The sequence below is a fragment of the Micrasema longulum genome, unplaced genomic scaffold (assembly GCF_059751315.1).
Source record: "Micrasema longulum isolate JH-2025_06_02 unplaced genomic scaffold, ASM5975131v1 h1tg000217l, whole genome shotgun sequence".
NCBI classification, from domain to species: domain Eukaryota; kingdom Metazoa; phylum Arthropoda; class Insecta; order Trichoptera; family Brachycentridae; genus Micrasema; species Micrasema longulum.
In genome coordinates, this window is record NW_028277422.1 from 144178 (window position 1) to 432535 (window position 288358).

At 33.1% G+C, this 288358-nt stretch overlaps 1 protein-coding gene across 3 annotated transcripts; it reads right to left on the reverse strand.

The window, feature by feature from the left end:
• Nucleotides 1-22645: 22645 nt before the first annotated feature.
• Nucleotides 22646-222057, reverse strand: Eip75B (Ecdysone-induced protein 75B). 3 transcript variants are annotated; one of them, XM_088243576.1, is made up of 5 exons: nucleotides 221187-222057; nucleotides 94314-94402; nucleotides 40435-40579; nucleotides 28749-28984; nucleotides 22646-26020 (listed from the first exon to the last, which is right to left on the reverse strand). In XM_088243576.1, the coding sequence occupies exons 1-5, from the start codon at nucleotides 221368-221370 to the stop codon at nucleotides 24380-24382; spliced, it is 2295 nt and encodes a 764-aa protein (XP_088099702.1). In that variant the 5' UTR covers nucleotides 221371-222057; the 3' UTR covers nucleotides 22646-24379. The 3 variants fall into 3 exon arrangements, with proteins under 3 accessions (XP_088099702.1, XP_088099701.1, XP_088099703.1); XM_088243575.1 differs by lacking the exon at nucleotides 221187-222057 and adding an exon at nucleotides 109108-110446; XM_088243577.1 differs by lacking the exons at nucleotides 40435-40579; nucleotides 94314-94402; nucleotides 221187-222057 and adding an exon at nucleotides 32127-32641.
• Nucleotides 222058-288358: the final 66301 nt, after the last annotated feature.

Consider the following 288358-nt stretch of genomic DNA (forward strand, 5'->3'; position numbering starts at 1 on the left):
TTGCAACATTAAATTATCAATTAATTGTGATCATTCGATTCTAGCATAAAAGATAAATTCCGAATCATCAAAATACATCAACCGTTCGTCCATCATTGTTTATGTTAATTTTATTATCAAGCTGTTAACTTACATAAGAAGTAGCGTTGTCCCCAGAGTACTTCCCTGTGATACGCCGATGCGGGTCTTACATTTCATTTTTTCATTTTTTTTTGATAATCCTAACCCACACCTGGTGGTGCCTATGGCACTGGATTGGAAAAGTACATGCGGTGTATGTCGATCATATGTTACCGGAAGGTAAGGTGATCAGTCTTACGCTTCAGGTGCCAATCCAGGGGCAGTGAAATACTGCAGTGGAAAACCAGCTTATTTAAAATATTTCATGTTGACCCTGACGTGAATCGAACCAAGGACCTCAAGCATGGTAGACGAACCCGTCAATCATTACCCAACCGAGCGGATGAAGAATACAGTTATATGTGTGAAATATAACAGAATGCTGGACCAGTGTTTTTGACTCGTTGGATTCTTTGAAATACAATAGTAAAAACCCGCCTTTTCAAACACATATTTCACAATTGAACTAAATAGAATTTGTTTGCGTGGTGATGCTCCAAGGCCGTTCCTACTTCGGAAGTACTCGGCTGAGGTCGTTAAATCATATTGTCCCATCGGGCCGGGCGGGGCAATTGGCATCAGGAACAACAAGCATTATTCAAATCGTAGGGGGCAATGTCTCCTGGCGACCACGATTAATGTATTAGGTACAATGTACTACAGGGGCGAATCGTGTATAGAAACAATTATGCGCAGCTTACCATAATATTCGACTATCCATAATAATGTTTTACGGTGACTTTCTTTACAGAAAAACAAACAAATAATTACTATTTCTTAAAAATCATTGCCACCATTTGTATATTAGTTCAAATGTTATTAAGCGCGCCCAGCGCCAGCAATGAGCCAATGAACTAGCCGATTACCCCAGCTTATTTCTTTATAAAAATAAGTGTACTATATTTTGAACGGGGTTGCAAAATTTTTCTTCTAGAGTTAACTTGCAGAATACAAAAATTCTTTGAAGATTCTCGATTTGGAAAACAGTATTTCAAACATTATTTCTTATGGATTATTTTTCTTAGAGTTGATACATTTGACATATGACTCGCAATACATGTGACGCTCGACGCGGCCGTTTTTGGCGTTATTCATTTCTAGAACAAATCAGTCAGTTGACATTTAAATCGTAATGAAAATACCTAATACTGACTGAATTATAAACTTGAATATAAGTTATGTGAAATAAAACTATTAGAATTAATGGATTATATAGCTACATAATATGATATATCACGAAGTTAAGTCGTTTTAGTTGATTTCATAGATGAGAATTGTTGTGTCACACAGAAACACAGAAAAAAAAATTATAGTAACAACAACAACAACAAACCATCACGCCGTTTTCCCGTAAGGATGGGCAGAGAGGATAGAACGCCACATCACTATATCTTTGCATACAGATCTCGCTTCTTCTACATTCATACATCTTCTCATGCACGCGCGCCGATTATTCCGACTTTTGACATGTCCATCTTTAAGTCTTTGTTGGATTTGGTCATGCTTTGTCTTTCTCGGTCTACCTCTATTTCTGCATCCATCAATATTCGCATTGTAAATATTCTTAGCCGTTCTTTCACTGTCCATTCGTTCTACATGTCCAAACCAGCGCTAAGCTCCTTTCTTGATTTGGTCGATAATGCTTGTCTCAGCCTTACATAAGGTACGGATCTCAACATTTGTGCATCTATCGTACATAGTTTTATACTATATCCATTATATTATGTACCTACTGTGTAGGTACAAATAAATGATATTTTTTGTAGCTTATCTCTAAATAAAATCACCGTTCGCCACTGCTGTACAGTGTGAACACACACATATAATAATATGTTCTATGGGTAGGCATTTTTATAGACGCGTTATTGTTAATTTTATACCCACGTTTACATGTGTACCACAATAATAAACGCAAATAAGGAAATATCACATACCACGAATTCCGATAAAAATATATGAAATCGATTTAGGAAAATGAATTGTATTTTCAAAATCTACTGCTACCACCATCACGCCGTTTCCCCATAGGGGTAGGCAGAAAGAATGAACCGCCACACACGTCCATCCTGTCATACATGCCCTTCGGTTCTGTTTGCTTTTGACATGACCAGACTTAAGATTTTTGTTTATCTGATCATGCCACGTCTTCCTTGGTCGTCCTCATCCCACATTACCGTTCATTTTCGCCATATATTCTTGTTTTATCATTCTTTCGTCGTTCATTCGTTCTACATGACCAAACCATCTCAGAGACCTTTTCTTAATCTTATCAATTATACTTGACTCAGATTTACACTCTCGCCTGATTTCATCATTCGTAATCCTGTCATATATTGATTTTCCTCACATTCGTCGAAGAGATCGCATTTCAACCACGTTCACTTGGCTTTCATCCTTCCTCTGCCAGTTCCATGTTTCACTTCCATTCACAAGTATTCTACTAAAACTGTACACTGCCATTTTGGCTTCGATTGACATATTTTTACTAGCAATTATAAGTGTTTTCAAAATCAATACGAATATCGTGAAGAAATATTTTTATACATAACATTAAAAAATAAATTATTCATAAACATGTCCCTACTAAAACGTGATATGTTTGGGGCTTGATAATTGTGACTTTAAGACTCGTGACGACGTTCTATTTAATTTTAAACGGTCACAAAGCTTAAAATTTACATGAATCGTGACGTATTAGAAGAGTGGCCAATTCAATGACCGTTTTGTCGAAAATAAAAAATATAAATTTAAAAAAAAAATTATGCTACTAATAGGTGGTAAAAAAAATAAATTATTTTACTCGACATTATTTCATAGAACCTTATTAATTTCAAATTGTAAAAAAATAAATCATGAAGGTGGTATTTTCTTTAATAATCAAGTGTGGAATTTGATACGTTAGATTTTAAGTAATGTGTCATTATTTATTTATAGAAGAATACATAATGAGTGTTTTCGATTCGACGGCTGCTCTCAGGTGCAAATCCTGGAAAAAGTAATCGAGTTGAGAAAAGTGTAGAGGTTGACGCAATCGCCTACCGTTCTTTAGGTTCTGAATTCGATTCCTGGCAGAGAAGACGTTAAATATTGACGTTGTTTTATCTGCAATGCTTCATTGTTTCTGGACTGGCACCTGGAGCGTAGGACTGATCACCTTACGTGCATTTAACAGATAATTGAAATACGATGCAATTGGTTCACAAATGCAGTGTTCTATGCACCACAGGGTGCGGAAAGGTAAATGTTGATGACGATGATGATCATAATGGATAACAAGTTATGGAGTGACGATAAAACCCAAAAAAAACTTGCATAATCCTGTTATTTGATCGTTGACGAATAAATAAATAAATTGGGTAATAAATAAATATAATTCAATCCCGCGGTACGGTGTGTATTGTTATTATGGATAACTTATACAGCGCCATTTCCGTAATATAATGCCTCAGGGGCGCTTTACAAAATGATTCTTTACCTACATAAATAAGTTTAATTAAAACATTTAAATTTTTAATTTTAGTAAAACAATTTATTTTGTTATCATATTATAGTTGATGATTTAGTGTATGTATGTAGTATGTAGCTTGCCACCACATACCGCACACTGCATCTGAAGACAAGTTGCACGAAGGAGCTCCCCGTAATCTGGTTGCCTTAGCAACTTTGTGCTGAAAGAAGGTAATCCAGAAGTACATAATATGCACTTCATTAAATTGAGAAAAGAGGGAAGTGAATTCTACACTGACTGAGATTATATTGATTAGACATGATCAATTCGCCGAAATAATTACAAAACTTTTTAAAAGCCTTAAAATTATTTTTAGAAACCACCGGGGCCTCGATGATGAACGCTATCTTCATCTGTACATATCGAAACGGTATACTTAACTTCTGTACTATCTGTATCTACCTCGATATGTTCTACCGACTTGTCATCTCGACGTCATATGATAAAATAGAATCAATGAATGAGCCTGAAAATTAAGTCCTCGTTCTTTTCTTCATTAACATTAAAAATAGTCCTTATTTATATTTAAAATAGGCTTCTGTGATAAAAAGTGCCCACTTCAAAGCGATTTTAAACTCCAATAAATTTCAATTCAAGCAAGAAATGCTGGCTTGAACATGATTTTTATATGATTTTTGACAATTACCAATACAGTATGCTTATCGATCGTGTGTATGTATCTACCTATCGATTACAAAGCCGGCTCTTTTAACATCTCGATACGGACACACAAAATAGTAAAACAGATGGAAAAAATAAAATAAATCAATTATTTTTTTTACAGTAGATACATTTTAAGACTAGATGCTTTTGTATGTTAATAAGGCAGCATCTAGCCAGTGTAGCCACTGCATCTAGCCGCTTGTTTTCAAAACTGACAGGTTTGTCGGAATTTAATTCGACTTCAAAATTGACTTATTTCTTTTTTATATTTTTAATAGGTTTTTAAGAAAAAAAGCGTCAAATTCTAAACGATTAAAAATTGAAATAAATTGTAATTAAAGGAAAAATTACTCGGTGGAACAAAATTTTTGACACTTTTAATGCGTAGATAAACGTATCGAAGGGTTCTAGACCCGTCGATACAAACCGATATACTTATATCAAAACTTGATGTCGGGGGGATCGGTAGTGTATATTTGTAATCGGACCAGAGAATTTTATCTTCAATTATGACGTCATGGTGAAGATATGACTTCCTTATCTCCCCATCATAATCGAGCCCCAGATCTGTCTGTATATCCGACAGGACCCATAACAGTATGCATGTACAAATAAATTGCGCATAAAACAAACACTCTAGTTGCGCGTTTTCTATTGGGTTCCTCCTTCCAAAGTTCACGAACCTCAGAAAAAGAAGAGGAAGAGGGGCAATGACGTCAGCGCGGACGCGAGGGATGAGTCCAGTCAACGCCCGCTTCAAGGTCGCCGCCCACACCAGCTCACGGTCACAAATTTCCCCCACAGTCTTCACACATTACATACCAAAACTACGACGAAACTTTCGGGTGAACAAACCAAAATGAAAAACTATTAAAAAAACAAACAAAATACGAGCACTTAATAAAAAACGCGAGCAAATCAAACAGTACAAAAAGCACATCATTAATTTACTTATGCCTTTTTGTTCGGGCTGTTATTTGTTTCTCGCCCGGAGTTGAAGGTCTCGTATCAAATTTTCTAACAATGCGGAGCTTTTGTGCGGGCGCTTTTAAAAATGCACGGATGGTTTGTACGGGTGAAGAATCACCGCGGGCTTATTGGTTTTACTTTTTTCGATAGGTGATCAGCATTTTCCGAGTACACTGGTGTTAAAAGTTTAGGATGGGACGCGAAGCTTGACATCGGTAATGGGGGATTCGATGGTCATCACCATCAGTTAATATTCATAGTTGTGCTAAACGTTATTTAATAGTTGTCTATCTGAGGGGACCCCTAGATAAAAATTAATAAAAAATATTGGTAAGTTCATTTATATATTTTTTCATGATGTTTTCACCTATACAAATATTGGATATGCGGTGGAGGAGAGCGCTTTTATAAATAAGTATTTACACAGTTTTTTTGCTACTCTCTCGCATATGTTTCCCCGATGCTGTATGAAAAAGGCAACTGCACGTCGGACTGATTATGCTGAAGTAAAAGTGCCAAAATTGAAGTCGCGTATTCCAATTTGGGCTTTCTTTATCGTTTTTGGATTAACCTGTAAATTTACTTGTATTTTGTTTTTACTACGCATTTTACTGGGTTTTCAAATAAGTGTTTTACTACATTTCTAACTATAATTTATTGCTTTGTATTTTACTATGTTTTTCAATTTTTGTATTAGCACGAAGAAATAACCCCTAATTAGACGGTCACAGCAAATTTGCAAAACAGTGTAGTTTTATCTATAATATGATAATAAATAAATAAAATAAACATGTACGTTTATGTTTTGTTTGTCGAACTTGTGGTATACCATTACTTTAGTAGTCAGCGCATTTGCCTACCATGCAAGAGGTCTAGAGTTCGATTCCTGACATGGTTGACATGAAATATTTATATAAAAAGGTGTTTTACACAAAAATAATTCATAGTTCCTGGACTGGCATATGAAACGTAAGACTGATCATCTTATCTTCATGTAACAAAAAATTATCAAAATATACTGCGATTGGTGTACCAATGCTGTGCAAAGAGAATGATGGTGATGATGATGTATATGTTTATAAAAAAGACATTTGTGACCGTGTACACCATTAAAAAAATCAAATATCTGTATGTACATAAACTGCGTAGGTAACACCTGTTTACGTAATATGAGAATAAATGGGGCGATATTAAAAATAAAAAAAAATAAAATAAAAAAATAGACCTACAAATCGGTAGTTAAATGGCAGAAGGGACCATCTGTAATTTTCAAAAATGTGCAGGAGAGCTAAATTACAACTCAATTTCAAGACTTCAATCCCCAAACTTAAATATTTTAGAGTTGTTTTTTTAATAATGAATTACCTTTCTAAATTATTGTGTTTTTTTTCTATGTGTATTTACTGAAATATTGACTAAAACGTTTGAAAATTAAAAAACAGAAAAAATTACAGATGGTCCCTTCTACCATCTGATTACCGAAATATGAAATATAATACAATATGTCATTTGAAAATGAAAACTTAAATAGTAAACATATTAGGCACTAAAAATATTCACATTCTTCAAGTCAAAAAACTATAGGCTATTTGTAACTATCGTACGTTATTTTTTTTTATAAAACATATTACAACAGTGAAGAGAATATAGAATTCTAGTCATCTACAAAGCTTATAACTTAACTTTGGCTGGTTTAAGTGGCCATTTTACACACTGTGTGACATTCATCATTCTGTCGGTATTTGAACATTTATGTTTCTGCGATTCTTCCATCAGTCGATGTTTGTTACAGAGCTGAAACCTAATTGACGTGGGTGAGATTTATCTGATTTAATTATTTCACCCACATACTAGGCAACGCATAAAAATATTTTTAATTTTTTATACTTCTTGGACCAGGTGGATCAATGTTGTGATTAATATTTTTTTTAGATTTTAAAAAAGAAACATATTATACAAAGTATAATACATATTAATTAAATTTCCATGAGTTACTATAGCTCAACTTTTGACTTAAATAACATTATGTATATTTTTTTTAATGCACATATTAAGAACAACAAAGAAATAAAGTAAGTTAAACACCTTTATAATTAAATATAACACAATAATACATGAGCCAAAAAACCTTTTTAAGAAAGCGCAAACAAAATAAATATATTAAAATCTTTCAAGAATGGAGGAAGTGGTAAATCTCAAACTTAGGGAATGCCACGCAGACGATGCAACCATGGTGGCAGTAGTAATTTCTGTAGCTCAATAACAAATAACTATCGACGTGCTTAAGAACGCGCTAAACATTTGAGCGATCACAATGAACAATAATGTATAACATTCTTAAGTTATCGCAGTCATAAGTCAACACAATTGTAATCTCTAAGTCAACGCTCGTGTCGGTTTATTTATTGTTTTCCTCGTTAATAAATACAGTTCATTGGCGAAAAATCAGCGTTTAAAAATAATACAATATATTGCACTTGCAAAATAGTAATGATTATCAATTTATATAGTGAAACAAAAAAGTGAAAATTAAATTACAATTACTATGGCGACTGCTTTTCTTGACATTTGACTTGCCAACCGCCGGCTAATGCAATAAATAGCATGATAAATAATAAATAAATAAGTAAAAATAGCAGTTTTGGAACATTTTCCATGTTTACACCAGTGAAATTCAAATATGTGATTGCGCAGCAGGATTATTCGTCGCGAAACGTAAATATTTTGACATTTAATATTAGGTGTTCACGGATGTTCCATTGTGATCGCGAATACGATAAACAACCACGGTGAGAAATTCTTATCACGTCGCTTATTAGCACTTCAAAAGTAATTTATGATTGAGCTACTGATGATTAAAATATATCTATCACAGTTAGAAAAACAAAATGTTTCTTCTGCTGCATCTTTCTTCTGAATATTTATTAAATAATTTTTAAATAAGCCATTACTTATTTAAGACACCGTTCGTTGTGTACCGTTCAGAAATTTACTGAATTATTTTTAAAACATGCCAACTTTATATTTTAACTTCTGAAGATTTATGGAATTCTTCCCATCGTTTCATACACATATATGTGAGTTAATCTCTCAACCTTAAATCAACAGAATATAACCTTTAAACATAACCATAATTGGGTAAACTAATTTAGTACTAAGTATACATTCCACCCCTCAAATATTAGAACAATATTTGTGTAATAATAATACGTAATGTACGTATGTAGTACTAGAACTGAACCACAAATAATATTAACGTCTGTAAACTTGGTTTTAAATTAACTATTAGGGTTAACGACTCCACAGTCAATACGAGAGGTTAACGACTCTAAGAAATTGGTATTGAACTATAAATAACCATTGACATTAAAAACTATATATCTCCGTGTCCGGGTGGAAGAAGAATACGGACTTGTGTGTGTACTAGAACCAGAACCCTGGGCGAATGTTTTCGACACGATTTGATGGCCACTTTTAGTTTAATAAAATCTTGGCAAATGAAATCATGTGGAATTAGGTCCGCGACGTAGTGTGGTAATAGAGAAATATCACGATCTACGAATACTGGAATTAAATAAAATAGATTTAGAATAATTAATTGTATTTTCAAATCAATTTGGATATTGTGGAGAAATGTTTTCATTAAAAACAATATTAAAAAAAATATTTTTTTAAATGTCACTAGAAAAACGCGATATGTTTAGCATCGTGACGTAGTAGAGGCGCGGGCAATGCGATAACAGTTTTTGCGGGAGTTTAAAATTACAAATTTAAAAATATTTTTTATGCTTCTAATAAATAGCAATTTGTATTATTACTTTAAAAATCTAGAAAAACGCGTTTTATTTCCATATTAGGACTTCTCCTACCATATTTGATGTCCTGCATTCGATTCCTGGCAGGATGGACATACAAAATTGGTTTTAAGAGTGGTTCTATTCCATATTATTGCATTTTTATTTTATATTTTTTATTTGTTTATTTTTCCATACATATATTTACATAGAAATATAATTACAAAAATACACTTTAGAAAAATACATCTTACAATTAAGCTACAACATAAATTAGAAAAAATGCCCACAAAGACTTCAGCGTCTGAGCGTGGGTCATTCCTTTGTAATTATTAATATGTTTATAGCATATAAATATGGCATGACAAGACCATGCTCCTTGACCTGACGCGTAATACTGATAACCTTTCCATTATGTGACAGATGATATAGATAAGCTACATTTGTAGTGAACGGTGCACTAAAATCTACTTTGGCAAACAAATGTTTATCGCAGGAGGCTAAACTAGCAGTTCACAACGGAGTTCTAGTTCCAACTCTAATGTAAGGGAGCGAAGTATGGAATTTGAAAAATAATGATGAAAGTAGGTTGAATGCTGTCGAAATGCGATCCCTCAGGCGAATGTGTGGTAAAACGATGTATGATAGGTGCACAAATGTCGAGATCCGTGAAGTGTGTAAGGCTGAGACATGCATTATTGACAGAATCAAGAAAGGGGTGCTGCGTTGGTTTGGACATGTAGAGCGAATTGACAGCGAAAGAATGACTAAAAGGATCTACGATGCAAATGTTGATGGATGCAGAAAACGAGGAAGACCGAGAAAGACATGGCACGATCAAGTCCATCAAATACTTGAAGATGGACATGTCAAAAGTAGGAATAATCGGCGTGCGTGCATAAGAAGATGTATGAATGTAGAGGAAGCGAGGTCTGTATGCCAAGATAGAGTGTTATGGCGTTCTATCCTCTATGCCTACCCCTACGGGGAAACGGCGTGATGGTTTGTTGTTGTTGTTGTTGTTGTTATACATTTGTAGTACCAATGCAGGGTCCTATGCACCACTGAGTGTAAATGGTGAAATTATGATAATGATGATATTGCCATCAATATACGAGTTAAAAAAATATCATAAATAAAATATAAGCGTCTTTTTCCATCGTTTTTTTAATGCATTATATTATGAGAATAAGAATCGAAAGGATTCTATCGTTAATAGAACAAGGAGATAGCCCATGTTATGATAAAGGTCCAAAGAGCTCTCTTAGATTCCTTTACGATATTTTTCACTTAAAGTGTGAAATGATTTAAATAGCTTATGCGTTGATTTGGACGTGAATACCGAACGAACAGAGAATGACCAACTAAAAAGATTTATGACAAATGTTGCCATCAACAGAATACCATGTGAAAACGAGAAACACATGGGATGAATAAATCCCAAAATTACTTAAAAGTGGACATGTTAAAAGACCGCTTTGTAGTGTTGTGGTTGCAACACTCGTCTATACCTATGCCATGCTTAAGGTCCCGAGTTTGATGGAGGGTTGACATTAATAGTGTGTTTCAGTTTCAGTATCAGTGCTGCAGGGCAGCGTTTATTTTATAATTAAAAAAATCATATAAGAATTTGTTACCCACTAAGTCTCAAAACTTTTTGGTGGGAAACATTTTTTTTTTTGACAGGCTTATATTACATTTATTTTATTTGTATTTTACTGTTTATAAACAGGCACTATAAAGTATCTAGAAGATATTTCTTCAGTTCTTTTTTTTTTTCATTTGAAGATTTTTCATGTTAATGATGATTTGTGGGAGATCACTGAACAATCTTGGAACAACGCAATTTAAGGTTCGCTCTCCGAAGTAATTTGTAATTCGGGGAACAGATAGGGAGCCCATAGTTTTTAATCTAGTGTTGTGAGTGTGGGAAACTCTTTTTTTATATTCCGGATCAACAAAGTGATCTACAATCAACTTGTAGTCACAAAGTTGTTTTACCGTCAGGACATTACAGAATTTAAAATATACACTTGCGCCCATATGTTTCGCCTCACGGATTATGCTATCCGGTACAATCCCCCTCAACAGGCTCACCTAAATATCATAAATGTAATTGGCTTATTTGTTATTTGTTTTGTTTTATAAATATGAGATAATTATAGCTGTTGGTTATCCAAATAAATAAAATAAAATAAAATAAATAAATTTTACCCAGATGAGACTGGAAGGTGAGACCCCAGACACGCACTCCGTAAGATATAATGGATTCAATGAGCGAGGTATATATGCATCTTAACGTTTTGAAAGGTAGTATGCTTTTAGTTTCATAAATCACCTTAAGCCAGTACCTTAATCTGTCGCAGATTCCATCAATATGAACACCCCAGCTAAATTTAGAATCAATAATTAATCCTAAATATTTATGATTATTTACAACATCTTTTAGAGCAAAAATTTATATGAGCTTGTATTTCTATTTCAATTTCACATTTAGTAATATATGGTAAGGATACATGAACAATTTTTTTTTTTTTTTAAATTTTTGTTTACAAGGAGCCCCGGAGTATTTCGTTGCCCCTAAATTAGAACCTGGAGAACTATACCATTTAATGTTTCAATACAGCGCCCTATTTACATTGGGTGCGGAAAGGGGTATACTAATGATGAATTTATTTTTCCCATACAGAGTGTTTTGAACATTAGTTTTATATGAAGCGCAAATAACATTTTTTTAGTTCGATTCTGATGATATCAAATCATCCTAGCGTAGAGATGGCAAAAAAGCCTCCTCCGCCAAAAAAAGGCAAGTACATACTAGTTCGATAACCCTGACTCGGGATAAAAGCTAAGTCGCCATTTTTTAACTACCTTCTTTAAAGACCGACCTTGACACGTGGCTCTACGTAATAAAACGTAAACAAGTCATACGAATTACTGGGAAAATATAACCACCATCTTTGATTCCGAGTTTCAAAAGCTTAGAAAGCGTCTTTAGTAACAAAGCTTTTTTCTTTCTCCCTTTTTTTCATCAGATAAATTGAATCGTATCAAATAATCTTATCTAATGATGAAGAATCGTATTTTATTTAATAAAGAATTCAAGAGAGCCTTATTTATTTGTACTTTTATATTTAAAGCTCATTTCTTGTAAACATGTTTTTCTACAAAATAAAGGATTATTTCGGTCGTAAGGTATTTGTATACGTATGAATGAAAATTATTGTATTTTTCAAACCAACACAAGTTTGATAAAAAATATTAAAACGTAAACCAGTAAACAGTTTTTTTTTTTTTGAAAAGTTGCCAGCATAATTACAATATATGAGCATAGTAAAAGCAAACTTAGAAATCTCCACCAAATTCGGAAAATTAGTTATTGATTCCTAAATAAACTATATTTTAAAATCTATCTACCTGAATAATAGCGTAATTTAAAACCGTCTCTAAATCTTGAAAAAACCTAGGCATTCTCCATTGAGTTAGTTAAGCATAATTAGAAATCTTAGAATTCCTTTTTCAAAGTTTTTCGCAAAACATCTCAGAAACTCCTTCCAGGGAGATTTCCAAGCTTGCTTCTAATACCTACATATGTACAATTGTATATGCAACGAGTTCGTATAATTACTTAAAAAAAATAATTCAAATTTTTATTTTGGTTCCCGTAGGACTGCGTTTTGTTATTACTCGGAGCCTGTTTTTGGAAAGCCAACATCCAACTGTCCCGCCATCCTTTTGGTGGTCTTCCGTGGGGTCTGCTGCCAACTGGTATCGCATCTGCCGCTATGCTCACCAGTCTCTCTGAATCTGCGCCCTCATCACAGGACGTCTTCGACGTCCCAGATCCTCCTAATTATGGAGAGGGAGTTCGATTGCCGTTCCCGCGTTGAGTTGTAGACTTTTTGTTATTGATGAGACGGATAGTGGTTAGGCCAGATACCGGATATTCGGCGAGCTCCTAAGCCGGATATCCCTTTTCTCAAGCAAAAATATTTTTGAAAAACATTTTTTATTTCCTGGTTACGTTCTTTTTCTAGAGTGTATACTAAACACTGACAAACAAATTTATGCAAAAAAATGTTATTTTTTCAAATAATGAGGTGTAATTCCTTTTTCCCAAACACGGTCGATATCAATAAATCAATTTAGTGGCGTTGATTTCATGACATTTTCTCCGTTCAATGAATATTAGGTATCCGTTGGATACTAAGCTACTATCCAGTATCCGGCCAGAGATTAAACTACTATCCAGTATCCGGCCGGACAGGTCGGATACCGGATATTTACCGAATATCCGTTTCATATCTAATTTTCATTTCAGTGGTTCTAAGGCGGCTTTTCGCTCTAGTGTTTCTTTCTAGTAGGCCCCTTGTTTCAGTGCCGTATCTCATGATAGGCCTAACGCAGATTTTATATGAGTACATTCGAACTTTGGTCTCCTTCATCATATGCTTGTTTCTATTTCTAAGCATCCAGCCACAATAGCGCGGCGGCTTTATTTGCTTATATTTTTACTACTTCACAGACATTACTGCAAGATATCTCAACACCTATGTAAGTACTAAAAGCGCAATCATCATCATCATCATTCCCTTTCCGCACCTAATGGTGCATAGGTCACTGCATTGGTACACAATCGCGGCGTATCATGATAACTTTTTGTAACATGAAGGTAAGTTGATCAGCTTTACGCTTCGAGTACCAGTACAGGGACTAGGAAATATTCTAGTGTAAAAACACCCTTTTCAATATATATTTCATATCAAACATGTCGGGAATCGAACCCGAGACCTCTTGCATGGTAGGCAAACGCGCTGACCATTACGCCACGAAGCTGACAAGCGAATTACTTGCCCTATTATTTTGTTGACTATTGAAAGGTTGCATCGTACTGGCTATCTTGAAGCTAAACTATGCTCTCGTTTAATCTATAAACATTTTTGTATTGATCATTGTAAGGATTTGCGGAATTTGTACAGTAATCTTCAACAGACTCCAAAGTTGATTATCAGAGATCAACAAACAAAACAACAGGAATATTCTTTTAGGACAGCATCATCTGCATCTGCATTCAAAATTGTTTAATTTCTTTATTCATATGGATTGCTTTCTTGTTTTTTTTACAGTTTCATAATATTTCTATGACCAAATATTTTTTTTATCAATATTTTTATAACTGGTAATGTAATTTTAAAATTGTGTATCTTTTTTTTTGACTTCTTAATTTGTAAATAACTGTTTAGTATTCGTGTGTTTTAAATACTATATTTTAATTATAATTTTTCTTTTAATTCCACTTACATGTATGTATTTCAAGGTATATGCAACTAATACGTAAAAGGCACTAAGTGCCGTATATTTCTATAAAATTAGTCAAATAGCCTTAATCAAAAGCTAATAATAATGCTAATAAAAAACAAAAGTATTCATACTATCAATATTACATACGTTATGTTTTGTTATATTTTTTATCTATGCCTTACGAAATATGACTATTGTAAAAATTGATGTAACTATCGACAAAACTAAGAAAGGGGTGCTTAATGTTGAGCGAATGGACAGCAAAAAAACGACAAAAAAATGTGGCTGGTTTTGAACTCAATCGGCACATGCGCTTTTATTTCAAGTTTGGAATTGCCGATTGTTTTTATGCATTAAACAATATGCCAAAAGTGAATAAAAAGTATTATTATTCATATTCCTTTTTATAAACTAGTTTAACTTCGGGAGTGTTATGGTTTGTTACCCAGAGTGCGCCACTAGATTTATTATTATTTAACAGGATTAAAAGAAAATAAAATAATATAATAAATTGTAAAGCAGTATCAGTCAAAAAGTTTAGTAGAATCTCAAATGTTCCAAATACTTCACAAAAATCAGTAGATTAAATAACAAGAGGAATAAGAAATAATAAGAGGAAAAAACATCTTCAAATAATTCTAATGGTATGTAAAACATTATTGTTGGTATTTCGTATTTAGCATATTTTAATTTCTATTATAATCAATCGTGAGATCAAGTTCATGAACGCATTAGATCATCTCCACTTCCTCATCACCATCCATCACAGAAAACTGATGCTTAAAGACATAAATTACTCATCGCTAAAATGAAATAATGGCAAATCAATCGCACCGTACTCACACACTCACTTGTTTTTCCACCGGCTCGAACCGAGATAAGCGAGAAAATCAGCTGAAATTCAGCCCCAAGTGGCAAAAAGAAATAATCCACCTTTAGAGTGTATTTTAGGAGGTTTGATTGTTGTTTCTGTTTTGTACAAAGTTGCCTGTTTGTAGCTGCTGTGTGGAGCAGATCGGGCAATAACCTCGTCCGTGGTCGACCGTTATAGACCAGTTAATTTAAACTGGGAAGTGGGAAGGTTATTTTAGTTCGCGCACAAATTCAACCTCTTCTACGCTCATAACTTCCTGGTTGGGGAATAGGTACAAACAGTACAGATAATATTTTAATTATGTATGTCCTAGGAAATAGAATTATATCCTGGGACGTGGTAGCCTTTTATTTTACGTGGTAAAAGGATTACCGTAAATTAGATATCCGAATTCGAAAACTATTGTAATACCACTTACTATTTACTATGTTTACGTTTTTGTCATAATCGTGCTAATAACACCGCTTATTAAAAAGTTAACTGCCACAGTGAAAAAATTGTAAGCACTATACTTAACAATTATATAAATGTATAAATTATATGGGTAACACCACTCCCCTTTAGAGGGAAAGGACAGTACAAAAATATGTGTTCAGTTTACATCCAGAGATATTGGAGGCTACTTTGATGAAAAGTGATGAAATGTGAAATAAACTAATTTACACAATCTCCAAAAGACAAGAGTTCTGCAAACGTCGGTCACCATTTATGGGGTACCCCTAAGAGTTTCCCATTTTACCCATGAGCTGAAAAAAAAACACATTTAGTAGTATTCAGCGTAATAACGAAATTCATTGCTATCCTTCGAGGGGGGGTGAATGTTTCAGACTCCCAAAAATAAGAATCAAGGCAACTTAAAAGAATTTGTACCATAAAGGACAAAAATATGTAGTCAGTTGCCGAAAAAGATTAGGGATGCTGGGTCCATACAGTCGTTTCGTGGTATGGCGATGGTTTTCATTATAAACAAACATTTAATCTGTCGTCGTTCAGGCAAATGTCACTAATTGTTATTTTGTTTTGCTTTATTTTGTTTGTTTTTATTAAGTTCATTGACATTTTTTTCTTATAACTCTTAACTGCTTGAAGTGTTGTTCATTTTGCTTTATTTTTTATTTTCCTCATTTTATTAGTACATGTTTTCTTTTCTCTTGTTTAATATTATCACTACATCCTTATATCTACACATGCTTACGTTATAAAACAAATGCCAGAAGAGGCGTTTACCTCTTCGTTCTTTCTTATTCTCACAGCGCTCTCTGATACCCATCCACAATTCCTCTTTCTTCTCTAACTCATACAGTGTCCATGAGGCTCGAATATGGAACCATCTCCCATCCACCATCAAAGATATCTACAGTATCTCTGTTTAAACCACGTGTGAAGAAGCATCTCCTTTCTCTTCCTTAACCTCTCCTCCTTACCTCTTTTCTTTTCCTTTTTCTCATTGAGTAATAGTATTGATTTAAGGTAATCTATATACAAATCCAGTTATTTCAATTTTTATATATCTTTAGTTTGTTTATTTTTTTGTTTTCTATGGAATATGTTTTGTAACTTGAATTATAATTTTTAAATTATTGGTTGGTTGGAAGAGATTGTCATTTGGGAAAAGCCCGTCAATGTACAATTAATGTACAAAAAGTCAAATAAATAAAAATATACATACATTATAAATATATATATATATAGAAAAATTACGTTAAAATTTTTGTGTTCTCACCGGGAATCGAACTCTGAACTGCCCGTGCGTGAGTCAAGCGTCTTGACCACTACACCACGGAGGCCGCCAAGTTTTTTGCAGGCCAGTCAAGAAAATAACTTTAAAATGTAATATTTTTAATTACTAAGAAGCGATTACAATTACTACATAAAACTATTTTTTATTTAACCATTAATTAAACTTTTATCGTTTGTGGAATTTACTTGACATCAAGAGGTGTAATATATCATCAATAGCCCACAGTAAATAAAGTGAGCAACCAGAGGGTGCATTGACTTCGGCCCAAAAGTTCTACCTTGAAAGAATACCGCAAAAACTAACCATTACCTAAAGCAGAGTTCCCATACGAACACCGGCCATTGCACCTTGTCGCGATTCGGGAACAATTCCAGTTTCGTTGGTAACATAACATCGTCAGACTTAAATCAGGAATGATTATTTATTTAACTCAAGTGTCCAACAAAAATAAATACAAATGTATACAACAATAATAAAATTAAAATAAACTTTATATTTGAAGCAATAACTTTGTGGTAATTTATTTATTTATTCATATTTTTCTCTTACAAACTATAATTAATAATAAAAATAATGTGACCTCACTGGGGTTACCCGTGCCGAGGACACTTAACAATATACTTTTTTGAAATGTTTTTAGGTACATTAGAGAATAAACAAAGAAGACTAACTTAATAAACAAAGATAATTAACAAAATATTCACAGTTTTAAAAACTAGGTATATACGAGTATGTACATTTATATTATTTATATTACAAAACGCACAATGAAAATAACAAAAACCTAACATAAGCTATACACTTGTGGAGCGGTTGACTCAATATTGGTTTGGGCGAATGAGAGAATCCATTAAACTTCTACCTAGCTCCACTATCCATTTTTTATAGCCATTTCATTTATTTAAACATTTTCTCGTTACTAATTGTTTTAATAGATAGTGGAAGTAGGTTATAGATTTTAATGGTATTATAATCAAAATCCCTTTGTCTGAAAGTGGTACTAGTTTGTATTTGTTTAAGTTGTCTTTGTGTTGAGGATCTAGTGATTATTGTTCGTGAGTAGGGGTTATGTCTTTCATTTGAGTAAGAGTAGTTTTTGAATCTGTAAGTGAGTATTGTTTTAGCGTATAATTGTTTTGGTGTCATAAGTTGTGATTTGTGGAATATTTATTCAGTAGATGTCTGTATCGGGACTCTGAGTATTATTCATTATAATTTTAACGTGTATTTAAAAAACAAAAACAATTGTTGTTTTACTAACAATATTTTGAGTTTGTCAAAATTTTTGTAGACAAGGACTGAATTCAACTCCCTGGGGAGCTATTAGGGAGGGATTAACATATTACAACAGAGATGAAGAACATTTAAGATAAGATAATATGGAAGTCTAGGCATCTACAGTTCTTATGACCTGTCTATTGGACCGGGCTATTAACAAACATCAATAGATGAAAGAATATAGATGCTCGAATATGGGCAGAATGGTAAATGTTACACAATGTGTATTTGGCCGGTACTCAAAGTGTGAAGTACTCGAAAAAAATCGTTTTTGTTTGTCTTGGAAATGGGATGTTTGATCACTGATTTTGCCTTCCTATTAAATACTTTCAACTTGTTAAAACTGAGAGAAGAAAAATTATAGATATACTGAATTTATTTCAGATTGTCAACTTTTCGTGGAACTGTCTAAAACTATTAGCCCTTATTAACTTCTAGGTACCTGGACAAAGGACTCGTCAAATACCACCATTTAGTGGCAACAATTCTTATAATGCTATTCTGAATCGACGCCATAACTATTCTGACTTTGCTGATAATTTTAACATAAATCAACTCTATTTAATCATTTCAATGATGGTGAACGGTAATTAACATTTGTTTGATTATCGTGCTTTCTATGTTTACTTTTGTATGGGTAGGTACTATTGTGTATTTACAAAAGTATTTCTATTCTTATTCTTAGTGGTGGGGGTCAGTGCTATGCAAGCTCCTGACGTCACTATTCTACTCACTACGTGAAGATCTATTGTGACGGGTCCCCGCGAATAATTCTCGCCCTCCAAGACCAGGTCTATAAAGATCCTAGCTCAGTAGCTAGGATCTTGTTGTGGAAGGCGATAGTTTACATTTTACCAAATCTCCCCTTCCAAGCCCAGAACCGTAAAGTATTATATATTATAAAGGCTATTAGGTAGGGGGCGAGCTCTTTAACATCCTCAGGTTTAACCAGTGGTCCCCCGAGGATGATGTAAACTTTTATGATGTATAGCATCACATTCACATAGAATGTGCATAGGTGTTTCTACATCTGCACTGCAGAACCTACATCTAGCAGTTTCGGAAAGGTTCATTCTAGCAAGGTGTTTGTTGAATCTGCAGTGCCAGGGCCCAGGGGCAGGCTCCAGTGATAACCCTCACTTGATTTCGGTTGAACTTTATTAGGTCAAAAGCAAAACTTTGCGAGTACCCTTTTATAAGTTCCTTCTCATGGTGCTGACCAGGTACTTTTTTCCAGAGCATTACACTCTGCTTCCTGGCTCATGACTTAAGCTCATTACGAGGAGCACATTTAGGCAACCCACTGTAGGGTTCAGGGCCTGTTGGGGCTGTCTCAGCTCCCAGCCTTGCCAGTTTATCAGCTGCCTCGTTACCATCGATGTTTTTAAGAATATACTTCATTTTTAACTAAATGTTAATTATTATTTTATTTTTTTGGCTTAAAAGAGTTTTATTGCTCTATGGTGCCCTTTTGAAGGTACCGGAAACTGTCAAGAAAAAAGAGAAATAGACAACAAACACGACAGGTTGGCATCCAAGAGGATCAGTGACGTAGGTAAACATATAAAAGCACCGACGAACTGATCGCTACTCCTCTTCTCCACCTTTGCAGCTCGCCACCTGCAACCAAGATCCAAGATCTTCGCACTTCGAGTTCCTTCATAATTCCTTCCTTTAAAATAAATAATGCATTTTTTGGCAAAAACCACCGTTTTCAGCTTCTTCGTACGCCACATGTCCCTATGTGATACCATAATATGTCAACGGTACCCTATCAAAGAACAATAGTCCTTCGGAATTTATGTTCGAAATACTCGTTTCCAAATAAAGAATCTTCAAATAATATTTGTAATCTGCAAGCTTGTTTTAGTACTAAAAAACCTGACTTAGTTAAAGATGTAAAAATATAGTGTGAATTTTTGTATGGAGAAATAAGCTGAGGTAATTGGCTAGTTTCATCGTTCTCTGAGAGCGGGCTGGGCGCTGGGCGGACTTCATTGTTTTTTTTTTGTTGGAAGATTATAAACGGTAGTGGTGACATAATCACAATCGCTTATTTGGACGATTCGCCCCTGGAAAATACCCTTTTTTGTATTTTTAATTCCATGTAATTGTTTTTATAATAAATGGCCTTCAGAAGACGTATATAAATAATGTTATTTTGCTAATCAACAATATTTTTAGCGTGTTCAAATGTTTGTAGACAAGGCTGGATTCCACTCCCTAGGAAGTAAGTTATCAAGATATATTTTCTTTTGCAACAGAAAGGGAAAATATTTTTGAAAGGTTCTTATGAAAATCTAGGCATTTGCTGGGCTTATGATCTATGATTATTTTTTTTTTTTTAGGCATATCTATTTTACGTCACTTAAACCAGCTAATGATTGGTCATAAAAATATTCTCCCTCATTTTTGCAATAAATTATTTCATTGTTTGTCCTTTCTTTATAAAACAAACATGCATTAGTAAAAATAAAAAATCTAAGATATCAAAACCACGTTCTTTTAAAAAAGGGTGTATTTTTACTATAAATAAATTTAAATTTAAAACTTATGGTTACAATATTTGAGTTTGTCCAAATGTTTGCAGACAAAAGACTGGATTTCTCCCCCTCGGGAGTCACCAAGATTAACAAATTACAACAGGGATGGAGAATACCTTAGATAAGGGAATATGGAAGTCTAGGCATTTGCGGGGCTTATGACCTGTTATTGGCTGGTTTAAGAGGAAGTTTAAAAATGGGAAAATTGTTTTCAGGCGTTGCCTAGTATGTAAAATACTCCAGCCATATGAATCTCTTCACTACAATAAAGGTTTCAGCTCTTAAACTTCACTAAAAATCAACAAATGGAAGAGTTGAAAAAATATTGATGTTCAAACATAGGCAAAATGGTGAATGTTACAGTGTGTAAAGTGGCCACTTAAACCAGCCAATGACAGATCGTAAGCCCTGTAAATGCCTAGACTTCTATATTCCCTTATCCAAGTTATTCTCCATAGGGTTGTAATTTGTTAAACTTATAGTTTTAGTCATGTTGACCCTGCCTTTAGGTAAATCTGTATCGAGGCAGAATATTTTTTTATAGAATAGTGTAAATTAATGTTAAATTTTCTGTTTGAAAAGAAATGTCGTTCTTATAATTCAATTTAACTTTAGATACATTTTTTTTATTTCCTTAGATCTTATTGATACCATGAGCATGTTTTTGTGTGTTAAAACTTTATAAACGAACATTTAAAAAATGTTAATAAACAGTACTTTTTGATGTCGTTTTTTCTCTTTGAAATATTTATTCAAATGCCTTTAAAACTTTGGCTTAAAATGTATTATAAGAGCGCTTTTGATGCCCTATGATTTGTTAAATGTTTGTAGACAAGTAGACTTTATTCACATTGCTTAGTGTATTTTGACTTTTTCATACTTACATTCGAAAAATGTTTTATTGTACCTACTTAAATCGTTGGAGCTTATTTATTTTCTCTTTGTTTTTTGCAAAATAAATTTAGGGTGAAAAAGTTGATCAGATATTCAATTATTGATTTATTAAGGCATCTTGTCTTGTGAGAAACATTCCGATCAAATTTTCTGAACTAAATATACTTTATAGATTTCCATTTCGTCGCGATCGTAGAAAAACAACGAATGCGTGAAAAATGTGACAGTGACTTTCTTTTATACTTGAAATGGAAAAGGTTTAATAACGGTTTTATACTCGAGGTTTGAAAAAACAAAATGTACATAACTAACCCAAGTAATCAATTATATGCTTTTGCGTACAAATACGTATATAAGTATAGGACTCGGCGTAAAGTTACACTTGAGTAAGTGTAACTTTACGCAGAGTTTATAAGTAGGGCCCAATGAGTTTCAAAGTGTCGAAAAAAACCGCTGTTCATGTTAAGTTGAAGAAAATCAGATTCGTCGTTGTTCTACGATCAAGACGATATGTTTGTGGTGTATTAATTGAGTATCTTATTTTTTTCTTCATTTGTATGCTGTCAGTCGAAATATCGTTTCTTTACTTTAGTATTTATTTTAATTAATATTTTTATATAACCACTTACCGACTTTTCTATGTCTACCGGTTTCGAGACGTATCCGTCTCTTCGTGTCCTGACACCAATTTTTTTTTTGTTTGTAATTAGACATTTCTTTAGTTTTCTGTATTTGTGTTTTGCATTTTTTATTTATTTTTTTATTTTTCATATCACATTGTACGATGATTGCTGATATTTTTTAAATTTCTGTCATGGCTATCTCAACTTCAAAGTTTTTTGTGATTTATGTTATTTCTGACTAAACAAAAAAAATATCAGCCATCAGTTCCAATGTTTTTTGACAAATGGAAGGAGTAGGGGGTGGGATTTATTATTTTAAGTAAATGAAATGCAAATATAAATTTTCACCAGACAATGTTTTAATTCTGACGACCTCTCATTTTCATCGTGTAACAATAAATTGAGAACTGACCCAAGCTTACAAAATACTAAACATACACACTTGGCAACCATCTTTGATTTTATTTGTAATTACACTGGCAGGTTTGATATGTCACGGCTGAACTGATTTCTGTTAATGGAGCACCCTGCATATTTACAAGAAGTCGCCCCAAATACGGGGCGATGGAATAGTGTCTCAGGGTGGGCACTTCGCTCAGAGAAGCATGTGCTAGCACTCACACTATTAAACGTGCTAGCAAATGCTTCGCCGACGTTTCACAAGCCATGTTTATATCAAAAGTGCGCCCGATCCAGACTCGGTACAGACTTCAGTCACTCGCCAGCCTCTCTCGACTAGACTCGTGTCTGGACCGGCCGACACATTAGGCCGAGGTAAGTGTCGAGGACGTGACACGTCATCCCCGCCTCACCGACCCGACACATGAGTTACGTTGTGAGGAAATGATTCGACAAGATAACACGGTCACAAACAAACAATATTTATAATAACTGCAAGAACTGTATTTGAACATTTCACAAAATAGTTCAATGGTTTGATAATGATAAAGACATGTTTGAGAAATACAACAATACTTTGTTTACTTTAAAATTATTAAAATTATGTTTAACTATTTTATACAATTGAAATTGATATAACTCTGGGAGAGCCCCTGAGGCGAACTAAACCTTTCGACAAATGTGTAAATGCAACATGCTTCGGTCAAGACATGCCCGATTGGAAATGATGGCGAGTAGAGCCAACGAATTAAACGCCTAAAAGTAGCATAGTTAACTGACACATCGACCGATTACGCCGGCGGCCGAACTATGGGTATCGAGCATAATCGATCTACTCGACTTCTACAGGGACAGAAACTGAATGAACACGGAACACGATATACAGAACGCGAGCGAGAGAAGCTCCACTCCGTGCTAGAGATATTCAAGGGGAATCGTCGCGACTAATTGACAGATTCACTAAATTAAATCATTTCCCCACTGGCTTCAGTTTGCTTTATTTTTTTGTATTTTTCTCATTTTTATATAATAACATATCTATCTTAATTTTGTTCACACGTACTGTATTTATTTAAATTATCTACTAATAGCGACAAAAAAAGAAAGGCCGGTTTCGGCTCGTCGCCGGCCGCCGACTACCGGTAGTGGCAGCGGACGGCGACGGATTGCACTCGAGTCACAGAGTCCTCGCTTATCACTTCTCGCTCCTCACCTTGTATGTACACTCGATTATCTAATCCTAACGTAACGTAACATTTTCATAGAAAAGGTAAATAAAATAATGTCCGATACTTAAATAAATAGTCAAAATATAAAACAATTCGACCGGCCTCGGAGGAAAGCTCGGTAAGTAAACTAAATACAACATGGGTGAAACGATGATCGGAATATTGAAACGACACAATGATGGGTGAATAATGCTCGAGTCCATTTTTACAACGCCTCCTCTCACTTATAGGTAAAATTATAAAATGAAATTTTATCACAAATATATTAATTCAAATTTGAAAATCCTAAACATAAATCGTAACACAATAGTAGGATAGTGCCAGATATCGTCCGCACAGTCTCCGCTTATATTTACAACAATACTTCGGCACAACGCGGCGAGTTATTCACCAGTCAATAAATTATTTGGTTTTACTTCGGGTGGTGGCGGAGGCGGGCAGCACTACGCCTCTAGGAGCAAGTTGTGAGGGTGGAAGGGCGTACGGGGAGGGGTGGGAGATTTCTTGGAGAGGTTGAGGGGCTGCGGAGAGTCCGCTATGTCCACTTGCAGCTCCAGGCGGGGAGCGAGGGGCGGCGGGCGCGGGGAGAGGACGGGGGCGGCAGCGGGCGCGGGCACACTGGCTGGCCAGCGCGGTGCCCGATACGTGGGGTCCCGCTCTCCGCGCATGATGTAGTTCTGGATGATGTCTGCTCGCTTCATCTGCTCGGGGGTCATGTGCGGCTCTTCCATGAGCGAGCGTGCCAGCACGGAGTGCGTGATGGAAAGCGCGGGTGCGGGGGCGGTCACGGGGCGGGAGAGGTGCATCTGCAACTGGGACGGCCTCGGTGAGGGCCCTCCGGTAGGAACTGCTTCCGCTTCTGCAGAATCTTTCTGGCGCAAAGCGCGGAATTTTTTATGCGGCTTATAAGCTTCGTCCATCAAAGAACTCGTGTCGTATAATGGAGGTGCTTGTAATACTCTCTTCAACACGGGCATGTCTTCAACTTGTCGAGACTTGTCATCGCCACGCTCCTCTAGAGATGAACGGGGACTCGAACAACTCGAGGAGGTGCCTGGCCGCTTTTCATGTTTCTCATTTCCGGACTCGATGCCAGAATCGGTGGGAGAATCTAGTTTACGGTAGCGGAGGTGCGGGTGGATGTTCGGGTGGGTGTACGCGTGAGAGTGGGCAGGGCGACCTAACGGAGTTACGGTCAGTCCCGGCCTGCCAGGAGCTATGAGTTCATCTTCTCCAGATGAGGCGGAACCGCGGGAGCCACCGGAATCCGCGCGAGGTCTCACGGGACAACGTCCACCGACTCCGGCCAAGGTGGCAGCTAAGAGAGGCGCTCCGGAGTAATGATCAGTCTCTCCAGAACACGCGGACTCCGTACTTGAAACAGACCCGAGAGGGCTTTTGACTGCTTCATCCATAGTCACGTCTGATCCTGATGACCATGACGAACTCCCGGCTGGGCTTTTGCTGCTGTCGTCTTCCATCGACCACATTTGCTGTCTAAGCAGCTCTTTATGTTCCGTTCTAAATACAACCAACTTTTCCGTATGAAGTGTACTGAGCGTTCTTAAATCGGGAAGAGTCTTCATCAATTCATGGAGGAATTCTGGCTGTCCTGGCCTGTTCTGGTTGATAACAGTTTGGAGGCAGGACTTTAGTTTGGAATACATACGTTCTACGAGCTCGATGTTTCGTAAGCCTGGCCTGTCGGGAGTTATTAAGACTATCGCACAAAACAGGCCGATTTCCGCATCCGTTAATCGCATGGAGTTAATTCTCTCAGCAAACTTGAATGTGGAATCTACGAGGAATCTGGCGTTGGCTCCATTTTGTATGGAATCTCTCTTCATGACTTGCCCATTTAGACATATTATGCTATTGATAGGTGAATCAAACATGCATATTAATCTTACGAAAAGGGCGTCGAAGAGCCCACTCTTGAGTAGAGCAAATTTGTCTTCTTGAGATAGTAATTGAAAACCAGGAATGAGACCAGCGAAATCGATCACTCCGCGGATGACGTGAGCAAAGCGTTGAGAAAATTCCTTTTCGGACTGCAACTCAGGGGCGGGATTCAAGGGACAAGCCTGTAACAATGAAAAACACACATTACAATACTGATAAAAACGCAAGTAGATTTATTTGTTGTAGATACAAACGAGACATGAGAGATTGGAAATCGCACAAACGAGTCAATAAACCCTGCAGTATCCCGGTGCAGGCCAGTCTAGACGCACGCCGCTGTTATTTATCAGTCAATGAATGAGTTTCAGCCACGCATAGCTCTGGACCCGGAGAGGTGGTAGAATTACCCCATTCCACACCCCTCTGACGTCACCAGCGGCGCGCAAGGCCGCGTGGGGACCCCCAATAGTAGTGAAACATCGCGGGGCAACATGAAAGCTTGTTGGGCTACCAAGGTCGAGCGTGCGTAACGTTTGGATCGATAGACGAAAGCGTAAGCCGTTATAAACGGAAGCATCTCGGTACCTATCACCGCTTTTGTCGGTTTATTACAACCTTCAATCAAACACCTTCAGTTACCTTTACAAGAAGTAAAAGTTCAAAAATATCTCAAATATCCTACGAGCGGAATATCAGATACTCCTTTGGTGATTTATAAATCATATTACTGATACAAATAACTGACCTCTCGTTTTAATTCCACATTGACCTCTTGGATATACATTGACCATAGATAATCTACTTTCCTAGGATATAGGAAGTGAAGCTCCGAGGCTCTGGCCTTAGTGTGTTACATACTTTAATACTTCCTCGTTGCTGACTCTAGCATTGAACATAATACAGCCGTGAGATATCGAATATTATATTTCCGATTACTTTATTCAACGATCGCAACTTACGGTTTTGTAAGAGTATTGTCCTTCTATAAACATTGTTTTCGTCATATTTTATGCAAGCATATCTCGAGTAAAATAAAATTATTATTATTTCAATTCCAGTGCAAAAAAACAAGGAGTAACGGCCAATAATAACGGTGCGGTGTGTCAATCAGAGATAAAACTTATCCGGCAAAACAATTCCGTCACCGTTGGAGCAAAAAATAAATTTACATAACTAATAAGTCTGGTTTCACGTGGAAATAATACATCACCACGTGAGTGAGGGAGATGTTGTATCAACGAGATGGGTTTGTAAACAGCGGAAGGGAGACAACGGGAGACGCACAGTTCCTCCCTTGAAGACCTTGAATGTTTCCGTTGTGACGCAAGGTCGGCCGGTCTGGCTGTTTGAACCTTTGTTCACAAATACTCTTCATTTTCTATTCAAACCCTATTGCACGTAAAAATAAAGTCCTAAATCCCTTGACGAATAACGCGGGCCAAAGGTAGATGTTATTCATCATGCATATATTACGGGGTCATTTGCTCATTTTTATGATAGAGTACCGTGAAGTACATATGTTTTTATTATCCACGAGTCTTCTTATGATATATTAAATTGACAAGAATAATACGTAACTAGTGGATGAATCCTCGCGTGTATTAACAATTTTGATAAATAAAAATAATGTAAAAGAATAAAGCAAAGGGGACAATGATCAGGTGGACATCGATTCACCCGACCGAACACCCTACATCCTCTACAAATGGCCTCGTATACAATAAAGGGCATAGACCCAAGCTGAGGGGAGCTATACAATTATAAAGCCCGGCAATCAGAAGGTAACAGGAGAGAAAGCCGAACTCGATGGCGGCCGCAATATTAAAAACACTAGCAGTGGCGCCACAGAAGAAAGTGTACTTGAATATCCCCAAAATGATTGATGATTTGCCCCCTCTCCTTCAGCCACACCGGCGACCTTGCCGGTCAGCCTTGGCAAGAGACATCCGCGAACGAGGAAGCTGCGAAGTACAAATCTCGTCACAAATCTCAACGACTTTCACCGAAATTACCCGAGCCAGATAAGTATGTCGCGGAATTTATATTCAAAAGCGCACGCGTGAAATGAATCAAAAGATGAAATTGATAATGACAATCTAAAATTTAATAAAATGGCGGAGCTCCCAACGCTGTCTCTTTGATTTTAATTAATCAAATGGTTAAAAGTGAAACAAATAAAGATGATTATATTTGTCAATCTACACGCGTCAATACAAGTGCCTCGTGTAAGTCTACGGCTAACCAAGTTTGGCCAAATGCATATTATATTTATGTTCATGTATGCACAATGCATCGAAGCGCATCAATAAGGGTAACAAATTTCATAGAATAACTACAATAGCTCGAGTAAACGTAAGCACGGGTCTGCTAAATCTGCTTGCAGAGGTACCCACAACGACTGAAACGGGTAATTATTTAAAAATAAACTCAAGGATTTATACATTCTGATTAAGACTAACACAAACAGACGCGGACTTAAATCTTGTTTTCGATTTAAGAAAAATAAGACTACCAATCAGGAACACAATTTTCTTCCTACAACGCGATAAACATTGTAATTGAAGGTCTATGTTGAAATATGAATATAGCCTTAACTATCATAAGCAACCCTTGTACAGATAAAAACAGTTGCCTAACTTGACACGTGTCACCTTGAGAATGATGATTAATAATATGTTTATTTATTTCATTTTAACTTATTTTTAAAATCACTACGGTTTATATCAACGGCACTTTTTGTCCCGCGATGAGTCGGAACAATTGTTACAATAAAGTTTAAAGCTTTCCGATGATCAAAGCCGATGTTTCTACTGAACGATTTCGATTTTGAAAGCATAGCGCGACAAATTCCAACCTCTGCATATCCGTATTGCGCGATAGTAATAAAGTTGGAATGTTAAAGATACTTACCAGAGTTGGCATCGAGTAGGAGGGACAATCTCTCGCTCGCGCTCTCATCGCCGCTACTCTGTCTCTCGTGAACTCGCAAGTGTCCATGTGCGCGCGAACTACCCTGGCCAACAGTCGGGGCTCATCGTCCAACTCCTGGGCGGCTGCCCTCTCCTGAGATCTGCAGTTGCTAGACTGCTGCATGGCGGCTAGGATACGCGCCTTCTCCCGCTTCGGCACTCGACCGAATCTCACGGCTGAAACAAGAATAAACACACAGTCAGTCGAGTGATTCCGACGCTACGAACCTTGTAAAAATGCGGTGTTTCTATATTTATATAACTTAACTAATCTAGTCATAGTAAATGTTCATTCACAGTTGTATGTTGACGCGAACATCTCGCGTGAGCTAAGGTCAGTGCGGAAAGCGGAAATGTCCTCGCAGTCAGTAATCGTGATAAAGCATTGCCAATAGATGAATTTGTTCGTATTAATGTTATAATATCCACGTGTGCGGATGACGTATAGCCATTTAGTGTTTGAATATATAATACTGTTTACAGAACGGATCGCTGCGGGTTATATCCGTTAAAATAGCAAAAAACGTTTTTTCGTTACTTTTAATGATACTACTAGACGCTCATAAAAAACCACCCTTAAAAAAACTTAAGTCGTTTGAACAAAGGGTGTATTGATGCGGATACGAGGCATTGTGGCGCGATGGGTGCACGTGTACCCGGGAGGGTGAGCGGGGCACTGGCGAGAGGCAGAGGCAGGGGACAGATGCGAGGGCAGGCCCAGTAAGGGCAGACCCACGAGGGGCAATGCCCTCTAGCTCCTCGTCACGAGGGTGACATTCAGAGCGAAGGAAAAAAACGTCGGGATGCGCTGTCTGCGATTTCGTGGATATGGGGCGAGTATGGTTTCAGCAAGCAGTTGCGACTCGAAGGATTTTGATCAATATACTATAAGGATATCCCAACTGAGACGGACTTATCTCTTTTCTTTTCATAATTTACGTTTCTGTATTGATAGATATTTTAACAGAAATGGAGAACACCTTTGAGAAGCGATTATGAAATCCTATTAAATTAAAGTACAGGGCTGCTTTCGGCTAACCTGTCATTGGCTACTTTTACGGAGATAATTTTGTAATTAGTTATCGCATTTCATAATCTGAAATATAATATTTTTGTCGTATTGCGCAATTTTTAGATCGTAAAGGTGAATAGAAGTATCCTCGTGACTAGTATATGGAAACCGTTGCGATGTGCGGGTCCAGGTGCGCGGCGCGTGTCTGCCAGCTGCCCTCCAGCTGCTCTACCTGTGCGGGGCGGGGAGGGGGTTGCGAGCTGAGGTCACAGACCGCGAGCACCCGGCACACGACCCTTAATGCACTCCATAATAGAAGATGTTGAGTGCATTCAAAGCCGGGCTTACCGAATGCTCCGGGATATTGAAATGAATAAAATCACAGGTAGAATATTCAAAGTGGTAGACATTTACCGAACATCTTTTATGAACGAACAATATGAAACTGTCGCTAATCGTACCGCAGACAAATGCTCCAGTTTCCGAATAATCTAAAGGAGAAAGTGACGAAGCGCAAACAATAGATACAAAAAGTCGGTTTTCTAACACGAGCGAAAGTGAAACGACCTCCAGGTCTAAGGAAGAGAGTCTCAAAGCGATATTACCGGATGCATTGATCGTGATCCTATCTTGCGCTAAGATTGAAATCCACGAAAACGGGTTATTTGAGAAAAAGTTCGAACGAATTGGAAAGACATTAGTTACGATTTGTTTTATTGATAGACGAGAAATGCACGAATATAAATGTTGTAGTATACAAACTGCACGAGCAGCGAGCCCGTGGACTTGCCCGAGTCACGAAATGAGAACGGAGAAAGTAAAAGTTTTCAGTAACACACTTCTGGTACCTCGCGACTAGGACTGTCTCTCCGCGATTCGAAACTTAGTATCAATTTCACTCCGTGGGCATTAGATACATCACGAATTCGCTCGACAATATTGTACGTTTACGGTAGGTATACCTCTTTACCTTCGTTATCGACTCGGCAGAATGGGCGAGCGACAGAAAGAAAGGGGAGAAAGTGTTGGCCTCGGAAGCCGACCCACGCGAGCACCGGAGTACCTCGGGAGGAAACAGGTCACAAGATCACGCTGGCGCTGGAACAATGCACCAGAGAGACGCCAGACAAATAGTGGCCGCAACGAGTAATGGACGCTCATTTACATTCAGTCACGCTGATTGACATTTCAATGAAACGATGAAACCATTATTTTTAGAACAAACAGATTGATTTCAAGAAATACCGATATTAATATCGGAAGATGGGAAACTTGGGAATTTATTCCTTTATCGGAAGTTCACTCGCCGCCATCAGAAAGTGATTGCCTAAGAAAGACGTGTTCTCACGCTCCGAGTCGAGCGATTTCATTTTCTTCGGCGACCATGCGATTTATCGGCGTGAAAACAGCGCGGTACTGTGAATAATAAAGTGAACCTTCCAAACCGAAAAGTCGGTACTCCATTCGGCGAGTGTTATTAATGCGAACGGCAGAGGAACAAGCGGCGGAACAAAAGTGTGTTACAACTTTCTCGCTGCCTCACCGACCCATTGTAGGTCAAATTTGACTGAGGTAGTCTTATTAACCCACGTTCTAGCGCGAACTGAGATGTACTTGACTTGCAATGCATCTTAACATCCTTCTTCGGGTTATGAGACCCCGTTCTTTTCATTTTTCAAGTTCAAGTTATTTTCTATTACTCTACTTTGAAATCGAGAGAATGCAGACTATTTCGAATGATGAAGAAGTAACAGCGATATACGAGTCGTTTTTTGTTATTTAATTAAAAACGGGAGGCTGGGCAAAAAAGCGTAAAAATGTTTTGTCAATTAGAAAAAAAAGGTCCCGACTAATACAGTTTAGGGTAAAGAAACAAGGTGTAATTTGTGCATATCCGAAGGTGTGAAAAGCTATGTCAATAAAATTTCTTTGCTCTTCTCGTATTACGGAGTCGATTTCAAGAGGAGAATTAATGAAAGTTTGAAAAATATGATTTCAATAAAAACCGAGGCAATGACCGAATGAACGTAAGTTATTCGGGTTGTCACTACAACCGGAGAGCAGATTTCATGAAATTTCTCTTTTGTCACTTTTGTTATACACATTACTGATACAAGCTCCGATACTTGTCTATTGTTGTTCGGTTTCGAATCTCGGCATTGTATGCAGATTCAAATCATATTGAGGGCAAGATCGGTGTAAATGTCTGAATATATTTTAGTTTTTTTTTCGTAATCATATATCAAAATATATTTTTTTAATAATTTTATTTTGTTCTAGTTTATTAATTAACATAAGTACACGTACGGGCATTGTGGTATTTGACGACTCCATTGAGGATTCCCTTCAGTATTGGTAACTCTTCACCCATTTCCAAAATCATCAAAACTGTTTTTCACAAACTAAAAGTACTACTGACTGTAATCACGCTCACTGGTAATCACTAAGTTAGGAAGCACGTCCTTCTCAGAAAAGTGTAAAACCATACACGGAACATTTGAGGGTAGTATGAATTTTCACGAGGGTAGACACTAAACAGCCCTTAATTATTCACTTAAAATAAAATCACGTAGGGCCACAGCACAGTATGAATGAGATCAACCGTTGCACGTCACTCGTGGTAAATCCGAGCACTGCAGTTATCCAAAGGCCAGCGGTTCACTGAGGTCGGGTACTGCGCGGAGTCACGACCGACCGTCCGCAATGACAGATAGACAATAAGCGAAGTCGAGCGTTTTCCTATAACGGTACTTTCACGTAACTGGACTGCGAGAGGCTGCTCGGGCTACACGACCTATCGGCGAGGCGGACTCCGTCGCACTGAACGGCCCGTGCCGCCGTAGAGCCGGCGCGGCCCCTACGCCCCCCGCTGCCGCCGCCCGCCGGCCCTCCCCCCCGACTCATACCCCGCCGCGAGCGATCCTCTAGTGACCTTGAACTTGGTTCGCGCGAGAACGAACGGCGCTGTACGCGGCGACCCCACCAACGACATTATTCAAATGGCGTTCTATTCTTTTTTCAAAACGCGCACGCGGAAAATAGTGACAATAAATTAATTATTAAACCGTTACATTACCCGACAATATTACGGTATTATTGCAAATTAAGATTCGTATACAATTGATTATACTGCGTACCTAAATGTGTTGATCATACGAACATATATTATTTCTACAGATTGTTATCGTGTCTCGTCCAAAGGTCAAACTGATTGACAGTTCGTCCCCCTGAGTTTTATTTGTTTATAATTAACGCGTCCTTTGTCCAGGGAAAAGGACAAGCGATATTCTTTATCTGCCGCCATTATTCGGTCGCTTCGTGAATTTTATCTTCGGTTCGTCATTGCATTGTTGTTTTGTTTTATTAAAACGCTGTGCTGTATGATATTTAAATTATCAATTCGAAGAAAATGGTCGTTGATACCGCCGCAGACGAGTTCAAGCGAAAAGCGTCGCTCTTAACCTTAACCGACCTTCACGAAACATTCATTTTTCCATAATCTAATCTTTCAAACCGATTTATTTAACTCGATGCCTTTAAAAAAAACATTTGTATGTAGGTACAATAATCATAATTAGCTGACAGTTAACTTGAGAAAAATAAACTTAGGTATGATAACGGTCTACTTGGAGAAAATGCCAGTAGCAATAATATAATTTTCACAGAATCACCATGTACAAATTATTTTTATACCTTACCATTTTCATAATATACTTCAAGGTAAAGCGAGCAGTTTACTTTAGGAAAGTAAAGTATATCAATAAAGAAATTATTATTAAAATAAAATAATAACTTGTGTAAACATACCCATTAGCACTAAATTTGTGGTTGTTCGTTATAAAGAAAATAACATTGATGGATGCTGAAATAGGCGAAGACCTAAAAAGACGTGGCATGACTAAATCTAACAAATACTTGAAGATGGACTAGTCAAAAGTCGGAATAAACGGCGCGCGTGCATGAGAAGGTATGTAGACGAAACGAGATCTGTATGAAAAAGTGATATGGCGTTCTATCCTTTCTGCCTACCCTTACGGGGAAACGGCGTGATGGTTTGTTTGTTTTAAAAATAAAAACAAAACAATTTTGTTTTTTTTTCCAGTCAACGGCAAATTACTTCGTCAGTTTAGTACTTTTGAATAATTATGATTATTTTTCTTCTTCTCTTTTTTTTGATTATTAAATAAAAATTTTAACTTAATAAAATGTAAATACCGTCATTTTTATTTTGATAAATATTTTTTTAAATACTAAAATTATAACAACCTTTAACTGTTCGGAAAAAAATGTTTAAAAAACGTGTTCTTAACTAAAATCACGAGTACTTCCAAATAATTGAGGTGTTCGTAACTATTTGATGAACATTTTTTTAGCATTCATAAATATTACGCATGTAGACCGCCATTTGAAACGCGCCATTAATCTGTCAGAATTTGGCGGGTCGCGCGTGCGCAGGTGATTCTCGCGGTATGAACGGAGAAGCGCCTGTCATGGCGCCCACCCGAGCTTCGCGAGGTCGCCGCTACGAGCTCGTGGCGCTATACCTGCGCTCGAGTACTGCTAGCGCCGCCCGGCGCCCAAAAGCCAAACTACAACTTGGAGCGTTGACCCGGCTATGAAAATATTTTGCTATTTTTACAACAATTTTAATAGAAGCCATCGGATTGAAACGATCAGACATTTTTTTCTTATTTTTTTTTGTTGTAATAACACCATAAACCATAATAATAAGAATCAGGAGCAACAGTTTGGATTTTTCGAATGTGGGTAAAAAAAAAATTAATCGATGAAATTTTTATTTTGTTTTTAATCAGAGCAAATCAAAAAAATGCCTGTAATTATGCTTTTATAAATATTGAATAAATAAAATTCTCGAGGTTTTTTCATTTTTGTCATCATAAATAACAACTGTTTATATTAATATTTAAAAAAAATACTCAACAATAGTAATTATTAGCGACGATTATAATGTCGACGACTTCATAAGTACACAATAATAACGCAAACCGTTATCATTCGTCGGCCACTAGAGGTTAGTGACTCTAAGTGCTGCCACTCGCCGCTAGATGGCATTACCGGAGGTAAATAGCCGTGACGCACTTGAATATTCTTTTCAGTGTCGGGTGTGTGTCTAAGCTTATTTTTCACGCGCTTCAGGTGGCGTATTGGTTAAGGCAATAGTCGCAACACAGGAAAACTAAAACATGCATTAGGTATGTGATTTTTATATCATTGTGTGACTAGTTCGAATTTAGTTAATTTTTTAATGAATTTCTTTGCATCTATTTTCATTATTATCACGAAAAGTTTAATTAGATTTTTCGCGCTTTTAAGGGTTCTGAAAGAAGACTTTTTCTCAATATTTTTTTTTATTTTAGTAAACACGTTTTTTTGCAGTAGTTTCAATAATGATATCATTTTTCAATGAATTCTATTAAGATAATTTTTGTCTTTTGTCATTATATGAATTTGGTGAAAATAATTATTTTAGTTGTTTGATGACATGTTTCGGCTGAGTTGAATATTATGTCTCGGTATAAAAGCCTCAAGTTACGGATATTGACGCGCTTTTAAATGGAAAGTAAAACATCTATTCGATATCAGATTCTACGCTTTCTATTAGCGAAGACATTTGGCAACCTCTGTTCACCTTTCTAGCGATGCTATGTAACATTTCACCGCGGTGCAATAAACGAAAGTGAAACTCGACATCCGCCGACATTCGCAGTATATGGCGATTAAATAAAAATAAGATATCCGGCCGTAGCATAAATTAGGTACATTTCTAAAACAGCGTAACGAGTAATTTCTCCGGCGGAGTTACGAGTTACGACACCGGGCCGCAGAGACGCGAGGAGAAAGGCGCGACTTTCTCTCGGAAATACGCCGAGGTTAGCGCGTTACCGTCCACTTTCACTACTTTCTTCTTTCTCCTCTCCTGATAGCGCGGTTGCGAAACATCTCGCAACTCGCAACTCGCCACCATGCCATCACACCTCTCACGAATCATCAGTAATATCTTATTCGTCCTATTTTTCTGCCGGGTCGGCGACCTGTACACCCATCGTGCTTTGTTCGTGGCCATTATTATATTCGCATTACCGCCTGTTCTACTATTATATTCGGCGATTGCGATACACGCGGTTCGCGAAAATCGACTCAAGGACGTGTTGCGCAAATTCGGCCTAATGTGGTGGTTGCGCTCCGTGGAAGATTTGCCGAAATATCGTACTCGTTCTGCGCTCGAGTTGGCTCATACCTATTATGTGTTACAAAGTTTCTCGTGGTATCGTTAGAAACAATATGTCGTTTCGGCAACTCGGGTGATCGACCGGGGGCGGGGTTGTCCGGCGGGCTTTAGACCGAGCTAGCGGCTAGCAGCTAGCAGCTAGCAGTTCGCACCGCAAAGTACCGAGAAAACAGAAGTTGCAGTAACGGCGACCTTCAGAGTGAGGACTTCGCGCTGAACCGACCCAGATATCCCTCATCCAGCTGCAATACGCAAATCCTCTGTGTAATCAGTTCGGAGCCAGTCCATCGAGACGAGTAAGTCGTCCCATACGAAAAGTTACAAATCATAAAAAGCAACCTCCATCTATAATAACAAATTAAGCGAGGACAAAATAACTCCAAAACTAGGTCGCTTCGGGGCCGCAAGAGCCGCGACCTCCGCGGCGGCAATATCGGCCATACGGAGCAGCGGATAAGGCTCACTATCCTATGTAGGTTACGGCGGGCCGCGAGGAGTGAATGACCCGCCGTGGCCCGTTTAGCAGTCACTCACTCCGAGCGAGATGGCGCTAACGGCGTCCTGCTCGCGCGATCTTAAGCGCTTGCATAACTGCGGTTTATAATATTATTACTTCCATCGAAGTCCCTCGCTACCCGGCGCCCGGTGTGGCGTCACGTGGTCAGGTGCCCGGCGGGTGCGGGCGGTGGGTAGTGGGGTCGCCGCCCTCTGGATATATGGAACGCGCTCAAGGATTTCCTACTCCGGTCTACATTTCCAGTCTATTCTGGCTGACACTCTAATTTACTAGCGCTAAATATTCGAATAATATGATAAACAAAATTCTGCTCTCGAAATTAGTTCAAATAACGTTACAACAGTAACCGCGCCGCATCTTCGCATATTTCAATCGAGCTATTTTGTAACAAATAAGTATTTACCAACAATTGCATTGTCACCTTCCGAACATATTATAATATTAGTTATAAATAGTTACAAGTTTGTAACTTTAAAATAAAAATAAAAAAACTAATTTTGATTCAAGCACATTTAATATTTCTGCTGCTAAAAAATAAAATAAACCACCTGAAAATTAAATTAAAGCTATTAATTCGTTTTTCCCTCCTTGCGCAGATATCGAACAGGTGGTAAAATGATCACTTGTATGATAATTGGAGCTCAAGGGAGTAAAGTGTTCGTCCAATTAAGTTTTCTCCCTCCCCCTTAACCGATCAAATTAATTGACAAGGGTCGACACAGCTGACCCATTTGCTCTATCATTATATTCAGAGTCGTCGGGCAAAGCGTTCCCAGTACCACGGTACCTACAGAGAGTTCAAAAGTTCACCTCCGCAAATGGATCACGGACTACAGAGAAAACAGATGGAGACTGAATTTTGATATTATTGCGTTTTGTTTACGAAGATTACTTGTTACATATACAATAAAACTTGTCTTATAAGCTCGGCCGAGTCTGATTTAATACACAACATTTGAAGAATGTAAATTCATCTAGTTGCTAAATAAACGCGAACGTCTTTATATAACTGAGTAATTTAATATTTGGGTTGGTGTTGTTGTAACATTTCGGCCACTTGCGAAGCACATCTAACACACTTCGTTGAAGTGGGTTGCTTGTTCTTTGTGTTGCTTATTTTTAGTTCTTCAAATTGACTTACAATTATCGTTTCGAGAAATATCAATCTAGTTGATCTACATTCTACGATTCTGCGTGAATGTGATACTGCCGCTGCTACCGTTAGACTAGAAGATATTTGATGGAAACCAAAATACCCCCTTCGATATGACCAACCAGTTTTAGCGAATACTTTATACTTGTAAAGATAAGAAAATCTAACAGTCAGCCTAACCTATCAGAGTTAAAGCAAATGTGACTAATAAAGTCCTATTTAAAAACCGATGACAACATATTTTATTTTTACGAGACCTCGTTTAGTGTGGAAACCTTAATATCTCCACACACATACATAGTTACATCTACCAATATTCAAATGATTTTCTGCGCAAAGACACTAGCGGCCGAGCAAACTGTACCGCCATTGAAAATGAAGCAACACGCTGCAGAAATATAACCGACAAGAGACAGATGTATACGGAGCACCGCAAGTTAGAGGGAAAGAGCCGATGTCGGTGAGTCGCAGCTCGGGCGTCAGGTCGCCGTGCCAGATAATCGGGTTCATTGCTTTACGGTGGCCCTGGGCCCAAGGAAAGCCACGCGAGGCCAGTACGATATCGCGATTGAAAGGCAAATTAAAACCACATAGTAAAAAAGGGCAAGTTGCCGTGTACTTCATACATTTCACCGAGACTGAATGGTTTTACTATTCGCGGTAATGATACTATTATTCAATGACACAGTTGTCCCCATTGCGATAGAGCATAAGCCCAGCGAATTAAGTCAATTTATAAGTAAAATGATAAAAATGTACAAGAACAAAATATAATTTTAAAAAAATATTTGAGTTCACTACATTGGCACAAATAAGGGACAATGATTTTGAAATATACAAATTTCAGAGTTTCGAAATCAACGTGAAAAAATTTTGACAATTAATATCCATCAAAAACAAATTATTTTCATATTTTTTTGCATACAAAATATTCAACATAAAAATGTATTTTAAATTAAGTCATTTTCCAAACGTTATTTTAATACGCATGTACATTTTTTTTCTAAAATTAATTCATTATTTAGTTTTCACGTTAACTTTATTATGCAATTTTCTCATACGTGTATACCAGGAGCGCATGAAACTGAAATGGTCATATCCAGTTGAAAATAAGAGCGCAACGAGTTACGTACGTAAGTCTGTCGCTACTCCGATTGGAACCGAAGTTGGCCGATGTGTAAATAAGCAATTAATCGGGCGCTAGCGAGCGGGTGACCTCAACACGGTTTCTATTCCCTTCACCGCACTACCCACCCGCGCCGGGGCAATACCCGACCAACCTTCTGATAAAGGCCTAATGCATTGGAAAAGCGAATTCCAGGACAACGGAGAATTGAGAAGGTACTTAATTTGCATAATAACCAACATACACCAAATACTAGAATATTGCTAAGAGAACTAATGAAGCCCACGATAACGAACTGAGATGGAAGGTATTTGCTTAGGGTGGAGTTGCTCATTCCACAAGTCACACAAATTATGGTACTGAGTCCTTAAACTCCTGAATTAAAAAAAACGTATTTCTTATTCTTAATTATTAATTATTTATTTTTTTGTAAGATAACTGAAAACCTATCTTTTTTAAATGTAATTGGGTTATTAATTACATCATTAGGGAAAATAACTATGATTATTATTTGATTAAACGATTTAAAAAATGCTATTTTTGTTTTTGAGTAAAATTGTTGCCCTCAAAGTTTATTCATTTTTTTTGTCGAATTTTGAAATAAGAGCTGTTTCGCCCGGCGGCTGCAGCAGAAAATGGAAATGTATATAATATCTCATTAGTCATTTTTCACCCTCATCATGACTGTCGCAAATGGCTGGAACAGAAGAAGGGGGGTAACCTATATGTTCCAGTGGAAACGTGCGAACAGCATGAGGCTGGAATCTGGATCACAATATTAGGCCATGGATAGTCCTGGCCACCGTGGGGTGGATGACCCTGTGTCTGCGCATGCTCCCCAACCCGGTTCCTGCCTCACCACCCCCCCACCCCCGGCAGTCCTGGGGTTGATCATTATTTACCTTCACCGACTTGACAAGAGTGATTGATGAACCACTTTTTGTTCCGCAGCTGGGTCGGTTGTACAAAGGAATAACATGCTACGCCGTTACGGAATGAATCAAACACGTCCTAAATATATTTCCTTTACTTAATCACTTTTATAACATGCCAGTAGGCATGCAGTGTGTCAATTGATTGAATTACTTATATTTTATTATTGCGGATAAAAAACTCATCAAATTTAATTTTTCAGATTATAAAACCGAAAGTGATTTAAGTATAGTATTATTTTTACATACGTGCGCCTACTTACAAAATTATTGGGCATTAATAAAGAACGACTTGTTTAAATAAAATTAAATGTACGTGCAAAAGTTTAAACCTTTCCCGTTTATTTTAATATTTACAAAAAAATGCATATTGTAAAATTTTGTAAACTGAAAAACCCTGAAGTCCTGAAAACGTATTTTACAATGAAAATTAATTCTCCTCATTATTATATATAAATCAATGTTTTTTTATGAAACTTTTCAATAAATTTGATAAAAAAAGGATACGTTAAAAAACTGTATCTTGAAAAAAACTTTTAAAAAAAGTTTTATTTGAATGGTAAAAAGTTTTTACAATCCTATAAAATTGTATAGAAAACAATAGCGTGTAATTGGTTAAATAAAATAGAATTCTTACCATCTCTGCTCATGCCGACGGCGATGCACTTCTTGAGGCGGCAGTACTGGCACCGGTTGCGGTTGATGCGGAGGATGGAGCATTGCTGGTTTTTGGTGCACGGCCTGTACTGGATCTTCTGCTGGATGGACCGCCGGAAGAAACCCTGCGAATCATCAGTAGCGTCAGTACCCTCTGCACCATCACTCGAGCCGTCCTCGGAGTCCGAGGGCTCGCAGCGGCAAGCCCCTTCGCCCCCGCTGTCGCTGTCGCAGCCCGAGTCGCTGGACAGCGCCTCCGCCGGAGCCCCTTCAAACAGGGGCTTCGACTCCAGCATCTGAACCAACACACTATGGGTCTTTTTCAACAAATCCGACTTCTTGGTGAGGAGGTTCCCCTGAGGTGGGGTGAGATCGTCGCTGTTGTAAACGCAACCCATTTTAACTATCTAAATTAATTCCCTAAATTTGACTAAGTATGGCGTGAATCAAAACATCACAGTCACAATATTAAATAAAAGTTTAAATCATCGAGATATCAACGTTAAATCAACTCTCGTAATATCCTCGGCGCTGGGAGAAACATCACAAATCACAAAAAAAATACTGATTGTGGTCCTCGCGCACTAAAAACAACTGTCAGCTTCTGTCACAATCGACCGTACCAGTCGACGCTCCACAACAGACTGGCCGAGCCGTAGTGTGTGCAGCACCGACCTGCAGTTCTGTCTTGTAATATCACAACCGTCCTACACGGAGCGCTAGCGTGAACTGCGAGTTCATAGCTCCCTCGGCCGGGGGCCCGCGGGCCGCGGGGCGGCGGAGGGGGGAGGACCGAGGCCCCGTGGCCTACTTACCGGCCGCTGAACTCGCGCCCCACCGAGGGAAAGTGAGAGTGTCACTCGTCCCCTCGTCCCCGAGCCCCCGCGCCCGGACTAACGGTAAGGCGATCATAGTCGCGAGTGTTCCCTTAATCGCAGATAGCCTCCCTCCAGCACCCACCTGGCGAACGACAGATGCAGCCCCGAGCCTATCCCTGACTGCACCGCGCAGGCGACGCGACCGTCGCGCGCCTGAAATGGTAACTTTCCGAGGAATGGAAGGTAACCGAGTTCATTGAACTCTCGAGCTGGAGCATATACATTTTCCGTCAAATTTCGGTAAAGTTCCTATATCGGGTGACGCAAACGTTCCAAATAAATATTTTTCTGTTGGCAAATAATATTCGGCGATTAGAATTTGAGATAAAAAAAATTCAAGAACCGATCTTATCGCGAGTTTGCGCTAGTATTAATAATTAAATTATTAAATTCAAGCGTTAAATTAGGACACAATCAACAAGAAAACGTTGTCTACTGAAGATAAGAAATTTCGCGAAAAAGAGCTTTTTCTACATTCGATTTTTCCAATTTTCCCTTGGCGCTACGCGGTCATATGCACCAGGATAGCAGAACGGTGACTAGTGTATTTTTTTGGGTCATGCGAATTCGAAGAGACGGCTGCTAGTTGCGTCAGTAGTAGACACAGGTGTGACTGTTGTGCCATCGGCTAACCAATACAAGTATGCCTTCACGCCGTTCGATGAATGGAGTTCAGTTTTTGCACGGGTCGCAGAGGAATAAATTGTTACAGTGATTATCCGTAAGAGTTTATAAAAAATGATGTAAAAAAACTGCTAATTTTATGAAAAACTGAGTTTTGTACACGATAATACCTACTTAGAACGCAAAATAATAGCACGTTACTTATTTTTTTTTTTTTTTTAATTGACAGGTTCAAATTTAAGCAAATGTTTTTATATATCACGCGTAATTTTCAAAGTGTAGTGTGTTATGATATTTATTTTTTAAATTTTAAACCAATCGACAGGTTTACTAAATTTTAACTTTTGGATCGGTACCTTTATAAATAGTGCAGTTCGGGTACTCAGGCAGTTGATATTTTAGACCCCGACGCTGATATAAAATGCAAAATGGAATCGGCCCGAAAAGCATTTAACTAAATAAAAAATCTTCTTTGTGACGATAGTATAAACCTTAAGCTGAGACAACGAATGGTCAAATATTAACGGTCTGTCTTATTGTAAGGTGTAGAAGCGTAGACTCTTAAAGTTAATATTATAAACCTCCTTGAAGCATTTGAAATGTGGATCCACCGTAGAATGTTAAGAATATCTTGGACCGATGTGATAACTAACAATGAAGTATTACGTATAGCCAAAACGAATACAGAACTATTCACCGCCGTCAAGCTCCGTAAGGTATCATATTTTGGCCATGTGTTAAGAGGTGACAAATATGTTATACTTCTGTCATGAACGGGAAGATCGAAGGACCTAGAGGGGTCAGAAGAAAACAGCTTTCCTGGCTTTGAAACATCCGAGCATGGACCAGGATTAGAACTGAGGGAGGAGCTGTTTCGCACTGCTCAGGATAGGGAAGCTTTCTCCTAAGCGGTCGTCAACGTCGGGGGACCCGACATGAAACGTGAAGAAGATATAAATAGTCATATATCATATGTTAAAAAGAACTTTCAACTATATATATTAAAAATATATTACGTATTATAATAATTTAACTATAAAAACGAAAATGTTTTTTTAATTTAATATTTACCAGTTTCGCCGCTCGCGATCGTTCGGAGGCGCATGCGGAAATTTCTCACGTTCCACGGAGCCCATAAATAAGGAGAACGTTCCGCCCTCTGAATATTTCCTTGTCCACTAGTTCCAGAATATCCCAGACGTTTAATCGGCCGTCGACCCCGCCGGGCCAACGACCGACAACGTCAACAATAATGGCGACCTAGCGTGTTGCGCAACTCGGGTTTTATGCGCTGAGGAATCGCTTCTCATATCTCCTAATCACCTGGTAGCATGGAGGGTTTACTCACTTACGAAAAAAAATACTTTTCTAGAATATATATGTAACAGATTTTTAATTATATTTTATGTATGCACATGCTGTTATTTACGTAAAATAAATCAAATAAAAATTAAAAAGAAATTGAAATTGAATTATTATTATTTTTTTTAATGAAAAAATTTAAATCATCGAGTTAAATTTAATTGAATTAAGTTGTGGTCACGGGACTTGTGTATCGGACTCACGAATCAAAGGTCCGCGGTTCGAATCCTACTCTACTCCAACTTAATTACCATTTTCTAATAATGAGTTATTTACAACTCGTTAAAAATGACCCTCAAAATGAAATAGTTGGGTAAACCTATAAATATATATATGTATAAATAAGACAATAAAATAAAATACCAAATATTATACCGCTTCTCTCACGTACGATAATTTTAATATAAATTCTCCTTGCATTATTATTGTTGATTGATATAATGCCTAAATGAATACTATATTTTTTTTTTATCCAAGTAATATTTACGTTTTCTGTGTCCAGGCGGATGACGAATGTATGATAAATATGTGTAAAATAGAACTAGAAACACCAGAATCCTGGACGAGTGTTTTTTTTTTACCAAAAAAAATCAGTTTTTAAGGCTATTTTCAACGAATTGTAAATAACTCATTATTGTAAAATGGTAATCAAGTTGTGGTAGAGTGGGGTTTGAACCTCGGACCTTTGATCTGTGAGTCCGCAACAGTAGCCACGGCACCACAAGCCGGTTTTTGATTGTTAGACGATGTTTATGACGATTGGAAATCGAGTAGAGAAAAGTCCGCCTCGTGATCTCTCGTGCATTATTTTACACACCCAGAAGCCGTACTAATGCAAGTCAAAATTCACACATGAATAGGGCAATTCACTTGCTGAATGTGGCTATCGACAGCTTAGCAGCTATCGGTTTTCTATTCAATAATTTTTAACTTATATTTACAGTCTGCATTACGTGATGGATTAAACAGCCCGTAAAGTAACGCAAGCTACAATTTTTCAAATTAATAAATAAATAAAAAATAAAATAATGGTTGGCGCGTTTGCCGACTATGCTTCAGGAGCCGGGAGGATCGACACGAAATATTAGTTTATAATGTGGTTTTCAAGGAAACAATTAATTTATGATGATTATTACACAGTCTAAAAATTATAAAGTCATTGTTTATTATCTGTTCCTTTGAATAAATGAATAAATAAAAAATATTATATGACTGCTTACTAAGACTATAGATTTATTCAATGAAATATTTATTTCCAGGGGAATATGTAAATCCAGATGGAATAATTCGAAGATAATCCCGATCCACGGATTATTTTCTAAAGTTTCTAATTTCTGTATTGATGCCAGATGAATATTGATCGGACAATAGGCTACGACGTACTCGTATATTGGATTGCAAAGTGTTGTATTCGTTATAAAAGTACATTTTCTGAGAATCCGAATGTAGCAATCAGAATTGAAATACAGTAAACACGTGACTGTTGTTGTTGTAAAGTAAGTTCTCCGGGCAACGAACGGCACAGGGCTCTAGTGACCTGGTCGCTAGCCTATATTTAGTCCATCAACTGACTTTATGTAATCTGAGACATTATAATATCTAAGCGGAATGTAATTAATGAATTATTCATACAGAAAAGTAATCGGCGGAATAGCGTAACAATTTTAAAGGGTTTTTTGTCATTCGTCACGGTTAAAATGATTCAGGAAATTCATCAAACTCGTCCCAATAATTAAGGCATAATCAAAGGGTCGCCGCGCGACGTCATTCGTGTTATACAATAAGGATATTAATACTACCTACAATAGTCGGTTAACGGTTTAACAAAAGCATGTTCCTCGTCGTTCGATCACTGATTCATGCAAATTCTCAATATCTTTCTGATTACGTGATCCGAAGACAAAATACTGCGAGAAGTGTCAGTGACCCGAGAGAGACAAGCATGTGACGCATACCGATGTAGAACGAAATGGATCAGAAGAGATGGCCAGGAAATCAGCAAAACTCTAGAAACTAAGAGCACCGTAGTACTACGAATTTAGGGCCATTGAACCGATGAACACTCCGCAGGAGTCTAAAAAAACCCAAAACTCAAATCTAATTACCAAAACATCCCGCGAAGCAGTCGACGCTAATGCGTTATTTAAAATTTATCCTCATCCGAGTCAACGGCCTTTTTAACCGGCGATGATTCAGACCGAACGCGAACCGATAACTTCGAGAGTACAACCCGGGTCCGCGTGGCGTGGAACGAAAATGGAACATAATGTTAAAGTTAACCAGAAGTTGCTCCACCTCGCTGAAACTGTACCACGAAGGGCCGGGTCATCGACCGACCCGATCCGCGAGGGAGCGGGGGAGGTCGGGAGGTGAGGGTGAGGTAAGCGCCAGGCGGCCAGGCGGCCAGGCGGCCAGGCGGCCAGGCCTGCCCGCGCAATAAGCCACACCAAAGTGCGACCATTAGGAATACATACAAACTCGACTCAGACCGTTATTCGGGCAAATGCTAATGACTCTTTTTGTTATTGTTTTTTGTGTCGAAATTATTTTTACGAGAGGCTGCTCATACATAATGTGCGTAATGATTGAATCGCGTGGATTGCGCAACGGAAGAGATTGTTTTTTTAAGACTCCTTTCATCGCTGGCGTCTGTTTACTATTTGCTAGCTGCGGCTTGATAGCTGTTTAATGACTATACCAGAAAGTTCGGCAGTATTATTTTTTTCTTTCATTTCGAAATCACCTTCAATATGAAAGTTAGAAAGTGGACCGATTCGCATTGTCATCGTGGACAGTTGGGTAATGCGCCATTTAAACCGATTACTAATTAAAAACACATCAGTAAAAGTAGGAGATGTGTAGGTATTGCGAAGTATTATTATACTCAAAATAAAAGCAAGCGGGTCGTTGCTCGATTCATTATTCGTTGTGAAAACAAGCTTAAATGTCGCAATATTCCATCATGACCATGGCACCGATGTATTGACGTGAGCGCTGCTAACTAGTACATGCCGTACTTTCACGTTATAACCATGGCCAGTAAAATCTCAAATAAGATAAATCCGTAAAAGCGATGGTAAAATTGTATTATTAACTAGGTTTAATATAACCGAGCCTTTTTTATATTGCCTTTACGCACCAGCAGACTCAATGAGTTGTTCAGTCTCACTCTATTTAGTTTAACAATGCCAAAAAGTTGAAGGAACCTTGGTTAGCGTTCAAATCGTACGAGAAATTGCCTCTTGTAAAAAGAACAAGGTATCGTAAATATGGTCAAAAATACTAAGTTAAAATAGCAGGCAGAGAAAAAAGAATTCGGATAAAGTATCCGCGGTGCACCGAAAATTCCACAACCATAAATGAGCGGAAAGGTAAACACCTTTACAACGTGACAACCAGGCGTTCTGCTAGATCATAATAATTTCCAAGCCATATTCCTGAGAATGGTATTTCGGTTCGTGATCGACCAGCTATCTCGGTCACTTCCGACGGCACGCTCCGCGAAGTATCTAAACAAGCGGTGCGAGGTGTTTCGCGGGAACCGAGTTTGTTTTTTTGACCAACTTTATTTTTTTGGTTGCCTCATACGCCTCCGCCCACGAGTTCTCCGAGATGAGTGATTGATGTAAACTGACAAGAACAGATACTTTTAGATACGGAGTGACGGGTTCTAAACAAAGGTGCTGATTATAATTTCCTCCTTTTCCCTCTTGCGATGAATCCATTCTCTCGATGGATTCCGAAATTCTAAACCAACAATGAGAAATAGAGCGTCTGGAATTGATTGTAGGTGCATTTTGGTCAGACTAACGAGAGCGTGTAATGTGTTATGAGGTTAACATATATTAACTTTAAATAAACATAATTATGTATCGTTCATAAGAAACACATTCACTCGATGGCATAAATTAGCCATTATGCTGCACGGTATATTGCTGACCATTTTCACTGATTAATTGCCGCCTTAATGGAAGACTGTTTGTTTTCTCAATGCAGTTGCCCAACAATAAGAAACATTGTTTCGAACAAGTCCTGATATTCGCAACCACAATGATAATTTAGCAGATCTACCATCTACCATTTTCTGGCGGTAATTTGCTCCATGGACGAATTACTCGTACGAACTGTACGGTACTCTAATCGATTCTGTTCGACCTCTTCCCGAATGCCCTAATCAGCGGGGAAACGGTTCCTCGCCTCCTGCACTCACACACCGTCGCATTAGGTGTTCACACGCGAATTGCTCCAACTAACACACACGCACGTGGTCCGGTTGTTGCGCGATATGCAAAGCCAAAGAGCAGTGACCGGAGGGCATTGCCCCCGCGGCCGCTGTCAGAAATGTATATTCGCCGCCGTGTGACGTCACGGCTACGTCAGACCACCTCCGTCCCTGCGCGCCCCTCTCCCGCCGGCGGTACGAGATACTTGCCTACCTCAATACTACTGCACGCGCCGGCGCAGAACATTATTCTTCTAGATTCTCCTTACCATTCTCGGTAGCAAGAACTTTATTGGGTACTTGGAAGAAAACGTATTTGTTTTCTTTCAGTACCGGAAATATTACCGAAACAAGCATAAAGCATTTACGGTACCGTAAGACATGTGTGTTCTAAATTATCTATGAAAATATTATTATTTCTATGATATTAGAACATAGCTCGATTTCCCGAAAAAAAAAGGCTTTATTTAAATTATTAAAACACAACACAGCAAAATTAATATTGATTTTAAATAGTAAACAAACACAGAATGTAAACATTTGGCTACGGGAGAAGACAATTACGGTGAGTGTTATTAGACGACTATCAGAGCGTTACATTCGCAGAAATGTTTTATTCAAAAAGATAATGAGAAAAAACAAAATGAATATAATTCTCCGGACAAACTGTTATTATGTAATTGGAAATCATAACATTATAATAATAATAATATTTATATTCTCAAAAATGTTGTAAAGAAATTAAAACATCTAGATACTCCTATGTAATTTGTCAAAAAATAAAACAGATTTTTTTTAGTTTTTAGCTACTGGGATGATTGATTAGATTAGACTGCTAAACAACACCGACCATTTCTCAATCATACGCAGATACTAACTGTATGTTTAAAAAATATATAGGGATCCCTTTGTGACTTTGAGTATTTGGCCAACTTTGGGTTAACTACATTTCTCATCAGAATTCAGAAAACAGTATATATTTTTTTAACCACTTTATTATACGGCTTTTAAAAAAAGGCCAAATAGTCAATATGTTTTTTGTAATTATTATTTGAATGAATGTCTGGTGGGACAAACAAAATAAAATATCTTGTACAGCATAATATTTTCTTTTGGATGACATATAACTTTTATAATTTTCAAATTTGTAAAAAAACGGGCATTATTTAAGTTAACACCCAATTCATACATAGGTATTTTTCGCCATAATATATTTATTTATTTATTCTTTTTTTTTCCATTATAAACCAAAATTAATAATAAAAATAATGTAACCTCACTGGGATTACTCGTGCCAAGGACACTACACAATATACTTTTTTTATAGTGTTGCATTTTTATATTATAAAAATTATGTAAAAAATTAGAAATAGAAAATAAATTAAGTACAAAAGTACCAAAAAGAAAAGTATTCGTGGAGAAATTTCCTTCGCCGCACTTTCTTTGCCCACTCCGACTCAGAACTATGTATTTTCCTTTTCCCACGCGTTCTCATCAACTTTCATCGGCCATGTTTCTGTTGCGTGATTCTGAAATGCACGCCACCTTACCGCATTTCCACGGCAATAAGAGTGTATATTTATCCTCTCTTTCTGCCTAGCGCGACTCGCGTCGTGCGTCCTCTTCCCTCCCGTAGTTCAATGCACCGTAAGCCGACGTAAACACAGTACGGCGAACGTATTTAGAGGTAGTAACGTGATGATAATATTATGGTTTAACAACACTCGGCTACCTAATAACGAGAGATTGATGATTTTGATGCTCGAAGTGCAATGGACTCTAACGCATCGATATTTAAAGATCAAAGCCACTGCTAATCACTTAACTCAAAATCATTTCGTAAAAGAAAATATTTATTTTAGAAAGATTGTTGGATGATGATTACTGGCAATCGTCAATCAAGTGATAATATTATTGCAACAGTGAAGTGATTAGAAGTTCTCAACCCTAGAAGTAAACCTATCCGATATCCTAATCAATCTTCTGAACACATTTTGTGGTCTTGTCCCTTCCCCCTCTCTATGATTACTGAATTGAGTTTCTAGGTACTATCCGTGGCCCTGTTGTAGGTCCTTTCGGATATACAGATCTGGTGGTTTCCAAAAATATTTTTTTTTGTAATCATTTCGGCGAATCGATAATGTCCAATCAATTTAATCCAAGTCACTGAAGAATTTATTTCCCTATTTTTCTTAGTCCAATGAAGTGCATATTTTGTACTTCTAGATTGCCTTCTTTCAGCACAAAGATGCTAAAGCTACAATATTACAAAGAGCTTCTTCGGGCAGCTTTTCTCGTTTTCAAACGATATGTGGGCACCTTTATGGAGACTCTTGTCTTCATGTACGGCGTGCGGTATGTGGTGGGCAAGTTTTGTTTAACCAAATCGGAAATTTTGCAGAAGAGCAAAAACAAACTTTTTTGAATGTATTAATGCTTGTAACTAAATAAATGTATATTATTGACTTTTTCATGACAATATTTTTGTGATTTTTGCTCATTTGGCTGTTAAAATATGAAAAAACTACAAAAGCATCATAATTATTGCGTTATTAAGTTAAAATCGGAGGAAAACGAGGTTTAAATATTTTTAGCCCAAAAATTTATTCACCATTTTATACATCTGGAGCTGGACTGGTGTTTTAGCCAGAATCTCAAAATTTAGATGGACTAAAAAAGTCCTGAAATGGCAACCAAAATCAGGCAGAAGAAGTGTCGGCAGCCGGCAAGGTTGCCTGATGACATATAACGATTTGCACGAAAAGTAATTTGATTATTTAAAAATCTAACTTTTAAAAATGCTGTAAAAAATTATTAAAAATATGTCATGACTAAGTAAAAAAAAAAATTTATGAAGTATACTATTTGGCGTGGTAAATAAATTTTAAATTAATATTCGTTTTTAAACCAAATGAACTGATCTGTGGTATTTGGAGCAGACGTGATAATTATTCCAAAATTTCCATAATGTGCATTAAAGTTAATCAGATCGAAATGTTATCTTGTAGGCTTCAGGGTAATATGGAATACCTCGCTGACGTGTGTCAGTTTTGATTTCGCTACCATGTTGCATGTTTGCCAAGTTACGTGGAGCCGGTTCGACCGACGCTGTGTTCCGACCACTGGCTCGGTGAACTCTTGTAGAGATGACCGATATCTTGAGTGATTGTCTGCTCGGTAAGAACTCGATGGCTTACTTTTGCTGTATTAGATTATGGAATTTGAAAGCGCTATCATCTCTTCAGTCAGAATACTTGAAAGATATACAACAACATTTAGAAAATTTGAAAGGAAAGATTAAAACTTATTATCATGGGAGCAGATTTTTGAGCATTTTAATAAATGGCTTTTGATAAATAGAGATCATTTAGTTTAGTTTAACATTAAGTGTATTAAATTTTATTTAAAGTCTGCTTCGAGGTGTTATTAGTAAAATCGACAAATAGGATCATGTTGGTTGTGACAGATTACCCTGCACTTGTGTCTAAAACATAAGCACTAATAATCAAATTAAAATTCAATTATAGTTTCAGTCGCAACATTTTTTTTGCTCTATAAAGTTCAGGAGAATTGGAGGAGACAAATAGATATTATATTTATATTCACTTTTCTTAAAGCTTGAATTTAAAAACCAATTCGACAGAAAATTGCAAACTATTTTTTTTTTTTAAATACAACACTATCACGCCGTTTCCTGTAAGGGTTGGAAGAGAATGCCAAATCACTATTTTGTATACAGACCTCACTTCCTCTACATTCATACATCTTTTCATGCACGCGCGCCTATTATTCCGACTTTTGACATGCCCATCTTCAAGTATTTGTTGAATTTGGTCATGCCACGTTTTCTCGGCCTTCCCCTTTTTCTGCGTCCATGGTTTCGCCGTCCATTCGGTCTACATGTCCAAACCAACGCGGAAATCATTTCTTGATATAATCGATAATGCTTCTCTCAGCCTTACATAGTGAACGGATCTCGAAATTTTTGCACTTATAGTACATAGTTTAACCACACATTTGCCCGGGAGATCAAATTTCAACAGCGTTAAGCCTACTTTTATCCTTGTTTTTCAAATTCATCTCGGCGATTATTTTCTCATTATTTTTTACGTGCTCAAAATGATGTCGAGAGCAGCAATCTACAATTTCAAGAGTTGAGCTCCGCAATGAGAGTGTGCACACGCATTTCATCATCAGTCTGGCGGCCATAACGCTCCGCGGCTCTAGATAGACTCCTGAGTGACAACAGAGCCGACTGCAGACGACAGATCTGACTACTCATTACACCGCTAGACTGACTTCCTACTCTACTCTTCCCCGCGAAGCGCCTAACGGGGCGGCCGGTTGCGTCAGGCCGCATCTAATCCGACGCAACTCGGGAGCGAGTTTTTCGCAAAATGCGGAAGAACTCTGGTGAACTCGAGCGTCTGTGCCGCAGCCCGCTCCCGTTTCAGATCGAGAACGGAATGCCGCGAAATTGTTTCGCCGTTACGGTGGGAGACGGGCGGGGAAAGGAATATCAGACGCGGGTACCTTAAATGTAAATATTTTAGGATTACATCAAGAATAGGATCTCGGATCCAGGAGACAAGAATAAAATTTGAAAAAAAGTGAATGCAAACGAATATTCATGGTGATTTTTCTAAATATAAATATAATATATTACTTACAAACATTTTTGAGGAAAATTACATGAGATAGTGTGTCTATATAGAATGTATCTGATGAAAAAACGGAAAATATTCAATTACTCAAATTTTATATACTTTGTAGGAAAGCTTTGATGGCCTCCCAAAAATCTGAATTTTCGTGTACAAACCTAATTCTTGTGTCAGTAGATGCATCGAACATATATTTATGCAGATTTTTTTCACCGTGATGTTTTTACTTAAAATGCTGAAAAAACTGGTGAAAAGATATAAAATTTAACTATCTTTCAACAAAAGATACATTATGTCGTTAACCTTCAATCGTTTAGGGAGTGTGTGATTTTACAATTCAAATTAAATATTTTATAGTGGGTCATCGAACCAGAGACTTAATTTGCCCTCCTAGACCGATCTATTTGTACAAAATGCAGTTATCTACGGACGAGTGTCTGTGCCAAGTGAGTACGTGATCTACCTGTGAGTGTAGTGTGTGTGTGAGTGTGTGTAAGTGTGCGTGCATGACACACTAACTGTGACGACGATGAGCCATGTCGTCACTGCTGTTTTCCTGGTAATCCGATAGTACGACCAACCTATTTTCATAATGAACGAATACGGTAAATATTGTTGTAGTCATTTTAAATGATGGCTTATTTCCGGCTCATTTTTGTTTGTAAAATTCAGCAAGTTAGGAATAAAATAGTTTTTCAAATACATCCATATTTCACGGGTTTTCATCTTTTGAAAATAGAAGGTGGTGTTTTAACGCTACGACTAATTAAGCAGTTTTGAAAAAGCTAATTTATTTTGTTTACTAGTATTTCTAAGGTTGTTCGTTATTCGTTATCAAAAATTCTATAAATAATAATATAAAAACTTCGATTTCTTCAAAACTTTAATTAAAATTGACAAACGTTTTTGAAAACTATAAATAATACATTTAAAAATCACTCAAACATGATTAATATTTTATCCACAAGGCAATTGAGTGAATAAATTTTTTAAATGCCTTATTTAAAATGAAGTAATTTACTAGCATAAAACATGTTGTATATGCTATCTGTCGATATTTTTAGTACTGAAATTAATAACTATTTTGGACATAATTAATGTATTCAAAATACTTAACATTTTTGCATATTTAAATCATCCAAATTTAAATTATTTACAAGCAAAAAACAATACAAACGTTGACATTTTGATACAAGGAGGATATGGAACTCTGGATTACTGTATCAAACCATCACCTCTTCCCCGTGAACCCAGTGGCTTTACTACGAGAGTTGAAAGTTGAATAACCTCGTGTCATAGTAGACTGAAGAAAATGAAAGAACCCACGCATGCGCGCGGAGCTTCTCACTTTGGTTGCACAGAAAGGTACGCGGGAAGAAATGGAAAATGAGGTAGGTGGTTTTTTTAACGTTTTTATTTGTTAATTATTTAAACTTAGCCATTTTTTTTCAATATAATTTTTATACATCAAATAATCATAGCCATGATTTTTTATAGTTTTTAAACTACACCGCCGGTGACGAGTTTTTCTAGCATTTAAAAGTAGAACACTGTACCCGCGAAAACACGATAAACGTTATAAAATATGGCTGCCAGGAAACCGGAAATCTAACACAACAGTGTGATTGATTGGTTATTGTTAACCGTGTTCACGTGTATCTGTGATGTTTCAAAGTTTTTTTTTCTTAAGTTTTGAGGAACTTAGCCGAAAAATTAAACGCTTTATTTTTTACCGTTTGTAAGAAAACATTTTTTGCAACCGATTTCTCGTAGAACTGAGCTTTCTCATTGCGGAAGAGCGGGAAGGAAAATGCGAGGGGATTTTTGGGGTCAACGAATCGGGACGACCTTCCAGGCGGGGGCGTCGAACTCCATCGGGGGAATATAGGCCACACTGACTGCGAAATGCGGGGGCAACGAACTCGGGGTACTCGCATTTCCCAGTCATAAGGACTACTAGACCACGGAGTAGCCTAATTGTACTACAGCGGAAAAACTCACGTAGGCAGGGAAAATCAATACACAAATTCTACACCTGCTAAACGTAAAACGCCCGGCCCCGATTACAGCGGGAATTTGTTATTTGGCATAAAATACGCGGTAATCAGCGGAAATATGACCACATTTCTGATTATCGTAGGCAACTAAATTGGCTCAAAATTAGACAGCGGAGAGACTCGCTCCCTCTGACTTCTGTTCAATGTACTTCATACTTCATAGTCTTAACGCACCTATATAACTCCGTTAAAATTTTGAACGCTTATCAGTTCATCGTTTACCTCTCAAAGCACTTTAGTTTTGAATTCAGAAGGATCTTGGCTGGTTTGATATTCTTGCACAAATTAATATCTAACTATACAGATATCATGGGCATCTATACAGATGCCCATGATATCCTTGCTCAGATAAACCTTAATGTACCTCGCCGTAACTTGCGTACCAATCCTGTCTTTGCTGTGGGAAATTATAAAACTAACATCGGATTCTTTTCAGCTCTGCAAGGGATCCTCAGAACAGTGAACGAAATCTCACTAAACGGTTCTGTCGATGTGTTCCTACAGCAAGGGCAGGCATTTAAGAAGCAAGCGGTGTTGTTTATCCTGACTCGCGATGTCACGCTTGCCATTTCCGCCTAGATTATGGTATATACATACTTTTTGTCAATTATACACTTTGTTAATTTTAATGGATTTTAAGAATGTTTAGATTCAGTATTACTCATTAATGCCAATCTATTAGGACTTACTTTAGCCTGTTGATTGGCTTAAAAAAAAAAAAAGCACTCCATTCACTATTCCTCTTTCTTCTCTAACTTATATAGTGTCCATGCGGCTCGACTGTGAAATCATCTCCCATCCACTATCAAAGATGTTTCTACAGTATCTCTGTTTAAATCACGTCTGAAGAAACATCTCCTTTCTCTTCTTTATCTATCATTCTTTCCCCTTTTCTCTTTGTTCTTTTTCCCCATTGAGTGATAGTATTGATTTAAGGTCATTTATATACAAATACAGTTATTTCATTATTCCGTTGATCTGATAAGCTCTCCTTTGTAATAAAAAATGATAACCAAACGTGATGATTGTGTCAACCTAATTTGAGTAATCTCCATTTAGTTACTAGCTGGAGTAGCTACTATCGTAATGATAAAATAAAAAGCTCGCGCGGTCAATGACCACGGGTGACTTGATGACACAATAACATGTAAAATATTTACGCGACACATTGTCCATGTCACCTTTGTCAATATTGTGTTAATATTGTTCGCATTTTCGCCGTGCATAAACCTTCATTGAAACAAACACGTCTTGTAGTTACTGTTTGCTTAAATAAATTAAAAACTCACCCATCGGAATAATACACAGATACTGATTGTCTGTATTGAGTTTACATATTTTTTTACAGTATAAAAACTACTTCAAAATAACAATATAAAAATATCCTGCTACTAATATTTAAAGCATTTACTTTGTGGACAACCGTTTCAATCAATCTAAATAAATTTGTAAATAACCACTTACCTATAGACTTTTCTATACCAACCTAATTGAGACGTACCCGTCTCTTTGTGAGGACAATAATTATTACACTAACATGCAAGTACCATTATGCACCTTCACCATAGTAGATGCACAAAAATATAAAATTAGTGCACGATGGTGTTTGATTCTAATTGTGTATCCTATCAGCACTCAGCACTTTGATTTTAAATTTTTGCAACTACTACGGTAGGATTTTTACGTTAGTGTAATTTATGTCCTGGCGAGGAGGTGAAAACGATTTTTTTTTAGTTAGATATGATTAATTAAAAAATGTTGTTTTAGCTGGATATAATTATATCTAGATATAATTATAATATCCATATTTTTTTCACATAATGGAAAAAAATGTTTGTAAAAAATAATTAATCGATTTTTTTTTCAGCTAGTTTTAAAACAACCTCGTTTATTTATTTTTTATTTTTTTGCTGAATTTTTTGATCCCTTAATATACCAAAAAATAACCGTAGATACACTGGAAAAGAACTTTTTTTTTTAGAGATAGTAACTTGAATCTTTTTTTATCAATGGTGAAGAAGGCACAAAATTGTTATACCAATTGCAACGAAGCTTGATCATTGTATTTTAAATACAATAAAAAGATAATTGGTCTGTAATTTTAAGATAATTAACATGTCAAATATATGAGTTAAACAGCATATTATACTTAAACAGTAATTATTGTTGTGCGTTTATTTTATTTTGTTTCAATTTACATAGTTGGAACAGTTAGTTTATTTTTATTTATTGCAAATTAAAAATTTATCAATAAAAATATAAGTCGTGCTCTAACAACTAATTTATTTCATATCAACGCAATAAATTTTGTTTACGTGTTGATGTTTTGAACATTTTAGATTACCTTTGTCATAACTGTAATTCTCGACGTAGATTTAACTCTAAAAATTTGTTGACATAAGCCACTGTGTTTATCTTTAATAAGTTTTTAACGGTGTTTAGACTAATTTATGGCACCTTTAGATAATCTTTAAGTGTTTTTTTTACCGTTTGATACTAATGAAAGAAATTCCATGGATTTAGATACATATCCGAAGTGAGTAATGAGCGGGAATTTTAAGCCATTACATCAGATACTTTGTAACATCATACGTGACAATAGCTTTGTCTTAGTTAACTAAGAGTCTAGTATTCTCTTTTTGTCCTTAACTCCGAGGACTTAATCATCGATGCAACTATTGTTGACGAAAACATGATACCGACTAACTTAATAACTCTATTCATAATATTTGTATGTGTTCAAGCTGTTACTCTCAGGTAAAACTCCTGAAGATGAAAATCGAGTAGAGATGAGTCGGCCTCATAGTGTAGTGGTTGGCACATTCGCCTGCAATGCTAAAGGTCTCGGGTTCAATTTCTGACAGGTTTGACGTGAAATATTTGATTTAAAGGTGGTTTTACACTGCAATATTTACCTGAATTTGATACAAGTAAACACAGTTTTTGTTACCTTACGTGTTCGCAATATGGTCATGTGGAAGAAAGACGATATCGGACAAAGGCATTCCACATAATTTTCCAAGCTCAAATTGAAAGGGGCAGTGAAAGTAATAGAGTAATATTCAATACATATCGCGATATGTAAAATGAACATTTTAAAATTAAAAAGAGTAACTCGTTTATTGCAAAAAAAACATTGATTTTTGTTTTAGCGAAACCGATAGGAAGGCCCACGGTCTTTAAAACGTGTTTTCAGTATGTAGAGGAAGCACTTTCGCTGCAATATTTCACTGTCCCTAGACTGGTACCTGAAGCGTTATACCGATCACTCTATCTTTATGTAACAGTTTATCTAAATAAATTGCATCTAGTGTTCCAATGTAGTGCCCTGTGCACCAACCGGTGCGAATAAGGGAGTAATAATGATGATGATGAATCTTAAGGGCAGTGGTACACGGCTATACCATAAATATGTATCAGGCTACATCTGAATTCGATTCTTAAATCAAGTGTATTTTTTTTAAAGGAACAATCCGCTAAGCCTCTATTCTAGAGGCTTGTCAGCAGGTAGGAAAGAGAGGATTATTATTATTGCTAGAATTCTATATTTATCTTTTAAACAGAGATTTTTCACCTGTGCTGAAAATATTAAATGACATTTTTACATGTCTTGGAAATAATAAAATATTTATAGATATTTTAATTTTTAGCTAAGTAAACTGACAATTCGTTTATGAATTTAATAAAATTATATTATAAATGGGGATATACTACATCTTCGCCTTTTTATCAGAAATGTGGAATCAAAGAAGAAGGCTGTCTGTCTCCGGTACTTTTTAATATATATATGAATGATCTTACCGTGCTCCTTAATTCAACCAAAGTCGGATGTCATGTAAATGGCGTCTGCGCCTACAATATTAGTTATGCAGATGATATGGTATTATTCCCTCATGTATGAATAGTATGCGATTGTTGCTCAATATTTGCGAAAGTTATGCAAACGACTACAATACGATATACAATGCAAAAAAAATCTACTGTACTTATATTTAAACACGAGAGGTCATTTTCTGAACTCGTGCACCCATCACCACCTGTATTCCTGAACAACAACAGTTTAACGGTTACTTCAAAAGTCAAGTAACTAGGGCACATACTGACTTATGATTGTAAAGATGATCAGGATATAGAGAGACAGAGAAGAGCCATCAATGTCAGAGCCTCTATGCTAGCAAGACGCGTATTTCAATGCAGTGACGAAGTGAAGAAAATCCCTTTTACATCGTATTTGACGTCCATGTTTACAGCAAAACTACCGAACAAGTACACGCAAGCAGCGTGGAATAAATCAAGGGTCGCATAAATACATACGAGTAATTATTTAAGACTGTCTAGTTACTGCAGCGCCTCCGAAATGTTCACATCTGAACGAGTAAATACCTTCGCTGCCCTACTTCGCCAAAGAGCCTGGAGCCTATGGGAACGCCTGAAAAGCTCCAACAACACGTTTCTCCAAGCCACTGCAGGGTGAATCCATTCATTCCCATTCGAGCGATGGCTGGAAATGCTGAGCCCACTATAAAGACGAAATTTAAGATGATTTATTTTATTTTATCTCACTTACGCAAAAAACCTTTTTTTTTCTTTCTCTCCTTACAAGTTGATTATTATGATTCATTTTTTTGTGCTTAAGTTAAAAATTTCGGAAGTTTTTATATTTATTATTTTTTATTTATCTGTTATACATATCTTGTAAGTTATCTCTACTTTGTGATAATAAAATTAAATATGTTTTGTTTTATATGGCAGAATTGGCTCTGCACTATTTATTTTTTTACTGCAATATTTTATTTTATTATTATTATTATTGTATCATTATTTATTTATCCTGTTAAGATGATTTTAACAAGTCAATCATGTTCAAATATCCACAAAGCTTTACGTTTCCTTGTATCGGTCGAAAAGTCAACGAACTTTTACAAAATAAAAAGAAAAACAAACCACGGTTCATATTTTCTGCGAAAGAATTGTACTATCATAATCTGCTGTCATCGTGTTACCAAGTATCTAACTGTATATTTGATTAATGTTCAGTTTATCAGTTTGGAACTGACTGAATTACAAAATCAGAGTTACTTCAGCGAAACAATGAAACGTTTTGTATATTAACTAGTGATATGTAATGAAAAATAACCCATTTGATGATGCGAAAAATAATTCATTATACAAGTACATGTTTCCGGCTTGAAGAACCAAAAATGCTAGATAATAATATATATATACGTATAAATTATTAGTCTGTCTCCGTGAAGATAAAGAATACAATTCTGTTTGTGAAATAAAATTCTGGATAAATTTTGGCGTTTTTACATACCACCATCTTTGAGGTCCTGGGCCCCGACTATAGTGAGAAATTAATATTTATCTTCAATTTTATCTACAAATTAAAATTAAGCTGTCTGTATGAAAGGCAGAATATGCATACAATTTTTTCTTCTAAACATGTTCAATTATAGGTTAGGTTACGAAGATACTTAAAATGTTCATTCAAATATACTCATTTTCATACACAAATATCGTTTTTTTTGTATGACAGTCAAAGATAACTCTGTTCTCATTGTAATCGGCGCCCTGGGTTCGAGTCGACATGAAATATTTGTTTATAAGGTAGTTTACTGCAATTTTCACTGTCCCCGAACTGCCACCTGAAGCGTAAGACTGATCACCTCACCTTCCTATAATACATGTTCGAAATATAAAATATGTGCTTTACCAATACAGCGGTCTATGCACCATCGGGTACAAATTCGGGTGCGATAATCATTATGATTCTTATATTTTATTTTTAAAATTCTACGCGTGCTCTTACAAGATTATTAGGCATACTGAAAAATGTTGTATTTTTACCTTATTATTTTATGTTTGATACTCGAATGTTTAAAATATTGTAGGAAATAAATAAGTATTATTAAAAATAAAAACATAATTTAAAAAATAACAAATTTATTAAATTATGTTATCAGAAAAAAAAGATATTTGGATTGCATATCTACTGGCGTAAATTATCTGAAAAAATGTTTTTCAGGTTTATTTAGAAGTAACGATCGAAGAAAGATACGAGTAAAAATTTAAAATCATGCTGTTGAAACGTATGAAATTGTTTTGTTAACCGTTATGTGAATTAAATCACAAATGCAAAAATTATTATAATTTTTAAAAAAAACATAATTTACATAGATTTCTACTAGGCACAAAAAACTGGTTTTACCTTGGTTATTTGTCCAAAAAGGCGTTTTGAGAAATTATGTAGATATTTGCGCGTTCGGGCAACCTGTGTTGAATAGTTCAGTCTATTTAATACGGTCGTCGACCTGCGGTGGCAATTTGACCTAACCTAACACGTATTGCATATTTCCGCCACCGGTAAGTTATGATTATGCTACCATTACCGTATTTCGGTGTTTATACAAGCGTTTATCATGATTGTCGTTGGGTTTGACTCGGTAGCAACTGTTCATATTTTTTTGTCGAAAAACTCGCAATAATGTACAGTTAAAAAATGACTTACTGAAACGCTTGTTTAAATTTGAGTAAGAATAGAATTGTACCTATTTACAAATTCAATCTACTTTAAAAATAACATGGCAAGGGATTGATTACCGACAGGCATAGAATTAAGAATAGTCCAGAAGGAGCGTAGAATCATATTTGAATACATCGGACTGTGTCCAATAATTCCCCCACTATTCCCTACTTTCGCCGCCGCATTCGTGAGGTCGCAGCGTAATGTTGCTTGATGGGAAAAAAAATCATTACACAAATGTAAGGTTAAAAAAAAGCAATATGTTAATTTCCCTAAAATTTTATTGTGCACGCGGAAATATTGACTGACACAACAGAGTAGATAAGTAAAGGGTCATTTAATAAGATCAATTGAATTAATGAACTTTAAACTTAAAATATAAAACAAATTTTATTTTACATAAAACGGATGTTTTTATATCATGTTAAATGATATTTGATGTTTTAATGATAATGTCGGTCAAATGTCCACCACAGAGTTGTTTGATCCGAGATCCAATTTTCATTAGTTCTCTCATTAGATGAGCAAAGTAGGGTAAAAAAATGAACTACTCTGGCAACACTAATGAAATTTCCATTTTGTTTCTTCGACAATCTGACAGATGGAAAAATAATTTAATTTTTAAGTAATGCATTTGTTATATACACATTCATTTGCTTGCTAATTACACATGAAATGTGATTGCATCCTGTTTCTTTAAGATTCTAGCAGTATTTCTACACTTTAAAAGGACACAACACGGCATAGGAATTCAAATCAGGAGTTGCGTACTGAGCGACGTCTACAAAAAAACTAATGGGCCAAAACGTAAACCTACTAATTGTTGAGTAGTTGAGTCACCTTATGTTTGATGTGCGTATGCGGTTTCTGGACTATTCTTAATTCTATGCCGACAGGTCGCATTATTAAAATTATAAAATATTGTTTTAATAACTTAGTCATCAATTTATATAAATCGAATTCATTAATGTTTTTATCTGGCGTTGTTTTATCTGTGTCCAGACAAATAAAGGCTATTGTTATCTGAGTGAAATAGAATCAGTTTTTTTTTAAATAATATTTTGAAAATCATTTTAAGTTTCTAGAATTCCAATCTTCTAAAAAAATTAATTTACTAAAAAATAATTTTTGACTTAAACTTCAACAGTAAATAGGGTCTAGATTTCCAACAGCCCATGCAATCTGTAGCTGAAGAACGTGTGATCAAGATTAAATGTGTAAACAATTATGTTTTAAATTAAATAAATATAAAACAACTTTGTTTTAAATCACTCTTTTTTTCTAACGACCGGTTTCAAAGCTAGAAAAGCTCTTTATCAAGGCATAATAAACTCATGAATCTTTTACAATTTTATTTTAACAAAGAAAATGAAAATAAAATATTAAAAATAGACAACTTAGAAATCTTAGAAATTAAAAAAAGCGGAAAAGAAAGTAAATATTAATAACCAAATAAACAATATTTTCTTCAGTCTACTCCTGTCTAGTTTAAAAGATCAAATCCATTTCACTTCGCACTTCCCATCTTTACAAGAACATGACAAAAAGACTCGACTTACTAACTCCATATGTTTCGATGTTAATATTTAGTGATGACTGTTAAAATGAAATAGGATAAGATTCATTAGTTAATTAGTATTAAAAAAAAACATAAAGTTAGTGCTTCAAATATAAATTTTAGATTATATTTCAATTGAAAATACTTCTGAATAATTTTTAAAAAAATGTAAATGAGGGCTAGGTTTTTAACCATTTTTGCGCTCTGTAGCTGCAAGACGTTTTAGGATGTGATTTTCACAAAAATGACTATAAAAATATTCAGTAAAAATAAATAAACTAATCAAGATTACGCTGTATTTCAACTGCATCTGGGTAAAATAAAGATTGATTTAAAACATTCTAACTAAAACTTCAACAGGTGAAAAGGGTCATCAAAGCGCTGGCTTCTGCGGGAAGCTTTAAGGTGGCCTTTTTTACCAAGTGGTAAATTTTTCTTGTGATTTGTGTACTTCGTTTGTTTTCGAGGGCTCATTGTTACCAAGTGCAGTGTAGGGTCATCGTCCCCGCGGGCGGAGAAGAATTGGCGAAACAGCCAGAATCTGGAGCAGCCTAACTGGCCGCATAATTTATATGCTACAGTCGCGGTGCAAAGTTCAGGCACAGCTAAACGTGATCTCGTTGTCGAGCGCAGATTTATAGCCCAATTCGGTTGACCGATTTGGCTACCCAAGATGAACATTACGGCGAATCAAATAACGATTTGTTCTTCATTGTTCTGCAAATGTTAGAAAGAAACATAACTTCACAATACCGCATTAATCAACTGTTTTGCAAAAAGCATAATTTATTGCTTTTACAATATTTTGAAAGTGCTCAAACTAAAAACCATTATCGTTTTCAAGAGGTAACCCATAACTTTATCATTCCTTTTTAAAGTTTTACATTTCTGTTAAGATGTTATCAACATTGCTTATTTTTTAACACGAAAATAGGCCTAAAAATCTAATCAGAGATGAAAGTAGAACATAATAATAGATAATTGACTTTTTTCTAGCATTTTAGTTACACAAATAACATGTTAAAAAATGATTGCACTATACAGAGGATAAATTGATATTTAAACTGCATGTTAAGACACTCGATATATTAAACAATTTATGAATCGTATACACATTTTATAAAATGATATTATTAGAACACAGATAAGAACATGTTTATTTGTGTACTAATTTAAGACAAAAAATAGAGACTAAAAAAAATATTTTTTTTATGAAATAGCAAAATACAAGTCATTTGAATGCCTGCACAATTATTTAACTTGGGGAAAAAATCAGCACGATTCTTTCAGATTTTTGAAGTCGTTTTTTTTAAACGATTTAAATTTTACTAATAAAACATGGTAGCCGTTGTGGCGTAATGGCTAAGACACTTGAGTCAAGCGCCGAAGGTAGCAATTGTAAAGGCAATACGGTGCCCTATGAACCATTAGGCACGGAAACGGAATATTGAATCAATTAATTTATTCTACATGACATTAAAAAAAACTTATAATCTAAAAAAAACTAAAACTTTAAAATCTGTCACTATATTTTTTATCACATTGTACTTCACACAGGTAGAAGGAATTGAAGGCATAAATTAGAAATCGCCAATGACCCACTACTTCCAACGATACAGGGTGTCAGAAAACATTCGACTCAAGGATTAAATCAAATTTCTAATTTAATGCGCTCAGTTGCGCAATTTGTTGACTGGAAAAGGGCATAGATGTCAATAAACTTTGGTGTTTCTTAACGCCGACTGAGAACTATTTTTTTATTTATTTATCAATAACATTTTACATACATTTTACAGACACAGTTTACAGCGACACAATTAGGAACGACCCACGCCTGTGATATTAATTTTATGTAAGTACGCTAATTTACAATTGACCGTAATATTATCTGCTGATGATTTAACTCGAATCCTTAATTTACTTTAATGAATTAATTTAAATATGTATTTTTGCAAACAGTAACATGAATCTTTAGGTATCGTTTTTGTAGTCTACTGGGTTTTACAGTATAGTAATAGTGATAGTAGTAGTAGTTTATACACCAAGGTTACGTTTCGGCAAGCCGGGTGAACGAACTCAGTCCTAGATATTTATTTACATTTACTATTACTGAGTTTTCAAAAACGTAGTAAGATTATAAAAAAATATGACTGAAAAGGGATGAGCGATTTCAGAATCGATTGAATTTCGAATGATAGGTTTTTTTTTACTCGATAGAAAAAATTCAAGCTGTCGGTTTAAATTTTATATAATAAAAACTTTAAAAAATATTTTTTTTCAACACATCAATTTAAGGGGCCAACTGCACCAAAAAAAGATATAAAAAGATTGTGTAAAGTAAAATATTTGTTATGTTTTTTTTTATACAACCCATATTTTGTCCATTTTGATAAAAACAATTTTTTTTTTATTAAAATGTTTTTTAACTTTTTTGTAGCAACTGACCCTTAAACGGATAACATCGTGATAAAAGTATAAAATAAATAAATACCTAAGGTTTAATCATGGAACACATTTGTTTCCGAAATACATAAATGATGAATAAATCATATTAGGTGAATCCTAATGTAATTTAGTGATCTGAATCTAATGCCGATTTTTTTTTCTTTATATAACTAGGAAAGTGTAGACAACATGATTCGGATAGAATGATCTATGGCTTCTTGTGACGACATACCGTGCCGTAGTATTCAAGTCTTGAATTGGCATCGAATATGTTGTGACGTAATGGAATGCGAGTCGTGCTGTTTACGCCTGTTTTTCCCCGTGCAGTTTACTACTACGGGTCTCTAGACTTACGTGACTTCCGATACGTCTTAGGGTCAATAAACGCGCCATGCGTAATCCCTTTTACTAATCCTAAGGCCCTACTGCTAGTCATGTTAGATCACTCGAAGAATCTTTCAAATAACTGTAATATTTTCGTACTTCGTTGTAAATTTGTAAGCAATTTTGACAGAATACTGAAAGGACGGTTAAGTGTTCTCATTTCTCAGTCACGACTGACCCTAGATAGAAAGTTTTACAAAGAATGATGTGTTCATCAAAAATTTCAACTGATAACAATCAATCAAAAACCAGTTACGAAACATCGACCGCAGGTAATGAAATTGCAGAAAACATTTTTTATTCAGATCACGAATTTCGCTATATATTTGATAATAAGTGTTGGTGGAGTTAATTAAAATGAAAGAAATTGAATCGATAATTTAGTTTTTTAATCAAGATTTTAGCCCAATCACGCTGTAACGGCTGAGTAAGTTTACTGTCCCGTGACCTATGGAAGACTTTAGACCCATTTCTTGAATAATGGGTCTGCTATAGTTTGATATTTACTTAACGGTAAGATCTCGGAACAATGGCCATCATTGTGGAAAAGTAATATACTCCGACACACGGCCCAAGAATATTGCCCTCGCCCCGAAAACAGTTTCCTTTGTTTATCGATTAAAAATAAAATGATCTACTGCACAACATGTTCTCCTGGCCAATGAGAGGCCGAGATCGTGACCGGAGAGAACTGTTTTATTTATTGTTCTATCACCAGCAATGGTCAACCGTAAAACGAAGAAAACAGCTATGTTGCATGTACCTATATCCGCTTACATTGTCATAAATTTGCATTTTTTTTAAATCGTAAATTGGTACTTGTGTAACAGGCTGGGTGGATTTGAATCATAAAAAGGTTCAGTAATGTTTTAGTGTTGCATCTGAAAGTTCGACTACCAAAAGTTATCGATTCTGTTTTCTTCGACAATGGCCGCTAGAACCGCCCAACTGTTACGAAATATAAAGCTGCGCCCGACCATTAAACACAACATTTAACCGATTGTTTTCATTTTGTATCTGCATTAATAATTCTGAAATTTTCGCGAGCGTTTCTATCCGCCCACTTTCGCGAGAAGAAAGCGGCGAATTGTGTTGTGAATTTTGAGAGTCGATTGCGTTGTTTTTTGGCCTCGGCCGGCCAATGACGCCGGCAAATTTCTCTTTTGCGTCAGAGGCAGCGAGCGGCCGTAGAGCCCAAATTCGTGTGCATTCGTCACAAGTTGGTATTACGCGATGACTGTCGTTGTTTAGCGTTCATTCGTCATACATGGTTATCGGACAACGCATCGAGGCCAATGGGTAATTTCTACCAATAAAGCTTCGATAGTATATTATTACGCACAGATTAATCTGGTATGTAATAACTACTACTTCTGGGGTTCTGGGAGAGTTCAGTCACTCGAACAAGTCGCTCAATAATAAATTATAGAAACGATCCGAGTTTTGATTCGTTGACACGAAAAATCAATACTATCAGAATCTAATGACTAATGACTAATCTGAGTACAACGACTTGTTATTTGGGTTACTACCTCAATAGCGTGTTTACGCAATTTACATTACTGGTATAATCGATATCATTAGGGTCAGTTAAACTTTGTTCATAATTTTCCTCGAATTACAAAAAAGTAAGTGAAATGGTTGTATGTAAGTATGTACTATGATCACGATTGTTTAAAGTAGGTAGGTAAGGTACTAGCGGTGTAAAGCGCGTCAACTATTTTTGTATGTATTTATTCGGCATGAAATTTAGCACGGAAAATGTATAACATAAAAGTCTTGTGTAAGTCTCGCTTCAATGAGATGTTTTCCCGCGTGATATAACCAGGCATTATTGAATGTTACTTAAGAAAATTACAATATTCATATTTAGAATTTGAATGGCATATAAGCGACGTTTGTTCTTCGGATTGGTTAAATTACGACACCATGCACCGTAACAAATTAGGATCTAATAGAAAAATTTCTAAAAGAGCATGAAGGAATTTCGTTGTAAATTTTCATAATATGGTAAATGTATTCAAAAGATCAAAACAAAACATTCGAGTGGTTTTAAATATTTCTTACCTAAAACTGCACAATAAAATACAACTGAACATCGCATTTGAAAAATGGTAAAGTTATTTTTTATTTCTTTCTGACTTTCATCAAGAAGATGTCATTTACAGATACAGACTACAATAACTTATTTGAGTCATTTCTGTCAGATTCATTGTAATGCTAAGTATTTGAATGTTATAACTTAATTTAAAAACCTATTTTTTGTTTTACTATTTTTGTAGCATACTCGTAAGTTTCAAAAGGGCAAGCATCAAAAACCTTAGTCATAACTTAATATTATTGGCTATTTTTTCAACAGAGATGGAGCTGTTAAGAATGTGGAAGTATATGAATTTACAGATCTTATGATTTGTCATCGACTGGGATCAGGAAAGCATCAGAAAAAATCCATAATTAGTCTAAAATGATTTGAATACACCCAAAATATTTTTAAAAACTTAACTTTTAATTTGTGATAATAATACATTTTTTTTTAGTGCAGTAGGTAAACGAAACATATGAAATGGCTGGATGGTGCAGTGTAGAACTGCAAAGCCAATTTCAGCATACAAAAAACGCATTTTTTAGCTTCTATTACGCACAAATTGTAAGTTTGCAAAAAAGCCATGTGTCAGATAAGTGCACGCCTACTCTATTCTCTATTCCCCATTGATCGCGTTCCTCTTTCCAACGTCCGCCATAATCACAGGAATGCCTTCCGCGAGTTCGGTCTACCGTTATGTGAGCCGCCATAAATCCGGATGAGGTCTGGACCTGGAATGTTCGCCAGTTTGCCTCACGAGTTCGCGCGCCATTACGAAATCTGGTGGGAGAATCTGTAACTGGAACTATCGCTCTGGAGTACAATCGAAATCCCAAGTGATATATCGCCGATTAGGCGCTACAAAAAACAGCTGTGGAACATAAAAATTTTACAAACCGTTCCCAAAATAACACATCGCGTTCTTTTTTAAATCTTTTTTTTCATTTAAAAATAAATGTTACAAATACAAAATACACTATCACATAAACAAATAAAAATTCCCACAAAGGCATGGCCTGTGTTTAGGCATATTTAAAAAAATAATAATTACACACTACTGAAGAATACGATAAAAGATATAAAAGAAAATAAAAGTGGTAATCATCATCATCATTCCCTTTCCGCATCTAATGGGGCATAGGGCACTGCATTGGTACACCGATCGCAGCGTATCTTGATCATTTTTGTTACATAAAGGTAAGATGATCAGTCTTACGCTTCAGGTGCCAGTCCAGAGAACTATGAAATACTTTTGTGTAAAACACCTTTTTAAATAAAAAAATCATTTATGTCAATCATGTCGGGAATCGAACCCGATACATCTTACGGGGTTGACAAACGCGCTGACCACTACACCATGAAGCCGACCGCAGTAAAACGTAAAAGATAATGCTGTACATTACAAAAAAGCTATTTATGTCTGTTTTTTATTCATAATTCAAAAAAATACATTTAAACAAATTCAAATACTTGATCGCCATCATATTTTGCATCAATTGTGTTTATTTAATGTGTCCGGTCGGATGAAGAATACAGTTTTTGTGTGCAATCGAATTGCAATCCTGGACGGATGTATTAGACACGATGTCCTAGGACCACTCGACTGGAGATAAGATCCGCCTCATTGTGTGTTTGCCTACCATGTTTAGGTCCTAGGTTCAATTCATGGTAGAGCAGATGTGAATTATTCGTTTTAAAGGTGGTTCCGGGCTGCAAAATTGCATTGTACTTGAAGCATAAAACTAATCATCTTACCTTCCAAGTAAGAAAAATGATTTTGATAAGCAGCAATTTAAGTACCAATGCAGTGCCGTGTGAGCCACTGGGTGCGGATAGAGTGTATGATGATGATATACTACAGTAAATCACAGATGAATAACATCGAATTTTGCATCGATTGCGTTTCTTCAAAAATGTCGATTTAGTGAGTCACGTCCCTAAAATGACGAGACAAAAAAAGGGTTTTGAGGATTTGTAAGACGTATGTTTTATTTGTTTTGTGGCTCTCTTGTTTCAAAAATATAAAACATACAACGTTTTGGTTCTGTCCTCTGATTTTACTAAATAATTTATTCAAAGTCACTAAATTTTTGCTTCTTGCGTTCTCACGACAAATTATCAAATTGTACATTTTGCATGGCAAAATGAATTAAATAGGTATGTTGTTTTAAACCGGCCACCATGTAAGATGGAAGATGGAATCAACAACCTGCAAAATGCTTTTCACAAAATAATTTTTAAAAAACTAGGTACATATTATTTACAAATCCTTGACATACTCCGTAAACTTGATATATTATGGAAATACAATAAAACTTGTTTTTATTTTCAGGCCAATAAAATAATAGACATTGAAACGTCAGCAAATTTTGGTTGCAATAAACAAATTATTACTCCATAATGTTTATATGGACTAAGTCTAAAAATGTAACCACAATCTAACACTCGTCTAAATATACCCATTAAATGGCACCTCGCAAGTTTACAACACGAACGTGTAAATTTTGAGCGAATGGAAGCGTTTTTGTTACTCTGATTGCTTATATTACTAGCCATTTTCCGAGTTACTTGCGTGGGGAAGACAGTAGAACGTTGACCCGATAGCGGTCAGTGACCCGCTGCCCGCGCGAAAACAAAAGCGTTATGCGCTCCCGATAGATCGTTGCACTCTCGCCGCTTGCGAAACACATTTCGCCATTGCAAGACAGGAAAATCGGCCTTATGGATAGTGGACCGAGCCGCTAGAACCCCGTGACCCAAAACAGAACATACGACTTCTCTCAATCTCTGCCCTATATTTCGGAAAGGTATAATGATATCCACCTACGCTATGCGCTCCTGATACATTGCCCGTACTTTGAAATGACTATGTAATAAAATGGATGCGTGAATTTAAAATTAGATCGCTCGCGTATGCCACGCTTAAATTTAGGCGGTATAAAAATAGAAAAGATTTTTTAATGTGGGCGAAGATTAATCTGGTTCATCTTACTGACTTCATGCGCTCCTGGACATTTTTTTATTGTAATTTATTTCAAATTGTTTTTCTAACATCAACCTGTGTCCAGGCGGATGAAGAATACAGTTATGTGTATAAAAACCAGAAATCTTAGACGAGTGCAATTAATTCCGCCTCATAGTGCAGTGGTTGGCGTCTTCGCCTACCATTCTTGAGGTCCTGGGTTCGATTCCTGGCAGAGTGGACGTAAAATATACATTTTGAAGGTTTTTAAACTGCGATATTTCATTATTCCTAGAGTGGTACCTGAAGCGCAATACTAATCATTTTACCTTCATGTAAGATATGATTAAAATACACTGCATTTCGTTTACTAAAGCAGTGCCCTATGCACCACTGGGTGTGAAAAAGGGAAATAATGATGACGGTGAACTTTATTTACAATTGGTATACAAAGCACTGCCCTATGGAAAAAAACATACAAAAAACCACTAATTTTCTTTTATTTTAACTTTTTATCGCTCACTAGTTCGACTCCATCTAGAATATGTTTTTTTTAATTTGTTCTCCATTCTATAAGTCTGTGTAACACAGTTTTCTAAGAAAAGTGGCATTTTAGCTCGGATTGCAAAGGGGTAATTATTCCTATTTTGGAAAAGAGCAATCTCTTAATCTATTTTCGTTGGAGAAACGTAGAAGTGAGACGGACCTTAAATGCATTTCCAAAATGCTATAAGTGATGTCCCGTCTCTGTTGCAATCAATTTCTTCTCATGCTTCCAACCGTGTCACCAGAAATCAAAATCTGCTATTTATTCAATCTTCTAGGAGCAACTTTTGTTTTTATACCCCAATGTCCAGAATGCGTGGACTAGTAATTTCGTCAAGCAACTCGGAATTCTTTGGAGAAAATCCTTCCGGCTTTTTGTAAATCTCTTCGCCACTAAAACAGTGTGGGATAAAGATAGATTTGCATGGTTTAGCTCGAAGTCTTATATGTTTATGAATATATTGTATATTGTACCATTATATTATTGCCCTTGTTTGTCTTCGCTACGTAGTTTAATGTTATTTTTATTTGTATATATGTATGTTTCTTCATGTAGCTGTTGTAATTGGCTTAGGCCGTATATTTTATAAAAAAATACATTTGAAAAATCTGCGCTGTAAATTGATTGTTTAAGTATTCTAAATAATGTGTAAAGTGGCCACTTAAACCAGCCCAAGAATTAGTTATAATTAGTCATAATTAGTCATTTATGAAAATGTCTTCCCTCTCTGTTGCAATATATTTCAAACTATCTGGGGAGCCTAATCAAACGTTGTCTACAAACATTTCGACATATACAAAATATTATTGATTTAACTAACTGGTTTTATTTATTATAAGTACAAAAATTGAAAAGTATTTTTAGGCGTTGCCTAGCAGGTGAAATAATTCAGCCAGATAATTCTCACCGGCATCACTAAACGATTCAGCTCTTTTACTTCACAAAAGAGAACAGAAGGAAGAGTCGAGGAAATGTGGATGTTCAAACATAGGCAGAATGGTGAATGTTACACAGTGTGTAAATTGACCACTTAAACCAGATGCCTAAACTTCCCTATATTTGCTTCTCGACAATGTTTTCCATCTCTGTTGCAGTAAATTTCGATTCGAAAAACTGTTCACAATATTTCAAGTCGAGGTTCGAAAAACACACGTTTCAGACAAATTAAAAAATAATTCAAATGTTTTCAAGTGTAAGCGAACGGTCGTCGACCCGGCTGCAAAAGAGCGCGAAATGGGATACAATATACGATACTACCTACCTAAATACTCAGACAGATTCTCCGCTGGTGTTGGTTACACAAACGTGCACCCGTTTCCACCAACACACGCAACGGGTACAACTGTTATGTTGTTACGTAACCAAAGGACGGAAAACTATTGTCAAACCGGCTAAAATCCTACTCGCGTCTCTCTCCCTCGCCCATCGCCCGGTCGGGGGGGAGAGGGACGGCAGCATTAGCAGTATTGGCGGCAGAATAGCGTGCGTTTGCGGGCGATGTTCAAAAATGGAATTCCCAGCATTGTGCGACTATTTTATTACTATGTGCAACTCTGGCAACATTGCTTCCGGCTAGAAACAAATAACAGATTTTTTTTGGAAGTACATATTGGGTAAAATAGGTAGGTACTTAAAAACCAAAAACATGTTATTTGAAATATAATCTACCTAGGAAATAGAAGCAGGTAGGTACCATAGTTTAAAAACCTTCTAAAGTTTTAAAAGTTTTTGACTGAAACAATATTTGTCTGTCAAATCCAGAAAATAATTTTACGTTGATGTGAAAAATTAACAAATATACCTACAAATGCAGTGCCCTATGCACCATTACGTGCGAATTCATTTAATAACTGTATAAATTTCTTTTTGAAATACGCTATAACAAAATAAATAGAATTATATTTTTAAACTACATTCTAAAAAACAGTTTTTAATATTAAGAACGTAATAAGTAAATCTAAGTTCATGCGTTTCTCTCTTTTGATAAAGTATTCTATAATCGTTTTTTTGTGTTGTTTTAGCTTTTTTTGTTGTGTTGTGTTGTTAGTGCTTTACAAACAAAGACACAAATAAAAACATTTACAGGTAATACATTCAAAGAACAGTGCGCAAAAAATAACTGCATTCAAGTTCAAAAGATTTTCCTAATCGGATAAAAGTCAACAATGCGTTCCTTTTGTTCAAGTTTTTGTTCAGGCTGACTCCGAACGAAATGGACGTTATTCAGTCAAAGTGTTGTGTATTGCACCGCGGAATGTTCAAGATTTTTTACGTCGGTTCTTTGATATGTTTACATTTCAGCTTTGGTCAAGTTCGTTCGTTGACTTTACGGAAAACGTAGCACAAAATGCACCGTGTATTTTGAACCTGGGTTCACGGAACTAACGGGTTGATTTTACACTCGTGAATTGCAAAGAAAATGATTAAAAAACACATCATACATTTTGTAATTGGGTTCTAATGGCTAGCATCATCGTAATTTGCACATCATAGGATTAAGCATTGGATTACTTTTTAGGTTTATTATATTTTGTTCTTTTTCGTTTTCCTTTTTTTAGTGTTAAGATTCATTATGTTTGTATCTTTATATTATATTACATTTTTATATACATGAAGGTGAGGACATCAGTCTTACGATTCAGGTGCCGGTCCAGAAACAATTAAATATTTCAGGTAAAAAAACTCATATTTCACGTCCACCCTCCCTTAAGAATGAAGAAGTTCGGTGGTTTTTTCATGTTTTTTTTATTTGTAAATAGACCATTACTAACCAAAAAAAAACTTTCATTTTTTTATGTATCGTATTATCAGCGCTTAGATTTTTTTAAGTTTTGTATTTCTAAAATAACTCCGCGTAACGTCAGAGTCTCTCTTCCGCTTATTATCTATTAGTTCTGCCGATTGGCTTTCTTATCATTGGTTGATTCATGTAAGCTAGTGACGTTTTAATTCAAATACTTTTTTTTCTACATTTTGAAGAAACTTTGTCGTACAATAATGCTCTTATTTTTACCGCGCAAAAGAAAATATTTTTGTTTCCAATTTCCCGTAGGGCTGAAGTTTCTCATTGTAGGCGAAGACGCCAATCACTACACAACGATTTCCTTATTCGGGTTTTCTACCCTAAAGCAGCTATCGATTCGAAAACACTCCTCCAGGATTCTGATTCTATTTCACAGACAGAACTGTATTCTTCATCCGCCTGGACACAAAGGCTGCGATTGCTTATAGCCATGTTGCTGATATTATTTTATTATAAGCTGTGTAAATAATTATTTTTTAGGTGCAGAGAGCAATGAACTGCGGCTATTATAAATATTTTTGACAAAACAAATATTGTCATCGTACATATTTGTCGATTTTGAAAAATTAATATTACAAAATTCTGATAATAACCATGTTTATCTGCACAGAATAAAGTGTTGAAGATAACGCTACTTTTAGCATGTCGAGTGTCGAAACAGTGCCGGATGCACTATTCGGCATACGAAAAGAAAAATCTTTTGACGGTAAAAAATAACCTTATGCATTCATGTTCAGCAAAGCAGCGTAAAATTATAGGGAAAATACATTATTAAAACATAATTAATAATGTCGTTTTTTAATGCTATTACTCATATTTGTACGAAAAAGAAATAGTAATCTTATTCGGATCCTATCTTTCTAAAAATATTTTTGTGCTGGGAATTTCCGAATTGCAAAGGAATAGAGTCATCTATGTTTGAGTAGCAAAGTTCTAAACCATAAGCGCTTGGCTTTAAGTTCTTATTGTATTTTCCTCGCTATAACGGTAATATAAACATTTGAACTGAACCAACGAGACCGTCATTGTTCGCGCTAGTGACTTATTATTTATTTGCACATTTAGCTGATTTTAGTCAATAATAAATAATTACAAATGATACGGAAAAGTTCATGTTTTTATTAATTTAAAAATTTATTTCAAAATACGTAAAATTAAAAATAAAAGTTTTAAAACTATCTGCACAATAGTTTAACGTATTTTAATAACAGTTTCCGAAATTATTTATCTAAATTTAAAGAAAATATGAACTCGGTAACTTAATACTGTAAAGTTGTCACCACAGAAAAAACTAATGATTTTTTTCATCATCATCATCATTTCCTTTCCGCACCTAATGGTACATAGGGCACTGCGTTGGTACACTGATCACAGCGTACCATGGTCATTTTTGTTACAGGAAGGTAAGATGGGCCGGGGACTTTGAAATATTCTGGTGTGAAAACATCCTTTTAAATAAATATTTATTCGTATATTATTTTATAAGATACTATACATACTAGAAAACATACAATTTGAAGTTGTTCGTCGATACGATTTCACATGCATATATTTTCAATTATAGAATTAAACAACGTAGATACAATTACATGTGTTGTTTTTTAAAATTTTACTTTTATATTTTTATAAATTTCTGGCACAGTACTTTACTTTTAGTATTTCACATGAATAAATCTTCAATTGTAGAATTAAACAACGTAGATATTATATTTGTTGTATTTTAAATTTTATTTTTATAATTTTAGTAATTTCTTATGCAGTATACAATACTCCACTTTCAGTATTTCACGTGAATATATATTCATCATATAATTAAGTAGATATAATTACATTTGTTGCTTTTAAAAAAAAAAAAAAAAAAGACTAATTTATTATACATGCAACACAGTGAAAAATAAGTTGTACGTGTGTACTTTATCAACCACGGCGGGGATCGAACCCAAGACCTCTTGCATGTTAGGCAGACGCGCTGACCATTACTCCACGAGGGCGATGATTTTTTGGTCATGTTATATTAAAATTACGAAGTAGTTTCCATCAAGAATCCTCTTTGGTTCAGGAATACCTGACTGACATCTATCTTCAGAAAAAAGAACTAAATAAATTAGGAAAAAACAATGTTTAAAAACATTGCACTCACAAATATTATTTTCGCATTGTTCTTTTTATAGGGGAATTTGTGATGATTACTTTAAGTGGTTTTTTGTTTTTAAAAAAGTTGCGCTCTAGCGGCGGATAGCCAAAGCTCCCACGAGGTCGTCCGCCGGTCGTTGATCCCGCGCGGGGGCGTTGACTCGAGTAACGCAATACAACACGGCTTCTCCGAGCCAGTGTTGGTGCTTGCTCAATACAGTGACGGCTTGTTATCTACCGTGCCGTGTGGAGTGTGGAGTGTGGAGTGTGGAGGGACGCTATGATTACTGACAAACTTACATTGCCTACTAATATTTTTAACACTGCTTTATTTAATTGTAATCAATTGTTATTTTCAGCAAATATTTTAAGACTTTCGATCCTAACTGACCCAATATTACTGAATAAAGTGATCAATTCATTAATTGACTGTCCTGATTTGCTGGAGTTGGTGGTTTCCGTGTAACTGGTCTACATACCCGCCACAGATCTCCTTTTTGCTCTGCAAGTTCTAGGACCAACTATCACATGCACTCGCCTATCCTAGGCTCCAACAGATATGGCATCAGTATGAGGATATATTTGGTTCTGGACTTAAAAGTCATAAAACGAGTCTGATTTCTTTTTTTGTCTCGCAATATTATTTTTAAACTTTGCTTTATTTTTAAAATGTTTTTCCTTTTTTTTGCTTTTCCATATTTATTTTATTTATTTAACTTTTTGTACCTACTGTTATTTTAACATTGGCGGGCTTATTGCCAAATGGCAATTTCTTCCAACCAACCAATTAAATAAAAAAATGTTTTTATACTTCAATTTACAGAACATGTTCAATAGAAAATAAATATTAAAAAGCTAAAGATATATAAAAATAGAAATAAACGTATTTGTTTATAAATTACCTTAAATCAAAACTAGTACTCAATGGGGAAAAGGAAAGGAGGAGAGATTAAGGAAGAGAAAGGGGATGTTTCTTTAGACGTGACTTAAACAGAGATAATGTAGTAACATCTTTGATGGTGGATGGGAGTTATGTATTTATGAATTTATATCGTTATTTTTTTTAGTTGCTTATGTGAATTTACCTACTTGTTACTATTGTTATAGTTATGCAATTTAATATTTTTTTTATGTATTTTTTTCCATATTTATGTTCAATTTATGTTAAAGGCAATGTATGCCGTTTATGTACAAATAAATAAATAAACGCACTAGGTAGAAGTTTAGCATTCCACGTTGTCTGTGTACGAAATAATATGGGCCACAAATTTTTATTATGATTGTTTGATGATACAACGCTATCGGGCGGCCGGAATAATTCGCCATTCGACTAACCGTAGCATTAGTCTAGTAGCATTTCCGTTCGAAAACTAATAACATTATGTTATTGAGTCCGTACTCGTAAAACAAAACCTGGCGGCAATGGAATTATTTTTATCCGTGTCAATTAATTTCAGCGTGTTTTTGTTGAAGTTTTATTCAATAAAACTTGATTAAAGTACGTAAGTAGCTAATGTATGCAATAAAAACTTATTAGTTTGTTCTTGAACTGGTTAGGCTGAACACGACATGGAATTGTTGTTCGCCTCGAAGCTTTTACTACTTGTCAACAGATGGCGCTGGCCGTCAAATCACGTTGATGAGACAAATTTATTGTAAAAAATTCAATGCAATAAATGTTATCGTTTTTATCTTATTACACGCGATAAATTTATAATTGACATAATATAGAATAATTACGAATTTATTAGTTCATATTTTTTCATTACATACAATATGAAACATTAAAAATAATGTGACAGCCCTGGGGTAACCTGTACCGAGGACACTTGAAAATATGCTTTTTATATTTTAAATATCTCAAATTTCTTTCTGTTCCTACATAAAACGTACAAAAAAAACACGTAAACGTTTACTGTGTTTCATTTTATTCATTTTTAATGGCCTTTTTAAATACTTTTTCATACCTATGTCAATCCTGTGTAAAATGGATTTACTATTAAAAAATGTGTTGGATTTTTCTTTTGTATTTGTTTTGTATTTTTTAAAGGAAACAAAAATGTGTAGATACTATTTTTAAGAAAACATAAGCGATATTTATACACATATCGGTGCATGCTGACCACTACACCACGAGGCTGACAATGTGCCGACGTCACGATTCTATTCCTTGGAAGGTCGACATGAAATATTGATTTAAAAAGGTGGTTTTGCGCTGCAATATTTCATGTTCTCCGACTTGCACATGAAGCGTAAGGCCGATCACTTTACCGTCATGTAACAGATGACCAATAGACGCTGCATTTAGTGTACTAATGCAGCGCCCTATACACCATCGGGTACGGACAGCGGTATGATGATGATTTTCTAAACCTAGTTTTAATCGATCACTTTCTAAAATCAATAGAATCGTTTTTAAAAACTTCCCTTTCATCAAACTAATGGCCGGATGTTGAACAGATGTATTTTTTTTGTGACGTGAATTTGGACTTTCGAGGCGCGAATCGGAACCCTTTCATTCCGATTTTAGACCCAATCTCCCCCGCCACCTGACCCAATAAAAATAAACATTTATAAAGATAAACAAAAGTCGATGCCATTCTGCAAGGGGTCGCTAAACCGACAAAAATCGAATTTCACACAGCATCCGTTCTGTGTTCGAATTTTAGGACAGGGGTACCTAACCCTTGACATTGAAAAAATATGTATTTATTTTCATATTTTAAAATATAGTAGAAAGTACAGACATTTAGAACTCAGTGCCATTACAATCTTTTTTTTTTCAATGTCGGTATCTTATTAAGATTTATTTATTCTGGATAACTTCTTTAGCACTATTTTCGTGAAAATCGCCTCAAGGGCGCTGTACAAAAAAACATCCTAACACGTCTCGCAACTACAAAGCGCACGGACGGTTAGGAATCTAGCCCAGATTTATATTTTACACATAACGTGTCTTGTTTATTTTTAACAAAATTACAGATTAATTAAAAAAATTAATTCAAAGCGCAGGGACCGTTAGAAATCTGGGCCCTATTTTTTAAAGTTGAAGTTTATATAAGAAGAGTGTTAGTGGCTTTTGAAGTACCGGAATATATGACGCTTTGCGCCTTCAATTTAAGAGAATCAAACCAAGGAATTTGATTGATATTTTTATCAAAATCCTCAAATATATAACATTCAACGATGCAAAACAGCGTTTCTTAAATCGGGTTGTGGTCTCGTGATTTGTTTCGCAAACTCACGGATCAAAGGTCCTAGGTTCGATGCCCACTCTACCTCAACTTGATTCTTACTTTTTTATAGCGAGTTATTTACAATTCGTTAAAAATAGAACCCGATTACTACCCTGCGAGGTGGACATGATGAATAAACAGCGTAATTATGGAGTGGAACCAAGAAAAATAAAATGACACACTACTCTATAAATTGGTTGAAATGTTGCCTATATGGGCATGTTTAATTTCAGTTTCATCAGTCACTTCTAAAAAAAGGTCCTTTTACCATCTTTTGCAAACTTCCTTTTGTGTCCACCGATAAAAGGGATGCAACCCTTTTCAAAAATCTGGATTCGGGAACTCCGGAGACGGGGTGAGATGTATTGCGCAGGCGCGGGACCAGTTTCTATTCAGGTATACATTACCTGCCCCAACCACTCAGGAGATCGGGTAGGAACCAGAAGATTGCGAATTGAATTCACAACTGCAAACCTATTGTAAGGAATCGTTTTCATATGAGATTTTACAAATTACTGGCTCTTGAATTGGATAAAATGGATGCCTACAAAAACGACGAATTGTTTTATTTATACAACTTTTTAATTCAACATAGTTGAGTTCAATAGAGGGTCAGAAGTCAGAGAGATATAAGTACCCACATTTTATGCCATATTGATTTCATTTTTTCAGCCGATTAGGGGACAATAAAAATCATGTTTGCGTGGTGGACAAAGTCATCAAATAACAATTGTGTAATCGGCATCATTTAACAATATCGAATTTAACCTGCGGTCATAAATTTAACGAAAATGAAAGGATTAACCTCGAATTGGCATCCCGTCAGGAAAAGGTCGTCCTTATCATCGTAAATATTGCACTCAACAAGGATCGCATCTGCTCCTCTGATGTCGAGTTATTTGCGCAAAAAAATATTTGGAGCGAAAGGGATGAGGGTCGGCGTATCAAATTTAATGGCAACCTCTTTTTGTTAATTTTTAGTTTTAACGCAAAAAAAACACAATGCCCCTTGCCAAGGTCAGATAGATTTCGGCCGGTTATTTTTGTTCGGTTTTTTGTTGCATTTCTTTGTGTGCAATATTTTTTTATAATTTAATTTCCGATCTTTTCTGTATTTTTCTTAACCCTTGCGGATTATAAAAAAGGGCTAAAAGGTCTAAAATTCGTGGGGTTGCGAGGGTAAGGTTCTTTGTAAATCGGTTTCTATGATCAGATAGCGCCAAAACCAATTCAATATTTTGAGATATTTAGAAATTTTATCTACGGATCTTATTTAGAGAAGTGCAAATATAAATTGTAACAATACGTACGGTTATTTCTGCTTACTTCTGACTTTATTAGAGGTACAGAAATGTTTTTAAAAAGTTTTTTTCGGTATTATTTAATGGAAGATATAATGTCTTCAATCACCTAAATAATGCTTAACAATATTTTTAAAGAAATTTAACTGTTAGTCCTAGGATTAACATCTCGTGAGTTACCGGGCGAATCAAAAATATAAATCTCAATGTTACTGAAATAATTCAACAACTTCTTGGAAACATGACATGGTGCTGGAAGGTAAGTTCTCCATCAGCTTGTTGTATATATTTTAAGAATCCATAAAAACACAAACCAGTCTAACTCAATAAATACAACGAGCAAAACGACAGACGAAAGTGTCTCGCGGCAGAGTCATCTAAAAAAAAAACAGAATTGCTAAATGTTTTCTTTGATTCTCAAAGTACCAGAGAAAGGATAAAAATCAGACTCCCATTTAGAAAAAAGGCGAAGGCTTCACAAAACTCAATTTTATATAATGCAGTAAAAAAATGTTGTGATTTGGAAGAAAAAATTCAAACAGAAGGTTGAGAAACATGCGGTTTACAACTTATACATGAAATATATAAGGAAATTAGAAATATCCATTTCAGGAGTTACTGAGATATTTGCGAAAAAAAAAATTGAGATTTCTAATTATGCTTCACTTATTCAATGGAGAGTGCTAGGTTTGCGATGTCAAGTAGTATAATTAAAATCTGTTTTTGCAAGATTTTGAGATGGTTTTGAATTACGCTATTATTCATGTATGTAGGTTTTTGTGTATAGTTTACTTTGGTATCAATAACTAATTTTCCGTTTTTGGTGATTTCTAAATTTGCTTCTAATTCCCTTATATATACACTGTTATTATTAGAGCATGCATAAGAATATGTTTACGTGTACCCTATTTTCAGATTCAAAAATAAAAATGAACAAAATAAAATACTCGAATGTCTTCATTAGTTCTATTGACGGTAAGATTAATCAGCGTTGTCAAGTCATCACCCGACGCGCGACGATTTCAAACTTATGCAAACAACACATAACTGTAAGCTTTAATTCTCATTTCTTAATAGGACTTGAGTTGATAATGATTTATGGAAACCATAAAGTCCACAAGAAGGCCAAACAAGAAGTTTTTAACTGTAATGGTTCATTTGAGGCGCAACGAAATGCCCGGACAGAAAATAAAACCATTAAAACTCCGTAAGCAATACACAATGCCGTAATAAACATAAAAATAAATAGGCCAACGTCCCACGGGACCGAAATGTCTTAAATCCCGGAACGGGATAATAACTCGTCCGACGGAGGCCAGACGGGTCGGAGTCCCTCGGAGGGCGGCGGGGACCCACCGGAGGACGCTTGCACCTAAAGGCACTAGAGTGCAACCTTGTATCGAGATGACTAGACTATTTACGGTCGAGGAGAGTCTGGAACAACAACTTTGAAAGTGAAAATAAAACCCGACCTATTCCGTTTCGTCTTCTACGAAGGACGATCGAAATTACTCGTATTATTTGAAAAACAATCCACATCACTGCGCTCATTTTTGACTGTAATTTTTCAGCTCATCTAGCAACTTTATAAACTCACGATCAAACCATAAAAGTAATAATAAAATAACATTTTGATTTTCATGTGAATATTAAATTACGTATATTTAAAATTCTTACGGCGATAAAACTGAAATAACCTTTGTATATATTCTAAGGAAATAACCCTCATTATTCGAATGCTGTGAAAATCACTTCGACTTTTTGTATTTTACTTACCTACACTTAAATAATACATACTTTATACTGTTTTTTTTTGCCTGAAACTGTTACAATTGTCTAAAACATTTAATTATTACCTACCTACTTTTGTACTTTTATGTAATATTTTTATCTTTATGTATTTATGTACATCTATAAAGCATATGACTTTTTCAGTGTACAATACAAAATTTACAAATATAGATTACACAATCATCACTCTGTCAGATTTAAAATTTGCACTAAAAATGCATTATGTAACTTAGTAGACATTATAATAATAAATATGTACATCTCCCTTCCCCTCCTTATCCTCTCTTCAAGCATTCTTGTCCTAATCCCGCCCAATTTACAGTAACTTAATGTTCTTAAAATAAATATTAAAAAATTCTTTGATTATTGAGTACATGAAAATAACATTTTTATATGTATAAATTGTATGTATTTATTTGATATGTAATATATTTTCTTTACTAACTTTATATACTATGTGGAAATCTGTTATTAGTTCTGAGTTTATACACTATATCTGTTTGTTTACTATAAATATGTATGTAGAACTGTTGATTTCCCAAATAAAATAAAATAAAATAATTTAATTCAATTATTAAAAATAAAAAAATAAAAAATGTATGTTTATTATATACATATTTAAGACCTATATAATAACTTATGGCAGTGGGCGGGTCATGTGGCGAGACAAGAAGTCGATAGGTGGACTCCCAGAATACTTAACTGGAGTAAAAGGAAAGTAGGGAGACCGCAGAGGAGATGGACTGGCGACGTCGTCAAACTCGTGGGCCATGGATGGAAACAGTGCCCAGGACAGAAAATATGGAAAAATTTGGAAGAGGCCTTTATCCAGCAGTGGAGAGAGACAGGCTGATAAGAAGAAGAAGACGTAATTACTTATTGTATTTTAATTTTGTACCTGTCAGTAAATGCCTTCTGAACATACATAATAATAAAAAAATAATGTTTTAGGCATGTTTTAATATAAATACTTTCAGAAAAATGTTGATATCTACCGTATTCCTCCAGTAAGCCAAAATGTTTTTTTAAAAATATGTTTACGTTTATAGTCTTTGTGGAACTTTTTTTAGCTAACGTAATGGTTTTTTTTTTGTATTTGTAATGTTTATTGTAAAAACTATGATAATTATTTTAAAAATACGTTACAACGTGATTTTATTTTCTTTCGATGATAGCTGCTTCACCTTTCAAACATGGCAAAGAAGTTTAAAATTTATTTTAACAGAGAGGGAAAACATTTTTGAGAGGGGAAAATGGAAGTCTAGACATTTAAAGGGCGTATGAGCTGTCATTGGCTGCTTTAAAAAATAAGGTTTCAGCTCTTTTCTTTTAGTTAAGCCTACAAATGAAAACGTTAAGGAAATGTGCATATTTAAACATAGGTAGTGTGGTGAACGGTGACACGCAAACAAATAAAAAAATAAACAATACAGTCATCCCCAGAACGAGTTGTCCTAGTGAGGAAAACTCTTACATCTATTTCGTGTACATTTTTTTTATAATAAAAAAACATGAACCCTAAAAAAGACCTTTTTAATTTCGTCACCATAATTTGTTACGATATTTTACTAACCGACAATCTAATTAAAGTGAGTTAATATTTGAAATTATAATATTTTGAGAAAATAATTTAACAAATTTTTTGTACAAGAAAAAAAACAAAAACATGCGGACATCAGTGTACTTATTTCGAAAATAGAACAGACATCTCCAAGACATGTGCTTTGACTGAAGCATCAAGCGTTATTTAAACCTAATTAATTCTACAACAGTGTAGCGCGGTCGGTAATGCGGGTTATCCTAGTCGCGAGTACCGGTGAATGCACCCACGGGAGAGAGGGACGCACATAAGGCGAACGACCAGCGCGAGGGAGAGGAAAACAAAGGGTAGGACAACCGATATAAAAACAATAAAACAAATGAAACTTTCCCGCGTTCCATATGGACGACCGCGTAAAATGGTATCCGTGCGACGCGTAAAAGAAATCAAATCGGGGCTCTGAAACGGAAAGACACGAACCGACTGTTCGCCCTTAGATTGACAGATAAGCGACAATTATCACATTTTGACTTGTGCACATGTTCACGTGTATTGCATTCGAGTGAACTTCATCCGGAGAACGTTGTTCGAATTTATATTTGGATCGAGTCGCTTTTGTGTGACGTCCTTTTGTCTTCTGTGACAAGAGTGAAGATGAACTACATGCTACACGGGGAGTTTGAACCAGAATGAAGAATTTCGAATTCTGGGAACGATTTTGAATTTCAAATCGAACAAGTATTTTTTCAGACGCGAACCGAATAATAAAAATGTACGGAAGTAATGTCCATTCAAATCTTTAAGAGGATATGCGATGGACAATTTCGAAGATCAGGTATCTAAAAATCTTTGGCTATCCCGTTTTCCGCACCCCAAAACTGAACCGATTTCGACGTTTTTCAAAATTATTTATCATATTTGTAATTAGTACGTCCGAAGGCGACAGATAAAACTGGGCGCCTTTTGGGGGTTTTTGGACGGTCCTAGATTCCATTAGAAACAATTTTTTAAAAAGCAAAACTATAGAGACACGCCAATGCCCATGGCAAATATATAGAATACAGAATACGTTATACGAAGAGAAAATACAGAATACGTTTGTATGAAGAAAAGTGAGACCGCGTTTCCTCTTAATAACCTCTAATTTTTCGTATAAATCATTCTAGAGTCCCTATTAACATATAATAAATTTGTATATTTACTCGGTTCATTGACAGGCACTAACACATTAACATGGAATCCACTGTACTTAACTATGAACTGTAAACCTTATATACAAAATATTTTATTGGTTTAGAGTCATACTGAGTTATAGAGTATTTATTTATTTATTAAACTTTAAGCGCCTAAAAAAATATATGCACTTTGGCGGACTTATTGTTAAAAGAAATATCTTCCAGCCAACCAAAAAACAGACGGGTTAAATAAAAATATGGTAAAAATTTGTACCTTAAAAAAAGGTATGCTTTACTATATGGCAGCTATTTTAGTGCCATATGCACCATTGGATATGGGTAGGAAAACCTATTTATTTGCATTGGCATTTTTTTGGTACTACTCTTAATTGCGTAATAAAATAAAAAATCAACAGATAGAAGAATTGAAGGAATACGATGTTTAAACGACAGGTCATAAATACCTAGACTTAAAAAATCTCTCCATCTGTATTGAAATATCTGTTAACATGACTAATTTGATTAAGTTAACGCAGTTTCTTTTGAAGAAAAGGGAGATGCTAAAACTTTGAAAATATTCATAGAAACATGTTGTTATTTATACGATCTTTCCTTTTTTCTTTACTTGGTCGAGTTACCTACGCAGGCGTCCGCTTTGGTCTATGGCGAGGGTGGGGGTGGAACGTCGGGGGAAGAGCGAAGTGGGGGGCGACGAATAGCCGACCGACCCTGAACCCGAACCCCCCGATCCTCGCGACAGAATATAACTCGGTAGGGAAACATTATTTATTAAAATTATGGAGCCGCCATGAAATGCTAAGAAAAGTAAGAACTAGGAATAATATCGTTTTGTTACCAGGTTAAGTACTGTACCTTAAAGCTGAAAGGCTGGAAGTTACATTTTTTGCAAAATTGAGTTATGAATGTCATTTTGTTCATATGTTCAGATTCTATTAATGCTAAAAACATTGGAGTCCTCCGCTATACCACTACTGAAATAGCTTGTTCTAAAACACCAGTAGTGGAGTAATAATACTCAAGCTTTAAACAAAATTCAACGGCTTACTGGTATTAAAACAGTGGATACCAAATAAATTCCACGATTTTTATAACAAACCTTACTTAACCATTATGTCATTTCTTATGCCGTTAATTTTATTATTTTATTTCCCTTTTTTTTACAAACTATTTACTTTCAATTACTGTTTTATTGCTATTAATATCACGTCAGTAAATTTATATTTACCTGTTACTTTCATAAATAATTAATTTTTTAATTAATGGCACGTAATTTAATGTTTTCGCCTGAAGAAAGTTTTATAAATAGATTGTTTTATATTCGATATTCTACATTACTTTTTATACTAAAGTCCGAGGAGGAATTAGGGCGCGGGCCGAGCGGTTAGAACAAAAAACATTGAAGTCCTATAAAAAAAACAGCAATTAATTGTGTTTTTACTTCGAGAGATAGATTTGAAACAGTTTTACAACTTCAAACCGCTCTCCTGAACAATTTACCAAATGTGACTTCCAGCATTTCAGCTTTAAGGTACAGAATAAAGTTTAAAAAAAAAACGAAACAAAAATCTTTAAAATTATTTAGAGATATTACATTGCTTTTTAGTATTCTTAATAAATATAATTCATAATTAACCCATCAATATTTAAAACATTGTTACTAAGCCATTTATTATTATTATTGATAGGGTCAAATTTGTTAATATTACAGAGATGGATAATCTTTTGATTAAAAAAAACTGTTTATTATTAACATAAGATACTACTAGAGATTTTTCTACGCTTTTTTTAAAAATTATATTTAAATCATTTTATGTATTTTTACTAAAAAAATAGCACTAGTTTAAAAATAGTATTAGGTGTTAAAATAAGTCATGTGTGTTTTATTTCCAAATTTATTATAAATGTTAGCACCGAAAGTTAAAAAAATGGTAAGGTCATTCGAAAGAAAACTTTCTTCTCTACAAAAAAATATGTTTGCTTTTACGTTTAATGTATGGGGTATTTGAAGCAAACTTAGAAAGCTCCACCAAAAACGGAAAATGAGTTATTGGTGCCAAAATAAACTATACGTAAAAACCTACCTACCTAAATAATTGTGTAGTTCAAAACCGTCTCTAAATCTTGCATAAAAAGATTTCAATTATACTACTTGGCGCTGCAAACTTAGCGTTCTCCATTGAGTAGGTAAAGCATAATAATTAGGAATGCCACAATTATTTTTTCAAAGTTTTTCGCAAATATCTCCGTAACTCTTTCAATGGAGATTTTCAAGTTTGCTTCTAATATGTATTATTTTATTTCGTTACAAGCCTTCAAAATGAATGCCAATCAGACGAAAGTGAGATTGACGAGTTGTGTACATTTCAATAACACAAAGAGAAATGTTTTTAAGTGATGTTTATGCGAGTTATTCCATACGTATATGTTTTATTCTGTTTCCAGGCGGGTGAAAAATACAGCACCGTGTCGGAAATAGAACCACAACCCTGAACGAGTGTTTTCAACTCGATGGCTGGCGGTAAAAATCCAGAAAAAAGAAATTGAGTGCAGATAAGTCCGCCTCGTTGTACACAGGTTGGCGCGTTTGTTAGCCATTCTTGAGGTTCAACTCCTGGCAGGGTTCTACACATAAATATGTTTATGATTTCTGTTTACGATGTGTACCTTTTTATTTCTGTGGGTGTGGAAAAGTAAAATCAGTAGCGTGTTTATACTTTTATATGTGTCTTAACACCTACACGTGGATCGTAATTTTAGGAAAAGAGATAAACATTGAAGACACAAATGAATGTGCACTATGTACATCGCATATGTACCTAAAAGTACTCGAACAAAAAACATTTATTTATTTACATTTTATACAAAATAAATTCTTCTATAAAAATTTACAAAGAAGAAAAAATAAACGAATTTGAGATGAATGATACCAAAATAATATCTAAATTCCTAAATTCCACCCTAGTCATAGTCAAAATAGTTTTATTTTTAAAGGAATGAAAATATACGATGATCTCCCCTATGAACCAAAAAGCTATTAAAAATATTACATACAAGTTCAAAGTAATTTTTTTTTTTTGAACCCGAGCAAAAAACAGCGTTCTATTTTAATTACATAGTGTAACTGTATTATTATTTTCTGTTTTTATCTTTATTTCGTATTTTTTTAAGGAATAACCTGCTTAGCCTCTTCTTTAGAGGCTTATCAGCAGGTAGGAAATAGGATATGGAAGGATGTTATGAAAAATATAACACAACACCCAGACCAATTGAGAAAAAATCTTTCTTGGATTTTTTTCTTGCAACTGGCGGGAATCGAACCCGCGACGCAAGTTTCACAGTTAGCTGTCTTATCAATTGCGCCACGGTGCCTGTCTATTCGAAATTATATGACTTGAAAATAATAAATAACTAATAACCGTAATAAATAATGAATAACTAAAACTGTGTAAGTAACTCTCCAAGCACAAGACCTAGCTTATTTTTTTTTAGTTACAATTTTAATGATTACCTAAAGATTTAAAAGTAAATTGTTCTATAAACAAACATGTATGTACCTATATGAATTAATTTTTAAAACAAATTTTAAAAATATATTGATACATTCGCTTGAATGTATTTGTGTATAGGTATATTATAACATTATAATGGAGAATGTACTGAGTGAACCCCTTCGCTTGTAATTCAAATTGTTATGTATTTATTTACCCGTGTTTATTCAACAGTTGACATACGCGGCCTATCCATATTGTACCACTACGGATGGCTTCAAGCGTGTGTGTATATTGCGGGGCTGTGTGTGTGTATGTGCACAAGTGTGCGGACAATACGACAGATACACGCATACATGGAAGAGAAGCTAAAATATCACTCGCCTTATCTGTTGTAAACAACATTATAATATTGAAATAGTTCGACAACACTTCCGAGCGATGACCTATAGACATAAAGCTTGAAGAGCGATCGTCAAGTCGTATCCAGTCAAGACTTAAACTAAACTAGTGGAAAAAAGTCAAACATTTTTGAAAAGGCAATGTGGAAGTTTAGGTTAGTTATTGACTGATTTAATTAGCTACTTTGCACGCTGTATAATATTCACCGTTCCAGATTTGATCGCGCAACTCGCCAGATAGCAGGTAGACGCTCGAATTCTCGGGTTTTGCTGGTTCGCGGATTTTGGAGCTGCAATTGCGTTATCTTGACATGCTTTTCCACCGAACCCCAATACAAATTAACGCAATTACTCACCTTGTAATGGAATTCTTCCAACCTTACAACTTATTGATAAATAAAATACTTGTTAGCAATCGCACTGTGAATACCACGATCACATCCACATTCGATGACTGCCCAGGTGTTATTCGGCCGGAGAGAAAAATATTGTACCCACAGTAGCATAATTACAATTTTTTCGCTAGGGCTCAGTAGGTGGTAAGAAATTGAATGCAGCAACCTAGTAAATGTGCAATACACAATAAATATAGTAAATGTGGCGCTACCAAGATTTCTTGTGAAGTTAAAGAGCTAAACCCTTCATTGATATGGGCGAGCCTTATCTAAAAAAAACAATTACACATACTAAAAATTCAAAGTTCCTACCTATTTATTTTCGGACCAGAAGGTCAACTCCCTAAGAGATGAAATCCAATATTTGTATAGAAATATTCAGATACTCAAAAATTTGTTGAAAATGTATTTTCACTTATGGAGCATTCATTAAATGCATCGTTAGGCTATACCAGCAATATACTGCGTTTGCCTCCTGAAAGACTCAACCACGCTTGCATACTTTACAAAGCATCCGGTTCTCGACGTCCTGGACGTCCACTGCTTACTGTTCGTCGGCAGTTCATGTCAGAACTACGGGACGCGAATCTTACTTAGGAGGATGAGATGCCTGGAGACACTTTGTGGACACCATATGCTCTAATTAGGTAGCGGACATGGAATGATAATGATGATAGATGATTTTATAAAGCTAGTACTAGCTTTTAGTATCAGAGAGAAATTGGTTAGGTAATTTATTTGTTTTGTCATTTAGCAATAAGAATTTTCCAGATAAAAAGACATATATCTTTTTTATTAAAAAGTAGCCTGTTTCGATCGTTGGTACTTCAACTATCGCTATGAAAAAAATACGAGTATCCGTTCGTTTATGGCGACGTAGCATCGTTATTCGGTTCACTAATACTACAACAAAACCAAAAATAAAATCCAATCAAACTGACCATAGATAAAGTAAGTCAACTTTAGCAATTAAAAAATAATAATTCATATATATTATTTTTGACAACCCACCTTACCGCCTGCCTACTACTAAAAATTTAATATTTTAGCGTGTTTCTTAAGTTTTGGGATAAAAAGTATGTAGCCTATGACACTTCTCAGCTATCCCTATGCAAAAAATCTCGTTGATCAATTGTTCCGTTGGAACGTGAAGGAAACGCAAGCTAACAGACAAACACACTTTCGCATATGGATGCAGAATTAGCAGATTGTGTAATGTTGTTAAAATAGCATTTCCTTTTTTTTCACCTTTGTAAACATTTGGAAGGTTGCTTATATTAATTTATTAGTGGCAGCATTAGCTGACAGGTGACAGGTCGAGGGCGCGTTCGGTTTTTAAATTTGAATTTGGAAAAGCTCATCACCGGCGCTGGCTGCGGCGGCAGAATGGCGAAGCAGAAAATTCGCACAAACAACGCTGGATATCGGAATGTACTGGAGCGAGTAGGTCTGTCTAACCTCGAACAATAACCTAGCTGACGCACGAGGACCTTGAAAATTAGTCGTGTGCGTGTGTTGGTCTGTGTACATTGTAACGTATCGGAGTGTGCGAGCGCCTGTACACGACGTGTGGTGGTGTGGGCGCTGTGACGATTAGCACGTATGATGGACTGCGAAAAATAATTTCAGGAAAGATCGGACGATCCAATTTTTTATCGCAAAATGGACTAGCAGTTGTTCTGAATACATTTCTTTCATTTTTTTTACGGAAAAAATATATGCAATGCGTAGATAAGTAAATTGTTGGTTTTAAAGAGAAGAATGCGTAAACAATACAAAAAACGTATATTGGTTTTATAACTCTCAAAAGACTGCCAGAAATTCCTCTAGAAACAGTGCTGTAACGTAGTGATACATTAGGCAAATGAAGATATATTTTGAAATACAAGTATTTAAAAACAAAAATATAACACAAATACCTACGTACTGTTGGATAATCTGACTTCCATATTTTAAAAAAATAATCATTTAATTTAGGCATGTAATAGCAAAAAAAAGATTTTTTTTTTTAAAAGGGAGACATATATTAAGTATTTTATTCCATATAGATTTGTTTGACTTCATAGCAACACATACGAGTTAAATATGTTCATTTTTGAATTTTTTTTATTGATCTTTTTATACATAAACATTTAAGACAAAATGGCACAAAAAATACTCAGACGACAAATTATTGTACCTACTAGGAATAGGCTCAATATATAAAGGGTTCGGAAAGCCAGAAATATTAGTATGCCAAAAGTTGCAAACGGTTCCTATATGGGCAAATGCCAGTTCTGAGGAACCGATTTGTTGCAGCAAAATACCTTTCAAGTATTTTTATGGAGTGTGTATCTTAAAAATAAAATTGATATCAAAAGAATCGAAAGAAGTTTTTGCGCAAAAAATAGAAAAAGAAATTTACGTTACTTAAAAAAAAAAATTTTATAAATTATTCTATGGATATTTACATATTTACTTCACAAAAGTCAAAAGAGAGAAGAATTAAGGAATTGCCAGGTCATCAAAAATGTAACCTCTGTCTGTTGCAATATATGACAATTTTGATAACTCTAGATTTTTGTATGTGCTTAAAATATTGTTGATATTAATTTTTAACTATTCAAGTTGACGTCTGTTTTTAACTCATTTTGTAAAAAAATTTTAGAAGGTACAATTATGTTAGTCAATAAAATCTTAGTTGCGTGACAGTGTTTCGGGTGGTCTCATTTCAATTATATTATTTGAAAATAAATTTAACGTTTACGATAAATGTGACAGTTTGAAATCACCCTATTACGCTCATCTTTTGAAATTGCATCGTTGCAGTTTGCAACTAATGTAGGTAGTTACGACAAAAGGGGCAAAAGTGCACGGTATCACATTGGGGGAAAAAACGACCTCGTTGACCTTAACCTTCGCTTAAATTTCAATAAGTGCAAATTTGCAAATCCCTATTCACAAAGTCTCGGGGGTCTGCACTTACAATGGGGTCCCGGGAACTCACAAAGCGCGATACTGCGAGACCCCTCGAATGAGGAACACAAAACAAACAGGTCGCTGAGGTCAAACTGACCTTTGGCTGAATACGTTGCGACCCTGAAATCCACTAATTGAAGTTACCTGCCTCGGGGGGATTTTCGCACGCATCAGGAAGTCTGCATTAAATTGCAACTTAATCGTAATGCAACATATTGCAATATTGCACATTCGTTGATCAATTGCTTTTTCCCGGAGAAAACTATAAAACTAATTGGTTTTTACTTATATTTACCCAGAATCCTTATGTTAATTTTAAATGTCTTTCTTTTAGCTATTATTGAAAAATCTTCGAATAAAACTGTCATCTTGTCATTTCTCCACCTCAATTCATACGATTTTCATTAAATCGTGTCTTTAAACGTATATTTTACTAAATTCCTATTTTATTTTTCTGCATTTATTTGCTTATCTTTGTTTTATATTACTTTTTATTTGTATTATTACATGTTACCATGTTCGCCTGAAGTGAAAATGACCGTTGGGCGTAAATAAACTTTATAGACAATAAATTGATCTGACTGACAAGGTAAAAACAATACTGATCATTTAATTACGTTGTCTACCATCATTTTAATGCAGGATCCAAATATAAATGTTCCCTTCGAAGCGTAAGCTCCTTGATTCCCGACTGGATTGAATTATGTATTTTGAATGTTAATCTGTCCCTACCTAGGATTTACCTAAATATCCAAATTTTTCACATTTTGGAGCAATTCAGTCTTAAATAAAAACGAAATGATTTACTTGCGGTTTATTAAAAGGTAATAAACACAAATTATTAAGCGATGTAAAAATGTAAACAAAGCCATTCAAAGATAATTCATTAAACTGAGGTCAATAAACGAATGTCTTAAACTGGCAAACAGGTCAATTACTGCGCATTACAAAGTTAAAGACAAGTTATCCTTGTTTCATTAATGAGTTCATCGAATAGGGCGTAAAAAAAATGTACCTGCATAAAGTTGCTGATCTAGTATATTTACTTTCTCGGTCTAAAGATCAAGGCCCAGGTTAAAAATATGTTTTCATATTCTTTATAAACAATCCACGGCGAGGTCCTGCGTCCTGCCTTCGTCCCACCGCGCCGGCCATATATTCCGTTGGATTTTTTCGCTCTTAGGACGGAGAGTGGTTTCCCGGTTCAAGAGCCAAGCGAGGCTAGCTGGCAGTTTCAATGCCAGCTACTCTATCCAAAAATGTCTAACCTTGTGGTCCACAGCACATCGTAGGCAAGAAGCAAATTAACAGCGATCAGTACCTAACCAGCATAATGAGATGAGACTGATGAATGATGACATAATCGCGGACCAAACAATACAAGGCAAATACATTTTGCCAAAATTAAAAATAATCAGGATTTGTTTGGTTCGAACCGTTCAAACTGATTTCCAAACCCATTTAAATATGATATAAAAATATTTTACCGTGCACCGTAAAAATACTAATTACTTTTAGTTATGGAAAGTTCATACCTATATCATAATTAAAATACTTTGAAACCATGTAAACACGAATGCTTGTAATTTGTAAGACGTATAATAAATAGACACTTATTTTCGAGTTTTAAATATTGCGTTGCTTTTAAAATTTAAAAAAAAGAGATAAGTACCTACTAATTTTTAAAAAATATTTATCTGAGAAAGAGGCGCAACGAATGCAACTAACTACATATGAATTTAACTGTCATATATTACGTGCTTGTAATGTATCTTTATATTTATACGCCATTGCCTGTAAGCATAAAACTTTACTGCAATGCAAAAATTTATTTATTCTCAATTGCAAATACAATAAAGGGTTTATTGATGTTTGTCCTTATTTAATACTTGATCATCTTTAGTATAATTATAAATAGGAAAGTACTGAATATTTTTGTAATGTTTCGAGTTATCTTCATCGGTTCATACAAACATTGCTGTTTCTAGCTTTAAAAAATACCTACATTAAAATTTCAATAACCTGTTTTCCATTTTAAATAAAATTATAAATATTACAACTAAATAATATTTTTTAACGTTTCAAAGACCCATTGTGTGTTTTGTTTGTTCAGATGCTGAAAAAGAGGATTTCAACAAAAAATTCAACAGTGACATGTTATAAAAATAAATATTCGGCAATAGTTATTAATTATCAAATAGTATGAATTTTCTCATGGAATATATTTTCAATGCCAGGAAATGTGATCGCTGACGTATTCAAAAAAAATTATAGAAAATTGCAAAAAATAACTAAATAAAATGTTTACCTTGCATCCTTCACAGGAATGAACCCCATAATGGAAACCGCTGGCTTTATCGCCACAAACTCTGCATAACACGGTGGTCCCATCAAATTCTGTAACAAAATATGAAATGATTAATACAAAAATATGCAATGGGTGAACAAAATAAGTGAAAACATAAACATAAATATCACTGACAAAAAATAATATGTAATAGAAGATAATATTTAACTTTATATAGCATATGTGTATATTTTTTATATTTCGATGACACTTTATGCTAAATAACTATGTCCCCAAAGATTTCGATGTAGGTATAATACTTTATAAACAATATGATTTTAATGAATAAGATTTTGTTTCCTTAGCTATCGCATAATCAGTACCTACATCTCAACAAAATGACATATTGCACAATTACTAATCGTTATTTTCATATCCTACCTAGCCAGATACATTCGTTTTAAGTCGGGACGATCTTATACATAATCATTCAAGTAATTATAAATAACCACCACGATATATTTATACTTTTATACCTTTTTTCTTGCTTTTATTTTATGTTCCATGTGTAATGTCCTTAAAAATGCTCACTGGGCGGGTATGTCAAAAAATATTTATAAATAATTTACAACAAATTCCATTTAATTCTAAATAAATCCACAGGTGAGATAAATACAGATTTACACAAAAGCATGACAATTTTCTTATAGAATAAGAACAGCATTTTTATATTTATAATATTAGAAATGAAACAGTGATCTGAGACTACTAAACACTTTATTTTATTTTTACAAATATAAAAACAACAATTTCGTTACAATTAGAAGAAATATATATATATATATATAGATATATATATGTATGTCCTCACTGGGAAACCCCGCGCGGAGGAATACATTTTACAATTTTTGTTTATGACAGAAAATAAAAGAGGAGTGATACTTTTGTAGAGGTATTTTATTATACTCTACTAGATAGTAGCTATTTGTTAGTTCATGTAAAACATATGATTGAATGGATTTAACCTCAAGGAATAAATAATTAAATAATATAAGTCACTTAAAATTCTTCGTTTATTACACACGAAAATACAGAAATTACACAAATAATACTTTATGTGAATTTGAATACTGGTGAAGACAGAGAAGGGCAAGTGACGTGTTACGCGCCCTTATATAGGTCCATTGGGCACTGCGGCCATAGACAACAACACATCCTCGTCTCTCACTCTCTGGTCCCCACACTTGAATCCTGAATGAGGAAGTTCAGTGTTTTTAAAAAAAAATATATTTGTTAATAGAATATTGAAACAAGCCAATTTTTTTTTATTTTTATGTATTGTATTATCAGCGCTATAATTTTTTAACGTTTTGTATTTCTTAAATAACTCCGCGTGTGACGTCAGAAGTTGTTCTATGACAGTTCTTCTGATTGGTTCGTTTACGGTGTCCAAACCGGATATCCTTCAAAGCTCCTATATCATTTGATGGTTCATACGAACCAGTGACGCCATTCAAAGTAGTGCGTTTTAATTTAATTTTTTTTTTTTTTCGTACATTTTTAAGAAATTTTACCGTACAATTTAATGCTCTATTTTTTTCCGCGCGCAAGAAAACATTTTTTTATCCTATTTCCCGTAGTTCCTCATTTGGAATATCCACTCATATTTTATTTCGATAATAAATTACAATGAACTTCCATCAAGAATTTTCACTTACAAGCGTAAATTTTAGTTTGGTTTGTTTAATTTATTTTTACATAAAGTACCTGCTAGTTTATTATTGGTTCGTTTATCAATGATAGCTATTCAAGTGTACACGGCCGAAGCGCTTGTAGGTAAATAGGAATCAAGCTGTGGTACTCGTACAGAGGGATTAAGTTGTCGGAGCTCTGATCCGGATACGTATTCTATGAATTCCTCATATGCTAATCTAAATAGTAATGTCGAAGGGCTGTGATTTGAACAAAGAACGCAGGTCATGCGCATAACCTCTAAACTGACTGTGGGTACTGGTTACAGTGGTTACGCATGCCGCATGCACGAGTCGGCCATTACTAAGGTTGTTACTCTCATCTTCCGCAACCATTACGCCATGCACATTAAACTAAAACGGAAAATAGCAACTGTTCAAACACAAACTCGTTGACAAATCTTCAAAAATAATATCTTCGCAATAACGACCTTGGCGAAATTAAATAATAAGAAATAGCAAACAAGACAAGGCGCGTGTTGTGACGAAAACATATTCGGCAACTAAATGCGAATATTCTAAAACGATAAAAAGACGAATGAAATTACATATTAGTATTTTTTAATTATTATTTTTATTTATAACTAGCGGACCCGTCAGACGTTGTCCTGCCAGAACGTTGGCTTCCCTGCTATTAGCTTGGAAAAATACTTTTCATTGATAAGCAGGTACCTAAATACTTGTTTGTGATTAAATTCCAAAACTTAAAATTGATAATATTAAAATATTTCATTTCAGTTGGTACCTAGGTACTTGTTTATGGTTGAATTCCAAAACATAAAATAAATATTTTTTCAAAGGCATTCTTTTTGCAAACGTCAAACTCCGGTCTTCTCACCAACAAAGGAGTGTACTTATGAAGGAATACGATTTTTAAAAATGTATTGAATTTAATATTATTTTAGTGTTACCAAAAATCAAATAAAAAGAAACAAATGGGTAGAAATTATAAGGAATTTTAAAAAAGAATCTGATTGAGATCCACAAAAAACAAAGGCTGTTTTTAAACATTCAAAAACAAACTGCTTTTATACACCAAAAAACAACATTTTTCCATTTTTTTGTAAATGCATTCTTTTCGAATGCAACCCTGGTAGATCGATAAATTAAACACTTATGCTTCTAACTTATTTTTCACATATTCGATTTAAGATTTTAATATCTACGAACACGCACAGCGCAAAGATCTATGTTTCCCTGAAAACCGCACGTAAATCGGTTAAGCCGTTTAGGAGGAGTACGGTGACATCACACGTGCAGAGGAATTATATATAAATAAAAATGTATTGTAGGTATTTAAAATCTTTCAAAATTCACTTACTATTTATGATTTATGCATGCCCGAGGTATTTCATTCCAGATTACTATGGCAAGTTAACATTTATCTTTAATTTTATCTACAAAGTAAAATTAAGTTTTCTGTATTAAAAGCATAATATACTTCCTTTTTTTTCTTCTAAACATGTTCAATTATAGGTTACCGACGAAGATACTTTAAATGTCCATGCAAATATAATCGTTTTCGTACACAAATATCGGTTTTTCTTTACAGACAGTCGAAGATTACTCTGTTAACTTCCCATTGTAATCGGGGCCCTGAAATTGCTTCGTGATGCTTACACAAAAATGGATTGAGAATAAGGATTTGTTAAAAAAAACATCTTGTTCTTAGTTTTTACCGAAAAAATTATTACAATACATTATCATAAGAAATTGTTGAAGTTTTTTAATGATTCATTGCATTGTTTTCTCCAATACAATACTTGAATGTTGTAATAGATGCATGTAAATATATCCTAAAACATAATGAGTCCGTTTGTTTTGACCTTTTATGAGCAGATTTTTAGAGATATTTTTATTTTGTATTTGGCCTACCGGAGTATTCTGATTACGTTTCATCGTGTATGTACATGGATATTTTTGTATTATATAATTAACACTAACATTTCTTTGTTCTTGTATTTTAGTTTTGAAGCTGTAAACATGTACTTTTGTCTAATTATTATTTTACGACTGTTGTGTAATTAATAAGAAAGCTCTTAAATATTTAGATTTGCTGCGCAGTCATATTTCTTATAAAGGAAATACTTATTAAATGTTTTTAAAATATGCAGTTTGTTTAGGCGGCTTTAATTTTGAACAGGCGCGTCTTGGCGCCGGCCATTTGATTCATAACAAACTAATTGTTCTCCTCTATAAAAGGGAACACAGAAATCTCAGTTAGAATAATCTGACTATCAGACAGTCGAATTGTTAGTTAGGTCAGTGGATAGTGTTATTTATTTATTTATTCATATTTAACTCTTACAAACTATAGACAATTATACTCGCGCCGTTCCCCTGCGAGAGTAGGCGGAGAGGATAGGACGCCATATCACTCTGTCTTTGCATACGGACCTCACTTCCTTTACTTTCTTGCGTCTTACCTTCACACTTTACTTCCAATTACATTATTCTAGACATCGGCGCCCTGTTTGTTACGCTCACCTGAAGGAATTACTATTATACTACTAAATATGTCTGAAAAATCTAGTAAATTTTAATAAAGTGTTTCTTTTACTTTTCGACTGCCAAGTTCCAGAACCAAAAAGACGAAACACAGTTATTATTTCGTTACTCATTGGGCATATTCAAGACCAAAGTACTACAGGCGACCGACGCGACTGAGTCTAGTCAATAAATCCTCGATCGTATTTATGTATGCTTAAAAGTTGGCCCGTGTTATGTTTTATATTTTTAGTTTATAAAACCCTTTTCAGTTTTCAACATTTTAAATAACTTCACTTTAAAGTTTAGTTTACCGGTGTAAAAAAATAAAAAAATAAAAATTATAATTATGTTTTATTTGAATCCTGTTATGCCTTATATTATAAACATAATATAATGTATGTATTATGTCTTAATAGTGTATTATGTTAACTATGTAACTTTATTTTTAAATATTAATAATAATTTTTTTTAAATTTTTATATTTGAAAAAATGTTAATTATGTTTAATGTGTAACTTATTCTTATTATATAGTATGTATAATGTAAAAGCCCCATGGGCGTCAACAGAAAGAAAAATAAAAATAAAAATTATATTTGACGATTCGACAGTACATATGGGTATTACAAATGAATAATTTGGGGTCTGTTGGTTAAGTTAAAAAAGTCTAAAATTAATAATATTTGTTGCGTTTTCATCAAAATGGACTGAACGAGTTGTTTCATCTTACTTTTTTCACGGGACCCATTTTGAACATTTTGACGAAAACGCAACAATGAATTATTTAACCAAGCTTTTTTTGTGCATTATTAAACAATGAATAATACGTTCTACCACCATTTTCACAATCAACTCAAATCAAAAAAATCAAGTACACTTTTAGATCACGATCGCAGCCCCCTCGTGGAACTGGCGGGATCAGACCAGAAACAACAAAAAAGCCAAAAAAAATTAACAAAAATTGTAATAAGAAAGTGGGATTCTTTCACCTTGAATACGCCATTTCGTTTAGCGCAGTCAGCACACCTACATATTTATTTTGCATGCAAATCAATACAAAAATCATTTCTGGCAACTAACAATGAACTGCTGTGTTTGGATTTAATTAAAATTATTACAAATTGAGGAAGTAATATTTCAATTTTATTACGCTAAAACCTCTGTCATATACAAATGTAGTGCTGCGCTCACTTACGAAACATTTTGGTGACATTGCCAAAAATGACATATTTTTCGAGCGTTTGATTTGATCAATTGGATTTGCCAATGTTACGCGAATACATATATCTAGATATAAAATGTAAATATGAAACATTATTAGTGTCCTTGAATTTTATTACACATTTAGAAATACCGACAATCGCGATAAAAACAAGTCACAAGTTGATAGTTATAGATTTAATGCGCAACACGTATTTTTATCTATGTAGGCATTATATTGTTCGAAAAAAATATTTAATCGTTTATAGATACACGATTCAATTTTACATTTTGCAGGTAACTTTAAAAGCGAATGAAAGCAAAGCGTTTGTAAACAAGGTAAAAATAGCGCTCTAATCACTAAGTAAATTATTTTTATTACTTTTCTCTAATCAGAGGTCAAAATTAACAATGTTTTGTCTTTGTGATTATTTCTGTAAATATATTGTTTATAAATTAAGGTATAACTAGGTGTTCAAATTTTATTTGTACAACTATCTAAAATAAATATAAAACATTACATTAAACATAATAATAATAACCTAGTTGTTTATCGTTTTCTCAAAAATGTTTTCCCTCTCTGTCGCAACAAATTTAGATTGAAAACATGACTTGATTGATTGATTGATTGAAAAAACACAAATTACCTAACTGGCAAAAGAAGAAGTATAAAAATTGGAAAATTGTTTTCAGGCGTTGCCTAGTAGGTGAATTGGTTCAATCGGATGAATCTCACCCACATGATAAAGGTTTCAGCTCTTTTACGTTAGGGAAATGTGGATGCTTAAACATAGGTAGAATGGTGAATGTTCCACAGTGTGTAAAGTGGCCACTTAAACCAGCAAATGACAGGTCATAAGCCCCCATAAGTAAATGTCGGGACTTCAATATATCTGTTGCAACAAATTTTAAACTATTATTATTTTTATTTATTTTTTTTTGTTTATTTTTCCATACTGTTACATATTATGCATGTATTAAATTACATATTTTATACATTATATTTATTAAACATTAGAAGAGAAAAATAGAAAAAATACATATTCTAAAAATAAACATAGCCTTAAATTTGGAAAAAAATGCCCACAAAGACTTAAACGTCTGAGCGTGGGCCATTCCTTTTTTATTGTTTTTGGTGAATTTTTTGGTATACAAACACAAATATGACAATGCCATTAAAAATCATACAGAAATAACAGGAAAATGACATAAACAATGTAATTAAGACATCAAAGTTTAGAATATGCTGTTGTACGACTCTTTCACAATGGGTGTTTTAATACATTATCATATTATCATATTATATTTAATAGATTATCGGGACAAATATGTTTTAATATTGTAATAACATGTGAGTTTTATTGAATAAAGATTCTATAAAAAAATAAATTTAAAACAAATAAAATAATTGCTAATGTTTTTAATTAAAAGAAATTTGATTTAATTAATAATTAATTTAAACCAGGTTGTCAATATTTTATTTTTAAATGTAGCTACTCTATAGGTAATCCGTGAAAGAATATTACATAAGCTTCGTGTTGATAGCGCGATGTTGGTGTGAGTGTGTTTGTTCTATAAATATTGATAATGAATGTGCGCTTGTGTAGGTAAGTATGGTAGGGAAATTATAATTATATTTCGGCGTATTTTTCAAGTGTGGGTGAAATATTAAAATGTTGAGATAGTGTGCGAGACTGTTTGTTAGTGACCTAGTAGCGGGGCGTCGACCTGAGATCGACTCAAATAATGTGAAAAACAAGTGTATCAACGATAGATAAAAAAGAGAGGGTCGAGGGAGATCGAGACAGGGGCACTAAAAATACACTTGTCTAAAACTTACTAAAATGCCGAGAATTCTTATTATATGCTATTCCATACCCTATCCGCTCTCGGAGGTGCATATGGCACTATATTGGAACACATAAACCAAATGCCTTCCCTTTTTCCGGTTTTAAACCATTTATAAATCATTTTCTGAATTATAAAAACAAGATTGTAAAAAAGTAAATACGATTACTTATTGTCGTCGCGCCTTGAATACCGGCTATATGCATTTATTTGACTAAAATTTTGTACTCAGTACGCCAAAAATAATGTTAACAACAATTAAAATGATAACGTACCAATTTTCGCAAACATACTACAGTTATACCTCTTATTATACCTCTACGCAAACAGCGCACTAAATTTAGTGAACGCGCACTTGCGGTCGCAGGCCCTATGGCATGGAATGCTCTCCCAACAGAGGTGCGAGGCTGTGAAAGTGAAGTGATGTTTCGGAAAAAACTTAAAACCCACTTGTTCTCTAAATCATTTGAAAAAATTCGTAGCATGTGACAACAAAATAAATTATTTTAATTAAATTACAAATTTAAAAGCTTCAATTAAATTAATTTAACAATAGAATCACTATGTAAAGCGCCCTTGAGGTATTTTATTACTTAAATGGCGCTATATAAGTTATTCATATTAATAATAATAATAATTAAGTATTTACTTAAAAAAATAATGTTCGCAGACATTTCGAATAAAATCAGCCATGTTTTTTGTTTTTCCTGAATATTTTTGTGAAAAACACGCTATATATTGAATCAATTATACAATATTTTGAGTTTGGACAAATATTTAAAGACAAGAACTGGATTTTACTGCCTAGGAAGTTATTGAATATTATTTCAAATATTTTCAGGTAACGCGTTACCTAGTAGGTATGTTAAATAATTCAACCAGATGAATCTCACCATCAGTAACGGTTTCAGCTCTTTAACTTCACAAAAATCCACAGATGGAGATGGACAGAACGCTGAATGTTACACAACGTGTAAATTGGGCCATATATAACCTTATAACAGGTCAATCTTTTCTCTTCAATGTTCTCTGTCTATTTTACTCAATTTCAGGGTTTTTTTTTATCCCCTCATTTTTTCTTTTTACGGGATTCTTTTTGATAAAATATTTAACATCAATTGTTTTTTTGCGTTTTAAATTACATTTTGATTAAATCGCACGAGCTTCTCAAGGTGAATTTGTGTACAAATTGATACCGTTTTTTTATTAATGCGCAAAAATATTATGCAAACACTCAATAATGAATTCATTGCCAAATCATTACATAACACTGTGGCAATAAAAGTATTTGTATTTAATTTCGAATGTTTAAAACTCATCAACATATCACCGAAATCTCAAATCAGTATTTTTTATTTCACCGATTCAGTATAGCCTTTTGACTAAAAATGACAGCAGAATACATCTTAATTTCTAACATACGGCGTTTTTAGTTTTCAATTTTTTTCGACTTTTCCTCGTGATTTTCTTCCCGTTGAAATTTCTCCGAAATAACAGATCACCTAGGCGGTGTGGTGTTATTTCGGTTCTAGAAAGCGTCAGTTGTTATCCGCTTGTTGATAAAGTCGGGAATAACATGCTCTTGTAGTTCACGGTCGTTCAGGATAATTCCGTCACCCACTCCCCTCCAGCCCCACATCACCCTCCATCTCCTAGTTCCCTGCCTCTCGCTTGGCCAACTTGGCTCGGCACAGTGACTCACGGCGAACTAGACCTTACCACATTTAATAACATTCCCCATGTCAGATGTCAGCTTCTGAAATATAAATTATCTCAAAACGACTAGCCATGCATAGATGATATTGCATGACTGACCACACCGATGCCCGTGTTCCGACAATTCTAAAGGCAAACGTACTCGAGTTTAGTTTTATCAAATCGCTTAATTAGAAAGCATAACGTCCAACCGATAAAAAGACTATTTTTGTTAGTTCATTAGATATTGAACAAGAGTGTCAAAAGATCAATGTTATATCATTTTCAAACAACTCTGTTTATTATATCGCTTGTTAAATTGACTAAACGTCTTTAGAAAGAAGCAGATAAATGATTAGATCCAAAAAAAATATTAAGATAATAAACAATTAATACTGAAAGTGGTTTGAAGTCGAGTTTCACTATCGTCAAAAAGCTGCTTGATGAAATTACCTACCGAGTGAAAGAGACGAAAGCATTTCTCTGCTTGGAGAAAGTAGGCATCGGAAAGAGATAGTGTACTTACGCGCGGCACTAGCACTTTTTACGGAGAAATTACAAGAACAGGAGAGAGATAGGCTGAACGCAGTACGCAAGAATGAGAAGACACTAATGAAGACTGTCTTTTTAGATTTCATCCACTACTTTCTCTGATTGTATGTATAGTGGGCTAGATGCAATCGTAGCAGGTGCAATTAATGTGATAAAAAGAGATGGAACTCTTGTCGCGTAGGCGCGAGAGAGTCGAATGTTCACTCGTGATGCTGCAGCTGCATTGAACCTTTTTAACGAAAGTGAATGAGGTAATGGGGTCACAGAAAGCTTTCTTTTGTCGTTACATCGGAGTTATACAATTTTCTGACATACTTAACAACAAAGTTATCTCACGGAGAAAGCGAACCGTAGAAATCGAGACGAAAATGGGAAGGTCTTACGATTCAGCCGCATAGGAAAGATGAAGATAAAAAACATTTTTTCTAATTCCATGGTAAGGACACTTAGTATAAGGCCGTTTAAATAGCTCTCATTTATTATGTACGTAGAAAGCAAACCGCTTACATGTATCTAAAGATGAATGGAACGCATGTAATTAGTGTTTGCAACGTATCCAGTACTATTTCCAACGGTCGAGTGTTGCACCCAAGTAGGTTGAATGCACTCAGGTGCATGTGAAGAAAGGCATTTCTCTCGGTTTACTAGATAGTTGAGTAACCGTGCCATAACCACGTAAAGGCGAAAGTTGCACAAGGAGCCAGAGGTAAGAATGCTAGAAATCCAACAATAACAAATAACAAAAACGAGCGTGAACGAATTGAAAAAGAAAGAAACCTGCAAATCAATTATACTTCCAATCAAATGTTTTTTTTAAAAAATGTTGAAATCTCAATCTCTTTCAAAGTTTGGTTCTTACATGCAATGTTTAGATCGAATTCGTTTGCTTTTCATAAGGATGACAATATTTGTGAATGTTGTCAGTTGTCACCGTCAGAGTTAATGCACTTTGAGAGCTTATCGGTTATTCGAAGATAAAAGTAATCGCACTATAAACATTGCAAACTTAATTAATAGTAGCGTTGCATGTGCAGATATAACTGATGAAACAAATGCGCTTGAATGAGTTACGGCAAATGATTATCTAAGTATTACAGCATTAAAAACTCTTGTAATAAACCAGATTTCCGCTGGAGCCAATTCAGCTCACGGGGTCAATTTCTCTCGCATTTCTTCGACTTACTTAATGAAAAAAAAAACAAAAACGCAATGCACGCACTCTTTACGAAAAGTATATGAAGCAATACATACATTGGGGTGCAATTGGATAACAACAGAACTGTGTTCATACTTATCCTACCTATAATAAAATATAACCGAGGCTGAGTAATTTGACAGTAACTTCTTTCTTTGACAATATAATAATACTCCGATCGTTACATTTTATCTAAACTAGTCAATCATTTTCTCAGGTTATAATTGCTGATACTGTTTTACTAAACTTTCTAAACTTAACAAGTTTTAACTACACTGTAATTATGTGCACTGATTGCAATAGGTGTAATTATTTTTTAGATTGTCTTGTAAATACAATCAGTACTGTTTCTGTGTGTGCCGCTCTCGGGTGAATGTATCTACCACTGTAGGTCGATACACTTTGGCGGGGTATGATCCAGCGGCCATTCAATGAATGGTGATCTGATAACTATCGACAGTTAGTAGTTAGTACAAAGTCAGTGAACGACAGCGTGTAATTATAAATAATAATGATATTATATACCATAATATGGATGAAAGCAAGCTGAACTAAAATGAAATGTATACCTCTTACCTTGAGCAATCAATTAAAACCCCTTCTTAATCAAATGTGATTTAACAAAGCCTACAATTCGGACAACTAAAATCAGAAGAAGAGTTACTTTCAAATGTTTCACTTCGATTTTTTAGCACCTTATAATTGTTTTAGTAATGTTTTCTTTACAAAACTTTCGTTAAGTGAATTTTTCCGATAAAAGAGTTTCTTTTACCTGTACAATAAAATCTAATAATTTATAAAGTATCTAGTTATCTAGGGCTTATGATTGACGGGTTGACAGAATGTAGAAACAGTGTGTAATGTATAAACATGATTAAATTTTATCCGGAGAAGACGTGTGCGCCGCGCCGCCATCATAGTAGCGTATTCGAGGTGACAGTATAGAAACATTCTAAGGACTTCTACTAAACAAACAGACGATCTGTTTTTATTCCGTCGCGCTACTCAGCTCATCTGGTTGTTATTGCCATCAATAAGACATAGCAGGTGTAATAAATTCTATTAAATTCTCTTTTTAAATTTTTAATGATATCTGGTAATTTAGAGTTTGGTGATGAATAAATAAACCTTTATCAATTTAATTAAACCGTCATCGGGAGAGCCAACCAACATTTATGTAAAAAGGGTCTTTTGCGCATTTAGTTATTTTTGCGCAGTTTTTATATGGAGAATCCTCTGGCATCCTTTCACTCTTTAGCAAAATTCAGTATTGTAATAATGTTATCTATCACTAAGCTCTCTTCACTACTATAAATAATACGTTTTTTGTTAAAAATGGCGCAAAAAACTCATTTAAAAAAAAATCATTTCATTCTTTGCCACCACGACGAAGAAATATAAAATTAAAAATTGACTAACTTTTTGTCAATTGATAAAACAAAAAAAAACATAAAGGCAACGCTATCTCTGTTATAACGAATGCCGTACAATGTTCCTTGTTAATTTCCGTTTTTATGGATTGTACGTATTTTACAAATGCGTATTTTACGTATTATCAGAACTTAACTATAAGCACCTGCTGACGAACTACATTTTATGCAGTTCAGTAGGACTTAATAATTTATGTCAATTTTTGTATTCGTTTAATAAATGAAAAATACAATTGTGTAAAGGTCATTATTATAATTTATTTATTTTATTTTAATAGTATAATTATACTTTTTTTTACAATTTAAAGAAAAAATTCACTTGTTATATTTTTACTAAAACTAAAATCCCACCAAGCCACTTTCTGTAGCTTGTTGGTGAAGATTATATTTATACTAACTAAATAATATTCTTTACATTTATAAAAACAATGATTAACAGATAAAAATGAACTTTAATTATTTTTTAAATTAAATTCTTGATAATATATGTAAGGAGTATTCATAGTATAAAGTATAAAAAAGATATAGAATATAAAATTATGACAGATTAGAGCTGAAAAAATGTAATTTTTTATCTAAAAGTAACTACGCGGTTTTTTTTATCGGCGCACACGTCTAATCCGGAGAAAGTTGACGTAATAGAAGAAAACAGTACGCGCCGTTGCATCACGGTAGCAGGTCTGAGAAGTAGGCGCATGCAGCTTATTATGAAATTGCAAAGATTGAGCAAAACACATTGCAGATAGCGCATATTTGAATGCAAGTAACGAGGAAATGACAAACTGGAGAAATGCAACAAGTGACATAATGTTCTACGGCGAAAAGTGTGCTAAATGAACCTACATTGTACGACATCAGATTGGAAAACTGCTTGAGAAGATTTCAGTTGCAGCGCGAAAGAAGTAAACAGGAAACTATTCATGTTGGTGTCATAATTATGAAGCGAAATTGCCGTTTGGCACATACCGAATGATAAATTACAAGCCAAAAAAATAAATAAAAAAATAGGGATTAAAAATCAAAAACGATTATTTCATTCCAATGGTGTGACTGATTCGTGAATTTGATCGATGATGCCCGAAAGGGTAGATTATTTTTTCACACAGCAATCGATACATTTATAAAAAATCTGAGACAATATTTCTTAAAAAACGTTGAAATCTGCAAGCGCCCCTTGAGTTTTTATTGATCATGTTTTAGGAGTTGCTAATCGTTTTTTACAAGTGTCAATTATGAACCCCATTGGAATAGTTCTTGGGCGAAGCCTTGTGACAGGTTTTAGGATTAATGATCCATCAGAAAGGAAACAACAGTAATATATGATTGATTTTAAAAAATGAAACCGAATATGTATTGTGATTTCTAACGACATTACACGCTTAATCAATGTAACGTCCTTTTTGCAATGTATTTACGGATTTTGACGGATGATGTGTAAATTGGAAAGGGTAAACCATTGCTTTTTAAAAAGCGTTTACCTACGTCAAGTAAAAGCACGTATAACTCTTAAAATACTGCTCTTAAAAATCCCTCTGGAGACTGCTGGAACTTCGTGTTACATTAAGCAAAAGATGATATGCTTTTAAAGAAAGATATTAAAAAAAAAAAATTAACACTGGTTAATAATCTTTTTTCGATAACTTGTAAAAAAAATATATAATTTAAGCCTGCTCTAGTAAAAAAAGAGTTCATGTCAAGTCTTGTATAGTATATCGAATGTAGGGCTTCCATTCGAGACATAAAAATCGGAATTTTGAGTCTTGAGGTTTTTCAATATGAAGACTCTTGAAATCCTAGATACTATTATAAATGCTCTTTAGGAGGTTGAGAACGCGTTGCTAGCAAGTACATTGGGAACTTTTAAAAATATATAGCAATGAGAACATTATAGTATAAAATATAATAATCAAAACGAAGGTAGAATTTTACAATCTTAGCGCAGGCAACATCAAGAATCCAAACAAAATACACTCGCCCGGTCAAAACTTTTTTTAAATTTGGACAGTGAGGCACTGCCCGTATGTTTGCTAAAGTTGCACATAAATATGTTCTCTTAGATCTGCCTGGGCCCCGATTACAATGGGAAGTTAATAGAGTCAAATTAATTGACTTCCCATAATATAGTGAAATTATCTTTGACTGTCTACAAAGAAAAACCGATAATTGTGTACGAAAATGAGTATATTTATATAAACGTTTAAAGTATCTTCGTCGGTACCCTACAATTAAACGTGTTTAGAAGAAGAAAAATGTATGCATAATACGCTTTTCATACAGAAAACAAAATTTTACTTTGTAGATAAAATTGAAGATAAATGATAACTTCCCATTGTAATCGGGGCCCTGGAGCTGATGGCTGCTTGTTGCTAGCCGATTTTGCCCTTAAGTAGCTGTTGATTTTAGAAGATTTTTCTGTCATATTTTCTTCGTTAGGCTTTTGTGATCTATGTTTGGTGATATAAGGATAGTTAATTGGTTGGTGTATTTTGTATTTATTTGAATAAAAAGTTTTATTACAAGAATGCCATGATGTTAGGGTTAAAACCCCTTAAAATAAATACAAAAATACACCTTCAATGAAACCCTTTTCCCTAAACTAAATAAGAAAATGTTTTTTGGTGTAATTTTGTCTATCCAGTAAAATTTTCGATATTACCAATGTAAAGTTCTGGTTCCCTTTGCCCTCCCGAGCTGACTGTGTTGTCTCCTGTCAGGAAGGGGCCCGGAGCCCGGCAAGGGGGCTCCAGGGGGGGCAAGGCCGGGGGCCCCACGGGGCACGGAGTCGTGGAGCCCACGGCGGACATCTGCACCTGCACCCTGCAGCCGTAGCTGCTGTCCGGAGTCATTACCATCGTCATGTTGGCAGTTGGGAGATTCACTGGGACATGAACACGGCACACTGGCTTACTGATATTGGCACAGTTTAGAGAAATTGGCACCTTTTGAGACTGTCACCATTAACCGGCAATGTCACAATCTCTGTAGGTACTAATCGTTACGAATATAATATACTGCAACAATATTACACGTCACATAAAAAGGTTTTTTTTACAAATAACTGCACAGTCCTTATACTAACCAAAAGTTGTAGTTATTTTTAAAACGAACAATTTTTCATATTCACATGTTTTTGTTAGCTGTCACAATACAATCACTGTCACAAAATAACACCGATATTTATGTTTATTTAGCATTTGATATCTCGAAAATAACTGATGGAAATGTCACGAATCATCAGAAATAGATCGTGTCACACACGAAGATAAGCCGACACCAATATCGCGCACCAGTAGTAAGTAGCACCTAGCACGGGCTGCGGACTGCGAACGGCACACGGGAGTACTACACCCGAGCGCGCCTGTACTAAAACTGGCTAAGCCGAGCGTATATGGGACGGAGCAGGTTCCTCTCAACCCCAAGAGTGAAAGTCTGCGAAATGATACGCGGCTAACTCCGTACAAACGCTATCCACAAACGGCTGCGGCTGTCGAGCGAATATCGCCTCTAGCGTACTGCTGGAACGCTTTTTACTACTACAATAGAGTTCAATGCATTTCGAACTTCGAGGTCATTGCCGCGCTCTGTCAAACGGGCCAATCGCGGCGCCGTATCCAGCGCGCCGAGCGCTTCTATTGGCCCGTTCGCGCTCCGCTCGTCCCCCCTTCTCGGCGTGCAGCAGGGTGGGGGGCGAGGAAGTTCGTAGACCCGAACCTTGGATTGCATTAACCAGACGGGATGGCCAAGGTCACCGGCTCGTAGCGTTCGAAAGCGAGAATTGCGCTCTCGTTCTGCCAGCCAGAAAGAGATGCACGCACGCGCGGCGCCTTTCGTTTTCACCGGTGCGAGAGAGACGAAGCCTATCATACGTCACGAATCTCAATTTTAACAATAGCACCAATAAAAGAACGCGAGAACTAGACGCTCTAAAGTAAAAAAGATCCAATTATTCTAATTCTATTTTTTAACGCTCCCACAATTACGACAACCTTTTGAGTACTATCAGATACTTGCTGACTACGAAATTTTGTTTTTTCAAGCCTTTATAGATAGTAGCGATGAGCGAGAAAGAAAATCTGTTTTCTTTTAACAGATGTGAGAGTAAAAGAGAGAGGTAAAGAAATACGTCACGACGTAAATATTTTCTTACGTTCTAAAAGTGGCTCTACACGCTGGCCAATACGTTAGGCAGTACGTTGGTAGTATTGTTAAACGTGTAGAGAGGGATATTTTTCGTGGCTGACAGAGCTAGCACACGCGCCGGCACATGCGCTGGCGCACGTTTCGTCTCTTGTCGGTTTTACAACACAGATCAAAGGGCGCTGCCTGAACGCTTGTCATCGCATCCACATGCTGGCCCAGCTTTTGGAAAGCTACGAACTACTGGAGAGAACGCACGCGATTTTCTGCGTTGGCCAGCACTCGCACTGACAGATACTGAACTCACCGACGTGTGGGCAGTTTAGCGATTTCGTTGCCAATACGCGCCAGCGTGTAGAGCCGCCATGACGGAAAGTGCGATTTTCCGATACCATTGGTGTAATTGTACCCACATTCTTTGAGAGATACATACAAACTTATTTTGATTGCCATACAATAAATTATTAATAATGAAAAGCTTACGGAAACAATTTTATAAAACCAATTTAATCTTCGACAAAAGTGACTCAGAATTTTACTGTGGTTCACATCAAGCACAATTAAAAATAAGAATGTATCTTTTCACAGAATAAAAAAAAATAAAAAAAACTGAAATCTATATATTTTATATTTATTCTCACTCTAAAACAACTACAAAGCAAAATTTAGACCTTTAATTTATTTTAAATAATAGTTACAATTTAATCTAACTGTATTTAACAAACTTGATAGTATTTTTTAATTTTTTTTATTACTTTCAAAAAATATTTTTTTAAAATTAAATTACAATTCAAACGCTTCAATTAAATTAATTTAACAATAGAATCACTATGTAAAGCGCCCTTGGGGTATTTTATTACGAAAATGGCGCTGTATAAGTTATCCATAATAATAATAATACAGGATTTTAAAGACCGAGTTAGCAATATTCTTTTTTCGTATGTTTTATTTAATTCCATCATTATTATTAAAACAATTTTTAACACTGGGGTGATATGGAGTGGCCCAATTAAATTTTAAAAAAAAATTGTCTTCGTATTGAGAATTAACATAATTTTGAAGCACAGAAAACTGTCATTTTGGTTTGTTTTTAAATTTTGTTTTTTTTTATTATTTCAATGGCTTTATACAAATAAAATATTCTTTCTCTCAGACCCGGAACAACGACTTTTCGGAGCTTTTCTTTTGTTCAAAGTTAAATTTCGCACCCATTCGACCCCAAGTACTTGAAAATTCAAAGCAAAATGAACACGATTCGTGCGCTGTCATGTTGGAATGCCAATGTCTCGACTCTCAACTGTTGGCATGCTATTAGCACGGATGAGGACATATCCTAGAGTTTAACAACCTATCGACAGTATTAATACATTAATCTGACATCTCTAGGATCACCTTTCAGTCATGTAATTATAATTTTCCAGAAATACTATTTCAAGGTAACAGTGGCGGCATTGTGAAAAATCAGCTTAGTATTTTTAGTGAATTTATTACAGTTTTGCAAAAAAAATTCACCAATGCAACTTGTAGTACCGACATCTAAATTATAATTAAAACTAAATTATTAAATAATCAATTGAGAATGAGTCTCGAATCTAAATATTAACGGTTTTTGTATGTAGGTAGGTACACAAGAAACCTGGCTTATATAAAGAAGATTTATATTCCAAAAGAAAAAGTTCAGCCCTGCGGGAAATTGAATAAAAAAACGTATTCTTAGGCGCGGTTAAAATTAGAGCAATAAATTGTCACACGAAGTTTCTTGAAAATGTATGAAAAAAATAATAAAAAATATTTTAATAAAAACCAACTGCTTTGCATGACTTCACTAGTTCTTCCGAATCAACCAATGATAAGAGAGTTGAGATAGATTTCCGTTTATGGTAAGTTAACTGACCAATCAGCAGAACTCATCGAGAAGAATCATAGCGTTGACAATTAAAAAACATCGAAAAAAAGTTGACTGAGTTTAATAGTATTTGTTTTTTTCTTTTAAAACATTTAATATTTGTTTATTTTTAAATTCTTGCTTTGGCATTTTAGCATGAAAACAAGTGTGAGATAAGGCAAAACGGGGTAAGGTTTAAAGTGAACTAATTGTTGTGTTTTCGTAAAAATTTTCAAAATAAGTTGCCTGAAAAAAGCAAGATAAAGCAACTTGATTTTGCCCATTTTGGGGAAAATGCAATAAATATTTAACTTTTAATTTTACGATGCAACTGGCCCTTAGTAAATAAAATCTGAGTGGTTAGCACAAGAGTCTCTCAGTGTTTGTTTTCTGTAGCCGAAACGAGAGAGAAATGCGATTTTGATTGCGTAATCGACTGAGATAGTTGCATGGGATACGAAAAAAATTACGAAACAAAGACACGTCATGCTTAATCTGATTTTGGATTTTACCTTCAGAATAACTGCAAATAAGCAATCATATTTTGAGTAAGAAAGTTCATATCTTTCAGTTTCAGTTTTAGAAAGGCACTTAGTAACATAAATTACTTCAATATAGCTTATACAATTAACAAAACATAATTTATTAAATTTTATATATAATCGCATAATATATTACGTACAATATAAAATATTTGGGACTAAGATACATTGCCAATTTTAAATGAAGTTAACATTTTTTAATTGTACGTTAAAAGTTAATAGCCATCTTCAATTACATAATACGAGTACATACGATAATTTAAAATAAATAATGGATACCTTACTTCTAAGATATTTATCAAGATGGATTTAAGGCCCTGTATTTGTGTTTACATTCATATTTCCTTCTTAGAGAGGTTTTCGATTTATGTTCAGTATCCTTTAATGCAAAAATGACGATTTCGCGAGACTTTCCGGCTTTATTTTTTTTCTTTATGAAGTAAAAGCACTGAGAAAATGTGCTGGAAGGTAGATTAATTACAACATAATATATTCACGCCACCAAAGGTTACTTGCTAATAACATTATTATAATAATAACCACAAAAAAAAGGTTTGGAAATTACATGACAATGTACACCAAAACAAACATTAACTTTTTTATAAGTCTTTAAAATTAAATCAAATTATCACCAGTCTATATTTTTAACTGTTCTAACGCATGATAAATACTTGTCTGAAAACTCTATTATGTATAATTACAGTAGGTTAGTAATTTTAGATAAAAGGTCGTTGTCGCATTATGATATCATGATTATAAAACCTTTCATTTCTTCATTACTAAATAGAGTTACATATTACCGAGAATTTCTTATCTGTGTTGACTTAGCTCCTTTCTTTTTAATTAAACAAGCTATTTTTATATGAGTAAAATTAAATATTTGTAACTTTTATGTTATTTGTAGTAAATTTACTACGCGACATCTTTTTAAAAAAATTATTTACTACTTTTATATAAAGTTAATACATGTTTTCCATATATTTAGTGCGTTGATAACGCAGTTTTCTTGGTGAAAAATACAAAATTTTGAAAATGGAAATCGAAGTACCTTTATGGTAAACTAGTTTGTCTGTTTGATTACCATGTCTCGGGTCACGGGTTTTATTTTCGGCAGGATCTTCGTTTTTTACTGCAATATTTTGTTTGACACCAAAAGCATAAGACTAATCACCTTACCGTCAAATGACAGATGATAGGAATACATACATTTGGTGCACCTATCCAGTGCCCTATGCACTATCAGGTGCGAATGAATGTAAGATGATGATTTTTTAGTTCAATTCATTTTACTCTTATAATTTCGGCAGGAAGTAACCATGTAGATGTGGGAATACATCCAACAGATTAGTTTTATTACCTACGAAGGATTTCGTCTACTGTGCAGTCGGCTATTATTGAAACGGCCTAGCTTCGTAACATTGACCGCAACAAAAATATTCACTTGGTACTTTATTATTAGATTGGGCGGTCGAGGCCGGTCACTAGCACCGCGCAGTGCGGATGCGAATATAATCCTTCCGATCCTTGGCGACCTGTCACCGTAAGGTCGATAATCCCGTAAATTTGGACTGGCCTCCCGAAATGGTTGCTGCCGTATCCGAAATGAGATTTCAATGTCAACAGACCATTGTCAATGTATCAGTTATTTTATACCACACTCCTTGATTAATTGTCATAGTACGATTCTAACTAAGGTCGTTTTAATATTAATTACATTGACAGAACATCACACAGTACCTACTCATAGAGGATAGAACGCCACGTCACTTTGACTGTCGACAACTATGAAATCCAGATCGAGCATTAGTTTTTATGCTCTCAAAAAAACTTTAGATGGCGTCAACATAGGTAGACTGTTCCACATTCCAGTATAAAGGACCAACCTACCAAATGTTATCTCTTGAAAGTTGGAAGATCTACCTTTTATGTTAAACAATACTTTGAGTTTGTCCAAATTTTTGTAGACAAGGACTGGATTAAACTCCTTAGACGTCTATATGCCTAGACTTCTATATTACCTTCTCTTAAATGTTCTTCATCTCTGTTGTAATATGTTAATATTAACAGCTCCCCAGGGAGTTGAATCAAGTTTTTGTCTACAAAAATTTGGACAAACTCAAAATATTGTTGATAAATCCACCTGGTCCATGAAGAAGTATAGAAATTGGAAAAATAATATTTTTAGGCGTTGCCTAGCATGTAGGTGAAATAATTTAATTAGATGAATCTCACCCGCATAAATAAAGGTTTTAGCTCTTTAACTTCACAAACATCAACAGATGAAAGAATTGAAGGAATGAAGATGTTCAAATATGGGCAGAATGGTGAATGTTACACAGTGTGTAAAGTGGCCACTTAAACCAGCCATTGACAGGTCATAAGGCCTGTAGATACCTAGACTTCTATATTACCTTCTCTTAAATGTTCTTCATCTCTGTTGGAATATGTTTCATGTTGAATGTTAAACAATATCTTTCGGAATATTGATCTTTATTCGATGAAATAATCGTAGTTTCCTTGCTGGTGTAATATAACATTGTTCTCGCTGAATTGTTTGACTTCTCTCAGATTTTATTCGTACGGCACCCAATATCATTGATTTTTTAATAATTCTTAATGCTTTTAAACGTTTGAGAATTGTTGTGTGATCAACTTCTAAAGATTTTGCGAGTTAGTTTTGCATCTGACACGGGTCTTTATCGAGAATTGCTTCCAATTCATCTTCAAACTTTTTGGTACGCTCAGCCGTTCTTATCTTCAACATCAAAATCATTATTTTAAAAGCGTCAAAACCAATTTCTGCATATTGTTTACGACAGAGCATGTTCACCGTAAGTCTCCTAAAGAATTCTGCATATGTACTTCAGATGCAGATACAAAAAAAGTAATGCAGTAAAATTCCTCACAAATACTCTTTTTTTGGCACGAAATTCGATATATTTAACGCTATAAAAAAATAATGTTATTTACATAATATAAACTGTAATTTAAAGCCTAATGGTGGAGCTTCACGATAAATTTGACAGTACTATTGCCCTATGAAAAAGGCTAAGATTACACCACACCCTCTGTCAGGAAACAGTGAGAAATTATTCAAGTCCCTATTACGTTTGTAAGTAGCTACTTACTGACTTTTCTTTTCCGGTTTCGAAATGCACCCGTCTCTTCGTCAGGACACTAACATGCAAATCCTATTATACACCTTCACCATAGTAGCACAAAAATAGAAAACCAACGTTCTGATAGGATACATGCTACTAAAAGTTAACATCAAAGTGTACTAATTCTAATAAAAAAGCATTTTTTTCGGAACGTGTAGAGTATATAGAAAAGACGGATACGTCTCTAAACCGCCAGACACAGAAAAGTCAGAAAGCGGTTACGTACAAAAATTTACAAACATTTATTTAAATGTTTGGCAGCAAATTTAATGCTTTAAATATGAATAACATAAATATTTCATACTTTAATTCATTAAAAAATAATAATATGGCTTTATCTTTTCACTCACACACATAACACATTATATTTATTCATTAACGTCGATTATTTAGAATTACGACTTTTGACGTGTTCATTTTCAAGTATTTGTTTAATTTGGTCGTGTCATGTTTCAAAACTCAAGGTCTTCCTCGTTTTGTGCATTATAAACATTCGCAAGGTAACCTTTTTAGCCACTATCTCGTTTTCCAAACTCACAATCCAACCCATCTAGAACCTTCCTCTTAATTAATCAAAAATACTAAGGATTTTACTCGGATTTAAAAAAATATGCTTCTAAGTTTTTTTTACTATAGGTACATTCTAAAATGTCTGAAGAACGGTGTTTTCATCACATCCATTACGATTCAAAACAATCAATATTTTCCAGTTATTTAGGTAAACTGTCAGGAAAAAATTCTCTGAGTAATTTATTAATGCACAGTTCTATATATCATATTAAAACCCACACAATTGCGAAGTAAAATACTGGTATTCTCGCCTTCACCTATAATCCATACTAATATTATAAATGCGAAAGTGTGTTTGTTTGTTTGTTTGTGTTTCCTTCACGTCTCAACGGAGCGACACATTGTCATATTTTTTTGCATAGGGATAGCCAAAGCGGTGAGGAGTAAAATGGGATACTTATTTTTCATCCAAAATAAAAAAAATACAATGAAAAAATATGTATATCAACATTGGGGAACATTTATTTGAAAATGAGTAGGCGGTAAGGTGGGGTGTCAAAAAGAATCAATTTGAAATTAATTATTTAAATTTCTACAATTGCCTTGCTTTATCTACGATAAGTCTGGTTTGCTTCTCATTTTGGTTTTGTACTAAGTTATTGGATTTTTGAACTGATAACAGAATAACGATACAACGTCGCCATAGACTAACGATCGAAAAACCAGCGATCGATACGAATTTCTTTCTGTAGAAAAAAATAGATCATTCCATCGAGAAAATCCATATTGATAATCGATAAAAATTATTCATTACTGAACAAATCTCTCTATAATACCACGTGAGCGAAGCTGCAGGTAAAAGCTAGTATATTTTATTAAAGATATGTATAAATAACAAAGGCCAACAGACATTTTGTTGCCATGGATGTTTCAACAGTTTTTAGGTAATTTTTGGGTGCAGAATCCAAAACAGTAGTCAAATTCGTTCTAGCAGCTCTAGTTTTTGCGGTTTAATTGATTTTAGTTTTGATAAAAGGCAAAAATAAAAGTTAAAACTGAATTTGAATATTTTTATGAAGCAGCCCTAGTTTTTGAGATATAATTGATTTTAGTTTTTAAAATTCATATTCGTATTGTATGTTAGTGTGAGTGATTTATAAAGCCGTTTTATCTTTTTGTATTTCTGAAAACATTCCAAAGTATCCATTATCACACTAAGGATTACACATTGATAAGATATTTCATTATTATTATTTCATAAATATCAAATATGAAATTCAGGAAAAACTTAGATATAATAATAACTAGTAAAACCTTCAAATTTATTAGTGAAAATACTTTGTACAGGTTCATTCTCATTTATAATAGAAATGAGACACATGATATAAAATGATTTTATTTAAAGGTACTTAATATTTATCTTTATATTTTTTTTTATATCAGTATGTATTTATATATTTATTTACACTAATTACCTACGTATTCGTTTGAAATAATAATACATATTTTTTTTTACAGGTTCAAAATATTATAAATATTTTTATAACTGGTAATATAATTTTTAAACTGTGTATCTTTTTTCTGACTTCTTTATTTGTAAATAATTGTTAAGTAATAATTTGTTTTAAATATTATATTTGACTTATAATTTCCTTTACATGTATGTATTTTATTGTATATACAACTTATATGTAAAAGGCACTAAGTGCCGTTTATTTCAATAAAATAAAATAAATAAAAATATATGCTGCTTGGTTTTTGTGGATTAAAAAATTACTTGTCTTTTATATCATTTATATCATAAAATAAAACTTTCATTTCTTATATCAGGACATTAGGAATCAGGGTGCATCTTTTCACTGCAAAACCTTTCATAACTGTACCTACCTATTTAAAAACATAGTCAACTACAATTGTTTAGGAACTAAAGTACTTAGAATTATTTACCTAGATAAGAAATCCACCTAATATGGCTAAAGTGTTTGAGCAAAACATTAAACTGAAACACTTAAAAAAGGTTCATGGTTTTTACCAAGAAGCCATTCATTAAAACGTATTTTTACTATAGTAGTGAGTAGGTGTGGATTTTTTTTAGTGCCTAGTCCTATTTTTAAAATTTCTACATGTTGATACCTGCTACCTGTTCTATCAATAAGTATGATTTCAAAAGCCAATGTTCCTGTCCATTTTTAAAGTAGGAAATACTTTCAAATTTTAAAACTTCAATTTATGTATGGTTTAAAAATATGATTAAACCATTTACAATCATAAACAATAAGGGTTTGTGTAATACTTCAGCGGATATTAATGGGTCAAAGCACTAGGGCTGTGTCTTGTCACATATATACCAGCGGTGCTATTCTAAAACGCTTTTGCGGCCGTAGAAAAAAAAAATATCTCGCGTATTTACAAACAAAAAATGTGTTTTCTACGACCGCGAGAGCGTTTGGAATATCACCCTAGTTGCGCGCGAAGAGATTGCTCTGTTAGCGTGTATTTAGTAAAAAAATATTGACAGTTATTATTATTTTTTATGAAATATTATGCAAATCCATTTAAGTACGTACAATAAAATAAAGTCGATAATCAGGAAGCATATCGAATAAATGGCATTGAATTCGTATGTACGTACGTATAAACTTGTGAATAATAATATAATTATCAGGCTACCGTCATCAGTAAACAGATGATAATAAATTAAATTGGGTGATAATTGATAATCGACCAGCGATATTATCATACAGGTAATGGTGTGTGTGAGATAAGTGTTAGGAAGGTCGGTGACCTTTCAAGGTGATTTTTGCAGCCAATAAATATTTTTACTCCTGTGTGAAATGTTTGTTACCCTGTTATGTGTGAAACTGCCAAGATGAGTAAAAAAATCTGAACACGGTTGAAAATTTTTATTTCGTTGACTGTCATTTAGACGTTTTTGATTTTTATGAGGAAAACAGGTAAACTTTATTAACTCCTGCGTAAGAAGTTAATTCTGTGTCCAGACAAATAAAGAATACAGCTCTGTTAGTGAAATATGACCAGAATCCTGGAGTAATGTTTTCGGCCCGATAGCTGCTCTCAGGTAAAAATCCTGAATAAGTAAATTTATACGAAAAAGAAAGTTTAAAGCGCAAGATTTCATTGTTCCTGGACTAGCGTCTGAAGCGCAGGACTGATCACCTTACCTTAATGTTACAGATGATCAAAATACGCTGCACAAGTGCCTTATTTTTTAAATTATTTTTTAAAATTATTTTTGTACCACAGCAGGCCAGGAGGCCCAATAACAGTGGTGAATTACATCACAGAACACCCAGGGTTGAAAAAAATCACATTTAATTTTTGTGTTCTCACCGGGAATCGAACCCGGAACCTTTCATGTGTGAGTCAAGCGTCTTGACCACTACGCCACGGAGGCCTATGCACCGCTTGAGCGGAAAGGGAATGACGATAAAAAAGTTAACCCGGCAGTTCAGTGTGGAATATTTACTTACACATCTTACAGAATTTTAACTTTGAAGTTTGTATCTATTCATTCGATTAACGTGTTAGTTACATATTACACTGTTTGTAGTCAGTTACGAATAAGTGTTTTATTTTACTCTTGGCTAGTGCACTAAATTCGGTTAACTTGCATTCGCCATTTACAGGCCTCGTGACGTGGAACGTTTTATGGAACTGTAAGAATTGGGTGAAGATTCATAAAAATAACTTTGTCAAATAAACAAACCATTACATCGTTTCCCCGCAAAGGTAGACAGAGAGAATAAAATGCCAAATCACTATGTTATTGCATACAGATCTCGCTTCCTCCACTCATAAATCTTCTCATGCACGCACGCCCATTATTCCATCTTAAGCGGGTACTATGTACTCGATAAAATCACTTTTATACGCGACTTTAAAGAATTGCAAAAATGGCGCAAAAAAAGTAAATTAATCATAAATGATAATAAAACAATCCGAACATTAACGAGGGTAAGATGACAAAAAAAAATATATAAAGCGACTAAAATAATATTTGTAGCCGAATTTGTAAGTTTTTAAAACATTGAATTAATTCATAGTAAAACTAACTCTAACCTTATCAAACGACCTTTAGCTGAAGATTGTTTAAACAAAGTATTTTGTTTGAATCTCGAGGGCTTTTTAGTACCAAAAAACCAATGTAGTTAATTATATTAATATTAATGAAGGTTACACAGATAATTTCAATAACTTGTCTTGAAAGAAATCGTGCGACTTTGATTAATTTTATCTAATTACAAAAACAGAATAAAAACTTAAAGATGACAAGGCAATGCCATTATATTTATTACTAATAACATATAACACATTTACTTATCCTTTATAAAAATAATTCATGACTCCTTAAGAATTAGTCATATAAACATTTAATTACATTACATTAAATTATTTAATATCTAAACTTGTCAGGAGCATTTAAAAATACGTATTTTAGGTTGTCTGTTGCAATAACTTCGAAGACTCTATTTTTCTACTAATTGATAATATATTTTTAAATTTATTTATTGAAAGTTTACTACACGTTTTTTGAGACATACTAAGTTCCAACTCCATGGGACCAAAAGTCGTGAGTTGAGTTGGGACGAATATTTAGTTAACACAGATATTTATCACATATATCCTATATTTTTATCTATAGTTTCGTAAAGGTACGAGTACATGGCATTGTTAGTTCAATTTCTATATGTTTTATTTTATTTTTTCCCAAAAATTTAAAATATGTATATTGTGTAATATTCCCAAGAAGTTTTAATAATTTTAAATGACTGGCCAAGTTTTTTAATCCTGTGAGACTAGTCTCGAAGATATCGCGAAATCAATGAAACCGGTTACCGGTTATTCCAAATTTGTGGATTCACACAATACCGATCTTTTATTTCTATAACATGCATAAAAAATAAATAAATGAATAACGGTGAGGTAAGCACCTTACCAAACCAGAGACAATTATAGTAAAAATTCACAATTTAAACCAATTTCGACCTTCTAGGAATTGAACCTGGAACTTTTAGAATAGTGAGCGAATGCCTTAACTTTGAAATGGACTTATCTTTATTCGGTTTATTTTTTTAAGAACAGTGGTAAGGGTCAGTGCTATGCAAGATCCTGAAGTCGCTGCGATCTGTAAAGATATATTGTGACGGGTCTCTGTGAATAGTTCTCGTCCACCAAACCCAGGTCTATAAAAAACCTGGCTACTACGTGGAAGGCGAGAGTTTACATTTTGCTAAATTTCCCCCTCCAAGCCCAGATCCGTAAAGTATCAGACTATTAAGTAGGGATCGAGCTCTTTAACAGCCTCAGGTTTAACCAGTGGTCCCCCGAGGATGAAGCTATTTTTATGATGTAAAGTATCACATTCACATATAATGTGTATTGGTGTTTCCTCATTTGCACTGCAGAACTGACATCTAGAAGTTTTGGAAAGACTCAGTCTAGCAAAGTGTTTGTTTAATCTGCAGTGCCCTGTAAAGGCTCTAGTGATAACCCTCACTTGATTAAGGTTGAGTTTTAATAGTTCGAAAGCAAACCTTCGCTCGTTTTTATCAGTTCATTCGCATGGTGCTGACCAGGTTTTTTTTACCAGAGCATTATGCTCTGCTTCCTGGCCCATGACCTAAGCTCGTTACGAGGAGCACATTTGGGCAACCCACGGTAGAGCTCAGGGCCTATTGTGGCTCTCTCAGCTCCCAGCATTGGTGATTCATCAGATTGATGTTGAGAAAAATGTATTCTTAAAAATTTTTCGTTGGAAGGTTTTTTATAGTTTTTTTTATTATTATCAATGAAACATATAATATAAATAGTAGATATTATACTTCTAAGAGTTATAAAAAAAACTCTTTGGGACCGTATATAAAAAGAAAACATTTTTGTGACAATACATATCAGTTAATACATCCGAAATAGTAAGAAAACATAATATTAGAAACATAAAACACAGTATTTTACAATATTTATATAAATTACTTTAATAACTATCACTATCAAAAAGGTTTAAGTAATATTTTTAGTAAGGATGTGCATACTATTTCTTATTTGGTTCTATTTTTAACAAAGAACTGTATTTTTCATTTGCCTAGAGAAGAGTAATTATTTGGGGTATATTATATAATCAGAACCTTTGTTCTAATATTTGTTTTTTATGTTCGTTATCGGATATCTGAATAAGAGAAAATAATAATAAAAATCGATACGTACTACAACGATGCCAAATATACATATTATATGGAGTAGAGGGTATATCGATTCGAATATTAATAATTATTGCATACTGTGTGCAGTGTTGATCGAGTGTCGTAATTTGTAATCAATGTACGATAAAAGCAATGAACGATAAAAAATACCTTTTGAGGTTAAGATACGACACGGTCTCATTTCGAAACCAATTAATTACCTATGCAGCTCGTAACTATAAAGTTATCAGTTATCAATGCTGCCTCCTGTTCTCCTGTTACAATATTATGTCGGTTATGAAATATAAAACTGATTTTACTTTTATGACTTATGACATGACGATCGACTTTTCCACTGTAACTTCTCGGAATGTAACGTAACCGTGTTTACAATTTGGGTTGGTATTAAGTTGATTCCATATAGGTCAATTTGTTACCAACCAATCTTAGAAATGAAGCTGCCAAAGAAAAATAAAAGAGTTGTCGGTTGTTACAATTCGATCAGAAATGTACATCGTTGATGCGTGATTTTGTTATATATGCTAAAAAGTATACAAAAAATAGGTATATGTAACGGATGTTTTTTTTTATATGTAACGGTGTCTCTTTTCAAACCAATGATATTTTTTTTACATTCGGGATCTATAATAATACTCAAATTTAAAAAAAGTAACGCCTTACTCTCAAACAACGGTTGTAAATTGTGCAAAATTACTTTTAAAATTAGAGCTCAGTTTGCCAAACGTATGGGTCTCTTTGTGTAACTACACATTTTCTGGGTGACAAGTTTAGATTTTTTCCAGAAATAGTCCTGTTAATTTGCCACGATCCTGTGATTTGACGCCATTGGATTATTCCCTATGAAGCTAAGTTAAACCATGGTCTACGAACACAAATCAACGACTTACTCTTGAAGCATCAGAAGCCAATATATTATAGTACGCACAATTTCAAAAATAACGCCGGATTTCTTGGAAAATGTTGCCAAAATTGAAAAATCAAAAGTGATTCTAATATTAACAAATTAAAATTTACAGTAAAATAAATAAAACCACTTTGTTTTTAATCACTATTTTGTTTTTTTCCCACCCACCGGTTTCAAAGCAAACAAGCTTCTTCGTAACTAATAAAGGAAGGAGGAAAAAAAGACTTGATTTATTAGCTCTACGTATAGTATTTAGTAAACATGGATAAAATAAAATAGGAAATAATTCATTAGTTGCGTAAACCTTGACGAAGAAACCTTTGAACGTTTGAAACATTTGCTTTGAAACCAGTCGGTGGAAAAAAATAAATGATTAGTGGTTAAAAACAAAGTTGTTTTATTTATTTTATTATAATGTATAACCACAAAGTTAGTGTTTTAAATATAAAATTTACAGAAATGCGTTTTTCAAGGGTAGAATAATTCATTGGTTCATTTTTAACGTCTGAGTCCTATAAACAGTTTTTATTTTTCATTTGTAATTTTGAATAGGTTAATTTTGTACATTTTATCACGCAGTTTACAAATATACCTGTATCTACTTATGCAATAAATAAAAATAATTTAAAAGGGCCTCAGGGGGGGTTCAATCATATAAAATAAAATAATACTATCACATAATCCGCGTTGAGTTGGTACACATTACACATACCGTGATAACTAAATATGTCACAAAATCAGCGTGGGATGAAGATGGGTTGGCATGGTTTCTCGTTTGCTCGAAGTACATATTGTATACCATTATTTTATTGCCCTTGTTTGTCTTTGCTACAAAGTTTTATGTTATTTTTGTTCAGTTTCCTGTATATACCTACATATATATATATCTTCATGTAGCTGTTGTAATTGAGTTCGGCCGTATACACAATATAATAAGTAAATAACTCTAATTAAATACGAATTTTCTAGTAAATGTAGTAAATTTTCTAGTAAATTTTCTAGTAAAGCAACGGCATAGTAGACCCTGAATTGTTCCTGAATCTTGCATTCATCATTATTTTTTTTCTGGTGAATATTTTAAATGCCAATCTATATCATTTTAAATTATTTTATAAATAAATCATCATAAATAATAAGAACAAAAATATTCATATATTCTCAATATCAATGAGTAAACAAAATATTGTATTTGTTTAAGACTTTATTTTTAAAATTATTCAAAACAATACATATTTACCTACTTATGTGTTGGCATTGAAATGATTTCCGTGTCTCTACTGACCTTATAAAAATTAAAATCGTCAACACCTATTCATCACAAAATTATTACATTTATTCCCATATAAATTGATTCAAGAAAATTGATCGACCTTAAAATATAATGATCAAGTGTGTTGGCTGATTCAATGTCAGATGAATGAGATTTAAATTGACGATAATCTATGTAGGTACTACGAAACGTACATTAGATACAGAATTGAAGGATTTTTTATTGATATTAATTATATTTTTGCCTAATAAATGTAAATTACATAATAATTTTAGCTAAACATTGCATCGTGAGAGGCTAAACAAAACAAGTAAAGACTGCTGCGAGCCAAGCATGGATTTATTTTCCAGATGTTCATTAAAATGTATGTTTTTTTAATAATTTCCTTTTCATAATGTTGTTTCTCATATCAATATAGGGCTCATAGAATAAATAAATAAATACATATATAAAAATAAAATAAAATATCAATATAAAACAAACACGTAAGAGACTCTAACCATGAAAGCACTTTACAAAATATTAAGAAGTCACTGGAATTTATCTAATTTTGAAGTGGCTTTATTATTTATCAGTTATCATTCGAATTTTTAAGCAGTCCACAACGCTCAAGGATTTATATCGTAAGATTTTTATGCTCTCGCCAAAGTGGCATTACGATTTCTTTAATAGCTTTCAGTGGTGATGCTGTTGTTAATTTCTTTTTGTCTTGATGGTGATACTGTACCGGTGCATTAAACGCCTGGGGAAGTATTTAATGCTCTTTTCATTACCACAGCGGAAGAGATTATGCAATATTGTATGATGCATCGGCACATGAAATTCATGGCCACCAGTGCATAGGCTTTTTCGTCCATTGCATCACCGCGATGGAGAAAACTAAACCTTTTGGCTTTGAGAAAGTTGATAGACCGTACCTACTTTCAACGAGTTACAAAACCGTACTTTTATTTAGCTCTGTTGTTTCTTTGCCTCTTAAAATCGAAACTAATAATGACATAAAATTAATTTTAAATTGCATCAATCGAAATTATTATTTATGATACGAATATCAGTGGATGCATAAAACAAGAAAACAGATTATGAAAAAGTTGCGAGAAATAATTATTTAAAATGGAAAACGCTGAAAGTCGGAATAATCGAAAAATGTGCATGAACAAAAAAAAGTGATAGTGCATAAAAGGAAAGGAAGAGAGGTCTGTAAGCCGTAAATTAAAAAGTGCCACGATGTTTCATCCTCACTGCCTTTAAATTAATTATTTATCAATGCCAATCAGTTTCAGATCGACCAAACCCTTTTCGGGACAAAAATTAATAAAACGACTACAGAAAACAAACTAAAGAATATTATTTAGGACACAATATAATATTAATACTTTGTTCAATGTTCTACCGCAATGTTTACAGTCATTTAAATGTTCACGTAATATTATATACAAATTCTAAGTTGTATTGATATTTACTTCATTGTGTCATTTCCTCGAAGGGGTAGACAGAGAGCAACAAATGTATTTCGTCATTCTGACATACATTCATAGCTTGTACATTCATACATGACCTCCGTTTGTTTAAGCTTTTGACATGACCAAACCAAATATTTCTATATATATATGTTAATATAAACAGCTCCCCAGGGAGTTGAATCCAGTCCTTGTCTACAAAAATTTGGACAAACTCAAAATATTGTTGTCAAATACTTATGTTTTCATACAGGTACAAAATAAAAGTTAACGAAAATTTATCCATGAAATACAAAACACGTACATACAAATTTTGTGTATATAAAGTTCATAAATACGTGTATCAAACTTGTGGATATACAATTAATTTATAATCGATTCCAAGTATCATATCTATAAAATCAGTAGGTACCTTTTATAATTTAACATGCATATATGGTAAACCTTACTTGTACTATGGGTTCAACACGTGTAATAAATTGAGTTTGAGATTACACACGTGGGAGCGTAAGACAGAGAAACAAGTACACCCACTCCACGTGGATCACAAGGGATAAACAAGGACAGCAGAATACGCTATAATTGTACCACACGTGTTTAACGGTGGTGCAATATTTGAATGAAGGTTGTTTTATAGAGGCCCTTGAATTTCTGGTCTAGTATAAGTGAAGTGAAAGTTGCATTCTTACTTAGAATTAACTTTATCGAGATTGCCAGTTTTATTCATTTATGGACTTAGTATTCAACTCAAATTGATACTAAATCTTTACATATTTTATCACGTGCTTATCGATTATCTATTTTTAAATATAGATATGGATACAATAATAATTTTAGTACTAAAATAATAAAATATGGAAATGTACAACAAATAATTATTTGAATGATGCTTTGATGTCCCCCAATTTTCCCATCACATTGTTTCAGTTTATGAAGGTACTGGATGATGGTTTTTATTTCGAAACAGTCTTTGACACATTTATGGCAATGTGGTAAAAACAGGAGATCCCAGCAAAATGCTCGTACGAGGTTTTTCTGTAATTTGAATGATTTAATACCAAAACACGTACGACTTTCGCTCAGAGAAATTTATCTTTTGTGGCCCCGAGAGGGTTCTATGTCCTTGATGAACATATTAAGTTCTTCAAAAGAAAGCCATTTTCAGGAGAAGTGTACAGGTTTAGATTTTGTATAAGGCAAGAGACCATTCCAGGAGACAACTGTCAGACATTGCATAGATTTGTAAATAGTACTATAAAGCGCTTTAGATGTTTATTAAAATTTATGTTTATGTAATCATTTTTATTTGTAGTATTCTGCAATAATATGCATTTTTCCACTTTCTATTATGTTGTATCCCAACTCAACACAGGGATCTTAGTTGCATATAGTTAGGGATATTTTGTTATTATTTTTTGTTATATGTATCTTCATATGAATAAATAAAAATAATATAAAAGCGCTTCATGAACAATAGGTACTAAAAAATATATAATAAAAGTACCACAGCTGAAACCATGGGCACCAAGGCTTTTTGAAAAGTTTCCCGCCGAGGTAAAGGGCTTTACCAGTCTGAAGCAAAAAGCAGACGATTAAAGGACTTTCCCACCAAAAAACAATTTTCCAAAGTGTTAAAATATATTCAACTATTTTTACTCTTGTTTTTTATTTAGTGGAATTGTTTTTAAATTCTTCGAACCGTTTAATTTTTTGTTTATTTTATTATTAACTTAATTTATTTAATAAAATAAAAATATTTGCGTTTTCACGATTTACCCAAATATTTCAATTTTGGGGCTATTTTCAACAATTTGTAAATAACTCACTATTATAAAATGGATACTGAGTGAGAAACGCGTCGATATTTTTTATTTATTTAAAGCTTGGCGCGATAGACAGAACAAATAGATTTGTACGTTTTTTTTTTCAGAAACATCACTTCACTTTTACAGTTTCGCACTACCGCTGGCAGATCATTATTCCATGCAATAGGGCCTTAGAAGCTGCGAATTTCAATTAGCACCATCGAATTTAGTACGTTGGTTGCGTACAGAATTTGGGTATATATATAATAAGCCGTGAAAATCTCCTAAGTTTAAACTTAGTAATGCTATTTCACACGAATCGTCCAAATCCACACGGCACTGTAAAATTGGGGTGTATTTTGTATTTATTTCAAATTTGTTCATCGACTACTCTCATGTAAAAATCCTGCAAAGGGAAATTAAGTGAAGGTAACCCGAACACATGGTGTACTGGTTATTGTGTTTGCTTGTTATTAAATAAATAAATATATTTAAAAAAAAAATAATACAATAAATATCAATCCATCCTATGTTATTTTATTATGCAGTGTGGATTTTTGCCATGGTGTGAAATAGGCCTAGTTTATATCTACGCTACCATTTCTGGGCCGCGATTACAAACGCTATCTTCATCGGTATATATCGAGACGGTATAAAGTAACATCGATATTTATGTATCAAAATGTGTATATTTGTATGAAAATTCGAACTGTCTTCGTCAGTTACAACACGAACACGAAAAAAAACAAAAAAAACGAAAACCTAATTTTACTCAGTAGATAAAATTGAAGATAAATTATTACTTCTCATCAGAATGCGTACCCTGGGTTGGTATTCTAAACGGAATTGCGCGCAAAGAGATCGCTCTGTTAGCGTGTATTTACTACGTAAATACGCGTTAAAAATGCGTTTTTAACACGCGTTTTTTCGTTCAGAATGCCACTTCCGGGGTGCTATTCTGAATCTTCTCTACTCCCTAGAGAGTAAATAATTTAGGGATTTTTATTTTTTATTCACGTGAACACTTTGCTTCGTATATGGCCATATATTTTTAAACAGTTTTATACATCATTTGCGGTTCAATCGTCAGTGTGGCAATATATGAAGCAAAGTTTATTCGCATGCATAAAACAATAATTCACAAATTTGTTTCTTTTTCTACCCCCGCGATCAGATCCATAATTGCACCGCAGGATAGATAAATCGCGCAAATCGTAAAATATTATAATTTTTTACCAACACGGTATTTTGTTGTGCTTTATAATTTATCATTATTTCCTCGCCATAAAGATGTTACAATTATTACAAAATATAAAACAAAAGAACACACGAAAAATCATAAAATAAATGCTATAACTAGTAAGTGGATTAAGCTGACATTAACCTCAATACATTTAACATTGTTTTCAAAGACAATACCTTCATATTATATGCTTTTATGCCAGGAAATGTGCAACATACTTGCTTCCGCAAACACAATACTAATATTTATTATAATATTTAAGCGAATTGCAAAAAATGCAACGAAGGTCGGGTATTTTTGTGAATCTTGCAAAATGCGGGTCGCCGAGGTCCATTCATGCAATTTCTAAAGGTTCCGACTGAGGAAATTCGATATTTTAAACAATATTTTATTTTTAAAAAAGCGTAAAATATTACAACAGGAAATAACTGGAGGATATGCAACATATAAAAAAACCTAGATGTTCGAATTTGGGTAGGTTAGGTACGTTGTAGGTTGTACGTACCTACCCTGACTATTTAATGAAATTAAAAATTAAAACATAAAACAACAGCAACCGATTTCAAAGCAACACAAGCTTCTTATCACGGTATAATTTACTAATTAATCTTATCCTCTATTTTAACAGCACTTACTAAAGATTAAATCTAAACATATGGAGCTAATACGCCAAGTCTTGTTGTCGTGTTGTTCTTGTAAAGATGGGAGCTGTGAAGTGAGATATTAAAATAAAATAGGATAAGATTAATTGATTCCCGTTATGAGCAACAAATGGATCTAGTAATGTTAGGAGCAACTCTGAAAAACGCGAAAGAGTTTATGTAACTTTTCATTGCAATATGGGCCATAAGTTGAGTATTATTGTTTTAGAAATACCTCTTGAACACTGAACATTCGTCAAAACAAACCGTACAAAAACTATTTAACCGTTTGTACTTAAATGTTTTACTTCAATTACCTATATTTTTTTGTCAAATTAAAATCAATAATCAACACTTTGAAAAGCGCCCTTGAGGTAATATTACAAAAATTAAAATATGTGAGTTATCCATAAAAAATATAATAATGGTACCTACCTAATGTTTATTTTATTTAACTTGGTTTTTTTCTTTGCAGACGCAAAATCTACTAAGTATAAAACAAAACTAAATATAGTACATACGAGTACTGCATACCTTTTTTTATTTTCAATTCATGGAAGTGATATCAAAACCGAATTGGATTACAGACTTCTTTGCCCATTTTTTACAGTGTATTTAATAGGATTATATATGTGTCACAGGAAAACGACATTTTGGGCTATTTTTTTTAGGTTGAACGAATTCGGACCGAATACATTTTACCTGCAAAAATTGTAACGCATTGAATAAACTAACTTTATAGTTGTGTAATAAATTTTTTGGTATCCCGCAGATATCAGATTTCACACCGAACTGACCCACAAATAACTTACATAAATATTATACCCCCTCAAGTAGGGTAGCATAACTTACCTAGTAGGTACCTATAGATCGATTTATCACCTATTCATTTTTTTGTACTCCATACAAAAAGTGCGAGACCCCACACAAAATTCAATAGACGAAAAATGAAATCATGTCTACCATACTTGAGGTCCAAGGTTCGGTGTTCGATTCCCGGTAGAATGAACGTGAAAATAATGATTTTAAATGTGATTCTATACTACAATATTGTATTGTTCCTGGAATTTTTCCTCATACATGTTAAAAAAGATAGGTTAGGTAATCACACTACTGACTAAAATATTAATCCGTGCATTTATTTGCTTTCTGATAAGCTCTTCTTTAGCTCCCTAGTGGGATAGACCCAGTATTATATATCTACAATAATGATACTTAAAATATTGTAAACTTAATCATTTTATTTTGCTCTTTAAAATAACCACTTTTGTCCTAAATATTCAACGTGCAAAAAAAGTGCCCCTTGAAATGAAGCGGTAGAATGCATGGTCAATATAAATTAATATTTATTTTAAATTTAGCCGGCATAAATTAATTACAGTTGTTGCACTCGAGAAACGGTTCTTAGACAGATTTTTAAGAATTTCATAAAATGAAGATTTTTTACAGTCATATAATGTACAAATTCTGGTAAGTTATAAACATGTGTGTAAAGTTTTTTCATCAGTATTTTAATTTTTACAAAAATAAAAAGTGCATTGTTAATTGTTCTCAGCACAGGTTACATTCTATAAAATTGATAAATAAATTAACAAAATAAAATAAATGCATATCAGCGTATTTCCTCTCTTTCTACATCTTTTACGCCAGTAATTATAATTTTTAAATAAGTCTTTAAATCTATGATACTGTATTTAGAGATAATATTTTTAATTTCGCATATTCATTTGTTTTTTTGTTTAACCCTTCTAAGAACTGTATCTTACGTTCCAATGTCTATGTTAAACCCGTTATTAGTATTGCTTTTAGTTGTTATTTTGTTTACGATACTTTATTATAGTTAAGTACCACTGATGGTTTCAATAAAAAAAAGAAAATTAAATATTATTAATATTTAAAGCATTAACTTTGTGGTCAAACATTTAACTAAATGTTATTCAATATTTGTATATAACCACTTACTTGAAAGCTTTAAAAAATAATGTTCCTTTGATCAATAATCAAACAAATTTCCAATATAGTCGTTTATACGATGTTCCACTGTAATGGTCACTCTATTAAACCTATCAGGCTTACCCCCTCCCTCCATCCCCTCCAATTTTTTCATTGATTCTCAAGTGCATGTTTGTCCTTATCAGTGCATGTGCTTATTAACATGCATATCGAGTTGGTTTTATATTTTTGTTAAACAACTATGGTGAAGGTGTATAGTGGGTTTAGCATGTTGGTTTGCATATTGGTTTGGTTGGTGTCCTGACGAAGAGACGGGTACGTCTCGAAACCGGTAGACATAGAAAAGTCGGTAAGTGGTTATTTACAAATATTTAATAACATTTAGTAAATTAGATGTTTACTTGTACACGAGACAAAACTTCGACAATGTTTTGAGTATGTCCAAATGTTTTCAGACAGGCTGGATTTTTTCCCTTGGGAGTTATTCAGATCTTAATTTGTCGCAACAGAGGAAAAACATTTTTGAGAAGGCCATATTAAAGTCTAGGCATTTACAGGGCTTATGACTTGTCGTTGGCTGGTTTAACCAGCCACTTTACACTCTGTGTAACATTCACCATTCTGCCTATGTTTAACATATGGAAGAGTTGAGGAATTGTGGATGTTTAAACATTTAGAAGACAAACTTTTCTTACTGTACTGTGCGTACGTATTGACAACGGACCCAATCTCAATAAATCACAAAATTTTAAAGTTATTTATAATACGTCATAAAAACTTTCCGTTTCTTAATTTTTTATGGACGGCGTGATGCCAAGAACGCTTCCATTTTGTTGGCATTACGAAATATAATTATGTACCATCTCTAATTTACCATTTTCGCCGGCCTTGACCGATCCCTTTAAAATGCCGAAAGAAAAGATAACAATACGCCTAATGATGTTCCAAGAAATTAGTATTTATTTATATATTTATGCCAGCCATTAGGTTTAATTGTTTTAGTGCTGTCCCTTGTTCGGATCTCTTAGGAACGATATAGTCGTAATTCTGAAAGTATCCACCCTTATGAGCGTTCCCGTTTCGCCCATCCCCATAATATAACGGGCAGTATAAAAATAGATCATTCTAGGGATAAATATGTTTACAGTTTTCAAAACCATATTTTCCTTATTTCCATTTAGTATCTAGTTCCTAGAGATTTGCACTGGTTAAAAAGCCCAGAGAGATTAAAATACAAGCTTTGCTGGACAGTATTCAAATCCCATCATGAAATGGCTCCAAAATACCTATCGGACCTTTGTATTAGGGAAAATACGTGTCAAAGAAAATCTACTCTTAGGTCAGCATTTGGTTCAGGAAGAGGAAAACTTGTCGAAATCCAGCGCTCCCCAAACGCTAGATTTGGAGATCGTGCTTTTGCCGCTGCTAGCCCCTCTGCCTGAAACCAATTGCCTTCAAACTTACGAATCATCGACAGTCCCAGTCAGTTCAGATCCCAAGTCAAATCCTACTTCTTTCGAATATCATACCCTCAATTTTAAATCTGGAAATATAATATATCACTTTAGTGTAGTTAGAATGTAAGTTTAGGTTTACAATTGTAAAGCGCCCTTGAAGAGATTTTTTACAAAAATGGCGCTATATAAATCAGCCAATTATTATTTTTATTATTATTATTACACAACAGCTTCGAGCAATAAAAAAAAAGACAGATTTAGGCACCAGATTCAAGATTGAAGAATTATTTGTTGTTTCTAGGACTGACGGTATACAAAAATTAATAGTTCTCTAAGAGCGGATGTTCGTTTTTACAGTTTTAATTCTTGATATTAAAATCAAGCTTTTGAGATATTATTAATTTTTACAAAAATTGCATTCGTTCAATCAGGCGAGAGTGTAAATCTAAATCAGGTTTAATTGATAAGATTAAGAAAGGGACGAGGCTGACTAAGACGTGGCATGATCAGGAAAACCGAAATCTTAAGTCTGGTCATGTCAAAAGCAGGCAGAGCTGAAGGGTATGTATGACAAGATGTATGAATCTAGAAGAAGCTAGAAATGTATGCCAGGATAGACGTGTGTGACATAGATATTTATTACCGTTATAAGAGATATTATGTTTTTATTTATTTACGAGTGTTGCATGCAACATGCAACGTACACATTTCAGTGAGGGAAAGTTTATAGGGTGGGTGCTACATTAATTGAACATGTTATAATAATTGTACTCTGTAAATGCAGTTGTCAAAAATAAGTAAACGTAATGCGTTAATTGAAAGTAATAATTCGCTTAAAGGGGTCTAAATTTGGTGCAACAGAAAAGGAAAACATTTTTGAGAAGGGAATATGGAATTCTAGGTATTTACAAGGCTTATGACCTGTCATTGGCTGGTTTTAATTGTATTCATCATTCCGCCTATTTCCTCGACTCTTCCATCTGTTGACTTTTGTTTTGAAGAAACCTTTAGGTATAATGTGAGTGAGATTCCATCCGGCTGAACCAAATCTCACCCACTTGGCAACGCCTGAAAACAATTTTCTTCTTCTTATTTTCCCAGTTAGTTAATTCAACAATGTTTTGAGTATGTATGAATGTATATTCTCTCAGACAGTCAGGCTGCTCTGAAAGCACTGAACTCTGTCGAGATCAATTCTAAATTAACCTCGGAATGCCTACGGGCGCTTAATTGTGTCGGTGAGTGTAACAGTGTGACATTAATTTGGGTACCTGGGCCCTCAAACATCGACGGCAACGAGGCGGCTGATGAATTGGCAAGAGCTGAGAGCTTAGACAGCCCCTATAGGCCCTGAACCCCACTGTGAGTTGCCAAAATATGCTGATCGTAATGAGCTTAGGTCATGGGCCAGGAAACCGAGTGTAATGCTCTGGCAAAAAGTACCTGGTTAGCACCATGCGAAGGAACTGGTAAAAAGTTTTGCTTTTGACCTAATAAAACTCAGCAGAAATCAAGTGACGGTTATGATCAGAGCCCGCCCAGGGCACTGCAGATTGAACAAACACCTTGTTAGAATGAACCTTTCCGAAACTTCTAGAGGTAGATTCTGCAGTGCAGATGAGGATATACCTATACACATTCTATCTGTCGTTGGCTGGTTTATATGGCCACTTTGCACACTCATTCACTAATCTGCCTATGTTTAACAAATGAAAGAGTTGAGAAAATAGGCATAGGCAGAATAGTGGATGTTACACAGTGTACAAAGTGGCCATTCAAACCAGCTAATGACAGGTCATAAGCCCTGTAAATGACTAGACTTCCATGTTCTCTTCTCAAAAATGTGTTTTCTCTCTGTTGCAACAAATTTAGATCAAAATAACTACCTAGGGAGGAAATCCAGCCAGTCTGCAAATATTTGGACATACTCAAAACATTGTCGCTAAAAAGAACACTATTTATGGCGGAGATAAATTCTTACATTTACTTGTTTTTGACAATTGCATTTAGTGTCCAATTATCATAGCATGTCCAATTATTGCTATAGCACCCACTCTACATAACGAGTTTTTTTACTATCATTTTGTATAATTTCTTGTATTATTTTCCAATATTTGTGTGCCAAAATTTAATAAAATTTGTTCAAAAGATTAAAATGATCGATATTCTTATTTGCCCAAAAATGTACCCCTAGATCTTACAACACGATGATTGACCGCTTAAAATCAAATTTTGTGCTGTAAATAAACGAAAGAAAGGCGTAATTCTTAAAAAAAGATTACATTTTTATCTGTTTTTTATTTGTTGAGAATAAAATGTTAAATTTTATTATTAATATCTTTGCAAGATAGTTTTCGAACACTCGTCATTCGGTAACGTCCGGAGGCGTTCGGCCGCTGTCGGTTATAATCGTCGCTGAATATCCGAGCGTACTTCGGCTTCGAAATTTGCGAGGTCAGGTGGTGTCGTTTACCCCAGCTGAGGACCATTGGACGGCCATGGCCGAAGCATTTCGGAAACTGAGCTTACAAACAACTGTCGTGTCTATGTGTTCGTATCATCGAATACCCTTCATTGTGTTAGTCTAGCTTTAGCAGGTAGGTACTCAAAAGCTTCCACGGTTATTTAACACTTTAGCGGACTAGCGAAGGCGCTAGCGGGTCCAAAAATTACGAAGTTGTATGGGATTATCTATTTCGAAACAGCAAAAAGGCGCTTCCGGGAAGAATTTTGATGATGTCATCACTTGCACATCAGTTTTTTTAGTCTGTCAACACATCAGAAGATTACAAGAACGGTTTTATGTTTTATACTCTCAAATCATAAGCATTAACGTGGCTATTTCAGAAAAACAGTATTCTTTTAAAAGCTTCAGTCAGTGCGTCATCATCTCAAATGTCTTTGACATTAATTGCAATTAATTCCATCTGCATTTACCGGTAGCAGGATCGTTAAATATCTCCATATTATATTATTATTAAATTGTTGGTAAGAAGCGCATCAAACAGTTAAATATAAATATGCAGATACATAACATAGACGAAAAAAGTGTCTCAACTAAACATTCACCAATATTAATTGCCTGAAATACTATTTCAAATAGTTATAGAAATGTATTTCATTAAACGCGACAAGAAAGTTTAAATTTATTTCAAATAAAACACTTTGTAAATTTACCACACAAGAGTTTAATACATTAAAACACGCCTAGTTTCGGGTAGTTGGTATTACCCATCCTCAGGTGTAAATATAAACTTTATTTATATTTACACCTGAGGATGGGTAATACTGATTACCCGAAACTAGTCGTGTTTTAATGTATTCAACTCTTGTGTGGTAAATTTACTAAGTGTTTTATTTTAAATAAATTCAAAATGTTTTTCCACAAAGTAAATGCTGAAACAGTAAATCATACAAGAAAGTTTAAAATTAAGAATATTACGTTTATAAATGAGTAATGAGTATAAATTAACTTAACAATAGAATCACCATGTAAAGCGCCCTTGAGGTATTTTATTACGAAAATGGCGCTATATAAGTTATCCATAATTAATTAATTAATTAATACAAACAATGTATTCTCTAAGGTGGACCAAAGCAAAGGCCATTACATTTCTTTGATCAAAACATCATACATATCCCCCACAAAGTTAAAGCATCATTTAGAGGCAATCAGCTAGGACACAAAACAAACAAACCATCTCGCCGTTTCCTCGTGAGAGGGGGCAGAGAGGATAAAATGTCACATCACTCTGATTTTGCGAACATACCTTCCTTCAAACATTTTCCCATACACCCACATTCATTCATTTTCTCATGCACGCACGACGATCATTCCGACTTTTGACAATATTAAAATTTGGTTATGCTATATCTTTCTCGGTATTCCTCGCTTTCTGCAGCCATCAACACTCGCAACGTAAATCCGTTCAGCCGTTCTTTCGTAGTCCATTCGCTTTACACGTCCAAACCAACGCAGCACTATTTGCTTGTTTTGTCGATAATGACAGTCTAAGTTTTACATGATGCACGGATCTCGACAATTGCACCCATACGTATTTTTACCACACATTCGCCTGACAGATAAAAATCGACTAATAAATAAGACTGACGAATTAAGCATTAGGAACCTGTAGTAATAAAGTAATTTGTATCGAAGTTCACCTTCGATTGTGAGTCGAATCGTGAACTTACTAACGCACGCTCTCGAGGGCCATGGCGATGGGGCAACGCACTTGTTTACTCACAGTTTGTATTGCGTCATTGTAAAAGCTAGCGTTTTTTCCCGCCCTAGAACAGGAAGTGATGTAAGCTCGCGTGCCACGACTACAGATGCATTGTCTTTTCTAAATCAGATACATATTGTTAATTTACTCGTGTGAGAGCACAAAGCATAGGACGTAATGCACTGCCGTTGAATTCCGACAGCAAAATCGTTAAATCAGACCACGTGACTCACATGCTAAACGATATATCTAGTGGAGAATCAACCAACAGCGATGTTTACTACTTAATAGTCATCCAACACTCCTGTCTCACCTGTTCCTCTAAGTATTAATTGATCTTTTTTTAATACATTTTTTTTTGATAAACAGTGATTGGGTACACTCGAGCCGTTTTTAATTGATGATGATACTCTCACATCTAATAATCTAGTCCAATAAAAATACCAAAATGTTTACACTTAGAAACAAGATGGCAACACATAATGTTTCATGTGTAAATAATATTTTTATAGATAATGTTAATGCATATAATAAAAAGCAATGTTTTCTGAATCTGTATCTGGATTTAAATTCGCCTATATGGTTTATCTAGGCAGCATTTACGAACGCTATCTTCATCGGTACATACCGAGACGGCATACTTAACTTTCCTACTATCTCTATCTACCTTGGTAAGCTCTACCGATCTGTATTTTCGTGTTTTCATTACGTCATCTTAGATGTCATATGATTGAATTTCAGCAATAAGTAAGCGCGGAAATTTTACTCTGCGTTCAATGCTTGAAATTAAAGTATTTTTTTTTCATATTTTAAATAGGCTTCTTTGATAAAAAGCAAATGTAACTACCTCAAAACATGAAGATAAAGAAGGGTCGGTGGTGTATCTTCGCGATCGCTCGGGAGAATTTATCTTCAACTATACTGTCACGGTGAAGGTATGACGTCTTTAACTTCCCATTGTTATCGCGGCCCTGATATGGAATATTACAGAACACCATGTATTATGTATGTATATGGAATTAAAATCCCGGTCGTTAGTGTAAACTTCATACAAATGATTTCTTAATATTTGATTACAAAAAATAATAGCATCAATTCGTAAAACAAGGAATATGACCCAACTAACGCTAAAATGTCACAGCATATTAAGTATTATGTATGCAGCCTGGTATTTAGATGAGGCTTCGACACGGTTTCAGTGATTAAATTATATGTACGTTGCCGGTACAAATAGGCGGTTTACTCTATGTGACGCAATGGCCTGACCCACAAGCAGACTAGCAGACCAATCTGTGGGAAGATGGCTGCGGAGACGAGAGGAAGCAAAACAACAATGGCGGAACCAGATTAGAAAACAAAACAAAAAACCGACGCGATAAACAAGTTTCACCTCGAACAAAAAATGATCCACATTACTCGGCGTCGATTTGCGAATTCTTTCTTAGGTTACTTTTACTTGCGATCAATGAAAGCATAAAATCGTTAGGACACCTTTCTTTTTAGCAGATTCCAGTAAATCACAAACAATAACATACTTGTAATTCGATCGAGTATTTTTGTGCGGTAAAATTGTTTGTACTATGCATGTATATATAATGTACTGTACATAAAAACTTCTTACACTTTCAATGTAACTCATTATCAAACCCCAACTATTCTGCCGTCATAATACAGAAAGACGTTTCCACATAAAACCAAAAACGGAGAAAATAAAAAATTTGTGACTCGGAAATTGAAAAATTCACTGTGTGAAAAACACTACAAAAATTAATAATAATAATAAATTTCGACAATTTTTATAGCGCCGTTTTCGTGAGTAATCACTTTAAGGGCGCCGTATATTATACTTATAAAAAAATAATGTCTATCTACAGGCCAATTCTTAATTACTATTTACTAACAGACAAATTTCACAAATCATGTAATACACATAATATGGTACTGCTAACAATTAAATCTAAAAAGTAGCACTTTTAGTGTCAGGAAACGATTTCACAAATAAACAAGTTTTTAATTTTTTTCTGAAAAGGGATTTAGTTGCACAATTTCGAACTTCATTTTGATGGCAAAGCATTCCACTCCATAGGTCCGGCTATTGCAAAAGCCCTATCGCCAAATTTGGAACTCTGGTTGCGTGAATGAGGTTGTATCACCTTCCCTACAGCACAACAGGAGAACAGGAGGCTGAGCGGAGAGTGAGGCGCCTATCTGCCAGCTCGTCTGGAACGCAGAGTTCCTTAGTGTTATTTAAAGTCTCTTAAGGTCTCTTAAAGTATAATTTTTTGCGACAGTATGTATTATGGTTTGCCCTAACAGAATATATATATTAATTTTAATAAATTTTACGTTGTATATTTTAAAATTAACATTTACGTTTTTTTTTAGTAAACAAAATACAAGAACATGTGTTGTACTGCAATGAAAAGACGTTTCTGGCTAGAAACGCCCTTTTTTATTTAGTAATTAAGTCAATGTCTTTCTTTCTTACTGTTAATATGCGAATAGATTCTACTCAACTAAATAAAATAGACGTTACTGGGCATTTACTGCTTTTCAAACTAGTAACGCCGACCTAATAATCAATTTACTTCGAAATTACCAGTAGATGCGCCCATTTTAAATTTTATTGAATACGAGTAGGTACATTCATTTCAGATGTTTTTAAAAACGGAATAGAAGAAAAAATAAGTATTTTAATCAGTCTTTTATAATTCTATATGTCAGAACAGCTTTTTATATTTAGCAATCTTCAAGACTTTTTGCAGTTAAGTCTCATTTCTTGGTGAAAATAATAGGGTTGTTGTTATTTTAGAAAGATAATTCAAGTACCAGTAGATGCGTTATTTTTTTCTGATTCCAAATAATTATTTAGCCCATTTTCGAAAAAAATGTTAGATGCGTCCTTTTTTCGTATGACGGCAGTGTTAGATAAATAAAGGTTTGTCGCAAGAGGCAAAATTAGCGGTTCACATTGGGGTCCTGTTGCCGACACTTAAGTACGCTAGTGAGGTATGGAATTGGAAAAACAAGTATAAAAGTAGGCTGAATCCTGTCGAAATGTGATCTCTCAGGCGGATGTGTGATAAAACTGTCTATGATAGATGGACAAATATCGAGACAAGCATTACCGACAAAAACAAGAACGGCGTAAAGGATTTGATATGTGAATATTTATGTGTGCAGAAAACGAAGAAGACCGAGAAAGAAATGGCATGACCAAATTTAAGAAATATTCGAAGGTGGACATGTCAAAAGAAGAGGTGGACAAGTCAAGAGAGATGGACATGTGATAAGGCGTTCTATTATATCTGCCTACCCCCACGGAGAAACGGCGTGATGGTCTTTGGCTTGCCAAATGCAGCGCATCTCGATCAGTGAAATATTGTCTCAGTGACAGTGAAATATTGCAAACAAACAAATATTTTACGTCGACCCTGCCGGGAATCTAATCCAAGACCTTACGCATGGCTACCGAACGTATCTCCACTCGATTTCCTTTTTCAGTATTTTTACCTGAGAGTAGCCTTCGAGTCGAAACGCTCGTCCAGTATGGTTCTATTTCACACACAGAACTGAATACAAGAAATAATTTATCTGTTTTCAATAATAACCACACGAAATATCGGAATCACTATACAGGAAATAAAAGCCAATAGAGTTACAAGCATAGTAATTTATAAATAATTGACGCATGAATTTAATTCTTTTCAAGACAAAAATAAAACGCTACGTTCGATTTATAAATTAACATACGATGTCTGAAATCGTTACTTTATTTGCAAAAAATGCTTTGAATTGTAAAATTCGGCATATAAAACTGATTAAAAAGAAATCGCAAAGTTAACGACGAAAACTTGTTGACTTTAAATTCGGATAAAACAAAGTTCATACGTTTTAGTGCAACTTCCGCCGGGCAACCTAATGAAATTCACGAACTTCAACTACATAATTATTCAGTGATGGTAAATTGCAACTGCAAAAAACTAAGTAGTGTTCAAAGTATAAAATATCTTGGAATAATTATAGACCAGTATTTGAGATGGAATGAACAAATTGAAACTATAACTGCAAAAATTAGGCGCTTAATACATTTTTTCATCCCACTTAGAAATATACTTAAAGTCCCGGACTTGAAACACCTATACCATGCACTGGCAAATTCTGTGTTGACTTACGGTCTAATTGGTTGGGGGGAGCTTGCACAAAAACCGCCCTTGAACCTGTAGCAATTGCACAGAAATCTTTAATCCGAGTCATCTTAAAAAAAACGTTTCGCTATCCAAGTGACTTGCTCTTCAAAGAATTCAGAGTACTGAATATTATTCAACAGTATATATTGAGAACGGTAGTGGTTACACACATCAATAGAGACATTTACCCGAGCGTCAACCACAACCATAATACAAGATACTCTAATAGGGATCTGATACTAAGTGAAGGGGTCAACACTGTTCTGGCATCGAGACAACACTATAACGTAGGCAAAAAGGTCCATAACCTTTTGCCAGAATCGTGGAAAGACGGGAGTGTTGTCAAGTTACGGAAGGTGTTGACCTCGCTCTTTCATGACATTGGTCGTAGGGAGTCAGAAAAGTTGATGCATGCCACGGATTGGAGAACCTTACTGGATGTCAAAAATAAAATATAAAAAATAAAGAATAATTTAAAAAATATATATTTATAGATGACAACCATGAAGTTTCGCATAAATAAATTGTCTATGTTTTTATGAATGTATGTATGTGTATGCGCATGCGTGTATGTACGTGTGTGTGTATGTACATATGTATATATGTGTATATTAATATATACATGTGTGTATATATATGTATGTCTGTATGTATATGAATCAAAATGTGTATCCGAATAAGTATATATTGTGTTTGTCTGTGCTCTATATTAATTTGTTAAGTATTATAATATATTAAAATGTAATTGCCTAGCTGGGAACGGGGTATGTACCCTTGTTAGCTGGGCAAAGTGAATATGGAATTGTATTTTGATAATAAGTGTGAATAAATAAATAAATAAATAAATAAATAAATAACACAGCCGTGAAATAATTTAAATATACGTTTAAATTCTTGTGAGCTTATTTAGATAGAATTCTCCGCTCAATAATGAAATGGTTTTTCCACTAGCTAGTTCAAGGTTCCGTACAAATTGAAATAGGTAAAAAAACTTACAAAGGGAGTTTGATAGTATATTAACCGAGTATTTTTAATGCGGTTGGTGAGGAGTCTGTATATCTTCCGATGTTCATAATATAATACTAGCTTTTACCCACAGCTGCCCTAGCGTGATATCAGGGAGAAGTTAGTTTTGTCGTTTCAGGACAGAAAGTAGCCTGTATCGATTGCCGATCCCCCAACTAACGCTATGAAAAAATGCGACGATCCGTTAATCTATGGCGATAGCGAATCGTTATTCTGTTTACAAATCCAAAATTTTAATTAAAAAACAAAACGAAAAGCAAACCAAACTAACAGTAAATTCCTTTTTGACATCCCACCTTACTGCCTACTCATTTTCAAATAATCTCGCTCGTTGTTGATTTTTTACATATTTTTTCAATGTCTTTTTTTAATTCGGGATAAAAAATAAATATTCCATTTTACTTATCTCCTTTCCGACTATCCATATGCAAAAAAATATGTCAATCGGTCGCTCCGTTGAGACATGAAGGAAATACAAACAAACACATTCGCATTTATAATATTAGTATGGATACTTATACAAAATGAGGATAAGATCCATTATTCGTATATGATAAATCAGGGGTCGGTTGAATAAATAGGCATGTGCCCCACAGAATCATTGGCAACAAGTTGGTTAAGCGAGCAGATGGATAGTCTCCTACAAGATAGACTGACTAAATAAAGTAATTAACTGGTTCCTTAAAATGTTGTTCTTGACCCAGGATCGAGAAGAATGGAGGCATATTATCCACCTATTGCCTGACACCCTGGAGACCACGTCGCTAAGCATTGAGAAGAACAACGTAAAGAAGAAGAATGTTTAAGAAGTGCGGGCATCTGCATGTAAATATTTTGTTCAACTCGTGGCCTAACAATAATTAGAGCGTGGCGGAATTTGATCTTGTTGAATTATAAGTCTAGGTATTGTTGCTTTCTTCCCATACGTGTCCAGATACGAGCACGGAATTACATCATGGGAAACCAATTAAAATCTTTAAAAGGCGTATAAATTTAATAAAGAAAGCTCGCGTTACATACGAATCTTTAATAATATGTTTATGCAGCCGTGAATTAATAATCTTAGAGTAACGAATAACTTAATGCTACTAATACTACTTAAATAGTAAACATCTTCCCATAGTAGTTTTAGATTTAAGGACTGTAGTTCTAGGGTCAAACGATTGATCTTACGTTAACCATAGTTTAATTTATATTTTACTGTCGAGTTATATGTATTTTTTTAATCAAACAGATTTTCATTAAAACTTTTTCATTTATTTATAATTTTTAAAAAGCCGTTATGGTTATATAAGAAATATTGTAAGGTCTAGTCATATTTACGTCTCGTCTGGTTAGTGTAGTCATCATGTTCTTTTTCAGGTTATTTTAAATTTGTTTTCAGTATATTTTTTCAAGTGACACGGTAAATTATTGCATAGTGTATAGTTTTGACTGTCATGCGTTTGTCTTTACTTTTTTAATGTGGTAGTGTTGTTGTTGTCTGATATTATATTTTTGGTCAATGTTTTGACAGTCAGTACCTACTGACTACATAGTCAATTCAATGATAATACATAATAGACTTAAAATATACCTATGTGAGGAGTTGCACCACATGTTTTGAGGATTATTCGTCATTGTGGTAGAATAGCTATTAGCTGTTGCTTTTAGGTGAAAATAATAATATAGATATTATATCTGTTGAAAGATGGCTAAATATAATATGTCCCTTTTTTAGGCATATCGAGTTATACATATCACCGGATTTTTCAACATTTTGTGTAAACACTTTATACTCCATAAACAAATGTTCAATGCATCTACGGACACTAAAATTACGATTTTTCAGAGCCCATTAAAGCTATCCTTCAAAATGTATAAAAAAATACATATCATGTTTTGCCATATTATATCTGTTATACATAGCAATAATGGCATCAAATATGGCAAAACATGATATCTTTTTTTGAAATAAATTTTGAGGGATAGCTTTAATGGGCTCTGAAAAATCGAAATTTTAGTTAACAAGACTAATTTTAGTGTCATCGGATGCATTGAACATTTGTTTATGTTGCATAACGTGTTTACACAAAATGTTAAAAAATCCGATTATATGTACAAGTATAACTCAATATGCCTAAAAAGGATACATACATATATAACCATCTTTTAACAGATATAATATGTATATTATTATTTTCACATTAAAAAAAATGATGCGTTGTTTCTGAAGGTAAATAAATATACCCTCAGGGGTGGTATTCCAAACACTCTCGCGGCCGTATTATCTCGCGTATTTACATACAAAATACACGAGAAAAACTGTTTTCTCGTGCCTCGAGAGCGGTTTAGAATAACACCTCAGAGCATAGAAATGACAGCGAACTAAATTATAACAAAAAATGTATAATTCCGGACATACGAAATCACTTTTCATGAACTTCGAAAGCGTGATCTCATCTATTACGTAGGTAGTGTTTTGCTAGTCTAAGCATGGTTTATGTGGGATAATTATATATGTAGGTATAGGCAAACGAAACGTGGAAAAAATTAGCATCCCTCGGTAGGAATGACCCTATGAAGGTCACACCTGAGGTCCAAGGTAAAATACATTAAGATAAAAAAGTAGCGTGTACTAAGTCGGGCTTGAAAAATTGGAAACACGAAACAACTAAGCAACCCCATCATTTTTATTAAATGCGTACATTTTGTTTCCATAAGACTGATCTATTATTTTTTGCCTACATAATTTTAATAGTCCATACTAGTTTAACACGCTAAGTTTTTTTGGGAATACAGTTCTGTGTGTGAAATAAAAACAGAATCATAGACTAGTGTTTTTGGCCCGATAGTTACTCTCAGGTGTAAATCCTAATAAATTGATTTCAGTGGAAATAAGTCAACCTCGTGGTTGGCTTGTTTGCCTACCATTATGTTAACTAGATTCTTTTAACCCTTCACTGCCCAATTTTTCAAATTCTAACACTATTTATAAAGCGCCGTTTTTGATAAAATCATCTCAAGGGCGCTGTACAATAAATAAATATCCCAGCACGTCTTGCAGCTACAGAACGCATAGACGATTGGGATTGTTCCTCGTGTCCAATTATGATCTATTTCAATTATAACAGATAGGAGCTAGATATCTTGCAGCTACAGAGCGCATGGACGGTAAGTAATCTAGCCCCCATTTACATAATGGTTAAATTTGACAATGAAGTTTAGTGTTTGAAAATTATTAAAATAAATATTTTAAAAACTTGATTTTAAAAATTGGAGTGAGAATATAACAAGTCTTGCAGCTACTGAGCCATGCGCTGTTGAACTTCTAGACCCCATTTACAAAATTGTTATCAACCATAAAGTATTTTATGGTTGATAACATTTACATATCGAAAATTACTAATCGTCTTGCAGCTACAAAGCGCATGGACGAGTGGAATTCTAGCAACTTAAAATTATATCAATAAATTTACAAAAAAAAAACATTGAGCAGAGTAGATAATTTGTCAAGTGTTCATGCTGAAAAATAAACAATATTTTTTTTTTTTAAATCACTGTTTCAACATTATGGTTAGCAAAATGAAGAAAGATATCCGAAAGGTAACTTTTGTAGATTGTATGTAAGTACTCGTAGGTATCATAGTTACTGCCGGACATGTGGCAAACTGGCTATTGATTAAGATTCTATTTATTTTGTAAAGCTCTTGTTTATTCTTTTTTATAATTAACTACTGATATTTATTGATTAATTTAGTTAGGTAACTCGCATTTTTATATGAATTAAAAACATACAAACAAACACAAACAAAACATCACGCCGTTTCCCCATAAAGGTAGGCAGAGAGGATAGAACGCCACATCACTCTATCTTTGCATACAGATCTCGCTGTCTCTACATTTATACATCTTCTCATGCACGCGCGCTGATTATTCCGACATCTTCAAGTATTTGTTGGATTTGGTCATGACATGTCTTTCTCGGTCTTCCTCTATTTCTGCATCCATCAACATTAGCATTGTAAATATTCTTAGCCGTTCTTTCGCTGTCCATTCGTTCTACCTGTCCAAACCAGCGCAGAGCTCCTTTCTTGACTCAGCATTACATAATGTACGGACCTCAACATTTGTGCATCTATCGTACATAGTTGTACCACAAATTCGCCTGAGAGATCGCATTTCGACAGCATTCAGGCTGCTTTCATCCCTGTTTTTCCAAGTCCATACTTCGCTTCCATACACCAGGGTCGGGACCAGGACTCCATCTCGAATTCATAATTTTGCCTCTTACGACAAACATTTATTTGCCAAAGTTGATTTAAGTGCACCGTTCACTCTGTTTCCGGCACTCACCCTCCTTTCAATATCTTTCTCAGTCATTCATCCCTAGTAAGCATACTTCCCAGATACACAAATTCCTCTACTTGTTTTAGTATATTCACAGTGATATCACATTTAGTCAAACTTTGATTTCTTTCGAAAACCATCACATTCGATTTATCGACATTCATCAGCAAATCGATTCCTTTGTATACATCGTAGACTTTTGTTACCAAGAGTTGCAGTTCCTCTTTGTTGTTATTTAATTCGGTATATTATTAAGTTATTGGTACGTAACTGATTTTTTGTACGAATACTTTCATTTCGATTTAGTATATCGAATAACATCGGTAAATCTAATTAGTATTGTAAATCGGATTTTGCTGTCTTCATTTTAAAGAAATCACAATACCAGTATAGTAAAGTACGTAACACTACTGGCATAATATACACTAGTGAGTAAAGTTATACTTATATATAGAGTTACAAAGGTAAAGAGAATCACGGAGATTGGAAGGTACTCGTAATTATGCAACACTCTTTGTAATAATTTACGGATTAAATCTTAGATCTTGAATCTATTCAAGGTTGAATGTTGAATAACGAGTGAATGATCGCAAGCAAGTTCAAGAAACTGTTAGAAACGACTGAGAAGAGATAGAACGTCGCTTGTCGTTATTTTTTACTGGCAAGTTGGTTGGAAGTTGGAAGGTACCTACGTCTGAACAAAGGGAAAAAAATAGCAATTCCCATTTTTTTTTACATTAATTTATTTATTTATTTAACTTTTTGTAAATAATGTTATTGGTACATTGGCGGGCTTATTGCTAAGTGGCAATTTCTTCCAACCAACTAATAAAATAAAAGTTTAATTTTTATAATTCAAGTTACAGAACATATATTCAATAGAAAATAAAGATTAAAAAGCTAAAGATATATAAAAATAGAAATAAATGTACTTGTTTATAAATTACTTTAAATCAAAACTATTACTCAATGGAGAAAAGAAAAAAAGATGAAAAAGGAAAGGAGGAGAGATTAGGGAAGAAAAAGGAGATGTTTCTTCAGACGTGATTTAAACAGAGATAATGTAGTAACATCTTTTTTTTTATTTTTTAATAAATATTTGCGTTCTTATGATTTACCCAAATATTTAATTTTGAGGGCCATTTTCAACGAGTTGTAAATAACTCACTATTAGAAAATGGAATCAAGTTGGTGTAGAGTGGGATTCGAACCACAAACCTTTGGTCCGTGAGTCCGAGACACTAGCCACAGGACCACAACCCGATCTTTGACGGAGGATGGAAGATGATTCCACAGTCGAGTACCTGACAAGACCTTTATCCGTTTCATCTATGAAAAATACAGTTATGTGTGTGAAATAGAACCAGAAACCTTGACGAGTACTTTCAACTCGATGGCTGCCCTCGGGTAAAAATCCTGAATAAGGTCATCGAGAGGAGATAAGTCCGCCTCGTATTGTAGTGGTTGGGGTCTTAGCCTATCATTATTGAGATCCTGGATTCGATTCATGGAAAGGTAGACGTGAAATGTTGATTATTTGTTGTTTAAGTTGCAATATTTAATTGTTCCAGGACTGGCACCTGAAGCGTAGAACTGATCACATTTCCTTCACGTCAATGATGATTGGAATACGCTAAATTTTGTTTACCAGTGCAGTGTCCTATGCAGCGCAGAGTGCAGAAAGAGGAATGATGATGATTATTCATTTATTAAAATTTTGTCCATTTGTGGGCAACATGTTTGGTTTGTTACCTTGCATATGAACTTGGGTTCGATTTCCGTCTTTGTGAACATGAAATATTTATTTAGCCATGTGTTACCTTGGATTGATACATGGTTAGTTATTTTTGTTCCGTGCATTCAAGGATTAAACTAACCCTAAATTGGTGTGTACCAATGTGGTGCCCTTTATACGATTATTAATAAAAATAATTTGTATTTTAAACTTTTATATGCAAACTACTTCTGATTGCACTGGTCTGCGTGAAAATCCGCCTCGACACCATTACTGCTGATTCTTTTGTAAAATGATCTCCTGAATCCTGAATTTCGGTGAAGCTACCGCCCCCCTTTTTTAACCCACCATGGGATTTTGAGCCACTGCCTGGAACATCAAATAATACGTCCAGCGACAATGAAGAGTGTTCAGCTAATCAGTTTATCGACAATCTCACCACTACTATTATTTACAGCTACAGTTCTTTTTACCCCTCCAAATCAAAATCATGACCATAAAATTACTATTGAAAATTGTTGAAAACAAGTGGGAGTTACCCCGAAAACGGCGGGTGATGGGGGAAATCTGAAAACGATGGGGGTTATATTTGGATTCAGGAAGTCATTTTACATAAGAATTAGCAGGAACGGTGTCAAGGCTCGTAGTTTGCAATTTTTTTCAAATAACGTTACTATATAGTATTATAATTTTAAAAGCAGAGTTAATTATTTTTTTTTTAATTAAGCCAGGGACCGTTTTTGATTTCATCAAAATAATTATTACCTAGAATTAAACATTTTTATTGGGACACAAGCAAAAATTGATTTAATTTTCCAATGCGACCCTAACTGAAAGTAATACCAAGAATGTAATTGAGCCGCCATGGCGCGCCATCTTGTTCGCATGGCCTAATTTAATGGATGAACTCGATAGATCGACTGAAAAAAATAACACTACGTTAAATAATGAATAAAAAAACCAGCCGCTCGCCCATCTTCAATAGAGAAAAGATGGTCGATAGTAAACTTAACGAGTTTTTATAAATATACATATATAATATATAAAACAGTATTCTTAGGAATGCAAGCTGCGCAAAAAGAGTCACGATTATTTTTATTTTATAACATTTTCTTTGCAAGATCTAATGAGAAAGTTCAGTTCTACGGGAAGTTGAATATGGAAAAGGTTTTTTTACGCGCGGTATAAATTAGAACATTTAATTGTTAAGTAAAATATCTGGAAAATCTATGAACCTTACTCACAGACTAGACCCGGTGACGTCACTGGTGGAGTAATTTCAATATTAAAAATCTTTTCTTTTTGACTATTTTTGATAGTCTATTTACAAATTATTTTTTTTAAATAACTCTGAATTTCCGCATTGAAATTCATATTATGTGAATAAAAAAATGTTTTCGAATATCCGCATGAATCTGACAATAGATTAATATCAATAAGTAGCGGATCCGACGGACGTTTTCCTGCCCGAACGTTGGCTTGCCTGATATTAGCTTGGAAAAATATTTTTTATTGATGTGTAGGTACCTAAGTACTTGTTTATGATTGAATTCCAAAACAAAAAAATATTGATATTCAAATATTGAATTTAAAAAGGTATCACGGAACTTTTTTATGTTTTTAAAAATAAAATTTCTCTTACATTTCTAGGTTTATATAAAGCATTTAACTTCTCTTTTAATCTTTATAAGGTTTGTTTGTTTTATTTTTTGTAATTTTTGAAGTTATTAAGTTTTATCCACCAATATGTATATTACAGTATCTCTTTTCTGTTAAATATGCGTTATCAGGTTTTTGGTGGGTTTTTTCTGACGGTGCCTATTTCATTTTCATACGAAATGTTAGAATTTTCTTAGGTTGGGTTTGGGTACGTGTTTATTATTGGAATTTTTGTTTTATATTATTCCTGTACATATATTTTTGTTGTCTTTTGTTTGTGCCCATATTGTTATTATTTTATATTTGTGTTTTTTTAACGTTGTTTTTAATGCTAATTTGTAAATCTATTTAATTTGTTTTTGGCCGATGTTATCATGTTTTCATAGAAGGCCCTAATTAAGCGGGAAAGACGGAGTTCCAAAACATAAAACAAACGTTTTTTAAATACAGAATTATTTTTGCAAATGTCACACTCTGCTTTTCTAACAGGAGCGCACTATATTTAGAAATGCGATTTTCAAAAATGTGTTAATTGTCAGTTAATCTTTATTTATTTTATTGGGTAAAAAATAAAATAAATAAAGAATAAATACATCAATATTTATATATATTTATATATATATATATAAATATATATTTTGTATATTAGTGTAGAAAACTCATATTATTTTAGTGTTACTAAAAATAAATAAATGGGTAGATTTTATGAGTAATTTAAAGAAAGAATCTAATTGAGATCTACAAAAAATGAATGCTGTTTGTAAACATTCATTTACAAAACTTTTTTATATGCAAAACAATTACTAATATATAAAAATAATTTTAGGAAATGCATTCTCGTCGAATGCAACCCTGGTAGGTCGATGAATAAAACATTTATGCTCCTAACTTTTGTTTTCTAGATTAGATTGAAGATTTTAAGATCTATAAACATGCGCAGCGCAAATCTCATTATTATGCAAAAAAACCGCACGTAAATCGGCAAATAAAATAAATTTAATTTATTAATTTATATAAATTAAGGATCACGTATAACAACTCATGCAGACAATTATTCGGATTGCCTAGGTACTGCAGTGCATCTGAAATGTTTACAGCTGGACGAATAAACACCTTCGCTGCCCTGCTTCGCCAAAGAGCCTGGAGCCTATGGGAACGCCTAAAAAACTCTAATAACGAAATTCTCCAAGCCACTGCAGAGTGGATCCAATCACCGTTGTTCGAGCGATGGAGCGATATGTTAAGATCACCATAAGTGCTGCAATATAAAATTTTATTTTATGTTTATATTTATGTTTATTGTTACATTTATGTTTATTGTTATATTTTTGTTTATATTTATATTTATGTTCATGTTTATATGTTTATATGTTAGAATTGGCTCTGCACTTTATAGCCATTTTACTGGAATAAAATTTTTTGTTTTTTTTTTTTTTAATTATCATAAAACTGTGCTATCAAAGTCGGGTGGACTTCAGATTTCAGATCAGATGTTTGAAGTTCGAACCCTACTCTACCGCAACTTTATAACTTGTAATAATCCATAACAGTAATTTGTTACTAATAAAAAGTACCCCTTAAAATTTACCAGTGCAACCAGCCCAAAAACATTTACAATATAACTTGTGAATTGTTAAAAAAATATTCACAATATAGACAATTCAAAGAAAACTTCGGGGTTGTAATAAACAGTTATTTTCATTAAATCAGTTATTTTCTTCAAAAAACTTAATTTTCTCTGAAAAGAAACAATTAACTGGAAATTTTGAAATAATCTACATCCATACTAATATTGTAAAGACGAAAGTGTGTTTGCTTGTTTATATTTCCTTCACGTCTCAACGGAGCGACCGATTGACATATTTTTCTGCATAGGATTAGCCGGAGAGGTGAGAAGTAAAATGGGATACTTAGTTTTCATCCTGAGCTGAAAAAAATATATTTAAAAATACATTAGGTATACTCGTAGGATCAATATCGAGCAAAATTATTTAAAAATGAGTAGGCTGTAAGATGGAATGTCAATATGTTTCTGTTTGAATTGTATAATATAATAGACTTGCTTTATCTACGGATAGTTTGGTTTGCTTTTCGTTTTTGTTTTGTAGAAGAATTTTGGACTTGTGAACAGAATAACAATGCGACGTAGCCACAGACTTGAGGATCGTCGAATTTCTTTCATAGCGATAGTTGGAAGACCAAGCTACTAAAACCTGTCATTTCATCAGGAAAACTTCTTTTGATAAACGACATTAATTAATTATCTAAATAATTTCTCCCTAATACAGCTGAGCGAAGCCGTGGGTAAAATCTATTACGTATATATTTGTTAGGTTAAAAAATAAAAGAATACGTTTATTTTCCAAATAACGAATTTCGCTCGCTGTGTTTATTGTTCGGTGAACAATCAACTGACAAAACAGTTGAACAATTTGTTCGAAACCAATTCCATTTCAAATTCAAATAACAAGAGAGCGCAAAAAATAATTTTATCTGTCAAACTAAGTTCACGGTCGAGTATTGACTGGGAGAAGTTAACATTTCAAAATGGCGTCAATCCGCGGTTCTCATTCATTATCATACATGGAGACTCACTCATCCCCTGACGAGGAAAATACTTTTTCAAAATACAACGTAGGAAATGTACAGGTTTTCTGATTCGTACATTTTTGTTCGTGTGTGGAAGTTGCCTAGAAATCTACGTATTTGTTAAGCCATTAGAGGAAAAATTTGCGCCATCGGCATCGCTCCGTGGTCATAGAAATTGGTTTAAATTATACAACTAGTCCCAGTTTTAAATTTATCAGCTCGACGAATTGTAAAATATTGTAATTCGTTCGAATTTTCATTTGAATTGTTTTGTTATTGCTGCTTGGTGTTACCATTTTTATCTCGTATTACTGAAGAAGCCTTCGAATAAATAGAAATAAAATTACCCCCATCAATTTGGTCAACAATTATCACCAAGTTTCGATGTAGCTTGTTGAATTTTCTTATGTATCATAATTTTCTTATCTGCACCTAGTGGTACATAGGGCACTGCATTGACACTCTAATCGCTGCATATCTAGATCATTTTTGTGACTTAGAAGTTAAGATCAGTCTAACGTTTTAGGTACCAGTCCAGGAATAGTGAAATATTGCAGTATTAAACCAATATTAAAGAAAAAATGTCTCTTCAACCTTGTCAGGAATCGAATCCGCTACCTCAAAAATGGCAGGCAAATACACCAACTATTTCACTTCAAGGCCGATTTATCCCTAATCGATTTTCTTTTTCAGGATTTTTTGACCTGAGAGCAGACATCGAGTCTAAAACCCTCGTCCAGGGTTCTGGTTCTATTGCACACTGAACTGTATTATTCCTGGATATCTTTGCTGAACACAATCTAAATTCAATCTTACACTTCCAGTGCCAGTTTATAGTATAATGATATAACATATTTCAATGAAAGCTCTCCTGTATGTGGGATAGCTAAAAAAAATGGCGGTGTCACGCGTCGGCGTAGTGACATAATATTTTAATAGCTTTCAACATTGAGTACGTCCCTACACACTGAATACCTATCTGATTACTTTATGCAAAAAGTTAAAAGTTTATTTTCACTGAACAACAAACGATAAACGCGATGATTCAATAGACTCATAAATAAAATCGCTTACATAAAGAGGTAAATGCACTTTCCAATAGCGTTTCGTGCTTGATGTAATACCCAATAAGAAGTGTCTTATAAATAACTCCATTTTGTTTTACACCGCTCATGTTGTGCCAAAAGTTGTCGAAGACGGGGCTAGTTTTTATAATTTAAATGTTTCGTGGTTTGCTGACCTGGCAACCTTGAAATAGTGCTCGCCACACTGAGAGCCAGTATTTGAATTTAAATTAATGAAACATGGAACACGGGAGAGTTTTTGAACTTTTTTACACATACGTTATGCGTATGTATTTGTAGGTACTAGTTGTTTTTGCAAACCAATACTGTTAATCCTTTTTCATCTGCTATTTGTTATACAAATATAATAGTATTGGTATTTGGGTAGCAAAATTGATTAAATAAATACCATAGACTTCATATTCCCTTCTTATAAAAACTATTTATCTCTGTTGGGATATCCATGTTCATTGGTAAAACCTTTTTGGGGTTTTTTATTTTTTTGTTACATTACAGTACCTCTGCTAATTATAATTTTCAAATAAGTATTTTTATAAAAACGTTTTTAAATAATATAGTTGAACATAAAAAATATAAAAAACGAAGACAACTAAAACGCCCATACACATTACGATACATAGTTAGAATAGAAAAGTCTAATACTGATAATTCCAGCTTAGAAACAATCCACCTCTTTTGGTAGGCTGTTCAACAGACCAATCATCCCCCCACAGCAACAACAACAACAACAACAAACCATCACGCCGTTTCCCCGTAGGGGTAGGCAGAGACTCTAAAGAAGTTGCTCGGCGCCTATAATTTTAATTACTTACAAGTGTTAGGATTACAAATTAACCAGTTTAGAAGTTTAAAGACCATCATAAGCAAGGCAATGCTCCCTACGACTCGCAAATTTGTGAAACCGAGCATACCTAGTAATACATAGTATTCAGTATCAGTAGATTTAAAAACGCTCCAAATATTGAAAGACAGTCCTTTTTAGAACAAGTTTCCTTAGTAAGGAGGACTCTTAAACAAATTTTGTAAAAATAAAAAAAAATATGTAGTATAGTAATAAAAAAACTAAAAAATACATAATTGTTTACAAATTTCAGGGGAGTAAATAATATAAAACCTCATCTGTGTAAACATAAAAAATACAAAGTTTTTTTTTATTTTAATTTAATTATTTTAATTTATAAAAAAATGGTGGGACGGGACGTAGCCATTGAAAGCAATTTTTTTTACGAATTCTGTTATACAAACCAGAAAAAAACAGATTTATTATCAACGAAAAAAATGGGAGTAAAACTGTTTATAAAAAGCCTATTCAAAAGAACACTCGGTGAGAATAGGTTAATAGAACTCACACATAGATAATCATATAACTCACACAACCATACTAAAATGCGACGCAAATATTTAAATATAGAATGATCTTCTTTTGACATTGATTTCTCTCTGCTATCAATAATTATGAATTACCAATCTGAAAAATTGTTTTTTTAATTACTTAAATTAAGAAACTTTAATATGAATGTTATTTTTTAACGACGTATATATTTGGAATAAAAATTAAATTTTAATTTATAAGTGGGTAAAGTTTACTAGGTCATCTGAATAAGTTTACTTTTAGTACATACTATTATATTACTAATGTTAATTTGTTATTTGCCATAGACAATACATATAAGTATATTTTTGAAGAGGAGCGAAACAGAGAAGATTATTGCAAATTTATTGTTTACCAATAAAAAATAAAATAATAATTACTAGCCAAGTACTCGACTATAAATATATTTTAATGTTTTTTTTTTAAATAAAAAATCTGTAAGATTAAAAAATATTAACACATAAGCATAAGTAGGTACCTAATATTTATAAAAATTGTATGGAATAAAAATACTCGAACGCAAATAGTAGATGGGTAATTTAAACCCGCCAATTTAATTATTATTTACCATGAGAACTTAAGTGTAATTTACATTCGAAGGTAAAAAACATCTTGTAATAAATTAAATAAACTTGTGGAAGTGCAAACAAAATTTCTGATGTTCTTTTATGTAAATTCCTATGCAAAACCCATATACTCGTATTTGCATAACAATTATCGAAAAATTATTTTAGATAACGTCGGATAAAATCGACCTACAAATATTTATTTTTCGTTTTGTTCCCTCAATGTATCAGGAAACGATAATATCTCAAGGTATGCCCTAAACTCGATGCAGTACACGGTAATTTATCATATCCAATGTGGCGACCTATGAGTACCTATGTTGCACGTTGCCGGACAGAACGACAGCGAACACTCGTGGCATCGGCTTCGGTCGTTTACCTGCCCCCTGTTCCGCGCGATCTTGGCAACCTCAGCCGTAATATATTCATAAATATCTCTTCTAACTTATGAAACCCTGGTAGAATGTTCCAGAACATCCGACCTGTCTGTCACACACACACGTCAAAGAAAAGAAAATCTTGGTAATTTACTGAAATTCCAAATACATTAAAAATAATGAGGTTTTGTCAACATCCCTCTTCTCTCCTATACGTTATCTCATTTTTCAATCGTCTTGCGTTGCTCTTATTTTATTTTATTCTATATTCTATAGTCTCATTTATTTCTATATCTGTTGTTTTCTCCTCATAAAAATAAAATTAAAACAGGCAGAACAGTAAACATAACATTTATATAAAAAGGACTAACTTCATGAATATTTATTACAATTAAATAAATATTAAACAACTTTGTTTTTAACACAAGCTTCTTTATCAAGGTATCATTTACTAATGAATTCCATCCTACTTTTTTTAGATTACTAAATAATCTATACATATGGAGCTAATAAATCAAGTATTTTTGACTTGTTCTTTTAAAGATGGGAAGTGTGAAGTGAGATAGATACGAGTTTTAAAACTAGACAGGTGTGGACTAAAAGAAATATTGTTTATTTGGTTTTTTATTATTTTTTTCTTAATATGAATAGTTTTTTTAATTCCTAAGATTTCTAAGTTGTCTAATTTTCATATTTTATTTTCAAGGTGAAGAACTTTTAACCCACTGTCTCCATTTAAATTGTTTCCTATCAAATGGTTTGCGTATACAAAAAAATTATATTTAGGCACCTTTACGTGTTCTTTTACTCTCATATTAAAGTTCCTTTCAGTTTTCGCAATGTAGATTAATCGCAATCACTATAATTTAATAGGTTTATGCCAGATTTATTATATTTAGACTTTATCTTTGTGATTTTTTAACAATATTCCTATATTAGGTATTAGTTGAACCACATGCAGGTTTAATGTTTGATGGTGGGGATTTTTTAAAATTTTTATTTTTATTAACTTATTTATACATTTATTGGGGACATACGGTTTATTGTGAAATAATCAAAAACGACCTATGCCTGCGAATTAGATAATTGTTTAGAAAAAATGACATATATAAGGAATCCGCCTCTATTGTTTAGGTAGGTTCTTTTTAGTCGTTTGCTCTTGGCAGAGCAGTCATGGTCACATTGGTAGCAGGGAAGCACGACGTTAGGATCCGCCTCCATCCGCTTCCATCTTCAGCGCTTCTGAAGGCCTCCTGAAGAGGGACGCCAGCCGCTTCTGTTACCATGTCTGTCCATCTGGTAAGACTTCTTCCGAGAGATCGAGCTCCCTCTACTTGCCCTTGTACCACTAATATTTCTATATTGAGGGTTAATAGGTGGGTTGGCTTTATTTGTTGTGGAAGTATAATATACGTATATTTTTTTTTATAAGTTTGCGTTTTTATTTTTGATTTTATATTTTGTCAGTTAAATTCTCATTATATCCATTATTATTAGCCATTTGTTTTATTGTATGTATCGATGTAATATTTAGTAATCACTGTAAAAATAAAATATGATTAGAATTCATTGGTTAAGTATACCTTGATAAAGAAGCTTGGGATGCTTTGAAACCAGCCGGTAGAAAAAAATTAAGTGGTTAAAAACAAAGTAGTTTAATATTTATTTTAGAACAGTAAATGTTCAACAGTGTGATTTATTAGTGATAACTTGTTGACTCAATGTCAAGACTTATATATTATTAGCTTTCGAAAATTCGTCTCCGTTGATATATTTATTGACTATTTCGATTGTTACCTTAGAAATCTACTCCATGATTTTCTTTAAAATATGAGTTTACTGAATACGGTAAAAAAATAATCAAAGATAGCACGATAAATCTTAGAATCAATGTTGTTTTGTCTTTAAGAAGCGTTTATTAGTAAGTCTAATTTACTGTAATTACAAACATATTTATGTATTTGACTCTCAGGGGATTTTTCAACTATAATTTTATCTCACTGAATTTTTTTTCAAAAAAGTGCATTATTGAATAAAAATGAACACTGAATTATTGATGATGTACTGGTGTTTGCGAAGTTGTTTACCAAGAATAATAATCTCCCGGCAACGATTACATTCAGCAAAAGCAACGGTTATTTTTCCCTAATTATATCATTAGACGGTGTGCGAATCAAGAGAATAATGAACAATACTATAACAAATGCTGAATCGGAACATTTTAGGAACAAATAATAAGGCAGTATTTTTTTGCTGTTTATCCAATTGAATTCTTAGTTTTCCAATACTCTGTAAGCGATAAAAAAAAACATTAAAATGTTGATGGATGATCCAGGATGATGTTGAGTAGGATGATCTTAAGTAGGGTTTAGTTATTAATAATATAAAAATAGTTTTAGTAAAATTAAAATTTGGGGGACAATAATTATGTACTTACTAAAAAATATTGGGACGTGGATGCCTGCAGTTAGTGCCCCTCATATCATGTACAAGGCTATGGTACTCTGGAAAACCCACAATTTATTCTCTTGGAAATGGGAAGATTAATCATTGATTTTGGAAAATTACTTTGACGCGTCCAATCACCATTGTAGCAAAGTCTAAAAACAATGGCTACTTAAAGACTACTTTTAATACATACTGAATTATCATCTGACTAACTTGCTAAACTCCATTTTCAACAAAAAAAATTACAGACCGGTGAAAAAACAATATGATTTGTTGAAATTATACTGTTTTTTCACCCTCCTGTAATATTTTTTTTTTGGAGATGGGAGTTTTTCAAGTTAGTCAGACGTTAAGCTTCAAGATTATGGGATGCAAGCTGAAATGGACATTACTGAATAACGATTAATAAAGCACACGACAAATTGTATTCTAAAAACATAAAAATAATAGTGTCAATTGTTTTAAAAAGAGCAGCTAAAAATTATGGTTAATCGAGAAAGAGGTGCACGCGTTTGATCCAATTCAATTAAACTAGAAAAAGAAATTAAAATTTTAATAAATCGATCCACTAAAACTTGCCAAGATGTTGTAATTAAACATAGTAAGCTGATTCATTTTTTGGTCGTTTAGGTACATTCCATTTGAAGAAACCATATTTAAAACTGTTTTTTTACCCAATGATTATTTATAAAACATATAATACATGAACAAGATATTATACTCCCAGAAGTTATAAAAAAACTCATTTGGGAGGGTACATAAAAAGAAAACGTTCTTGTGACAATACATATCAGTTAATACAATCCAAAAAAGTAAGAAAACATAATATTAGAAACATAAAACACAGGATTATACACTTTTCATATCAAGTATATTAATAACTATCGCTATTAAAAAGATTTAAGTAAAAAAAAATTATTGCAACACTTTTAGATATGCTATTCGATTTTCCGTTTTTTAGTTCATCGGTCAGTTTTTTAAATTGGGAATGGCCAATATTTCCCAGAGACTTTTTGCCGAACTTCATTGAGCGAAATTCAGATACATGCCGGTATATTTTCGCTGTCAGTAGGCACTGTGGATTTCAAAATATGTGAATTATAAATGAAACGTTTTCAAATCAATACGGAAAAATAATTTCGTAACTTTCTGATAACCTTTTTTTGAAGGCAAAGCTAGCCACCGGTGTCTGATAGCTAGTAGCTAGTCGATAGTATATCTTGTATCTACTTTAAGTATACCAACACTATAATGGCGTACACAGTACAACTACAACGAATGGTTGTTACTAGTGATGTTTGGCCAACCAACCACGCCAAGTCTCGTGCCAATGTTCGCGAATAGCCCAAAGGACATTTACCCGGAGGATTCCGTTACTCTTCAGCGATAAAAAGGCTCCCAGGGCTCGCAGTTATACTATTCCTTGGGACTCGTTTTTTACTACATAATTAAATAAGCCATTTACTGTTATAATTCGCAGGGTATATTCTAGAATCTAGATAATGCAGCGCGTAGATTTATGTACATAATATGTATGCTTGTACAAATCTGTTCACATGATAACACAACTGGCTAAAACGCATCTATCTTAGATTATTTCAGAACGTCACTTCTATGAAACCATGGTCACATGTATGTAAAAACAGTTTATGCTAATTCATATTTTAATTTTTAATTTTTTTTAAATATTACCAGAATTAATCTAAAAAAATGTAGAACATAAATAAAAATAATCAAACATCGAGTATTTAGTTTATTTTACTCAATCTCTATATAATCACTTTTCAATACAAATCTGATAATAAAAATACGTATATAGTTTTATATCATTTTTATTGATATTTTTTTACCAGTGACCGGGTTTCGTCGTGACCGACATCGTCACCACCAGACTGGTAAAAAAATTATAAATAAAAGTGGAATAAAACTATAAACGTATTATAATTAAAATGCAGTTCCACTAAGAAATGTCAGAAGAAAAACTCAACATCCAAATTTGATAGTTTTAAGTAAAAATCCTGGAATAATTTTATAAAATTACTGCCCTAAAAACGTGTAATGGAAAAATAATTCAATTATAATAAAAAGTACTTTGTAAAATCGATGTATGTTTTTTAGGGTCCTTTTTTACTTGAAATGAGACTGTAAAATTCACTTGTTTTAATATATATATATTCATAGAACATATTATCACACGTTTACAATAATGTTCTCTTCTATTGCCCAATAGTTGTAAGTTATTCATTCGGGTATTGTGTTGATTTGGAAGCGTAAAGAATTCGACCTATAGACGCAGAGAACCATAGTTTGTCCGATTTCTCAGTTACGCAATTCTTCGAGAGGACCGAGAGTAGATGAAGAAAGAGTGCAATGTTCTGAGCTAGGGGTCACCAACCCATCAACATCAGCAGCTTATTCCATCATACCTTTCTCCTCTCTAAACTCGATACATAACACGAGGGAAATTGACAAATACCAAGGTTAAGTGAACGTTCCAACCATGTTCATACACTAATTTGAAATCAATGCAACGACGACTGAGCTATTTAGAAAACATGGTATAAATTATTTAGTTTTAAAGGGGAGATTTTTTATTCACCAAAAACATATTTGAAGTTACGTTGTTTTATTTTGCGTCCACTTTTTTTATTTTCAAAAGCCCGTCGTTTCGAAATTAAAACACGGATGGTTTATTTAGTTGATTTAAGATTTATTCAAAAGTATTGGTACCTATGTAAGATTCATATTTTTTTCCTGGATCGTGTTATAATATTTGATGTTTATGATTCAAATTACAAATAAATGTAATATCCTAGGTTTAAAGATGTGGGTATATTACTTCCACTGGATATAATTTCGAATATGGTCAATGATACACTCGAATAGATTTTAACTTTCTTCGATTAAATCACGCACTGAATCATTGTAGTAAATCTTGTATTATGCAGAAATTATTAATTTACATGTAATTTAAAGATTGATTGGTAAAAATATAATTTTACACCATCTATTTTTTTTAAACATAAATAGTTTTTTCATAGTGAGAAAGTTAAGTGGATTTTTTTGTGTGTTGGGTAATTAATAAATTGACCCATCCAATAACAGTATCTATTAAAGAAAATTTAAATTTAAAATAGAATGAGAATTTTAATTGAAAAAATACTGGCGACTGGTCATGAAAATACAACACCTTTTCAATGAAATTTTATCAAGAATTGATAGTAAAATAATAATAACCTAAAAAACTCATTCCGTAGGTTGGGTACAGCAGAAATACGGAAACCAAATTTCAACAGATGATTACATATTGCATGCACGCACGTGCTAGATACAGAATTTATATCCTTCATATCTTTTGTGAACCAAAAACTACTCCTGCACGCGTGCAGCGGAAGACAGATGCATTTATACACCACAATGGAGAGATTTTCGTATCACTTTTAGCCAACAAAACCGCATAAAAAAAATGAACTATTATCGAAATTTCAATTGCGGTGGAGATTTCATATACTGGCGAATGAATTAATTGTAGGGGGTGTGTTGATTTTTGACAGTATATGAACCTTTGAAAATGAATAAAAATATATGATTCTCTGTCATTAAAATACGATTTGTACATAAAAGATTTTATTGTGGCTATATATTTTTATTTTATTGCTAAGATAATAAATTGACATATATATATATATGACAGATGACACATTTTACATCCAATTATTATATTGTAAAAAATATTGCATTGACATTATAATATCGTGTAATAATACTTCAATTAAACACACAATAAAAAAAATAACAACCACTAAATACGAAAAGTTCTCTCATATATGTAACAACCTAGTATTAATTAACTATGATAATCCAAAAATATTTATTTATTTATAAATTTATTGCAGATACGTACACATAGTTTGGGGAATATGATATATCATTAAAACATTTAATTGCTGGTAAAATTAACGACTCTAAAAAATATAAAGATGGCGTTTTATACTTTAATACATTTTTAAAAAACCTTTTTGTACCTTTTGGTTTTTTGTTTTTTAGAAAATATGCTCTACCCGCTTATTTCAATTTTGTGGGCTTTTTTAACGAATATTAAATAACTCACTTTTCGAACATTGGAATCAAGTTGAAATGGAGTGGGGGTCGAACCTCGGGCCTCTGATCAATGAGTTTGAAACTATATAAAAAACTTTAAAATACATTTTGAATTAATTCAAATTAAATTCTAACTGTCGGGAATAGAACCCGAAACTTCATGCGCTTTACGCTAGACCTGTGGGCGGACAAGAGTAGATTGAATAATAGTTTGTTTTCCTCATTCATTCATTTCGATTCTAGGAACAAAACACAACTGTTAGCTTTGGAAAAAACATTTCCTGTTCTGAGGTCACACTGCGAAGATTCACCATTGGCTAGAGTTGTGGTAAACAAGATTATTAGAGCAGAGCTAAAAAGATATTCACAAAAAATATTAATAGGTGATTCAAATCTAAATACTTAGACCAGACGCAGCCGTGCACACAAGCACATCAACGGCTTCTTGTATATTATTTAAAAACATAGTCAACTACATATTTCACAACTACGATATTAGAGCTGCTATAAAGCAACTGATTTTTCAATTTTCTCATAGTTAATTTTGATCAAATCGAAATATTAATCTATATTATTATCATATTTGGATAATTTATATAATGCGCCATTTTTGTGAAAATCACCTCAGGGACGCTGTACAATAAATAAATATCTTAGCACGTCTTGCAGATACAGTCAATTCCAAATTTTTGAATTTATAAATTGCTCTCCGGAAGTGGATAATGGAGGTGGGTTCGTACGGATTGATGAGTGAATCAGCCCAAATAGGTAAAAAAAAGGCATTTTTTGTAGCGTTACTTATAGGATAACTGCATGACATGTTTCAAAATTATGTAAAATGTTTTCCTCGGCCCGGGACACCCCACTTCAGTAAACGAATACTAAGGAAATCATAAAAAATAAATAAAAAATCTAAAAATATGGGAACGCAAATATTAAATCAAACATAATTGACATAGAAATAGATTACACAAACGTCACTCTGTCAGATTTAAATTATTACACTAAAAATGCATTATGTAACTTGGTAGACATTATAATAATAAATATGTACATCTCCTTTCCCCTCCTTATCCTCTCTTCAAGCATCCTTGTCCTAATCTCGCCCAATTTACAATAACTTACTGTTCTTAAAAAAATATAAAATCTTTGATTATTAAAAAATATTTACGAGTACATGAAAATATTATTTTTATATGCATGAACTTAAATGTATTATATGTAATATATTTTCTTTACTAACTTTGTATACTTTGTGGAAATCTGTTATTAGTTCTGAGTTATTAGTTCTGTTTATTCACTATAAATATGTATGTAGAACTGTTGATTTCCCCAATAACATAAAATAAATAAATAATATGTACATTTATTCCATTTACACAAATATTACAATCTAGGGAGCATTATAAACCGGTTGTAAATAATAATAAATAAAAAAATTAAAATGCCGATTCTTAATAAAGTATAATAATTAATAATTCTTAACGGCTGTTCTTTGATTCAGAGTCCTCGAAATCAACAGTTTTAAAGAAAAGAGAAAGAAATAGATACGTGATCTTCTTGTTTATATAACACTAGTGCTAATAATGTGCAGTAACATCTCGCATCGGAAGTGCAGTATAACGGTGCAGTCCGGGTCTATTGCACTCTGGTGCATTTTTCCTGACGGCTCGCGGCAACCAACATGGCGCTGGCTCCGCGACGGGATGACGTCCTGCGCCAGCGATGGGTAGGTAACCTATGGCACGCGTGACGTCGAGACATTTCGGGTGACACAAAATGGAGCCCATGATTATAATGTACCGGTACATTGTGAACTCACTGCATAACCATTTTAGTCAAAGATTCGATCAACGAGGAAGTTCAGTGTAACGGGAATCGTATTAAAAAAATGTTTTCTTACGCGCGGTAAAAATTTGAGCATTTAATTGTACGGCAAAATTTCTCGAAAACGTATGAAAAAAAAACTAGTCATAATATATATATAATTATATAATTTGTATAGCGCTATTTTTGTGAAAATTACCTCAAGGGCGCTGTACAATAAATAAATATCCCAGCACGTCTTGCAGCTACAGAGCACATGGATGGTTAGGATCCTAGTTTCTCGTCTTCAATTATGATATGTTACAATTATAGTTAGGTAGATTACAGTACGTCTTGCAGCTACAGAGCGCACGGACAATAAAAAATTTAGCCCCTATTTACATTTTTTTTAAATTTATTTGACAACGAAGCTCAGAGTTTCAGTGATACTTCAAAAAATGAAATAAAAAACAAATTTATAAAATTAGAAGTTGGATTACAACAAGTCTTGCAGCTACTGAGCGTATGGACGGTTGGAATTCTACACCCCATTTACTAAATTTAGATATCTGATAGTTGATAACATTTGGCTATTGAAGCTAGATTACTAATCGTTTTGGAGCTACAACGTGCATAGACGAGTGAAATTCTAGCAACTTAAAATTATCATTAAATTTACAAAAACAAACATTAAGCATAATAGTAAATTTGTAAAGTGTTCATGCTAAAAGTGATAATAATATATATGAGCTAGATTAAAGCACGTCTTGCAGTCCTGTAGATGCCTAGACTTCAACATCCCCTTCCATAAAATGTTCTTCATCTCTGTTGTAATATAGAAATAATAGAAATTAACTAGTTTGAACAACCTCACTAGTTCTCCGAAATCAACCAATGACAGAGTGTTGTTATACATTTCCGGTTCCACCAATCAGGACAACTTACTCACTGTAGATAACTTGATAAAAGATAACAGGCGGAATAATTTCAAAATCATTAAAACATCTTAGTAAAGTTTTATTGTAATGTTATCTATGCAGGTCTACCAATGAAAAAAATGACTCGCCTACATTCCGTATTAAATGTCACAGCGAGACTTACTTTCGGAATCTCTTAGTTCATTCATATGGTCGTATCACTCCACTACTTTGGGAATTACACTGGGTACGTTTTCCACAGAGGGTGGAATACAAACTTTATTGGCTTACGTATAAGTCACTCCACAACTCTGCTCCGGAGTATCTAAAGGAACTATGCATTCCAGATAAATTAGCTAACAGGCATCCTACGCTTAGATCAGCTACGTCTACGGAGAGAGGAAAAGTTATTATACCTCTACACAAATAGTGCACCAAACCTTGTGAACGCGCATTTGCAGTCGCAGGCCCTATGGCATAGAATGCTCTCCCAGCAGAAGTGCGAGGCTGTGAGAGTGAAGTGATGTTTCGAAAAAAACTTTAAATCCACTTGTTCTCTAAATTTGAATAAACCCCTAGCACCTGATAAACAAAAATGTTTTTCCTAAATTATAAATTTAAATGTTTCAATTAAATTTATTTATCTATACAATCACTTTGTAAAGCGTCCTTGGGGATTTACAAAAATGGAACTGAATAAGTTATTTATAATACGGCGAAGAAAAGATGATCTCTCTTGCATTATTATTTTACCATGTTTTAACAGCGTCTTCTGATGTTGGCCTTGCGTATAGTGCAATGTTCAGGCGTGTTATAAATATATTATTTTAACTAAGTTAGTTAAGGTGGCATTAACTTTGTGGAATAACGTGGAAGGATCTGTGCTTTCCAAAAATAGTAGTGCTTCAAAAATAAATCTCAAGTGGTCTGAAAACAAAATGTTTAATTTAATACATTTATGGCAGAAATAGTTCAAATACAAACTCGTATTATTTATTATGGCTGCGAAAGTTATTAATATGTTTAATTGTGATAATGCAACTTTTTTTGAAATTTTGACACACCGAGCTAAAAAGGTTATCCACCGCTGTCCTACGTCCTACGCCCTTCCCTGCCCCCTCCTGGCTGATCAGCTAAGTGCCGATGCCGGCCTGCTGGTGAGCTAGACTCCCAGGAAGCGTGTCCTTTGCTGTCACGGCCAGGCGATGCCCCGCGCCTACGACCAATGATCTATGATGAACTCTATAGATAGCAAATATCAATGTCTGCGTAGGTTGACTTAACCCCTTGTGGTTTAAATCTCAGCGAATCTAGAAAAAAAACGAAAAACTGACGGCCCTCCAAGTGTAATGGCTAGGACGGTTACCTCACGCAAACAAGGTTCCGGGTTTCATTCCTGGTGAGATTATGTAAATTTTTCTGAAGCCTGATTATCCTGTGTCGCGATTGGTTAATGTCCATAAAAATAAATTAATTGGACTTTTTAGCTTATAATAGTAAAAAAACTACCAACTATTTAAAAAAAATAAAAAATTATGATATTCAAACATTCAAATGATACATGTAATTTTTTAACTAAAAAAAATACATTCGGTCTCTTACTATTTGTCCAGGTAATTAAATTTTCTGACTATTCCTAAATAATTGCTGGAAAAAAAGGAATCGAGTTTTAGTAGAATCCACAATATCTACTTTAACGGGACCTCAACCCAGTCTGTGATATAATATTTGAGAAATATTAAATAAAAGCAATTGCATCTTTGAAACGTGGTATCTAACATAAAAAATGAGTCACAAAAAAATATGGACACGAATATACCTATGGAATCATTTATTGAATCGTTAATTGATAAAAACCGTATTATTATTTTCTAATTTTAGTGCATGTACCAGTGATTGTTTATTTTTTTATTAAATTTCAAAGCATTTAAAACTAATTGTTTTTTATTTCCATTAAAAAATACGGAAGTAAGCATGTATATTTATTTTTCAATTGTACCAGTAAACTTAGCATTTAAGGGGTTAACAATATATAAGATAGTTATTCATTATTAAAAGGGCCAGGCTGACTTTTACTTGCACGCTATTTTATAGAAATTGTAATAATTAATTAATGTTCAAGGAAATAAATTGAAAATATTTCCATTAAGTATTTTTTAAGATGTATTTTGTTTTTATTGAAATATTACGCAGTAAAATAAATAAAAAACAATGAATATTGCAATTTGAAAAATTCGGCTACCTCGTCTCTTCGATTCATATAAACAATTATTTGACTTTTTTTTCTTTGCACAAGTGCAGTAACACGGATTGACTACACAAGTATGCTTTTTTTTGGCATCGTATTAAGTTAAATATAGAATACTATACTTAGTCTATAATTTTACTTTGTTTGTAAACGTTGTATTTTTGTTGTAATTGCTATTGTTTTCTTAGGAGTAAACAAATAAATTCGACCTTATTTAAAAAAATGTTTATATTTGAAGTATTTTTGCATATAAGTTGTAAATCCGTGAAATGAAAATTCTCAGTAGGATACTAAGTTTAAATTAATTAATTAATTTCTTTATTATTATACATACGGCCTGAGCCGATCACAACAATTATATGAAGAAACATGTACACGGTTTTTCTGGGCCAGACCGCGAAACTTTAGAGGAACATTCCTCAAGATAAGCTTTAAAAAACATTCTAATAAAAAATTTCTAAAAAGTATTTTTTTTTACGATCTCAAAATGGAGTAAACCTTTAATTTCTCGAACTAGCATTCCTTCCTTTTTTGTGATAAAAACGTAGTTGACCGCACCAGACGCGGACAAGGGAAGCGGCTTGGTAGGAGAGGGGAAGGGGTTTGTGGAGGGACTGCTTGTCCGAGATATTAAGGATTTACTACATTTTGAGATCACATTTTTTTTAATGACTTTTTGGAAAAAAAATATTAGGATGTTTTTTAAAGCTAATAATGAGGGATGTTCCTCTAAAGTTTCGCGGTCTGGCCCTGAAAAACCGTGTATACAAGAATCTGAATAAAAAGAATATAAACTATAAGAAAATAACATATTGTAGCAAATACAATCAAAGGTAATAAAATAATGCTAATAACTTCGAGCTAACCTATGCCAATTTATTTTCATCCGACATCCGTTGTACTTATAAAAAGTAAGTAAACATTTTGCTATGACGAGTGTTTTCGACTCAATTGCTGCTCTCAAGTAACTCTGAACAAGGAAATCAAGTGGACATAAGTTAGCCTCGCTGTGTAGCAGTAGACGTAAAAAAATATTTTTAAGGTTGTTTAAACTGAAATATTTCATTGTTCCTAGACTAGCACCCAAAGCGTGAGACTGATCACCTTACTTTCATTAAGCAGATTATTAAAATACGGAGAATTTGGTATACAAATGCGGTGCCCTATGCACCACTGAGTGCAGAAAAACGAATGATGATGAGTTCCAACTTTCAAACACATTTTTGCTTGCTTTTGAAAAAATATGCTCAATGGGCATTTAAAAAATAAACATTTTGGTGAATATTACAGAAGTTGCTTATTGCGAAAATGGATAATCTTTAGTAAGTCAATGTATTGAAACAATTGAAAATAACGGTTTCTCTGTGACTCATTTAAAAGCTTTTGAATAAACTGAAATTTCATACATTGGTTTTTTCAATTACTGTACCTAACTAATAATTTCTAAGAACATGGGGACTATGGAAATAATGCAGCAACGATTAGTTGACATTGAGACGGGACAACCCTACCATAAAACGATTACTAAAAGTGTTTAGTTGTTATGATTGTAAATCATTGTGTCAACCGTTGGCCATTTTGTAAGGTGCTAGCAAAAGCTTTACGAAAGATAATAATAAATGGGTATTTAAGCTTTTCTTTATTATTGTTTTAAGTAGAAGAGTATTAGACGAGAAAAAATATCCAGATCGTGAAAAGTCTTATCGGTAATATAATTATTAAATTTAAAACGTATTTGTAAGCAACGATGTTTTGAGAATGTCTAAATGTTTGCAAACAGACTAGATTTGCTCCCCAGGAAGTTTATTATTATTTTTATTTAGTCTGATAATAGTACAAACATAATATTATGTGAATGTCCTAATATTTACTTTTATCTAATTGTCATTTGAATATAAACGTTTCCAAACAATATACGTACACTTGAAGGTAATAAAGAAAAGTATTGCAGAGAAACATTAGGGTTATTTAGATCCAAATTTGTTGCAATTAAAAGGGAAAACATTTTTAGAAGGGAATGTGGGAGTCTAGGCATTTACAGGGCTTATGAACTGTCATTGGCTGGTTTAGAAGTATAAAATTTGGAAAATTGTTTTCAGGCATTGCCTAGTAGGTAAATTGGGTCAGCCGGATGAATCTCACCCACGTGATAAAGGTTTCAGCTCTCTTACAAAAGTCAACGGATGGAAGAGTCGAGAAAATATGCATGTTTAAACATAGGCAGAATGGTGAATGTTACACAGTGTATAAAATGACCATTAAATTAAAATATTTTTTTCGTATATTTCCAAGAAACTTCGCCGTACAGTTTAATGCTCTAATTTTTACCGAGCGGAAGAATACATTAAAAATATATATACATATATAAATGTATATATATATATTAAAAATAAATGTATATATATATTAAAAATATATAAAAAATATTACCTAAATGTTTTTGATAGTGATTTTATTTTTTTACATTTTTTTTGCACCACAACAGGCCAGGAGGCCTAATTACAGTGGTGAATTACATCACAGAGCACCCAGGCTTGAGAAAAATCACATTTTTAATTTTTGTGTTCTCACCGGGAATCGAACCCAGAACCTTCCGTGCGTAAGTCAAGCGTCTTGACCACCACGGGGGCCACCGATAGCTATTAATGTAAATTATATAGATAGTGTAAAGTACTGTGTTTTGTGTTTCTTATGGATGATATTATGTATCGTCATAAAAATATTTTCTTTTTATGTACCGTCCCAAATGAATTTTTTTATAACTCCTGGGAGTATAGTATCTACTAAATGTATTACATGTTTTATTAAAATATATATAAAAATATATATACATATATAAATGTCGAAGAATGTTTCTCAGAGCTCTGTTCTGAAGAGCTTGTATCTTCGAGATCTGATTTTCGCTGGCGAAACCCCAAATACACGATAGATTTAGATTTTTCAAATCCAATTTCCCGAAGGGCTGAACCTCCTTGTTACGATAAGAAAAAGAAAGGAGGTTCTGCGTTGGTTTGGACATTCCAGTAGAATAATTTACGGCGCGAATGTGGATGGATGCAGAAAACGAGAAAAACTGAAGAAGACAAGGTATGACCAAATCCAAGAAATGCTTTAAGATGGTCATGTCAAAAAGTCTCAGTAATTCAATCTCAGTTACTAATCTGTTTATTGGGGTAGCAGAAGTAAAAAACAATCCTTGACAAAAGAACAAGCCACAGTCCTGTCCTATGCATTCTAAGGAAGCGATAATAATAATAATAATTACTGTACTTATGGGACGTTTTGTTTCGCCTCGAATTCCGTAGACGTTTCCAGAACAATACTGGTTATGTTCTACAAACTATGTATCACCCCAAGGGCGACCAGAAACAAAAGCTTGCGGATTTGTTTCCCGCACCACAAAAATAACAGAGATTCTTCAATTACAAATTAAAAAATAACATTACACATTTTTTTAAAAATATTTTTAATTTATTATTCTTACAACTTAAGGATGATAAATGCCAGTTTAGTAAAAAAAAATATATTTAGAGTAGTCCTGTATGAATTGAGATCAATTTAAATTATAACAGATGGACGACTGATTACAGTACGTCTTGCAGATGCAGAGCGCATGGACGGGCATGCATTTACGAGTAGCTCCCATTTACACATATTAAAATTTGACAAAGAAATTTAATGTATTAATGAAATTTAAAAAAAAATAAAAATAATAATTATGAAAAGCAGTAAGATTACAACACGTCGTATAGCTTCTAAGCGCCTGGACTTTCAAAATATAAGTGTTTTTTTTTTTAATGTTTTGAAAATGGAAATAAACCACTTGCAGCGAAAGTAATGAGAAAAAAATGAAATAAAACCGGATACCGGTTATTTCAAAAATTTAGATTCTACTCGTCTTTTATTAAAAATTACGATTTTACTACTAAATATTTTGATTTAGAAAAAAAAATCACTTAGGAACTCTATTTTATAGGGTTGTCAGTAGGTGGAAAAGAGAGGATATGAAAAAAAAAAAAAAATCACATCTAAATATACCACAAAACAGTTAGAAATATTTTTTTAAATTTTTAAATAATATTTCTTGCAACTGGCAGGAATCGAACCCGTGACGCTAGTTTCACAGTCGGCCATCTAACCAACTGTGCCACGGCGCCTATAATTACTACACATATTGCAGCAAACAAATGTTTATCGCAGGAGGCTAAACTAGCAGTTCACAACGGAGTTCTAGTTCCAACTCTAATGTATGGGAGCGAAGTATGGAATTGGAAAAATAATGATGAAAGTAGGTTGAATGCTGTCGAAATGCGATCCCTCAGGCGAATGTGTGGTAAAACGATGTATGATAGGTGCACAAATGTCGAGATCCGTGAAGTGTGTAAGGCTGAGACATGCATTATTAACAGAATAAAGAAAGGGGTGCTGCGTTGGTTTGGACATGTAGAGCGAATGGACAGCGAGAGAACGACTAAAAGGATCTACGATGCAAATGTTGATGGATGCAGAAAACGAGGAAGACCGAGAAAGACATGGCACGATCAAGTCCATCAAATACTTGAAGATGGACATGTCAAAAGTAGGAATAATCGGCGTGCGTGCATAAGAAGATGTATGAATGTAGAGGAAGCGAGGTCTGTATGCCAAGATAGAGTGTTATGGCGTTCTATCCTCTCTGCCTACCCCTACGGGGAAACGGCGTGATGGTTTGTTGTTGTTGTTGTTGTATATTGCAGCTTAAGAGCGCATGGACGGTTGGAGTGCTGGTATATTTAAAAGAAAGATTAAATAATAATTGTCTGCAAATACTGATATTTTTCATTTTAAAAGTTTGAGAATCACTCTATCCCAAGGGTGGTACGTACGCAGAAAAAACACAAAGGTCTTAACAAGAGTAGGTGAGGGTGGTTATTGGTGACATAAAACCATCATGGTCAACATTTGTTTTCCCGGCAGCATGATTTATGGTGTTGTAAATCTCCTTCGAGCGCTGAGTGACCCTTCGCAATAGTTCCTGTCTCTGGTCCTTTGAAGCCTCGGGACTTAGATACGGCCAAATCTTTTGGCCAAATTATGAAAGCTGTTTCCAAACATGCGGTCTATTAGGCAACAAGTGTTCTTTGAATGGGATACATTAATTTGTTAGACAAAGAAAACATTACAATGCTTAGTACATAATTTTCTTCACGGATGCATAAAATCAATTAAAAAATCATTCATCAAATAAAATTAACGCCGACTCTAATATTTTTGGTCAGTTTTAAAAAATATTTATACTGCCTATATTAAATTATCTAAGTCTTTTAGTACATTTATTTATTTATTGACGGACATTGTCCGTGTATATAAGTTATAAGGTTTAAATATTACAATAAAAGAATAGTTTAAAACATTTTTAAAAAAAAGAAGCATTGACAAACATAAGGGACATCGAGACAAGATCTGGACTATTTATTTAGTGCTCGTTTAAATCGTTGTAAAGTTAAACCAAAAAAGTCCAGATATTGTATTGAGTTAACAATACGACGAATTAAGGCCATAGTTTGTTCTATGCTGATCGATGAACAGTATTTCATTGTTTCTCAATCTACGAGTCGGAATATTGAATTTTACTTGTCCCAGTAATGATGGAACATCGATTATACCATTTAGTATGCCGAACATATATATGGAGTCAATATTAGTTCTACGTTTTTGTAGACTAGAAATATTTAACATTGACTTTATTTCAGCATAAGAATAATTATCTCTCTCTAGTCCAAGCATCCACGCTATTTTTCGCAGCAGGCGATGTTGGACTGATTCAATGTGATTTATGCGATTTACATAGAATGGAGACCAGACCACGGAGGCATATTCTAGAAGAGGGCGAACAGTTGAGTCATAAAGAGTTTTGATTCTACGGACATTAGTAAAATCAGAGGATATTCTGTTAATGAAGCCAAGTAATTTCAGTGATTTATTTAGTGTATTATCTATATGCACGAGGCTTAGCGGGTTATTTATTTTAAAAACATGTTTGTGTACGTATTTAATTTTTCCTACTGAAAACTTAATTTAACTGTTTAGATAAAATTGAAGAAAAATAATAACTTCTCATTGTAACACGTGCCCAGGAGGCCAGTACAGTGGTGAATTTCGGCATGGTAATTTTTTGTATTCTCACCGGGAATCGAACCCGGAACCTTCCATGCGTGAGTCGAAAACTTCATAAGCTACGTAATGACAAGTATTAATCTGCAATTATGTTTACGAAACAATAAAAAATAATTATTAACATTTTGCAACACCGACTTTGAACGCTAATAATATTAAAAGTAATTATCCATAAACCGACCCAATAGTCCGTTGGAACTAATATCTCAATTACTTTTAACCGTCAATGTTTAAAAAATTCACACAGAACTTGAAATAAATAGAACCCTTTTGTTAGGTTCTGCAAAATACTTCCAACAATACTTCCATTCCTCTCTCTCCGGCGCAAATATCCAACGTAGAGGAGCTCCGCGAATTGTAGATATCCATTTTGTAGAATTAAAAAGCACATTAGAAGAATTTCTCAGGGTCGCCACGCATAACCGGCTTTGTATGGAAGTTTGCAAAAAATGTTCCCCATGACGCATATAAAAAATACCACACTCAGTAAACACTACCCTAAAGATCGCCGGACAATTTCGAAGGGTAAAAAAATACATCAACTTAAGAAGCAAATTTTGACGTTTAGTAACAAGAGCAAGAAATAAACTAACACATTTATTTTTTTGTAAGGATAAATTACTTCCTTTTTGCTGAGATGTTTTTATTTTTGAATGGTAAATTTTGCAATTGATGTGGTATTACTATTTTCGAAATAGTGAGTCTTTCTTTGCAAAAAAACAAACGAATTCTGTAATCGGATCCGTGAATTTAGGGCACATTTTTAACCCTCGGGGTAAAGTTTAAACTGGCGTACCCTTTTTCTCACCCCGCGGGTTCAAATACTCAAATTTCTCCTAATTATTGTAAAGAAACGATTTATGAAATAAGGAAACGGCGCTCTAGATATCACGAGGGATGAGAATTTCTAAAAAACGGGTAAATCTTAAGTTTTTTGCAACTTTTTTGTCGGAGTTTTGGAAGGATTCTGCGAGTAACAGGTAAAGGTGTATTTTGTTTACTTTTTGTGTATTTTCTAACGACGTTTTCGATTTATAAGGAATAAAAGGGATGCACCCTGCTGGGGTGCTATTATCAAGTTGCTATCTTTTATTTTGTTGAATACGATTTTTTGGGAATCCATATATCTTACTTCCCTAATGACCTAAATCGTCACTAAAAAGAGACATTATTGTGATTTTTTAGCTTTTTTAAAAAATATTGATTAAAATAGCTATTAATCAATTTAAACCCCGCAGAGTTCTATCAAAATATATCTATAATCAAGGATTTTTTTTAACGTAGGTAAAACTCATCTTTCTCAAAAATTGTAAGTTAAGTAAAATTAAAAATATGATACTAGACAATCACAATATAAAAAGTAGACTTTTAAAAGAAATAATACTTATTGTTTAAATACTTCAAAACTCTACTGTCGCCTAAAGTTAAACAGTTAAAATTCAAGCCCTTTAAAATGCAATTAAAAACACTTGTATTTATTTGAATTTATTTTTACTGTAGATTTAACTAATAGATTTCAACGTGCTTTGAATAAACTACATAATTTGTTTGAATAAACTAGCTACCATAAATGATTTTGTCTTAATCTCTTATATTGTTCTTATACGGATGATTGTAAATATTGACATAAAGTTATTTATTTTAATGTTTTATGTGTTGATAGACTTTTAAATTAAACATAAAATGATTATTCTTTATTTTTGTATCGTATTATCATCACTATGATGTTCATCATTAGATGATTTAGAAGAACTTATGACGCCATTCAAAGTAGTTCACATAAATTATTAAAAATAAAAAAAAACTTCACGGTACAATTGTATGCTGAGATTTTTACCGCGTGTTAGATATCATTTTTTTTATATATTGCCCGTAGCACTGAACTTTCTTATTGCAACTACTACAAATTTAAAATATTTTACCTTGTTTCGTTTATAACGGAACCCGTTTCGTAAAATAAAAAATATTCAATGAATCGTATGTGGTCAATTTTGGCCAAATATTATTTCAACGCTGAGCCTTTGTTCCCACTGCCCTAATTTTTTTGGGTATTGTGATTTTTATAGACCAAAAGACATTTGAAGGGTGATTTGCGGTATTTTGTAGAGCGTAATTGCTGTTAGAACCAAATATTCTAGGGAAAATGAGCAATTAGGGTAGCTTTGGCGTTTTACAACTCAAATGGGGTCCTATTGTTGGTCAAGCGTCAAAAAAAGGAAAAGAAATTATGACCGCGTGTCCGTGAAATATTAACTACGCAAGATATTACCACGCAATCGTCAAAACGGAAAAAAAATAACAGAAAATATTACTTAGAATATACTAAAATCTTTTTTACACTACAAAGGTTAATAACCGAGTCGCAGATTTTTCGCACAAAATCCTGTTTGACCACCTATCTATAATGATTGGTTCAAATAGCTAAAAAAAATGTTATATCGAGAGGTCGGTGACCTTTTCTAAAGCATACATCACATTTTTGACTTCAAATATGTATGCAAATATATAATATCGTGCGACCTTACTATTTCTGGTTTTGACACTCAGACGAATATTAAAGAAAACTACAAATAATATGCGTAAAAACCATTTTAAAATATTATTGTCATCAAAAATGTTTTCTACATGTTCTATAATAGATATATAATTAAAAGCTTCTTCTATTTAAAAAAATGTTGGAATTTTGTCCGTTTAGTTCAACGTTTAATATTTTATTATAGAAAATAAGAAAAGGAGTGATACTTTAATCCACAAATTTGGAATATCGAGTGACCGGTTTCATCGCTTTCGCGATATCTTCGAGACTAGTATCATATAACATAGAGGTAACGATAGAGAATTCAAAATTATATGAGAGTAAATTAAATTAAATTATTTTTGTCTTGAGAATCATTTACAAAGTGTTTCAGGTTAACTAATGAGTTGATGTAATGATAATATCGAGACTAGTATCTTAATAAAGAAACCAGTCTCGAAGATGTCGCGAAACAATGAAACCGGTAACTGGATATTACAAATTTGTGGATTAAAGCATCACTCGTCTTTTATTTTCCATAATAAATTTCAATGAACTTCCATCAAGAATTTTCACTTACAAACTTAAATATGTTTATTAATATTGGTAATTCTCATTTTATGTTATTGTTGTACATATATTTTTGTTGTCTATTGTTTGCGTCTATATTGTTATTCTTTTCTGTTTGTAATGTTTTTATGTATTTAATTTGTGAATTCATGTAACTTATTTTTGGCTGATGTTACCATGTTTCGGTAGAAAGCACTGATAAAGGGGAAAAAGTACATTAAAAAAATGTATTATTACTGTTAATCTTTCGCATATTTTGTACATTTAGATGCTTGGATTGGTTTTTTGAACAAGACATTATCGCATAAATTGCAGCCATGTCTTCATCATTAAATATAAAGAAGAAAGCCAACGCTATTTTTAGTAAATTATCCCATAGTAAAAATAATATTTTGCGATTTAAAATGGTTTGATAATTTAAATACATAATAATATTCGTGTTAAAATAATCAAAATTTTGATATTTATTTATTTATTCATATTTTACTCTTACAAACTATAAATAATAAAAAAATAATGTGACCTCACTGGGGGGGTTACTCATGCCGAGGACACATATGTGATCTTGGTTTTTATGCGGGGTGGATTAAAAAGCCGATATGATAATAGATTCTTTGATGTTTTCAATAGCCAAAGGTAAGTTCGTGATTCTTCGAATTCACTAAGTAGTACCCACCGAAAGATTAAAAAAAATATGAAATGGGCGAAAATTTCTGCAAGAGTAAAAAAGTCGGCGGACACTGCCTGGTTACTAATGGCAACCCACATTCAAGGCCAAAGCTGGGTCAATGGTATCAAGACGAGATCACGATTCCCGAGTCTCGGTGGACCCATTAAACAGACATTTGGGACAGACATATTACACCACAGCTTCATCGCGCGAATTGGCTATACTTATGCAACCATAACCATAATACTTTATTGCCCGTCCATAAAGACAGCTATCAAGAATGTAATCTAATATAAACAATGTGTGTTTGTAATTTATGACGTGTATTGTGGCATTTATTATTTGTGCATTGTGCAGACTAATGGACATGCATTCATACACTCCACGTAAGTTGATTGAAATGTGTATTTTGTCGACCAAGTCAAAATCAAGGTAGGGATAAAAAACAATAGTTTACAATCACACCTCACGATACTTTATTTTTTATTTTTTTTATTTTTTGTTTGAATTATTTAAAACTATAATTAAAAATAGTCACTACAGATGTACAGATGAGGATAAAAGTCGCTGTAGTATGGTAATATTATGTAAAACAGGGTATATTTATTTATTCATTTAATTTTATTTACATTTTTTTTGTTTATGTTTGTCACATTTTTTATTGCATAATATATCACGTTATTTATGAAAACAAAAAAATCGCACATAGGCATGGCCGTGGGTTTACTAAATCTAGAATACTTTATGAAATCTATGGAGAGCATGCAAATTGAAAGTTGCATTCAGGTTGTTTTTTAGCATGAGTAGGCGGAAAATAAGAATTAAAAAAAAAAAATAGAGATGTAGAGCAAAAATTATTAAATAAACGTTAGATAACTAAATTAGAAAACAATACGAAAGAAAATAAAAATTTTATGTGGAAAGGAAAAAAATTACATTTATGTTTTTGACAAAGTATATAAATGAATTATTAGAAGAAGACAGGCTTAAATTATCATTTTCCGTTGTCTTTTAAGTAGGAATTATACAGTTTAGGGGCTAGAAAATTTGCATGCCTCTGTGTTGATTTACAAAATGGAATCTCGAACACTTGATTTCTTCTGTGACTATGGCGGTTTGAGCTTTGAGGGAACAAGTGCTGACGATTTACAACATATTTTAGACATCGGAGACAATACATCTGTCTTTCATTCAAATGTTTCGCATCTTGGAATAATCGGATGGAGGGATTTGTTTTATTCATATAAAGCATAATTTTAATTACATTAATTCTAGTTTTCAGTTACCTAAATTACTTTTAAAACATAATTTAAATCTGAAGCAAAAAACCTAAATACACTAATAATTCGTCCAAAACGCAGTGTTGCTGGTTTAAATTGGCGATAAAAAGTCTCAAATAAAAGATAAGTGTATGTATTAAAATATTGCAATTGACTACGGGTACTCCAACCATCAAGACCCGGCAATTTGTTTTCAAGCATCCAATTATCCAACCAAGGGTCAGATAATCTATTATAGGAAAATAGTTCGCTCCAGGGTATTTGCTTGCATGCTTCGCTTGCTCTACAAGTCTCTAGTCTTCACCCTAGTTTGTATAATAATTTTACTGACTTCCTTTATATAAGCAGTCTCGCAGTCTATATTCCGTGTCGTGTTCCGTCGAGCAGGGGTCATCGTATCTTCCTTCACCAGTCCGATCCTCACTGAGATAGTGCTGGCACTATTTGACCTCCGCCAGCTCGCGGGCGTTTTATGGTTTAACGGTTCTAGAGCCGATCTCACGGGATTAGCGAAATTGAGGCAGAATTCTAAGGAATGACAATCTTGACTTAGAAATCTACCACAAGACACTTAAGCAAAACAAGGAGAGCTTTGTAATAACTTAACCGTCCTATGCAAAACAAATATCGCTGATACCAAAGGTCTGGGAACTGGTAAATTGAAATATTCATAACCCATGCGTTACCATAAACCAGTAAATGTGCACAGTATTTTGCGACATTCAAAGTTTAAAAAAATACGATTGAAAAACGCTAAAATCATTTGACTGGTATCAAAAATATGTAATAAAAAGGTATATCGATGACGTATACAGTTTTAAAATAGAAATGGAATAGAACTCGATCTCGTTAGCTCCCGATTATAAATATATATTTTTTTAAAGGAATAACACCCTAAGCCTCTATTTAGAGGCTTTTCAGCAGGTCTGAGAGAAGGATATAGAAAGAGGTAATGAAAAATACACTACAACACCCAGACCGATTGAGAAAAAAATCTTTCTTGGATTTTTTTCAAATCAAACCCGCGAAGCCAGTTTCACAGTTAGCTGTCTAACCAACTGCGCCACGGTGCCTGTATAGTAATTGAAATCGTCGTTTGCATCGAGGTGTCAAAATCTATCCCGATGCCTAAAAAATCCTTAGTAAATATATGTAAGTTAATTCTGTGTACCTCGACAACAACCGTATTCTGCAATGACGAATTTATCGCGAATACAATACGCGAGTTATTCAGTGGGAAATGACATAACGCCATTAATGTTATCTGCCGCCATTACGGACGCTCGGGGGCTCAGGTCGCTCACATGTCGTTCACCCCCGAGCAGATGTGGATGCTGAGGATGATGAGGTGAAGTTGGAACATAGAACATAACGCGTCACCCGGAAATGAGAATGTTAGAACTCTTTTAGCAAACCTCACTTATTGGATGGCTAAATTGCCAGCTAAGCCCGACACAAAAAATATACATTTATACATCATTTATTATTATGTTTGCTGCGACCGATGTGATATGTAAAATGGCTTTATATTAAAAAGTCATCATGTAATAGATACTCAACAATACCTTATAGCAGTCTGATACAGTAATTACAATTATTTTTGTACCTGTAACAGAAGCTCAAATTTATATCGCCAATTGTTAGTGATTTAAAATATTTTAAAAATCAGAACAAATAAACTTTGATGTTCATATTTGCATGCCAACATTACTTATGAATTTACGAGTGGATGCGAATCCCTTTTGAAACTCTTTGTTCGGTTTGGCAGTGAAATATCAAAACGGTGTAGAATTTATTTTACGTTAAAAAAAATTGTTCAATTATATAAAAAATAAAATATTTGCAAATTTGCAAAAATCATGAATGGAATATACTCGGGTATTTCTTATTTTTTTATTGAGAAGTATCGTATATGGTGAATTATAATAATGTTAACTGCATTTTTGCATGCGAGTAAAATTTAAAATTGATTTATTGCAATGAAGAACTTCAGCCCTACGGGAAATTGGATACAATAAATGTGTTTTTCGCGCGGTACAAATTGGAGCAATAAATTGTACTGCAAAGTTTCCTGAAAATGTACGAAAAAAAACATTTTAATAAAGACGAACTACTTTGAATGACGTCACTGGTGCATATGAATCAACTCATGATATGAGAGTTATGGAAGACTTCTGGTTTGCTTACCGTGGATGAACCAATAGGAAAAATTTATGGGAAATAACCGGAAAAGAACCTCTGACATCATGATCAGAGTTATTTCAGAGATACAAAACTTTAAAAATAATACAATATACCTATATATAAAAAAAAAATAAAAAAAACAGTTTAATAGTCTATTAACAAATAATTAAATTTTTGAAAAACCACTCATTCATATGGCTAAACGCTTTGAAATCCAAAAAGATTCTAACAATTTACTGGTACTTTTAACATTTTACACGACATGCATAGCTGTGATTAAATTATTTATCAATGAATCTAAAGTTATCTTAGAGTAAGAAGGATTTATTTTCGACCAGCATTTAGCTCAAGAATTCAGACCAATGGAAGAAGGTCAGTGACCCAATTGCCAAAAGTGGTCAGTGCAATGAACCCGAACAACTTATTCACGATGCCAGCCGGTATCTGCTAAAGTGTTTTAAACATTTGGTTCCTGTATTCCTGTTGTATGCCTTCGGGGCATGCCTTGATTTCTGATTGCATTTCTTCACATCACGTCAAAATCGCCAGGTTTTGACAATTTTACACATTTTTAAATAATTGTTTTAAAAAAACTGGCGAGATTAAAGTATTATTAATTATTACAAAATTATTGGTGATCCGTGTAATAGAGTCAAGTATGTTTCATGTGTTAGAATGCATTTAATTAAATAATTTATTCTGCTGCCTATCTTAAACTCCTAAACTGTTTAGGATATCCTGCTTTGAAATAATCCAAATCACGATAAAATTATATCAATATTTATATATTTATTTATTTATACATCAGCGCAGCGGTTCAAAGAAACTTTTACAAAAAATGATTTTAAAAACTTTTTGAAATATAAATATTTAATACATATATGTAACTTTATCAACCAATTCAGCTTCTTGCTTATTTATAATGCGTAGCGGAAATTGAAACATCATCGTCCCCTAATTGGTACACAAATTACAGCGCATCTTGATCATTTTTTGTTACGTGAAGGTAAGATCTCCAGTCTTACGCTTCAGGTACCGGTTCAGGGACAATGAAATATTTTAGTGTAAAAACACAATTTTTAATAAATATTTCAAATAAACGTGTCGGAAATAAAACCCGAGACTTCTTGCACGGTAGCAAACGCCCTGCAAAATAATGTGAATAATACGGGAAAAAAATCCAGAAATTCAAACATACCAAAATAATTTTCAAAATATGTTGTTTTTTTATTTGTATGAACCAGTACTCCTAATTAAAATTTCTATTGCAGTATTTTCAACACTTTCTTACTTTTATTCTTAATAAATTACTTATGTAACTAGTTATTTTATTTTATTTATTTTCTTGTTTAACCCCACCATTCCTTACTCCCTTCACCTACTCTCTTTATCTCCGCTGCAGTGCAGCGACGAGTGAGTGGTCCCATTCCACCAGGTCTGTGGTGGCCCAGTAACAGGAGCATGGCAGTTACCAGGCTAGCAGAAGTGCGACCGGGTCTCGAGGTGGCTAACCCATGATATGGAACAGGCAAGTTCCTTCACCCGGTGCCCGCGCGTTCGTTTACCCTGCACGCCTTATGCGGTCCTAATAACTGAAGCGGCTCAACCATTTCGCGGAAGCATACAAGAAGACTTTCCAATCCAAATTTTTCACTTATCATCGGTTCTTTAATTTAAATCATAATATTATTACTTAAAAAGAAAAATATTGTTGACTTCGAATTTAAGTATTAAGATTTAATTAATTACCTTTATATTTTATCTTCTTTTTTTTGTTTTGGCGTAATCTGTATTTTTTATACCAGAAAATATTTAATCTTTTTTTAATTGACGAAACATTTATTATTCAATACGCGTTGACGTCTACATATTCTTTTTATTGATTTTCGTTCCATAAATAAATTATTGTAATATTTCCCTAAAGCTACTATACTCGTGACTCACATTTTTTCACTAGACGCCAACCACTAGTTATATCATTCAGCGATGCCCGAATACGGAAAACCGATTCACGGTAGATCCAATTTACCCATTTTCAGGTATTTGTAATAAATAACTGAGTCATCTTCGTTGGAAATTGACAACACATCACTTCTTCATCCATTGATCAATCAACTAATATAAAATATTTATATTTCGAATATCTATCTAGTTTTGTAAACATAATATATTTTTGGAACTGATAAAATAAACCGATTTTTGTATTCTGTTTGTTGGTAAACCTCATTCCCGCATGACTCATTGTGTTAAGAGGTCATTAATATCATTTTCGGTACTGAACTTGGCGCGAGGTTTAAAGACCCTTTACATTGAAGGCTTTTAAGGTTAAGAAATCAACAGGTGTGTTTTAAAACTAACTGAATTCATAAAGCAAACCATATTAGTCAACGTGTTTATTGAAAACAAAAAAGAGTCGTGTATGCCTCTCGAAATTGAAAAAGCAACCTTATTTAAGCTTTAATTCCTAATTTACGGATAAAAAATCAAAGATTTATGATAATTTGTTTCTATTGCATGTGTTTTGTGGTGTTTAATGAATTTATTTTTTTGGTTTTTGTGGATACGAATTGCATTATTTTTAAACTCGCAAATAATCTTACATAATCAGTCATTCTATTTATTTATATAAACGCCTTTTAGGCTTTTACATGTTTTACATACGTATATAAAAACAGACATGTACAGACACAGAAGTAGTAAAAAAAAAATATTTTTAGAAGAAAAATAAAAATATTAAAAATATCATCTTTACATATTAGTATAAAAGTGGAAAGAACATAAGTGCATTTTTAAATATGAAGACAGAAATGCATTTTACACGAAAAGGAGCAAAAAAAAAGAATTCAGAAGAGTAAGAAAAAAAATTAAAAATAATAATTTAAGTTATATTTAAATAATAAAATTAGAAGAAGTTAGAAAAATACTAATTAAGTATACATATATGAAAAACATATTACAACAGAAACGAAGAACATTTAAGAGAAGGTAATATTGAAGTCTAGGCATCTACAGGGCTTATGACCTGTCAATGGCTGGTTTAAGTGGCTAGACTTCTATATTACCTTCTCTTTAATTTTCTTCATATATGTTAATATAAACAGCTCCCTCAGGGAGTTTAATCCAGTCCTTGTCTACAAAAATCGGACAAACTCAAAATATTGTTGATACAGATATAAGTCAATAAACGGTAAACAATTGAAATCAACATAGTATTATTTGGGTATTACAATTTGAAGATAGTAAATTGATACATTGCCTTTTAAAATTCAAAAGTGTTATATTATATGTATCTACGTCATTTGCGTATTCATTTGCAAATGTATGAATTCTCCTTATTGGCGAGTGTGCACTGTAGTTTGTTGTAGATACATTTACATATAATAGTTTATTAAATCGGGTAACCCGGCCCGGAACTCGCAAGTTAATTAGTTGTAAATTTTATGTAATTAATAGAAATGTTTTTTTTCCATTCAAATATATATTTGATTTTTTTTAAAGGATAACCCTCTGAGCTTCTGTTTAAGAGACGTATCAGCAAGTGGGAAAAAGAGGAAGGAAGTTATGAAAAATACACAACACCCAGACCAATTGAGAATAAAAATAATTCTTGTTTTTTTTTTCGTAAACTGGCGGTAATCGAACCGATGACTCCAGTTTAACAGTTGGTCTTATAACCAACTGCGCTACGGCGCCTGTCTGTATGACAATCTCTATACCATAATGTTCGGTATTTAGATTATCGGTAATCAAATCCGGGACCTGTGGCATGGTTGCTTAACGCCGTTATTAAGTGGTGAGACGAAAAAATATTATGCTCAAATCAATTTCTTTCTTAGATAATTACATATCACTGGAGAAAAATACATCGTCCTCCGCAAGTAAAATAATTAGATTTGCATTATTTCATGTAAGTTTTAATACCTTGATCTTTCTAGTTTTTGCAAAAAGTGACGTTCAGTAAATACGGTTTGTAATAAAATTATTAAATTGTTAGAATAATTTTTCGATAGCGTGGCGTATTTTATAAGCAGCCAGTGAATCGATTTTGAAGAGAAGGTAAGTTCACTGTAACGTCGTTGAACTTTAGTAATTGTGTTTATATACGGTTATGCACATAAGTGGGTATTTTTTGTTGGAAAACTTCGCATTCTAACCTGCATGCATATTATATGTACACAGACATATATGTATTTAATCAATAATAGAATTGTATACACCTACAAATAGGTTTTGTACTAAATAAAATATTGCTTGAAAATTCAACGAAGGTACATTCAAAACAGCAGTCTTAAAAAATGTTTAAACTAAAATTAAATAAACAAAAATTAAATATTTATAATAGTATTTTATTTCATGTTTTTGTGTATTTATTTATTCAAGGGAGAGAAAGTGAAAATGCTACCAAATTTTTTTTTAAAAAAAGCTGGGAAATAAACAAACAAAAAAACATTAAGTCTTTTTTCTTTCAAAGTTTCTTTTTAAAAAAAGGAAAAATTTGTACGTATTTTCTTTTTAATAGACAAAATAAAGATATGCGTTCTTACGATATTAATTTTTGAGGACAATTTTTTGGGTAGAGTAGGATTTAAACCTTTGAGCCGTGAGTCCGAGACACTAGCCACGGTACCACAGCCCGATTCAGTCAACTCAATCTTGATTATCAACATCTCCCAATCTTTATCCAACCAAACGATAAATTGCAAAAAACGTGCAAACATTTTAATTTACTTAAATATTTTGAGACTAGAAGACTTGTTTTAAAAAAGTGGAGAGGGATTTTGATATATCGCACATTCGAACAAAAAATAGTCCCATTACTTATATGCCATGGCTTGACTCAATCAAAAGCCTTTTTAAACCAAAACTCTTCCTATTCCATACATTCGAGTAAGATCTTAACCTAACTAAAGATTCTGTTGACCATCTCTGATTATGATACCGTAAATAGAGTATTGGTACAAATAAAGTTTTATAATGGGTGTTTGTATATTAGTGACAGGCCGCGAAGCGCCAAGTTCAACGGTTCGCACTGTTCAAGTAATGTAGTGCAATGCAGGTTCTTAACCCTTCAGTTCCACCTACCTGCGGCGGCCATTGGCCCTACTGAGGTGATCCACCTCGTGTTGCATTACAAGGGAATGCAAGCGAATGCATCGGTGCATCAGTAAACACTGCACTGTGCGTAGGACAGACAACTTCAACTACTTTTTGCCCTGCATTTGATTAGCCAATTTAACCATGCACATGCAAAAGCACCCAACATCCCAAAAATGCACAATTTCGTGATAAAAAAAGTCTTCCAGATGCAAATAATGTTTTTTCAAACTAAAAAGACAAGATAATTTTGTAGACATTGTAAAAAAATAAGTAAAAGACAATTAAAAGTAAAACGCATGTTTTTAGCTTTGAGTATTCACTTGTATTATTTCCGTGACTTCCATTATTTGCAACATCAAACATGATAAAACCCTATAATAAAAATGATAAAAACTAGTTTTAAAAGAGAAGGCTACATTGGAAGTTTATTTATTATCATATAGTTCAAATACCATTCCATCAAGAAATCACGAAGGATAAAGCCAACCGTTTTATATTATTTCAACAATGATGTCAATCGCATGACGATTGGATATTTTGGGCAAACATAGACACTGGTCAGGTTTAGAAAACCTAATATGTATCTATTACTTAGACTACTGATCGTATAGTAAATGAAACATATATTTGTATAAATGAAAATATTTTAATGAAATTTGCAGGTAATATGTTTGGTGTAGGTAAAAATTTGATGAAATTCTGTGCATTCCAATAAATCATGTGGCAAGATCGAATTGCCTAATTTGATAAATAATTTTTGATTCATAGCTTAAAAGGCTGTTATTCTCTATAAACTCAATGCGTCTTCTCTACCCCCTGTCGCCAATATTCTAATCCGCGATAGTTGGCTCCGGTAAACGGAATGACCGCTCGGATTTCTGCCGGTCAAGGGCAAGGCGCCACCTCACCGTGGCCGGGTTCGCCCCCCGACTCGTGTTGTTGAACTCGCTGACACAATGTGAGGTACCAGGAAAGCATATCCCGTTGGCGGTGGACGGTTCGCACGATCGGGTCGTGTGGATCAGTCAGCATGTAAAATACTTCCTGTATAGTAATCGATCGACGCCGACGCCTAAATAGTCAAGTTCCAAACAGTCATTTGATCATTTTCTACAACTAGTATTTTTCCTACTTCAAAAATTAAAACATAATTTCACTCCTATACTATCAATTTTAGATTGCGTATTGTTTGATTTCAAGATATAAATCTTGTCATAAGACATAAAAACAAATACGAAAGCAATCATTCATCATGCTAACGCACAGGGTCCCAGGTTCGATTACATAAATAAATAATTGTGCCTTTTTATCGTTTACATCATGAAGTAAATAGCGCACTTATGCAGTACCCTATGCACATTTTTGTAGGTGCTGTAAAAATTATGAATATTTTCAATCATGAAAATGCTTTACAATCTACCATTATTAGATCCGTTTGAGAGACTGAAATGAGAAACGACTGATTTTATTATTTAAAATTTCTTTAATTATTCTGGTTTTTCGTAACTTGAAACTTGTTTTCCAACATTAAATTTAATTTTCTTAATTACTTTTCCATTGTTTCCTCGTGCTCCAATTTTATCAAGATACCAGGAAAGCAGAGGGTATCGTGGGTGTATGTGTGAAGAGAGCGGAGCCCGTTTGGCGTACTATTGGGGGCTCAATGTGTGGTAACACTGGGGAGCGTGGCTGTTGAACCGAGGCCGTCCTTGGAACGGTCACCGGCCGCGGTTTCAACTCGCGCTTACCTCCTATACATTTATCCTACCCTGGTATCTTCAATTACGCGACGCGTGTAATAAATTATTGCTTCAATTGCGAATAAGTACTTTTTCTCTGTACACGACAAGCTAAGAAAAATACACAATAAAACTTATTCATATTAAAATAATGATCGTCGGTGAATTTTAGAATATAAAAGCGATGAAATAAAAAATTGAGCCTTATTTATGTTTTAATAATACAAATCGGGAAATACATATTTTAAAGAATGCTGTTTACGAAATAATAATAATATACTTCGAAACGTTTAAAAAAAAATTTTTTTCTTTGCCTACACATGACACCTTATTTATGTAGAAAAATATCAGATAAACTAAATACATTTTTTGATTCATAAATAATAATTTATCGAATGTGGAATATGACGCTTTTATTCCTTCTTGCCATCTAGCGGGCACTAGCGCAAGCTTTCTACCCCAGGAAAGGTTTCAGAAATGTTCGCTAAAGCGCGAAAGTCGCCTTTTTCAACCCCCGGAATTTGTACCCAGGCCAAAATAATTCAAGGCCTAAGGTCAAACACGTGAACTGTAAATGGAAATTTTTAAAGATTTTTATACGTCGAATTAAAAAATTGAGTGCCGCGATAAGATTACTAATATTTTTAACGATTATAATCGTAATAAATTATAATTATAATAAACACTTATTATATGCGAGTAATTTGGATTTTTAATTTTTTTACATAAATAACGTAATTAATTTTGTTAACGGGAATGTTAGTTAAGTGAAAATTTACAAAAATAATCAGCGCAAAAAAAGTATTTTTTCTTAAACTCACCTTCTAAGATTTCGGGATAATCTTCGTTCATTTCATTAATGCCATCTGGATCCATTTCAAAGTAATCCTTGAAGTTTAATTTAATATCACAAATCACAGATACTGTCACCAGATAATTTTTCTTTTAAATAATATTTTGAGTCTTAAAGTTTTTGCAAATTATTCATAAAGTTTAAAAACTCGAGTCATTTTCGCGGCGACAACCACGACGAGTTTTAAAAGTGCGTACCAATCGCGGGACAAAAATATCGGTGTTTGTTTTCCAACGCCGATAGACGAGGGCATTAAGCACCGGTGACCATGAAGAGTTGTTGATACGACATGGTGAAGAAATGTCAGTGAAATGCCGGTTACTCATCTACCCGGTATTTTCCAGGGTTGAACGTGATGGCGTAGGCGGGAAATGAATGCGCAGGCGTGGGGGCCAGGGGGCGCAGCGCCCTTCAAACCTCGGGGTGTGGGGCCCTGAGGTCACCGAGAGTCACAGGGGTCACTGCCTCGGGGTGCCCCGCTGTCACACGAAGGGAAATTGCGTAAGAAATAATTGTTACCAGCGTGCCGGGCTAGTTTTTTTGTGTAATTAACCTCTAGAATTAATTTGCGAACTTGAATATAATACTCGACGCGTTGGAACCTTACCTTTAAAAATATATTTTACTTATAAAATAAGATAAAGCACTATTTAGAAGTTAAAAAACCTTACCTTATTTGCAAGTTTCTTACAATTTACAAGTCTCGGGAATAAGCCTTACCTGAAACAAATAACACGTTTATTAGTTGATATTATGTTAAAAATAAATTTCTAACAAACATAAATATTTCCTATAATCCACTGCTATCTATTTATTAAAAATAACAATAGAAATGATGGAATTTCAAACCCCTTCATCCCTCTCCACTATCCGACACAAAAACAAAATACTACATAACACTAAGACCTGACATAGTATTTCCATTTTTTTTTATTCATTAATTTATGTATGTAAATTTACAATACGGCACACGGCAGTTAATTACAGAGGACATATATGATTATGTAAGAAAAAAATCACAATTGATTATTAAGTCCCAACATATAATCCATAAAAAACTAGTAAAAAATGACGAATAAGTCACTTAGTAACATTATAATACATACACATGTTTAGATTTAATATTTAGTAGACATCACAAAAATAAAAACAAAAGCATAACATTCATTATTGAATTTTACTATGATAAAGAAGCTTGTATATCTTCAAAACTACCTGTAATAAAATACAAAATATATCAAAATAAAAAAAACATTACTCGTTTTATTTTAATTATATTTAAAAAAAAAAAAAAACATTCAAATTAAATACTTGTGTTTAAAGCATTACTTAGGTTTACTGCCCTCGTAGGCAAAAAGGCAGCTATTTGCAAAAGTCGTATTTTGAGATATGCCATTTTTGAGTACTTGGCCAATGTTTCAAAACTGTAAATAATCAAAAGTAAAAACATAGTTTGTCAATTGTTTTTAAGCATAAAACCACTATTTGTCGTATCTATACTGATTTTTTGTTTTAATAAATCTCTAGATAATGCGTTATTGCTTAGAATTACTACATTAAAAATATTTTTAAAATACATTATATCGTTATCCCTACTGATTTTTTTTAAACTACTTTTGCATTCTATCAAATGGTTCGAAACTCCTTATAAAACATTACCGTATAATAATTCATTTTGTGATTTTTGGCGAAAAGCTGCTTTTTTGCTAATGAGGGCAGTATATATTTCCTTGCGGTGCCATTCTGAACCACTCTCGTGGCCGTAGACAACACTTTTGACAAAATGTTGTATTTAAATACGCGAGATAAAAGCTTTTTCTACGGCCGCGAGAACGTTTGGAACATCACCCCTGGGGTGGAATTCTAAACGCAAAAGCGCGCACAGGAAACGCGTTTTTAACGCGTATTTTTTTAAGTACTAAATACAGAAAAATCTCTTCGGGCACAATTCCGTTCAGAATACCCGCCCTGATAAGGTTTAAAGTGGCATCTGCTAAATTTGAAATTTTACAGGACAGTACATTTTTATGCTTTGCCAATTTGAATTCGTTTTTTTTTTACAAGAGAATACATCATATTTAAGAAGCAGAAATGACTTGTTGGCTTTGTAAATATGTGAGGCTATTCAATATCTATTACGAAAAAAAACGCAAAACTGTTTTTTTTTTGTTACGACTTTAAGGCTTAGCAGGGCAGTATATACAATCATACTTGCATTTTTTTTGTAAATATACACATTTATAATTTAAATTACTTTATTGTTATAACTTATTGTTAAAATTGTTTGTCAAAGAATTTGATAAAATGTTTAATTGTCACATAGCATTTCAACAACAACAATAAAAATTCAATCATCGGGTACCTACCCAATTCAATAAATATACAAGCTGTTTATACGTTTAATTATTTCTAATAGACTTATTCTTATTCATAGTTTATGTATGTATAATTCAAATAAATTTGAATTAAAAGGGATGTTAATATTTATAGTACAAAACAAGTGGAAATATTTATGTTTTTAATTTTTCCAAAAAATATAGTTCGGAGACGTTTAAACTGCCTAACAACACATTGAAAATATTTTTCATTCTCTATGAAGTTATTGGGGATATCTGAAATAAAAAAATCCGTACCTAAATTAAGTTTCGAAACATTTTTCCGATCGCTTTGGCCTTCATAGAGGTCGTGTTGAGAAGGTTACGAAGTTTGGGAGGGGGTGGTGGGCTCAAACATGGCTTAGGGGGACGGCTGGGGAGCGAACGAAATAAGGGTGTTTAGAGGAGAAATACAGAACAAAAAAATATTTGACTCGTTTTATCGACCATGTAACTGATAGAACATAATAATATTGTACCCGTATTTCGTGTATAGAATCATTTGATAACAGAATTACCTTCATTAGTTTTACTTTTAATTTGGTATGAATTTTTATAAAACAAAAGCGAGTTCAATTTTAAGTAACCAACATGATATCGATTAAAAATAATTTCGAAAGTATTTTGTTAGATTTCATATTAATGAGTTCAAATATAATATTATTAAGTCTTAAAAAATATATGGTATACTAAAAATGCTTTATTTCGGGTTAATTAAAAAAACTTTCTATATTATATCCGTTTAATTTAAATTTAAAATAAAATGAAATTGGTATGTATTTTAAGTAGTGCCCTGTGTAAAAAAAATATTTTTAGCATAAAACATGAATTCTTTATCTAAAAATACCACTTGCGCCATCTCTCGTTGCATAGTGAAAGTACTTTACTTCATATCGCTGTCATTATTTATAGTATGTTTAAATTGTATAATCGAATAAACTGTTTTGTCCACCTGCCTGGACATTTTTTTTATTTTTTAAACGTGTATTTTTTTACAAGATTTATTTCTTGGTCTTCTGTTATAATTCAGTTACCAGGGTATAAGGAAGTGCGCCGGGTTAACGAACCTTCCCTTCCCCAACGAGAATATTCGCCTGGGGTCGGTGCTCACTAAATTACTTCCCCTCCTGCGTTCCTGATACCTCGAGCGGACAAAGACTCCAATATAAAAGATCAAGCTCTTCTTCCCGCGGTTACTTCTGATGTCCGGGTAAATGAAACGGTTAAATATGGAATATTTGGTTAACTTTAACTCGACCAGCGCTGCTGGCACGGGTCGTTTACATAATTTAAGTTCCATGTCATCACCCTACGAAAATTGCTTTCCAACTATTCAATCGAAGATTGATTCATTTTGATTAATAAATTTTGTACAACTGTTTTTTATTCTTCTTTGGATACTGGGACTAAATATTAAAAAAAACTGCCTGTAATTTCTGGAACATTATTTACAGAGCAATATAAAATTAAAATCCAAGTACTGCATATCGTAACAATTAAAAAGGTTACAAAAAATAAAAAAAAACATTATCTCGATAAATTTGATAAATATTCACATATTATAAAAAGTTCACAAATTAAAACAATCAGAAAAAAAAGAAATAATAACATAAAAAAAAACTTTTCTATCAACATGATGCGATTGTTAGTGAAAACGCTATCATTAATTAATCAATTAACGAACAAAAAACGAAAATTTCAAAACGCATTATTCATAACAGTTACGCGTTTTAACTTTCAACTATTCTGTCTGAGGATAAGCGATCTATCTTGTCTTATTGTTATATTTTTTTGATAAATTACTTTTATAGGAGTTAGGACCATCCAAAAACCCTTTAAAGCTAGGGTTTCCTAGGACGGCGGTGCCCGTATTTTAACGGCCGTAGTGAACGGTGATGCAGTGGACAGCCGTCGTAAAGGTGACTAGAGTGTGGTTTTCTAGGAAAACGGTGTTATCAACACCATTTAACGCCGTTTTCCTAGGAAACCACTCTCTAATCACCTTTACGATGGCTTTCCACTGCATCACCGTTCACTACGGCCGTTAAAATACGGGCACCGCTGTCCTAGGAAACCCTAGCTTAACGGCCCTAGTTTTATCATCCGTCTTTGGTCGTGCGGAATACAAATATGATAACTATTTCATTTATTTATGATTAAAAAAGGAAAACGTTCCGAAACAGATACTGTTTCTTTAAAAAAAAAACCGTTCAGAGAAAACGGGAATGCAAAGCCTCGGTTTTGTCGATTTTAGAGAGGCATAATCAGCCCGACGTGAAGTTGTCTTTTTTGTATTGAATTTAGGGAGGCGTCTCGTCTGCGAGATAGTGAGAGAAAAATAACATTTAAACACCTTTTCATCAAACCGCTTTTCGTCGTATATCCTCCTTAATATTACAGCCATAAGTATTATATTATGAATAATACTTTCAAAGCTTCATCCGAACAAGATTATCACTCTTCAAACCAATTTATTGGCAACAAGTGTCTGTATCACCTCAATGGGTCGAGTTATCTAATAGAATGACGCGCGTCTGGGGCGCAATTGATCTGGACCAATTGATGACAATCCAGAGTTGGTGACATATTATCCTCTTCGAGTGATGGATAGGCCGGTCACCATCATTACTGACGCCAAGTAATGATTCTGCTCCAGTTCTGCGTGGGCGAGCGACACCAGTGATTTATGATTTGTGAAACGAGCACCCTGTTCATTTTCGGGAGCTAATTAGAAAAATTAGTACCTAGACTGACTGGGGATCAGAATCGATTAAATAAATTAACAGACACAACAAGTTAAGACGTTACACAAATAAAAATATGTTCTAGCAATATAATACTACTTGAAGGTATATTTTTATTATTTTTTATTTAGTAATACGTTTACGCCCATGAGGCATAATTTACAAAAATAACAAAAGTACAAACACAAAAATAAAAAACAATAAAAATCTCTATCAGAACTAAGAACGAAAAAAGCACGCTTTAATGCAAATAAAAAGTAAAACTTAATTTCGCTAAAAAAAAACACATTATTATTTATGTAAAGGTGGTCGGCCTTGTGGTGTAATGGTCAGCTCGTTTGCCTACCATGCATGAGGTCTCGGGTTCGATTCCCGACATGGTTGATATGTGACATTTATTTAAAAGGGTGTTTTAACACTTGAGTATTTCATAGTCCCTGGACTGGTACCTGAAGCTTAAGACGGATCATCTTACCTTTATGTAACAAAATTAATCAAGATACGCTGCAATTGGTGTACCAATGCAGTACCCTATGCACCATTAAGTGCGGAAACGGGATGAAAATATGAATGAATAAATTATAAATAAAAATACAGTTTAAATAATAAAGAGAAGAATATTTTTTTTTAGATAAAATAAACTACAAAATAAAAAGTAATTATAAAATATGCTATTTTAACATAAAAAATAAATATCATAGCTTTATGTCAACATTGATAATTCAGTTTTAAAAAATGTTTGTATTTATATTCGGGTGTTTACTTTGTAGAACTCAGTTTTGGATTGTAAAATAATTTATTAATTTTATTCACTTTAACTTACGACCATTTAATAATTTAATTATGTTAGTCTACTAACAACTAAAGTCCAGAAAACAAGATCATCACTGTTAACAATAAAACTCTTAGAATAGTAAATGAATATATTTATATCTTGGACATATAATAAAATTGGGCAAAGAAAATCAAACGGCGGAACTGCCAAGAAGAATAGGAATGAGTTAAGCAGCTTTTGGAAAACTTAGACACATACTTGAAAATAAAGAGATTCCGATTTGTCTAAAAAGGAAAACATATGAATCATGTATACTGCCAGTGACTACATATGCATTAGAAACCATGGCCTTTACAATAAGAAATGTAGAAAAGCTAAAATGCACACTTGCGATCCATGGAAAGATTTATGCTTGGTACAAGCCCAAGAGACAGAATAAAAAATGAGGAAATTGGGAAAAGAACCACAATAGCGGATATCATGGATCGCGTAGCAGGACTGAAGTGGCGATGGGCAAGACATGCTGGGAGACAAGACCCTACAAGATGGACCCCTAAAATTTTAAGATGGAGACATTGGGAGAATAAGCGAGGCGTCGGAAGACCACAAAACAGATGATCCGATGACATAGCTGCTGTGCGGGGTAAAAATTGGTTGCAAGCAGCAACCTACTAAAAGAAATTGAAGGATATGGAAAAGGCCTATATCCAGCAGTGGAGGACAGAAGGCTGAAGAAGAAGAAGATGAAGTTTACTAACTTAAATATTATTTTTCTTTTCCAACTTGATTTCCTTTTGAGATTTCTTAGTCCAAATATAGAGATATATTTGAAAATAAAATAGAATAATTAACCATTATTTTTGATCGATTAATTTTTGAAGTTCGAATAGAACGAAAATTTCACATTTATTCTATATCTAGGAATTTTTCGTCATAAAAATGAAAAGTTCTATCTTTATATATATATATATAATTTCTCTGTACGTGTGATGTCACTGAACTCCTTCTAAACGGCTAAACTGATTTATGTGCGGTTTTCAGAAAAATATAGATCTTTGCGCTGTCCGTGTTCGTAGATATTTAAATCTTCAATCTAATATGTAAAAAAGAAGTAAGTAACATAAATGTTTTATTCAGCGATCTACCAGGGTTGCATTCGAGGAGAACGCATTTACAAAAAATGGAAAGATGTTGTTTTTTTGTGGATGAAAAAAGTTTATTTTGAATGTTTACAAACAGCATTTGTTTTCTGTGGATCTCAATCAGATTATTTCTTTAAATTTTTCATAATTTCTACCCATTTATTTCTTTTTACTGGATTTTTGATAATACTAAAATAATATTAAATTCAAAATATTTTTTAAAATCGTATTCCTACATAAGTACACCCCTCTGTTGGTGAGAAGACCGGAATTTGACGTTTGCAAAAAGAACGCCATATTTGAAAAAATATTTATTTTATGTTTTGGAATTCAACCATAAGCAAGTACCTACTTAAATTCAGTATTTGAATATTAGCAATTTTTAGTTTTGGAAATGAAAATACTTTTTTCAAACTAATTTGGGCAGAACAACGTTTTCGGGTCTGCCAGTTAATTTATAAATTAATGAAGTAATTCGTAAAAATATAATTGTTTAGTAAAACAAATGTAAGCTATCACAAATAAGAAACGTAATTTTTTATTATTAACATATAACAAGTAAAATTTTCGCTGCGATTCAGTTTTAATATAAATTAATTGCTGCTTATTATTGACCCCTTGATGTATTATCCAAACCGTACCAGCAGATAAAAATAAATTGGGTTAATTTATTAATCCCGATAGCTGTTTCGCCCGCACGTGTTTCACATCGCAAGATGGGGAACAGTTCTGTCCCGTGGCTTGGCCCGTCCTCGGCCCAGATAGGGTTAGGTGAACTCTATGTACCAGGCGCGCAGAAGAGAAGAGAGGGTGGAAATACGGCCTTGGGAAGAAACTACTGGATGGGGGCTGTATGAAGATTATATATCGGAATAATAAACACTTTTCCATGTAGCAGTAACATACATATATGTATCTCTATGCGTGACAATATTGGTGACGATAGTACAAACAAGTGTATTAAACGTGTTCGTTAAAAGTTCGCATCATTGCAAAAAAACAGTCTAAAAAATTGCAATCCTGTGCTCTTTTTTACGAAACTTTTGAATAAAATACATGAATTTGAAAATATAAGTCATAAATATTAATTTTAATATTTTAGTAGACCAAAACGATTCTTCCATTGGACAATTCGCGCTCTAGCGGCAGATTTGTGAATTATCCAAGACGCAAACCCATGGCCACTAATTTATTATTTCACCTTGGCAGTTCACTAACCTCTGCTCCAGTTTTCCAAGCGACATTAGCGCCGCCAACCGACGGAAACAATCATCAACCCACGCGTGGAGCTTTTCGGTATTTCGATGATTTTCTGAGTGTTTGAATAATTTGGTCGAATATAATTTTAACTAGTGTTATTCGGGTCAGGGTACGTCTTGTGTTGCGTATTGTGCTTGGAAAGTATTTTAATAAGTAGGTTTGTTAAGATCTTAAATTATTAATGACAAAAATATGAAGATAATTCATATTTCTTTTAGCTTTTTTAGTAGCTAGAGTATTACCAGAAAGAGTCTAAATTAATGTCACATTTTTTTTATTAAAAAAAGAAGTGCTCTTGTTATGTAATAACTAGTTGTTAAAATTTATTTGGTGCAATTATCTAACATGAAAATATTACTTTACATTTATTTTCAAGCTTTATATAGAATATTAGGTAAGTATATTGGATTCCAGACGACAGAGCCAAATTCTTTTTTTTTGTTTTTTTTTAAATTGTATTGTGTTTTCTGAAAATACATATAAATTTACAAAATTTTTAATCTATCTAAATTTTTGTAAACAGTAACTGGATTTAACCCCTCGGGAGTTATTAATATCAATGTTTTACAACAGAGATAAAAAGCATTTTATAGATGAGAATATATAATTCTAGGCATTTACAGAGCTTATGGCCTGTGATTGTCTGGTTTAAGTGACCCTTTTAAGCTCTGTATAAAATTCACCATTCTGCCTATGTTTGAAAAAAAATATATTTTCAGGCGTTGCCTAGCCATGCAGGTGAAATAATTCGATCGTGTGTCACCCACATCAATAAAGGTTTCAGCTCTTTAACTTAACAAAGATTAACAGATAGAAGAATTAAAGTAATATGTAGAATGGCGAATGTTACATACTGTGTAAAGTGACCACTAAAACCAGCCAATGACAGGTCATAAGCTCTGTAAATGTCTAGACTTATATGTGTTCTTTATATCTGTTGTAATATATTAACATATGAATTGGACTGTGTCTTTTAAACGATGCGGGTTAAAACGAATGGTTTCAAATAAGAATAATCAAAGATAAATGAAAATGACAAAAGCTGACCTACCCCGTAAAATACCTATGACGTCATCGACGTAATAAAACCCGCTGTTACCTTTCTCGGAGTCTTTAACCCGATGTGACCCATTGCAAATTAAATAGGATACCGGGTGGAAGGTGGTATGTTGAGGGCGGGGGATAGATTCCTTGAAACGGGGTTGGATTTGGGTTATTCTGATAGAAGATAGGAGGGGGTAGTAAAATACTTTTTAGCAACTTAGAAACTAGGACAAATAATGTCGTAAAACTTTTCGTGCTTAAACATGACAACGTAATTCTATTTACGAAAGCATTTTTGGATCTGATAATAAATAATATCATAAAATCCATGAATTATCGAATTGATGTATTTTCTACCTTTTATTCCGTTGTATACATATGCATTTCAATTGATATTTATTATTTCATTGAATTGAGAAATGTTTCTTTAATATTTACACATTTTACACTTAACGTTACTACCTCGCTAATGGAACAAGATGCTAGTATTTAGAGAGGGAGTTTGTTTTTTAATTTTTATTATTGTTTATTTTTCCAATACGTATAATTTTAAAGACATTACGATTCGAAAAATCGATGAACACAGCGTGGAAATTAGGATGGAGTGGGTTTCGCATAGCTTTTTTTTCATTTAGTGTTTGAACAATAGAAGTTATTGATTAATATAATTACGTAATTGATATATTTTTTTTTTACTCTACTATCTACTTTTCTTTTTTTTTAAGTGTTAAAGCTGTTAGCTTGGATTGCAATACTAAATTTTATAAAATATTTATAAATAATCATTTACCGACTTTTCTATGTCTACTGGTTTCGAGACGAACTCGTAAGTGGTTATATTCAAATATTTAATAACATTTAGTAAAATGTTTGGTCACAAAGTTAATTTTTTAAATATGAATAATAGATTTGAATAGTTTAATATTTTCAATGCTTTTTATTTAGGAAGTTATCTGAAATATTCTGAAAATTCTGAAATTCTCTTAAATATATTGTTAGATTTTGGATGGTAATTTCAGAGTTCAATCTAATCTTTTACTGGAAAAAAAAAAAACACATGTAAATATTTGTAAATATATATTATATAATCGGGTTGTGGTCCTGTGGCTAGTGTCTCGGACTCATGGACCGAAGGTCCGTGGTTCGAATCCCACTCCACCCCAACTTGATTCCATTTTCCATAGTGAATTATTTATAACTCCTTGAAAATGGCCCTCAAAATTAAATATTTGGGTAAATCATAAGAAGGTAAATATTTCTTTAAAAAAAAAAAAAACTTTATTATTATGTTTATTAAATGACATATTCTGCCATACTAGTATATGTAGATGTGTTACTATTATTACTTTATTGTATTATTTTGTATTTATTTTTACCATCAATTAATTACCGCATTTAATTATAAAATTACTATAAATTATTTATAACATATTGCCATGTTTTATTATATAACTTTTCTGCATTCCATTTTCGACGTGTATAAATTTTTATTATTTTTATTTTTCTATTATTATTTTGTATATTGTTTTGATTATTTTGTATATTGTTTAATATGTTAATAAATGTTTTTGATTAATATACAGAAGAGTCCCTACTTAACACTGAATTTTCTAACAAGTCAAAGTTTTTTTTACAAAATTGATAATTGTATGCTGAGCAAGCAAGTCTATGAACATCTGCTAGAGGAAATATTAACAAAATCAAAACATTTTCATAGCAACACAATACATTGTAAATGCTTTGTCTATTTAAGGCAAAGGGAATTTTGAATCAAAAGTGTACTAAATAGCAAAACTATTAGTGTAACTATCTAAAAACTTTGATCTTAATATTCCACTAAGCATAAATAAAGTCGATTTTACCTTGACACTGTATTCTGTACTCTGACTTGGTTTTCAAAGAAGCTCTGATTGGTATAAATATCGGCGTGAAGGTAAACGGTGTAGCCATCAATAATATTGGATATGCAGATGACACAGTTTTAATTGCAGACAATATACAAGACTTTCAAAAACTGCTTGATAAGATTAACTCCGTCGGTGAACGTTCAAAACTGAACTTATGGTTTTTAGCCGAGAGAGTTATCTAAATGTAAATCTCCACCTTAAAAGTGTCAATATTGAGATAGTGAAACAGTTCAGGTAATTAGGCTGTATCATCACTGAAAATAGACTCCGACATTGAGATAAAATGCAAAATAGAAGCAGCCCAAACAAGATTTTTCAAAATGAAAAATCTTTTTTGTGACGATAATATAAACCTTAAGCTGAGACAACGATTGGTCAAATGTTCTGTATGGTCTGTAAGACTGTATAGTAAGACTATACGGTGTAGATGCGTGGACTCTCAAAACTAATATTATAAACCGCCTTGAAGCATTTAAAATGTGGATCCACCGTAGAATGCTAAGAACATCTTGGACTAATATGACAACCAACAATGAAGTATTACGAAGAGCCAATTTAAAAGAGAACTATTCACCACTGTTAAGCTCCGTAAGATTTTATATTTTAGCCATGTTTTGAGAGATGATAAATATGCCATACTTCAGTTTTTCATCAAGGGGAAGATCGAGGAACGTAGAGGGGTCTGAAGAAAACAGATTTTCTGGCTTCGAAACATCCGTGCATGGACCAGGATTAGAACTGTGGAAGAGCTGTTTCGCACTGCTCAGGATAGGGAAGCTTTCTTCCAAGTGATCGTCAACGTTGGGGGGACCCGATATGACACGTGAAAAAGAAGAAGAAGTCGGTTTTCCTTTCATCTTGACGATACACAAATTTCACAAATGAAATGATTCGTTTATTACGTCATAGAAGCTATTTTTTCCAATGCTTAAACTTCGGGTATTTTTCCATAATTCCTAAAATTACTGGTACAACACCACGAAATCGAGTTATTAAAGTCAATCAGATCTAGACAACGCAACGTCTCTCCGAGCCAGCGTCCTTCAATTTCGCATACGCCTGCAGATGGCAACACCAGACTATAGTGTACAATTATATGTATTTACGTGTATATGCTTTGTAATGAGTAGTGCATAAAACAGACACAAATTACCGCACTGCAATCACAGAACCTTGTATGCAACAAACAATAGCGGCATTTAATTTATTAATATTTTTTATGTAGAAATTGACGACAGATTATTAAATCGTTATTTTTCAACAATATTTTGAGTTTGTCCAAATTTTTGTAGTCAAAGACTGGATTTCGCAACAATAAAGGTTTCAGCTCTTAACTTCACAAACGTCAACAGATCGAAGCGAGCCGAAGGAATGTAGATGTTCAAATATAGGCAAAATGGTGAATGCCAGCTAATGACAGGTCATAAGCCTTGTGAATGCCAAGACTTCTATATTCTCTTGTATAAAATGTTCTTCATATCTGTTGTATGTTATCTTTATTTTTGATCAAATAATTATGTAGATTATTTAAGCATGCTTTGAACTATAGATGGTTTTTTTTAAATCGTGGTTTAAAGTTTCTATGATAATCATAATAACATAATAAATAAGAACAAGTTATAATAATGTCGGGATAAGTATGGATGTAAATGTTGTATTAGACTAAGTTAATTATAGAACTAAATAAAAATGTGATAAGAAGGGTTTCGAACTTCAAACCTTCTGCTCCAGAGACTACGACAATATCTACAGGATCATAACTCGTCTCTAATATGTAAATATCACTTTTTATTTTATTTTAAAAGTAACAAAGGTCTAAATACTGTCCAGTAAAAAAAATTTTTTTTTTGCTGATTATTAGTAACACGATTTTTTTTTAAATTTGTAATTTTGAATTCCCGCAAAAACGCTCATTCCATTGGCCACGCCCCTTAAAGGTCTCGATTTATGTTTATTTGTTCCTGGCCTTTGAAATTTTCTAAGAACATTATCTCGAATCTTGACGTCACAACAACCAAGGTTAAACACGTCGTGTTTTTCTGGCAATGTATTTTTATTAAATTTCTTTTTTGCATTTATATATGAAAATATTTCTCCATAATATCCTCATTTATTTTGAAAATTCAATTAATTATTTTTAATCCATTTAATATATTTTTATAGATATTAATAGTATTTGATATTTCCCTATTGTAGTGTAAAACCACTCTTACTAATGTTTCACGTCCATTGTGCCAGGAATCTAGCTTGGGACTTTAACGCACGGTGGAATTATCTCCACTCGATTATCTTTTACAGGATTTTCAACTGAAAGTAACATTTTTACATTACATTTTTTTTTACATTTTTTTTTGCACCACAACAGGCCAGGAGGCCTAATTACAGTGATGAATTGCATGACAGAGCACCCAGGCTTGAGAAAAATCACATTTTTAATTTTTGTGTTCTCACCGGGAATCGAACCCGGAACCTTCCGCGCGTGAGTCAAGCGTCTTGACCACTACGCCACGGGGGCCGCCGTAACCATTGAACAAAAACACTCGCCTAGAATTCCGGTTCTATTTCGCATTCAAAATTGTATGTCTCATCCTCCTTTCCTTTGACACGGAGAAAAAATTTCTTCAGCAGTTAAACTAAAACTGCGTTATTTCCATTATTTACTTTTTTTTACAACAGCCGCTTTGAAATTACGAAGTATCTGCCTCTTCATCAGGTCACTAATAACAGTAACATTTTCAATCTACGACTCTCAAAGATATATTACAATAACATAAAAAAATCTAGAAAGATATTAAGCAAAAACGAGCGGAGAGAATGGCTATTAATGCAGTTCATTAAAGAATCAGTTCCTATTCCAGATTCTTGGTCTCAATATTTCTATGATACAGCCAAAAATTCATTACATAAAATATAAAATATATTTTTTTTTTTTTTAACAAAAATAACTTTTCACTGTATTTCTTGCAATTTTTCTATCCCATTGAGCCAGAAAATGTTACAACAGAAATATACTATTCTAAAAATGTAAGCTGAATAACTAACTTTCAATTAAAGTAGTTCTTTGATTCAACTTTTTCAAATTTTAGGTTATTTAATTCTTACAAATAAAAAAAATGTTATAAGGCATAGTATACATAAGCGGATTATAAAAGATATTTAAAAAAAGAAATCAAAATCTGGCTGAGGGAAATTAGCAAAGAAGAAATAGCAAAAAAAATTGAGTGACATGGGAACTATTTCCCTTCAATTTTGAATACTCTAGCGTCTAGGTTTTATAATATACATGAGCGTATTTAAATTAGAATTCTAAAAGAACTATAATATATATACACACAAACACATCTCTACACTTCTCTCATACAAACACACACAAAACCCCCCTTTTGTTTTACCATAAATTAATATGAGTGATTTTTATTTAGAAACTTCGCTATCTGTCTTTATACCGTATCTTTATTATTTTATTGAATCATTGTTGACTGTGTGTTTCTGAAAAATTAATCAAATAAAAGTAAATAAATAAGATTAGTTAAAAATTTCACATTAAAATGCATTTGTACAAGCATTTATGGTAATTTATTTGAGATTAGTTTATTTTGTTATATGATAAATATATTATAAAAGAATTATCGCAAAATGTTTCGTTTCGCAAAAAATCATACTTGTAAATGCCAATAATTTATTTTAATTAAAATTGAGTGTTTTTATATTTAATGTTTTTGCCGGGTTTTGCTTGGAGAACCACTTTTGAATGTATTGAAAGCGTAGCAGTAACCAATACGAGCGCGAGCAGGGACAAGGCGCAAGACACCCGCGCAGTGGTGGAAATGGAAATGTGTGGATTGGGGTCACGGCGGCCAGTTCGTTCACCCGACCGCATTCGTCAAGTATCGCATTTATTTTTATCAGATATGCGAACTGTACCCTGATCGAATTAATGCGATGCAGGGTTCACACAACGCTATTAAAAATATTTTTAAATAAAATTAACCAAATTTTTGCACGTTTTTCTTTAAAGTTTTTTCTGTATTTTCATTGAGTGTTTTTTTTTATTGGCGGTAATGATGCTAAATTTGTGTTCTTAAGCAATGTAGTGCCTTATGCAGAATTTAATTTTAAATTACACTGACTCCCCACATTAATCCAGAATGCCTATTTTCTGTTAAAAAAAATAAATTAACACCATATATCATATTTAAACTGTGTTCATTTTTATCTATAAATAAAATATATAATGGCAATTAAGAGAAAAAAAAACATTTCAAATAATATTTTTTCGAAAAAAAATACAATGGAAGTATTATCAATTACATTTTGAGTATGAAATAATTATTACTTTCATACAGTAGTAAAGAATCTAATTAGAATTATTTTCTTTAACCACAAAAATATAGGTAGGAACCTTTTTTTATAATATCAAACGGAAAGCTCTAGTTATTGATAATTTTTATGTTATATAATACATATTAATAGCATAATTTCAATTTTAGGATATGAATTGGCCGTCTAACCACGGCGCCGAGGCGCAGTTGGTTAGACGGCCAACTGTGAAACTGGCGTCGCGGGCTCGATTCCCGCCAGTTTCAAGAAAAAAATCCAAGAAAGATTTTTTCTCAATTGGTCTGGTTGTTGTGGTGTATTTTTTATTACCTCCTTCCATATTCCTTCTATCCTACCTGCTGACAAGCCTCTAAATAGAGGCTTAGCGTGTTTTCCCTTTTAAAAAAATCTGTATATTTTTTAGAAGGCCATTTCGGGCATATTGTACAACATTTATCAAAAATATTTTTTTTTTTTCATTGGGAATCGAATAAATTGTATATTAGAATGATTTTATTATTCAAGTATGGACCTAAAATAATAAAAAATCATGTAAAATCCTGACGTAAAATAACAAATTTCAGTTGTGCAAAAAGCGATGACATAAGCGTTGTAATATTCCAATCAAAATTATTACTCGATTGTTTAATGCAATTTACCTTGAAAGGGAATAAAGGGAACAAATAAATTAACAAGTCCTTCAAGTTAGCCTCAATATAAAGAGAAAATTATACACTTAAATAATTACAGAACTGATTGACAGATTATGCAATTTTGTTTATTTGATATTACTGTGTTATTACATTTTCAAAAGAGAATATGGAAGTCAAGGCATTTACATGGCTTATGACCTTTTAATGGCTAATTTAAGTAACCACTTTACACACCTTGGAATAGTCACCATTCTGCCTATCTTTTGCATCGATATTACTTCAATTCATGCATCCGTTGGCCATTGTGAAGTAAAAGGGCTAAAACCTTCATTGACCTACTAGGCAACGCATGAAAATAAATTTTCAGAAATACATTTTTTCAAGCATACGCAGAATGATGAGTGCCCACAAAACCAACCAACGACATTTCGAAAACCCTTTATGTAATGCTTAGACCACATTGTCTTCTCAGAAATGCTCTTCATCACTAGTGTAAAAAATGTCAATCTTGATAATTTTTTTAGAGATGGAAAAACTTGGACATTTACAAAAGATGTTCTAATTTTGTAACCTTCAAAATGTTTTTTTTTTTATAAATATTTTTTTTATCTTATTGGGTGATTTAAGTAATTATTATTTGACTTTAACACGACGTAAGACTTCACCGTTCTTCCTGTTATAATATCTCTGTTTATTATAATATTTTAAACACCTTTTTACAAGTGCCGTGGCGTAGTTGCTTAAACGGCCTGTGAAATTGGCATCGTGCATTCGATTCCCGTCAGTTGAAAGAAAAAAATCCTAGAGACTTTCTTTCGCAATTGGTCTGGGTGTTGTGGTGTATCTTCTCTTTCCCACCTGCTGACAAGGTTCTGTAGTAGAGGCTTAGCGGGTAATTCCTTTCTTATTTTAGTAATAATAAAAATGTGTGTTAATGAACCAAACACATATGCAAGTTGCTACCGCTTTCAGTTGAAATTTTAGGTGGAGCAATATAAAATAAGTATTAAATTTAATAATTTCTTAAATATTCACATTTTGAACGTTAAATATGAAACATTTCGAAATGGTGTCATTAGCCTCCGTTGTTATCAACGGTTACACCGATGAATACTGCTATAAAAAAAACTAACCCAAATCGAGCGAACTACTTCGTTTCATTTCAAAATAAAAAGTTGTAGAAATGATTAATCGAGTGCCCCGTCAAATAAAACAAACAAGAATGACTCGTTCAGTTTTTTTTCATAACAATAATTATTATCCAACGATCGCGTGGGTTAGCATGGCGCGAAAACTTCACTTCACTTTCGTCAGACACAAGATGGCGGCGGGGGAAAGCTATACTTTCGCTTTCTGCAAAAACTCGTCTTCCGAAGTGATGCGATGGTTACGCAAATTTCACACGTCCGGTAACAGTTTCATGCATGCAGCAAGCGGTCATGAGAAGTGTGAAGCATTCTGTTGCACAACCGAAACGCACGAGGCGTCAGTTACAAGAATTTCTTTTGAAAAGAAATTGCCCTCAGAAACTTAAAAACTTGACGCATTCATGAAAAAAAAATCGAATTGTATTTTTGTATTTTGAATAGATTGTTGCTATATTCATATCACTTCAACTTACTCCGACAGAACAAATTATTTATACTATGCACTTTTAACCTGTAGTTCATTTTACACGCATAGTTTAAATCCACAAGGCATACAAGGATGGGTGGATACTTACGAAAAAGTCATTTTAGAAAGAGGATGTAATTGACCCATAGGGGTTTATAAATTAATTTCAATTTTTTAAAAAATATTTTTAAATTTCGTTTTATTTATTAATTTTTACTCTCGGGTAAAAAAATGCAAAAGGAAAGCGAGCGAAGATTAGTCGGCCTCATGGTGTACTGGTTTATGTATTTATCTGCTATTATAAAAATAAAATAATTAAAAAAATGAATTTTAATACGATATAAATTAAACCATCCGATGTTGTTGTACCGTGCAGGGTGGATTTTTAAAGTGGTGTGAAAACGGCCAAGGGGTGAGTTTAAGTAATAATGATAATATAGCGTGCGTTCTACATAGTAAAATAAGCGGTGCCTACCTTACTAGACTATCAAGAAAATATCAATAATGTCAAAAAATAAATAAATATTAAAGTATGCAAGGAATATTTGAAGAATCTGAAAAATTCGCTCAAACCATTAAAAAAAAATAATACAGAAAGTGCATTTTGCATACCCAAAGTTGACAATGTTGTTTATAAGACGGCACAAGTGCCTTTATTAGTTATCGAACACAGCAAAATGTAACCATATCTTAAATAACAGTTTTAAGAACCATAAACAATCTTTAAACTTTTTTCATCTGTGCCTAATTTTTTTTAAAGCTTATCCTTACCTAATGGTTTACATTATACCACCACAACGGTACATCAATTTCAGCGTATCTTGAATATTTGTATGAAATTAGGATGGTAAGTCTAGCGCTTTAGATGTCGATATTTAAATGCATTGAATATTGCAGTTGCAAAACCTTTTTTTGCACAAAAAAATACCTCGGGAATCGAATCATGGACGAAACATCACGAACGCATCAACCGTAACACCAAAACCCTTTACAATATAATATTTTTTTAACATGGTAAAAATATGTTTCTCGTTGATATTTTTGTGACGAAAATGTTTTTTGACAGCGTTTTGGTAACGAATTTCGGTTTCCCTGTGATGTTTTGCTGACAAATTTTGATTTTAAATTGAAAAATTAAAGTGGGAGCGCAGGTCCGGTTTAGGCTGTTTTTCAGTCCCGGATTCCGGATTTTCTCAACAAGACGCCAACAGTTGGGTGACCCAGTTTCCCGAGGAGTTCGCTGACCGCGCGGCCTTAAGCCCACCGCCTCATATTGCAATACTATTTACTATGCGACTGACAACTAAACCGTACAAAATTTACACCACGAGCAAAAAAGTTCAATGCTTTATCCCAGTCATCATAAAATAAGCTTAAAACAATACGGTTTTTCTATAAACTTTCGTCCTCTTAACGAATTGATTGCTTTGTCTGGTGTTTTGTTTTAGATCTGCGCACACATACGATCAATGAGTTAGATGGTGGCACTTTTCAAAAAATATTTTTCTCTATTTACTTTGTGATTTTATCAACTAATTAATCATGTAAATATAATAAATAATGAATAAAAATATATCTAAAATTTTGTTTTTAAAAATAATCTAATTTCTTCATCAAAAAAGGACGTTCGTATTAATTTTTTTCAACAAATTCCAACATTCGATTTATAATTTCATTAATTACGTATTTTGTACGTGAGTTCAATAAATTATCTGATGATACGACAGCTTTAATTTTATGTAGTGATTATTAACACTTAAAATAAAGGGTATAACTTTACATCTATGCTAAACCAATCTACGTAATTTTTTGTTTTTTATTTGAATAGCCAGCTTAAGAGAAATTCTGTGTTTGTTCGTATTTATTTATTTACACAAAACGTGTGGATATACTAATAAAAATATGAATAAGTATGCAATAAGAGTAACAGATATTATTTTTGTTATTTTTTTTATTTTAAATTGAATTAGTTTACAGAATTTTTCTGTCTTTTTTGGTCGTGGGTAGAATTTGTTAGTCACTTTGACTAGTAGTGTATTAGGAGTTGCAGAAATACCGAGTGACCCCGTTTTGGGACCTCGTGTTGCGCTGTGAATCACAGTTCTGTAGAGCTGGGCCTGCCTTATGTCCCTCCCTTTTAACACCACATGCGACTTTGTGATAACAATTAAAAACAAAGAGATCAAAGAAAAAATTCAATCCAGTTTTTATTAACTGTTTACTATGTTCACTGGTCACCAGACATAATATCATTTATTTTTTTAATAAATTAAGAAAAAACGTTTGAAAAGTTTGATTATTTTTAATCCTTCCCTTCTTTACTTAATTTACATTTTTTTTTACAAATTAGTATATTTTTGGTTTCTCAGATGGGTAAATCAGACTGTTTTTTAATAACGCCCTTATTTCTCCCTTTTAATACAAATCTCTCTCACTTCTTTTTAATATTATTCACAACCCTTGCACTTCAAAATATCTTGTTGACAATTTCATTTATCTTTCACTTCACTCTTCTCAAAAGAGAGCACTTTCCATTCCTCGGCATAGCATATCATTTTTCAGCAATCCCTTTTCTGTTCAAGGTGCTAGACTTTGGAATGAGCTACCTCTTCATTTAAAAAATGCACCTCATCTGGCCGCATTCATAAAACGCCTGTCACGGTACTATAACATAGATTCATTTTTTTATTTTTTGAAATATATGTTTTTATTCCTTTTCTTTTCTTGTTCCTCTTCCCTTGTCCTTCCTAACTCATAACCTCATTCCACATTTCTTATGCTTTAATATGTACAACATCATATACTTTTATTTAAATTCATATGTGCAATATCTTCCCATTAAAAACCTGCTTTAATTTTTATTCCTAATTAGGTTTTTTCACGTGTGAATCTTTTAATTTATGTTTTGATTTTTAGTTCAAATTATTTATCAACTCTCCCTTTAACCAGTCTGTTTTTTGGTTGGCTGGAAAATATTGCTTTCGGTAATAAATCTACCTTAGTACTTATTCTTTGTTCTTAAATATTTAAATAAATGAAGCATTTTACCCTTTTTGTAAATATTTTTTTGTAATAGTTGCATTATCATTTACTTTGCTTATGATGTACAAGATTTATATACTTCAAAGGGATGGTTATTTCTTTGTTTACTAAAAAAATACATACTTCGAAATTTACATAAAAGAAAAGGTTTACGTAATCAATTTTTTTATTAATGTGCAATACATTCAAGTGCAGCGATGTAACATAAGTATATAAATGAAGTTTAAGGTAAGAATAATATTAAAAAGACTAAATGTAACAATAATAAGTTAAAATAAGAAAATGTACCCACATAGGTATATGGGTATACAGTAAGATATTCAATACATTTACATATATATAAATATCCGCACTTACATTGTATACATGCATATACATACATAACACACATTTATATGTACTCACACATACACATCAAAGTATATATTATTATAGAGATGCCTAAAAAAAGATAAAGAAATATTTATTAAAATTTAGTTAATAAAGATAAATGAAAAAAATTTATACAGATTAATTTATAGCCTTTAATTTAACTGATAATTATATATTGCTAATATTGTCATTTCTCATGATAGAACAAATGCTTATAAAAAAATATAAGGTACTGTGTTTCTTAAATAAAATGTTTGATCTTTATTTTTGTGTATGTAAATTAATTTTAGTTTATTTTGATATTTCTTATATCTCCTTATTTTCTCTTTTCTTTTCTTTGGCAACAGTTCGTTTTTTATCTTTAAATCAATTTTATTTATTTAATTCAATCTTGATTATTTTTAACTTAAACTTTATTATTACTCAAACTGATTTAATTAAGCTACTTACTTATTTTGTAAAATTTATGAAAGATTGTTGAGTTCCATAATTTAGGATATATTTGAAGAATGATGCCAATGCTTACTTACAAATAGTCCTTGTTGAATTTCCAAATAAAATGAAAAAAAAGACAAACGAAATACATCAGTTTCACCATACTTGCTACCAAGCCGGTGAAGTCCGGGTATTGGTAAACTGAAAGAAAAATTATGACAGCCAGGAGATTAAAAAAAAAAACGGTAGCTGCCGAGTAGTAAACATATAGTTTTGCGCTGATAGTACTAGTAGATTGTGGGACGTCCAATACGCCATTTGCTATTTTATATAAATTTAATAAATCATTTATAATTATTCTTTTGTAAAGAGTTGACAGATTTAGTGTACACAATAAATAATCGTAATCAATATTTTCTAATAATATAATAAAAACTCCGTTTTTAACCGCTTTGATTAGCGACCAGTTTGTGAGCTTTTACGGGTCCTTTATCAGGATATAAATTAGAAGACACTTGAAGCGTAAGACTAATCATCTTACCTTCTTATTACATTTTTTAAAATCAAGGTACGCTGCGGTTGATTTACCAATTCAGAGTCTTATGAATCATTACAAACAGAAAGGGTACAGTGAATAAATAATAAAATGTATGCTTTTTTATTATATAAATAAAAGACGAGTATTACTTATGTATTCAATTTTAGAATGACCAGTAACCGGTTTATAATTTTCACGACATATTTGAGACTTGTTTACAATAAGTTCTCAAAAATGGTGCAAAAACGATGAAACCGGTCACTAGTTATTTTTCATTTGTGGATTTAAAAATCGCTCTTATTTCTTTTACATAACAAACTTCCAATAAGCATCATCACTAACAAACTTTAATAATAAAAAAATAACCAAATTTCATTTTTATTCAAATTAACATAATTTGGCTGTTACTTAATTATAATTATAAGCCAAATAAAAAACGAACGTCACAAAGTAATAATGAGTATCCTATCACAATAGGATTCAATCGAAAATTGTGATTTGAACAATATAGATCTAATTAAAATACATTTTATCTGTTTAGTGCAAATTACAAAGAAGTTTAATCAAATTGTTCTTCTGTACGAAATATTATCATACACTTTTATCTTGTATTATGAATATGTAATTTCATTACACTTTTCATAATTTTTTAACCTGTTTTGTGTACACATATTTTGTAAACTTTGGAAAAAAAAAGTATTCTTGTATTTTTTTTACATTTGCACTCTCCTACTCGTTCAGCTTGTAAATATACATACTTGTAATTTTTTTATTTATTTTTTCTTTCATAGATTGTATTATGTATGTACATATATATAATTTTGAATTATTTTTCATACCATGCATTATGTTTTTTTTTTTTTTTTAACTTTTTCACGCCCTTTTAATATGTAGTGTATCATAATTTCCATTCTGCTTTTGTAAATAATGTTAATAGTTTAAAATATAAAATCGTCTGTAATTAAATATTGTTATCTGCATGTCCCCAAATGAGTATTTGTAAAAAACTCATTTAGGAACATCATTTAGGCACATTTATATAATATTCTTAAGGAGTTTTTTACAAAACTCCTTGGGAACATTATGTAAAATAATGTTTTTTGTTTTATTGAATTGTTTCCAATTTAATAAAAAAAAAAATTGAATAATTATAGATATTCGAAAAAACAATATACATATCTGATATAAAAGCACAAGAGATTAAAATATAACAACGCTGAATGTTCCATACTGATGACTGTTTCGAAACAATGTATCAACCATACACAAAGAAAAAATGATTGCAGATCGTTGCCCTGAAAATGAAATTTGCACATCTGTACGGTAATTGACATACATTTTCAAATTATCAGATCGACTGATAAGGATTAAATCATTATCTTTTCCGTAATCAAAATTTCAAAGAATCTTTAAAAATGAGACAAATAAAAAACACAATATTTTTTATGAAATATGTTACGTAGCCTTCATGTCAAGTATACTTCTTAAGGGTTCTGTTTTTTTTCCATAACAGAAATATATTTTTAGTTCTACCCAGACTCGCAGAATTAATGGTTATATAGGAATTTAAAAAAAGATTTTCATGTTCAAATATCGCCTGAATCGTAAACTATAACTCTAAAATAATGCGCAAAGTAAAAAAATTAAACTAGGTATCAACATTACTGAACTCCGCTGAGTTGCTAAACCAAAAGGCAACGTATTCTGATCATTTGTTACATGAAGGTAGGGAGATCAGTCCTACGCTTCAGGTGCTAGTTCAGGAACGATGAAATACTGCAGTTTAAACAACCAACTATTTTTTGAGTTAGTCCAATTTTTTGTAGACAAGGACTGAATTAAACTCCCCAGGAGGCTGTTTATATTTACATATCACAACAGAGACGAAGAACATTTCAGAGAAAATAATATAGAAGTCTAGGCATCTACAGGGTTTATGACCTGTCATTGGCTGGTTTTAGTAGCCACTTTACACACTGTGTAACATTCACCATTCTACCTATATTTTAACATCTATATTTCTTCAGTTCTTTCATATGTTGTTGTTTTTGAAGTTAAAGAGCTAAAACCTTTATTTATGCGGGTGAGATTCATGTGATCGAATTATTTCACCTACTACAACGCATGAATTTTTTTTGCCCTGTAGATGCCTAGACTTCTATATTACCTTCTCTGAAATATTCTTCGTGTCTGTTGTAATATGTTAATATAAGCAGCTCCCTAGGAAATTTAATCCAGTCCTTGTCTACAAAAATTTGGACAAACTCAAAAAATTATTGATAAATCCACCTGGTCCATGAAGAAGTATAGAAAAAGTTTAAACAACCTTTAAAAACAATATTTCCCATCCACCCTGCCAGGAATCGAACCCAGAAAGTCAGAAATGATGGGTAAACATATCAATTATTACACGAGGCGGACATTTATCCACTCGATTTCCTCAGTCAGGATTTTCACCTGAGAGCAGCCATCGATTCAAAAACACTCGTCCCAAGTTTTGTTTCTTTTTCACATACAGAACTGTATTCTTCACTCGCCAGGTCACAGAAAATAAAAGCAATATAAAAAAATATTTTGTCTTCATTTGGATAAACATGTGCCGAAGTTTTGTTAAAGTCTGAATAATTTAGTAAATATTTTTATGGTGACTTCTCTATTCCCTTCCCCAATTATTTGTTCGTTTCTGTAAAGATACTTTTTTGAATTTTGTTTTTTATTTATTGAAAGGGGTATTTTATATACAAAATTATTCACTACTCAAAATTATTGTAGAGTTTTGGTCGACCCAATTACAAAAAAAACTGTTATCTTGTATGTTTGCTAATAATTATTATATGATAACGCTCGTGAAGATTAATTTATTTGATACCCTGTAGATTAACTTTATCGGCCACCCCACAGTTCAAGGCAAAATAACAAATATTTTATATGTATATTACGATATCAGGCGGTACATTCTATGTTATTTTTCAGTATTTTGTTTTTATTTTATCCAGTTCTGCGAAAATAATATAACCCTTGAGAGCTTTGAATAGGTACGATTCATTTGAATGAAAATATTTTAACGCATTCGATTATTCAATTCAATCGAATAAAAGTTCGATTACTAAAGTTGAGTTACTAAATAAATAAATCAGTAATTGCGCTAAATGAATGAATTTGAAACTGCGTAAGCGTGACAAAACAGTAGCCACCCCCCTCTTTGTTTTACTTTCAGTTATCAATTAATTTTTTTTTTTCATCGTTTAGTGTTATTCAAAATTGTTTTCATTTCTTTATTAATTATTATGTATTTTTTTCAAAGTTTTTTCTTTTAACAGGTTCAAATTATTTCTATTATAAGTGTTTATATAATTTTAATACTATCTATTCAGACTTCTTGATTTGTAAATTACTGTTTAGTTTAAACTTGTTTTAAATGCTATCTTTCACTTATAATTCTTACATGCATGTATATTATTGTATTTGCAACTTATGTGTAAAAGGCACTAAAAGGTCATTTTTTTAAATAAAATAAAGTTAAATTAATAAAATATTTTATTTTTGAATAAATATTCTTAAGGGGCTTTAAAAACACGATTAATTAACATAAAGGAAAAGACACAAAAAATATCTCCAAAATAAATATAAAGATACAAGTGAAAAGAAATATAAATGAAATTAATCAACCTGAATGAAAACAGGTGTAAAAACCAGTAATAGTTTAGAAGTTCAGTGCTACAGGAAATCGAATATCAAACATGTTTTCTTACGCGCGATAAAAAAAAAGAGCATTAAATGCTACCGCGAAGTTTTTCGAAAATATTTTAATAAAAACGAACTACTTTGAACGACGTCACTAGTTCTTCCGAACCAACCAATAATAGTATTATGATAGGTTTCCAGTTTACGCAAAGCCACTGAACAATCAGTAAAACTCCACGAAGAGAACTTGTGACGTCCTGCGCCGGGGACTTCAAAATTACAAAAACAAAAATCGCGCTGATAATACGATATATATATTTTTTTGAATCTTGGTTTGTTTCGATAATTTATAATCAAATTACCACTTCTGTGAATGCTGTCTGGACTGTCCGGAGTAATATAAAATCTGATATTTTGAACATAGCTGATTATTCCTGATATGCTGCGATTTTAAGGCCTATACAGTACATTGTACATTATTAAGTATGGTAAATGGGTTAATGATGATGATTAAAAGAGAAAATAAAACTATTTTTCGTCATTCTGGGGCGGGTCCGGGTTTTTAAAGCGAGATTTACCCAAAAATTTTAATTAAAAAAAAAAAAATGTTTACTTGAGTTTACAAATGGAATGTATAGAATTGAAGGGTTAAGTCATAAAGCATTGTCACAACCTAGATATTATTACTAACGTCAACACTAGGCACTGCATTCTACCGTTCTAAAGCGAAGGTCGCTGGTTTAATTCCCATTCGTTCCGAGATATTGCGAAGGTACCTGACTCAACTCGCATAGAGGAATATTTGCAATCTTATTTCATTGGAAATACGTGTATTATTATTTTTAATAGTTTGTTCGTTGGCTAGATTCTCTACGTATTTCAATCAATTTTTTTAAGATGATTTTTTTAATGCACAATGGAAACTGGAAGAAATCACACAGACGCATCTCAATACCACTCCGAATAAAATACGAGACCTCTTGCGTGGTAAGCTAACACGCTAACAATTAGACTACGAGCAGTAATAAATAACTGAATGTAAAACTTTTAATACCATGTAAAATCTGTTCTAGGGATGTACATCCCAGGGTAGACTATTTATTTCAAAATGAACCAGCCAGATTTAAAATATTGAAAACCTTTTCTAGAATTTCTATAAATTAAACCTCGATAAAAGAATTAAAAGTGTGACTAAATTATTAATTCAAGCTTTGATATTTTACTATTTTTTCATGTTTTATGTCAGTCTTTCTCAAAGTGAGCGACAACGCTCCTTGTGGACGCTGAAGTCTTCAAGGGAGCGGTAGAAGGCCCAGAGAAAATTAAGGGGCGCTGTTGTTTTGTATTGTCAATTTCTTTTAAAAGAGAAAATTTTTATTTGAATCTAAAATAATTTTGATTATTTTTCCTTCACAATTTTTGCTTTATTTACCACAGTTTTCTTAACCCGTGTGCTATGTTTGTAGCAATCAAGTTCTAGCTTTTTTTAAACATGATATTAACAAATTTAATGAAGTGCATTAGATTTATTCTTCACCTCAGACCAGTTTTAAAATGCTTGGATTTAAATTTAATAAAAAATACTTCGAAATATGATAAAGTATGCGTTTTAAACGCTCTGATTAAAGGGACTTCTTTAAAAAGTGATTTTGAATTTAGAAATGAGACATGGCACGTTTGAAAATAATAATTCTAATGCTGTTTTTAAGATGCGTAACAAATGGTGAGTTCAAAAATTTTAGGGGCTCCAGAAAATTTTTCATTCTCAATGTGGGCGGTGGACAAAATAAATGAAAGAACCCATGTTTTATGCGATAGAAGCAACTAATGACAAGACATACCCAAGCGTTCACATTTTTTAAGTTTATGTTGAGCTCTATCAATCTAATCAAATAAATCTCTCGAGGAGTGAATTTACACATTAATTTCTACTTTAACCGCTTGAGGACCACACCCGAGTGTACTCGGGCAGCTTAATTACAGAGATGAATTACTCCACAGAACCCCCAGGATTGAGAAAAATCACTCTGAATTTTGGTGTTCTCACCAGTTTATGTGCGAAAATTCCTACACCCGAGATAACTCGGGACAACTTTCCCAGCAAAAAAATTCATTCCCAAATATACTCGGGTGAAAATAAATAATGCCACTATGTTTTTTTCAGGCGTTTGGATTTATAAGGCATTATTAATTGATTATGATGAATAAAAATAAAAAACTTGTTTTTGAATTTATTTTATTTCTTGACCGACACTATGCATCATAATATAAACTTTCAGTCACATTTTTGGCTCGAAATGGCTTTTATAAAGGACATACATGTTCAGTAAATAAAATGTATGCATTATACAAGTTTTTTATTATGTGAATAAAAGACGAGTGATACTTTAATCCACAAATTTGGAATATCTAGTGACCAGTTTCATCGCTTTAGCGACATCTTCAAGACTGGTATCTTTATTAAGGAGTTCAATGTATTTATAGAAAACAGAGGTAATTTAAAATTATATGAAAGTAAATTAAATAAAGTTATTTTTACCTTAAGGATCATTTAAAAAAAAATGGGTTTATTAATGAGTTGATATAATGTTATTTGAATGAGTTTAAGTATTTTATTTTTCCAGTTTGAAACCCGTCACTGGATATTCAAAGTTTGTGGATGAAAGTATCACTTGTTTTTTATTTACATAATAAATTTCAGCGAACTTTCATCAAGAATTTTCACTTGCAAACTGTACAAGTGTTTTTTTTCCATTTTTCGATTTTTAATGATTACTGAAGCGATTAAATTTTAATACCTGGTAGATATAGAGATTTGTAAGTCAAAGGGACTTGTCAAAAGATGATGTATTATACAGTTAAGGCAATAAAATATTGATAACAGGACATAAATGCCGAGAACTCTTCATGTGGATCGGAAGGCCTGTTGACAGCCGACAATAGTTCGCATTCTCCTGGCTAGTTTTTTTGTGCTTACATTATCATTAGAGCAAAGAGACAAGAACCCGTCTAATTAGTTAATTGACAAATGCAATAAATTATGATTTTCAGTTAGACCATCGTCTATAATCTACACTTAGAAGTTACCAGTCAGTGTTACATAAATAGCTTTACTTTTCAAGGCGATATCGTGACCGATATCCGCCAACTCTTTCGATCACTCTCAATTTCAGTACGCGCGAGCAGGACGCAGTGATACAAAATGAATGGCGAATCATTTCGCGATATCTCGTATCTTTTGAAGACACGGTTGTCTCTGTTTTCCTTGTGGCAGGGTGTATTTGCAGAGCGAGCCGGTTGCATAATTGCCGCTCTTTCTGAATAAGCATTCTTGTGTCAGGGGCTAATAATTCTATGTTGACCTAGATTTTCGCTGGGGTTATTGCCCGACGCGTATGGCCTCGAAAATAAATACGTACCTAAATTAATTATTATCACTTTATTGATAAGCCTATTCACACAATAATAAAATTATGTATGTAATGTGTACATTTACACAAGAATTTCTGGGAATCTAAACGTAAAAACATAATTCAAAAACAAAAGTCGTGCGAAGAAAATCTTTGTTCCTAATATTTCGCTCCCCTAGACGGTCACTGTAGTATTTCTAAATCAACCATTTTGCAGTAGACCAAAAATATTTTTTTTCAAATTCATTAATGCTGCATATTGAAATCATAATACATAGTATTTTTGGTGGTATGTGCTCATTTTACTGTTGAACCATGAGACTGCAGCATCATAATGGCTGCAGCGTTCTCCTCTATATTTTATTTGTTTTACAGAAACATACCGTCAACAATGATTTAATTACCTAAAAAAGATCAAGTCAAAAGATAGACAAGCAAAGTTTCTAAATAAAAATCTTACATATCAAATTATGGTACATTTTTTAATGTGTGCGAGCGTACATATTTTTCTCAATTGATTTCAAAGAATACCTTGCTCAAAAAATACGTGAGTGTTCTCCTAAAAAATATTCAAACTCGTGGTTTAACATTCGTTAAACATTATTCGTCAAAATTGACAAAATTGATCATTATTGCAAGATTATGTTAACTTTATTATAGTATATTTAAATATATTTATAGAATTGAATTTGATCGGGTTGTGGTCCTGTGGCTAGTGTCTCGGACTCACGGACCAAAGGTCTGTGGTTCGAATCCCACTATACCCCAACTTGATTCCATTTTCTAATAGTGAGTTATTTACAACTCGTTGAAAATGGCCCTCAAAATTAAATATTTGGGTAAATCATAAGAACGCAAATATTTCTTTTTTCAAAAAAAATAAAAAATTATAAGTATCTTTTTTCTTTTATAATAATAATTATTATTATTATGGATAACTTATAAAGCGCCATTTTCGTTATATAATACCTCAAGGGCGCTTATCAAAGTGATTATATAAAGATATAAATTTAATTTTAACTTTTTAATTTAAGAAAAATAATGTACATACTTTTTCATATTACTCTGCCACCACATGCTAAGAATTTATTCAAATGATTTAGAGAACAAGTGAGTTTTAAGCGACCGCAAATGCACTTTCGCCGAATTTAGTGCGCTGTTTGCGTAGAGGTATAATAACTTTTCCTTTCGACGTAGATGTAGCTGATCTAAGCGCAAGACGTCTGTCAAATACGCACTGTCTTTTAAATACGCACTATCAGGTTTTTCTGGTAGTACTTAATTTAATGTATGTTGGTTATGCATTAATTATTAAAAATAGCATTAATTTTATGTTACTCTTGTATATTCTCATTATTTTTATGTGAGTGTTTATTTTTTTATTATTTGTCCTTTCTGTTTTTGTTATTTATATGCTTATTATAATTTGTAAATGCTTGTGACTTGGCTAAACGAACCTTACCAATTTTTCGAAAAATCTTTTGATTTTTGGAACAGTCTACAGATCTACCGAATTCGATTGATTCAAATTGGACAAAATTTAAAACGTGCTCCCCCCCCCCCCCTCCGTTCGTCCGGCCAAGATGCTTGGGTCGATAATGAATCTACCGAAATCTACCGATTCGTTTTTTAGGATGTATCGATTTTCGTTTGACAGAGGTTAGCAACGCTGCTTAGGCCAATGGTATCATGTTTTGGTTAAAGACCCAGATAAAGGAAAAAAAAACTCAAAATAGCCTAATTTGGACTTACGACAGTGTACTTCTGGGGATGCGATTTTTAAGGAAAAGTCGATAGAGATAGCGCTATGCGTTTTCACGCGAGTGTAAACGGGATCGCGAGGGGTCTTGATAAAAGCGGGAAGGGCATGGAGTTCTCGGGGCAATGAACTAGCTTCACACGGGGAACCCGTGGCCTAGATTATCTCTGCGAGGCAGGAAAGTGAAATGACTACGATACTGATTCGTTGCGAAGCTATTCGATTGCAATTGAAAAACGTGTGAGGAAAAACAAAGACACTCTGACAAAAAGCACGATCAAACGTATCAGCGAGCAATTTTATTCAAATAATTCAAACGCCTTTTCAAAAACTAAAATCAAAACTTGTTTCGGTGCGTACTGAGGATCACCAATATGCATACAAAGAGCACGAGGAAAGTTGAACGGAACCCATAAAACTGAAACGTCGTAAAGGCGAATTATAATAACAAGCGAAAGTGTTTTTAATGATCGACGCAGAGGAATACATACAGGCGTAAATCGCGTGCTATAGATTTACGAGAATTGATTGTTCAATGACCCTCGCGTTCAATATGTTTTGCATTATTGCTTCATACGAGTTCGTGACTGTTTATAGCAAAATAATGACGAAAATAGAAAAAAAATGACACACTTTCACGGCCAGTGCAAATATTACCTTATACATTCGACGTATTTTTTTCTAATCATTGTGACTAAATAATAAAAAAAGTGAATAATTTACAAAAAATTTACCTGCTAAAACTCGTCCCAGTAAGACGTCAGAATCATTTCTGCTGATCGGTATCTCTGATGGATCTTGTAAAAAGGGGTCGACATCCAGTTCCATGTCCTCTCCGGCTATTGAATCATCTCCGACCTCGTTACATGGTGCCTTGTACTCTGTTATCGTCATTGTGTGGTTGCACTCCTTGCACATTTATTCAGGTTTCACTTATCCGATTTGTTCTCCAAATAAATTAGATTATTAATTAAAATAGTCACTAAAAATGTAATTTATTCAAATAGTTTTTAAATGTTTCCTACCGAATATCGGTAAATTGATTGGAATAATATATTTTATTTGCTTAAAAAATATTACGATTTGTCAATAAACAGCAAAGCGTTCGATGTACGAGTAAGTTATTTTTTACGGTAATATGACACAATGATAAATTAGAATCGTTGGGATATTAATTTTACGAAAATCAGTTAAATATTGCACCCTTACCGATCGCTTTGTCACGTGTCCATTGGTATTACGATTAAAGATACATGTGTTTATGTGCTAGTCAAATAAACATGTTTTATCAGTCAAAAATAAGTAATTAGAGTAACTTTGTACGTTAGTCCAGGTGCACTGACACTTATGTTATTGTTTACATTTTCCGAACATCCGCATTTTGCACGCACTGCAAATGTTTCGGCGGGACCAAGTCATCCCTGGCGACTTTTGACGTTCGGCTGACGAATTTTCCCAAATTTTAAATAAAGAATTCCAAATTTTAAACAGATGCAATGAGACGGCGGTGTTGCGAGTTGATAAATAATAGTGGCCAGATAGTTTCCGCAGCGCTCGGCTGTGAGCGAATCTAGCTCGTGACGGTGGCAACACTGGAACAGTAATGGCGGAGCGCGTGCGCGCGAAACGGCGCGCGGAAAATGAGAGGGAAGATTTTGCATCCTTCAGTTGCAGTTGAGGATTAGTTCCAATTAAAAACTAAGGGATGCATGAATAGTATCTTCTCCCTTCACCCACATAATACCGTAATTTTTGGTTTTATCATCTATATGTAGAAAGGTAGACAAAATAAAAAAAAATTAATCACCTTCGAAATTCTTTAAATATATAAACATATATATATATATATATATATATATTTTTAATTACAACATTTACAAATTTTAATTTTTAATATACCATACCCACCTAGGTACCTATTTTGGAAAATGTAATTGGATGTTATTTTGCATTTCCCATATATTTAAATGTGTTTAGGGGTATATTTAATTAGCTTTTTTTTATACTTTTAATGAGCACATGTTTATTTTTAATATTCCGTAATAAGAAACAGAATGAGTGCAGAATTAGATTTTATGCCTTTGTCGTTTTTTTATTACTATTCCTACTAAATAAAATAAAATAACAAAATTAATAAATATAAGAGTTCTCACTAGGCAAATCTGTGCTAAGGAGGACAGCACAGTATTTAAAATTTAATTTAAATTCTTCACATGTCACTCGAATATATTTTGACTTTTTCTATACTAATTTATTATATATACAATGATTCTGATTTCTAATTTTTTGGAATTTATTTCGTTTTTTTATAATATTGAAACACATATGGAAAACATGAGAATATTTCTTTTAAATCTTTTTATTTATGTTGTTCGTAGTTGGAATAATTCCATATTTCCTACATAACTGACAGACGTCTTAAGCTTAGATCAGCTGCATCTACGTCAACAGTAAAAGTTATTATACCTCTACTCAAACAGCGCACTAAATTCGGCGAACGCGCTTTTGTGGTCGCAGGTCATACAGCGTGGAATGCTCTTCCAGCAGAGGTGCAAAACTGTGAGGGTGAAGTGATGTTTTGTAAAAAACTTAAAACCCACGTGTCCTCTAAATCATTTGAATAGATCCTTAGCATGTGATGACAAAGTACATTGTTTTTCTTAAATTACAAATTTAAAAAGTGAAAACTCATTTTATTTATTTTTATAATCACTTTGTAAAGCGCTCATAAGGTTTTACATTACGAAAATGGAGCCCTATAAGTTAACCATAATAATAACATTTTATAGTAAAACGAAAGAAATCTACTATAATTTAAGAAATTAGAATCCATGACTGCAAACCTCGTTCTCAAAATGTATAATTTACAAATTAATTTGAACTAGATTAAGTTTCAAAATCCATTAAGAGGTCATCGTTATGGCGGCGAGTGTTGCAACATCACCTATATTGCCATCAACATTATGTTCTGTCGGCAACTTATTTTCATGTAGAAATGCGGAAATAGATTACTCGCATAGAAGTAACGGTAACTTGACGTTATTCGACTGATAACCTAGTTAATTAACAATTGCTCCTCAAATGCCATAAATCTAAATCTAAATACCTACGTAAAGAATTATAGAATACATGTGCATTTGTGCATGTCTGGTAGTCCGTCGTTCATGCGGGGAAATTTGTATAAATTTGGTATTTTTGAAGAACCTAGGCTAGTAAAAACATAAACTGCATCTTACATAAAAAATGCAAATTCACAGTTTTTTTTCACAGATCGTTGCCTCAATTACAACATAAAGTTACCTTCAAATTGTCTTTACAGTAAAAATAATTTTTTTTGTATAAAAATGTGTATATTTACAATAATTATTCGTAAATCATTTGAAGTTCCTTTGTCGGTAAACTTTATTAACATTCGTTTATTATTTTTTTAAATATGATTTCAAATTTTTTTCATGAAGAAAATTTGATTAAACTTTATACGCAATCGAAGATATGTTATCTTCCCATTATAATCGGGGCTCTGGTGGTCTTTCTAACGTGTTCTTAAACAAGAAATAAATAAAAAAAACATATTTTCGGGTTGAATTTGGTACTTGTTTACAAAGACATAATAAAGATATTATTACTACCGGCATATTTCATATTTAAGTAATGTTCGCATTCGGAACCCAGTACTAAGATGCACATAGTAATCGTTAATACGGTAACATTAGGCGGATCAGATCAGGGATGTGTCCTAGTAACCCAGAATAAGTCGTGTAATATGTAAAGGTAGTAAGTATTGTAGTGCAAGCAGTTACCGACTTCGGTATGGTGACCGAGTTTACTTGGTACAATGAAATCGAGAGTACTACATATATTATAATATGCGAGCGCCTTTCACCTCGTTACGGCACTGATCACTCTCATGTCTTCCTGGGATTGCGTATTGTTATTATCGATTTAATAAACAATTGCGTGTTAGTTTTATTTATGTATTTAATTTAGCATTATAATAGGCATTATAAACACTATTCAATTACAGCTCAAAATGTATTTATTTTTTATTTATTTATGAATTCATACAAATAAATACATATTACAAAAAAATAATAGCAACTTATCCAAAACTCTATGAGGCCAAGAGCTCTGTGTTGAATTGGGATACAATACAATGGAAAGTGGAAGCATGTACGTTATTAAATAATAGCAAATATTAAAATTAAAAATGGAAACCTTAAAATATAATTTAATAAATATCTAGACAACACGCTTAATAGTATATAAATCTATACAATATCTCGCAGCAGTCTCCTGCAATGGTATCTTCCTTTAGACAAAATCTAAACTTGTAAACTCTTTCTGAAAATGGCTTTCGTTTTGGAAAACTTAATCTGTTCATCCAGGACATTGAACACTCTTGGGGCTTCAAAAGAGAAATTCATCTGGGCAAAAAGTCATGCGTGTTTTTGGTATTAAATAATTTAAATTACAGGAAAACCTCGTACGAACATTCTGCTAGTATCTACTTTTGTAACCGCATGACCAGAAATGCGTCAAACACTCTTTTAAAAAAACTTGTCTAATGTCCAGTACCTTCATGAATCGGAACAATGTTTCAGATCAGAAAGTGGAAGGACATGTCATTCGTTTAAAAATGCCCTAACAAGGCGAAACAATGGTCACGAAATTTTTGTTTTTATATTTGTAAAAATAGAATAAAGTATTCAGTAGACTCAAATCAGTGTTTGATTATGACCTTATCCTTTTGTGATAAACTCCCAAGCGCGAGGCAAGTTTTTTATTAACATATTACAACAAAGACGAAGAACGCTTTTGAGGAGAGAAAATAGAAGTCTAAACATCTTCAGGGCTTGTAACCTGTCATTAGCTTATTACAGCTTTTCAGTCATTGCAACAAGAAAACTCTAAATTGATGTTACATGAAAAATGTATAATGAAAAACGTAGAACGCGACGCCAACGCGCGGTAGTTTGAAAAATAATATTTATTCTTCTCACACTCTTGGAAATGTATAAAAAAATAAATATATTCACCGTGAAATTTCAAGTGCTAAGAATACACTTAAGATAATATGCGGTGGCTGTGAATTTTGATGAATAGATATTTGAACAATAAATTTCTGTCACCATCTCGCAAATTTGTCCCCAATACTGTGCTAAAAAGACAACTGCACGTCGGACTGATTTTACCTAACTAACATCGAGGAAACCAACGATTCGTTGTAGCGTTTTTCGCACCTCAAAACTGATACGATTTTGTTTTTTTTTTTCAGTAAGAGTATCAAAATAAAAATTTCTGTGCCAGTATGTTTTTCGTTTTTCAAAAATAGTTATTATATTTGTAAACCGTCCATCCGAAGACAGCAGATAAAACTGAACGCTTTCAAGAATTTTCGTATGGTTCTAAATCCCATAGTAAACAATTAATTAAATATGCAAAACGATAAGAACACGCCTTTTATAAAACGTTAACCACTATCATATTTAATCATCGTTACTATCACCATAATTTTCTTTTCCACACCAACCTCAGCATTTTTGTTACATGAAGGTAAGGTGGTCAGTCTTACGCTTTGGGTGTCAGTCCTGGAACTACCAAGTATTGTAGTGTAAAAACACCTCAAAAAAATATTTTATGTCAACCATGTCGGGAGTTGAACCACTCTACTTCTCAAAAATGTTTTTCATCTCTGTCATAATATTGTTATCTTTATAACTCCCTAGGGGATGTAATCCATTACTTGTCTTAAAACATTTGGACAAACTCAAAATAATGTTAAGTCAATTAGACATGTTGATTTTTCTCATTAACCTAATGATGAAAACCATGAAAATTATGATTAGGTACATAATTAATAATTATTAAAATTCACACGTCAACTTAAAGTTGCGTAAGAGCTTTCTCTGTTGTGGCGGTCATCGGATCTGAAAACGATATCAGTTCGCCGATTGGCCAACGCAACCAAAATGGCGGCGAACTGGCCTGACGTCACTATCTGACCTACTAACGGCGCTTATCCTTCTATCGGTCATAGACCCCAACAGAGTTCATCTAAATCCAGTGGACATTTGCAACTTACAAAGAAAACCTGCATTTTTTCAGTTTCTTAATATCTATTGGTGGAAAACAATCTGTTAATTTTACTACCAACCCTACCATAATATTACCTTCATGTCAACAATGTTTTGAGTATGTCCAAATATTTGCAGACTGGCTAGATTTCCTCCCCAGGAAGTTATTTATTTTATTTTTTTATTTTTTTTATTTAGATCTAAATTTGTTGCAACAGAGTGGGAAAACATTTTTGGGAAGGGACTATGGACGTCTAGGCAAATACAGGGCTTATGACCTGTTATTGGCTGGTTTAAGTGGTCACTTTACACACTGGGTAACATTCACCATTCTGCCCATGTTTGAACATCCATATTTCCTTAACTCTTCCATCTGTTGACTTTTGTGAAGTAGAAGAGCTGAAAAGGTCATAAGCCCTGTAATGCCTAGATGTCCATATTCCCTTCTAAAAAATGTTTTCCCTCTCTATCGAAATAATTTAAAATATAAATTTATTTCAATTATTTGTTTGTATTCACTATGAGTCTGCACATGCTCATATTATGGTTGGAGCTGCACGGACCCGGAAAAGCCGAGTCCAGGGCACCTGGGCCCTGGGCCCACACGGGCTGCAAATAGGCCGAACTCCACACCGGCTAACTGCTGACCTAGTTTACATGTAATCGGGTTACCGTCGGTTCACACAGGCCCGCCGTTCTCCATAACCTCATCCCGGCATAACCCTCCAACACCGAAAACAAAAATCAACTTTAAAAAAATCCAACCATCATCAGCATTCTCTTTTCGCCCCCAGTGGTGCACAGGGCACAGCATTTGTAAACCAAATCACCGTAATTTAATTATGTCTTCTCAGAAACATCTCTCCTTTATCGCACCGAGCGTGTTATATAGTTTAAAGAGCGAATTAAGCTCTCAAAAACAATAACAATTTTTAAAAGAGGAATTGAGGACTGGATTTTCTTTAGTACGAGGGATTTTCAAATGTTAGAGTTTTGTGTTTACCATATTGATGGGCCAAATATTTATTTTTACAAATTATTATTATGTTTCTGATCCAACAAAATATTTGTAGTGATATACTCGTATGATTTACCAGTCACAGGCCATATGGCATAGAATGCCCTCCCAGCAGAAGTGCGAAACTGTGAGAGTAAAGTGATGTTTCGGAAAAAAAAAATAAAACCCACTTGTTCTAATCATTTGAATAAACCCGTAGCATTGTAAATCCGTATATTATATTAGCATTAATCAAAATAAATTTATTTATAGAATCACCTTGCAAAGCGCCCCTGGGATATTATATTACATTGCTGGAGACTGCTGCGAGACATAAGATAGATTTATATACTATTAATCGTGTTTTCTAGATGTTTATTAAAATTTATGTTTGTGTAATAATTTTAATTTTTAGTATTCTTGCTTCTACTTTCCATTATGTTGTATTCCAACTCAACACAGGGCTTTCAGCCTCAAAGAGTTAAAGAAACGTTTTTTTTTATAATACGTATTTTTATATAATAAATTACAATGAACTTCCATCAAGAATTTTCACTTACAAACTTAAATGTTTTGTATTTTTATATGTTTTTTTTTACGAAAATGGCGCTATATAAGTAATTTATTGTAAAAACAAAAGACGAGTGATATTTTAATCCACAAATTTGGAATATCCAGTAACCGGTTTCATCGCTTTCGCGACATCTTCGAGACAGGTATCTTTATTAAAGAGTTCAATGTATTTATACAAAACAGAGGTAAGGATAGATAATTCAAAGTGATATGAAAGTAAATTAAATAAAGTTATTTTTATCTTAAGGATCAATATCAAAAAAATTTCTCTTCGGGTTAACTAATGAGTTAATATAATGCTATTTTAATGAGTTTGAATGAGTTTGAAACTCATTTAAATATCAACTCATTAGTTGACCCGAAGAAATTTTTTTTTGATAATGATCCATAAGATAAATATAACTTTATTTAATTTACTTTCATATAACATTGAATTATCTATCCTTACCTCTGTTTTGTATAAATACATTGAACTCTTTAATAAAGATACCAGTCTCGAAGATGTCGCGAAAGCGATGAAACCGATCACTGGATATTCCAAATTTGTGGATTAAAGTATCACTCGTCTTTTTTTTCTTTTTTTTTGTATTCAGAATACATACAGTCATACATAATAAGTGTTAAAAACAACAATTTTTAACATAAAAAGGCCAATTAAGTTTTCATAAATTAAAAAGATATAACATTAAATGTGACAAAAAAATAAAAAATAAATAAGAATAAATAAGAATTTTATTTATCTAATAAATTACAATGAACTTCCATCAAGAATTTTCACTTACAAACTTAAATGTTCTATTTAAGTAATCTATAAAAAGTCATTGTGAGTTGTTTCGGAATGAATGTGTCTTAGATCATCAATTACGCTTCTTTATCGCGACTCCAGATCATGCCTTTCAACGCAGAAAAAAGGGCAATGCATCAACAAGCGGGAAACATCTTTAAGAGTTTCATCATCACATGGACAACTGTTGATCTTAGAAAGTTTATGATGGTACAGGTAGCTTAAAAAATAGAAAACAAAGTAATTTTATTTATACCTTTAAATTATAACAATGAACTACAAAGTTAGTGCTGCAAACATCCTAAATAGAAAAAAAGAACATTGTATTTACCAGTCATGTAGTTTCGTTTAACTAACGTTCGTTCCAGAGTTGCAAAGCTCTGTTTCTAAATTTTCTTTTAGCGGGGTGTGTATATTTATTTATTTATTATAATAAATATATAAGTATGTACAAAATACATATTATTACAAAAATTGATATACCCTCACTAGAGTAACCCGTGCCAAAGCTTAATTTCCTTTTTTTTTAAAGAAAAACAACAGTTGTTTTATAAGATTATAAAATATTAAAAAAAATAGTACATACGTCCAGTCAAAGTTTTCCACAAATATAATGAGAGATCATGTTACACAGTAAAGAGAAAAAGTAATATATTATATACGACAAGATAAAAAAAGAGCACGTAAGAAGGTTAAGGGATGAGAAAATAGAGTGGAGGAGAAGGTTCGTAATATAGTAGACCTATTCAAAATTTTGATATGATAATGACATGACCATAAATAAAGGAACATTAACTCATTACGCGCTGATATATATGTTTATATATCTTTGTACTGAGAGAATACAAAAAGGAATTTTACATAAAGAAATAATTTGAAAGTATGGCACTAATAGAAAAGCCTGACTGAAAAAGTTTATTTTAAAAATTGATTACTAATGAAGAAGAGAATTAAAAAATAATTTAGATGTTGATTAAAATCCGTATAAGTGCATAATATTTTAGGTGATTCTGCATACCATGTATATATACATATATATATTATGTCTTATATTACACCATTCGCAAATTTGACACGTATTTGAAGCATAAAACTGATCACAAATTGCACAGTATTTTCCATCGCGATAAGAAGGCGAATTGCATTTTAATGCAATTTTCAGCAAAGCATTAGATACAAATGAGGAAAATAAGAAAAGTATTGATTAAGTATTTACTACCTGCATAACATGTTAATACATAATTTGTTTTGTATGCATTAAAAATAATATTTATTGTGTTTATCTTTTTATTTAGTCTGATTTACAATAGCCGTACTAGAAAACTAAACAGACTTATGTGCCCGTGGACGTTCCACCATTTTTTCATACAAATGTATTCCCGTATTTTCTCTCTGCACTAGAGCAATGATTGTTTTAACCCGTCATGTTGTTTTTTTAAATTTTTTATTGTGTTTTATGAATTTAAATAAAACTCTGCAGCAGCCTCTTATGACAAGCGTCTTGAGGATGCGGCAGAAAACTTGGCTTAGACACGTACTGCGTATGCCTCAGGATATCCTAAACCCAAGCTACCTCTTCTTTAAACTTGCAGGCTCTCGCTGTTCTGGAAGGCCGTCGATGTCGATCTTTTGACTTTATTTGGCAGAACTAAGGGGCGCCAGATTGATGGCACCTACTCCTGTAAGAATATGTAAAGACAATATCCCCATAAAGGCAGTAAATGAATATGTATATCTCAGACATAAAATTGTACTCAGCAAGGAAAATCAAACAACAGAGATTAACCAAAGGGTTGGGTTGGGATGGGCAGCATTCGGAAAACTTAGTAATATTTTGAAAAATTCCCGAATTACCATCAATCTCAAACGAGAAGTGTTTGCTTCCTGTATTTTGCCAGTACTCACATACGGGTTCGAGACCACACACTATACAACTAAATTCCGTATAAACTGAGAGTTATACAGAGACCCACGGAGCGAGCGATGCTGGGGATTAGTCTTAGAGATGAAGTAAGAAATGAAACATAAGAGTGCTGGACATCATTGAAAGAGTTGCAACATTGAAATAGCACTGGGTTGGTCATGTTGCTCGCGGCTCAGACAATTAGTGGACAAAACGCCTTCTGCGCTGGCGCCCTCAGAGTACTGCCAGAAACCCTGGACGACCGCAACTCCGCTGGAGAGACGTTATTGTGAAGTATTCGGGAACAGCGTGGATGCAAATAGCCCAAGACCGTTTCTCATGTAGAAGGATGGAGTAGGCCCAGGTTCAGGAGTGGACGGCTACAGGCTGTAGAATAATTCTATCTAGAAACATCCAAGAACTTCGTCTTCGGGAAGTACAGTAAACAAATACGATAACTATTTTTGAAAAAACTAAAATGGCCAACATAGATTTTTATTTTCTAATACTCTTTTTTTATTATCAAGTAATCTATAACATGTTTTGGAAGTAATGTGTTTTAATTCAATTCGGTAAAAAAATAATGAGTTAGATTTTTAGATACTGTTTAATGACGTATGTGAAAAATGAATCTTGTCTTAGATATTAAGATAAATTACAGTTTCAAAAGAGTTACCCAATGGCCAGCGTAGTTGAACGCGATTGTTGCAAAAATGCCAGGAATTGGGACACAATTTGCATTCAATTGCAACGGAATATAATATATTCTAATTAGTGAATCTGGACTAGTGTCCGTCATTTCACTCGCATGCTGAGATTGTGGCGCACAAATGGCCCAAATTTTAAATCAGTGATGTCATTTTATTTTTATTTGGTTTGTTTTTTGTAGGTTTTCTTTTTGTAAATCAGCTGTTCTTGTCAAAGCAATCGTGATCAAAATAGTTTAATGGCAATGGAACAATATAAGCGCCCTTACTTTGCCGAAATCGTTGATTAAGGCTGATATTTTTCTACTTTTTTTATCGCAATTGCTACAGTTTTTTTACGTAATCAACTTATAACAAGGCGAATATTTAATATTTTTTTACAATAAAACCGTGAAAAATATCAAATCATTCAATGATTTCATTGCACCTCTCGCCGTATTATAGTCAATTTCTGATCAATAAATTACATAGAGAACTTTCAGCTTGTCCAATTTCCCTGCACGACTGTAAAGGTAGGATTGCACTAGTCTCGTGTGATGTGCTGAGGTTCAGTCTGTCGTGATGGCGAGTTAAGGTAGAATTACATTGTTTGTGTCTTGTTATGGAATAGTAAGGTGTGTTGGGGGCTCTTCTGTCGTTTTTATTAATCACTCAATGTGTTTGCCTAGCTTGCTTTATCACGCTGTTTCCCCGTAGGGGTAGACAGAGAGGATAGAACACCATATCACTCTGTATTTGCATACCGACTTTGCTTTCTTTATATTCATACATCTACTTATCCACGCACGCCGATAATTCCTTCTCTTGACATGTCCATCTTCAAGTATTTGATCGTGCCATGTTGGTCTTCTTCGTTTTCTGCATCTATCAACAATCGCATTCTTTTAGCCGTTCTTTCGCTGTCCATTAGCTCTACATATCCAAACCAACGCAACACCCCTTTCTTGATTCTGTCGATAATGCATGTCTCAGCCTTACATAGTTCACGGATCTCGACATTTGTGCACCTATCATACATCGCTGTACCACACATAACAATGTACATGTATTGAATTTATAAGTTATTTAACACATATTTCTTTACCTTCTGTTTGAATTTTTATATATTTTCTTCATAGATGTTTTTTCCCATTTCATCATATTTTTTTAGTGCCTTATATAAAATTGAATTTTGTGACTTCACTTTTTTTCGCAATGCGAATCTGATTTTTACATTTTCTCTGGTATTGTGTTCATGTTCATATTGGCTTTATTATTATAAACATACTCCTTGAAATATATTATTTAAATGTATTAGAATTCTCTGGAATAAATACTTTCTGCCTAACAAAGTGGAACCTTTTTTAAGGCAGACTTTTTTATACAGGAATAAATGATTTGCAAAACAAAGCCAATAATAATAAAAGTGACAGCTCATGAATAATAAATAATAAAACTTTTTTTATTATAAATATATTGAAGAACTTTTTAAATGTTACTTAAATAAACAAAAATATATGTCCTGGAATAGCAACAGAAGCGCCCCTTTTTAATAAAAATATGAATTAGTAATGTGTTTTTAATATTCATTAAGGAACACGTAGTATTCTTTAAAATTAAATTCCCTGTTATGTCTTAAGTCATTGATAGATTAGATTTGTTTTACGTGGACTAGATAGTTTATTTATGGTAATATTGTAGATCACTTTCAGAAAACGTTTTCCCTTTTCGTCACGTTCTATTGTTTTACAGATTTCACTCGTTCTTTATTCAAATTTCAAACGGACAAATAAGAGAACGTTCGTTGTCCGTCAAACAATGTTCATTAGTTGGCCTCTTTCTGTTTCTTTATTTACAACAATATGTTTTTAATAAGGTATCTCACATTCTTAATAAAAAATGCACTGAGGTATATAACTAGTGTAAGCATAAGCGTTCGAAATATGGTCCCTCAGTCTACGGCCAACTGGCATACGTTTGAAAGAACGGGCTTTACTCTATTGCGAGCATATCTCGGCTACTTTTGAACTTTTGTGTCTCCTCGAAATTACTAAAATGTCTACTTGTAAGCTAAGATACTGCACAAATCGTTCTGTATAAGACAGAAAAAGTAATGGTATAACCTTTAACCGGTAATTAATGTTTTCGTCTTAATCAATATTTGTTCAAAATTGATAGTTTAATGTTGAAAAAACGTTTTATTATTATGTTACAAGTAGTAATGCCCTAATAATTTCGCCAGTTACCCTACTCCTTCGTTTACAAGTGTTTTTTTTCCGTATATGTAGTATTACGAAATACAAATGTGACGTATATGCGGAAGGAAGCAACATAAAACTCACAATAGACCGATATAAACAGTCCGGGCTTTTTACTGTACTACGTGTTTTGCTTGCCAAAGTCGATATAATGATATGACGTGATAACACTTGCATCCATCGCTGGCCATTCCCTTTCCTTTGGGGACGACTTTTTAGCTCGGATTTGTTTGGAATGTCGTCTCTATATAATATATTATATCTCAATGGTGAAAAATAAATATTCAATTCTTATTATTGTTTATTTATACTAGCAACAGACAAAAACGTATAAAATATGGATTAACTGTTGATTAAAATACGGATTAACTGCATGGGAATCAAATGGTCTTGGTCCCAACCCTGATGTATGGGAGCGAAGTATGGACTTGGAAAGGATGAAAGTAGGCTGAATGCTGTTGAAATACGATCTCTCAGGCGAATGTGTGGTAAAACTATGTACGATTGATGCACAAATGTTGAGATTCGTACATCATGTAAGGCTGAGATAAGCATTATCGACAAAATCAAGAATAGAGCTCTGCACTGGTTTGGACATGCGAATTGACAGCGAAAGAAAGGCCAAGAATATATACAATGCGAGTGTTGATGGATGCAGAAATAGAGGAAGACCGAGAAAGAAATTGAAGATGGACATGTTAAAGGTCGGAGTAATCGGCGCGCGTGAGAAAAGGTATGCATGTAGAGGAATCAAAAGCTGTATGCAAAGATAGAGTAATGTGGCGTTCTATCCTCTCTGCCTACCCTTACAAGGAAACGGCGTGATAAACTGTCTCTGATGCAATAAATTTTCATTTTTCACCTGCTGATTTTTTAAATTACTTCATTGGTCATTTTCAAAAATGTTTCTATCTGGATTGTAATATGTATAGTACTTACTTGTCAATAAACATTAAAACACACTCAAAATATTGTTTGTTCCTACACAGTTTAAATACACTCCACCCTGATGTTCCAAAACTAATTAAAAATCAACACATTCTTCGTTCGAAGAGGATTGGTTTATTTCTTAATCAAATTGTACAATAACTCAACAAGTAATCTAATTATAAAATAAAATTGCTATTCAGAAATGGATAATAGAGGTGAGTTGCGCACGGATCGATTAGTGGATCTGGCCAAATAAGTAAAAAGGTGTTTTTATTTTTAAAGTTTTTTAGTTCGTAAGTTTTATATGACTTTATTGTATTTCATATTTATGTAAGCATGTGAAAAAATATGGAAAATATTTCACTCAGGACGAGACTCCTCAGTAAAGAAACATTATTTTTCATGTAAAAAAAAAACAAAAATTGTTAAAGAAAGCACAAAGAAAATAAAATTGTTACCATCATTTTGATAAAAATATCTACAGAATACCTAGGTTAAGTTAAACTTTGTTTACCTTGACTTACGAGCGCTTTCGTCTAAGAAGGCATCTTCAGGACTGGTGCCTAGTGCTACTTAGGCGAAAGCGTTCGTTGGTCAAATTAAACAAAGTATCACTCTTTCGCAAATGCCTCCCACAGTACGTTGGATTAATTTTGCCAATCTAAAATCGACCTTTGCTGTCCCGTTTTCACACCCTAATACTGAACCATTTTGGTTATTTTTCTAAAAGACATAGTATAATAATGAAATTTTCTGTGCCGGTATATTTTCCGTTTTTCAAAATTATTTATCATATTGTGAACCGTGCGTCCGAAGACGGCAGCTAAAACTGGGCGCTTTTTTGGGTTTTTGGATGGTTCTAGCTCCCATTAGACACAAATTTTACAAAAAGAAAAACGATAGAGACACGCCAATGTTAAATATCTAAGTGTGTAAAAAAACATTAAAACATAAAAAAATATTCCGCCGGTGATACTGCAGTACCGCGTTACCTGTTTTTTTTTTTACGAAAATGTTTTCCGGAAATAAATTCGTAATGGGGTTTTTATAATTTGTTCTATATAATTCGCTCTTAATAATGATTGAATTGAAATTAATTTCTCTGATACTCCAGTGGTATTTGTGGTTGACGTTTTCATTAGTTTTTTGTAGTATGTAGTGCTGGGAGCCATGTTGAGTTAAATTTAAGGCCGTCGTCTTTGTTTGCGTTATTTGGGTGTCTGTGTATTTCAATTGCTTCTTTTATTATTCGTTCCCTGTAATTACTGGGTCGATGTAAAAAAAAATATTCTAAGGCGGAAACATGTCCGGTGTCTATTAAGTGTTCCGCTATTGCGGATTTGTCAAGGTGCCCAAGTTTACACGGTCTTTTCTGTTCGTCAATCCTTTTCTTTGCTGTGCGCCCTGTTTGTCCTATGTACACTAGTACTATTATTGAAAAACAAACAAGTTTACAGGAAAAAAAACAATAATTAGTATTTTTGTTGGGAAAAAAACACATACATAAGTCTACTGATATTAAATCATACCTTCCGTTTTCTGTGACTGTAAAAACGTGTAATATAGGAGTCAACGACTGCAGTAGCATACGTCACACTTCTCATGTGAGCCGCGTGATTTTGGAGAAAGTATCCAAACCTTGCACAATCCAATTCATTGTACTGCTCACCGCACGGGTATTGGCAGATTACATTACACAGATGCATGCTATTTATCTAGCTTTGATAAAAATACATAATGTTGGTGTCTGTAATCCTATACAATCAAATTTACAATAGTAAAAATTGTTCTAAATGCTGTCGAAGCATGTTTTAAATTTAACGTTTTAATTACGATATTTTTTTTTTAATATACTTCACACAAATGTGTACACTGCTTTCATTTTTATTTTTTACAATATATGCACAGTGCGTTCAAACGTTTAAAACCGTTTTAGTCCCGTGCCTAGTGTCGCGGACTCGCAGATCAGAGGTCCGAGGTTCGCACTCCGCTCTACCACAAATTGGTTCCCATTTTTTAATAGTGTGTTATTTAAACACAAATATTTATATTTTATTAGTGAGAAAAAAAACATTTATAATGTAGACAATGTTTTGTGTTTATACATTTTTTTGTAGACACGGACTGGATTCAGCCTCCTAGAGAGCTGTTAATATTAACATATTACAACAGAGATGAAGTACAGTTTAATTCAGTCTTTATCTACGAAAATTCGGACAAGCTCAAAACATTGTTCATACATCCACCTGGTCAAAGAAAAAGTATAAAACATTAAAAATAATTTCACTCGCTGCATATTTAGTGAAATAATTCAAACAGGTAAATCTTACCCGCGTCAATAAAGGTTTTAGCTTTTTAACTTCACAAGTATCAACAAATGAATTTAAGGAACATGGACGTTTAAATATAGGCAGAATGGTGAATATTACACAGTGTGTAATAATCGGTCATAAGCCGAGTAGATGCCTTGACTTCAATATTATCTCTTCTCATATGTAATGTGTTAGTGCCTGTCGGGGAACCGAGCAAACATACGAATTTCGTTTGTGTTATTAGGCACACCGGGGCTGGTATTCCAAACGCTCTCGTGGCCGTATTATCTCGTGTATTTACGAACAAAATACACGAGAAAAACGGAGTTTTTTTTACACCAGGACAGATTTTGTACAGTCAGCGAGCAAAGGGTTAAGGACACTAAACTGTTGTACAGATAAAAAATCTCTACTGTTAGTATGATTTATCAAATATATTATTATGCTAAATAATAATATATGAATATTAATAAAAGAACCCGCTGGCGTGTTGTAGGCTTACAATTCAGCGGGACTTTTTATTTTAAGACTATTGTGTAAATATTTTTGAAAAACATTTTTTTGCAAAACGCTTTTGCGAAATTCTATTAATTATTCATGTAAAATGACACGAGTCTTGACACGGGTTTTTGCTATTTTAGAGAGGAAGAAACGTTATTATTAAATATGTATGTACGAAACATTTTTAAGTTTATACTTATTTTGTTGACAACTTTTTTAATAAAAAAGGATTAATTATCAAACAGTATTTGATATTTCAGCGCTGAAAAATTTCCGCCTGAAAGCTCCTACCCTTTCCATCTCGAAGTTTCTAGAAGCGGTTCGCTGCCGCCCGCTTCGAGCGTTTCCGCCGCCGCTCGGGTGACCTCGGCCCCGCCGGCCGGGCCGACGACCGCCGAGTGGGACGGCCGAGCGGTGACGTAAATCGCGAGGTCACTTTTCTCGGGGGGAGAGTACGTCGAGGCATGGGCAGGGGAGGGGGAAGTTAAGTGGTTTCGCTGCCACTTTGTTGACGTATTCGACATCGTAATATGTGGTTGATTGACCATAACATAATTCTTTAATCAACTTTATATTGTCATCGCACAAAAAGGATACCAAAGCGAAAACGAATGATGTTACCGCTTTTCAGCTGTTTTTAACACCCATACCACTAAGGAAAACGACATCTCTGTCTAGTTTCGGATCTTAAATTTCAAATTCCAAAAATAGCTCATCATTCTACATAGCGATACATTTATTTCAATAATAGTCCAAATGAATGTAACCTGCGACCTCGACTTCCTAGACCAGCGGTCGACAAACCGCGGCTCGCGAGCCGCATGTGGCTCTTTAGCCACTCAAGTGAGGCTCACTCAACCCAAGTTTCGCTCATCGCTTGTTTTGTCAACGGGTCCTAATGAAGAACTTTTAGGATTATTGCCACTGAAAGGTCAAACACGTGGCGAGAATATTGCAAACACTGTCATTAAATGGACAGAGAAACATCATCTTACACTCGATAAAATTGTTTCAATTTCAACAGGTGGGACAAAAAGTGTGACCGGAAAGAGAAAAGGTTGTGTTTCTATCATCACGAGATACTTGTTTATCGTTTTATCATTCACCAAAAAGCGCTTTGTGCGAAAACATCTCCAAAAGAAATTCAATATTTTGGAATTGGTAATCGAAATTGTCAACACAATTAGTCAACTATCGCCAATTCAAAGAATTTTTAGTTGGAATTCAATGAAAGCATCAACCCCTTTCCCGAAACTGTTCATAAAGACTTCAGTCTATTTTCAGTTTCGCATATCAATATCATTTTTTTTTAAACTAACGAAGCAAACATTTTATAATTCTTTACAATCAAACCACAGAAATAACAAAATAAAGTAACTTTAAAAGTTTTCATTGTACCCCTTACTGCAGCATTGTCAATTTGTGGCCAATCAAACACACATGCTTAGCACAATTACCCTTTTCTAATTTTTCAGTATGACAGTGAAGGAATACAGTGTTAGTTCCAAATTGAGACCGCGGCCGCACGCTCCAGATCCCGCCTCGAAAAGGAAGAAGAACGTAGTAACACAAACAAATCAAACAACGGCACAAAACCCAAATACAAATAGGAAACATTAGAATAATTTGCCCTATACAACATGCATTCTAGCAACAGAAGAAAAACAATACGTATCCATACCAAATCACAGAGGAACATTAAATCCTAACATGATCATTATCAAATTCAGGCGAAATTACTTCTCGTCATAATACTGAATTATCGCAAAAACCATTATCATAATACCAACAGTAGAAACAATCCTATGCAAAGACCCTAATCGTCCTAACTAATCTCTTTAGTTGAAATAGAGAGATAATACGCAAATTTTCTACCACATAATGAGGTCTGTTGGATTTGAGGAAACCTTTTTACACGAAAATAAATTTGGCTCGCCAAAGAAATCTTCATTCTTGTACCGCTGATCTTTGGCTCTTTTGACTTATGAGTTTGCCGACCAATGTCCTAGACGAATGCGTTTACCACTATGAGGTAACAAATATGATCTACATACGTTACAATTGAAATATCAACGCAGGAGCCAACGCACCACTGGGTGCGGATAGAAAAATGATCAATTTATTTATTCAAACACTTTATTTACATATCCCCCTTTGCCCGCCCTTTTATGTATATAAAATGTATATCGCTAACCCAAAGCAACAGTGAGATAAACAAGAAATTTCCGATTTTGAGATACACGTGCAGGTATGTTAATAAATTGAATAAATGAATGTTTTCAAATAATAAAACATCAATGTTAGATAGTTAACCTTTGTGAATATATAATTTTTATAATTTACATCAAATGATTTCATTCGGTAGACGTTTTTAGCACCTCAAGTTCCGAGTATCTAAGAATATGTTCTTCGGAGATATCTCACTGTTGCTTTGGACTAGCGATATATATTTTATATACATAAAAGGGCGGGCATATTGCCTTGAACCAATTAATTCCTAGCTGCCCAAACCGTTCGATTTAATAAAATAAATAGTATATGAACACATTAAAGGCTTAAATCAAAATGGAAATGTCACTATCTAAATGTTTGAGTCGTTTCTTTCTCCTTCTTCTTTCCATCCTTTCACCTCTCTTCTCTTCTCTTCATAGCAAAATTTAAATTTTTAGATTATTTTTATTTAAAATTGTTATTAAAAATTGTAGTTTGTTAAAATATTTTTTATTTATTTATTATACAACACAAGTGCCTTTTACAGTATGTCTATGTACCTACTTGTAATTGTCTCAAACTGAACGGTTTAGGTAGGTAGAAAGAAATTTCCTTAAGGCAATATGCCCGCCCTCATATGTATATAAATTGTATATGTATATAAAGTGTGAAATTAATAAATTAAGGTACGAGTGTATTAGAATATATTTATTGATTTGGTGTTTGTTCAGTAGACTCAAATCAATGTTTGATATAAAAGAAAGAAGAGTATCTAGGCGTCAGACACAGATTATATGAATTAGAAAGTTACCACTCTAAAATATCATTTAGTTATAATATTTTTTCATCTGTTTTACTATCTTTCCGAATGTATGTATCGAGACATTATAGGAACCGGCTTTGTAATCGACCGGTAGATACATGCAGACAATCGTTAAGCGTACCGTCTAGGTGATTTCCAAAATTCATGCAAAATTCATGTTCAAGCGAGCATTTTTTGCTTGAATTGGGATTTATTGGAGATTATAATCGTTTTAAAGTGGGCACTTTTTATTAAAGAAACCTATTTAAAATATAAATGAAAACTATTTTAAATGTTTATGACGTTAGGAACGCGGACTAATTATTTGCGGTCATTCCATTGGCCTGTTTCGATCATATGATGTCGATATGACAAGTAGGTAGAACATACCGAGATAAGATACAGATGGTACAGAAGTGAGTTATCCGTCTCAATATATACAGATGAAGATAGAGTTTATAATCAAGGCGCAATACGACTGTGAAAGAAGAAGCAAAAAGTTAGAATATGAGTCTGATGAAAATCTACATGTGGTTATTGTTTTTTGAACTTTTAACTAATAACGATTTAAAAACAACATTGAAATAATAGTTATTTCTAAGCTGATACAATGCGCTTACATTAGATTTATAAGACTCGATTTCAAAGCTTGCCTTACAGTTATTCATATTATATCGTATCATATTATTCATTATTATTCATATCAAATTTTAATCAATTCCTACCGATGCCACACCATACAGATACAACTTGCATCTATCAAGTTACGGGTTTACCTACGTAGATAGATGCAACAAAAAACTAATATTGTGAAATATACATAACACATTGTACTCTATTATTAGGGATTGTGTTTTTTTTTTCTTAAAATGGATGACAAAGTTTATTATAATTATTATTAAAAAAAACAATGATGACTGAATTAACAGATTTTATCTTTGCTTACGTCATAACATTCCATGAACCCCTCATTCATGTGCTGTCCTCACAACCCCTCTACTGCACCCGTTTTTATGTTTCCTGTTCCAATCATAATATTCGTCTTAATAAAAAATATAATATACTAATTATTGTTTTTAATTGATAACTACATTTGGAAATCGCTTTTAATATTTATTGCTATTTTGGTAGGTTGAATGAAATTATCATTCTGCATTAAACAAAAGTACAAAATATTTCAATTAATAATTAAATATCAAATTGTGATGTGTACTAACTTCCAAGGTCTGTGATGTTTTTTTACTGAATGTAAACTGAATGTAAACAAATGAAAAAAAAAAACAAATTAGTATGGCAAATAGGAAATAAATATTTTTAAGACTCAGATAAGAAAAAGCGGTAAAATTTAAATTATTATTTCGGATTTTCATGGATGAATTTGGATTTTTTCCAAAATAATTTACGGAACCTATTAATCACAATGCCACAATTCTTCTATTCAAAACTTTGACGTTACTTTTACCAACTGTCACAACTTTAATGACTAAAGAAACGAAGATATCTTTGATCCTTTTTCTGACCGTTTAGAATTTAATTCGAGCATATTTTTTAACAAGGGTATTTACGAGTATTATTGAAATCTCGAAATGCGATCTATCAGGCGAATGTTTAGCAAAACGATGTATGATGATGATAATAATTATTTTTATGTAATTATGTTCTTTTTCATTATTATTGTTTTATTATTTTTTTTACACACGGCTTTTAACGGGTACGCTTTTTTTTGCATTATATTTACTTACATACAGAAAACAATAATTGGCCTATAATTTTGTAATTAAGACACATTTTATGTTTTACTATCCATACACATTTAAATGATTGTATTACTTTTTTCAATGTGTTTTGTTTTTTGTAGGAAAATTTTAAAAAAACCTACGAATAAAAAGGAGTAAAAAAATATATTACACATTTACTGATTTCTGTACTTAAAAAATATTAATAACAAACACACCACCTGTATAAATTTTATATTTGAAGCACTGACTTTGTGGTTATTCATTATAAAAAAATCTAAGTAAACGTTAATAAAATAAAATAGGATATTATTATTAGTTTAGTATACCTTGATAAAGAAGCTTGTATAACTTTGAAACCGATCGATAGAAAAAATAAATAATAAATGGTTAAAAACAAAGTTGTTTTTTTATTTATTACACCACCAGTAGTTTAAAAACATTGGTGGTAAATTTGTCATAAAATCTTTTAAACAATAAATCAAATCAGGGTGTTCCCAATGATGTTTTTTTTAGGTTTTTTTAAAAATTAAATTTCATTACTGTATTATTTATTTAGTTGTCGCTGGAGTGATTGCTAGTGACAATAAGTCTGCTATTTAACCATTGTTATTATTTTTGTATTTATCATATTGTATATTATGGTTAGTGAAGATTTATTATTATTTTTAATGCAAAGGGAGCTAAATTAATATTTATTATAATGATGAGCAAAGAAGTTTCAAAAAACTTTCCTAACTTCACCAAAAATTCCTGGGAAGTTAAAACCTAAATTAAACCACAAAATGGGTGCACAAAACTGAATTAAATAAATATAAAATCGTTATAAATGACTTTATTATAGATTTCTCGTAATATATTATTTTCAGGTATAAAACATCAGTTAAACAATGTTTCAGCGAATTTTCCCATTATGTGCCGTATAGCTAACACTATGACGCGGGAAATTTTCCACTTACCTCTCGGCATTTATGTTCCCCGGGTCCCTTCCCATAGGGCAACTTCTCCAGCTAAGGTCGGCAACCTTTAACCGGGCCATCCCCTAACCACCCGAGGGAAGGGTGAGTCGGACAAAGAAGTACGAAGAACTATTCGTATGTATATTTTATTCATAGAATACTACGCCCTCAAAGACTGTTTGGTATTATATTGGTTTTTTTAAGAAATTAATTAATTAAATACGTTTCGTGATAAAACTCTAAACTTGATAATTTACAAAAAATTAATAATGTATCTAAGTTACACTAATCTATAGTTATCTTCGATCACTGGGCTTCGCAGTTTTTATCGGGTCATGGTAAATTTAATGACAAATTATTTACAATATTTGAGTTTGTCCAAATGTTTCTAGACAAAATACTGGATTTCACCCCCTCGGGAGTCATTAAGAGTACCAAATTACAATAGGGATGGAGAATACCTTAGAAAAGGAAATATGGAAGTCTAGGCTAATCTAGTTTGTTAATCTTAATGACTCCCGAGGAGGTGAAATCCGGTCTTTTGTCTACCAACATTTGGACAAACTTAAATATTGTAATAAAACCAACTGGTCCAAGAAGAAGTTTAAACATTGGAAAATTGTTTTCAGGCATTGCCTAGCATGTGAAATTATTCAGTCAGATACATCTCTTCACAACATTAAAGGTTTCAGCTCTTTAACTTCACTAAAATCAACAAATGGAAGAAATGAAAAAATATGGATGTTCAAACATAGGCAAAATGGTGAATGTTACACAGTGTGTAAAGTGGCTACTTAAACCAGCCAATGACAGGTTATAAGCCCTGTAAATGCCTAGACTTCCATATTCCCTTTTCTAAGGAATTCTCCATCCCTGTTTGTTCCCGTTGTTTTTAATATGGTTGATTCCCCTTCGTGCTGCTGCAGATACCCTAATCAATCTTCTGAACACATCCTGTGGTCTTGTCTCTTTTCTTTTCTCTATGATTATCGAATGGAGCTTCTCGCTACTACCCATGGTACTGCTATAAATCCTGTCAGATATATAGATCGGGTGACTTTCAAAAATAATTTCGAGGCTTTTAAAACCTTTTGTAATCATTTTGTCGAATTGATGATGTCCAATCAATTTAATCCTAGTCAGTGGAGAATTCACTTCCGTCTTCACAATCCAATACATATTATGTACTTCTGGAGTATCTCCTTTCAGTACAAATATGCTAAGGCTACCAGATTACGAAGAGCTCCTTTGAGTGACTTTTCTCATTCGGCAACGAGCAATTTTTCCGTGTATGAGGGCACCGCAAAACTTATGTTTTCAGATGCGGTGTGCGGTATGTAAAAAACCATATATCTACCCAAAAACGGTTTTTAACTTTTCGAGGCAAAGGGTTATGATGGTGAAGAATTGAACCCTGCTGGTAATCAAATCCGGAACCTTATGCGTGGTAGTTAAACGGAATAACCACTAAATTACGTTACAGCCATGAATCTTAAAAAATATTAGTCTTGGCATTTATTTCTAAGGATCTATTGATTCGAATGAGACCATGAGCTGAATTAAGAACAATTGCAAACGTTTCTTTGATTTCATTTTAGGGTTGTTGCATTGTGTTATATGCAATAATCTTCAAGTAGTCACGATCAAATAAAAAGTAAACGTTGGTAGCACGATTCTGTGAGTTGAATGACTTGGTGGCATTGGAGCGGCCCACGCTACGAACTAACAAAACTTGTGAGTGAAGTATCAACGCACCCACTAACTAGTGGATGTACCAAAAAATGTATGTATTATTAAAAAAATATGTATTAAAAAAAAACTCCTGGTTGCGAATTTTGTGGGTATGCGTTGGTCAAGTATTGTCATAACTTCTACATTCTTTGTACCCAGAACCACTGTTCACTTTCCCCCTCATCTTCTTGGATCACCTGCCACATTAAGACCTCGTGTCGTGAATCACGCGTTTATTTCGTTGAACGTGTGCCGCATCATAGACTTTGTTTGTTTTCACTAACTGCCAGTGTTATGTTCCACTACGGTGCCTGCCTTTGTGTTGGTGCCACTTGCAAGTGACCAGTTGGACCACAGTAAGCAAAAATGTAATATTTCTCAACAATCAAACCGCGAAAATAACTACATTTTAAAACTTTCATTGTACCCCTTACTGCAGTATTGTCAATTTGTGGTCAATCAAATACACATGGTCAGTACAATAACATTTTTTCTATTTCCCAGCATGACAGTGAAGGAATACAGTGTTAGTTTCAAATTAAGACCCCAGCCGTGCGCTCCAGATCCCTCTTCGAAAAGGAAAAAGAAGGTAGTAATACAAACAAAACAAACAAAAATAAACAAATAGTAAAAAAGCGTCTCATTCATTGAGTAACATTTTGAATATATATTTTTTTTTTTAAATGTGTTTTTAAACAACACACGGTATAAATATTTATAAGAACACCTAATTCGGGTATTCAGAATTATCCATCATCAGGTGTAAATATAAACCAAACTAAAATAATTTTACAGACTTTTCTGGTAACTTAAGTACTTTTACTTAGGTAGTGATATTGTTAAGAAGAGGTGGCAAGACTGATGAACCAGTGTGGGTTCTTTTATATTGGGAATATTAAAGTGAGGGTTAAGAATTATAGAATACAATATTATTTAATAATCGAACATTTTTCTGAATTCACGTTTTTTTTAGATTTCTATATTTTTTTAATCATTTATTATTTTATGCCGATAAAATAACGGTTGTTATAAAGGTATTGGATTTTCATATATGGAGCAGCTATTTGTATTACTAGTAAGCCCGTTGCGGCGTTCTTCAATTCTGTTTTTTAATTTCTTTTAAATAATGTTAAAAATAAGAATAACCCTAATGAAAAAAACTTTTGTAAGCAAAAATATTATAAAACGAAAATAAGTACTAGAAAAAAATTATGTTCACCGCACCGCGCCGGTTCAATATATTTAAATATTAGTAAACTCTTACCCCCAATACCCAACTTACATTAAAAACTATCATCAATGATTAAGGAAAAGTTTTTGACAACTCTAAATCAAAAATAGATCTATTGATTGGTTTGGTGTTTATTTTGTAGAACTCCATATTTAAACTTATAATATGAGAAACCAAACACTGATTTGAGTCTACTGAACAAGCAACTTTGTTCAGTGGACTCAAATCAGTGTTGAGTTTCTTATAATATAAGTTTCAAAATAGATATTTTAGAAAAAAGCGGTGTTTATGATATTGAATGTGGAGATAACCATTTACATATTTATTTATTTCATCATACAAATGTAATATAAATAATAACTTATCCCTAATTATATGAGGCCAAGATCCCTGTATTGAGTAGGGATATAATATAATGGAAAGTAGAAACATGTACATTATTAAAGAATACTAAAAACAAAAATTATTACAAGAACATGTATTCTAACAAGCATATGGATAACGCACTTAGAAATATGTGAATCAATGCAATGTTTCGCAGCAGTTCCCTGAAATGAGACTCTTTCCTTAGACGGAATCAAAACTTGCACGCTTCTTCTAAAAATGGCTTTCGTTTTAGAGAACTTCATACGTTCAACAATTAAATAATTCAAATTAAAGGGGACATCGTACGAGCATTCTACTGGCATTTCCTCTTGTAACAAAAATGTCTTCTGTCCAGTACCTTCATAAAAAGTAATTATATTGACGAAATCGTGCGACAACAATTTTTTTTCAGGACTTCTGTTCATTTCCTGGCATGAAAAATATTAAATATTGGTTTTAAAGGTGATTTTACACAGCAATATTAATGAAAGTTATCTAGATACGCTGCAACTGGAATACCTCCAGTGGAACGGAAGGCTTGTTGACTACTGCCAACAGGCCGGCTTCTCCTGAAGAGTTTAAAGTAGTTTCCTCTCCACATGAGCAAATTGCTGAGAAGTTCCTAACTAGCCCACATTAGTATATCCCTCCTGATCCTAATAGTTTAGATAAATTTAACGATATTTAATTGCAGGAAAATCCACGTTTTTAAATATAAACCTTGTATATTAAGCAAAGTAAATAATAAAGCAACTCGAAATACTAAATTTGAAGAGACTGTTGGAATATTTAAAAATATTTTTTGTGTATATTTGTTTTGTCTCTTTCAGTACTAATCCACTTAAGTATGATGCAATTTAACTACTTCTATACACACGTTTTTAATGCACAATATCTCGTGTGCATTTATTTGCCCAGATACAGTTTTGGCATGCATATAAGAATGCACAGAGTCATAATATATTGCAAGGTAGCTTAAAAATAAATTCAACATTTATTATGCATCATATTATTCATTAACCAGCCACATATAAGGCTGATTAAGTAGTGCAGCATATTTGCTGATACAACATTGATAAGAAAATGTCTACAACCTGCAAATAATCATTATAAAATACTTCGCGGTGGTCATTGACATGTCGATACTCAATCGTTTAATTTTTAAAAAAGACCAGAGGTAGGATTTTTAAATTTATTATTTATTAAAAAACGAATTAATATTTAATAAACTTTAAATAATTATTTGAATTTTTTTACACCACGATAGGTCAGGAGGCCCAATTACAGTGGTAAAAATAGCAAGTACGCAAAATACTCAAGCTTGAGAAAAATCGTATTTAATATTTGTGATTCAGTTCAATTCAATTAATTTCTTTAAAAATAACATATACATCACAAACGTAGAAAAATAAATGAAAGAGACTCATGCCCAAGTAGTGAGAGAATCCTGCTCCGGAAAACCCCTTCGGATACATGAAACAGATCAATATCCAGATCGATGTTTTTCAGCATTGCGGTAGCCCTTCCAACAGCCATTACCATCGGCAGGTTGTTCCTGTATATCGGAAAATGAAACAATCCATGCTGACGCTATCTTAGGTAATTATCAGGAACATACAAACCTTTACTCATCATAATCTCAGAATTGTCGACCATCCTGCGCAACAATCGATAAAAATGTGTAGTCAAATATATATTCCTTCTAGTCTCTAAAATGTTGTAGCCAAGCATACCCTGGAGAAACTCAAGTCAGGTAGAGCCAAGGATAATACCCGCACTCTCTCATGTAGAGATATCTCAGAAACTTCTTTTGGATTTTCTCTATCATAAGAGAGTACTTCAATTCATGTGGCTCTCAAATCATCGGGCCGCTCTCGAGTCTACTTCGTACCAAGAAGTTGTAAAGAGTTCTTATTACGCAAGTATTTTAAAAAACCCTGGCAGTACGCAGAACGAATCCTAACATATTCAATGCATTACCACTGATTGTCTTTATGTGTTCATGAAATTTCAGGGTGCTTACAAATTTAGCGCCCAGATCCTTAGCATTTGATGTTCGTATCAGATTCTGGTCATTCATTTTGTAGCGAAAAAATAGAGTTTTTTGGGCCCTAGTGAAAGATCTCACCAAAAATAGAATCCGCAACCATTATTTCGTGAGACAAGTGTCTTAGTGTCTTAGTCATAAGAATAAGTGACACGGAACGCAAAATTTTTTAATGTTTAATTACACCCGCCAACGGCAGTAAAATTCGAAACAGGTTAAAAATCAATCAATACTAGAAATCCGACGTTCGAACCTTATTTTACCCAGACTTGAAACCAATTTTCTAAAACGTTGGTATTTGCAACTCGTTAAAGTGTCTCCTAAATTTTAAATATTTTAGTAAATTATAAGATTATCTATTAAAACAAAAAAAAAATCATATCCTCAAACTATTTTATAAAATATAATTATTTAGCCTTAAGTATAATACACAGCTTAGTGTATTAACATTCGCCTTGTGGTTAAATGGTTTGGCTCATTGTTTACTATTTTGGAAGATGTTTTGGGTTCCATCACCAACATAATTAACGTGAAATTTTTATTTTAAACGGTGTTTTTACACTACAATTTTTTTTTTGTCTGTGTTCAGTCAGATAAAGAATACAGTTTTGTCTGTGATGTAAAACCATAACCCTGGATAAATGTTTTCGACTAGATGGCTTCTCTCTGGGCTGGTATTCCGAACGCGTTTACAGCGCGCTATAATGCGTATTTAGTACGTAAAAACGCGCTATACCGCGCCATAATTTCGTTTGGAATACTAGCTCTGGTATAATAAAATAAAAAAACTAAAAAATGAAATCGAGCGAGGATAAGCCTGCCTCGTATTGTAGTGGTTGGCGTATTTGCCTACTATGCTTGAAGACGGGGGTGCGATTCCTGGCAGGATCGATGTAAAAATATTTGTTTAAAACGTTATCACTGTAATATTGACTGTTACCTGAAGAAGAAGCCTGATGATCACCTTACTTTCGTGTAACAAATTATCGAGATACGCAGCATTTAGTGTTCTAGTGTAGTATTCTATGCACCACCGGGTGCAGATAGACTTTTATCAAGATATTTAAGTCGTTCTTTACAGCTTTAATGATGAGAAGGTATATTTAAATACAACATTTTCTACCATTTTTTATCTGATATAATTTTTTTTATACATTATTTACGCAAATAAATTTTCTTTCATAAAATACTTATATTTAATTGATTACTTACCCACATTCAATACGTTGAGGTTGTAACTTGGTGATAAGAAAGTTTCATGGCTTACCTGAAAAGAAAGAAATTGCTTTATTAAAACGACGGAAATAGTTTAAATGTGTAAAAAAAAAATAGAAAAATAATTAAATTTGTGTATTCGATCAAATATCCGGATAAAAACTTTTACATAACATGATTTTTATATCCCAAAATGTTACATCGGCTTGTCCATCTCGTGCTCCAATGGTCAGCGCGTTTGCTTTCAATGCAAGAGGTTTGGGGTTCAATTCCTGACATGACCGAACCCAATTATTTATTTAAAATCGTGTTTTTACACCTAAAGTGTAAAACTGATCATATTATTTTATTTAGCAAAAATGATCAATGTATGCAACAGGGAGAGGGTCAATGGAGTGTCCATAAGTTCGAAAATAGGATAATGAATGAAAAATTTAGCGGTCGAAAAAAAAATGTTTTTTTAAAATTATGTACACATTTTATTGTTAAGAAAAACAACTGTAATTTTACAAATAAATAAACAGTACATACATACGGTTACAGTTTCTCACAAATAAAATTATAATAGTAAAACATGTTACTCATCATTTAGGAGAATATTTCATTTTAAAGACTTTAATTTACTAGTCATAAAATTTTGTATGAAATATAAAACGAGTACGTAAACGTTTAAATTTATATAACTTCATTCTTTGCAAATCAAAATATATTCATATTATTACTAATATAATAAAAATAGATTAAGGTGATTTATAAAACAAAAGTTCTAAAAAATACTATTACAAATATTTGGACTTATAAATGTATTTTAATTAAATTTATATTATTAATAAAATTTATATCTTTATATAATCACTTTGTAAAGCGCTCTTGAGGTATTATATTACGAAAATGGCGCTTTATTAGTTATCCATAATTATTATTATTATAAGTATTTTTATGAAATAATTCTCAATTGGAAAATGTTACAAATAAAGCTTTATTTTTTACAACGAACAGATTTTTAAGTTTGTTTAGTTTAGTTCAAAATTAATCAAATTGAATGCTTGTGGATGCATATTATAAAAAAAAACTATTATCTCCAAACTAAAATATTATTCAAAATTATAATTTGCATTAAATGAAGGATAAGATGACCTCAATTAGTGACCACAATAAATTGTTAAAATATAATTTACGTTTTGTGGTTAACATTTAATCATTACATTAGGTCACATTTATTAATGTGTATACTATTTCATACTCGTTAATAAAATACAGTGCATGCATAGTTTAAAATAATATTAAAAAACAAGATGAAAGTCAATTAAAATCAGTAAAGTGGCCACTTAAACCAGCCAATCTTTTCCGGTGATATAGGGACCTTACTTGATAAGAGTTATTATATTAAAGGTAAAGTATTCAATTAGTTATTCATTACGGAAATACATCAATATTTTTGTAATCACTGGATCGGGTATAATAGCAGGGAAGACACAAAATATAATTATTTTTCTCAAATATCATATAAGTGATTAAAAATTCTAAATATTAAAATGATTTATTTTTTATTTCACTGTTTTTGCAATGTAAAAAATTCCCAGTTTCCGGTCCCGGCTAGCTAGAAGTTTCCTGTGTTTAGTCGTTTCTCTTTTTTTAAAAGCACTGCAAATTTAAACATCATAAATAAATGTAGAACGACGAAATTTAGTTGTTTAAAAAAAAATACATATTTGTTAATAAACTACTAACCAAAACTTTTTTTTCAATTTTTATGTATCGTATTATCGGCGCTACGATTTTTCAAAGTTTTGTATTTCCGAAATTAATCCACGTGTGACGTCGCAAGTTCTCTTCCGCTTCTTCTTGATTTGTTCTGTTGATTGCTCCATTGACGATTAGCAAACCGGAAATCTTCCACAACCCTCTTATCATTGGTTGATTCATATGAACAAGTGACGTCGTTCAAAGTAGTTCGTTTTTATTAAAATATTTTATATTATTTTTTATTAATTTTCAAGAAACTTTGCTGTTTAATTTAATGCTCGAATTTTTACCGCGCGTAAGAAAACATTTTTTGTATTAAATTTTCCGTAGGGCTGAAATAGGTACGAAACTGAATAATAACCCGTCGAATAAGTAATTTTTATGTTTTGAAAATGTTTTATACCACTGACGGTTAAGTGCAACAAGCAGTTCCCGAATTCATTTACCCTTTTGGGGATCATGACGTCAGCATCAGTCTAGTTAGAACTTTATGATAGGGATTAACAACAACGATATATCGTTGTTTAGCAGTCTAAGGGTTAAATAAGGTAATTTCTTGATGTGTGATACATATACTATAAATATTTTTGTTTTTTTTAGAGTTAAATGTTGTCATTTGGACTTTATTTTGGGATATAAATAAAAGTATAATTCAATGTTTTCTAATTCACTTTTTAATGATAATAGTTTATTTTTTTAATTTAGTTTTCACGCCCATATAATTTCTACATACAAAAAATATATAAGCATAAATAGGTACATAGACAAACAATTTAAGAAAATAAAATAAAATACCTAAATTTTGTAAATGGGGTTTAGAATTCCAACAGTCCATGCGCTTAGTAGCTGCAAGACGTGTTGTAATCTTATTCGTTATTATTATTATTATTTTATTATTTCGAATCGGGTTGTGGTTCCGTGGCTAGTGTCTCGGACTCGCGTCTCAAAGGTCCGTGGTTCGAATACCACTCTACCCCAACTTTATTCCCATTTTCTAATAGAGAGTAATTTACAACTCGTTAAAAATGGCCCTTAAAATTGAATATTAGGTTAAATCATAAGAACACAAATGTTTCTTTTTTATAAAAAAAACTAAAAAAATAATTTCATTAATACACTAAATTTCTTTGTAAATTTAAAAAATGTGTAAATGGGGGCTAGATTTCTTACCGCCCATGCGCTCTGTAGCTGCAAGACAGGCTGGTATTTTTATTTATTGTACAGCGCCCTTGAGGTGATTTTCACAAAAATGGCGCTATATAAATTATCCAACTATATAAATCACAGGTCATTAACCCTGTAAATATTCCCTTATTTAAAGTATTCTCCATCCCTGTTGTAATTTGTTATTCTTAAAGACTCCCGAGAGGGTGAAATCCAGTCTTTTGTCTACGAACATTTGAACAAACTCAAATATTGTAATGAAACCAACTGGTCCAAGAAGAAGTTTAAAAATTGAAAAATTGTTTTCAGTCGTTGCCTTGTATGTGAAATAATTCAGTTAGATGAATCTCTTCACAACAATAAAGGTTTTAGTTCTTTAACTTCACGAAAATCAACAAATGGAAGAATTGAAAAATATGGATGTTCAAACATAGGCAAAATGGTGAATGTTACACAATGTGTAAAGTGGCCACTTAAACAAGTCAATGACAGGTCAAAAGCCCTGTAAATGCCTTGACTTCCATATTCCTTTATTTGAGGAATTCTCCATCCCTGTTTTAATTTGAAATCAGTTAAAACAATTTTGTATCAAATTTATCAATATAATTATAAAACTAAATGTTATCAAATATTTGTTTACAACCACTTACCAACTTTTCTATGTCTACCGGTTTCGGGACGTACTCGTCTCTAAAGCTAAGGTTTCCTAGGACAGCGGTGCCCGTATTTTAACGGCCGTAGTGAACGGTGATGCAGTGGACAGCCGTCGTAGAGGTGACTAGAGTGTGGTTTTCTAGGAAAACGGTGTTATCAACACCATTTAACACCGTTTTCCTAGGAAACCACTCTCTAATCACTTTTACGATGGCTGTCCACTGCATCACCGTTCACTACGGCCGTTAAAAAAAGGGCACCGCTGTCCTAGGAAACCCTAGCTTTACCAACGTGCAAACCATGTTGCATGTTGAATGTTGGTTTAATTGGTGTACTGACGAAGATCCACTTGTATATCCACTTACCGACTTTTCTATGTCAAAGCATTTAGTAACATGTTTGACCACAAAGTTAATACTTTAAATTTTCATAATATAATTATAAAACTTGATTTATATTTCTATTGTTTAAAACATTTTTTTTAATATTGTTTTTTTGAAAAGATTAGAAAATAACGTTTTTTTTTAAAATTCTAGATTGAAATTACATTTTTACAAAAAGTTATGTATCGCTTACAAAAAATTCGGTTTTTCTGTTTTTTTTTCAAGAATAATTAGATTGAGAAATTCATTTCCACGTCTAAATATTTAATTTCACGGTACGAAATATTAATTGAATTTTGTAATTTCCATTAAAATGGTGATCTAGCTACAACACTAGTTATTATTTTACTATGTGTGTTAACCTGGTGTTTGGTCACTATTGAAACACATTGCAACACAATGGTCGAAACCTTAAGTGGGAAATAAGACCGTCGTATCTATCAAATATTTTAGAGCAATCAATCAGAAATACACGTTTCCATTGTTTTAATATTCTTCATACTAATGAAAACAAAATAATGCAGTGGATGTGTTGTAAATACATTTCAATATTACTTGTTATAATATACGTATCATAAAATAAAAGTAATACTATTGAAAGTGCTTCAAGGCATATCAGTTGTCATAAAATAAAACAATCTGTAATACTGTTTTTGTTTTATATGGTCGAATTTGCTCTACATTATTCAACCATTTTCTCTTCTTTTTCTTTTTCACATCCGCTCCTAAAAGGAGCATGTGGACTTTACCAGTTGCCTTTAGGAGATCCTATCGCCAGGCAGCACTTTCGCATCGTCACATTAATCCAGCGCCTCTTAGTTCTGCCAAAATAATTCGAAAGATCATGATCGGCGGCCTTCCACGACGGCGCGAGCCCGCAGGTTTAAAAAAAAGGCAACTTAGGTTGAGACTCTCCTGAAGCATGCGCAGCACGTGTCCAAGTCAGGTCCACTGCCGCATCCTCAAGACGCTCGTTAAAGGAGGCTGCTGCGTCCGTTCTCGGACTTCAATGTTAGTTATAAAATCGAACCACCTTATACCTAATATTCTCCTCAAGCACTTACTCTCAAAACTCAGAAGTTTGGTGTTCTGAGCTTTGGTAAGGTACCAAAATGCGCACTCATTGAAGAGTAATGGCACTATACAAGAGTTGAATAAAAGGCATTTTGGTTTGACCGAGTATAGACTAGAGTTCCAGACATCACGCATCATGTTAAAAGTTGCTCCATCAGTTTCTAAGCGGGTTGCGAGCTCTTTGTGCACGCTTCCATCCTGAGTTATTGAAACACCCAAGTATTTAAAGCTATCGAGTTTTCTGATCCTCTGTCTATTATTATACAAAGGCTGATGTGGGTCAGGACAGGGTTTGTTACGCATAATCCGAATCTATTTGGTATTGACATTAGGAATTCAGCCATTTTACTGTAATAAAAATTATAATGAATGTTATTATTATATCATCATTCATCATTCCCTTTCCGCACCTAATGGTGCATAGGGCACTGCATTGGTACACTAATCGCAGCGCATCTTGAGAAGGCAAAGCGATCAGTCTTACGCTTCAGGTACCAGTCCAGGGACTATGAAATATTCTAGAGTAAATTACACTTTTAAATAAATATTTCAAATCAATTATGTTGGGAATCGAACCGGAAACCTCTTGCATGGTAGGCAAACGCGCTGACCATTACACTACGAGTCCGACAATTATTATTATCTGGAATACGTTTTATGTGAAATAAAGATTTGAATTATCTATCGCAGTATTTTTCAATCTTTTTAAATACGCGACCCCCTTACAAGTACAAAAATACCTGGCCACCCCTCCCCTCTAGGACCAGCTTTTGCCTTGTTTGGAATCATGAGCAATGCAAATTTTAAGATGCCACAACTGTGTAAACATGTATCTATCGTATTTCAATAGACACATCCATGTTTGGCAGTATACGATAGCTTCTTAAAAATTATATCAAGCTTTTTTTTAAACTCTCCTGTAAACCTTGCAAAATGCAAATTCGATTGTATATAGCATGTATACATAGGGACCGTTGATTTTAAAATCAACAATTTTAACTATTACAAACGTTCACGGGAGTGTTACACAGTATGTAAAGTGGCCACTTTTCCCAGCCAATGACAGGTCATAATCCTGTAAACGCCAAGACGTCCATATTCCCTTCTCAAAAATGTTTTCCCTCTCTGTTGCAACAAATTTAGACCTAAAAAACTCCCGGGGAGAAAATCCAGCCTGTATACATTTGGGCATACCCAAAACTTTGTTGATCCAACTAACTGGTATAAGAAGTACAATTTTTTTTTTAATCGTTTTCAGGCGTTGGCGTTGCCTTATAGGTGAATTGGTTCAGTCGGATGAATCTCATTCACAATGTAAAAAATTCAGCTTTTTTACTTCACAAAAGTCTACAGATGGAAGAGTTAAGGAAATGTGGATATTTGAACATGGGAAAAATTATTAATGTTACCCTGTGTGTAAAGCGGCCACTTAAACCAGCCAATGACAGGTCAAAAGCCCTGTAAATGCCCAGGCTTCCATATTCTCTTCTCAAAAATGTTTTTCATCTCTTTGCAACAAATTTAGATAAAAATAGAGCCAGTGTTTAAAAACCTTTGCTCTTACAATTCGAAAACATCTTTGTGCTTTTTGCCATTCATTAATTAACCTCGAATCATTATTCTTCAGTTATTATTCCACTGCACTCTATATAGTCAGCGGCAAATAATAATTATATATTTGTCATTGTGAACGGGACCTAACTTCTTATGGATGAACCGGCAATTTGCATCGCAAAATCCTCTCATTTCCTTTGCTAATCTCTCGTACCAGTGCATTTGGGTCACCGCATTTGTACCCATATCGAGACTACACAAACAATACTTAACAACTATCATGGAAAACTTTGTAATGCTTTTATTACACATGCATAATGCTATTAAATCTCATTTTCTAACACGGTTGTGCACAATTAATTGAAAATAGCCACACAACGATTTAGGAAAATCATAAGAACGCAAATATTTTTTATTTTATTAAAGATCCGTTTTTTTTAGATTCAACAAATTTGGCGTTTGTTTTTTAATTGAAACTAATTTTTGAGATTCCTAAAATGACTCTGTCACCTACTATACTCGCTGGACCTTTTTCCAACTGATTACCTTTTTTTAGAAGTCAGGGTTATTTTTTACAAGGCAAAAAAGTAATTGCGATGAGTCGGTGAAAACCCCTTCATAGTATTTGTCGACTCCTGCCGTTTAGGGCAAATGCATAAATCAAATACTATTTAAAGGAAAAACTGTAAAGATAATATTAAGATTAATTTTAAATGTAATTTCAGTACATTTTTTTTTTAAATATAGTTTTTAGCTTTACCATATGTAAACGATAGGTCTAGAATAGCTAGCAGATTGATACTTATATTATAATGTTTTAAAAATTATTATGTTTATATTCGGTACTCGATTTCTCGTTAATTTTATTATTTTATTTTTTTTAATTGCGCTGCTCAGTCAAATAAAAAATAATTTTACTAAGGATACTAATATCTTTGGTTCTTATTTTTATCATTACATACGTAGAAATTTCAAAATGGTAGTCTATAAATTAAAATAAAGTACATCGCTATATTAAAATTGAATCTCAATTTACATTTCTGCGGGACATTTAAACTTATTTACTATTTTTAATTTAAAAATATTAATCAATTTTAAGTACAATTAACGTTTATCCTTGATATGTTTATTACTGTAAAAAATACAATGTAATTGTTTGGTAATGCGATTCAATACAAAGATATTATTCTGGAAATTTAATAAAGAAAGAAAGAAGATTTAAGAAAAATACAGTGTTTTTAAATTCACGCCATTAGATTTTTTTTTGCATTAGCCAATTCGCATTCATGATGTATCCGGCTCCTGTATTAGTAATCCGATATATAAGAGTTTATATTTTTTACGTAACAAAACGTTGCAAACACTGATGTTCCATGATGAAGTATTGCCAATTGGATTTAATTTGATGAAATTGCTTTAAAAAACGGATCGATACTTTCAACTTTATCGTGATGTTATCAAAATGATTAAATATCACGATTTGCCGTTAACATTTGTACTAGTTCAAAATATTGATTTTAAAATATGTGCCATTTACACAGTTGAGGCATACGGTAAATAATCTAAATGTCTTTTTCACATAAAACATAATTCATACAAAAAAATGTAGGTAATGTAGTTTATAAATTTGACTGCTAACTATAACGGCAAGGATATATATATGAAAGGTCGTAAGATATTATTTACATTAGATAAAAAATACACAGTTTTTACTCTCAAAGTTAATTATTATGAGACAAGGTTATCCTCATTCGAGATTTCAAGTGTTTTATATAAATATATATATATAGTTGGATAATGTATATAGCGCCATTTTTGTGAAAATCACCTTAAGGGCGCTGTACAATTAATAAATATCCCAGTACGTCTTGCAGCTACAGAGCGCATGAACGGTTGGGATTCTAGTTCCTCGTTTTCAATTAAGATCAATCAAAAATTATAACAGATAGGAGCTAGATTACAGGACGTCTTGCAGCTACAGAGCGCATAGACAGTTAGTAATTTAGGCCCCATTTACTTATTTTAAAAATTAACAAATAAATTTAGTGTATTAATGATACTAAAAAAAATAAAATAATATGAATTATAAAAAGGGGTAAGATTACAACACGTTTTGCAGCTACTAAGCGCATAGACGATTGGAATTCTAGACCCCATTTACAAAATTTAGGTATTTTAAAGTTGATATATGAAGGCTAGATAACCAATCATCGTGCAGCTACAAAGCGCATGGACGAGTGGAATTCTAGCAAAGTAAAAATATGAATACGTTGAATCAAAAGTTACAAAATGTTCAAACGGATTTTTTTTTACGGGATTTAACTTTCTATTAGTTATATTTATTTATTCATATAAAGATACAAATTACAAAAAAAATAGTAACGTATCCTATGATATCATATTATCTCTTAGTAAACGAATTATAACGGTTTTTTATTACATTTGTGCTCAGGAACAAAACTCGAATTAATGACGGAACGCCTCACACCCAAACAACCCGATTCCAGCAATATAGTAAAACTTAACAAAATAGATTTTAATGATAATTTTATCAAAATCATTATTTGAACTTACCGAGTACTCTCAGGTAAAAATCGAAATAGACTGGAGCTTAGTCGGTCTTATGGTGTGCTGGTGTTACGTTTGCCAGGCATAACAGTTAAGTCATAAATATCGATCCACCGTATTGTATTTTATCGTGCCGTGTAGATTTTTGCCGTGGTGTGAAATAGGCCAATCGTGCGATATCACGCAGTGGGCTCGCGGTTTACACTCGCACAGCGGTCCAGTCTCCGTGAGTGTACGGTAGGAATATTTTTTTGCAATTTGACACGTCTAGTATTTTTTTTATTTTTTTATTTATTTATTTTTTTATTTATTAATAAAACATATAAGACATGAATATCATGATATTATATTCTCAGGAGTTGTACGAGAAAACTCATTTGGGACGGTACATAAAAAAAAATAGTACATTTCTTGTAACAATACATAGTATACATTTAAACAATAAAAATTTAAACAAATTTTAACAATCTATGAACTTAATATTAAAAAAGGAAAGAAAACATTTAAACAATCTGTGAACTTAATATTAAAGAAGAAAATAAAAACATTCAAACAACAACAACAACATTTTTGTACTTCAAGTCTGTACTTTTTTTGCCAATAACGCCATATTCCGGCACTGAACTGAAATCAATAATGTGTTTTATGTAAATAAATAATCATTACGTTAATGTTATTTCCATAGTTGTGTAGTCAGAATGAGACTCCTAAGCCTATACTTTTGTTTTCATTCGTAAGTAATCTAAAATAATCCTTCATTTTTACTACGTAAATAATGGGTATGTTTGTATTAAAATCGACAATGACATACTGTGCCCGATCTCTCTTCTAACTGGTAAATATATATTATGCAACCATATCTTATTAATACCCTTTGCAAATTTTTACTTTTATGCAATAAAATTGTGCGTGTTTTTTCAAGATCTGTATAAAAAAAAGTTATTTTAATAATAATAATAATACGGATTCATTAATTATGTTTTGATTTAAGTTTCTCTACTGACATTTCTTGGTGGAACTGCATTTTTATTATAATAATATAAATGTGTATATAGTTTTATTCCACTTTTATTTATACATTTTTACCAGTGACCGGGTTTTGTCATGACTGACATCGTCAGACTGGTAGGAGAAATGTGCCAGCAAGGGTTGTAAATCATGATTTTATATAATTATGGAAATAAAAGAGTTTAAATTTAAATAATTTAAGAATAAGTTAAAAACTAATTAATAATAAGTTAATTATAAATTTGATAATTAAAAGTTTGAGATCATTTTTAGTCTAGTTTTAAGTATATATTATATTATAACCGTATTATTATATATGACTGTAGATTTCAATAAATAAATTTAAAAAAACAAAATTCAAAAAATAAAAAAACAAAAAAGATAAAAATATTATAAAACACTACGATTAGCCCCCTAAAATACAAAGCATTCTTACAACATATCAATAAACGGTGATGCAAATATGAAGTGTTATACAGCGTGTATGGTAAACCCTCTCACACTCAAAACCACTATGATGACGTGTATGAGCCGAAGACATATTTTTCATTTATTATCTTTTACATTTGTTATATTTAACATAACTTAAATTAAGTGTAAAAAAAATTTTGGTGTGTGCATGAGTGCCCTACACTAATGTACAAATAAATTTTTAATATTTCTGTACATACTTTTTGTCTACCTGATAAAAATAAATAAACATTACCACGTTAAAAAAACAAATTAGAAAGGTTTTAAATCGATAAAAAAATAATAATTTTTAACATCGAATGTTTGCTTACTTCTATAGGGGAGAAAACAGGAGTACGGAGGGAGTAGCTAGCTCTGTGCTCTGCAGAAGTAAGCAACCATTCGGTTTTTTGAAAGTTAAAAAAAAATCGTAGCGTTTCTAAATAATTTTTAATATGCCAATATGTAATCTTGCTCATACCGGTCATTGTGGTTTTGGATGTGACAGGGTTTACCATACACGCGGTACTTAAAACTACTCTCACACTCAATGGTAAAACATTTTTTATTTTTAATTATTGATCTCCCTTTCTCAAAACGTTTCCCTAAACAATCTTAGTAGTTTATTGAATTATAAATAAAACAATATTTAAACCGTCATAAAATGCATAAGTTAACTTCAAAAGATTCTTTCCAACCACAGTCTTTCCATTGGTAAAATGATTTCATAATTTCACCACTAATAATACATTTCTGAATGATGCTCTCATGGCCACACATCCCTTTGATTGGATGTTCGCGAAAACTCCACCCAATCACAGCCTTTCCCGCGGTCCAAGCGAACGTTTTCTTTTATGCTCGGGGCGCGGGAACGTCGAGCGGCCATTTTTCCACGACTTTGTTTTATGAAAGGTCGTTACTGGATACAACAAAATGGCGGTAACCTGCATCGCGGTCAAGGGCGGACACAACTTGCTGGGAACTCATAACACCGGGGCGATTATTGCAACAAAGATAATATTAATACGAATTCCATTGCTGATATTACAATTCTACCAAAAGTAGCATTGGATTTATGGGTTTTATATGGATTAAGCGTTTAAACTAAACTAGATCGTTCATTTCGAAAGGAAAATTGCACTTCTATCTCAGTAAGTCTCTTTATCAAAGGTTACCAGTGAATAGAGACCACATAAGGAATGAGAAGTACAAGAATTAAATAATAACTTTAATAAAATGCACTTTCCAATATCTAGAATATATAGGTATGGTAATCAGTTTGAACAAAAACTTGTAATTTTTTATTCAAATTTTGAAAATCTATAAACATAAAATATTTTAAATTTTATTATTTTACATTATTATCTTTTGATTTGACGGTTTTAATTTCAAAAAAAAATTATTGCGTTATTTTTATTTCGTATCATTACTTAGTTGAATAATCTTCCGAATACACTCACACAAATACCCTTGCACCCACACACTCCTATATATTTTTTTAATATTTATTATTTAATATCATACATATTATATACTTAAATTATACACGAAGTTGCTTTGACTATCTAACAATGGTTATTTACCCCGTTCTAAGTCAGTCAAAAAATACATATGTATAGCAAAAAAATATATTTATGAAAAAAACATAGCAAAATGTGGAAGTAAAAAAACATAGTAAAAAACAAAGTAAAAGATATATTTGGTAAAAAACATATTTAACAAAAACAACATTGTAAAAACAGAGTAAAAAGTAATGAGGGTCTTCAAAAATTAAATCAATCAAAAATAAAAAATATTTTGTTATAATTCAAATAAAAACATAAGTTGGCCTGGCTATCTAACAGCCACCATCAATCAATTCATTTAATTAATACATTTTTTCTCTTCTTAATTTATAATTATCAATTTAATTATTTAATTGGCTTTGTTATTGTTATATGTAATTATGTTTTATAACTTGTTGATGTTAAGGTGTACTATTCCCCAATATAAAAAAAAAGACTTTTTTTTATTAAAAATAATTTTCAACTTTACTTGGCAACATTCATATTTTAGGACCGTCAATAAATAAATCCCTAAATTTTAGCTTTTGGGGAGCATTCATATAGTTGACTGCTTCCGAAATTGCTAGTAGTCCTACATTTCTTCCATCCATAAATGCAGTATAAATTCCTTACTCCATCTGAATATGCAAAATTAACTCATAACAGAATATGAAAATAAAACGGTTTATCGTGAAACGCAACAACAAAATGTCGTCACTCAGATTTACATTTTCTTGCCCATGTTTGAACTTTTCGCACATTTCAATCCAAATAAGGATAAATTATGCCTCATACAACATACTGAGAAGCGTTCATTTGCAGCTTTGTATAAACTGTATACACATTTAGGCAAATGACATAATAAATTTCCAACATCTAATATACTTAATAAAACAAAAAAGGTTACCCAATTGAAATTGGGATTAATAAATATCCGAGAAAAAAAATAGGATTTTGCTACAACTTTATCGTAAACGTAAGTTTTTTTCCTGTTTTCTTATGCACTTTTTTCTTAGCCTATTTTACAAAGTATCAGGTTCTCATGGAGGACTGTGAGATTGTGGAGGCCGTGTAGGTCCAGGATCCCCTCCACGGCTCCGTACGCAGTCCTGACTTCACACGGTATTATACAAATTATAAAGGCGGCAGCGAGAAATTAAATGCAATTTTTAAAAATACTAAAATTAAAAAAAAAAACAATTAAGTATTGTATATTAAATTTTCTGTAAGCATCCAATTTATTGGGGTGCATTTAACAAAAATATTAGTCATGAAAAAAAATGGTTTCAATGTCAAGCTTAATACGCTTGAAGACGGGAATGAAGAATATATTTGAGAAGGAATATGGAAGTACAGAAAGGGCTCATGGCCTGTAATTAGTTGGTTTTAGTGGCCACTTTACACATTGTGTAACATTCACAATCGAACGTAGTTATACAGAAAGCAGCCAGCCATAGAAAAGTGAAACTGAGATAATAGCCATTTTGTGAAAAGAGTGAATTATAAAATCTACACAATAGTTGGAATGTTTTTGACTTTAACAAACGAGAAACAATGAATACATACGTTTTTTTTATATATTACAAACAAGAATCTTATTATGTATTTGACCAGTTAAAAAGATTTTTAAAGTCCCATAAGATTTTTCTAGTTTTGTGGGGGTTTTCTGCAAATTGAGAAATGCCGTTTTTGTGATCGACATCTCTTTCCGAAGGTGATTAATACAGTTTTTTTGTATGAAAGCGGTCTGGCTGTTCTAGCAAACCATAGAATCGACCTTATTATACCCGATAACATAAATATCTCATTTTTCAAAATTGTGGACTGGCTGCTTTCCGCATAACTACTTTCAATTCTCTCAATGTTTGTACATTCATATTTTTTCAACTCTTCCATCTGTTGATTATTTGTAAAATTAGAGAACTGTAGAATTGTAAATAAAACTGGGATAAAAGTAAATATAGTATTTTGATTATGTAATGAAATGAAATTGTAGTTCTATCAAGAAATATCAGTAGAAAAGCCCAATATATTTAGATTCAAGCATTGTTAATTGTTTTGTGTTTCGAGGAAAATGTTCTAGAACAAAATGTTCGATATCTTTATCGATTGATATTGATGTCATGGTAGCCTGTTGCCTGTTGGTGAGGTTTGACGTTCACCGCGCGGAGTGCCGAAGGTTCGGCAGCCGTGAATGACATTTTCTGCATTGCGGAACGGTCCTCATTGAGCAGACACTACCTTCCATAGCCACTAGCAACCACGTCAGAGGATTGGCATCACGCCCTAATAACCTAACTCCCATTTTTTTTTACTAATTTCAATATTCTTCTTATTTATTTATGGTTAAATAAGTCAGTACGTACAATAAATTTATTATTTTATTTTTATTTCATTTGTTTTGCACAAGGAATAAAATATATTATCTTATCTAACATAAATTAGACAATGTCTATTCATATTTATTAGATAAGAAATATTTGAAAAATAGCTTATTACTCAATTGTACAATCTTTGTTACAATATGGTATTGTAGGATAGGGTGGTACATATGACAATATATTAAACCCTCTTAAAATAGTGCAAAGATTAAACCCTCAACATTCAATACGGAAAGTCGATATAAAATATTTAAGGTTTATACGGTAGACAGTCTTTATAAAATTAATTATATTTTACAAATTTATAAAGAATAAAAAAAATAATTAGAGATGAATAAGTCATTCAGATACCAACATAATATAAAAACTCCCAAATTCCACACAAGTCATGGTCAAAAAAGCTTTGTCTTCAACGGTGTAAAAAATTATAGTAATCTTCCCAATCAACTAAAAACTATTAAAAATAAAATATCAATAAATAAATCTAAACAAATTTTTTGCACGCGTGTAAAAACTACATTGAATTTAAATTAGTATGAATATATTATTGTTTTTCTTTATTTTTTTTAAACTTTATCTCCCCATTAAAAAAAACAGCTGTTATTTTAATTTTTTTTTTTTCATGTATGTATTCTTTTGATATATATATTTTTATTTTTTTCTTTTGGCCAATCTGGTTTTCGGTTAGCTGGGAGATATTGCTTTAAGCAATAAGTCCGCCTAAGTAATTATTTTTTGTACTTTGAAGTTTTTAAATTAATAAAAATGTAAAATAATATGAGTTATTATATTGCGATTTAGAATCTGCACGGCAGTATAGTCTATGGTTTGCATCTAATTGGCCAATGCTTGCAACCTTATTTTTAAGTAACCTACAGATATTTTACTAGTGTTAGTATAAAACTATAATACTTATCATCTTTTTCGTGTCAACTGGTTTAGACACGTATCCGTCTCTTCGTCAGGACACTCACTACATTAACATGTTATTACAAAAACACAGTCACTTTAATCATCACCGCAGTAGTTGAAAGTTTTAGCCTCGAAGTTTATATTAACACATTACAAAAGAGATGGAGAGCATTTTGGAGAATAAATATGGAAATCTGGGCATTTACAGGGCTTATGACCAGTCATTGGCTTTTTTTAAAAAGCGACTTTACACACTAAAGTTCACCATACTGCCTATAGTTGAACATCCGTTTTTCTTTCATTATTCCCTGTGTTGATTTTTGTAGAGTTAAAGAACTTAAACCTTGATTGATGTGGATGAGATTCATCTGTTTGAATTATTTCACCCACTAGGCTAAACCTGAAAATATATATTTTTTAAAATATCGATTCTTCTTGGACCAGTTGGTTTAATTAACAATGTTTTGAGTTTTTAATTTTTTTGTAGACAAGAACTGGATTTCATATTACAACAAAAATGGAGAACATTTTTCGTAAAGGGGACGTGAATATTAATGCTTTAAATATAAAAAAAATATATATTTTAACTCACAAATTTTATTCATCATTTTAATGACATACCTCAGTTTTTTTCCGTACCTTAGTCGTTAGAATATGTCAAAATGAGTATGCAATAAAACTTAGAATAGAATAATGTTTTTTTGGTAAAAAAGAAAACGTAACTATGTTTTTACCCAATTATTGTGGCTGAAAAACATTTTAGAATTTCCGTGTAGTTTTTAAAAATTATCTATATAAAAAATAATATTACCAAAAATGGATTTACATCGCTATAGTCTGTACCCACCTCAATTACGAGCACGTAACTCTACTTATGCCATAGATTATCGTGTAATAAAAGATAACCAAACAAAAAACCGCAAACAAAACCCGACCTACGTACACGGGAATTAGTGCTATTTTCGCGTGACAGGCTGCGGGCTGATAAGACATTGGGTACACATCGCTAATTTTCCAATGTCCTCGTTTTTTGAGGTCAGCTTCTAACAGGCCAACGAACTCGCGTCTTTATCGCTAAAAAGCCCAGCGTAAAAAGGTTCAAACCGAAAATAATGTAAATTGATATTAATTCACCGCACTAAAAGATCCTAGTAGAAGATAATTAATTCATAAATAAAATGAACAAAATAAAAATTAAATTTTATTTGATTTCTTGAAATATTTTACATCATCATCCTTTCCGTTCCGTGCCCAATGGTGCATAGAGAACCGCATTGGTATTAAAAATGTTGAGTATTTTTGATCATCTATGTACATGAAGTTAAAGCAACAAGTCATGGCATCATCTGCTTGGCATGTGATGTTAATGACCTTATCTCCCTTAGTAGATTCACTATTTTTTTTATTCTTAAAAGCGTTTTTTTATATATATTTATTCTGCTTGTGTAAGAAAAGGTTTAAGCGTTTATATTGTTATGCTATATTTAGTTATGAAGGTGCTAAACTTGCTTTGTTTCTTTGTTGTTCTCAATGTGTGTTATTTTCTAAATGTTAATATTATTTATGTCCCGAATTGAGTTGTTGTAACTTCTGGGAATGTAATTGAACGTATTATACTTGTAAAATACTTTGTGTTATATGATTTATAAATATTTTAATTTTTTTTTAAGTCTCACGCTTGAGGAGCCAGTGAAACGTTAAAGATCTATTACACATCGATCTTTATTCTTCATCCCCAAGAGAGTAAAAAATAAAATGTTGCCATGTAAAAACACATTTTTTAATAAATACTCTTTGGAGAAAATCTTGAAAACTGAATCCTACTGGAGATAAGTTGTATAGGGTAGTGGTAGTCGTATTTAGCTACCATGCCTAAGGTTTCATGTTTGATTCCTGGAAAAATTGATATGAAATATGGGTTTTAGTGGTGGTTTTCCACTGCAGTATTCCACTGTACCATCATCATTCCCTTTCCTCACCTAATGGTGCATTGGGTGCTGCATTGGTACACCAATCGTAGCATATCTTGATCATTTTTGTTACATGAAGGTAAAATGATCAGTCTTACGATTCAGGTGCCGGTCCAGGGACTATAAAATATTCTAGTGTAAAAACACCTTTTTTAAAAAATATATATTTTTGTTCATTTTATTTTATTAATAATACAATGATATCTACTTCTTTTTTTGCCGTATTACTTTAATCTTATTTTTAATAAGAGTAAGCAGATATTTACGAGCAAAGAAGTAATAATGATCTCCTGCACAAAACAATCAAAACTCTGCCTGTTCGAGGATTACTGTGGCTTTGCATCATTTTTAAACAATTTAATTGTAATACATTCAAGTTTCCTCTCAATCATAACCATAATACATACTTCACGTCTAATGATGGCTTGGTACTAAAAGTATGTAATAAGTATGGGAATAGAACTCTCAAATATTTAGTACCTAGCATTTTTAATTTATTGCCGAAAGAACTTTTTCTTTGCTGAGGGAAAGACAAAAACGCACGAATAAGGAATGTTACCTACATTTTATCACAACTGCTGAATATAACATTAACCGAGAACCTAAACTTTTCTGGTCTTTTGTCAAGTCCAAGCGAGCTGGGTGTGATGTGCCTCTTCAAATGTCCTACAAAGATAATTTGGTAATTGGCGGTCAGAATATTTGTAATGCTTTTGCGGAATATTTCCATTCTGAATTTTTGGAAACTAATGCATCTAGTTGTAGTGTTCCTGCCGAAGAAAATAGTGTAATTGATCTTAATGCTATAGAAATAAATGAGTCATTGGTAACAAAATATCTCAAAAAACTTAAAGTCAGCAAGGGTGCTGGCTTTGATGGCATACACCCTTTTTTTATTTCTAAATGTATTAAACAGCTTGCGCGTCCTCTTACTTATCTTTTTCAATTATCAATAAAGGAAGGCACGTTTCCTGAAATATGGAAAAAGGCAAATATTACACCTGTGCATAAAAAAGGAAATAAGAGTCTTGTAGTAAATTATCGACCCATTTCTCTTCTTCCCATTTTTAGTAAAATCCTTGAAAATATAGTAACCGATCAGCTCTTCGATGTTATAAAACCACATATTAATCCCAATCAACATGGATTCTATAAGAAACGGTCAGTTGAATCAAATCTTTGTGAATTTACCGATATTGTTTTGAATGCAATGGATGCAGGTTTTCAGGTAGACGTTTTATATACGGATTATTCAAAGGCTTTTGATAAAATAAGTCATTTGGTCTTACTTCGCAAGCTTTGGAACATCGGTATACGGGGGAATCTGTATCGTTGGATATGTTCCTACATTAGTAACCGCAGTCAATCGGTCTCACTCAAGGGATTTAATTCATCATTTAAACCAATCCCATCAGGTGTCCCTCAAGGTTCGCATCTTGGACCCTTATTTTTTATTATTTATATCAATGATATAAGTTTATGCATTCAAAACTCAAATTTTTTGCTATACGCTGATGACAATAAAGTATTTAAAATTGTGTCTTCAATAAATGATTGCAAAGTTCTTCAAGCTGACTTAGATAGAATCTGTTGCTATTGCAAGGACAATCAGTTATTATTGAATTCTGATAAATGTCTTGTCATGTCATTTACTCGAAAGAAAAAAAGTATACTATTTGACTACAAACTATCTGGGAAAATTGTCAATCGTTCAATGAAAGCGAGAGATTTGGGTGTACTGATGGATGATAAGCTTTTATTTAGAGATCACATAAATACAATAGTAGATAAGGCGTACAGACTTCTAGGGTTTATCTTACGAATCTCCAAGCCATTCTCATCACCAAATACATTAAAACTTCTTTACTATACTTATGTGCGAAGTCAACTCGAATTCGCTTCATTAGTATGGTCCCCTCAATATAATGTATATATTAATCAAATTGAAAACATTCAAAAGAAATTTATAAGGAGCCTGGAATATCGTTTTGGTAACATTGAAAATGATTACAGCGCATCTTTGATCAATTTTAATATAGAATCACTACAAAAAAGGCGCCTTAGATATGATTTAATTTTTCTTTTCAAAATTCTCAATAACATAGTTGATTCGCCGTATCTTTTACAAAATATTGGTTTCCGTTGTCCTCTTCGCTATACTAGATTAAATTCCCTTTTTTATGTACCAACTTGTAAAAACAATTATACCTCAAATTCATTCATTAGACGCACCTGTAGAAATTATAACGAACTCAGTATTGATGTAGACATTTTTAACTGCACGTTGCATTTGTACAGAAAATTTCTTCATGGGGTCGATTATTTGGGATAGTTGCTGAATGTACATCTTGAGTGGTTTATGCTATGCATATGTGCCGCATGTAATGTATATGTTTGTATATGTTTTATATGTGCGTTCATGTGTGTGCGTGGATGGCTCGGAGTGTACATTCGGTATTTTTATTTATTTTAATTTATTACCTCCATGGAAAACGCAAATGTCAACAATTATCTTTTTTTCACTTAAAATTCTTATTTATTTTTTATTTTTTGTCACATTTAATGTTTATATCTTTTTAATTTATGAAAACTTAATTGGTCTTTTTATGTTAAAAAATTGTTGTTTTTAATACTGATTTTGTATGACTGTATGTTTTCTAAATAAAATAAAATAAAAAAAATAAAAAAACTTAAATTTAACAATTTAACTCACATTGTAACAAGAGCAAAATAAGAGAGTGGCTACTCGATCAAATGTTTATATTTGAATAGTTGCTTATGTGTATATATTTAAATTTTTCATATATTTTCTTGTATTTCAAAAATTTATATATTATTACTTGTATATAAATGTATATTCTGTTTTTTTCCAGCTGTTAATTTAAATCTGTTATTCATTGTTTTTATAAATGTAAAAAATATTATATGGGCTATTATAAATATAATCTCCACCAACAAGCTACAGAAAGTGTCTTGGTGGGATTAGTTTCAATAAAAAAATAAAACATTTGAAATTTTTTTTAAATTGTAAAAATGTATAATTATATTATTTAAATAAATTTAAAATAAAATAAAATATTTTCCTAATTTTTGAAGGTTTTTTTTGCATAAATAAAAGTAATTTTGCTGGAATTGTTTACAATAACGCTTTGGTAATTTCAAATCATTTGGAATCCTTAATGATATGCTTGGGTTAGATGTTTTATTTCTTTTAATGAAATGAATAATCGATTTTTTTCTTTCAATATTGTCTACATTAGGAAATTATATTACTACTTCTTTTTTTGTTTATAGCTTAGTGTTTGTAATTTGTTTGTCGATTTACGTAAGTTAATTTTTGTGTACGCCCACACTTATTTGCGTTTTTAAATGAAGTCATACTCACAACACACTTTGTGGTATGTTTATCAATTTAAAAGAGTTTAGATCTAATTGCGTGAACACTAATAGTTGTTATTTGGCCTCGGTATTATTACAAATAGTTAACTAGCGAAATTACCGATTGGATACTGGAGTGAAAGTTATGGAATTCATCAAAAAAAAATTGACTATGTCTATTGATCACTAGATTCAACCCCCTAAGGAGTTTATGGAGTTCGATTTTCCTTTCAGAACTATATTGCTCTGATGTAGTGTGTCGTGGCACCACGACACACCACTCCAGATAGCTCCTTAACACACCATTGCACAACTCAACACAACATTGTAATCCTACTTTTAAAGTAGCATATTCCATTTTTCAAATATACGAAATATATAATTATATCAGTGGCGTACTATGACTTTTTTAACAGGTAAGCTATATTTTTTTCATGATTTAAACCTGCATATAAGTAATAAAGTATATTTTACTTCCAAGTCGGTTTCTCAATGTTGAGGATCGTGATCACCATAAACACTTCTGATTAGTCTGTTCCACTCCAGTCTGTCCTCAGTCCGACGAACTGACTCATCAAATTTTAGCCCTGTACCCACCTTTATTTGATCAGTCCATTTTTTTGGGACTCTACCCCGGCTTATCCTACCTTCAACTCAGCTAGACATTATTGCTTTTTCTAGATTGTCTGGCTCACGTTTAGCAATATGTCCAAAGAAAGACAGTAGCCTTCTCAAACACACCACTGATAGACGAGTTGTAATATGGAGCTCTTCCAATATCGATGCATTCGTCCTTCTCCAACACCACATCTCGAATGCATTGATCCTCTTCCTCTTGTATGCACGCATTGTCCACGTTTCAGCCCTATATAGGAAAACGAAGAATACCAGAGCTTCCATCAACCGCTTTTTTGTGTTTATTGATGTACCTCGATCTCGCCAAATCTTCTCCAAACGGTTCATTGCTTCTTTAGCCATTTGAATCCTGCGACCAATTTCAGGTTTACAGCTGCCATTATTTGAGATAAGCGAGCCAAGGTACACAAAGTCATCTATCAGTTCAAGGTCTTGCATCTGTTTTGTCCTTAGGAGACTACCAGCTCTGTCTACAATCATTAGCTTTGTCTTTTTATTTTCAGACCCAGAGCCTCATTCTTCAATTCTATCCGTCTGAAGGCTTCTGCTAGCTCGGTTTCATCTTTGGAAATCGGTGTCGTGTCGTCTGCATATCTCAGATTTGATATTTTTTGACCCCCACTTTGACACCACCATTCCACCCATGCTCTCAGTGCTCTTTTCATAATATATTCACCGTAAAGGATGAAGAGTTTTGGTGACAAGATGAAACCTTGACGCACACCTCTTTCTGCTTTAAATGGAGCTGACAGTGCATTTTCCATCGTTACTCTTGCTAATATAAAGTATATACAGGTTTATTTTTTCTATGGTTTTATGTAAAAACAACTTCATCTTTCTGTTTCAACTGCAGACAACAGAAGACGGAATACCAACTTATTTTTAATTCAAATATTTAGTACCCATATTCCACTAATATAACTTAAACAACAATTACTAACTTTCCGAAATATATAGGTATATTCTTCATTATTTTTACACAGTTCAAAAATGCAAAAAAAAAAAAAAAAAATTTGAGACATAAGTTTAATAAAATTATTGTATTCATAATTATTTTTTGTTTGGCATTAATTGAAAACACCATATATTTTTTTGTAATTTACATTTTATCCTGAAAATTTTACTAATTTAAAAAAAATAAAAAAAATAAACATATCAATGTAAGTCGTCACCCCGCTATGTACACAAAAAATTTGGTTCCTTTTACGTAATACGAAACATAAATATGTTTTTTTTCTGAATATTTTTTTAAAAAAAACAATGACATTCGTTAGACAGATTCGGAACAATATTGCAACAAAAATGTTACACCGCTACGTGACCGTCGCCATCCACATGGTTTCCTTCTAAAAATAAATAATGCTAAAAATTGACGCAGCACTGAGCGGAGCGCTACTTAGGAGGGAGGACGAAAGAACTGGTGTCACATGTCAACAGAACACTATCAAAGAAAAATGTTTTTTAGGAAATAATGTTCGAAATGCTATTCTCCAAATAGAAAAGCTTTAAATGATTTCTGTAATCTGCGAGCGAATTAAGGAAGGAAAATGTACCTACTGGGTTTTAGGATGTTAAAATACAGTATACATTTTGTATGAAAAAATAAGCTGCAGTAATCGGTTTCTTTCCTACATTGGGAACGGGCTGGGCGCTGGGTGTGCTTGCAGATGTTTATATTTATTTTTTGATGAAGATATAAACGGTGACGTTAATTTATAATCAAAATAAATTATTTTATTTAGTTTCCCATACTTAACACTACCATAAAACATTGATAGTCAAATATAATAGTAAGCTGCGCATAATCGATTATATGGGCGATTCACCCCTGATATACGTATACGATCATAATTACCGGCGCCAAGCGACAGATTGCGAACTAATTGTATCGATACGCATTACCTAACCAATTCGTCTAAGAATAGACAAGACAAGACTAAGCGCATCGTGCAGATGCATTCTGCACACAATTAACTGTATTGGCTTTTGAAATAATTTGTCAGTAATTTAAATTATAGCGCTTATATGCATCCGCTTCTATTAAAATATGTATTTATTTATTTTAACACTTTATATGCTTATAAAGGCGGGCATGTTGCTTTAAGGTAATTTCTTCCTACCTACCAAAACCGTTCAGTTTGGGAAAATTACAAGTACATGGACATATTATAAGGAATTATACTGAATCTTATAACTTTATACAAAATTAAAAACAAAAATTAACTAAAAAAAAATAACACTATACTATGAAGAGAGAGGAGATGAGAAAGAAAGAAGAAAGAAACAACTCAAATATTTAGATGGTGGCATTTTAATTTTGATATAAATGTACTCGTAATAAATGTAATCAAAAATACTCGTAATTCCTTTGTTTTCAGCCATTTTGTATTGAGATCTCTACATTTTCGCGAGTCTTGTGCATTGCTGCTGTTTTAAATAAGATTGGGCGTCTAAAGTAGCTTTGTATATTTTTAATGTAAATAATTGGTGCAAATCAACTATCTTCATCGACATTCTCAAATGCATTTCAAAAAATTATATCTCTCCTTTTTACACATAAAACGAGAAATATATCTGTTATAGAATTTAATACACGCCAACAAAAAAATAGAACCTCACAGTGAAAAAGAAAATTATAGAAGTAATATTTTTAATGTTTTCACTATGGCCACGCGTGGCCGGTATTGTCGAGTCCTAAATCGAATGTCTCAAGTTTATACTACAAAACAAAGTTAATCGTGCCTAATTATTATGGCCATTGTTATTTATCGAATGAATCAGAAGGTAACCCAAATGCCAAAAAGTTTACTTTAATTGTATTCATTTTTTTAACTAATAAAATATTTCTATGTTGATTTATCATTTATGTAAAACATCTTTTTTCTATCTCTCATTGAATACATTTTTGTTATTTTCTTAGGTTAACCTTTTTTTTTATTCCTTTCTTATTTTATTTACATTTTTTAGATCTTAAATTAGGTACTTCTGATTTTCTTATTATTTTTACTTTTTCTGTAGATATGAATTGAAATTTTCGATTTACTTTGTTTTATTTTTTATCTGTTTTGATTACATTTGTGGGCACACACTATTTGAATATGTTTTTATTTTTTTTCTTATATTTAAAATATCGTCGTTGCACATCAAATATGGGCTATGTGACTCGGAGCACGTTCTGAGAAAATCGATAAAAACGATTTAAAAAAAAAACCAAACCGAAAATAACACTTCTGTGTATGGAAAAAATAGGAAAAATACAGTGTTTTTCAATAAAGCAATATATTTATTTAAAATATTAATTACTTTATGCCAAAAAGTCACATTTTGATGATTTTCTCGGAATGTGCTCCGAGTCACATGGCCCATATTTGATGTGCAACGACGATATATTCAAGTAAATTGATATCCTTTAATTTTAATTGTATTATTTTACTCTATTTTCTTACTTTAAAAATAAATATATATGTATTTCTTAAAACTATTTTTTATGTTTTTTTATTTTATACGTAAACAGTATTATGTATGTACTCTTTTTATTTGATTATTAATTAAAACTAATGTCTGAGCACCCGATGACAAACTATTATCGAATAGTTTATCGGGACAAAATATATTTTAATACTTTATTTTCTTTATATTGTAATAATATGTATATTTTATTGAATAAACACCATTAAAAAAAAAATACACAAAATATGCCACTTGAAAGCAGTAATTTTTTTATACAGCTGTACGCAGCAAAATGGAAACTATGTGATATTTAATGCTCTACTCAATGTGGCTATGAACTTGAAATAATAATTGAGCAGAAATATAAAGAATGGCACACTCAGATGGAAGACGATTCCATGGATGCCACTATAATGTCCCAGGAGACTACTATAGTATCCATAAGACATCCCGAAAAAATGCACAGCCTTATGATGTTCACTATTTAAACCATGATTTAAAACAATCTTTTGAGACAATACAGTTTTACGAAACGATTCCTCCTTGTAAAAAAGAATGATTTTGTGGTTACCAATATTCGTGCTTTAAAATATGCTCCTGATGGCAAAATAAATTATAAATTAAGGTTTTTGGATAACTGGACACCCTTACCTTACCCCAACGAAGAAATATTTCCGTAGTCTCAATCTTTAAAAAATTTACCGCGACTTTACAAAAAGCATCCTTAAATAAAAAAAATAAAGTTCTACGATCTGCAGGAACTTAAAAAAAACTTACCTGCAGACTACCACACTTATTATGACAATATTCCTTGTGAAGACTAATTATTTGACAGATATATTAAAATTTAAGGTAAAACTATAATTTTTCTTTAGATTTAGTATTGTGTACTTGTTTTTTTATTGTTACTGTTGAGTTTGATGAGTTTTATGTTGTTTAATGATAAAAAGAAAAAAGCTTGTAACTCCCCAATTGTGTTTATTTTCTTAAAGTTTTTATTGGTTCTAGAAAGGTGATAAAATATATTGTAATAAAAATAATTAATTATCATACGTAAATTAGTAAACAACCAAACGTATCTATATTCATCTGAATAATTAAGAAATAACATTTAAGTATCTCCTGAAAAGTTGCTGTTTATGTAGTTACGAGGTTTACAGTTTAGGGTAGCGATATTCAATCCATTAAGGTGGAAAGTAAAATGTGTAGAAAATTAACAACATGCCTGAATCCGTGAAAATATAATTATTGTTGCATTATCATTAATTTTTATCAATATTTTCACTGAATCTCAATTAATCTACGATCTATAAGAAAATCTATTCAATCGAAGCCATTGCATCGGATAATCACTCTGAATATATCCACCTTAGTCTCTCTTTCATTCGAACCTTCACTTTCTTATACAACTCTCTCTTTCACAGCAGAGAAAGTCTTCGCACTCAATTGATTTCAGGATATTCAAAACCCTCGCGTCCTTTTTCGGCTCGTTAACTAACTAGCTAAAAGAGAGAGAAACGAACATGAACGTTTCATCAGATTAATTTTCGACAGTCTTTCAATACTCTGTCTTTGTCTAGTGCGTAGAATACGAATGTAGCGCGATAGTTGCTTCCTCGTTTCGCGAGTTGTATTTGAACTAATGTTAATAATTTGTATTCAGAGAACAAATGAAATCGACCCGAAAAGAGTTCATTTCACTTTTATTTTGAAATTATAATTGACAAAACTAAATTTAAATACCGTTTATATAACGTTATAATAACGCAAATAAACAAACGAGAAGTTTTTTATTATTATTTAAATTTTATTGTACTTTCGATGCATTTGTTATGGCTTTATGCAAATCTTAACGAGTGCACTTAATACTTGCATCACGCTGATAATTGTTTTGACAGCGGTTAATTGCATGAAAACATTTCCTCGTTTCTATGCATCTAAATTATGCGTTATCAGTAATTTCTATGAATTAGCAAAAATAAAAACTGGGAGTTTTCTCAAGGTGTTTCCGGGTCAGACTGTGAAACGTTAGAGGAACATTTTCCACGGTAAACTTTAAATAAAATCTTTATGTGTAAAAAATACTCTTTTAATATATATACTTTTTTATAATCTGAAAATGGAGTAAATTCTTAATTTTTCGGACTAGCATCCCTTACACAAAACTAAACATTTCAATTTTAATTCGTGTCAATATTCAGCTAAACAAGCAGGGTGTTAAAAATTCTTCGAAAGAGATGATCGTTAAATATTTTTGTGATATTTATGACACAAAACAATAACGGTGTCACGTTGGGTCATTGGGTCAAGAATGTTTGTTTACATAATGTGAATCTGTGAATTTTCCTTGACTCGTTGATTAAATTTCCACATATTTAGTGAAATTATTTTCAAGTGAACAAAGTGACACTAATATTCGGATTAACAAAACAGTAATTTTGTTTGAATAAAAAGATTTCGATGGTTACACAACACTTGCCGATTATTTTGAATTTCAACCTTGTTCGAGAAATCAAACTAAATGTTTTTTTAATATATTACAACACCAATAAAGAACATTTTATAGAAGGGCATATAGAACACAGGGTTTACGACCTATCATTGGTTGATTTAAAAAATAAAAAACAAAAAGGAAATATACTTGAGTTCTTATTATTTACTCAAATATTTAGACCATTTCCTAAAAGTCGTAAATAACTTGTGCTAGAAAAATGAAAATCGTACTGAAGTAGAGTGGGATTTGAACCTCGGACCTTTAGCCTGTTAGTCCACTATGCTACCAGTTCTTGCTTACAAGAATAGACTCAAAATATTGCTGATAAACCAGCTGGTCCAAGAAGTATACAAATTAAGAATATTTTCAGGCATTGTCTACTACGCAGGTGAAATAGTTCGGTCAGAATGTCACCTGCATCAAAAAGGTTTCAGCTCTTGTAATTCACAAAGGCCAACAGATGGAATAATTGAAGAAATATAAATGTTCAAATGTATGCGGAATTGTGAATGTTACACAGCGTGTAAAGTGACCACTTAAACGGGCCAATAAGTCCTGTATATGCCTAAACCTTTATATACCCTTCTATAAAATTTTCTTCAATTCTGTTGTAATATATCAATATTAATAACTCTCAAAGGAGTTTAACCTAATTCTTCTAACCAAAAATTTGGATAGACTCAAAATATTGTTGATAAATGTTCTTTTAAAAATTATTTGAAACGCAAGGACAAGTATGAAACCTAAAAAATAACTTTCATGATGAATCGTAATATGTATTCAGAAACCCACCCCATAAGCCAACAGTAGTATTTTTAAGGCGTCTACAAAGAAAACTATTTACTCATTTTTTTGACATACGAAAGCGTTTTTTTTTTAATAAAGGTTTCATAAAAAAGAAAGCATTATTGTTTTATCCAAAATTTCGACAGCCAAGGAAATTTTATATCTTTTAAGAGAAATGACTTGACTTGTGACATTCTGGTTTATTTTATGGGGTTTCTGAAAATGGCTACTTTAATTATTTATTTATGAATATACATGGCATTGCCTTTTTTTACCTTACAAAAATACATAGTTAATGGAATATAAACACTTCAATATAACATGAAACAGAAAAAATAAAAGTAATATACTACACGAATACTAAAACACAGCAGTTTTATACAAAAAACATGCTTTGAAATGGATTATAAAAAATATTTATTAAAAAAGTTTAAACAAAGTTTTCAAATTAAATTTTCAAAAGAGAGGGATTTTTTAAAAATAAATGTTCAAAATATAAGTATATTAAATGCAAAGAGCAACATAGTATAGATTTCTTAGCGGCGACGCATTTAAAAAGCTGTTTATTATCATTATTGTTTGTCTCAGTCATCAACCCAGTGGTGTACAGGGTACTGCATTGGTACTCCAATCTTGGTGCAAATGGAATATTTTATTTTGTTTAATCAGAATTTTACGTCAACCTAACCAGGAATTGAACCTAGGATCTCAAGCATGGTAGGTAAACGCAGCAACACCACAGTACTAAGCAGACTTATCTTCAATAGATTTTTTATTCAGATTTTTACTTGACAGCAGCCAACGCGTCGAAAGCACTCGTCCAGGATTCTGATTCTATTTCACATTTAGAACTATGTTCTTATCCGCTCGGACACAGAAAACGTAAATTTAACTTATAAATAATTATCATTTTAATAATAGTTTATTTTCAAAGCACGTTTTTTTTTACAGGTAATCAATAAATTTAAATTTGCCGAAATGAAGGGTGTATATTTTTGATAAGTAATCTAAAATTGATATTTTTTTCGATCAATAGACAAGCAAGATTTTCGTGGCAAAATTTTGATACATTTCTCAGATTAAGTTCATATTTGGGAGTAAACAAACAACTGATTTGAGTAATTTTCGCTCTTCTCTCTCGCTCTTCACGGGCAGCGAGCGATACGGCCGTCTCTTTCTCTCCCTCTCGGCCCAGTTCCGAGAGGTTCAATACACCCGAACGAGGTAAGGCCACGAAACGGATTGAGAAACGATTTTAAAACCGTGCCGTTGCGTAAATACTACAGCCAGGTCTGGGCAAACTTTTCGAACGAAGGGCCGCATTAGATTGTAAAAATAAATTGCAGTCCGCGAGTAAAATACTATAACGATAAACAAAACAACAAAAAGCCATATCACACACCTTCTCATGCTCGCACGCCGAATATTAAAAATTTGGATATGTTCATTTTCCAGTATTTGATTAATTTGGTTAAGCCATGTCTTTCTCGGTCTGCCTCGTTTTTTACTTACATCAATGTGCGCATAGTAAATTTTTGTTTACGATGCGCATGTAATTTTCTTTCGCTATCCATTAATGCATGCCTTAACCAACGGAGCACTACTTTTTTGATTTTGTTAATTTAAAATTCTCCATCCTAATTTTCATGCTATAGTAATCGATTTTTGTAACTTAATATATTTGTTTGAATATTTTTGTAAATGTTGTAAAATAAAGCATACAAAAAAAATGAGTAATATAAATAATTGTAGAACAAACTCTCTCTCTAAACACGAGCATCTTACTATAATAGAGAATTAGAAACGTTAGACATAAAATTATGTTCATATTTAATCATAATATGCATGTTCAACTTTTTTTAGATTAAATAGCAAAGCAGAAAACACTTTTTTTTTATTTTTATTTTCCATAAAAACAAAACACATTTAAGAATTTATGTATACAATGGTTATATCGCTAGAAATAAATACATAAAATGAGTCTCAATTACATTTTATAAGGATAACTTTTGTAGCAAAATATGCTAAGTACTCATGTACTTTAGTGTATCAGTGTTATTCTGCCATTGTAAGTAAACAAGCCGTTTTTTGGCAAAAATCACAAAATGATTTGAATATGAGACAATATTTTACAAGAAATTTCGAACCATTTGATATATGGCATGTTTTATTTTTTCGTATATTGAAAATGTTTTTTTATTGCATGTTATTTTTTATATTTGATTTGCCATGTATTTTTCAATAGTGCTTTTGTTATATTAAATAAATATAATGATATTGACTGTAAAAGATTTATACATATATTCGTCCTAACTTAACATACATAGATTTACAAAAAAATAATTTGTATCGATTTGACTCACACAGGTATTACCCTTTAGAAACAATTCGTATTCTGTGTTTTTACTTGTGATTATTTTCAGTTAAATTTGCAAAAAGTGCATAATAGATTTGCCTGTGGGTCGAGATATCTCTCAGCATTTAATTACTGTTTTGAAAATTAAATTTTCAGAAATTCGATAATAGCTCGCGAGCCGCACGAAAGTCTGAATTGGTCTGTAGTTTGCCCAGGCCTGTACTACGCCAATAACACTATCTACTAACACTACTCACTAACTACATGACGCGTCAGTCAACTTTATGGGGAATTTCGCAGACTCGTTGTTACTCCCGATATACATATACAATCATACATATATACATGTGCATATACAACACTTACACTTTCCCGTGTCTCCTACAGTCTTGGCAATCAACGTCATTTTCCCAATTAATACACGTGAATAGTATATTTTTCGAATGTATAATGAGTGACAGCATTACTTTTCTAGTGTAGGTATATACTAGTAAACAGCAGTACATTTCCCAATTTATCCTCTTTAAAAATATTCTCAATTTTCGCCTACTAAAATTACCTAAATTATATTCCTCTGTCATTATAAGACTAATTATGGTTTCACAGTCGAGTCCACGCGGCTCGACTGTGGAAACATATCTCATCCACTATCAATGGCGTTTCTGCGGTATCTCTGTTCAAATCACGTCTGAAGAAACATTTCCTTTCTCTTCCTTAATCAATCCTCCTTTCCTCTTTTTCCCATTGAGTAAATGGTATCAATGAAGGGTTATTTGTATACAAATACTGTTATTTCTATTGTTGTATATATTTAGCTTTTTATTTTATTCTCTATTGAATACGTTTTGTAAATTAAATTACATAAATAAAACTTTTAATTGAAAGGAAAGAAAATAAATAATATTGTAAATAGAATAAGAAAACTTATATATTTATTTATTAGATTAAGGAATATATTAACCGTCGAAAAATTAAAATCAATTTACTTTGCATTCACCCAATACATATTACAGTACGGAATAATCGGATGGGGTGGTGCTTTTTAAACAAATATTTTACCAACAATATTTTGAGTTTGTCCAAATTTTTGTAGACAAGGACTGGATTCAACTCCCTGGGGAGCTGTTCATATGAACATATTACAACAGAGATGAAGAACATTTAAGAAAAGGTAATATGGAAGTCTAGGCATCTACAAGGCTTATGACCTGTCAATGGCTGGTTTAAGTGGCCACTTTACACACTGTGTAACATTCACCATTCTGCCTATATTTGAAAATCTATATTCCTTCAATTCTTTCATATGTTGATGTTTGTGAAGTTAAAGAGCTGAAACCTTTATTTATGCAGGTGAGATTCATCTAATTGAATTATTTCCCCTACATACTAGGCAACGCCTGAAAATGTTATTTTTTCAATTTCTATACTTCTTCATGGACCAGGTAATTTATCAACAATATTTTGAGTTTGTCAAAATTTTTGTAGACAAGGACGGGATTCAACTCCCCGGGGAGCTGTTTATATTAAAATATTACAACAGAAATGAAGAACATTTAAAAAAAGGTAATATAGAAGTCCACTTAAACCAGCCATTGACAGGTCATAAGCCCTGTAGATGCCTAGACTTCTATATTACTTTTTCTTAAATGTTCTTCATCTCTGTTGTAATATGTTAATATAAACAGCTCCCCGGGGAGTTGAATCCAGTCCTTGTCTACAAAAATTTGGACAAACTCAAAATATTGTTAAATATTTTACCGGTTGAAAAAATATAAAAATTAATTATTAAAGTTATTTTTAAAAAACCGTCTCTTTTTCCCACTGTTCAAATTTAAAAAAATTTAAGGTTTTAGATACAAAATTGCCATATAAAAAGAATTGTTTGCTTCAAATACATAAAGATAAAATAAATAGTAGTATTTCTAGGTCTCAAAACGTAAGTACGCGACCTAGAACAGGTGGTAATATCTTAATTCCTAAATTAAAAACAACTTCTGCACAACATCATTATACTTACAGAGGAAGATTTTTCTTCAATGAAATGAACAAAGATAATAAAAAGTACAGTCAGGAATTCAATATATTTAAGAAAGAGGTCAAAAAATTCATACATCATGCTTCTTTATGTAACACTGATTGAAAACATCGTTTTTATATTTTTTGTAATTTATTTATGTTATTCTAAAAATAAAATAATCTATTGCAAGACGTCACTCCCCATTATGTACACAAGAATTGTTTATTTCTTTTACGTAATGGGAAACGTTAATGTAAATATATGTATTTGATTAATGTAAAAAAATGTATTTAGTTATAATATTGTATTTTTATTTGATATTAATAAAAAAAATAATTTAAAAAGGTTGGTTGGAAGAAGCTGTAATTTGGCAATAATCCCACCAATGTATAATTTACGTTATATACATAAAAGTTAAATAAATAATAAATATACCCAGAATGATATTATTCTTATTCTGAAAAATGAGGGACAGTGCTTTTTCTAAGCTCCTAACATCACGGCGACTTGGGTAGATCTTCTATGACGGGTCCCCGTAAATAAGTTCTCGTCCTCCAAGACCTGGAGTGGTATTCTAAACGAAAATATAGCGTGGTATAGCGCGTTTTTACGTACTAAATACGCATTATAGCGCGCTGTAAACGCGTTCGGAATACCAGCTCTGGTCTTTAAAGAGCCTGACTACTGTGCGAAGGGCGAGTGTTCTCATTTTAAATTTCAGATCTAAAATTATCCGACTTGATATCAAAAATCAGGATATTAATTATTTTGATAGAAAATAAAATATCTTAACTAATCAATTTAAAAATAAATAATAATGTTCAATAAATTCCTTACGCCTATAATCCACCTGGACCCCATAATGTTCGTCCATTGAGCTTTCTGCCTTTGCTTTTTCTTTTATCATTTCATAACTTAATGTTATACAATTAATTTAATCGGCGTTCACTTCGTAACACTTCATAATAATTTAATTTTTCACTATAATATATGTAAAATGGCCTCTGTCCGTAAATTAAAAATAATATAAATAAATCTCACATTATTAATATTTAAAGCAATTACTTTGTGGTCAAACATTTTGATAAATGTTATTAAATATTTGTACATAACCACTGGCCGACTTTTCTTTGTCTACCGGTTTCGAGACGTACCCGTCTCTTCGTCAGAGCACCAATTAAACCAACATGCAAACAAACATGCAATACCCACTATACACCTTCACCATAGTTTTTTTCACAAAAATATAAAACCACCACGACATGCATTTTAATAAGCATATGCACAGGGTTAGGACAAACATGCACTGATTAAATTATGAAAATATTATCTTGTTTGAGGATTAATGAAAAAAGTAGAGGGGATGGAGGGAGGGATAAGCTTAATAGGTTTTATAGGGTGACCATTACATCATTAATCCTTAAACAAGATAATATTTTCATAATTTAATCAGTGCATGTTTGTCCTAATCAGTGCATGTGCTTATTAAAATGCATGTCGTGTTGGTTTAATATTTTTGTGCAACAACTATGGTGAAGGTGTATAGTGGGTATTGCATGTTGGTTTGCATGTTGGTTTAATTGTTGTCCTGACGAAGAGACGGGTACGTCTCGAAACCGGTAGACAAAGAAAAGTCGGTAAGTGGTTATTTACAAATATTTAATAACATTTAGTAAAATGTTTGACCACAGGTTAATGCTTTAAATATTAGTATTTTTGAAATGTCTAAAAATACCGAGAACCTAGTGTACTTTTCAATATTTTATTCGCTAATGAAGCTTATTATTATTTTGCAAGGAGAAAAAAAAAACTACCATTGTCTCAGTTTATTTAGTAACTCCATAATTAGGAAGCTATCGAACAATTTGTTACTATTTTCAGTATACAGGTAGTTTAAGTAGACAGGTAATTAGTAATCACACTTTTTTTTACAAAAACAGTCTCAACCGATTATAATCTATTTTCAACTTTAAATATTCCACGTAAATACGAGTATTTTAGCCAGCGCTTTTTTCTCAATACAGAATGAGTTATGTCATTTTCGTACTTAAATTATAGTACTTTTGGTTATTAAATACCACTCGTTCAGCGGTTATCAGTGGTGAAGTGTGAAGGCTTCACATGTCACCGATTAATGGTGATGGTGACGGTAGAAGTGAGGGTTATACAATACAAAATACATATCTGCAACTGGTCATTGACATACTTCGATATTAATAAACTACACATACCCAAGCAGTGACGTCAACGCGGTAGAGCGAATGTGCATTATTGTCAACGCGCGAATAATCCGTGAATTCCACAGAAATTTTAAATTTTAAAGACAGCAATAAAAATCAACTAATGTTTACTTTGTACCTAAATATATACGTTGCTTAAAATATTGTATTTTTATTTATTACTCTTACCCACAATGGGACATTGCACAGGCATTTTTTTTAGTATGCCGTGATGAAAAGAATTGAAGAAATATAAATGTTTAAATACAGGCAGAATGGTGAATGTTACACAGTGTGTAAAATGCCCACTTAAACCAGCTAATGACATATCAAAATCCCTGTGGATTCCTAGACTTCCATATTCCCGTCTATAAAATGTTCCTCATCTCTGTTGTAATGTGTTAATATTTACAGCTTCCTAGGGATTTAATCCAGTCCTTGTCTGCAAAAAATTGGACAAACTCAAAATATCATCAGTTATTTAAAGCAAATTTGTGGGTTTAGATATCTCTTTCTGTCTTTTTTTCTATAACGAATTATTTAGACTTTTAAGCAATATAAAATCTATATTTTCTAAATGATTTAGCGACAAATACATTATTTCATTTAAGTAGGAACATAATTTTAATGCTACATCCCTGCTTGTTCACAAGATCTAATTTGACCCGTGATAATTTGAGCGCAGGTACGCAAATGGTCCCAGCGCCATTTCCCCATTGCATGCTAAACAGATGATGCAGTTCGAACTGACGTCATCTGTGGAAGCAGCGACCCCCGCTCCAGTTTACCCTCCGGGGTGAAGCGAGTTAATTCACCCTTCACCGGTCTGTTCTCCTCCCCCTAACACCTCACCACCTCATCACCAGAACCAACTAGAAACCTAGATGTGACTTCCAACCCACCTTCAATAATAAGTTATTGTATTTTAAGAAATAATATTTACTTTACATTATAAAAATATAAACTAAAAAGTGTATGTGTGAAGAGGTAAATACTTCATTTTTTTAACGCCCAAAATTATGACGGCTTCTGTGGTGTAATGGCTTAGAAATTTGACTCACGCATGGAAGGTTCCGGGTTCGATCGCTGGTGAGAACACAAAAAATAATCAATTGTAATTTTTCTTAAGCCTGGGTTTTCTGTACTCCTCACTGTTGTTGGGCCTCCAGGCCCATTGTAATGCAAAAAAATAAATGATGTAACAATAATAATATTTAAAAAAAATGGCAATCTCACCTCAGATACTCAATAGTGTATAATGAATATACAATAATCCAAAATAAAACTTAAATACTAGTAAAATGTATTAATTCATTTGTAATTAACTATCGTAAGACTGACTTGGAAGGATTCAAATGAGCTGGTAGCCGACAAAGATACCTCGAAGATCTTTATCGACACCTCAGAGTAATAATCAACCCGCTTATAGAGAAGCATTTTCGCTCTTTTGCATAGAACAAAAGCTTTGCATTTTTTCCGTTTGGTTTTTGGTTTAACGACAAACCTGTAACGGGCTTGCGATTCTCGACCAGAGTACCTATGGCCCGTTGTTTTGCTGTAAGCTTTAACTAACTTCGTGTTTGATATTCCTAGAATGGTTTTTGTCCGTATGGTCTGTATAATCGCGAATTATTCTCTAAGGTCAACACTATACGCTACAACTAAGGAATTGTCAGGAATGATGATGCTATGAGATACATTGTTTGTAACTTTATGCATTTTATTCAAACCTAGACTTTTATCTTTCCAGTGTTGATTTGAGACAAAAAAAACAGCTTCTATTTATTTATTTTTAAGTGTACTTTAAAAATGTAAGCTATTTTAAACCAATATAACATTGAAATAATATCATAATAATTCCATCTTTTTTAAATAAATGTTTCAGAAGTGAGTAACACAGGTCAGTATTAAATAATAATATAATCATCATTCCATGTACGCTCCTTGGTTTAAGCATATAGTGTCCGCAAAGAGCCTTCATTCATCTCCTGTGCGTCCTCCTAAGCCAGGTTCACGTCCCGTAGTTCTAACATAAACTGCCGACGAACAGTCTGTATAGTTTTGATTTTCGATGAGTAAATCCTGTAATCGTCCGCTCCTTTGCTCGAAACTAGTTGAGTTCTTTACCTCGGCGGGGAGCTTGTTAAACAGTCTTATGATCAATGCATGGTTTAGTTAAGATTCCTCCAGATATTTATTCTCGGGTGCAATTATTTATGCAACCCATATTGGCTTAAAATTCGCAAGAAGGTATTCTTAGTTTTATCGTTTTCTTCATTTAAATTAATGTTTACTCGTATATCTCCACAAAAAAACATGTTATCTTTTATTGGTAACTTTGATATCAATGATTCAATTTCTATTAAAAAGGTTTTTTTCTTGTTCGGTGGTGTATACATAGCTAGTAAATTTTTTCCTTGTCTAGATTTAATTTTACTTTGATTATTTCCATCACAGAACGTTCAATTATTTGACAGGTATTTTAAAAATACAATTAATAAACATCACAACTTCTCCCACATAAATGATAAAAGGAATCGTATTTTTTTTATTTTAAACAGATTTTGATTTTTACTTTACTCATTTAAATGTATAGTTAAATCATCAAAATTCTTTTTCTGATATTTATGTTTAAAATGGTTTATTTTTTTTATTGAATTCGGCAATTTGATTAAACCAATCCTCAGCGTGTCTATGGATAAGTATTTATTACATTCATCAAGTGGACTTTATCATCCAAAATATGACTGATGCCTGTAGAGTTTTATTTGATTCGTTTAGTCGGCAACAGCGGAAATGAATTTATTATATTTTCAATTCATTTATGTCAAAAACAATTAAGATTCTAAGTGAAAATACTTGAAATATTAATTTATTATATAAATAAAAGACGAGTGAGACTTTAGTTATATCAGATTCTGTTCTTATGATTATTGAACGCGTTACAGGGGTGTTTTTTTTACGAGAATTTTACTGTTCTTGATTCAAACAAAATCGTATTTTCTCTGCATATTTTTTCGAATTTTTTTTCTACTACTTCCTTATGATCTGGAGAATGTTCGTCAAAAATTACTTCCGCATTTTCACTGATAATTTCGTATGAGGATTTTGTATTTCCTCCATTGATTCCTGAAGTTTGTATATTACTTGATTATTTTTTATTTTCTATCTTTAAAAAATCCACCTCCTTTTTCGCTTCGGTAATAATCTTTTTATTTTCGTGTGATATTTTAACAAGATCATCATATTGTTGACTGACAATTTCCCTGGTGTTTTTGGGTTCTAATATTTCCGCCTCAAGATCAACTAATATTATCTCAGCTCAGCTCTCAGGAGGCATTCGTTGAATACAGCCCAGCCAAACGAATCGCCTCCGCTTGATGACAGTTGTTACAGGCGTTTGCTGCGTCCGTTCTCTTATTACTTCATTCCTCACAAAATCAAATAACCGCGCACCTAAGATTCTTCTGAGACTCCTATTCTCAAAACTCAGTATTTTGCTGTTTTGGGCCCCAACGAGGTACTACAATTCGCATCCGTAAAAAATAGACGTTATATAGGCGGCCTTTGGTTTTCACTGAGTTAATATCCAATCTCTAGACATTCTTCATACTGTTGAATGTGACGCTTGCTACTCCTAGCCGCACTCCCAATAATTTCTAAAAGCTGCTATTTTCTGTGACATCCCAGGTATTTTTAGTGAATATTGCACAATCTAGCTCAAGTACCCAGGTATAAAAAAATACATTATTTTTCTTCCATAATTAAAAAACTATAAAATTTTATATTTATTTATTTTACAGAAACAAACAGTTGACAATGATATAATATCGTAAAAAAGATATG

Excerpts from the sequence above, each read along its gene's own strand:
- Eip75B (XM_088243575.1), bottom strand. The coding sequence starts at position 109,309 with ATGACGATGGTAATGACTCCGGACAGCAGCTACGGCTGCAGGGTGCAG. Across the intron at positions 94,403-109,107 it reads GGAACCAGAACTTTACATTG|AATTTGATGGGACCACCGTG; the intron begins GTAATATCGAAA and ends ATTTTGTTACAG. Across the intron at positions 26,021-28,748 it reads CCTACTCGATGCCAACTCTG|GCTTGTCCCTTGAATCCCGC; the intron begins GTAAGTATCTTT and ends TCATTGTTACAG.